Raw genomic sequence first — 288,358 nt, forward strand, 5'->3', positions numbered from 1 at the left:
TACCGGTAATACTGTGATCACCGGTGACATTATGCACAGGAGCTCTGTATATAGTGCCAGTTTACAGGTAATACAGTGATCACTGGTGACATTGCACAAAGGCACTCTGTATATAGTGTATAAGTAATACAGTGACCACTGGTGACATTATACACAGGAGCTCTATATATAGTGTCAGTGTACAGGTAACACAGTGATCACTGGTGACATACACAGGAGCTCTGTATATAGTGTCAGTGTACAGATAACACAGTGATCACTGGTGACATTGTACAAAGGCACTCTGTATATAGTGTCAGTGTACAGGTAACACACTGACTCACCATTAACGTCTCTAGGTGAAGTCCTTCATCTTTGTTTTTCATCTTTCATCCAGCACACACCGCCATCACGTCTCCAGCCAGGGCTCGTCTCTGCAGGAAATAACACATTTATCTAGAGCTCCGCTTGCAGAACACATTACTTATTTTTTTCCCAACTTCTACACTACACCAGATGGAGAAAAAAAGACGACATAGTGTCACTCTGCACAGTAACAGGACCCCCCCCCCATTTAAAACAGTATCCTCAAAAAAATAAAATAAATACATCACTGCAGTAATAATATCCCTTAATTAGCCCCTATGGTAATAATATCACCCATCCTGGCCCCCGTGTGTCTCATTCCTGACTTCAGCCATATTTTCTCTCATCCTGCCCTCATGAGTATCCATTCTGCCCCATATGATCTCCCGATCCTGCCCCATCTACATCGTATCCATCATGCCCCATGATCCTGTACCATGTGTCTCCCATCCTGCCCCCTGTGTCTCACATTCTCCCCCATGCTGTCTCACTTTCACATTCTGCCCCCTCCTGTGTCTTACTGTCACATTCTACCCCATGTTGATTCTGCCCCCGTGTCTCACATTCTGCCCCCTCCTGTGTCAGCACTGTCACATTCTGCCCCCTCCTGTGTCTCACTGTCGCATTCTGCCCCCTCCTGTGTCTCACTGTCACACTCTGCCCCCATGTCTCGCATTCTGCCCCCTTCTGTGTCTCACTGTCACATTCTAACCCCTGATGTGTCTTACTGTCACATTCTGCCCCCATATCTTGCATTCTGCCCCTATGTCTCACTTTCTGCCCCCTCCTGTGTCTGTCACATTCTGCCCCATCCTGTCTTACTGGCACATTCTGCCCCCATCATGTCTGCATTCTGCCCCCATCATGTCTGCATTCTGCCCCCATCATGTCTGCTTTCTGCCCCCATCATGTCTGCATTCTGCCTCCATCATATATTGCATTCTGCCCCCATCATCTCTGCATTCTGCCCCCATCATGTCTTACATTCTGCCCCCATCATGTCTGCATTCTGCCCCATCATGTCCAGTATTCTGCCCCCCATCATGTCTGCATTCTGCCTCATCATGTCTGCATTCTGCCCCCATCATGTCTGCATTCTGCCCCCATCATGTCTGCATTCTGCCCACATCATGTCTGCATTCTGCTCCCATGTCCAGCATTCTGCCCCATCATGTCTGCATTCTGCCCCCATCATGTCTTAAATTCTGCCCCCATCATGTCTTACATTCTGCCCCCATCATGTCTGCATTCTGCCCCATCATGTCTGCATTCTGCCCCCATATCCAGCATTCTGCCCCATCATGTCTGCATTCTACCCCATCATGTCTGCATTCTACCCCCATCATGTCCAGCATTCTGCCCCATCATGTCTGCATTCTGCCCCCATCATGTCCAGCAATCTGCCCCCATCATGTCTGCATTCTGCCCCATCATGTCTGCATTCTGCCCCCATCATGTCTGCATTCTGCCCCATCATGTCTGCATTCTGCCCCCATCATGTCTGCATTCTGCCCCCATCATGTCTGCATTCTGCCCCATCATCTCTGCATTCTGCCCCCATCATGTCTGCATTCTACCCCCATCATGTCTGCATTCTGCCCCCATCATGTCCAGCATTCTGCCCCATCATGTCTGCATTCCGCCCCCATCATGTCCAGCATTCTGCCCCCATCATGTCCAGCATTCTGCCCCCATCATGTCTGCATTCTGCCCCCATCATGTCTGCATTCTGCCCCCATCATGTCTGCATTCTGCCTCCATCATGTCTTGCATTCTGCCCCCATAATGTCTGCATTCTGCCCCCATCATGTCCAGCATTCTGCCCCTATCATGTCTGCATTCTGCCCCATCAAAAACCAGGGGAAGAGTCTTGAGGAGATCATTTGCATATTCCCAGTGCCTTCTGGGATAAGTGAAGAGTCTCCGCGAGCTCAACGATCACTGGGTTTTGGCCGTTGCAGCTGAAAAGAGGAAATCGGAAAACCAGGGGAAGAGTCTTGAGGAGATCATTTGCATATTCCCAGTGCCTTCTGGGATAAGTGAAGTCTCCGCGAGCTCAACGATCACTGGGTTTTGGCCGTTGCAGCTGAAAAGAGGAAATCGGAAAACCAGGGGAAGAGTCTTGAGGAGATCATTTGCATATTCCCAGTGCCTTCTGGGATAAGTGAAGAGTCTCCGCGAGCTCAACGATCACTGGGTTTTGGCCGTTGCAGCTGAAAAGAGGAAATCGGAAAACCAGGGGAAGAGTCTTGAGGAGATCATTTGCATATTCCCAGTGCCTTCTGGGATAAGTGAAGAGTCACCGCGAGCTCAACGATCACTGGGTTTTGGCCGTTGCAGCTGAAAAGAGGAAATCGGAAAACCAGGGGAAGAGTCTTGAGGAGATCATTTGCATATTCCCAGTGCCTTCTGGGATAAGTGAAGAGTCTCCGCGAGCTCAACGATCACTGGGTTTTGGCCGTTGCAGCTGAAAAGAGGAAATCGGAAAAACCGCACGCCGATAGGCGCGCAAATTTTGGCTCATCTTTCATCGTTTTTAAGAAATCTCAAGATGGAAGAGGCCAGGAGCCATTTGGTGAGCTGCATTTCTTGCTACATGTTCACAGATTTACCAGTGGAAAAGCCAAACTTCACATGCCACAAATGCAAGCTTGTGTCCCTGTTGGAGGAAAAGTTGCAAAATCTCGAAGAGAGGTTAGCTACATTGAAGATCATTAAGGAAGGTGAAGAGTTCTTGGACAGAGCAGAATTATCTCTTCATGTTACAGAAAGAGAAGAAATTCGAAGTGCACCTGAAGAAACAGAGGAATGGAGACATGTGACCCAGAGAAGCAGGAGGATCAGGAGGCAGTCAGCACCCATACTGCTCAGGAACCAGTACCAGGCTCTCACGCAGGAAAACGATGAAGAAATACATCAGGATAAGACTTTGCCCACAAACAGCAACCTTGTACGCCTTCAGAGTCCTCCTGGATGGAGAAAGAAAAATGTTGTGAAGAAGAAACGGAGAGTGGTGGTCATGGGGGATTCCCTGTTGAGAGGAACAGAAGCCGCTATCTGCAGACCGGATATAACTTCAAGAGAAATGTGCTGTCTTCCAGGTGCATAAATTAAAGATGTGTCTGACAGGATATCAGGACTCTTCAGACCTACAGATGACTACCCATTCATGCTACTACATGTGGGGACAAATGACACCGCAAGAAACGACCTGGAAACCATCTGCAGAGACTTTGAAGACTTAGGCAAGAAAGTGAAAGAACTGGGAGCGCAGGTGGTCTTCTCTTCCATCCTCCCAGTGGATGGCCATGGAACAAGGCGGTGGAATAAGATTCTGCAGGTGAACAACTGGCTACGTCGATGGTGCTGTCAGCAACGATTTGGATTTCTGGATCACGGAGTGAACTACTTATACGATGGACTACTTGCTAGAGATGGGGTGCACCTTACGAAGACTGGAAAGCAGGTATTTGGAAGTCGCCTTGCTACACTTGTAAGGAGAGCTTTAAACTAGAACAACGTGGGAAGGGAAGCAAAAGACCAGAAAAAGCCATACACCTGACAAATGCTATTGAGAACTTTGCTATTAGAAGTGGAAAGGAAGAACAAAGACGAAAGAATCTAATTAATAAAAATATTGGAGAAAGAGAAACCAATCACAAACTAAAATGTTTCTATACTAATGCACAAAGCATGGGCAACAAACAAGGAGAATTGGAACTACTAACACAGGAAAAGAAATATGATGTCATTGGAATCACTGAAACTTGGTGGACGATACACATGATTGGAATACAAGACTAGAAGGATACAACTTATTTGCAAGAAACAGACTTGATAAACGAGGAGGGGGTGTCGCATTGTATGTTAGAAACGCGTATATCTGCACAGAGATTGAAGCTTCAGAGACTAGGAGTTCTGTGGAAACTGTTTGGGTAAGAATACAAGGACAGAACAATGGAAAGGACACCATTGTAGACATTTACTACAGGCCACCTGTGCAAGCTGAAGATATGGATGAACTCTTTATGCATCAAATGGCCAAGTTCTCGAAAAAATATGACATAGTTGTCATGGGAGATTTCAACTATCCAGACATTTGTTGGGAATCTCTCTCAGGCAAAACTAACAGGTCAAGGAAATTCTTATCGTCTCTTGCTGACAACTTTATCTTCCAAAAGGTAAGGGAGAAAACAAGGGGAACTGCTACCTTGGATCTAATTCTTATAAACAGGGAGGAAATGGTTGAGGAGGTAAAAGTGGCTGCGACCATGCTATTTTAGAATTTTGGATAACTAGAGGCGGAAGACCTGTGAAGACTCAGACGTCAAGGTTAGATTTCAGAAAGGCAGATTTTAAGGGATTCAGAAAGAGAATTGGAGGGATCCAATGGCTGGATATCCTTAAAGACAAAAATGTCCAGGAAGGATGGGAAATCTTGAAAAATGAAATTCTCAAAGCACAGTTGTTAACAATTCCGAAAAGAGGGAAGAATAGGAAGCATTTAAGGAAACCAGGATGGATGAACACAGAACTTAAGCACATGCTAAAAAGGAAGAAAAAAATGTTTATAAAATGGAAAGAGGGAGGCATATCTAAAGAAGAATATAATGCTGTCTGCAGAACCTGCAGGGCACAAATCAGATTATCTAAAGCTGAAAATGAATTGAGGCTTGCAAGAGATGTCAAAAGCAATAATAAAGGATTTTGGGGATATGTCAAAAGTAAAAGAAAAGTCAAAGATGCTATAGGATTTTTACAGGATGAAAATGATGAAATGGTAAGACAGGATGTTGAGAAGGCCGAACTTTTAAATTCCTATTTTGCATCTGTTTTCTCTCAGAAAGGAAATGTAACATCAACTGTTATTCACTGTCCTATTAAGGGAATAGAAGAATCCAGGATATCTATAAACAGAAAGATAGTGAGGAAACACTTAGCTAACCTAAATGAATTCAAGTCTCCAGGTCCAGATGAATTACACCCCAGAGTACTGAAGGAGATAGCAGAAGAAATTTTTGAACCCCTCTCCATAATCTTTGAAAATTCTTGGAGAACAGGAAAAGTGCCAGAAGACTGGAGAAGAGCAAATGTTGTTCCTATCTTCAAAAAGGGGAAGAAGGTGGACCCAGGCAACTATAGGCCGGTGAGTCTGACTTCTATACCAGGAAAGATCTTTGAACAAATTATTAAACAACATGTATGTCAATACCTGGATAAGAATGAAGTGATTAAGCAGAGTCAGCATGGGTTTGTAACTAATAAGTCATGTCAGATTAATTTAATTTCCTTCTATGACGGTATTACTGATTGGGTGGATCAAGGAAATGCTGTAGATATAGTATATCTTGACTTCAGCAAAGCATTTGACAAAGTCTCTCATACAATCCTTATTGAAAAAATGACTAAGTATGGAATGGACAAGGCAACTGTTAGGTGGATTCATAACTGGCTTAGTGATCGGACCCAAAGAGTGGTCGTAAATGGCTGCACATCCAGTTGGAAGAATGTCTCAAGTGGGGTACCACAGGGCTCTGTCCTGGGCCCTGTATTGTTCAACATCTTTATCAACGATTTAGATGAAGGAATTGAGGGTAAACTGATTAAATTTGCTGATGACACAAAGCTAGGAGGGATAGCTAATACTAGAGAAGAGAGAGAGAGGATTCAAAAAGATTTAAATAAACTGGAGAAGTGGGCAGCAACTAACAGAATGGTTTTTAACAGGGAGAAATGCAAAGTACTACATCTGGGCAATAAAAATGAAAAAAGCATATATAGAATGGGAGGAATAGGGCTAAGTGACAGCACATGTGAAAAAGACTTGGGTATACTAATAGATCACAGACTGAATATGAGTCAACAGTGTGATGCAGCAGCAAAAAAGGCAAATGCAATTCTAGGATGTATTAACAGAAGCATACAGTCTAGATCACGTGAAGTCATTATTTCCCTCTACTCCTCTTTGGTCAGACCTCATCTGGAATATTGTGTCCAGTTTTGGGCACCACATTTTAAAAAAGACATCAACAAACTGGAGCAAGTTCAGAAAAGAGCGACCAGAATGGTGACCGGTCTGCAAACCCTGTCTTATGAGGAAAGGTTGCAGGATTTGGGAATGTTTAGTTTGCAAAAGAGAAGACTGAGAGGAGACTTAATAGCTGTCTACAAATATCTAAAGGGCTGTCACATTGTAGAAGGAGCAACTTTATTCTCATTTGCACAAGGAAAGACTAGAAGCAATGGGATGAAACTGAATGGGAGGAGACACAGATTAGATATTAGAAAAAACTTTTTGACAGTTAGAGTGATCAATGAGTGGAACAGGCTGCCACGAGAAGTGGTGAGTTCTCCTTCAATGGAAGTCTTCAAACAGAGGCTGGACAGACATCTGACTGGGATGATTTAGCGAATCCTGCTTTGAGCAGGGGGTTGGACCAGATGGCCCAGGAGGTCCCTTCCAACTCTACGATTCTATGATTCTATGATTCTACATGATGTGGGCAGAATGCAGACATGATGGGAGCAGAATGCAGACATGATGGGGGCAGAATGGAGACATGATGGGGCAGAATGCAGACATGATGGGGCAGAATGCAGACATGATAGGGGCAGAATGCTGGACATGATGGGGGCAGAATGCAGACATTATGGGGGCAGAATGCAAGACATGATGGAGGCAGAATGCAGACATGATGGGGCAGAAAGCAGACATGATGGGGCAGAATGCCCCCATCATGTCTGCATTCTGCCCCATCATGTCTGCAATCTGCCCCCATCATGTCCAGCATTCTGCCCGCATCATGTCCAGCATTCTGCCCCCATCATGTCTGCATTCTGCCCCATCATGTCTGCATTCTGCCCCTTCATGTCTGCATTCCGCCCGCATCATGTCTGCATTCTGCCCCCATCATGTCTGCATTCTGCCCACATCATGTCTGCTTTCTGCCCCCATCATGTCTGCATTCTGCCCCCATCATCTTTGCATTCTGCCCCCATCATGTCCAGAATTCTGCCCCCATCATGTCTGCATTCTGCCCCATCATGTCTGCATTCTGCCCCCATCATGTCCAGCATTCTGCCCCCATCATGTCCAGCATTCTGCCCCCATCATGTCTGCATTCTGCCCAATCATGTCTGCATTCTGCCCCCTTCATGTCTGCATTCTGCCCCCATCATGTCTGCATTCTGCCCCCTTCATGTCTGCATTCTGCCCCCATCATGTCTGCATTCTGCCCCCATCATGTCTGCTTTCTGCCCCATCATGTCTGCATTCTGCCCCCATCATCTTTGCATTCTGCCCCCATCATATCTTACATTCTGCCCCCATCATGTCTGCATTCTGCCCCCATAATGTCTGCATTCTGCCCCATCATGTCTGCATTCTACCCCCATCATGTCTGCATTCTGCCCCCATCATGTCCAGCATTCTGCCCCCATCATGTCCAGCATTCTGCCCCCATCATGTCCAGCATTCTGCCCCCATCATGTCCAGCATTCTGCCCCATCATGTCTGCATTCTGCCCCATCATGTCTGCATTCTGCCCCCATCATGTCTGCATTCTGCCCCGTCATGTCTGCATTCTGCCCCATCATGTCTGCATTCTGCCCCCATCATGTCTGAATTCTGCCCCCATCATGTCTGCATTCTGCCCCCATCATGTCTTGCATTCTGCCCCATCATATCTGGATTCTGCCCCATCATATCTGCATTCTGCCCCCATCATGTCTGAATTCTGCCCCCATCATGTCTGCATTCTGCCCCCATCATGTCTTGCATTCTGCCCCATCATATCTGCATTCTGCCCCATCATGTCTGCATTCTGCCCCATCATGTCTGCATTCTGCCCCCATCATGTCTGCATTCTTCCCCCATCATGTCTGCATTCTGCCCCCATCATGTCTGCATTCTGCCCCCATCATGTCTGCATTCTGCCCACATCATGCCTTGCATTCTGTCCCCATCATGTCTGCATTCTGCCCCATCATGTCTGCATTCTGCCCCCATCATGTCCAGCATTCTGCCCCCATCATGTCTGCATTCTGCCTCATGTCTGCATTCTGCCTCATGTCTGCATTCTGCCCACATCATGTCTTGCATTCTGTCCCCATCATGTCTGCATTCTGCCCCCATCATGTCTGCATTCTGCCCCCATCATGTCTGCATTCTGTCCCCATCATGTCTGCATTCTGCCCCTATCATGTCTTACATTCTGCCCCATCATGTCTTACATTCTGCCCCATCATGTCTGCATTCTACCCCATCATGTCTGCATTCTGCCCCCATGTCCAGCATTCTGCCCCATCATGTCTGCATTCTGCCCCATCATGTCTGCATTCTGCCCCCATCATGTCTGCTTTCTGCCCCCATCATGTCTGCTTTCTGCCCCCATCATGTCTGCATTCTGTCCCCATCATGTCTGCATTCTGCCCCCATCATGTCTGCATTCTGCCCCCATCATGTCTGCATTCTGCCCCCATCATGTCTGCATTCTGCCCCATCATGTCTGCATTCTGCCCCAACATGTCTGCATTCTGCCCCCATCATGTCTGCATTCTGTCCCATCATGTCTTGCATTCTGCCCCCATTTCTCCATATTTGCCCCTGTGTGTCTCCAGTCCTGCCCCCGAGTCTCCATTCTGCTAGGGAAACATTTTGCCCCTTTCAATAATAAAATAAAAACTTTTTTCTTACCTGGCCTCACTCCTGCGTTGAAGATGGAGCTGCAGCTGTGTGAGCTGAGCTGAAAGGACCTGTGGTGACGTCATCGTCATGTGATCAGTGGGCGGGCTGATCAATGGTGAAGGTCTGTGGTAATGATGACGTCACCACAGGTCCTTTAGCTCTTCTATAGCTCTGATGTCGGCTGCTGTGGCAGCTCTGCTGATGTGCGCGCTGCAGACCCGGTCGCAGCGCAAACTTGGGGCCCGACCGGTGACCGCAGCGCACACTTGGGGGCCCGCCTGGCGCCCCATGACATGCAGCACTTGGGGCCCGATGACTGGAAGCATAGGAGCGGGGCCCCTGATGTGCGGGGCCCCATACAGCAGTAAGGGCTGTCATGCCCTGATGGCGGCCCTGTTTCCGAGGATAGGTAGGACAATCCCTTTAAGCCGGGCGGTACCAGGGCCGGACTGGGACTAAAATTCAGCCCTGGCATTTGAAGTTACACAGGCCCACTAGTCACATGGTGACTATATAATATCTTTGTACACTTGTAGGTTACAAGAAGTGAGAGGAAATTAACACTACTATATAACATGTAGTCAGAGCTGTGCCCAGTATTTCAGCTCAGTGCTATTTATTGCTTTTAGGTACAGTACTCCTCCCAAAGCTCTGTCCCCTTTTGTACGCACGGTGACAGAATTCCTGGCAGAACTGCTATCCATTGGGCAACCAGACCCCCTGGTCATAGCTGCCCCTATCATACCTCCCGACTTTTGAAGAAGGGAAAGAGGGAGAAAGACAGTGGCGCGCGGCTGCAAGTTTTAGGCCACGCCCCGGCCACATCCATTTTGCAACTAGTCACACCCATGTCCACGCCCAACCGCACCCATTTAGCACTGCTGATCACACTGGTACTGAGGGCACAGTGGCTGGCATTATGAGCACACTGACTGGAACTAAGGAAAAGAGAAAACAGAGAAAGAGAGATAAAAGAAAACAGAGAGAAAGAAAGGAGAGCGAGAGAGAAAGAAAGAACAGAGAGAGAAAGAAAGAGGAGAAAGAAAGAACAGAGAGAGAAAGAAAGAAGTAAAGAAAAGAAAGAAAGAACAGAGAAAGAAAGAGAGGAAAGAAAAAGAAAGGGGAAAGAAAGAACAGAGAGAGAGAAAGAAAAAAGAAAGAACAGAGAGAGAGAAAGAAAATGAGGGAAAGACAGAACAGAGAATGAGAAAGAAAGAACAGAGAAAGAAAGAAAAAGAGAGAACGAAATAAAGAAAGATTCTATAAAGATACTATAGCAGCCCGGCTCCCATTGTAGTGCCCACCTGAGCCTCCCGATGCAGGACATATCATGATCCGCAATTCCAAGGTGATCCTGCTGTCTGCGCTGTCGGAGGAGTACATGGTGATAGAACTGAAGCATTCCTAGTTCCGTCACAATCTCCTCATGAAATTATCTCATTTCCGGTGAGCATCACTTCAGGGGGAACGTCGTGTGTGTTTTAAAATGCTCCTCGGTAGAGTTGAGCGAAATGGGTCGAACAATTTCAAAAGTCGCCGACTTTTGGCAAAGTCGGGTTTCATGAAACGAAACCCGACCCTAGGATGAGGTCGGCCACGAGGTCGGCGACTTACGCGCCAAAGTCGCGTTTCAAAAGTTTGTTTAGTGCTCTTTTTCAGCCAATCAGGATCCACGGACACTGTGGGCAACGTGATGACATAGGCAGGGGTCACCACCATCTTTCAGAAGGGCATGCAAGTGATTGGCTTGCTTTGGTGGGCGTCACAGGGGTTATAAAAGGGCGTGCACGCCGACCGCCATCTTCTGCCGATCTTAGTATAGGGAGAGGTTGCTGATTCTGTAGGGAGAGCGTTAGGCAGGGAAGAAGACAAAAAAACTGCTTCTGCTGCTAGCGATTTTGCCTGTGCAACACACCAGTCACTGTGTGTGCAGTGCAAGGGGAGGCTATATTGTGGTGGATCAGCGGTGTTGGTTGTTAGGCTGCCTTCTAAGGCTTCCTGACAGCTGCATTGCTGTTTCCCCACTGCTCTGCAAACTGCTTTTTTAAAAGCAATCCCAATTTTTTTTTTTGTCCTGCTAAGGTACTGAGCGTGCATTTATTCACACCATACAGCGGTGTACGCTCCTCACACAGTACCGTGTAACGGCTGTTATCACAGCCACAGTGAAGCTATCTGTGTGTCACTGTGGAAGGATACGTGGAGGACTTGTTCCGTTCTTACAGACCTACACTCTAGGGAGATTCCTATTCTGCCCAATTCTACAATTCACTTTTTTCACACCTGAGCCATCGAGCCTGTGACATAGCGCTCTGATATTCAGTGGGCCTCACACAATCCAAGTGTCCAGTGTCCACAAGTGTCTGCAGAAATTCAAAATCTCCCTTATCCTGTAGTCACTTTTTTCACACCTGTGCGATCGAGCCTGTGACATAGCGCTGTGATATTCAGTGGGCCTCACACAATCCAAGTGTCCAGTGTCCACAAGTGTCTGCAGAAATTCAAAATCTCCCTTATCCTGAAGTCACTTTTTTCACACCTGCTGCATCGAGCCTGTGACATAGCGCTGTGATATTCAGTGGACCTCACACAATCCAAGTGTCCAGTGTCCACAAGTGTCTGCAGAAATTCAAAATCTCCCTTATCCTGTAGTCACTTTTTTCACACCTGTGCCATCGAGCCTGTGACATAGCGTTGTGATATTCAGTGGGCCTCACACAATCCAAGTGTCCAGTGTCCACAAGTGTCTGCAGAAAATCTAAATCTCCCCTGTCCTATAGACACCTTGTACCTTGTTTTACATTACTATATAGTTTGTAGGATTTTGTCTACATTTCTACCAAAAATGAGGAAGGCTGGTGGAAGAGGCCGTGGAATTGGGCGGGGGTTGGCAGCTGGTAATGATGGTGTTGGTGGTGGATCTGATGGTAGTGGCAAAAGCAAAATAGGACCGAATGCAGGAGGTGTTGAGCCTGCGTCATCGTCTGGCTCCATAAGGCTTCGAAGGCTTAGTTTTCTAGGAGTTGGCAAACCGCTTTTAACGCCAGAGCATCAGGAAAAAGTTTTGTCTTACATTGCTGACTCAGCCTCCAGCTCTATCGCCTCCTCTTCTGAAGTTGTAAAAAGTAAAAGCACTGAGTCGTCATTGGAGGCTCATGTTCATGAACCACACCTTTCCTTGTGTGCTTCACCCCAACCAAGATTGAAGGATGACGCAAGCCATACTACTGATTACTCCATGGAGCTGTTTTCACATACCATGCCTGGATTATCAAGTGAAATGGTGAATTACCCAGGCCAAGATGAATCTGACATGGAGTGCACTGATGCACAGCCGCTGATAGATGATTCTGCTGGTACATTCACTCAGAGCACTACATTGTCCTCGCAGTGTACAGAGCCAGATTCTGACCCTGATGAGACTCAGGTGCCCCTTCCCGCACACTATACCACCATACACGGTGACACAGAGGAAGGTGCACATGACATTGAAGAGGAGGTGATGGATGACCCAGTTGTTGACCCAGATTGGCATCCATTGGGGGAAGAGGGTGCTGCTTCCAATAGCTCAGATGAGGAGCATCCACAGCAGACATCAACATCGCAACAGCTGTTATCTGGCAGGCTCGGAGCATTCCAAAGACAGGTTCCAAAAATCAAAAGAGTTGCTGGACAGCTTGTCCAGATTGTCAAAACATCACAGCGTGCTAGGCTGCAAAATGTCTGCCAAAGTAGGAAGAGTGCAGTGTGGCACTTTTTTGAACAAAATCCTCATGATCAGGCCAAGGTTATCTGTAAGAAGTGCGCAAAGACCTTTAGCCGAGGGAAAAATCTGAAAAATTTGAATACCAGTTGCATGCTTAGACATTTAACCAGCATGCACTTGCAAGCGTGGACACAACACCAAACCTCAAGTGCCACATGTGCAACTGATCACAAAGAAGGTAGTCAGCAACGCTACATTGTTTCCCCCACTGTAAGCCCACCGGTTAGCACAGCAGCATATGTTGAGGTGTCGTTGCAAGGCCACAGCAGTCAGGGAATCCCACTGTTATATCAACGAAATACTGAATCTAGGCCATCAGAAAGAACACCAACTCCATCACCATCATCAACCCTCTCTCAGTCCGCCCTGTCCACCGCTACTTCCACCATATGCAGCTCTCAAGTCCAGCTCACCCTCCCAGACACTATGAGTAGGTCAAGAAAGTACTCAGTCTCTCATCCGCGTACACTGGGTTTGAACGCCCACATTGCCAAACTAATCTCGTTTGAGATGATGCCCTATCGGTTGGTGGAAAGTGCAGCTTTCCGCGAACTCATGGCCTATGCAGTACCACGCTATGACCTACCCAGTCGCCACTTCTTCTCTCGCAAAGCCATCCCAGCCCTCCACCATCATGTGAAAGACCGCATTGTCCATGCACTCAAGCAGTCAGTGAGTGGAAAGGTGCACCTCACAACTGATGCATGGTCCAGTCGGCATGGCCAGGGCCGTTACGTGTCCATCACTGCACACTGGGTTAATGTGGTGGATGCAGGGTCCACAGGGGACAGCGGTGGTGGGACAGTGCTGCCTAGCCCACGGTATAGGAAACAGTTGGCTGTAGGCGTTGCACCCTCCTCCTCCTCCTCCAGAAGCGAAAGCTCATCCACAGAGCGCAGTCGTACGAGCACTCCATCTGCAGCTGCCACTGTTGCACACGAGGTGTCCCCCTATCGAGCAGCTAGTGGAAAGCGTCAGCAGGCTGTGTTGCAGATGATGTGTTTGGGCGACAGACACACCGCCGAGATGCTTGAAGCGACAAACTGAGTCATGGCTGGGCAGTGTACATCTTGAGGCAGGCAAGGTAGTTAGTGATAACGGCCGTAATTTTGTGGCAGCCATAGCCCTTTCAAAACTCAGCCACATACCTTGCTTGGCTCACACCTTGAACCTGGTGGTGCAGTGCTTCCTCAAAAATTATCCGTAGTTAACAGCCCTGGTCCATAAGGTGCGAAGACTGTGCGTGCACATCCGCCGGTCGCCTGTACACTCCGTTCGTATGCAGAAGCTGCAGCGATTGCTCCACCTTCCCAACCACAGCCTCATTATTGACATTGCAACAAGGTGGAACTCCATCCTGCACATGGTGGAGCGGCTGTGCGAGCAGAGGCAGGCCATAATGCATTTGTGGGAGGATACACGGCCAGGCACTTTGAGAGCAGACATGGAGTTGACAGGTGTGCAGTGGTCGAAGCTGAAAGACCTCTGTAAAGTCCTTCAGTGTTTTGAGGAATGCACACGGCTGGTAAGCGCAGACGACGCCATCCTAAGCATGAGCATCCCACTTATGCGTCTGCTCATGCAAACTTTGACGCACCTTAAGGAGCAGGCATCTGCAGCCAATGTTGACGAGGAGGAAGAGGTGGAGGGAATCCTTGATGACATTCAGCCATTGTCTGCTCAGGGACCTCTCCTGGACGAGTTGGAGGAAGAAGAGGAGGAGGAGGATGATGATGGGGATGATTACTTAGGGGAGGAGGATGCATCTCGTGGGGCAAGTGAAAATGTTGGCGTGGCAAGGTCTGGTACAGGGTTTGTGCGTGACTGAAGGGATGTGGATTTGCCAGAAAGTGCTCCTCCAACCAGCACTCGCAGTGCATCATTGACACCGGGAACATTGGCCCACATGTCAGATTATGCCTTGCGGATCCTAAAAAGGGACCCCCGCATTGCCAAAATGATGAACGATGATGACTACTGGTTGGCCAGCATCCTGGATCCACGCTATAAAGGCAAATTACAAAACATCATGCCACAGGAGAACCTTGACCTAATATTGGCTAATAAACAAGCAACTCTGGTAAATCGGTTGCTTGAGGCATTCCCAGCACACAGCAGCGGTGATGGTTCTCACACGAGCCGTACGGGCCGGGGGCAGCTTGGCAGAGGTGTTCATGGTGCACACAGCAGAAGTGGCGTTGGAGACAGGGGTTTCATGACAATGTTGTGGACTGATTTTTCAAGTACCGCTCACACAACTGGTAATACAGCATCGATGGAAAGTGACAGGAGACAGCAGTTGTCAACTATGGTTACAAACTACTTTTCCTCCCATATCGATGTTCTCCCACACAGGTCATTCCCCTTTGACTATTGGGCCGCTAAACTGGACACCTGGCCTGAATTGGCACAATATGCCTTACAGGAGCTCGCTTGCCCAGCTGCAAGTGTGCTATCGGAAAGAGTCTTCAGTGCAGCTGGATCAATCCTGACAGAAAAAAGGACCCGTCTGTCAACCCAAAATGTGGATGATCTAACCTTCATTAAAATGAACCATGCATGGGTTTCCAAGGATTTTGTCCCACCTTCCCCTGATGACACATAGGGTGACAGAAAAATGGCTTGCTTTGGTCCACCTCTTCCTGGGACTTGACCTATTTCGCCTTTTGCATCAGCTGAATGTCCAACATCAACATATGCCACTTTCTAAAACTCCCTAACTGTGCTGCCTCCCCCCCATGGCCGGGGTCACCACCTAGCGCACGACACCGTGCGAGTGCCGTTGCCCTGGACAGGTGGGTAGGCCGACTCTTGGGCGCGGGCACTGGCACAGGGTCCCTCATAGTGCAATCAAGTGTCTCTGACGGTGGTGGTGCACACCCGCCGTTAGACACACCTCCGTACTATGAGGGGCCCAGTGCCAGTAGCGACGCCCACGAGTGGGCCCCCCTTGCTTGGGCAGGGCCCCAGCATTTGCAATCTTTACCTCTCCCTGCTCCTCCGCTGTGTAGTCTGGGCCGTCAAATCCATACTGTGCCTGACACCGTCTGAGCCTGCCTCCTGATGTATAGACATATCTTTTGAATGTGTACGCTATCCATACATGTTATCCGGGGATACGGTACCCTTTCTCACCTTTGTGCAATCACTTGCAAGCCATACTGGGCCTAACACCATCTGAGCCTGCCTCCTGATGTATAGACATATCTTTTGAATGTGTACGCTATCCATACATGTTATCCGGGGATACGGTACCCTTTCTCACCTTTGTGCAATCACGTGTAATCCATACTGGGCGTGAGAACGGCTGGCGAGCTGTTACGCAAGCTACAGCACCTGTGGTTTGCACATGTAAGTTTTTCATTTTTTCAGGAATGACGGTTAGGCCTAATTCCGGAACTGCGGTTGACCTGCACTTACTGGGAAATCATTGTTCGCGAGTAATAATTGTAATCAGTGATCCCCATCACTAACGTTGTTCAGCGGGTTATCTGCACCTGTAAGCGACAAACGCTGGCCTTTTCAGTGTAGCGCACATGCAGCCACGGACATGTAAGGGCATGACACACCAGTTATTGGCCAATCTCATGTGCCAGAGCCTCACGTGTCCCTCTAGTAAGCCAGACTCGGACCGCGGGGCATGACGGAGTCTCGTTCGTTAACGGAATTAAGCTTGCAATGTGTGCATCTGTTCTGTAGCTGGCATGGTTGAGATTGCCCGTGTTGAGTCAAATTACGCCGTAGGCTCCACTCCTGGTGGTGCCCTTCTGGACATTCCTTTAAGGTTCAGCTTTGCAACCATACTGCCCACGTAAAACAAACACTTTGCCTTCATGAACGCTGTTTGGAGGGTCATGACTCGTGAGAATAACGCCGCCCAATCAGTTAACCTGCTAGAGAGATCCTTCGTTGCTCCCAAGCATGACATCACACTCCCTAGGAGGAAGGTAATGCCACTGTGGCGACTGTACTCCTGGGGGCGACACAAGTGCACTGATGCCCAGCCACTGCTCGATGAATCTGCTGGTACATTGACCCAGACAACGACATTCCCCTCGCACGCTACCCGGCCTGAATCTGACCCTGATGAAACTCAGGTTACCCTTCCCATATACAGTTCCATCTTACACGGTGACAAAGAGGAAGCTGCAGATGAAAGTGCAGGTTCGGCCCACCCCCCATCAGACACACCACCGTACTATCAGGGGCCCTGTGCCAGTGCCGTCGCCAACGAGTGGGCCCCCCCTTCTTGCTCAGGATCACAGCACTTGCAAGATTGAAATACTGTGCAGTGAGATGGAAGATGGGGACGACGAGGAGTCCTGACTAGTACAGGGATTCCCTAGCGAGGAGACTTATTTGATTGTTTTCAATGTTGGGAAAGCAATTTTTGGGGAGCACTATACTCTGGAGAATGATAGATGGGGCCCACCATACACTGGAACATTCCAAAGGTGGACATCAAACACTGGAGCAGCATTTACAGGGCCCATTATACACTAGAGCATTAGAAATGGGGCCCATTATGTTTGGAGCATTATTTGGGCCCATAAGACAGTGGAGCTTCATCCATGGGGACCAACATATACTGTAGCATTATGTGGAGCTCATCATATACTGTTTCAAACATTATATGGGACCAATTATTCTGTATGGAGAAATAGATGGGCCTCGTCATGAGATGTAAAAAGTGAAGTATTTTTCATTGTACTATACCGCTATTTCTCTGCCGTATCGGAGCATGATGAGTTGTGGTATGTGTTAAAGGGGCGCTCTTTCGCCCAGGGCACATGAAAACCTGGAGCCAGCCCTACCCCCCCACAACTTTAGCCAAATAACCCCCATTTTTCAGTGCGTAACTTGTATTATGAAGTTAATTAAGGTTGACCAGCTTAAGTAAGAAGAATTGATGCTTTTGGCATTCAAATGAGCACTGTAGGTGTGTTTCCTGTCCTCCTCTCACTGCCGACTTTTATTCCCCATTGACTTACATTGGGTTTCGTGTTTCGGGACGACCCCGACTTTTCCCTATAATCGGCCGATCTTGCTCGACCCGACTTTTGGAAAAGTCGGGTTTCACGAAACGAAACTCGACCATAAAAAAACAAAAGTTGCTCAACTCAACTCCTCGGGGCTCCGCCGTGTACTCCTGTGTCCGTGGGAAAAGCCCACTTTGTATGCTTCGAACACACACAGCTCAGCTCCGTACACCTCGTACACACACGGCTCCTCTCCGTACACCTCTCACACACACGGCTCCGCTCCGTACACCTTGTACACACATGGCTCCTCTCCGTACACCTCGTACACATCCAGCTCCGCTCCGTACACCTCTCACACACGCGGCTCCACTCCGTACACCTTGTACACACACGGCTCGGCTCCGTACACCTCGTACACATCCAGCTCCGCTCCGTACACCTCATACACACGCGGCTCTGCTCTGTACACCTCGTGCACTTGACTCCGTTCCGTACACCTCATACACACGTGGCTCTGCTCCGTACACACACGGCTCCGCTCCGTACACCTCGTACACACACGGCTCCGCTCCATACACCTCATACACACACAGCCCTGCTACATCTACCCTGTAAACCCCTCCTGACCCCACACATACTTACCTCATCCAGCACTATGACAACCAGCAGAGCAGAGTCCGGAAGACACCAATAGACAGGTGTTATGAGCTCATTTTCTCCTTCACCTTTGATGTCCGATGAACTCCCTCTGCTGGAGAAAGGAGGTAGTGAAATTGATTTGGATGGGAAAAACCTGTCATCTGAACAGGTGGAGTGTGATTGGACATCCGGAATCTCTGAGTGGATATAAGGCCGCCGACACCCTGCTGTGTTGCTGGTGATCCTCTCTGCTCTGAGCTCTGGCCTCCAGTTTAGTCCTGTCTACTAAAGCTAAGTTTTTGCTCTGCTATTGTTTCATGAGATTTTGTCTGGTTTACTTAGTGTTTGTGTTCAGCCAGCCCTGGTTGGGACTGGCTGAACTCCATTTTTGTATCTGATCAGTTGATCTCTTTGCTCTGTTTTCAGAATATGCCTGAGTGCTGATATAGTGATTTTGAAGTCTAGTGACTTCAGGGCCTTTTCTATCAGACGTGTTGGACATTATTTTTGGCAGGGTTTTTGCATGATTGCAGACAGTTGCTTTTCTTTCCTGTCCTATCTAGTTACCATCGTTTGCTCAGCCTGTCTTTCTGTCTGTGTTTGTGTTTTCATCTGTTTTCACCGTCAATACATGTTGGGGGCTGTCTATTGCTTTGGGGTCTGCTCTGGGGCAGTTTAGATTTCCCCTTTCTTTCTTTAGGTTTATTTAGTTCTCCAGCTGTGAACAAGGTGTCTAGGACCACCGTAAGAACACCCCACGGCTACTGTTAGTTGTTGTGAATAGGATCAGGGGTCTGCAATCCGCTAGCTACCAACCTCTCCGGTTCTCTGGACTTAGCTTGTATTTTTGTTTTTTCCTCCTCCGGTGACTCATTCATAGCAGGCAGGGCTGTGCGCACAGGACCTGTGATGAGGTCACAGGAGGGGCGGCTTATCTCCCTGCAGTGCGCGCAGAGGGCTGGCGGCAGGAGCAACAGCCAGGCTAGTGGCCACATCAGCTGGCAAGCGGCCAGATGAGCCGGCGCTGCTGCCCGCGGCCCACATGACAGCGGCCCAGCGGGAAAATGCCCGGTTGGGCATATTACCAATCCGGGCCTGGGCGGCACGGTGGCTCAGTGGATAGCACTGCAGCGCTGGGGTCCTGGATTTAAATCCCGCCAAGGACAACATCTGCAAGGAGTTTGTATGTTCTCCCTGTGTTTGCGTGGGTTTCCTCCCACACTCCAAAAAACATACTGATAGGGAATCTAGATTGTGAGCCCCATTGGGGACAGTGATGATAATGTGCGCAAAAACTGTAAAGCGCTGCAGAATATGTTAGCGCTATATTAAAATAAAAGATTATTAATATAAGCCCTACATGTTGAAGTCAGGTGTATGGCCCTCCATACCCAGCAGGTGACCTTCCTGACATCCCTAGATGGGTTCCTTCAACCTTTGTGATGATCACGTTCCTAATCCCTGTCTTGACCTAAGCACGGCCCTGGGTAAGTCCTTCACTATAAAAAGACACAAAGAAGACAGAAATCACTCTCAGTGCACCCAGCCTAAGTAATGGTATATAACAGGAGAGGAAGGATGAGGCAAACCAAAACTGGAGTCAAGGAGATGGTTAACACCAAAAAAACTTCCACACAGCAGTCTCTAGAGGCGACTCGGAAACAACTTCTCTTTCCAAACTGACTCCAAGGTATAGCAAGCTATCACTGATAACTACCAAAGCTAAGAGGTGAGTACTTATACCAGAGGGGAGTGGTAAACTCAGAACAGCTGAGATAACTAAGGACTTGCAACACCAGAACAAGGGAAATCTGCACAGCTGACTGGAAGGCAAAGCAAATCCAACCAGTGCAGGTGCACGTGTAGCCAGGTGCCGTGATCTTCTGCTCTCTCTCACTTGGTATTCCTGTGACAATTATTCACAACAATGGGAACTTTCAGACGTAACCAGAAAACCTCTGCACCGGCCACTATGTTTAGTCATTGTAATTTCTGTTTGTGTTTTGTATGTAACCCCTTCTCGTGTACAGCACCATGGAATCAACGGTGCTCTAAAAGGAAAAAAATAATAATAATAAAATGTAGCTGTAATTGCTGTTTTAGGCTGGGACCACATACGCGCGAAACTCAGACGAGTCTCGCATGTTAATACCCGGCACTCGGATCGGAGCGTGGGGCTGCATAGAAATACATGGAGCCGCACGATCCTCTCCTGAGGCCTTACTCAGACTTGCCATGGGGTGTGACCTTTGACATGAAACTGTCTTCCACAACCTCACCTTTGTAGGAGAGATTTGCTGTTCCTCACCGAGTTACAGGCCCCTACACAGCTGTTTCTGTGTTAATGATTGTATTTCAATCTACATATGGATATGATAATCATTATCACGTGTCTGGTATAATTATTACCCATAAACCCAACTAGAATCCTACAAAATCCCAGACTTTGCCAAAGTACACCTAGAATTGATGCAGCTTCGAAGGCATAGGGCGGCCACCGAATATTGAGGCGATTTAGATTTCTCTTTTGTTCGTTCACATTGCATTTTTTTTAATTGATAGAAATAATCTATTAACACTTCTATTTCCGACAGCTTCTTACTTCACAGCATTTTACAATTACGTATGCTTTTTTCTAGCTTCTCTGGACATTCGCCATGATGAGCCGGTCTGCCGTGTCTGACGATTGGCTGACTGTCGGCTGGTGCCTCCGTCACTCCGCTTACAAGTTCTTGTGTTTCTCTACCGCTTTTTGCCAAATTCAGTGTTCACTGCGCAACATTTTTGATAAATTTGGCACAGAGTTCATGGGATAGAGAAAAAACAGCAGAATCCCAAAAAATGTCCCTGATAAGGGTATTTCCACAGAAGTTCTTCTCTAAGTGTGTGGCCCTAGGCAGCTGGCTCGTTAGCCCAGCACATACATTATATGCCTACTTACTGAAGTATGTAAATGAGGACAGGAAAAAGAACATGTCTGCCCAGACTGATGGAAATCTCCCTTTTCTGAAAAGAACATTCTAAGAACAGGAAAGAAAAAAAGTCATTCTAAAAATACAGCCGACTGCGATGCTTGGCTCCTTCCCACAGCGCAGCGCCGCCAAACCCTGGTAGTTCAGATTTCTGGAAAGAAAATGCTGAATTCCTGTGGAGCAAATGAAACCGGTATATTTATTCACTCTGCAAAGAAATCATAATAGAGGAAGTTTTCTCCAACTTCTACAAAATGTGCAGCATCAAAACCAGTGAAGTCTTCCCTGAACTGGGCTTATAATTCGATATATAAATAGATAGATAGATAGATAGATAGATAGATAGATAGATAATGGATTGGCCTATAAAGCGATAAATGGATAGCTAGATAATAGATACAGTAGATACCGTATATACTCGAGTATAAGCCGAGATTTTCAGCCCATTTTTTTAGGCTGAAATTCCCTCTCTCGGCTTATACTCGAGTCATTGTCCCAGGGGGTCGGCGGGGGAGGGGGAGCGGCAGGAGTCAGCGGCTGTCACATCATACTCACCCCCTCCTGGCAGTGTCTCTGCACTTCCCTGCTTCTCCTATGGTCTCCGGCGCCAGCAGCTCTTCCTGTGTTCATTGGTCACATGGTACCGCTTATTAAAGTAACGAATAAGCACGCATCTCCACTCCCATAGGTGTGGAGTGCATATTCTTTACCTTAATGAGCGGTACCATGTGACCGCTGAACACAGGAAGAAGCTGCTGGCTCCGGAGACCATAAGAGAAGCAGGGAAGTGCAGAGAATGCGCCAGGAGGGGGTGAGTATGACGGGGGGGAGGACAGGGGGAGAACGGAGGAGCCATGCATACATGGGGGAGGACGGGGAGGACGCCGAGTCATGCATACAGCAGGGGGAGCCACACATACCAGGACAGGGATGTGGGAACAATGCATTACCCGGCTTCAACTCGAGTCAATAAGCTTACCCAGTTTTCCGTGGCAAAATTAGCTGCCTCAGTTTATACTCAAGTTGGATTATACTTCAGTATATACGGTAGATAATAGATAGATAGATGGATAGATGGATAGATAATACATAGATAATAGATACAATAGTGTGAAAAAGTGTTTGTCTCCTCCCTGATTTCCTATTCTTTTGCATGTTTGTCACACTTAAATGTTTCAGATCATCAAACAAATGGAAATATTAGACGAAGATACCACAAGTAACCGCAAAATGCAGTTTATAAATGAAAGGGCCCTGTAGGTTTGGATTTCTTTTTCCCTTAATAATAAAGACCTTCATTTATCAACTGCATTTTGCGGTTACTTGTGGTATCTTCGTCTAATATTTCCATTTGTTTGATGATCTGAAACATTTAAGTGTGACAAACATGCAAAAGAATAGGAAATCAGGAAGGAGACAAACACATAGATAGATAGATAGATAATAGACAGATAACAGATAGATGATAGATAATAAATAGATTATAGATAGATAATAGATAGATAGATAATAGATAGATTGATAGATATATATCTGGAAATATCTGAACTATCTGTATCAGGAGCTGCCTGCCATGTGCCCTGTATAACACTGGTGACTTCTTGTGTGGCTGGGGGTCCGGCTGCCCCTCTGTGTGCGGAGGCTGTGTGCAGGGGAGGAGGCAGCCCTAGTACATAAGCAGAGGGAAGAGCTCCGGCCCCGACACACAGACTCTCAGCATCCAGCCTGGAGCAGTATCAGACCCTCCGCACAGTAAGTGCCTGGTCATGTATGGGAATATTCGGGAGGGCACATCATCATCATCATCATCATCATCATCATATTCTTCTCATTGTGCTGAGCTTCACCTCTAGTCAGCAAAGTGGCGAGGAGCAGACGCATAAGAGCCCACCCCGGGGTCTGTGCTCTCCAGGGGCTGCAAAGGAACTTATTCTATATAGAAGGGTAATAGGAAAATGCTAGAAGGGCAATTCCTCTATATGACGAGGCTCTTGCTGCCAGTAATGAGCACAGATATCTGTTCTGAGCCTTTATCCTAAGGATGGCGAGTACGGTGTGTGATCTATGGGGCGTTCAGCAGGTATATATACTCTGCTATCTATAGCACTTATTACATTAGATTATCTCTCCTTTTCTACTCTTAGCATTTATGTTATCTGCATGTTATATTTATACATTATTTTCTCTTTTATATGAGCTCTTACATTCCATCATATGACATCATCCACCTATCTATTCTCTATCGCCTACTATATTACTTACACTGATACTTTATGGTTATTATCGCCTGTCCGTTCTCTATATAATTGCTCCACAGGTTATGATTTATAGCGCGCGGCGTTATATCATCGCCACATTATGACACGTTGTACATATTACACTGCAGTATCTTACGGAATCTATGTCACATTGTGCCGCATTCTGTTATCTACCGATTATTGCCGAAATCCTTCTCTGTTACCTATTAACCCCTTGATTGCCATGCATACATTTTTTCTTGCATTTTCTGGGAGATGAGCGCGGCAATCGGATGGCGGACGTACGGCCTAAATATATTAATACTCGGACAAACTGAACTTTCACAGACACAGTGATATCAAATGTATGTAGATAAGTAAATGTAAACCTATTTTTAATTTTTTTAAACAGGGAAAAGAAAGTGATTTAAACTTTTATTATTTTTTATTTTGTAAAAAATAAATAGTAATATATATATATATATACACACACACACACACACACTATATATATACATATATAAACACACAGCGGGGAAAATAAGTATTTCATACTCTGCTGATTTTGCAATTTTTGCCATCTATAAAGAACGGAGAGGTCTGTAATTTTTATCGCAGGTACACTTTACCGGTGAGAGACAGAATATAGAAATAAAAAACAGAAAATCGCATTGTAGGATTATTAAATAATTACTTTGCATTTTATTGCATGACATAAGTATTTGATACAATAAAAAAAAACACAACTTAATATTCGGTACAGAAACCTTTGTTTGTTATTACAGAGGTCAGACCTTTCCTGTAGTTCTTGACCAGGTTTGTACACACTGCAGCAGGGATTTTGGCCCACTCCTCCATACAGATCTTCTCCAGCTCTTTCAGGTTTTGGGGTTGCCACTGTGTAACATTGAGTTTCAGCTCCTTCCAATGATTTTCTATTGGGTTCAGGTCTGGAGACTGACTAGGACACTCCAGGACCTTGAAATACTTCTTACGGAGCCACTCCTTAGTTGCCCTGGCTGTGTGTTTCAGGTCATTGTCATGCTGGAAGACCCAACCACGACCCATCTTCAATGCTCTTACTGATGGAAACAGGTTTTTGGCTAAAACCTTGCGATACATGACCCCATCCATCCTCCCCTCAATACGGTGAAGTCATCCTATCACCTTTTCAGAAAAAGCACTCCCAAAGTATGATGTTTCTCTCACTATGCTTTATGGTTGGGATGGTGTTTTGGGGCTGAAATAATGCTTCTTTTTCCTCCAAACATGGAGTAGAGTTTATACCAAAAAGTTCTTTTTTCATCTCATTTGATCACATGACCTTCTCCCATGCCTCTTCTGGATCATTCAGATGGTCATTGGTGAACTTCAAATGGGCCTGGACATGTGTTGGGTGATCATGGGGACCTTGCATGCCTTGCAGGAATTTAATCCATGACGGCGTAGTGTGTTACTAATGGTAAAGTTTGACTGTGATCCCAGTTTTCTTCAGGTTATTGACCAGGTCCTCCTGTGTAGTTCTGAGCTGATTCCTGACTTTTCCCAGAATCATCCCTATCCCACGAGGCGAGATCTTGCATGGAGCCCCAGACCGAGGAAGATTGACAGTCATATTGTGTTTCTTCCATTTTCTAATAATTAGGCCATCAATTGTTGCATTCTCACCAAGCTGCTCAACTGTTCCAATCCCAGCCTTGGGCAGGTCTACAATTTCGTCCCTGGTGTCCTTTAAAGCAGGGTTCCCCAACTCCAGTCCTCAAGGCCCACCAACAGATCATGTTTTCAGGATTTCCTTTGTATTGCACATGTGATGAAATTATCACCCGAGCAATACTAAGGAAATCCTGAAAACATGATCTGTTGGTGGGCCTTGAGGCCTGGAGTTGGGGAACCCTGCTTTAAACAGCTCTTTTCTCTTGGCCATGGTGGAGAGGTTGGAGTGTGATTGAGTGTGTGGACAGGTGTTTTTCATAAAGGTGACAAGTTAAAACAGGTGCAATTATTACAGGTAATGAGTGCAGAGTAGGAGGCTTCTTCAAGAAAAACTAACAGGTCTGTGAGAGCCAGAATTCTTGCTGGTTGGTCAGTGATCAAATACTTATGTCATGCAGTAAAATGCAATTTAATTATGTAAAAATCATACAATGTGATTTTCTGTTTTGTTTTTTTTTAATTTTTAGATTCTGTCTCTTACAGGTGAAGTGTACCTACAATAACAATTACAGACCTCTCCATTCTTTGTTGGCCGTGTATCAAATACTTATTTTCCCCACTGTATGATCCTGTCGTGTTCCCAAAATATCCTGTTTCATGTCTTGAAGTTTTGTGAAAGGGTTTAAAAAAGTTTATTCCTTATTCACGTTCATTAAAGAAGAGATGGCGCCCCAGCGTTTCTTCACCCCGTCATATAAACACGAGTGACCTTCTGTAAACCTTCCGGGCAGGAGGCTGGATTCTCAGGCCTGCGTCCCATCACCTTATCTCCCTGCTGTCATTCCCAACTTCTGCTCATTAAGACTGGAAATAATGGAAATAATGGAAGAAGATGGAGCTGTAGAACTGTGAAGGCGGACATGATGGAGGTGATAGCCCTATGTGGTTCTCCGGGAGAGTGTCATACAGGGTAGGCTTAGATACATCAGCCCTTATAGACAGTATCACACATGGTAGGATTAGGTACACAGGTCAATAGACAGTATCACATATGATAGGCTTAGATAAATAGCTACATACAGGTGCTTCTCACAAAACTAGAATATCAGTTCTACAAAAAGTGACACTCATATATTATAGAGTCATTACACACAGAGTGATCTATGTCACGTGTTTATTTCTGTTAGTGTTGATGATTATGGCTTACAGCCAATGAAAACCCAAAAGTCATTATCTCATAGTATCTTATAGTAAATTAGAATACTTTATAACACCAGGTTGAAAAAAATAATCTTACAATCGTAAATGTTGTCCTACTGAAATGTATGTTCAGTAAATGCACTCAATACTTGGTCGGGGCTCCTTTTACATCAATTACTGCATCAATGCGGCGTGGCATGGAGGCGATCAGCCTGTGGCACTGCTGAGGGGTTATGGAAGCCCAGGTTGCTTTGATAGCAGCCTTCAGCTCGTCTGCATTGTTGGGTCTGGTGTCTCTCATTTTCCTCTTGACAATACCCCACAGATTCTCTATGGGATTAAGGTCAGGCGAGTTTGCTGCCAATCAAGCACAGTGATACTGTTGTTTTTACACCAGGTATTGGTACTGTTGGCAGTGTGGACAGGTGCCAAGTCCTGCTGGAGAATGACATTTCCATCTCCATAAAGCTTGTCGGCAGAGGGAAGCATGAAGTGCTCTAAAATGTCCTGGCTGCCCTGACTTTGGTCTTGATAAAACCCAGTGGACCTACACCAGCAGATGACATGGCTCCCCAAACCATCACTGATTGTGGAGACTTCACACTAGACCTCCAGCAGCTTGGATTGTGGCCTCTCCACTCTTCCTCCGGACTCTGGGACCTTGATTTCCAAATGAAATGAAAAATTTACTTGAATTTACTTTCATCTGAAAACAGCACCTTGGACCACTGAGCAACAGTCCAGTTCTTTTTCTCCTTGGCCCAGGTAAGACGCTTCTGGCATTGTCTATTGGTCGTGAGTAGCGTGACACAAGGAATGTGACACTTGTAGCCCATGTCCTGGATATGTCTGTGTGTGGTGAAGCAATGACTCCAGCAGCAGTCCACTCCTTGTGAGTCTCCCCAAAATTCTTGAATGGGCTTTTCTTAACAATCCTTTCAAGGCTGCGGTTATCCCGGTTGCTTGTGCACCTTTTTCTACCGCACTTTTTCCTTCCACTCAACTTTCCATTAATCTGCTTGGGTACAGCACTGTGTGATCAGCCAGCTTCTTTAGCAATGACCTTTTGTGGCTTCCCCTCCTTGTGGTGTGTGTCAGTGACTGCCTTCTGGACATCTGTCAGGTCAGCAGTCTTCCCCATGATTGTGGAGCCTACGGAAACAGACTAAGGAACCTTTATAAACGCTTAGGAAGTCTTTACAGGTGTTTTTTGTTAATTATTCTAATTTTCTGAGATAATAACTTTTGGGTTTTCATTGGCTGTAAGCCATAATCATCAACATTAACAGAAATAAACACGTGACATAGATCACTCTGTGTGTAATGACTCTATAGAATATACGAGATTCACTTTTTGTATTGAAGAACTGAAATAAATTCACTTTGTGATGATATTCTAATTTTGTGAGCAGCACCTGTATACAGTATCACACAGGATATGATTAGATACACAGATCAGTAGACAGGATCACATAGGATAATCATAGGCGCATAGCTCAGTAAACAGTATCAGGATAGAATTAGATACATCACATTAGTAGACTGTATCAAACATAATAGGATTAGATGTACGGCTCAGTAGACAGTATCACACGTGACAGGTTTGGATACATCAGCTCAGAAGATGGTATCTCACAACAGGCTCAGACACACAGCTCAACAGTCAGTATCACATATGACCAGTTTGGATACATCAGCTCCCAAGACATAGTAGCAGACAGGATTAGATACACAGGTCAATTGACAGTATCACATGTGACAGGCTTTGATAAAAGCTAAGTAGACAGTATCACACAGGACAGGATTAGATACAAGATCAGTAGACAGGATTGCACAGAATAAGCTTAGATACATAGCTCACTGGACAGGATCACAAGATAGAATTACATACATCACATTAGTACACAGTATCACACGGTAGGATTAGATTCTTGGCTCAGCACACAGTATCACACATGATAGACTTGGATACATCAACTCACCAGACAGTATCACACATGACAGGCTTGGATACATCAACTCAGACAGTATCACACATGACAGGCTTGGATACATCAGCTCAGACAGTATCACACATGACAGGCTTGGATACATCAGCTCAGACAGTATCACACATGACAGGCTTGGATACATCCGCCCAGAGAGTATCACAGGTTAGGATTAGATGCGTAAAGACCTTGAACGGTTCTGGGACAAGTATGTCAAACATTGGCACGTCAGGGTCAGTGAGGTCATGAAGGGTCTCTAACAGGGAGGTGGGTGGATAAAGAAGGTCAGACCTCATCCTGGTGCCCCTTCTCCATTTACGGTATTTAAGCTTTTTTAACTTATTTTTTATCCACATTTTATTTACATCACATTTTTTATTTTGCTTTAACTTTTTATTTCTCTATATCCTTTTACCATATATAAGCATTTAATTAGTTAATTATTTTATTTCTATACCAAAAGGAGCGAGGGCCTGGCTCTAGGCTTACAATCTATAAGATAGGTGTGGGGTAAAGGATATCTTGAAGCTTTCTGTCTGACTTCTGAGTGAGTTTTCCCCGGCTTAAATCCAGGTTTTGCTCTCCTATTGCTCCCCTAATTATTCAGTTTTTTAAAATCCGCCATATGGTTCCAATGATATTAAGTGCTAATGTTTGTGGTTTAGCCACTAAGAGGTCGTGGTTCTCAGGATTATTTGAGGGCATGACTTTAGGCTGCTCTACATATTTACCCTTGTGAGCACCTTCCCTTTGGAAAGACCATTATGGAGAAGACAGGAGCGGTTTATTATTACTTCTTTCTTCTCTTTTTGCACTCAGTCAGATCTATGTAGTCAATAAAAGCCTCATCAGTTCTGTTGCTTCTTTAGATCCTGGCGATCACTAGATCACCAGGGGTCTGTCCATCACGACTGAGCTGCTTTACTAACAGACTCAGATCGTCGTTTTTTAGTGAAATGTGTCACTGTAGGGGCCTGTTTCCCCTGTAACTGGGGCTCCTATGGGTGTCCAGATGGGGTATAATGTTCACACTGAGTTATTTTATGTGGATTTTGTAGTAGATTCTGCTCTGAAATCCACATCAAATACTCTTAGAATAAGCTTCCTATTCAACTTAATGTGTAAACGTTCCTACAATGCAAATGATGCTGTTTTCTTTCTACAAGTTTATTTGTAAACTCAATCTTGTGGTTTTTACTAAAAAAAAAATCTCAAAATAAAAACATTCCAACAATAAACAGCAAGTGCTAGTAAGAAGATAATAATAATAAAACAGGGTATTTAGTTGATACATTTTTGCAAAAAATGTATGCTAAGCCACTCTACCAAATGCCAAGGTCATGGGCCATGCACATATAAAGCCCTGGCCACATTATATGGTTCATAGCCACGCCCACTGGGTCACACGACTCTGACCTCATCACAGGTCCTTCAAGCATTTACACACTCTTTCCAACAGTGCTTTAAACACACCCCCTGGGTGGGTTTGTAGGTGGGTTTGAATTCTGCCATTCATCCTTTCTCCTGGGACATCCACACAGCGCCCCCTAGCGGACTCAGTGGTTACTGTACCACATACCTCCCCCCTCTGTTCAAACTTGTGGGGTTGAACACAAATTACACCAGGGTCTCGTGACCGGGCACTCACTACACCTTGCCCCACAGGTCGAGAGAACCGTCTCCATCTGTCATATGGCCTCGTTCCTACGTTAGACCTTCCCCCGCCTCCAGCAGTCAGAATATCGGTCATTGGCTTTGACCCTCCAGTCATGGTCTGTCTGCGTCGTCAGACACTGGTTAGTCACCATCCTTTCTCTATCTAAGCGTTTTGTAACAAATTGTACCCCACCACATCTAAGTTTACTTTTCAGTGCATTAACCTCACAGTTCTTTGCATCTGCTGTCTCGGTAGCAACCTCCAGTTCACACTGTAATCTACGGTGCAACGTATTGGCACGTTGAGCCTCTTTCTCTGCTTCTTCCACCTGGCGTTTCAACTGTTTCAGACGCACAACATTTCCCTCCGCCAGGTCTTTGTACTGCTCAGAATTACGCCTTTCATCATCCATTTGCCTTAGTACCACCTTCAGTTTTTTCTCCGTACGACGTACTTGTTTGCTAGCAGATTGCTGCACTTTAATTTCCGCATCAAGTTGTTCCTCCAGTAGTGCAACCTTTGCTTCTAAGTCCTTATTCTGGCGAACTAATTGCTGATGGGCATTCTCATTCTTCTGAGCCTTACTACGTTCTGTCTTCAGATCAGCATCCATCTGGTCAACCTGAAGTGTGGCCTTTCTCAGCTTGTCATTGGCTAATTCAACGTTGCCGTGTTCTTCCTCCACTTCTTCTTCAAGCTGAACAATGAGAGACTCTAACCGCCTCTTTTCTTCCAAAGCCAGAGCACCGTCACCTCTGTTGTTGGCAATCACATCAGCCAGTTCATCTTTTTCCTGCTGTGCTTGTCTTTTAGCACACTCTGCAGCAGCAAGCTCCATCTGCAAACGAATCACCTCTGCTTCCATACTTTTCAGTTTCTTTTTGTCTTCACACTGTTCCTCACTCAGGCCTGGCCGCTGTAAGTCTTCGTCCCACTTCTTCTCCCGCAGAAGACCTCTTACAGTTTCTGTTAGTACTCCTACCTCTTCTCTGAGGGACTTATTCAGACCTTGCCATGATGCCAGGTGACCTTTGAGCTCGAAGACTTCTTTCTCTAGCTCATCCAGTCTGTGCTCCCTTTTTTCTCTCAGAGCCACAGTCACCCCTAGAGTCTGAGTCATGCCGATCATCTGAGTCAACCCTCCTGTTACCCTCTGACCGTGTGTCCACTCCAGTCACCTCATCTCCCAGCTCACCATCTGTCTTGTCACGAGACGTCAGGTCCGTCAGTTGGGCAGATGTACTTCTTTTCCCGGTCAGTTCTACTTCTGACCTGTCCACTTTAGGAGGCGTCACGGTCTCAGCGTCCGCTAGCCCCACAGTCGAAACGTCTCCATCGTCCGACCATATGTCATCAAACAACACAAAGTCCCGGCCCCTCTCCAAGTCATAGTCTAAGTCTCGTGGTATCCCGCCCCCTTGGCACACACCACCTTTGGTCCCCCCAAACATTACTCGGTCTACTGCATAGTTCACCGTGACCCCATGTTTACAGCGAACCCTGGCGTTTTTCTCGGTCAGAGATAAAACGAGCGGAGTTCCTGTCAGAGTCACATGACTCTCTGAGTCCAGTCTACCAGAGACTCCTTCCCGGTGCAGCATTACGGTACACACCTGTGGCCCATCATTATCTGGAAAATACATGCCGCACTCCTCAAAACTCATACAGACACACTGCGGTTCCCCAGACATACCCACTGAAGCAACCAATGCTGCCATTTCCTGAACCATCCCAATTTGGGTCGCCGCACCCTCCCAGGACTCCACCCCTTTTTGGGTTACCACCCCAATTTGGGTTACCACCCCCATCTGGGACTCCACCCCCTTTTGGGCTACCACCCCGATTTGGGCCACTGCCCCCTTTCGGGATTTCCCCATGTCTGTTCTGCAGAACTTCTTATGCCACAGTTCACACAGTACAGTTTATGTCTCTTTTAACGATACCACACAAGTCCTTGCTGGCACCACCACAGCTCCTGCTGTCACCGATCACCGACACCACACCAGTTCCTTCTGGCGCTGTCTTCGTGGACCCGCCGATCCACCGGAAGCCGCTTGTTCCCTTCGTAACCCCGCCGAGTTACCAGAAGCCGCTTGTCCCCTTCGTAACCCCGCTGAGTTACAGGAAGCCGCTTGTCACCTTCTTGACTCCCACTGAGCCACCGCAGGCTGAGCTGAGAAAAGAAGAAAAAAAAACACCACAAAAAACTCACGTGTCCTGTCTGTGTGCTATTCAGGACGTACCATCTCCGCCTGAGACCGTCCAACACACAGGGCGCACCGAGTGCTATTCAGGGAGCCGACCCTTTTCCCAGGGTTTCCCAACACACCGGCCCCACCAGGTCCAGGGGCTCGGCGGGTGCTATTCAGGACATCCGTCTCCACCTGAGACTGCCCAACACTCACGCCTCACCAGGTCCAAGGTCATACCACGTGCTCCAGGGAGACGATTCTTCTCCTAGAACCTCCCAACACTGACCCTCCAGGACCTTGCTCACTGAACCCTCCAGGTACACAGTCTTTCGCATAGTCTTTCGCATAGTCTTTCGCTTATAACATGAACACCTGTCCGTTACCTGTGTCGGCCACACAGGTCCTCGGGTACCTCATATCCGCAGAGGCACCCTAGCAATGAACAGTCTCTTTCTCACTGACCCCAGTCAGTACAACACGGTTTTCACGACCGTCACCTGCTGGCCGCACAGGTTCTCGGACCCCTCTACCGCAGAGGAATCCTATAAGTCTCTTTCTCCTGGGGAAACGGCCGCACTGGGCTCACCGATCCGGACAGTGCCTTACTCACTAGGCCGCCCCACGGTTCCAGAACCACAGCCGGGCAGTGGCTTCGCCAACCGTCAGCCCTCCTGGCTCAGCCTTGCCAGCACTGTAACATATGCCTTCGGAAACCGTTGACCTTAGCAACCAAAACTTTGCAGTCCGTTTCCGTTGCCCCTAGCAACAAGGCTACAATATTGCCCTTTGCAATTCTCCACCACATGTGAGGTAGCGCTGTCATTTAAGTAGGGGATCACTCGCTTGGCAGCCACAAAATCAGATCCGGCACAGGTTTTCCATAAACCAGTATAGTCCATGCGGTTTATTAAACATCATAAACCATGACCAGCAATATATAAACGGCATAGCGTCCATGACAGAGCTTCACTCTGTTAGCAATGTCCAATACGCAGGCTTTTCGGCCTCACAGTTATATCTCACCCCGTCAGGGTTCTCTAATGGTTGCTTCTCCATACTGCAGACATTCATTCCCTCCAGGGAACTCTCAGGCACTTGCAGCCATTACTCACAGCATCCACATGTGCTGTCAGGCAGGAAGCCTCATCACAGCGGGACCTTCCACACTGGACCAACTGGGTCCAAGCATTCACCACCTGTGACCTACCCTGGCCACATTATATGGTTCATAGCCACGCCTACCTGGTCACATGACTCTGACCTCATCACAGGTCCTTCAAGCATTTACACACTTTTTCCAACAGTGCTTTAAACACACCCCCTGGGTGGGTTTGTAGGTAACCAGGCCCGCCCATCTCTCTAGTTACCTGGAGACTTCTCCCTTACACATTGAAACAACACCTCAGCAATATCATTGCTGAACAACACATAAGTCTCCATCCCAAAGCCACCCACTTTGGGATACATAACGGCCATTCCGTGTTCTGCCATTCATCCTTTCTCCTGGGACATCCACACAGCGCCCCTTAGCGGACTCAGTGGTTACTACACCACAACACATACTGTATACATACACACTCACACACACACATATATACACACTCTCACATACACAATCATATATACACACACTCACACATACACAGTCACTCATGCAGTATATATGCACACAGACACACACGCACACTGTTAACTCTCTGGAAATATCTCACCAGACATACAGCTGAATTGTGACTGCAATCTGATCCTAGTAACCACATACAATATCTGCCAAGGCCTGAACTTTGAGGTTTTGGATTGCTTTCCGCTCGTCAGCAGAATTCCCTCTTATTTTTTCGTCCCTTTGTTTCTTGGGTATATTAAGGTAAAGAAGTTGAGATCTGTGTACCTCTGACCAGACTGGGTGCACCTCTTGTGATGTTGGGTGCTGCCGTCATTGACATATGTGTATGAGAGGTTTACCCAAGTGATGGTATGAAAGGAGTTGTACTACCTTAGGGTGCCTTCACACTGCATTTCGTCACCCGGTTGTTGGTCCCGTTGGGGTTTACGTCTGAACCCCCCACAAAACAGAATTTGGGCATATGCACCGATGGAGCCATAGACTATAATGGTACCAACAGAGTGAACATGGGCTCTGTCATGCATAATTTTCCGGCGTGTATGCCTAAAGGAGACTACTACGTCAGAGTCTGAGTCTCATATGTCTGAGTGTCCACCTCCTGTAGGTGTTCACGCCTGAAAATTTTAGACCCCCATCTTCCAATATTCTCTGCTATGAAACCTTTTCATGCAAAACAGTGACAATACCGTTTTGTGTTCACAGCTCTGATGCAGACCTATGTGTGTATAGTATCAGACTACAAGCAGACCCTGCATCTAATCTGATCTCAGTTATATATTAACCTTTTTCTCCTTAACCTTCTCCTGGACACTGTAGAAGTGTTTGCGATGACAACAGGTTAAGGTACTGTCACACTTAGAGATGTACCAGCGATCCCGACCAGCGATATGACGCGGTCAGGATCGCTGGTACATCGCTAAGTGGTCGCTAGTGAGCTGCCACATAGGCAGATCTCACCAGCGACATCGCTGGGGACGGGGATCGCTACTTACCTGTCACACCAGGCGATCCTGCGTCCTCCCGCCCGGCTCCACGCGTCGCTCGTCCTCACAGCAGGAAGCGCCACAGGAAGCTGACGACGAGAAACAGTCCTGAACGTTCTCGCGCGATCAGCGATAACCAGCGGGGGAGCGGGTCGTAGGTAAGTATCAGACACAGAGATATCGCTAGCAATATCGCTATAACGTCACTAGTTATAGCGATATTGCTAGCGATATCTCTTAGTGTGACATACCCTTTAGAGTCACACAATATAGGGTTTTATCTCTAAGGAACCTCCGAACTTCATTTAAGTGCAGAAATCACAGCTTTTACTGCCCTGTCTGCATGATAGAGGAGAAGAAAAGTATTGCCGAGGTGATAATTGCATCACCTGTACAATACAAGGAAAATCCTGAAAACATGACCTGTTGGTGGGCCTTGAGGACTGGAGTTAGGGAACCCTGGACTACAGTATGAAAAGAAGGGAAACACTCACTGAGCTCTGAACTTGCAGCTCCACAAGCAGGCATGAAAAATTACCAGCAGTGTTCAAGCCCAAAAGCAGCTGTGCTGGTCTGGCGCTGAATTGATTACTACCTCTCATGGTGTAAATTGAGAATGACAGTATTATATACCCATGAACCATTTGAGTGTGCCATGTAGAGGGAAAGCGACTAGACAAACCCGTTGCAAATTTGATCAAAGATTAGCCCCATTATCTCCATTCGATATAAGAGACAAGCTAATAATTTCAGTGAAAGATTATTTTTCACACTTCTAAGAATTCTTGCCAAAATTTTCCAGTGGGTGTGAATAGTTAAACCCAATTAGTATTTATGGCATGCAGATGCCTGAATCGAGCGTTGTTCTAACCACCCTAACCATTGATTAGAACATAGCTTCAACAGAGTTCCTTCCCATCATTATTGCATTATTATATCTATTGGGCCGGTATGGTTTGGGTCTTGACTAACGTAGTGTGGTTCACAGAGCTTGAGTGGCGCAGGTCTGGATCTCAGATCTTGACTGGCATGATCTGGTTCACGGACCTTGACTGGTGTAATCTGGATCCCGCTCATGGACATACAAAAACAAACTGGTTCGGGCCTCCTAACACGTCCAGGGGTCTTGACCACGGCGCCCTCTCAGCACACGTCCTGCTTGCCTCATTAGTTGGCGCCAAATCACTTCCTGCCTTATCACTCCAGCCTCCTATATTAGGGAAATGTGTCATGAAGGTCACTTGACCCGATGCTGCATCTAAATTCGTCTTTCCCAAAACTCTTCCTCTTCCTGTTGGTTCCACAGGATTCTGCTTTGGGCGTGGGTGGCAGTCTCCAGACACAAATGGTGCACAGCGCTGGGGAATCTCATCTTCTATAGCACACCCTCTTACAAATTCATCATTCCCTTCGATCATCAGTTGTGATAGGTCCCTCGGGAGCCCAACTATAATGGAGTGGCTGTGGATCAGCACAGATTGTTGATATTTCTTTTGAGCAGTTGCAGTATAAAAGGCAGCCCTTGCGGTAGCTGTCTCTGACAACATGTGGGGTCTAGTTGTTATTCCATACGCTAAGCAATGTCTTTAATCTACCATTATCTCCTGATGATTCCAATAGGTGAAAAGCGTTAAGATAGGGAAATTTGAGGCTTCTTGTGTTCCTTCCTATGTTCTTGCTTGTTCTGCCTCGCTCTCTTCCTATGGTGCTCTGTAGTGCCTCCTGGCACACGCACCATTCCTCCTCTCTTACCTTGTGTGCTCTCTTGCACATTTCTATGACTAGTCCCAAGGCTCTGCATTGGCCTGGCTCTGGGCTTCGGCCTAAGCTCCGCTGCTAGTTCTATGTCTCGCTTCCATGTCTAGTCCCAAGGTACTCCCTTGGCCCGGCTCCGCTGCTAGACTCTGTCCTATTGTGCTCTCTTGCACATTTCCATGTCTAGTCCCAAGGTACTCCTTTGGCCCGGCTCTGGGCTCCGGCCTACGCTCCGCTGCTAGACTCTGTCCTCGCTCTGACCTGGCTCTGTTTCTGCCTATGTTCCGCCCCGTGTTCCGTACCCTGTCTTGCCTTGTTCCTTGCTTTGTCCTTGCCTTGCCTTGAACCCCGGCGTGAGTTCCCCTGGCCGCCTCCTGTGCCTGAGTCGTGCCTCGTGTTTGTGTACAGCCGTGTGCACTGGCCAGTGAGGCGTGTCTTGTGCGTGGCTCCTAGCACGCACCCCCCCTTGAACCCTGGCGTGGCTCCTAGCACGCACCCTTGCCTTGAATACTGGTGTGGCTCCTAGCACGCACCCTTGCCTTGAACCCTGGTGTGGCTCCTAGCACGCACCCTGCCTTGAACCTTGGCGTGTCTCTACACACGCACTCTGTCTTGTGCCTTGGCGTGTCTCTATACACGCACCCTGTCTTGTTTGTCAAATCTTGAACCCTGTCTTGTTTGTTGAACTCTGAACCCTGGCGTGTCTCTACACATGCACCCTGTCTTGTTTTGTGAACCCTGGCGTGTCCCCTACACACGCACCTTGCCTTGCACCTAGCCCTGGACCCTGGTGTGCCCCTAGCACACACCCTGCCTGGAATCCTCCCTTGTACCTCGGCGTGTTCCTTAACATGCACCATGCCTGGAGATCTGTTGTGCCTCCTTGCCTGAACCCTGGTTTGCCTGCCGGATGCCCGGAACCTGCCGATTGCTGCCAGAGATCGTAAGCCTGATGACTGCGGCCTGCTGTCCGGAGCTGATGTCCGCAGCCTGATGCCCTGATCATGTCGATCGTTGCCAGCTGTCTGGATTCCGATGCCATTGTGCTTTTGCCTGTACCCAGGCGTGCCTCCTGGCACATACCATGCTATGGACCTTGGCGTGCCCACGCACGCACCTCGCACGTGTTTGCTTGTTCTCACGTTTGCACTGAATGTTATCCTGAAGTTCTTAATGAAGATACAGTACCTTGAACTTACGTCTTGTCTTGCTTCGTGCTTGTCCTTGTTGTCAGACACTCGCACATAGTGTCCCCCTGAGCCGTCCGTCTGGTCCCAGCAGAGCATAGCGAAGGCAAGACATGGCAGAAACAGGCAAAGACGAGAACAGCAAAAGTGCTACAAGGCAAAGCAAAGCAGGACAAACATGGCACGAGAGACAACACAAGACATGGCACGAGACAAGAGGCAGAGTATAAGCACGGAGCGTGTGCATAGACGCACGACAGGGCAGAGTGCAGGGGCACAGAATACAGGGAGCGACCCAGCAGACCAAGCAGCCATGCAGGGAAGCAATACAATAATCAGGCGCTGACCATAGGGAGGGGCAGTCTGATATAGCCCCATAGCACCAGTACTACCGGGTCGACCAGGGAGGGACTTTGGGTTCAAATCCTCCAGGATCATAGAGAGCATCGCTAGAACAGCCTGGGTAGAACCATAGAGCAATAAAAAAGAAGCGGGCGGCACCGCTGTTACCGTGCTAGGATCCGTGGCTTGCAGCAGGCGGTGAGCTCACATAGAGGATTCCCGGGTGCTTGACCTCATAACAAATCACTTGTGGTTTCCAAAGAAAGAAGGTCGCACTCTGCGAGATAATAGTGAAGATTTATTGACACATAATTACATGTCACGTCGGGGATGTGATAACAAGAGTGTCAAGTGGCTGACACTTGACACTCTTGTTATCACATCCCCGACGTGACATGTAATTATGTGTCAATAAATCTTCACTATTATCTCGCAGAGTGCGACCTTCTTTCTTTGAGAACCATAGAGCAGGTCACATGATCAGGAGTTCCAGGAATACAGCGGATTGCAGAACCAGAGCAGGGCTGGAACATTGGAAAGGTCACATGATCAGGGGTTTCTAGGAATACAGCGGATTGCAGAACTAGAACAGGGCTGGAACATAGGAAAGGTCACATGATCAGGGGTTTCCAGGAATACAGTGGATTGCAGAACCAGAGCAGGGCTGGAACATAGGAAAGGTCACATGATCAGGGGTTTCCAGGAATACAGCGGATTGCAGAACTAGAGCAGGGCTGAAACATAGGAAAGGTCACATGATCAGGGGTTTCCAGGAATTCAGCGGATTGCAGAGTCAGACAGGTTTCCAGGAATACAGTGGATTGCAGAGTCAGACAGAGACGGATGGTTACCCAGCAACAGTGTGCAGCCATGAGGTAAGGCGCGCGTGCACACTGCTCCAGGCAACTTGCGGCATAACAGACATGGCGGACATGACAGACACTTCTTCGTATATCCCACCGATTGGGATGGTATTCAATTGATTTATGGTCCAAACCGGGACATGAGGTTAATAAACTCAAATTGGTCAAGATGACTGAACTTCCTATAGAGGACACTATTGCCAATTATGCTCCTAAGGACGCCACTCTATCCCACCAATAGGGGATGATTTCAAATAGTCTAGGGTTCTAATTCAGACATAAGGCTAATATACTCAAATAGGGCGAAGCTATCGAACATCCTTTTGACATCACTTCTTCCAAGCGTCCTTCTTAGTACGTTAACCACAGTTTTTACACCACGTAGTACACAGATTGGGGTGTTACCAAATGGATCAATAGACCCAATTTGAACATAGGGTGAAAAATATCCTCATAGTCCAAGGTAATCAAACATCCTTTTGAATGCTCTAAACCGTTCTCCTTAGGAGGATAATCACCAACCAGAATTTAACCCAATTGTCCTCTATGGGAAATTTACCACTGTCCATGTACCATGTGCTACACTGTGTCACGGGGTTACCGCGACAGTGTGGAGCCAAAAAACCTCAGCGTCTGATTACTTCTATTCCGGTGCTGAGAAGCACTTCTCCTTCATTTTAATGGTGTTTATTCCTTCTGGCAGAACAGGGGTTAATCGGCCATGTTGGAAATCCCTATGCTCACAGCTGTGCTCGGTTAGCCACTCCTTTCCCCTTTATAATCTGGGCTCTGTTACAAAACCTTGTCAGAGCTAGCTTTATTGCTGCATGGCTAACGGTGGGAGAAGAGTTCAGATAAGAAGGAGAGTTGGAGGAGTTATTAGTGACTGTGGCTTGGTTTGTATGCGAGGTAATTCCTTATCCTTCTATATTTTGTTTTTTTTCTCCTACCTCCATGCCCCACTGCATTCCCCTGTTATATATGAGTGAATATTTTGTATGCCTGGAGTTTTCTGTTAACCCTTCTTTGTGTTGCCTTGTTTGTCGGGTTGGTGTACTAAGGTGCACAGCAGAGCCCCTCTTCCCTGGGTGGGAATAGAGAACAGACGGAGGCCGGAGGGCTATCACAGGAGATAAAGCAAGAGTGGAGGCCCTGACATCTTCACCTTCAGAAGTATTCCGTAGGACAGCGTTTCTCAACTCCAGTCCTCAAGACCCACCAACAGGTCTAGTTTTCAGGATATCCTTAGTATTACACAGGGGATAATTTCAACACCTGCTCAAGCATTAATGCCATCACCTGTGCAATACTAAGGAAATCCTGAAAACATGACCTGTTGGTGGGTCTTGAGGATTGGAGTTGAGAAACACTGCCATAGGAGCTAGGGTGCCCCCTAGTGTCAGGGACAGAGAAGGAACCCCTGGTCCCGGGTCACCCGACAGCAGTGTCGTGACACATTGATTGGGGTGAAATTTAATTTATTACTAAACTAAATTTTAAGTCATGATCATGACCTGTAATAGCACAGTAATAAGATTACACAATGACTGGACTTCCATGAGAAGTAATTTGGTTTTGAAAGTGGTTATGATAATATATTCCTTCTAGAAAAAAAACCCAGAATGAAATATTAAAGAATGTTCTATACTGATTATTGCACCTTTTATATAAAACTTTTCATTCCTAGAAACCAAACCCCTAATTCAGCCATCTATCTCTGTGTCAGAACAGTGCATACAAAAATGTGCATTTAATACATGAAATACAGAAAATATGTAGAGAATGAATGAGCTTAAGAAGCTGCAATATCAACTGTGATACTGGGCATCAGTGCTTATTAGGGGAAAAAATCCTTCCCGATTCCACATATGGCAATGAGACTAGTTCCCTGGATCAACATCCCATCACAAAATCTGGTGCCCGTAACCTGTAATATACAGGGTGGGCCATTTATATGGGTACACCTAAATAAAATGGGAATGGTTGGTGATATCAACTTCCTGTTTGTGGCACATTAGTATATGGGAGGGGGAAAACTTTTCAAGATGGGAGGTGACCATGGCGGCCATTTTGAAGTCGGCCATTTTGGATCCAACTTTATTTTTTCCTATGGGAAGGTCACTGTCAAAGCAATCCTCTTCTCCCACTCTTGACACACTGATAGCAACACCGCAGAAGAAATGCTAGTCTAAGGGGGTCAGATTCCTTGTAGGAATGCTCGGACCTGACACCCATAATGTGGTGGTGCACCATCTTGCTGGAAAAACTCAGGGAACGTGCCAACTTCAGTGCATAAAGAGGGCAACACATCATCATGTAGCAATTTCAGATATCCCATGTCATTGAGGTTTCCATTGATGAATGGCCCCACTATCTTTGTACCCCATATACCACACCATACCATCCATTATGGGTGTCTGGTCCGAGCATTCCTACATGAGCAGTTTCCTGAAAAGTGGATTAATCGTCGTGGGCCACTTGAATGCCCACCAAGGTCTCCTGATCTGACCCCCTTAGACTTTTATCTTTGGGGTCATCTGAAGGCAATTGTCTAAGCTGTGAAGATACGAGATGTGCAGCATCTGAAACAACGGATACTGGAAGCCTGTGCTAGCATTTCTTCTGCGGTGTTGCTATCAGTGTGTCAAGAGTGGGAGAAGAGGGTTGCATTGACAACCAACACCATGGGCCACACTTTGAACACTTTTTATAAGTGTAAATATATAAATATTTGCGCTAAAAAATATGTCCTGTAATCCAAAACAAACACCCTAAAATTTATCATACACTGCCCCTAAAAAATAATAAGCAAGTGTTTAAAATGTAGAACAATGTTGTGCCTGGAAAAACTAAACTACGGATAATTCTAAAATTAACCAATTCAACCAAACAAATACCTTTTAGCAGCTAAAACCATGTTCAGACGGTACTCTGTAGTCCCAATTCAGCGCTGAGCACACAGGGTAACTGCTCCCGCAGTATTCACTAGATGTCGAATGAAGAAAGTGAATGGATATTTAAAATGAATGCTTTAATGCCAAATGGACTAAATAGCGAAATAGAATTATTTGCTTTAAACATTTAATATTCCTCTGCATGTGGGTCAGGTATTTAAGCGCCATCTCTGTAACAAGGACCATCCCTGATGAAGGAAGCAGTAGTCTTCCGAAACGCGTAGGAAATTGGGTCCTTCTAGCGCTCCTTAGCCGATCACGTGACCTATCACGTGATTGTGACGTCACACAAGGTGCTGTTCCTTGCCGGCTTTCAGCTTTCACACGGCGCGTCTGCCGCTATGCCATGGTGTGAGCACGCTGATAAGGAGGATGACTGTCACCGGCCGGGACATCGTCCTTCACCTGCCACCACATTAGAGGAACTCCATCTCCTAACCTTTGCTATTAATTTCGTTTACTTCCACTTTCATTTGGATGAAGGCTGGACATTTTTTCAGCACAAGGACCTTTGGCATCTAGTGAATACTGCGGGAGCAGTTACCCTGTGTGCTCAGCGCTGAATTGGGACTACAGAGTACCGTCTGAACATGGTTTTAGCTGCTAAAAGGTATTTGTTTGGTTGATTTGGTTAATTTTAGTATTATCCATAGTTTGTTTTTCCAGGCACAACATTGTTCTACATTTTAAACCACTTGCTTATTATTTTTTATGGGCAGTGTATGATAAATTTTAGGGTGTTTGTTTTGGATTACAGGACATATTTTTTAGCGCAAATATTTATATATTTACAATTACTATTTTACTGTTTGGACAAAGAGGTGGTATTGTCTTTTTATTTGCTGCTTTTGTGTCCCTCACACAGCGCCCCAAGTTATCGATTATTATTACATTTTATAAGTGGTCATAAACTTGTAAATAACTCATGAAAGAATAAAGTTACGTTAAAACTAAGCACCCCATTGTTTTTCTTCTGAAATTCTCAATAAGTTTGATGTCACATGACCCTCTTCCCACTGGAAAAAATAAAGTTGGATCCAAAATGGCCGACTTCAAAATGGCCACCATGGTCACCACCCATCTTGAAAAGTTTTCCCCCTCCCATATACTAATGTGCCACTGCTCTTACAGTAAAGAATCCATAGTCTCACTGCTCTTACAGTAAAGAATCTGAATCTGTGATTATTACCTTCTTTCTTCTAGACATAGAGGATGCACTCTTGTCCCCGTCACAGGCCTAGGTGTAAAAAGCTCATTATACAGATCTCTGTAATATCTCCTCATATATTTGTTCATTGTAATAAGATCGCCCCTAAGCCTTATTTTTTTTCCAAACTGAATAACCCAAAGTCTGATAACCTGTCTTGTTCCTGCAGTCACCCATTCCCTTAATAACCTAAGATGCCTATCTCTGCACCTCGCTCTAGATCAGCTACGTCTTCTTATACACTGGAGATCAAATTTGTACCCAGTATCTAAGTGTCGCCGCGCTAGTGACTTATGTAGAGGCAAAACTATGTTCTTGTGATAAGTATCTATTAATACATCCCATTATTTTATTAGCCTTGGCAGCAGCTGCCTGACACTGGTCTCTAAAGATGAGTTTGCCATTCACCAAAGTCTTTTTCAGAATTTTATTCAGTGTTTTACAATTAAGTACACAATTATATACTTTATTTCCTCTGCCCAAGTGCATGACCTTACATATATTATCTACATTGAATTGCGATTTCTCACCCAAGCCTCCAACTTACATAAATCCCATATTAAAAAATCTTCTGTGTTGATTTCCCTGCAGAGTTTAGTATCTTCTGCAAATATGGTAATTCTACTCTCTATGCCCCCTACAAGGTAATTAATAAATATGTTAAAAAGAAGAGGGCCCAATACTGACCCCTGTGATACCCCACTGTTCCATTACTAATCACCCTTATTCTCCTATAGCTAAGCCACTTGTTAACCCAGATACACATATTTTCCCCTAGTCCCATTCCATGTACCAATCTTTGATGTGGTGTCATAGCAAACAGTTTTGAAATGTCTATATAGAAAACACTGAGGCTGGTCCAGTCTGGAATTTACTCCTGTGTAAAAATAAATTATGAAAATAAACTGAATACACAGGTCTGCAACTAAAAAGCTGTTTGATTATTTTCATCTAATTTCCATGTATTTTGGTGTGCTGAAAACGAAAAAAAATATTGAAAAAAATCCTGTACGTCAGGATTTGCCACAAAAAGCAAAATTATCTTCAAACTTAGTACATTTTTCTCAATTTGTTTTTTTTTTATCTTAGGGTTTTGAAAGTCAAAATTACTATTAATTAATTCACATCAATACATTGAAGATATACAATGCCAAAAAAATATAACTTTCAAAGAAAAGAACTTGCAGAGTGAGCTAATGAAACCAGCATCAACATGTTGCAAGCTGAACGAGCGGGCTCTGACATGCCCGGGCTTGTTTCAATTGTTTTATATTGGTTCTCGCCTGTTCACACTTTTTAATCTCAGTTCGTGTTAGCTCGTCATATTCAACCGTGTTTCCCAAAATTAGCATTATGGCTCAGCGGAAGTGTATTAATTCGCCTGACAGTTTCTGTTACATTTGTGGTGAATATACAGTGTTGAAGCAACAGCTGAATATTACAGACTTTGTGAAAAAAGTATACTTCGCATATTTCGGACTAAAGCTTGGAGATCAAGATAAAGCTTGGGCGCCTCATAAAGTGTGCAAACGGTGTGTTGAGGACCTCCGAAATTAGTTCAAGGGTAAGAAAAAAGCTTTCCGAGCAAAAGAACCATAGTGATGATTGTTACTTTTGTTCATGCGATGTGAAAGGGAATAATTCAAAATGGAAGCATTCCATTTCATACCCCAATATTCATTCAGCAATTCGTCCCATCCCCCATGGCACAGATATACCAGTACCCAAGGCCCCTGCTACTTTGGAAGAGATAACTAGCTCCGATGAAGGTGGAGTCATACCTGAAGCAGATGATGAATCAAGTTCTGACTTTGAAGAGGATACAAGACCAAAATTGTTTTCCCAGGAGGAGATGAATGATTTGGTAAGAGACTTGAATCTTCCCAAAGATGCCGCTGAGTTACTCGGATCAAGGCTCAAAAGCAAGAATTTATTGTTGCCAGGAGTGTCTTTTTCATGGTTCAGACATCATGAAGACGAGTTCGTTCCTTACTTTGCCCAGGAAGATAAGTTGGTTTATTGCATCGATGTCGAAGGTTTGATGGGTCAATTCAAAATCCAATATGATTCAGCGCAATGGCGTCTTTTTATAGATTCTTCAAAAAGAAGTCTCAAAGCAGTTTTACACCACAACGGCAGTTTTTATGCTTCCATCCCTGTAGGTCATTCTGTACACCTCAAGGAAACCTACGAGAACTTGGAATTGGTTCTTCGAAAACTTAAATATGAAGACCACGGTTGGCAAGTGTGCGGGGACTTGAAAGTCTTGTGCATGCTGCTCGGGCAACAAGCTGGGTATATCAAATACCCTTGTTTTCTGTGTCTATGGGACAGTCGAGACCGACAAAATCACTGGACCAAGAATTGGCAGCCAAGGGTGCTCACAGTTGGTGAAAAAAATGTCCTCCGAGAAACTTTGGTTTCTCCCCATAAAGTTCTTCTACCACCTCTGCACATCAAATTGGGATTGATGAAGCAATTCGTAAAATCACTTCCAAAAGATGGAGAATGCTTCAAATACTTGTTCACCAAGTTTCCCAGGCCTCTCGGAGGCAAAATTGAAGGAAGGTGTGTTCATCGAACCAGACATTAGAAGGCTTATAGCTGATCAAGAGTTTATCAATACCATGACGCATCCTCAAAAAGAAGGGTGGATTGCATTTAAAGAGGTCGTAGAGAGATTTTTAGGCAATAACAAAGACTCTGACTACAAAAAAAATCGTCAGACGAATGCTGAAAGCATTTCAAGCTTTAGGTTGCCTGATGAGTTTGAAAGTGCATTTCCTCCATTCCCACCTTGACAACTTTCCTGAAAATTTGGGAGCTGTGAGTGAAGAGCAAGGTGAACAATTCCACCAGGACATTAAAGAGATGGAAAGAAGATACCAGGGAAGATGGAGCATTACAATGATGGCAGACTACTGTTGGACGCTTCAGAGAGACATTACAGATGCTACTCACAAGCGTAAATGTACCAAGAGAAGCCTCACAGGGAAGAAGAATCAATTTTACTGTGTGTTAGTGGGCTCATTGCAGTTAAAAAAATGATTTTCATGAAACATTTGTAATAAAAAATTAATTTTATGAGTCTATTTTCATTTATTTTGAGGTATTGTCTTATTTAACATAGTTACTTAAATTGTCAAAAAACGTGATGTCCTATGACAAAACGGAGGTCATTTTCAGATTCAGCGCACTCAAAAAACATAAAGATTATGTGGAATAACCAAAACAGCTCTTGAAAATTTTTTTTTTTGCACACCTGTGATATCAGTCTAAATCTAAGTATTATGCAAGGAGCACCAGACTCACAGTTGGACTTAGCCTCACCAATAATTAATCTTCCACTTATTCATGGTGTTATGCATACGGGGGTCTGCAGCTCGTCTTACACCTTTCAACTTGGCGATTAACGGACTTTGAGTTGTTGCATTTCACGTGACCAATTTTAATGTCATTTACTGCCGCTATCTGTGCGCCGTATGTCAGTACTGACCACAACTAATACTTTCTCGCTGCTACATGGCGCTGCTATTTATTTACACATTTATATATTTTCCTCGAACTTTATTTTTTCTTTCCAATTCATTTAGGCTATATTTTTTCAGTATTACAGTTGCCATATTTGAGCCACAATGTTTTACTATTATTCCTCATCTCAGACCATGTAGATATTTACACTCCATATTTCATATTCCAATTCTTCTGCTACTTCTCAGCACGCATTGTATGGGCAAATCTTTCTTATCCATTTTTGCAGTGATGCCCGGTATTACAGCTTACATTGCAGCTTCAGAAGCGTGGTAATTCTTTACGTATTTGCTTATTCCTGTGCTATTACAGGTCAGGGCATAATATTCTTCAGAGAATACTAATAGGGATGGTGCTTTGACAAACTTATTGTTTCCAAAATTAGAAGTTGCTGTCACAAAGTTGAAATTCCCTTTCGATTTTTGTTATTATTCAGGAGCTTTCTGAGACTTTTTGGTGGTATTAGGTTGAATAATTCCCAGCTCAACACCTTCTATTAATGGCAGCTCCTCCTAATCATGAACCATATTTAGTGGCCAAGCAATACAATTGTCCCATCTACAAATAAATAATCCATACAGTGCCCATATAGAATTGGTACTTTACTAAATAACGCTGCCCAACCAATAAACTAGGGAATGAAGCTGCCATTCCTTAGATTTGGCGACCAAGTGTGTGTGTTCAGGGCCAATGGTGACCCTTATAGTTGTGATTGCCCCTCTGTAGATTCCCATGCACATAAGCTTAATGTCGGCCAAACCAGAAGATTTTGGCGGGACCGTCCGACCTTCTCAAGTGTGAGAAGTTGAAATGTTTGATATTTTCATCCTCCTGGGTGGTAAGATGGTAGCAGTGGTGCCTGGCAGCAACTTACTGTACTCTCGCTATTAAAAACACATGAAGGCGGAGTATGGAACATTTTGGAGAGTTAGGTGTTGGTTGAACGAACGATCTAAGGTTTATTGGAACCCAAAGACCAACCCAGGTAGTCCACCTTCAGACTACTTGAATGTTCAGCATTGGTAAGAGTTTGACCTAGCAAATAAATTGGAAACATCCAAGGGAAGCTGTCAGCAGGATTTAACTCCCCAAACTATTTATACGAGTTATGCGTTTGTAGCTTTCACAGACAAGTCCAGTAATACCTTTAAATGTCTGGTCAGTTCATTCATTACTGAGAAATCAGTGTTTAAATTGATATGGAAATGAGACTGAGGGACTATGGTATATTTGAAGCCTCTGTCACTCCAGCTCTATTTCCACCCATGACACCCTTTTCCTGCTTGACTGACAACTCCTTAAAATTAACATTAATTTACCCATGCTTTCTGAAAATGGCAAAGTATGGTATGGCACACTGGAAATGACCATTAATTATGACTGTAACTACTCTGTTTTCCATTCCAGGACGTATATGGTGAGGTTTGGACCTGGGATTATCCAAGATAATTTTACAATGAGCTTCTATTCAGTCTTATGGGTAACCCTGCTGCTCAGCTTCTGCCAACCACAGCTATCCAGCGAATATGTCAACCTGAACAATGGAGGTCAAGGTAAATGCACCTACACATTTGTGGTGCCACAGCAGAAAATCACTGGAGCTGTTTGCATTAGCACAACTAAGTTCCCCGATGTTTTTGGAGTTAACAGAAGTGAAGTTGAGGAGTTAAAAGAGGAACTTAGTCGTCAACAAACGGAGATCGAGAAAATTAAAAGGCTGGTAGATGTAGACCATGAGGTAGCCAATGAAGTGGACCATCTGCGAAGAGAAGGCAGGAATATGGGATCCCGTCTCAGTCACCTGCATGTGCAGTTACTCCATGAAGTCCTTCAGAAAAAGAATAACTCAAAAGAATTATTTCAGGGAGAGGATAAAGCAACCAATGCCAACTCTGAAGTCCTCTCTTTGGCTATAAAGTACCAAGATCTACAGGAAAAGTACAACTTTCTAACGTCACTAGTCAACAACCAGAGTCTGATAATTGCGCGTTTAGAAGAGCAATGTCTACAAATCTTTGGTCGACGTCAAGCAGACCAGGTAAGGTCGCCATCTACGATCAGTAATATATAGAGTTATACTTAGGGAACATGGCCTTGGACTGACACATCTTTGTACCTATGGGTATTAAAAACATGATGTTGTACAGGTAGAGCTTTATAAAATACAGAAATCTGGTTAGATTATATGAACGGCATAGCTATAGGGGCAGATGTAGCAGTTGAATCCTAGTCAAGACACCAGTGTTATACACAGTTGGGGGTCCTAATAAAGCTTCTGGGCCCCAATACAGATGCTCTGAATTATGCCATTAGACCTCTCAGTTCTGGGTATGGCAGGGAGGAACCTTAAATCATCTCAGAGTCTAGACCCATTGTACAAATCCAACCCTGGAATTTTTTATTTTTTCAAAAGAAAGGAAGAGAGTGAAAGCGGAAAAGAAAGAGAAGGTAGACTGCATGAGGCAAGAGGGCCAAATTGAGAATAATTTGTTATAACAGAATCAGAAGATGCCACTAGATAAAAAAAAAAATTGGGTTGAGGGCAAACTGACTATATACAGCTCTGGCAAAAATTAAGAGACCACTGCACAGTTTTATAAAAATCAGCTTCTCTACATGTCTGACAGCCATTCCATTCCAGTGTCAGTTCAATTCCAACCAGAGTACACCTCATTCTACTTAATGTGCTTCTGATTAGGTGATCACATGAACCAAATCTCATTTAATGATGGAAAGTATAAAAACCCTGCTGTGGTGTTCACACTCCTCTTGCAATAGGACAAGCTTGATGGCAAAACAAGTGCTAGTAATATCCCAAAAGTAATAGGAATGAAAAAATAATTTTTAACCATGCCAAAGGAGTTGAAAAGTCTTGTGTGAGGAAAAGAAGGGCTTAATTCTGGCTTTAGTAGCAGAGGAATACAGTGAGCCTCATGTTGCCTCCATCCTTAAAAATTCTAAGATGACAGTCCATTACAACAAGGTCAAGCAGCAGACATTGGGAGCAACAAAGCTACAGACCGGTAGAGGGAGAAAACAACTCTCCACTGACCGGGATGACTGTCATCTTATTCGAATGTCACTCAGCAACTGCAGGATGACATCAAGTGACCTACAAAAGGAATGGCAGATGGCAGCTGGGGTGAAATGCATGGCAAGAACAGTTCGTAACAGGCTCCTAGAGGCAGGGCTCAAGTCATGTACAGCTAGAAAAAAGCCTTTCATCAATGAGAAGCAAAGGAGAGCCAGGCTGAAGTTTGCCAAAGACCAAAAGGATTGGACTATAGAGGACTGGAGTAAGGTAATCTTCTCTGATTAGTCTAATTTTCAGCTTTGCCCAACACTTGGTCGTCTAATGGTTAGAAAGAGACCTGGAGAGGCGTACAAGCCACAGTGTCTTGCAACCACTGTGAAATTTGGTGGAGGATCCGTGATGATCTGGGGAATTGGGCAGGTTAATCTGTGCAAAGGACTTATGAATCAAGCCGCATACAAGGTTATCCTGGAAAATCAGTTGATTCCTTCTGCTCAGGCAACGTTCCCCAACTCCGAGGACTTGTTTTTCCAGCAGGACAATGCACCATGCCACACGGCTAGGTCAATCAATGTGTGGATGAAGGACTACCATATCAAATCCCTGTCATGGCCAGGCCAATCTCCAGATCTAGACCCCACTGAAAATCTCTGGAATGTAATCAAGAGGAAGATGGATAGTCACAAGCCATCAAACGAAGAACTGCTTAAATTTTTGTACCAGGAGTGGCATAAGATCAATGGCATAGATCCATTTTTCAGGAGTGGCATAAGGTCACCCAGAGGCGTATCCAGGGGGGGCAGCCGGGGCAGTTGCCCCGGGCGCAGGGAGCAGGGGGGCGCAGTCGGGTCACATGCTGACTAGATGTGTGTGGCCTCACTCAATGAAAGTGAACGGAGCGAGGCCGGGCACGTCTAGTCGGAATGTAGCCAGAGGTATATAAATCACATACTTGTGCTGACATGACTGTATATCGGCAAGGGAGAATCCTAAAAGTGTGCAGTGCATTCATTGTGAGAATTCAGAAGCTGCAATGTCAGGATTCAGCTCTGCAGGTTCTAGTAATCATCACATGGACACTTCACTCATATGCGATTTTCATAGTTATGGTCCTGTGACGAGCTTCTCTTCCTGCTTTCAGTTTTTTACTGAACATTGAGAGCATTAGGGAGAGCAGCTCGTGGGTACATGGCTAAGTGTGCAAGTCGCATATGTACTTGGGGGGGTGCCGAACCAAATTCTTGCCCCGGGTGCCAGAAAGCCTAGATACGCCTCTGAGGTCACCCAAAAGCAGTGTGAAAGACTGGTGGAAAGCATGCCAAGATGCATGAAAGCTGTGATTAAAAATCATGGTTATTCCACAAAATATTGATTTCTGAATTCTTCCTGAGTTAAAACATTAGTACTGTTGTTTCTAAATAATTATGAACTTGTTTTCTTAGCATTATTTGAGGTCTGCAAGCACTGCATTTTTTTGCTATTTTGACCATTTCTCATTTTCTGAAAATAAGTACAAAATTTAGTGCTTGGAAATTCGAAGACATGTTGTCAGTAGTTTATAGAATGTAAGAGCAATTTACATTTTACTCAAAAATACACTGTGTTCCAAATTATTATGCAAATGATATTTTTCTCTGATTTTCCTAAATAGTCGGTACAAATGACAGCCAGTCTAATAAAAGTCATCACCGGTTAGAGTATACATCAAATTTTGTTGAAGAAACCTCCCAATAATAACAGTATAATCTCCAAAATGAATAAAAACTCAAATTGCACTGTTCCAAATTATTACGCACAGTAGAATTTCTAAACATTTGATATGTTTTAAAGAACTGAAAATGCTCATTTGTGGAATTTGCAGCATTAGGAGGTCACATTCACTGAACAGAAAGGATATTTTGGAGCTAAATAGCTTAACAGGCCAAGTTACATGTTAACATAGGAACCCTTCTTTGATATCACCTTCACAATTCTTGCATCCATTGAACTTGGGAGTTTTTGGAGAGTTTCTGCTTGGATTTCTTTGCATGAAGTCAGAATAGCCTCCCAGAGCTGCTGTTTGGATGTGAACTGCCTCCCACCCTCATAGATCTTTTGCTTGATGATACTCCAAAGGTTCTCTATAGGGTTGAGGTCAGGGGAAGATGGTGGCCACACCATGAGTTTATCTCCTTTTATGCCCATAGCAGTCAATGACTCAGAGGTATTCTTTGCAGCATGAGATGGTGCATTGTCATGCATGAAGATGATTTTGCTCCTGAAGGCACGTTTCTGCTTTTTATACCATGGAAGACAGCTGTCAGTCAGAAACTCTATATACTTTGCAGAGATCATTTTCACACCTTCAGGAACCTTAAAGGGACCTACCAGCTGTTTCCCCATGATTCCGGCCCAAAACATGACTCCTCCACCTCCTTGCTGACGTCGCAGCCTTGTTGGGACATAGTGGCCATCCACCCACCATCCACTACTCCATCCATCTGGACCATTCCAGGGTTGCTCGACACTCATCAGTAAACAACACTGTTTGAAAATTAGTCTTCATGTATGTCTGGGCCCACTGCAACCATTTCTGCTTGTGAACACTGTTTAGGGGTGGCCGAATAGTAGATTTATGCACCACAGCAAGCCTTTGAAGGATCCTACACCTTGAGGTTTGAGGGACTCCAGAGGCACCAGCAGCTTTAAATATCTGTTTGTTGGTTTGTAATGGCTTTTTAGCAGCCACTCTCTTAATCCAATGAACTTGCCTGGCAGAAACCTTCCTCATTCTGCCTTTATCAGCACAAACATGTCTGTGCTCAGAATCAACCACAAATCTCTTAACAGTGCAATGATCACGTTTAAGTGTTTGGGAAATATCTAATGTTTTCATCTCTTGACCAAGGCATTGCACTATTTGATGCTTTTCAGCAGCAGAGAGATCCTTTTTATTTCCTAAATTCTTTGAAACCTGTGCCCTGCTTAATAATGTGGAACATCATTCTTAAGTAGCTTTCCTTTAATTGGGCTCACCTGGCAAACTAATTATCACAGGCATTTGAGATTGATTTCAGTGATCCAAAGAGCCCTGATACACAATACCATCTATGAGTTTATTTGATAAACAAAAAATTACATCTTTATGACACTTAAATCTAATTTGCATAATAATTTGGAACACAGTGTATACCTATAAAGAGAAAAATCAGACAAACTGAAAATTTTGCAGCGGTCTCTTAATTTTTGCCAGAGCTGTATGTAGACAAGTCACAGAGTAGAATCAGCCCATAATATTGCGATAGGATTGTGAGGATGTGAAGGTACTGTATTCCACATGAACCATGTGATGTTATACCCTGGACTAAATTTTGACACTGCTTTAATACGATGGTGGCTAGTGAAGAACTAACTGAGGAATTTGTGTGACTCTATATGAGCAATCATAAAAGGAAACTTTTTTCTCCCCAGAATTTATTTTATGATTGAATTGGACACCATTATTTTCCAACTATTGTATTAAAATGGACAAGGGTGTAAACAATATTGTAAAGAAATTTATGGCAAGAACCTCCTCTCGGTAAAATGATGTCCGTCTGATACACATTCCACCAGGTGGAGAAGGAATGGGTAGGTAAAGGGCACCAGTTCTCCCATAGGCTGGTGTTGTAGATGTGTCCCATCAGCTGGATCTCTTTTCTCGAACATTGTTCTCGGCTGTAACTGGTGATTGCTACTATTACAATGTTTTCTTTTGTTTATTCAAAACCACCCGATTCCACAGCAGAGCCCAGAGATTGTCATTACTCAAATCAGTTTCGGCCCACCACTGAGACTCACAATCTCATTGCTATGTCTCAAACAAATTGCAGCAAAATTGATTGATCTTCAGTTGACTAATCAGTATATTTTGGTAAGTAGGAGGAATCGGCAAAACCCAGAGAAATTAAAGCAAACACGTGGAGAACATACAAATTCCATGCTGATGTCCATAGTCGGATCAAACATAAAGCTCCGGACCAGCTAAGGTACAATGCTCACTACTGAGCCACTGTGCTGCCCAATATGGTTCCCAGTAGCTTTTTGTATTTAGCCTTGTCTATATTCATTTTGACTCTTATTTAGACGACGCAGTTGGGTAGTAAGAACAAGAGGAAAGTATTCATTCTTCATAGACTCGTAAAGACAAGGGGATAACCATGTAGGCCTACTCTTTGCCTTTAGTTGTTGCCACCAAGCATCTCTGGTCAAGGTATTGTTGGAGTAACGTCACGAAAGATGACAAATGAATGACTTTTATCTTTGTTTTAAGGTAAAATGGACTTTAAATATCAGGTCATTTATTTTTCCAGGCATCAAATAGTGGGGCCTCCAGCAACTCCTCAGAAGGGAAGAAGAAACAAAATCGTGACACTGATGGGGAGGAGAAAGATGAAACTGTAAACAAGAAAGTACTCCCAACCCCAGCAACCAAGACAACCTCCAAAGCCCCGAATAGCAAAACCGAGTCCTCCAAATCAGAAGGTGCCTCATTTATATTGTCAAAAAGTCACTAATGGGATGAACATCAAATACATAAAATACAATGCAATGATATGAAATATAAGTAGCCAAAATGTAATAATTTCATTGCATAACATATTATAGTAAAGTTTGGGATTCCCGTGGGCCATTATTGATCCATTGTCTTCTTCTCTGTCAGGACCATGGGTGGATTGTTATGAAGTCTTCTTAGCTGGTCACCAATCCAGTGGTATTTATCTTCTGAAACCAAATAACAGCAACCAAATCATGCAGGCCTGGTGTGACCAAGAAATCAGCGGAGGAGGGTGGACAGTGATCCAAAGACGACAGGATGGATCCACCAACTTCTTTAAAACTTGGCATAACTACAAAGTGAGAACAGCTTCACTCTTGAAAATATTTCCTACCTTTTCACCTTTTTATAGTGTTCTTCTATCGAATCTTTTCTCTCGAACTTGCAAATCTAAAGTTTGAGCAATGACTCAGTCACAATAGTTATGTGGTGTTGTGACATGGCACACATATCGGTTCTTACTAGGTTTCCAACAGAACAAAATTGTGCCCTGCTCCATTGAATGGCTACTAGTAGAGAATATCTCCATACTTAAGGTGTGCAGACACTATTAGCTCCATATTAAGGGAAAAATTACTTCCAGACTCAACATACGGCAATCAGATTAGTTCCCTGGATCAATACCCATTACAGAATCTAGTGCCCAAAACCTATAATATTATATTTATCTAGAAAGACTTGATCCCGACTGGACTTTCTTTGTAATTTCCAATAAATTTTCTAAACAAAGAAGGCGTCGCTTGTTTCTAGTAAGTCTTTTAGCTCATTCTACAGCTGGATTCACAGCCACACAGCTCAGTACAGCTGTATAGTATCTTCCATGATGCTTATACTCATGTGCTGCATAGAGACAGGAGAACAGTAATCCCTCATATCGGTGTGTGCCGTCTATGGGAGATATCACAGCAGCTAGTCTCCATCCACTAACTGAGAGAGAACTGAAAATATGAGCTAAAGCCTGCAGAGTTAAAACTAGTGAAAGATGAAGGATACAACTCATGTATTGAGCAGAAGGGCTGGTATACTCTATGTTCACACACAGTTTATCAAGTACAGACAGTTATATATTTTTTATTGCTTTTCTTTTCTACAGCATGGATTCGGTAATTTGGACAACGAATATTGGTTGGGCCTTGAGAACATTTATTGGCTGACCAAACAAGGAAGCTACAAACTTCTAATCTTCATGGATGACTGGCAAGGTAGACAAGTCAGTGCTGAATATGACCAGTTTCGGGTGGAAACAGAGAGCGACTTCTACCGGTTGCGACTGGGGCAATACCGTGGTACAGCTGGAGACTCCCTTTCCTGGCACAATGATAAGCAGTTTAGCACATTGGATAAAGATCGGGACTCATACTCAGGTGAGGAATGTGGCAGAAGTATGGCTCTATTCAAAGACAGTGGTCATCCATGGTTTGGACTTTCAAATAGTTCTCACTCTCATTGGTCAACTCAATGTCGAAAAACGTATTCCATACATAATGGTAAACTTTTTAGACAATTCTAACCACATTTTTCCCTTATCCCCTTAAAAGGTAACTGTGCCCATTTCCAGAAAGGCGGTTGGTGGTATAACATGTGCGCCCATTCCAATCTGAACGGAGTATGGTACCGTGGTGGTCATTACCGCAGTCGCTACCAGGATGGAGTCTACTGGGCCGAGTTCCGTGGTGGAGCTTACTCTCTAAAGAAAGTTTCCATGCTTATAAAACCCAACAAACAATGAACTTATTGGAAGATGCATGAGAAATACCAACCTATCCAAATAACCCTTCATTTTTTTTACCTGGATTATGGCAAAAAAAAACTTCATTGACTTTTACGGATCACTAACAATGGGGATCTCTGTCTCTGTTTCAGAGAATTGTATCTACAGGTTGTGCCAATACTATTTTCTGCCCATAATGTTTATTTTTATTTTTTTTATATTCCTCTTACTGTAAAGAATCCCTTTAATAGTAGGAGAGAGATCTATGGTTAATAATGTAAAAAAAACACAGGTCCATCAAGTTAAACTGTTACTATTTTTTGTTGATCCAAAAGAAGAAAAACCCAATGACAAGGATTGTCCTGATGGATTAGGTGAAAATTCCTCCTGACACCAAATATGGAGATCCAATTTATTCTTAATAATAACAATCAACAACCAATCATTCATGATATTATTAAACGTCTTTTGATAAAGTCAACATCATCATGCGTGGTATAGCTTTAGTGCTCTTACAGTGGAGAATCCCTCCCTTTTTCTTGCTCTTGATGTTATGGATGCCCACAGATTTGTGACACCAACCTGGATACACAAATATATCTTCATAGATCTCTCTATTGATAAATTTATCCTTAATAATAAGGTCCCCTCTAGTGTCTCTGAAGGGAAATGATCTATTATGTGCGTTTTTCTATAAACGTGAATTTATACTAATCCTTGTTTTTTACATGTACACTACAGTTTTTGTAACAACTATATCAAAGCTCATTTCTTGTGTTATAGAACCATAGAATCGTAGAGTTGGAAGGGACCTCCAGGGTCATCTGGTCCAACCCCCTGCTCAATGCAGGATTTACTAAATCATCCCAGTCAGATGCCTGTCCAGCCTCTGCTTGAAGACTTCCATTGAAGGAGAACACACCACCTCTCGTGGCAGCCTGTTCCACTCATTGATCACCCTCGCTGTCAAAAAGTTTTTTCTAATATCTAATCTGTGTCTTCTCCCTTTCAGTTTCATTCCAATGCGTCTTGTGGTTCACAACAGGTGATGTCACAGCTCACCTCCTCCTCCTGTACAATGACTGATAACACCTTTATATACAGTAGATACACAGGATCCACCATTCACAATAGGTGATGTCACAGCTCACCTCCTCCTCCTGTACAATGACTGATAACACCTTTATATACAGTAGATACATAGGATCCACCATTCACAATAGGTGATGTCACAGCTCACCTCCTCCTCCTGTACAATGACTGATAACACCTTTATATACAGTAGATACACAGGATCCACCATTCACAATAGGTGATGTCACAGCTCACCTCCTCCTCCTGTACAATGACTGATAACACCTTTATATACAGTAGATAACACAGGATTCACCATTCACAATAGGTGATGTCACAGCTAATAAAACCCATAACTAATAGGGTAGGTCCCTTTCTGATGACACAATCCCATAAAATGAGAACCAGTTCCAACCCAATTTCCCTATGATAACACTGAGATGCTGAAACACAGGAAGAGTTGACTGTTCCCTTTCCAGCATTTTTCTCCAGGTAATGTCCTCTGGAGCAGGTTCCCGGCGCCGTAGTAAAACACACACTGGACACTTTTGCTGCAAAACTTATATTCTTATTTTGTATTAACAAAAATATTTGCAAAACAGCAAAACGATGAACATCCGAAAATTGAAATGACAACTGACACTATAAGTAACTGTGTAAAGGAGGAAGAAGAGACGTGGCGAAGGCGGAATGGAGGCTGTAAGTGTCCCAGGAGCTAGGCGTCACCCCTTCACACAGTCCTGAGCCGCAAGGAATAAGGCACTGGTTGAAGACCATGAACTGGGAGCCTTTACCAATGTGTTTAGGCAATCGCATAAACGGCAACTTCATATCCTGTATGTCTACTTTATGGTTGGATTGCCTCCCTTTCAAAGCACAAAAAAAAAAAAATTCTTGTACTTGCCCTTTAAATCCTTCAGAAGAATGCAGGCTGCTGTTTATGGCAGCCTGTACTCTACTTCTGTAGCTGTATGAGAAGGCCGTCGCGAGACTGCTATGCTGAGGACAGAAAAGTTACAGGGATATTCCATTCTGTCGTACCGAGTAACAATACGTCATCGTTTAGGGGGATCAGTGAAGGTTTCATTGTACAGGGCCCCACTGATCACACAAATGACATGGCCGCTCTGCACTCTGAGGGGCATGGAAGACTGTGTCTAATACTTTTTAATTACGCTCGTAAAAGATGCAATTCCGATAATTAGGTCATTGTAATTTATGCGATTCCCTAAGCACAGACATGGCCCAGAAGAATGATAAGTATGGAAATGCATGCTGAACCATGAGCCGCTTGTGTGGCGCTTCTAGCTCTCGTTGCTGTCGCTCTCGTCTTCGCCAGACTCCTGTATGTCGTCCAGGATGAGATCGTCGAGATCGCACTGGGTCAGGCTGCCTTGGCTCAGACACGTGGCCACGGTGGACCCGGTGCTGACGTGCAGCGTGCTGGGATATAGCACTTTGGGGTGGTTATGTTTGGCCCTGCTTCTGGGATGGACACATTGAAGGCCGGGAATGTACGGTTCTGCGTGTAGACATGAAAGAAAAAAGGGTCAACATCCATAAATGTAGGAACACTTAGAAGCGTTGTCGTTAAAGGGAACCTGTCACCAGATCTGCCCAATACGAGTTATGGCCGCCGCCTTTCAGGGCATTATAGAATGCTGTAGATAAGCCTTGAAAGGCGGTGGCCGTAACTCCTATCAGCCAAACCTGGTGACAGGTTTCCTTTAAAACTTCTTTTAATGGGATTTTAACTTGGCTTTAAAACGACACCAAGAACGGGGCTCTAACACTTGTATGAGGTCAGGACAACCACGGCTACAAAAGCTCAAGACGTAAAATGACCTCAGTAGAGAAATATGTCGATTTTTTTAATATTGTCCTTTGGTTTTCTTGCTTATTTTTTACTTTTACTTACTTTATAGTGATGTGATTCCATTATTCTAATATTAGAATAATTACCTCTTCGGTTATAACAATTTTCTCCATAGCAGCTGTGAGGGTTTCTGGTTCGCGGGCCGTTGTTCCATCGGGGAGGAAGGATTCGACTGGGTAAGACTGGAGTACCACATACGTAACATGGACATGAAAGTCCCATCTGTGAGAATCCCCTGCAAATGGGAAAAAATACTGGGTGATTCTGCCCACAAAAGGTCAATTCTGGCAAATGGCGCTCAGCGGAGCCTTGATCTCCCGATAATTTGCCCTACTACCTTTTAGGTGATATTTCTGGTGCAGTTTTCAATTCGGCACTTATTCAAACTTTTTAACCATTTGCGGCTTTTGATGCTAAAAGTTATAAAAATATGGCAAAAATTTGGCTCAAAATATGTCAACAAATATCAGATGACAAAAAAAGGTCATCAATCATTTTTGTCTCATACCAATTTCTGCAAACTTTTCACGCCAAAAATCACAAATCCTTAAAAAAAAAGCAAAAAGTCACAAAAATGCGCCGAATTGAAAAACTCATCCAGAAAACGTATTCAAGGGGGGCGGAGTGTAGAGAGGTGCACAAAAAGAAATGTGACATTTGGTCAAAGACGCATTTTTTTAATGTGTCTAAAACATCTAAATAAGCAAAACTGTAGAGGAAAATAAAAAAAGGCTTAAAAAAAGAAAGAAAACGTAAAAGGAGCACGTTAGCCCTATATCTCCAGCTTTTTTTTTTTTAACTGAGCTGTTGCCATATAATGTCAGCATCAGCCATCATACGTAGAGGAGGCCTCTGCTGGTGTACACTTATATTTTGGGTTTCAGAGACCTTTCTACCATACAGAGAGCCTGCTTTGGATATAAAATTAAAATGATTACATTGTCTGTGTGCCACTACACTGTGTGCAGAATTATTAGGCAAATGAGTATTTTGATCACATGATCCTTTTTATTCATGTTGTCCTACTCCAAGCTGTATAGGCTTAAAAGCCAACTGCCCATTATGTAAATCAGGTGATTTGCATCTCTGTAATGAGGGGTGTGGTCTAATGACATCAAAACCCTATATAAGGTGTGCTTAATTATTAGGCAACTTCCTTTCCTTTGGCAAAATGGGTCAGAAGAGAGATTTGACGGACTCTGAAAAGTCAAAAATTGTGAGATGTCTTGCAGAGGGATGCAGCAGTCTTGAAATTGCCAAACTTTTCAAGCGTGATCACCAAACAATCAAGCGTTTCATGGCAAATATCCAACAGGATCGCAAGAAGCGTGTTGATAAAAAAAGGCGCAAAATAACTGCCCATGAATTGAGGAAAATCAAGCGTCAAGCTGCCAAGATGCCATTTGCCACCAGTTTTGCCATATTTCAGAGCTGCAACGTTACTGGAGTAGCAAAAAGCTCAAGGTGTGCCATACTCAGGGACATGGCCAAGGTAAGGAAGGCTGAAAAACGACCACCTTTCAACAAGAAACTTAAGATAAAACGTCAAGACTGGGCCAAGAAATATCTTAAGACTGATTTTTGTAAGGTTTTATGGACTGATGAAATGAGAGCGACTCTTGATTGGCCAGATGGATGGGCCCGAGCTGGATCAGTAAAGGGCAGAGAGCTTCACTCTGACTCAGACGCCAGCAAGGTGAGGTGGGGTACTGGTATGGGCTGGTATCAAAGATGAACTTGTGGGACCTTTTCGGGTTGAGGATGGAGTGAAGCTCAACTCCCAGACATACTGCCAGTTTCTGGAAGACACCTTCTTCAAGCAGTGGTACAGGAAGAAGTCGGTATCGTTCAAGAAAAACATGATTTTCATGCAGGACAATGCTCCATCACATGCATCCAAATACTCCACAGCGTGGCTGCCCAGTAAAGGTCTAAAAGAAAAAATAATGACATGGCCCCCTTGTTCACCTGATCTGAACCCCATAGAGAACCTGTGGTCCCTCATAAAACGTGAGATCTACAAGGAGGGAAAACAGTACACCTCTCCGAACAGTGTCAGGGAGGCTGTGGTGGCTGCGGCACGCAATGTTGATCGTAAACAGATCAAGCAACTGACAATCTATGGATGGAAGGCTTTTGAGTGTCATCGTAAAGAAAGGTGGCTATGTTGGTCACGGATTTTTTTTGTTTTGTTTTTGAATGTCAGAAATGTTTATTTCTAAATTTTGTGTTTCTCTATTGGTTTACCTGGTGAAAATAAACAAGTGAGATGGGTATATATTTGTTTTTTATTAAGTTGCCTAATAATTCTGCACTGTAATAGTTACCTGCACAAACAGATATCCTCCTAAGATAGCCAAATCTAAAAAAAACCCACTCCAACTTCCAAAAATATTAAGCTTTGATATTTATGAGTCTTTTGGGTTGATTGAGAACATAGTTGTTATTCAATAATAAAAAGAATCATCTCAAATGCAACTTGCCTAATAATTCTGCACACGGTGTAGAGGGAGCTAAAGAGCAGACTGTATACAGCTCACACATTGAAGTCTATAGTAACATAGAATGCACTGAGCTCCCTCTAGTGGTGGCTTACAAGCTTTCAAAACTGAATCAAGGCTACAGAAGGCAAATTTTTTAACGAAACCAAATTGCAAAACTTATTTTTAAATAAGAAAAGAACAAATCAAAAAATCCTTTAGTATATGAAATATTAGGGGATTCCTTACTTGAATGTGCGATTGCAGTTACGGCAGTGGAACTCGGCAAACCCCCACATCTTGTCAAGAGGAACGGGATCGTACTTTTTACGGCAACTGTGACACTTGGACACCTAAATAAACGAAGGAACAGTATTTAATTTGGCATAACCCTGTTCTTTTAACTCCTTCCTGACGTACACGGGCAGCGCATTTTGGGTGCGGGATTATGGAGGATGCAGAGCAGCTGAGCTCCCTTCATGCACGGCGAGTGCCTGCTGTGACATACGGCCGGGAACTGCCTCTAACAGCATCGACCAGAGTGATCTCCGATTGCTCTGGGAGGCCTATTTTTTTGCATCCTGAGCTGATGTTTTTATTGATACCACTTTGGCATAGATACGATGTTTTGATCGCCTTTTTTAGCGATTTTTTTTTCTGATCACACCGTTTACCAACTGGGTTAATTAATTTTATTTTTTTTATAGATCGGACTTTTACGGAAGTAACAAAACCAAATATGTGTATTTTTTTAATTTCTTTATTTTATATGGTGTGAGGTAGCGCTGTCATTCAGTTAGGGGATTCTCGCTTAGCCGCCACAAAACCAGATCCAGCACAGGTTTTCATAAAGCAGTATAGTCCATGAGGTTTATTCATCATCATAAACCAAAGCAATATGCAACAACATATAAACAGCAGAGCGTCCATTATAGCTTCACTCTGTAAACCCTGTGTTCACACAGGTTGTACAATGTCCAATACGCAGGCTTTTCAGCCTCACAGTTATCTCTCACCCCGTTAGGGTTCTCTCATGGCTGCTTCTCCATACTGCAGACATTCATTCCCTCCAGGGAACTCTCAGGCACTTGCAGCCATTACTCACAGCGTCCACACGTGCTGTCAGGCAGGAAGCCCCATCTCAGCGGGACCTTCCACACTGGACCAACCGGGTACAAGCATTCACCCCATGTGACCTACCCTGGCCACATTATATGGTTCATAGCCACTCCCACCGGGTCACATGACTGACCTCATCATAGGTCCTTCAAGCACGTACACATTCTTTACAACAGTGTTCTTTAACCCCTTTCCTTCGTTGGACGTAATATTCCGTCCATGTGCCCTGGGCCCTAATTACCATGGACGGAATATTACGTCATAGCGATAAGCGGCGCCCATGTAGTGAGCGCCGCTTATCGCAGCTGGGTGTCAGCTAATTATCATAGCTGACACCCGGCACAATGTGTCAGGGGCGGTCATGGACCGCCCCCCGACACGTTAACCCCTTGTACACTGCGATCAAACACGATCGCGGTGTACCGGGGGTTAAAGGGAAGCATCGGCAGGGAGGGGGCTCCCTCCGTGCTTCCCTAAGCCCCCCACGGCAGCGCTGCTGCGGGGGGCTCCTTTCCTGCAGGTCCCCGGATCCAAGATGGCGACGGGGATCTCCGGGGGCCTGCAGGAAGTTGGCTTCCTCACTGCCCGCAGAGCGCAGGCATGAGGAAGCCTGCAGCAGTGCCTGTGACAGATCGTTGATCTGTCACAGCGATCTGTGACGTGACAGTTATGTCCCCCCTGGGACATTGTAAGAAAGTAAAAAAAAAAAAAAGTGTAAAAATAATTTTTTTTAAAAATCGCTAAATAAATAAAAAAAAAATTCCCCAATAAATTCATTTTTGAGAAATAAAAAAAAAAACAATAGAGGTACACATAATTGGTATCGCCGCGTCCGTAACGACCAGCCCTATAAAACTATCCCATTAGTTAACCCCTTAAGCGAACCCCTTAAAAAATAAAAAACGAAGCAAAAAATAATGCTCTTATCATACCGCCGAGCAAAAAGTGCAATAACGCGCAATCAAAAAGACGCATATAAATATCCATGGTACCGCTGAAAATGTCAGCTTGTCCCGCAAAAAACGAGCCACCATACAGCATCATCCGCAAAAAAATAAAAAAGTTATAGCTCGCAGAATAAAGCGATGCAAAAATAATTATTTTTTATATAAAATTGTTTTCATTCCATAAAAGCGCCAAAACATAAAAATCGACATAAATGAGGTATCGCTGTAACCGTACTGACCTGAGGAATAAAAGCGCTTTATCAATTTTATTGCACGCGGAACGGCGTAAACGCACCCCCCCAAAAGAAATTCATGAAACGCTGGTTTTTGTTCATTCTGCATCCCAAAAATCGAAATAAAAAGCGATCAAAAAATGTCACATGCCCGAACATGGTACCAATAAAAACGTCAACTCGTCCCGCAAAAAATAAGACCTCACATGACTCGGTGGGTCAAAATATGGAAAAATTATAGCTCTCAATATGTGGTGATGCATAAACTCTTTTTACAATAAAAAGCGTCTGTTAGCGTATGACAGCCGCCAAACATAAAAACCGCCATAAATAGTAAATCAAACCCCCCGATATCACCCCCTTAGTTAGGGAAAAATAATAAAATTAAAAAAAATGTATTTATTTCCATTTTCCCCATTAGGGTTAGGGGTGTGTTGGGGTTCGGGTTGGAGTTAGAATTCGGGGGTTTCCACTGTTTGGGCACATCAGGGGCTCTCCAAACGCAACATGGCGTCTGATCTCAATTCCAGCCAATTCTGCGTTGAAAAAGTCAAATGGTGCTCCTTCCCTTCCAAGTTCTGCCATGCACCCAAACAGTGTGCCTACTCAGGACAAATTGCAAAACATCTTTTGGGGTCCTATTTCTCCTGTTGCCCTTAGGAAAATAAAAAATTGGGGGCAAAAATATCATTTTTGTGGAAAAAAAATAGGATTTTTTTATTTTCACGCCTGGCCGTTATAAACTTCTGTGAAGCACTTGGGGGTTCAAAGTTCTCACCACACATCTAGATAAGTTCCTTGGGGGTCTAGTTTCCAAAATGGGGTCATTTGTGGAGGGATTCCACTGTTTTGGTACATCAGGGGCTTTGCAAACGCGACATGGTATCCGATCTCAATTCCAGCCAAAAAAGTCAAATGGCGCTGCTTCCCTTCCGAGCTCTGTGGGGTATCAGCGTACTCAGGACAAATTGCACAATAACTTTTAGGGTCCTGTTACCCTTGGGAAAATAAAAATTGGGGGTGAAAAGATCATTTTGTGTAAAAAATATGATTTTTTAATTGTACCGCTGTACGTTATAAACTTCTGTGAAGCCCTTGTGGGTTCAAAGTTCTCACCACATATCTAGATAAGGTCCTTGGGGGGGTCTAGTTTCCAAAATGGGGTCACTTGTAGGGGGTTTCCACTGTTTAGGCATATCAGGGGCTCTCCAAACGTGACATGGAGTCCGATCTGAATTCCAGCCAATTTTGCATTGTAAAAGTCAAACGGCACTCCTTCCATTCTGAGCTCTGCCATGCACCGAAACAGTGGTTCTCCCCCACATATCAGGTATCAGCGTACTCAGGACAAATTGCACAATAATTTTTGCAGTCCAATTTCTCCTGTTATCCTTGGTAAAATGAAAAAAATTGAACCTGAAGTATTTTTTTTGTGAAAAAAAGTTAAATGTTCATTTTTTTTAAAATATTCAAAAAATTCCTGTGAAGCACCTGAAGGGTTAATAAACTCCTTGAATGTGGTTTTGAGCACCTTAAGTGGTGCAGTTTTTAGAATGGTGTCACTTTTGGGTATTTTCTATCATATAGACCCCTCAAAGTGGCTTCAAATGTGATGTGGTCCGTAAAAATAAAATGGTGTTGCAAAAATGAGAAATCGCTGGTCAACTTTTAACCCTTATAACTTCCTAACAAAAAAAAATGTTGGTTCCAAAATTGTGCTGATGTAAAGTAAACATGTGGGAAATGTTAGTTATCAAGTTTTTTGTGTGCCGTATCTCTGTGATTTAAGGGCATAAAAATTCAAGGTTGGAAAATTGCGAAATGTTCAACATTTTCGCCAAATTTCCGTTTTTTTTCCACAAATAAACGCAAGTTATTTGAATGAAATTTTACCACTAACATGAAGTACAATATGTCACGAGAAAACAATGTCAGAATCACCGGGATCCATGGAAGTGTTCCAGAGTTATGACCTCATAAAAGGACAGTGGTCAGAATTTAAAAATTGGCCCGGAAGTTAACGTGCAAACCACCCTTGGTAGTGAAGGGGTTAAACACCCCCCCTGGGTGGGTTTGTAGGTAACTGGCCGGTCCATCTCCCTAGTTACCTGGAGACTTCTCCCTGTCACATTAAAGCAGCACCTCAGCAGTATCACTGCTGATCAACACATAAGTCTCCATCTCAAAGCCACCCACTTTGAGATACATAATGGCCGTTCAGTATTCTGCCATTCATCCTTTCTCCTGGGACATCCACACAGCGCCCCCTAGCGGACACAGTGGTTACTACACCACAATGGGGAAAAAGAGATTGATTTGAACTTTTATAATTTTTTTTTACGTTTTTTTATCACTGTTATTAATAGCAAAACCACAGAACTACTATGTATAGCACAAAAATCATAGTCTCTTAGGAAAGCAAGCCATGGGCTAGTTTTCACAGGAGAAAGCCATCATCAGTTGGAGCAGATGATGGCTGAATATCACAGCCATCATCTGCTGGGAAAAATGCGGGTTATGCTTACGAGCCTGCATCAAAGTCAGGGAGCCGGCATATGGCGTAAAGGTACATCATATGTCGGTAAGACGTTAAATACTTTTATACTTTGATAGATCGGACTTACCAAATATGTTTATTTTTTACAGCATTTAATTTCTTTATTTTTGAATGGAGAAAAGAGGAGATTATTTAAACTTTTACATTTTTTTTAATTTTTCTTTTTTAACAATTTTGATTTTAAATTTTTGCGTAATTTTTTTTTAGTCCCCCTAGGGGACTTGAACCTTTAATAGTTTGATCACTTGTGCTATGTACTGCAATACTACAGGATCACTGTATATAGTGTAACTGATATATTCCAATGAAGACGAACTCGAGCCTGGGCTTCACAGGAGGACAAAATCGGCAGCCATGGAGGAGCCCTGAATGCCATGTGTAACCCATCGGCTCCCCCAAAATCATTCAGGCCATTTCTATGTCAGTGATTGAAAATAGCAATGAAATGGTTCAACAGCTGTGACTGGCGTTAGCTCTGGTCGCTTTTGTTAGAAGCGGATGCCGGCTGCGAAATACAGCTGACATCTGCTTGGTATAGAGTGGAATGGGCTGTAGACACCTCTGCATGTGATCTGTGCCGAAAATGTACGTCACATGGTGGTAAGGGGGTTAATTTTACAAAATAATTCAGAATTTGTATCGAGGATGAGCAGCTCACTCTTCCTCTCTACCCGCAGAAACTCTCAGCACGACCATAACTCGACCATAATAACACTTGCCTCCTTCCGCTGAGGAACTCGTCTCCACCACATCTTGTCACAGTCTTTGCACGCAAACTGTCTGTCGTTGGAAGGAATCCGGTTTTCAGAGGCGTTGTTAAACATCTTCAGATTTTTTTCGGTCAGTGGCAAACACTTCAATCTTGCAGCCAGGTCCTGGGAATATATTGTTATATCAGCGCATGAGTCCAAGGATCTCCCGGTATACGAGTGAGAATCGAAAACGTTATTACATCAAAAGTCGTCATTTCCCATCATGCCATGCATGGTAGCATTATCCCTTATGTGAGGCGCTGCAACAGTCGACCTTCAGAGATAGTATAGTATCTGTCAGAACCGTACATCTCAGGAAAGGCAAAACAGAGTAAGGTGCGTCTGGCCATACACTTACGTGACCATGTTAGGTGCTCGGGTACAATGCGCCAAAGCGGGAGCCGCCCTTTATTAGTGACACTTCTGTCTGGTTAAAAAAAACTAAAGATGGACCTAACTCACTCTAATACAACATATGAAAACAAAATTCAGTTACTGACACTTTTTCCTTTAAAGGGTTACTCTCATCATCGTAAATGGTTAACACTGCAAAGTTCAATTTTGCAATTTACTCATTATTAACAATCCTCTCTAGATTTTTCATTCTGTTGTGTACTGTTGAATGCCTAGGTCACCAGCCACCACTGCAGACTATCAGAGGCAGCTGGTCTCCTAAGCAAGCACAAGCTCAATGCATACAAACTCTTTCCAATATAACTTATGAGATGAGCGCTGCTCTGAAGCATCAAGGATACCGCAGAAGAAAAGCTGCCTATGTTTGGAGCATTGAAGATTGCACAGTTCAGGCAGACTACGCCAGTCCGAACTGTAAATCAAACAGGAGTGATGTCTCCCAGCAAACAGATATCCAGAAGGCAAAGGAGCGGTGCACTCCTGCAGACGATGTTAAAAAAAACCTTTTAAGGCAGACCTAGCAAATGCAGCCGACGGGTCACATCCACCTACTTGACTGTTCCTGTCCAGGAGCAGGACAGCCAAATGGCTGGAAACGATGGAATGCCGAACCATGCAGTTGACTCCGCCCGGCATCTCGTCAGGATGCAGCTACAGCTGAATACAATGGTTGAGGAAGGAGCTGCTGACTCCCTGCTCTACTATTCAGCTTGTACACCTGAGCCTCAGTACAACACTAGATCCGGCCTGTAGCAAAGAGCTAAGTCAACACAAAGTGGAGCAGCGCATCAGGAAAAGATTTTTGTGTACTCACCGTAAAATCTCTTTCTCTTAGCCTCTAATTGGGGGACACAGGACCATGGGTGTTATGCTGCTGTCCACTAGGAGGCAACACTATGCATAATCTGAAAAAGATTAAAAATGTCTCCTCCTCTGCAGTATACACCCCTGGACGGCGTTAGCCTTCTCCAGTTTTGTGCAAAAGCATTAGGAGGAACGTAACAGAAATAACATAACCATGCCTGTAACGAGGCCAATATGTACGAGCTCAAAGAACAATATGAGAACTCAACAGTAACAACGGCCCGTAAGGGCAACAGGGTGGGAGCTGTGTCCCCCAATTAAAGTCTAAGAGAAAGATATTACGGTGAGTACACAAAAATCTCCTTTACTCTGTCACCTCATTGGGGGACACAGGACCATGGGACGTCCTAAAGCAGTCCCTGGGTGGGAAGCAATTGACGAATATTGTGCAGACAGGCCCCTAAACTTTGGGCACCGCCGCCTGCAGAACCCGTCTACCCAGGCTCGCGTCTGCTGAGGACTGGGTATGAACTCTGTAGTGTTTAGTAAACGTGTGTAGGCTAGTCCAAGCGGCCACCTTACACACTTGTTGTGCCGAAGCCTGGTGCCGAATGGCCCCTACCGCCCTTGTAGAGTGTGCCGTAATACCGGCCGGAAGAGGAGAATTTTTAAGGTGGTAAGCCTCTTGTATGGTGGATTTGATCCACCTGGCAAGGGTAGCTTTGGAAGCCGGCAGACCCTGGCGGACGCCTTCCGGAAGGAGAAAAAGGGAATCAGACTTCCGGAAGGGCGCAGTCCTAGATACGTATATACGCAATGCCCTGACGAGGTCAAGCGTATGCAGAGCCTTCTCCACTCTATGAACCGGAACCGGGCAAAGGGATGGCAGTGAAATTTCCTCATTGAGATGGAAGTTGGACACAACCTTCGGAAGGAAGGATGTGACCGTACGGAGAACTACTTTGTCCTGGTGAAAAGCCAGGAAGGGCCGTCTGTAGGATAGTGCTGACAGTTCAGACACCCTGCGTAGCGAGGCGATTGTCACCAGAAAGACCACCTTGTGGGATAATCGGAGTAGGACCTCCCTAAGGGGTTCAAAAGGTGGTCCCTGCAATGCTGTCAGGACCAGGTTAAGGTCCCACCTTTCTAGTGGACGTCTGTAGGGGGGAACCAATCGGGAAACCCCTGAAGAAAGGTCCTTACTTGCGGCTTGTTAGCAATGCGTCTTTGAAAAAGCCCTGAGAGAGCTGACACCTTGGCTCTTAAAAGGGCCCAGGAACAGCCTGGCCTCCAGACCCGATTGGAGAAAACCAAGTACTTTGGGGAGGGAATAAGGGAGTGGGATATGGCCGCGAGATTCGCACCAGGTAAAGAAAGCCTTCCAGGTACGGTAATAAATCTTGGCAGAGGCTGGCTTCCGTGCCCTGATCATGGTTCCAATGACGTCCGGCGAGAGCCCTGCCTGGGTTAGAACCCAGGTCTCAAGAGCCACGCCGTCAAATTGAGGGCCCCTGAGTTCTGGTGGTAGAACGGGCCTTGTGACAGAAGATTGGGGCGGTCGGGGAGACGCCAGGGGGCGTCTGCTGTAAGTTGTACGATGTCGGCGTACCATGTACGTCTGGGCCAGTCCGGCGCGATTAGGATGGTGGGAACTCCCTCTTGTTTGATCTTCCTCACCACTCTGGATATCATGGGGAGAGGTGGAAAAATGTACAGAAGCTGGAACTGGGTCCAGTTCTGAACCAGAGCATCTGCTCCAAGCGACCGCGGATCGTGTGTTCTGGCCATGAAGTTGGAGACCTTGGCATTGAAATGGGATGCCATTAGGTCCGTCCAACAATGGAAGATCTGTCGAAAAATTTCGGGATGGAGAGACCACTCTCCCGAGTCCATTCCTTGTCGACTGAGGAAGTCGGCTTCCCAGTTGTCCACACCCAGAATGTGGACCGCAGAGAGTACCGACCCAGTGTCTTCCGCCCAGTGGAGGATGTGAGTCACTTCTCGCATCGCCTGGGTACTGCGGGTCCCGCCTTGGTGGTTCACATATGCCACAGCCGTGGCATTGTCCGACTGTACTCTGATATGAGAGGCTGCTAGTAAGTGACGGAAAGCTCTCAACGCCAGGAGGATGGCACGAATTTCCAGGATGTTGATGGGCATGGTCGCTTCCACTGGTGACCACTTGCCCTGTGCCCTGTGGTGTAGGTGCACCCCACCCCAACCCGTCAGGCTCGCGTCGGTGGTCAGGACCTTCCATTGACCTGTGAGAAAGGATTTCCCCGTTGTGAGCGAGGTTGGCTTGAGCCACCAGTGCAGGGACCTCCTGGTTGATGACGTTAGCTGGAACTCCCTGTCAAGGGAAAAAGGATTCCTGTCCCAGGACTTGAGAATGGCTAGTTGAAGAGGCCTGAGGTGAAACTGAGCAAATGGGACCGCTTCTATTGCTGCCGCCATCCTGCAGAGGACTCTCATGGCAAACCGGAGAGATCGGGGGGGGGGGGTTTGCGGAGGAGGATGCGAACTCCTAGGCAGAGAGCCAGTGCCTTGTCCTTGGGAAGGAGCATAAGACCCCTGGAGGTGTCGAATAGCATTCCCAGGAAGGTCAGAGACTGACTCGGGGTTGGCGATGACTTTTGTAGGTTGACTAACCAGCCCAGGCGACTCAGAGTGTCGATTGTGATTGAGACGCTGAGCTCGCAGTCCTTGAAGGTGGAAGTTTTGATGAGGAGATAGTCCAGGTATGGAACGACTACTATGCCTCTGGAGTGTAGAACGTCAATGGTGGCTGCCATGATCTTGGTAAACACTCTGGGAGCCGTGGCGAGTCCGAACGGGAGAGCCACGAACTGGTAGTGGTCCTGGTCGATTGCGAACCTGAGAAATCTCTGATGGGCGGGTGCAATCGGTATATGCAGGTATGCGTCTTGTATGTCTATGGAGGCGAGATATTTTCCCTTTTCCATGGACGCAATGATGGACCGAAGGGACTCCATGCGGAAGTGACGAACCCGTACATATTTATTGAGTTCTTTTAGGTCCAGTATGGGCCGTATGCTGCCTCCTTTCTTGGGGACTACGAATAGATTGGAGTAGAACCCACGGAAGCGCTCGGCCACGGGAAGTGGTACTATGACTCCTGCATGAAGAAGCGAGGAAACCGCTTGGTGGAAGGCACGAGCCTTGGCTGACGGTTTTGGGGGAACAGAGAGGAAAAATCGGTTCGGCGGGTTGGAAGTGAACTCTATCTTGTATCCAGAAGACACTAGTTCCCTGACCCACCTGTCTTCTGTAATAGGCAGCCAGACTTGCTGAAAGAGCAAAAGTCGGCCGCCTACGGGTGGGATGTCTTCCGGAGTTCGAGAGTCATGATGAGGAGAAAGTCTGAGGTTTTCCTCCTTTGGGCTTCGACTGGCCTGCTTTTGTCTGCCAAGTCTTGTCCGACCTTTGCGTCGACTGTGAGTTGTCCCTGCGTGGGGAACGGTTACGATTTTGTGCTGGACGTGAGACAGACAAGCCCGAAGAATTCCGAAAGGATCGGAATCGGGTTTGGTTATGCTTCTTGTAAGTGCTTTTAGGTTTCAGTTGAGGGAGAGAAGTACTCTTACCCCAGGTGGCTTTGGATATCATTGTGTCCAACTTTTCACCGAAAAGTCGCCCACTGAGATACGGGAGGTGCGTGAGGGACTTCTTTGAGGCTGTGTCCGCTTTCCATTCCTGCAGCCATAGGATATGCCGAATCATGATGGCGTTTGATGCTATCCCCGCTACACCCCTTGCTGAATCTAGAGCTGCATGAAGCATGTAATCTGCTACAACTGCTATTTGAACCGCTTGGTCCGACAGCTCAGGAGCTGGTGCTTGGAGGCCAGCTTGTAATTTTTTGGCCCAAGCCAGAATGGCCTTGGCAGCCCAAACTGAAGCGAACGCGGGAGCCAGGGAGGCCCCTGCAGCCTCGAAAATTGAACGAGCCATGCGTTCTACCTGCCGGTCTGCTGCATCCCTGAGGGTTGAGCTATCTGGCAGTGAAAGGAGGGTCTGTGCTGCTAGTCTAGAGACTGGGGGGTCCAGTTAGGGTGGATCTGTCCATTCTTTGGTGTCCTTCTTTGGGAAGGGATACCTCGCCTCCAAATATTTGCGACTGGTGAACTTTTTCTCAGGCTGTGAGAACTGCTTTGTAAGAATCGCCTTAAATTGTGGGTGATTAGAGAAGACCTTAGGCGGTTTTAGAACTCCTTCAAAGGAAATCTTGTGTTCTGGGGCCTCCGGGGGCGGATCAAACATCCAGCATCCGATGGATGGAAGAGATTACGTCCTCAACTAGCGCTGTATTGCTAGGGGGAATTGGGATCAGGGACCAATCCATTCTGTTGTCTGAGTCGGAGATACAGATGTCTTCCGAATCCTGTGTATCGCTGAGGCATCCCCTGGTGGGTGAACTGGGGCGGAGGTCTTCTGTGGTCGGGGATCGCTGTGGAGATCTGCCTTGTCTGTCCCTGGTAGGGGACGGTCTAGGTGACCTGGAACTATGGTGTCTCTCCCTAGTGGGGGATGACCGTGTGCTATGGGATGACGCAGATGAATGTGACCTATGGGTCCGCTTACATCTGGATGTGCCCGGAACGTCATGTCCCTGAGTAGAGCTCTCCCTTTGCTGGTTAATGTTCATAGCCGAGGCATGACCCTGCAGAGCCTGAAGTAATGTAGAGGTTAGGTTATCTATAGACTGCGTCATAGATTGCGACATCTGAGTAGCCCATTCCGGCGTGTTATCAGACACCGGAGCATTGGTAGGGGCTTCTTGGGGTTCTGACCCAGTGATACAGTCCCGACAGTGCGGGTACGTGCTGCCACTGGGGAGAGTGGTTCTGCAGGCTGTGCAGAATGCATAAAAGCAGTCCTGCCTGGTTCTCTTGAACCTTGAGCCCGGTATAGTGCACGAGAAGGGTGACTATGCGGAGGGGCTGTACAGGGGTGGCTATGCAGAGGACCCTATAGGGGTCTTATAGGAATATGGAATCACAGCCGAGTAAGAACCCCAGCTGTGATCTTACCCCACCAGTTTGCCCCAAGGTCCAGCGCCGAAGACCCACCGTCCTGTGCCCCCCGGAGACTGGCTGGCCTGGACGATATGCAGGGATAATTTTTGTCCTGTAGCAGAAATGGCCGCCGAGGAGGAGAGGAGGAAGGAGAAAGGGGGCGGAGAGCAGAGAAAAAAGGCAGCAAGGCTGTGTAAAAAATGCGCCCTTTCAGTCTCGATCCGCCCCCTCTATGACACTGTAGAGTGTCATATTTGTCATCCGGGGGGCAGAAACAAGGCGGCGACCTCGGCTAGGCCGAAGCCGTGGCCTAAAGTAGAAGCCTGATGCCCAAGAGGGCTCCAGGTCGGTGCAGAAGTCCGGGAGGGGATCGGATCTAAACCGGGCCCTCCCGGATTTAAAAGCAGGATAGCGGTGGGGCTATAGGTGATGGGGGGGGCTGAAGGGTCCCCCCTCCCCCGCTGTCTGCCAGAGAAAACAGGGAGCCCTGTGTCTCAGAGGTGGCATGCCTGCTTGCACTCCCCCCCCCCCGGTCCCGACAGGAGCCCGCAGCTGGGCTGGGGTCTCTGGATGCAGGCGCAGTGTGCTGGCCCATGCTGCTGGGAGCTGCAAAGTGCTGCCTGTGCAGGCCCTACCTCAGGCGTCTCAACCTAATGCCCCCCGAGGGGGACTAGGGAGGGTGCTGCTGTCACCTTCAGGGGGCTTTATCCTCGCCTCGACCTCAACCCAGAAACCAAAAGGAATTGGGGAAGGAGGGGGTTCTCGACTTCGAACCAGCACCCGAGGGACTGGTGAAGGAGCGACATGGGGAATAGCCATCTCGACTTCAACCAGGCACCCTATAAAAAGGGCCGAGGAAGGAGCCATGTCAGGAGTCTCGCAAGAGACCCACTTTTCTTCATCTGTAATCCTTAGGTGTGCCTCCTATGCGACACTAAGGCCTGTTTCATACATCCGTTTGTGTCCATCAGTCAAAATCCGCCGTTTTGCAAAAAAAAAACGGATCCGCCATTTTTCTTGGCGGATCCGTTTTTTTTCCCCATTGAGTTGCATTACCGGCGGATCTTGACAGATGGCCATCCGTTGGATCTGTTTTTTTGCGGATCCGCCAAAATTTTTACGTCCGCCGACATGCCCGAACGGACCATGCAACTTTTTTTGGGCGGCAGGATCCGCACTTCTCACTGCGCATGCCCGAAAGACTTCACTCAGCCGGCAATTTAACCCTAAACTCTGTTCTGGCGACTGAAAAAATTCTCTCTCTCTCTCCTTCCCCAGGCAGCGGTTCCTTTAAAATTCTTCCTTTGAGGGATCCGTTAAAATAACGGTCCGGTGACAAACGTTGTGGTCAGTGCAGAAACGGATCTGCCATACGCCATTTTAGCGGATTTTGACTAAAGAAAAAAACTGATGTGTGAAACAGGCCTAAGCAAAAACTGGAGAAGGCTAACGCCGTCCAGGAGTGTATACTGCAGAAGAGGAGCCATGGTTAATCTTTTTCAGATTATGCATAGTGTCGCCTCCTAGTGGACAGCAGCATAACACCCATGGTCCTGTGTCCCCCAATGAGACGACAGAGTAAACAGGGTGATGTGAGCACATCAGGGGAACAGGGTGATGTGAGCGCATCAGGGGAACAGGGTGATGTGAGCGCATTAGGGAAACAGGGTGATGTGAGCATATCAGGGGCACAGGGTGATGTGAGCGCATCAGGGGCACAGGGTGATGTGAGCGCATCAGGGGCACAGGGTGATGTGAGCGCATCAGGGGCACAGGGTGATGTGAGCGCATCAGGGGCACAGGGTAATGTGAGCGCATCAGGGGCACAGGGCAATGTGAGCGCATCAGGGGAACAGGGCGATGTGAGCGCATCAGGGGAACAGGGCGATGTGAGCGCATCAGGGGAACAGGGCGATGTGAGCGCATCAGGGGAACAGGGCGATGTGAGCGCATCAGGGGAACAGGGCGATGTGAGCGCATCAGGGGAACAGGGCGATGTGAGCGCATCAGGGGAACAGGGCGATGTGAGCGCATCAGGGGAACAGGGCGATGTGAGCGCATCAGGGGAACAGGGCGATGTGAGCGCATCAGGGGAGCAGGGCGATGTGAGCGCATCAGGGGAACAGGGCGATGTGAGCGCATCAGGGGAACAGGGCGATGTGAGCGCATCAGGGGAACAGGGCGATGTGAGCGCATCAGGGGAACAGGGTGATGTGAGCGCATCAGGGGAACAGGGTGATGTGAGCGCATCAGGGGAACAGGGTGATGTGAGCGCATCAGGGGAACAGGGTGATGTGAGCGCATCAGGGGAACAGGGTGATGTGAGCGCATCAGGGGAACAGGGTGATGTGAGCGCATCAGGGGAACAGCGTGATGTGAGCGCATCAGGGGAACAGCGTGATGTGAGCGCATCAGGGGAACAGCGTGATGTGAGCGCATCAGGGGAACAGCGTGATGTGAGAGCATCAGGGGAACAGCGTGATGTGAGCGCATCAGGGGAACAGCGTGATGTGAGTCGTGTTATTTTTTATTGTCAGTACTTCACGGCTGAAACTGTGTGGGAAGCTATGGGGGCATCATACTGTTAGGGGGCATAATTCGTTGTGGGGAAACAGTGAGGGCTTCATACTGTGTGGGGTGCTGTGGGGGAATCATACTGTCTAGGGGACTAATAGTAAATCTATACTTATTATATATACTTAAAGGGGTGTTTTCAAGTTCTTAAATTTCTTTAATAGGTTACACAGGATGAAAATAAGCAAGTTTAAAATTGACTTGCTTGTTCTATCTGCTGTCATTCTCTTGCAATCATAATTTTTATTTCTATAGCGCCGACATAATTCACAGCACTTTACAATTTAGTACGGACATGTACATACAATAAAAACAATACAATGTAACGCATTTCAACAGTTATAGCAGGAGTGAAAGACCTGCTTGCAATGACAACTTTTATCTTTCATAGCGTACAGCTCATTTCCATGGAGCCCGATCTCGAGGGCCTGACCCAGAGGAGCGGTAGGGGTTAACTGAACATCCCAGTCCGCCCTCTCCAGTCCTTTGATTTCTATACAGCAGTAATCAGCTCACTTCCCTCTGATCTTCTACAGATGTAAATCACCAGTCTGGCAGCATTCAAAGCAGGTCTGATAATCACTGCTCTCACTGTCCAGCTGTGTGTCCTGTTATCGCTATGTGCTATAGCAGATCTTGTGCTGAGCTTTATACTTCTACTAATATTACATTTCTACTATTCACCAGAGCTGTCACTCGAGGAGGAGAGCCCCCACCCTAGAAACCAAGAAGGAAGGAGACTGCATAGGTCTGAGCTGCTCAAGAGATAACTTGAGCACACCACTTTAAGACTGAATAACAGGAGCAGTAAGATTTATTACATTTAGAAAAAGCAGTAAAATATATGACTTTGATTAGCGGCTACTGATAAGAATACAAGTTACAATAAGCCCTGTCACAACATGTATTCAAAGTAGCAGCGAGGCAACAAACTTAATTATTTTCAATATTAAATGTTAAAATTAATGTCGCCAATCGACTTATATACATTGGATTGGCACTCGCTTGTTAACAGTTCGAATTAAGACCTTTATCCTTAAAAGTATGCAATTTTGTGAAAAATATCGACTGTCCCTTTAAAGCTAAAAGTGAAATGAGGGAGTGATCGTCCATCATGAACTTTACCTTTATATCCTTGTCAGAGGTCAAATCTCCCTAAAAATGGAAAAACAGATCATTATACAAAATCAATAATGATACAACGAGAGATACCGTGTAAAGTGTCGCAATCCTCTGGGGCGTGCCTTTAGGCTTCTCAGCATTATTACCTTGTGAGCCACTATAAAAAGTAGCACTGAATAAAAAGGCTCATATCTCTAAAACAGTACGGCGAATTTCATAAAAGACAAAAACCAAAATACTCAGGGGGGAAGGGAGAATAAAATAGGAAAAAAAAACGGCACGTTTGACCTGGTGACAGGTCCTCTTTAATTAAAGATTCGCCTCTATTTGTAGTCAGAGCTCCCACAATGCACCGTTCTAAATGACCTCTCGAGGCATTACTACAAACCGGGAACAAGAGAAGAAAGCGTGATGGTGTGGGCAGTGAGTTTCACAGGATAGGTGCAGCATAAGAGAAGACTTAGGTCTGAATTTAGCTTTGGATCAGAGTTGAAAAAAAAGAATCTTTTTATGTAATTTAGTATTACAGTTAAGTTCCCTTTTAAAGCACAAGAGTTATGTGCCTGTGTAGATCTATATATTGGTATGAGCTTATGAAAGACATATGGGTACCACTGACGAATATGACATCTCACATCCACAAATATCACCAAAAAAAGGGCAGCTGCCACCGACAGGCAAAATGCACGCTGGCACAACGATTACCTTTGGCAGGTCACCGTCCTTCTTCATTTTATTGATCACATTCTGAAAGAGCAGAAAAGGTATCATCACTATAACGTTATCATAGCACAAAACCAAAAATCAGAATAGGGGCGAATGTCCACGCTGAGGGCACAGACCAGTGGTGGAGGGGCTGGAAATTGTTGGATCTCCTATGTCCTTCTGTATCATCTCTATCTCTTGTATGTTTTACTTTTCTACTTCAAACTTCATCTTTTCACAACACGGAACGTTTTGGTTTGTAGGCATGAAGAATAAATAAATCAGAGAAGACCTACTACCAATCACACATGGAAGGATCCATAGAGAACTCTGAAATTAGCAGGATATGCTTTTAAATGATTGCCATTCATTGGATTCTGGAGAACCTGAAATTTTGGGGATGCATATAGCAGAATGGGGCCATTTTTACAGTCTTCTTTCGCGGTAGGGAAAATACACTATACTTATCTGTCATAGGACCTGCCCTTATGCCACCCCTGCTGCAAGTTCCCAGTCCTCTGAGCTAGTCTTCAGTCCTTCTTGTGCTCCAGTGACGTCAATACCCGAACATGACCACATGACGCCAATTACAGGAACGGAACTCCAGAAGAACCGATGACCGACGTGGAGAACCGGGAAGCTATTGCAGAGGCAGCATAAGGACAGGTGAGGATAATCGTATATTTTTAACCCCTCCCTCACCTATGATTATTAAGCTTTGGGGTCTTGATAAAGTTTTTTAATCAAATTTGCTCAAAATAAATTTTGAGAGATCTTCTCATCCTTTTTTTTGATGGGTCCAAACTCTTGATGGTCAGCAAAATGGATAAAAAAGAACTCAGATTTTTATACTGACTAATCACTATCTGAATTTGGCTAACAGACCCCTCTGTAACGCATCCCGACTGCCGCCTTTTGCATCAAAGGATTTTGGCAAGCATTAACCTTGTTTCTTTGTGGCCCCCATACTGAGAATTTGCTTATGTTCATACCAGGATGAATTTTCTTGGGGTTGCCAAATGAAAACAGCCCCATAGAGAATATATGGTCCCTTATGATGGGAAAAAAAATTCCCCGATCTACCAATCAGTGCTCGTCCCTGCGGCTGGACCGCCCCTGCGGATCGCTGATAACCTATTTTCACTGAACAACTCCTTTAACCAAACCTGACAATTTTAGAGGGCCTGGCCAAACATCTGATGTATGTGCGCGAGATGTTTGTCTGTCCACTAACTGGTAGATGTTTCTTACTTTCTCTCCTCTTTTCATTGAAAACATTTGAACACTTGGCCAAACCGAATGTTTACATGTAACAACAACTCGGAATACGGAGATTCTCTCCTCCGACATCAACTACAGGGGAGAGGTTCCCAGACACATTAGATGTTCAGCTGATACCACCGAGTCTGCAGACTTTATATCTCTGTATGTAATTCTTTGATGGTATGTACAGAGTCTATAACATGTCTCACCATCGCCACCTTGTCTTTTTTTAAATTACTTCTCTCCTCTTGATCAAAGTCTATAAAGTAAATACAGAAGGAGAAAAACTAATGAACATGTGTATGGATTAAACGGTATTAACTATGTAACCAAGTAAAGATAACAGGAACACCAGCAAGAGGGCGGATGATAATGTGAGGAAGGGTCAAAACCACCAAGACGTCCTATATGGGGCAATGGACTGTGTCAGGGGATAGAGGTCAGCAACCTGTGTCGGAGGATAGAGAACAGCGGTCTGTGTTTGAGAATAGAGGGCAGCAGGCTGTGTTGGGGAATAGAGGGCAGCAGTCTGTGTCAGGGAATAGAGGGCAGCAGGCTGCATCGGGGAATAGAGGGCAGCGGGGTGAGTCGGGGAAAAGAGGGCAACAAGCTGTGATGGGGAATAGAGGGCAACAGTCTTTGTCAGGGAATAGAGAGTAGCGGACTGTACCGTGGAATAGAGGGCAACAGTCTGTGTTGGGGAAGAGAGGGCAGCAGGCCGTGTTGGGGAATAGAGGGCAACAGTCTGAGTAGGGGAATGGAGGGCAGCGGTCTGTGCCGTGGAATAGAGGGCAGCAGTCTGTGTCGGGGAAGATAGGGCAGCAGTCTATGTTGGGGAATAGAGGGCAACAGTCTGAGTAGGGGAATGGAGGGCAGCGGTCTGTGCCGTGGAATAGAGGGCAGCAGTCTGTGTCAGGGAATAGAGGGCAGCAGGCTGTATCGGGGAATAGAGGGCAGCAGGATGTGTTGGGGAATAGAGGACAGTGGTCTGTGCCATGGAATAGAGGGCAGCAGGCTGTGTGAGGGAATAGAGGGCAGCAGGCTGTATCGGGGAATAGAGGGCAGCAGGATGTGTTGGGGAATAGAGGACAGTGGTCTGTGCCATGGAATAGAGGGCAGCAGGCTATGTCGGAGAATAGAGGGCAGCAGGTTGAGTCGGGGAATAGAGAGCAACATGCAGTGTCGGGGAATAGAAGGCAGCAGGCTGAGTCGAGGAATAGTGACTTGTGGCCTGTGTAAGGGGATAGAGGGCAACAGGCTATGTGAGGGGATGGGGGCAGCAAGCTGTGTTGGGGAATAGAGGGCAGCAGTCTGTGTCGGGGAATAGAGGGCAGGGGTCTGTGTTGAGAAATAGAGGGCAACAGTTTATGTTGGCGAATAGAGGGCAGCAGTCGGTGCCGTGGAATAGAGGGCAGCAGTCTGTGTTGGGGAATAGAGGGCAGCAGTCTGTGTCAGGGAATAGAGGGCAGCAGGCTGTGTCCGGTAACAGAGGGCAGCAGGCTGTGTCCGGTAACAGAGGGCAGCAGTCTGGGTCGAGGAATAGAGGGCAACAGGCTGTGTCGGGGAAAAGAGGGCAGCAAGTCTGTGTCGGGGAATAGAGGGCAGCAGGCCGTGTCAGGGAATAGAGGGCAGCAGTCTGTGTCGGGTAATAGAGGGCAGCAGTCTGTGTCGAGGAATAGAGGGCAGCAGGCTGTGTTGGGAAATAGAGGGCAGCAGTCTGTGTCGGGGAATAGAGGGCAGCAGGCTGCTTCGGGTAATAGAGGGCAGCAGTCTGTGTCGAGGAATAGAGGGCAACAGGCTGTGTCGGGGGAATAGAGGGCAGCCGGCTGTGTTGGGGAATAGAGGGCAGCAGGCTGTGTTGGGGAATAGAGGACAGTGGTTTGTGCTGTGGAATAGAGGACAGTGGTTTGTGCTGTGGAATAGAGGGCAGCAGGCTGTGTCGGGGAATAGAGGGCAGCAGTCTATGTTGGGGAATAGAGGGCAGCAGGCTGTGTTGGGGAATAGAGGACAGTGGTTTGTGCTGTGGAATAGAGGACAGTGGTTTGTGCTGTGGAATAGAGGGCAGCAGGCTGTGTCGGGGAATAGAGGGCAGCAGTCTATGTTGGGGAATAGAAGGCAGCAGGCTGTGTTGGGGAATAGAAGGCAGCAGGCTGAGTCGAGGAATAGTGGCTAGCGGCCTGTATCGGGGGATAGAGGGCAGCGTGCTGTGTCAGGGAATAGTGGCCAGAGGCCTGTGTAAGGGGATAGAGGGCAACAGGCTATGTGAGGGGATAGGGGGCAACAAGCTTTGTTGAGGAATTGTGGGCAGTGACTGTATCATGGAAATAGGGGGTAGCGGGCTGTGTTGGGGGATAGAGGGCTGCGGCCGTGTGAGGGGGATGAGGGAAGCGGGCTGTGTTGGGGGATAGATGGAAGCAACTGTAAGGGGCAGTAGGCTGTGTTGAGTATAGATGGCCGCTTGCTGTCTTTCACAAGGGTCCCTAAGCGGTAGTCATGGTCATAAATCAACTAAGAAACATATGGAAGAATACTATGAATGAAGCAGCAGTGGCCTTGATGAACCCCTCTTACCATTGAGTTCATCCTTGCACAGAATGATCCATTGGCACACCTGGGCATGATTGTTTGCAAATTTTCTCATCAGCAACACCGCCGTCTCTATTGGGACATTGCCATGAAATTTTTCTCGAAGGCGGCGGACACTCTTCTCCAACTGGGGGTACAATATAGGACAAACAAGGTTACTACCACCATGGTGTAAGATCATCATTTACCTCTTTTTATGTGTTTGCGTGCCATTATAATGTTCTGAGCGAGTTTTTCCTGGAGTGGAGTCACCAAATGACTAGCGAAAGCGGCGGTCTAACTGAGGTCTGCTCTGTTGACTAACGCAGAACTGTTATGATGGCATAACGTTTTTATTGGGACCGGTTCCTTACATTGCGGTGCTCGCCAGCTGTTTGCATTGTGAGAGTACACACACCTGGTAACAGCACTTGGCGTTGGCAGACAAATTCGAGACACTTTCCTGCTTGGCACATGCCAGACTACTTCAAGGGATGCGTAATAGCCTATAACTAACGCAATCTGTAAGCCACAAGTGTTTTTTTTTAAACTGTTTGAATGAATAACTGTCTTTGTTGCCCTAGCAAACGAATCAGAACGCACCGTTCCATTTTTCAAACAGCTCTCATAGAATGTTAACTGCCCTGGAATTGGTTAAAATAGACAACGAAGATGGCAGCCGGTTTGGAGAAACATACCTCCACATTAGTTGCGTTTTTCCACATTAGAAATCATGTGGTTTGTAGATTCCTCTTAAAATCACGTGATTTGTAATCAGAAAAAAAACACAACAAAAAACACCAAAAAACACACCATGAGCAAAAAAGGTCTAAAGAAAAAAAAAAGTGCCACAAATTGCCTGAAAATCTTCTATACTACATTGTCCTGAAGCTGTAAAAAAAAAACCCAACTGACCCAAAAAACAACAAACAACAGTTTAAAAAAAAAATTCACTGGAGATTTATCAAAACTGCCTAAAATAAAAAAAACAGGGTAACCAATCACAGAGAAGCTCTAATTTTATAAGAACTGAGCTCGAATAGGTTGCTCTGGCTAACAAGTTTTTCTTTTAGATAGATGTGATGAATGTGATATATATATAGAGAAAGCCAAAAGAAGAATGCAGTAAAAAATGCTATATGTGAGGGCACCCTAAGGCATTGTCATTGTGTACAGCGTACGGGAAACCATAGAATCAATTGCCTTGGGTGCCAAATTCTATGGGGACACAAAATGTCAGGCTAGCGCTAGAATAAGGGCTATGGCTTGAGGAATACAGAAGGAACTTGAAAAAAAAACCCACAAAAATGAATAATAACTAAAAAATAAAAAATATTTTAAAAATGTATAACTTTAATTTTTAACACGTTATCCTGGATTTCAGAAAAAAAACCCCCGAAAACTAGAGGACCTACGGGCAAACTATAATTACATCAGCATTTTCTTAAAATACAGTACTTGTGCTAGGGGGGCAGGTGGATACATATTTCAATAATGGAAAGGTGAAAAAGACTCAGGTAACCAACCGTGGAGTAGAGGGCACAAAATACTTGACTTGTCCAATCGCAGGGTCTGGCAACCACGCTATGCCGCTTCCCTAAGGAAATTCTAAGTTTATGGTGGGAAGTCCCCATCCTATTAGGGTTGCTAAAAAAAAGCATACCATGCACAAAAATAACAGGCACATCCACATTACATAAACTACTGATTTCAATAGCAAAAATGTCATACTTCATCCCACCTGTGGGAGTGCTGCAGGAAAACGGAACACTCGCTATTGTGAGGGAAGCATAGATCATGATTGGTCTCAGGTGGGCCTGTTTTATCCGCAAGCATGTAAAAGGGATAATCCCATGATATCCATCCAGTATTTCACAGCAATGGTGGGGTGGAGATAAGCCCACAGTAATCATTTATTCTTGGCGGAGGTAAAGCTATTCTTTATAGTGAGCCTAAATCCCGGCTGTTTACATATAGACAAGGACACTGCCAAGGAGGAACCACAATAATCTACAAGAGACACAAAACATCTGAATGACTACTGTAGTAGAGCGTAATGCCGAGTATCTCCATGCACAGTATATACGCATGGCTAGGTTCTACTGTATATAACACCTTTAGACCTATATAACCCTACATAAAGATGTAAAAGAGTGCAAACTAATTCCCACAATCATATTCTGGTGAGTTCATGTCAGGGCTGTGGAGTCGGTCAGCCAAACCTCTGACTCCAACTCCTCAATTTCCATGACACCGGCTCCAACTCTCACTCCACCAAAATGGGCTCCGATTCCACAACTCCGACTCCACAGCCCTGCATGTGATGCAATAGCATATGGCAATTGCATTCTGACATATTTTTAATACTGATCTTGGATCCCATTTGCGTATAAACAAACAATAAGTGTAGCATCCCTGGGTGGTCTAGGGTAGTGGAGGATTTAAATGTTTTTATTGTCTCTATGATCGCCCACTTGATTCTTAGGCTTCCTGATACCCCTTTCATCTGCACCTCATACAAAAAAAACCTTGGAGTTATCAAAATGTTAAATAATGCTTTAGGCAAGATTTAAGATGGTGAGTGGATTATTGAAATATCCCTGGTCATCTAAGACGTGAAGGAGTAAGTTGTTTTTGATGTCTCTTTGGTCAGCAGTTGTTGACGAAGGATATCCCTAAAATCCCCCTTGACACCCAGGTTCTTTGATGCCCATCCCTTCTGCTTTTGGAGGCACCAATATGTTACATAAAGCTTTAGGCTAGATTTAGGATGATGAAGGGGTTAATGAGGTCTAGTATCTAAAGCAGTTGAAGGAAACATCCCTGGTGGTCTAAGTTAGTGAAGGAGTTAGTTTTTCCAAATGTCATTGAGGAAGGTTAATTCTACAGTACAATCCACCTTGACACCATGCTCCGCCTCCCCCCATATAAATTTACAGGTGGCACCAATATGTTATATAACAATGGGTTAATGGAAACCTCCCTGGCGGTCAAAGGTAGTGAAGGAGTTGTTTCCATTGTCTCTGATCAGCAGAAGGCTTAAAAGGGTTGTACACTACATTGATAACCTATCTTTAGAAAAAATCAACATCATCAGATTGGCGGGGATCCGACATCCAATAATGCAATAGGCACAGAGTTACGGTGGTGAGGGTGATTTTTCAAACATCCCTGGTGGTCTAGGGTAGTGAAGGAGTTATGGCGCATTTAGACTACATTTTCAATTTTCAGGTCATGCAAAAATGCAGGCGATTAACCGACGAACGAGTAAACACTTGCTCGTCAGGTAACCAGGTAGTTTATGCCAGCATAAAAATCATCCAGATTAGCGTCACGACGCCAGATGTAAACGGGAAATGTGCCGCCAACGTGATGCTGTTTGGAGACACAAAAATCGTTTCATCCCGTTGGTTTTTGGCAGCCGGTGTACACAAGCCAGTATATGGCCGCCTATTGACTTCAATATAGTCAGTGAGTGATCATTTCTGAGCCAACATCAGCCGCCTAAATCAGACATTAGTTTTTACGTGGTCTCTGTCATCAGAAAAAGGCTTAAGTGGTTAAGGAACAAAAGTCTTACAATCGCCCTTGACACCGGAACGGCCTAATGCCCCAAACCCTTTCCTACCCTTCCCCATATAAACATTGTGGAAGCACCAATATTGTACATACAGGTTTACACTAGAGTTACAGAGGTTTGGAGACACCACTACAATTGTTGTTTGACATGAAGACAACTCTAGTAAGTATGGGGCACCAGAGTTGGCACAAGCCATTGTCTTCCTCAAGTTCGTTGCTAACTGTTGCTAAACTCGAGAACCCAGTCTGGACAAAATAACCAAGGATTTACCATAAAACTTGAATGTCACTATGAAACCATATGGAGAATATGCAAATTCCATTAACAGGAACTCACAACGTTCTTTAAGCCAATGTCCTGAAGCTACAAGACAAATTAAAGGTAATTCTGGGCAATCATGTGGCATCCTGGCATGTTGTACACTTCGAATTGGCATGCACGTTACAAAACACAGACATGATGCCACACATTGCACACATTGCATCAGCCGGAATTATCCATTCACCAATATCGTAAGAATCCTGTGCAGAGCTGAATTCTGGAAAAACGGGTAACCCAGAAACGGTGCCAAAGACAGGGCACAGTAGGAACTCCTGAAACACCAACATATCATGATAATTCTTGAGGCATTGGGTTATGGACAATATTAGGACTTAGACTATACCCCACGATGCCATGTGGTGTTCTACCATCTATCACCCCGCTGCACCAACATAAGTATCTGATAACATTTGGGCTTTTGGGCAGTTAACTAGCCTCCAACTATTAAGCATCTAAATAACGTAAAGAGTATGGAGAAGCTCACGGGTTCTTTGTTCCTTCCTCCATGTTGGTAGGAATTATGATCTCATGAACTTCCTCAAAACCGAAGTTTATCTTTAACAATTTGAGCAGCAAAGTCCATGATTCATTCAAATCAGCTGACAGAAGACAAGTGTGGTGAACTCTCTTCTAAAGACCTTCGTTTCCAGACCACCATCAACAAGACAAACCACTTTTCATGGCAATTTTGAGTGGTCATCTGACAGGGTGCCCACACACAATGGAGGAAAATTTTGTGAGGACCATGAGTATTAAATATGTATGGAGTGTCAATCCTCAAAGCTTCCAGGCAATAATTCACAGTCAGAGGTTGGAAAGAACATATTTTGGCCAAAGTATTGAAAGTGTGTAGGCATCTAGGTATCATTGTACAAGAGCTCATGGATCAACATGGTTTTGAAGAAACAGTGGTCTGGTCCATGAAGTAGTGCATCGTAATTACTACCTAAAGTAGCTTGGGCACTGGTGATACTGGAGCTACATATGACGTCAAAATGGCAGCTGTCTGTAAGTAGAATTTGGCATCATAGCCATCACTTCTATACTGGACTTTGAGCTAAGCAGTACCACTACCCCATGACATTTGTCCCCATGATTCTTTCGAATATTTCCCCATTAATGCCACTTTCGAGCTAGAATGATCAAGATCTCTTGCCTAGAACATATGCCAACATTCATATATACTCAGTTGCCACCTTACAATTGTCTTATGCCAGCTTTGATCTAAGTCTATGATTCCTACCTAGTTGGATCTCAATGGGTCCTCACAGAACTGATCACGTGTGTAAGAGACATAACTGCAGAAGGCAATGCCATGACTGTGCTCACCTGCCCTACAGAGACCTTAGATTTGCACAGAAGTGACAATAGCTCTCATAATATCTTTGAGTTAGATAGGATTACACTTTCCTTGGCTTGTTCTCCTTATACTATGTAGCTTGCCTTTCCTAGAAAGCTTCAACACCAATTCAGGGTGGGCTGCCATAAGCCAATGAATAGAGCAAGTTCCTGAAGTCAGAGAATTCCTTAACCAACACCAATTTTGATGGAGTCTAAACACGTTTCCATTGACAAAAGGGAATGCTAGCTATTCATTTTCAAATGTTCTTAAGGTCCCAAAATCTGGACACCCACCACTAATGCATTTAATACAATCTAATTTGGTGGCTGTACCTATTCTGCATTTATCTGGGCTTTATCTGGGATCTGATCTAGGTCTGTATTTATTTGAGATCTCTTCTGGGGCTTGTATTTAATTGGAATTTGGTCTGGGGTCTGCATTCCTCTGGGATGTAGTCTAAGGTTTGTCTTATTCTTGGATTTGATCAGGGGTCTGTACTAATCTTTGATGATTTGGGGTCTGTATTTATCTGGGATTTAATCTTGGGTCGGTATTTACCGTATGTGGATCTGATGTTGGGTCTGTATTTATCTTGGATCTGCGTTTATCTGCAATCTTATCTAGCGTTTGCATTCATCTGGGGTCTGGTCTGGGGATTTGTCTTTATTTGCGATCTGGTTTTTGGTCTGTATTTATTTGGGATCCAGTAGGGTTTGCATTCATGTAGGATCTGGTCTAGACATCTGTATTTATTAAGGTTATGGTCTGGGATTTTCATTTGTGGGCTATAGTCTGGGGGGTTTGTATTCATCACTTTCCCAAATTAGTATGAAAACATTTACAATATATCCTGCATTGTACTACTGTACCCAATGTATTAAATATTATAGGAGTCGGTCCATTTTATAATGACTCCGAAACCACCAAAACGGACCGCGACTCCACAGCCCTGCAAGCATGGTGTGTGAGTCTGTGTATATGGCAAAAAGAGCATATATACACTACCGTGTAAAAGTTTAGGGTCACTTAGAAATTTCCTTATTTTTGAAAGAAAAGCACAGTTTTTTCCAATGAAGCTAACATTAAATCATTCAGAAATACACTCTATACATTGTTAATGTGATAAATGACTATTCTAGCTGCAAACATCTGGTTTGTAATGCAATATGTTCATAGGTGTATAGAGGCCCATTTCCAGCAACCATCACTCCAGTGTTCTTAGGGTACTTTATGATTGCTAACTGTGCAAGAAGGCTATTGGATGGTTAGAATACCCTTGAAAACCGTTGTGCAAGTATGTTAGCACAGCTGAAAACAGTTTGGCTTATTATAGAAGCTATACACCTGACCTTCCATTGAGCAAGTTGAGAATCTGGAGCATTACATTTGTTGGTTCCATTAAACTCTCAAAAGGGCCAGAAAAAATAACTTTCATGTGAAACTCGACAGTCTATTCTTATTCTTAGAAATGAAGCCTATTCCATGCGAAAAATTGCGAAGAAACTGAAGATTTCCTACAACGGTGTGTACTACTCCCTTGAGAGGAGAGCTTCAAACAGGCTCTAACCAGAGTAGAAAGAGAAGTGGGAGAACCCGCTACACAACTGAGCAACAATACAAGTATCGTTTTTTTCGGACCATAAGACACACTTTTTTCCCCAAAAATTTTTTTTGGGGAAAATGGGGGTGCGTCTTAGAGTCGCAACATACTTACACTCCTGTGGCTGGTGCGGGTGCGACGGGGCTCTGTGGTGTATGGTGGCGGGCTGTGCTCCAGTGCAGTGGCTCTCTGTGCTCCGTGGGGGGATCCGCCGGCATTTACTCAAAGCTCAGAGGCCCCCGCACATCCGTTGCTGCCATGTTGCGGTGGCCTCCGGGAACATGGACGCCGGGAAGATAGCTGCCGGACCGGAGGTGGCGCATGCTCAGATTCATATCTCATCTCGGGAGACGAGATTCAAATCTCGGCAACGAGACCTCGTCCTCAGATCTCGTCTCCCGAGATCTAAGGACGTGATCTGAATCTAAGCATGCGCCGCCCCCCGGACTGGTGGCCATCTTCCCAGCGGGCTTTGACAAAATGCCGGCGCAGCGCCCCCACGGAGCCACTTCCCCTGCACCGGAGCACAGCCCCTGCATCGGAGCACAGCCCCTCTGCTCAGGAGCACAGCCCCCCCTGCACCAGAGCACACCCCCCCTCTGCCCCAGCACAGCCCCCCTACCCCAGCACAGAGCCCTTGCCCCAGCACAGTGCCGCCACCCCTGCCCCAGCACAGAACCGCCGACACCGCACCAGCTTGGGATGGGATTTCCTGGAGGCCACCGTACCAGCCTGGACCACCGAACGACCCCTGTGACCACTCCCCCACCTTTGCCGATCCTTTCCTTGGTAAGCTGAATTTGGACTCGGACCCCCATTTAACACATTATTTTTTTTCCCTATTTTCCTTCTGTAAATTTGGGGTGCGTCTTATAGTCCGAAAAATACGGTGCATTAGAGTCTGTAGTTTGAGAAATCACAGGTCCTCAACTGGCAGCTTCATTAAATAGTACACGCAAAATGCCAGTGCCTACGTCTACAGTGAAGAGGCGACTCCGGGATGCTGGCCTTCAGGGCAGAGTAGCAAAGAAAAAGCCATATCTGAGACTGGCTAATAAAAGGAAAAGATGAGTATGGGCAAAAGAACACAGGTATTGGACAGAGGAAGATTGGAAAAAAGTGTTATGAACAGACAAATTCAAGTTTGAGGTGTTTGGATCACACAGAAGAACATTTGTGAGACGCAGAACAACTGAAAAGATGCTGGAAGAGTGCCTGACGCCATCTGTCAAGCATGGTGGAGGTAATGTGATGGTCTGGGGTTGCTTTGGTGGGAGATTTGTACAAGGTAAAAGGGATTTTGAATAAGGAAGGCTATCACTCCATTTTGCAACGCCATGCCATACCCTGTGGACAGAGCTTGATTGGAGCCAATTTCATCCTACAACAGGACAATGACCCAAAGCAAACCTCCAAATTATGCAAGAACTATTTCGGGAAGAAGCAGGCAGCTGGTATTCTATCTGTAATGGAGTGGTCAGCGCAGTCACCAGGTCAAGCCAAACCAACTTGTGGGAGGGGCTTCTGGAAGCATGGAGTGAAATTTCTCTAGATTACCTCAGCAAATTAACTGCTAGAATGCCAAAGGTCTGCAATGCTGGGATTGCTGCAAAGGGAACATTCTTTGACCAAAGCAAAGTTTAAAGGAATAAATTATTATTTATAATAAAAATCTTTTTTTCAAACCTTGTCAATGTCTGGACTAGATTTTAAATTCATTTGGCAACTCATTTGATTAATAAAAGTATGAGTTTTCATGGAAAACACAAAATTGTCTGAGTGACCCCAAAATTTGGAACGGTAGTGTAAGTGACCCAAAAGTAAGTGCATCTTTGACTCACCCTGTGAGTGTTAAAGATTATATGCCTTCATTCCCGACTACATACACGTCCCTAACTATGCACCTGCCCATGAATAAGTGCCAGTCCCTGACTACACACCTGTCCCTGACTACACACGAGTCCGTGGGGGCGAGGGGGACTATTTCATTTGGTGTTGGTGCTGTGTGGCGGCCATTGTTGCTGTGGTTTTGTGCTGGTGGAGCGGCGCGGTCTGGCGATACCGGGCCATCTGCTCTTCTGGTGCATTGCTACTGTGGTGGTGGTCGGCACACGGCTCCGCTCCGTTAGGGTGGTAGGATCCACTACGAGGTTTGCCGTGACGTGGTAGTGGGCTTCATACAGTCTGATCAGAATGCTAAACTAAGAACCTCATGTTCAGTTATATAATTTTGCCTAGCGGCATTAGATCATTGTATGATTTTTGCAGGTGCTGTCCTATCTCTTTTTTTCAGCATATTGCATTATCTGTCCTTTTTTTTCTTTAGATGTGCTCTCCTCCCATTTGGCACAGGTGATTTTAATTAGCAGGAGACTGAAAAGTAATGGGTCTAGCCCATTTCTGCTCTCACTTACGAGCTTCATGGAGGTGAGCTTCTTTGCTCCTTACATTTGGCGTGATGCTGAGTGGTGACCATTGTTGCTGTGGTTTTGTGCTGGTGGGGCGGCACGGTCTGGAGTCACGGGGAGTCTGTCTTGCAGCATGGGTGCTGTGAGACACCAGGCTGTCTGCCCTGCCGCTATGGCGGTGGTCAGTGTACGGCTCCGCTCCGTGGGGGCGATGGGGACTCCTTTTGTTTTGTGTTGGTGCTGTGTGGCAGCCATTGTTGCTGTGGTTTTGTGCTGGTGGAGCGGAGCGGTCTACTGATTCCGGGCCGGTAGGACCCACGACGAGGTTTGCCGTGACGTGGTAGTGGGCTTCATACTGTCTGATGACCAGAATGTTAAATTAAGAACCTCATGTTCAGTTATATAATTTTGCTGAGATTCATTAGACCATTATATGATTTTTGGAGATGTCCTCTCTTTTTTTCAGCAAACTACACACGAGTCCCTGATTACACTCCTGTCCCTGCCTACGCACCAGTCCCTGACTACACACCAGTCGCTGGCTACACACCAGTCGCTGGCTACGTATCGTGCCCTGTCTACACACCAGTCCCTGACTACGCACCAGTCCCTGACTACACACCAGTCGCTGGCTACGCATCGTGCCCTGTCTACACACCAGTCCCTGACTACGCACCAGTCCCTGACTACGCACCTCTCCCTGACTACACACCTCTCCCTGACTACGCACCTCTCCCTGACTACACACCTCTCCCTGACTACACACCAGTCCCTGACTACGCACCAGTCCCTGACTACGCACCAGTCCCTGACTACACACCTCTCCCTGACTACGCACCAGTCCCTGACTACGCACCAGTCCCTGACTACGCACCAGTCCCTGACTACACACCTCTCCCTGACTACACACCTGTCCCTGACTACACACCTGTCCCTGACTACGCACCAGTCGCTGACTACGCACCAGTCCCTGACTACGCACCTCTCCCTGACTACACACCTCTCCCTGACTACGCACCTCTCCCTGACTACACACCTCTCCCTGACTACACACCAGTCCCTGACTACGCACCAGTCCCTGACTACGCACCAGTCCCTGACTACACACCTCTCCCTGACTACGCACCAGTCCCTGACTACGCACCAGTCCCTGACTACGCACCAGTCCCTGACTACACACCTGTCCCTGACTACACACCTGTCCCTGACTACACACCTGTCCCTGACTACGCACCAGTCGCTGACTACGCACCAGTCGCTGACTACGCACCAGTCGCTGACTATACACCAAGCCTTGACTACACATCTCTCCCTAACTAGCACCATTCCCTGACTAGACACCTGTCCGTGACGACATACCAGCCCCTGAGGACACACGAGTCCCTAACAACGCAACAGTCCTGACTAGACATTAGTCCCTGACTACGCCCCAGTCCCTGACTACACACCTTTCTGACATAGAGAAGTACCCCAAGATGTACACAGTAGGGGCAAAGGGGGGAACTTCCCGCTTTTTTACCTCAGACAACAAAAAGGTAGGTGTCTCCTGTCAGAGCCACAAAAACTGACTGACCCAGGGTAACGCCCCGCCATGGAAGAGTCCCGTGCCGAATGTTAAACCTATTTCCTTCAGAATAAATTATTTTATGTCACACTGCATGGAAAATAACCAGTGGCACCCCAACCAACCCTCAAATAAATTAATGGGACACCTTTTTATCAAAACACATTACCATTTTCTATAAATGACCACAATATGGTCTGAAGTGCGCAGCACAGGAGGTGCAGGGGCTCAATAGTAAGTTTATGGGTGCGCACTAGTGATGAGCGAACGTACTCGTATAAGGAGTCATCCCTCATGCCTAGGTGCTGAGTGTCTTCGGGGTGCTTGAATAATATGTTCGAGTCCCCGCGGCTGCCTGTCTCGCTGTTTGTTAGGGGACTTGAACATATTATTCAAACACACACAAGTTGCTCGGTTAGTGAGGGGTCTAGTTTCAAAAATGGGGTCACTTGTGGGTGACGCGACATGGCGCCCGCTCTCGATACAAGCCAATTTTGCGTTCAAAAAGACAAATGGCGCTCCTTCTCCTCCAAGCGCTGCCATGCGCCCAAATATTGTTTTTTCCCCCCAAATATGGGGTATCTACGTGCTCAGGAAAAATATTACAACAATTTTAGGGGTCCATTTTCTCTTCCGACAGCTTCAACACATGCAGGGATTGCCTCTTTGTAAGGGGACTCATACATATTATTCGAGAAAGCAGAAATCACTCAGTTAGCACCCGAGCATGCATATATAACACACTATCCCAGCACATTCGCTTATCACCAACAATTATCCTTTAAAGGGAACCTGTCAGCAGGATTGTGCACCGTAACCTACAGTGTCACGTTGGCGCCCTTATTCTGATTACAATGATACCTTGGTTGGTGAAATCCGTCTTGTGCTTCTTTTTTAATCATTATTCTTAGTTTTTAGTTAATGGTATGCTCGTGTCCTAAGGCGGGGTTGGTGTATGTGGTGCTCTGAATATATATTCATAATGCAGCGTGCTGACAGGTCACTGCTCCCTCACTGACCCAACCCATAGTTTCCATAATGAATATACTAATGTGTGTAGTTAAAAAAAAACATGTCACTTCATCAAAATGGCGGCGCCTGCGCACTATCACTTGTCAGTTAGTGCCTATTATCTTGCGCTGTTGTAAAGAAACAAAAATCAACATTAAAATGGCGCCATGGGCTGCGCCTGCGCATTAGCGTCTATCGCATACCGATAGATGCTACTGCGCAAGTGCCTCCGCCTGCCCCTTCTTGCGGCAGCCAAAAAAATTTACCCTACAACAAAATGGTGCCGGAGGATTAAACAAGAAGCACAAGACGGATTTCATCAACAAAGGTATCATTTTATTCAGTATAACGGCGCCGACGTGACACTGTGTGTAGGTTACTATGCACAATCCTGCTGACAGGTTCCCTTTAAGCAGCAAGTAAAGAGGGCCTTTCTCAAAGTCTAAAGTGGGCACTTTTTGCTCTTACTTTATTCTTGCTGCTCCACTGAGTTTTCTGGGGCGTTTTTTTTTTTTTTAAATCCACAATCCGGTTCGAGAGATGTGGTCCTGTATAATTAGTGATAATTTTTATGGTCCTTACTAGTGAGGAGCGAGTATACTGGTTGCTCGGGTTTACCCGAGCATGCTCTGGTATCCTCCGAGTATTTTGGCGTGCTTGGAGATTTAGTTTTTGTCGACGCAGCTGCATGATTTGCGGCTGCTAGACAGCCTGAATACATGTGGATTGCCTGTTTGTTAGGGAATCCCCACATGTATTCAGGCTGTCTAGCAGCCGCAAATCATGCAGCTGCTGTGATGGAAACTAAATCTCCGAGCACACCAATACTCATCACCCAAGCATGCTTGGGAAAACCCAAGCAACGAGTACCGGTATACTTGCTCATCACTAGTCCTTACCAATTGAGCGGTGGTCACTGGCTCCTCTGGGGCGTGTCTTTAGGATGCTCTGCATAATTTAGCCTTTGAGCCACACCCCTTTAGTAAAAGACCATAAAAATTAGCACTAAATAAAAAAGCCCGAATCTCAGCAACAGTTTGGCGGATTTAAAAAAATTAAAAACCGGACAATTCAAGGGAGAAGCGGGAATAAAATAAAGAGAAAAAACTGGCAACTTTTCACTTGATGATAGGTCTTTAAAATGACAGCTGGTGTAGGGTGATAGCAGTGAGTAGTGGTTTGTACCTACCAAAAGTGGGTCAATCATAAGCGTATGTTCACATAGAGGTGTTTTTTATGTGGATTTTGAAGCAGTTCTGCATTAAAATCCAATTCACAAAACTCAGCTTGAACAACCAGACACAGACCTTGCTACAATGAGTCATTTATATTGCACACACGCTGAAAGACACTATATAGTGCAAAAGGACAAGAAAAAGACCACAATGCACAAAGCAATATAAATGTAAAACACAGAACATAAAACAAGATCCAGAGGACGGAGCATAAAATATACAGGGCGTAGAACTGCACATCTAGAGAGGAAAGCAGAGAATGTAGAGAATGGAGCACAGCACAGAGGACATGATAGAAACCGAGGAGCACAAAACACAACGTACAGAATACAGACAGAAAAAAGGGCAAAGGTGCGGGGTATATAGCAAAATATAGACCACAGAGTACAAAACACACAGAGCAAGAACGAAGAGCAAACAGCACAGAACATACAAAATAATGCTACACAGCACTGAATGTAAAATATAACGGAGAGCATGAAAGCACAAGATGTAAAGCACACAACACAACGCGCAGAATAACGCACACAGCGCAGAACACAGCATTAGACCTTAGGGTGCACTGCAGACCCCAGGGTACAGGACACAGAATACACCGCACAGACCTCGGGGTAAAGGACACAGAAAAACACCGCACAGACCTCAGGGTAACAGCACACAGCATACACCGCACAGACCTCGTGGTACAGGACACAGAATACACCGCACAGACCTCGTGGTACAGGACACAGAATACACCGCACAGACCTCGTGGTACAGGACACAGAATACACCGCACAGACCTCAGGGTACAGGGCACAGAATACACCGCACAGTCCTCAGGGTACAAGACACAGAATACACCGCACAGACCTCAGGGTACAGGACACAGAATACACTGCGCAGACCTCAGGGTACAGGGCACAGAATACACCGCACAGACCTCAGGGTACAGGGCACAGAATACACTGCACAGACCTCAGGGCACAGAATACACCGCAAAGACCTCAGGGTACAGGACACAGAATACACCGCACAGACCTCAGGGTACAGGACACAGAATACACTGCGCAGACCTCAGGGTACAGGGCACAGAATACACCGCACAGACCTCAGGGTACAGGGCACAGAATACACTGCACAGACCTCAGGGCACAGAATACACCGCACAGACCTCAGGGTACAGGACACAGAATACACCGCACAGACCTCAGGGTACAGGACACAGAATACACTGCGCAGACCTCAGGGTACAGGGCACAGAATACACCGCACAGACCTCAGGGTACAGGGCACAGAATACACCGCACAGACCTCAGGATACAGGACACAGAATACACCGCACAGACATCAGGGTACAGGACACAGAATACACCGTGCAGAGCTCAGGGTACAGGACACAGAATACACCGCACAGACCTCAGGGTACAGGACACAGAATACACCGCACAGACCTCAGGGTACAGGACACAGAATACACCGTGCAGAGCTCAGGGAACAGGACACAGAATACACTGCACAGACCTCAGGGCACAGAATACACCGCACAGACCTCAGGGTACAGGGCACAGAAAACACCGCACAGACCTCAGGGTACAGGGCACAGAATACACCGCACAGACCACAGGGCACAGAATACACCGCGCAGACCTCAGGGTACAGGACACAGAATACACCACACAGACCTCAGGGTGCAGGGCACAGAATACACCGCACAGACCTCCGGGTACAGGGCACAGAATACACCGCACACACCTCAGGGCACAGAATACACCGCACAGACCTCAGGGCACTGAATACACCACACAGACCTCAGGGTACAGGGCACAGAATACACCGCGCAGACCTCAGGGTACAGGGCACAGAATACACCGCGCAGACCTCAGGGTACAGGGCACAGAATACACCGCGCAGACCTCAGGGTACAGAATACACCGCGCAGACCTCAGGGTACAGGACACAGAATACACCGCACAGACCTCAGGGTACAGGGCACAGAATACACCGCACAGACCTCAGGGTACAGAATACACCGCACAGACCTCAAGGTACAGGACACAGAATACACCGCACAGACCTCAGGGCACAGAATACAACGCACAGACCTCAGGGCACAGAATACACCGCACAGACCTCAGGGTACAGGACACAGAATACACCGCACAGACCTCAGGGCACAGAATACACTGCACAGACCTCAGGGTACAGAATACACTGCACAGACCTCAGGGTACAGAATACACTGCACAGACCTCAGGGTACAGAATACACCACACAAACCTCAGGGTACAGGGCACAGAATACACCGCACAGACCTCAGGGTACAGGGCACAGAATACACCGCACAGACCTCAGGGTACAGAATACACCGCACAGACCTCAGGGTACAGGGTACAGAATACACCGCACAGACCTCAGGGTACAGAATACACCGCACAGTCCTCAGGGCACAGAATACACCGCACAGTCCTCAGGGTACAGGACACAGAATACACCGCACAGACCTCAGGGTACAGGACACAGAATACACCGCACAGACCTCAGGGTACAGGGTACAGAATACACCGCACAGACCTCAGGGTACAGGGTACAGAATACACCGCACAGACCTCAGGGTACAGGACACAGAATACACCGCACAGACCTCAGGGTACAGAATACACCGCACAGTCCTCAGGGCACAGAATACACCGCACAGTCCTCAGGGTACAGGACACAGAATACACCGCACAGACCTCAGGGTACAGGACACAGAATACACCGCACAGACCTCAGGGTACAGGGTACAGAATACACCGCACAGACCTCAGGGTACAGGGTACAGAATACACCGCACAGACCTCAGGGTACAGGACACAGAATACACCGCACAGACATCAGGGTACAGAATACACCGCACAGTCCTCAGGGCACAGAATACACCGCATAGACCTCAGGGTACAGGGCACAGAATACACCGCACAGACCTCAGGGTACAGGGTACAGAATACACCGCACAGACCTCAGGGCACAGAATACACTGCACAGACCTCAGGGTACAGAATACACTGCACAGACCTCAGGGTACAGAATACACTGCACAGACCTCAGGGTACAGAATACACCACACAGACCTCAGGGTACAGGGCACAGAATACACCGCACAGACCTCAGGGTACAGGGCGCAGAATACACTGCACAGACCTCAGGGTACAGAATACACTGCACAGACCTCAGGGTACAGAATACACCGCATAGACCTCAGGGTACAGGGTACAGAATACACCGCACAGACCTCAGGGTACAGAATACACCGCACAGTCCTCAGGGCACAGAATACACCGCACAGTCCTCAGGGCACAGAATACACCGCACAGTCCTCAGGGTACAGGACACAGAATACACCGCACAGACCTCAGGGTACAGGACACAGAATACACCGCACAGATCTCAGGGTACAGAATACACCGCACAGTCCTCAGGGCACAGAATACACCGCACAGTCCTCAGGGTACAGGACACAGAATACACCGCACAGACCTCAGGGTACAGGACACAGAATACACCGCACAGACCTCAGGGTACAGGGTACAGAATACACCGCACAGACCTCAGGGTACAGGGCACAGAATACACCGCACAGACCTCAGGGTACAGGACACAGAATACACCGCACAGTCCTCAGGGCACAGAATACACCGCACAGACCTCAGGGTACAGGGCACAGAATACACCGCACAGACCTCAGGGTACAGGGCACAGAATACACTGCACAGACCTCAGGGTACAGAATACACTGCACAGACCTCAGGGTACAGAATACACCACACAGACCTCAGGGTACAGGGCACAGAATACACCGCACAGACCTCAGGGTACAGAATACACCGCACAGACCTCAGGGTACAGAATACACCGCACAGTCCTCAGGGTACAGGGCACAGAATACACCGCACAGACCTCAGGGTACAGGGCACAGAATACACTGCACAGACCTCAGGGTACAGGGTACAGAATACACCGCACAGACCTCAGGGCACAGAATACACTGCACAGACCTCAGGGTACAGAATACACTGCACAGACCTCAGGGTACAGAATACACTGCACAGACCTCAGGGTACAGAATACACCGCACAGACCTCAGGGTACAGGGCACAGAATACACCGCACAGACCTCAGGGCACAGAATACACCACACAGACCTCAGGGTACAGGGCACAGAATACACTGCACAGTCCTCAGGGTACAGAATACACTGCACAGACCTCAGGGTACAGAATACACTGCACAGACCTCAGGGTACAGAATACACCACACAGACCTCAGGGTACAGAATACACTGCACAGACCTCAGGGTACAGAATACACTGCACAGACCTCAGGGTACAGAATACACCGCACAGACCTCAGGGTACAGGGTACAGAATACACCGCACAGACCTCAGGGTACAGGGCACAGAATACACCGCACAGACCTCAGGGTACAGGACACAGAATACACCGCACAGACCTCAGGGTACAGGGCACAGAATACACCGCACAGACCTCAGGACACAGAATACACCGCACAGACCTCAGGGTACAGGGCACAGAATACACCGCACAGACCTCAGGGTACAGGGCACAGAATACACCGCACAGGCCTCAGGGTACAGAATACACCGCACAGACCTCAGGGTACAGGGTACAGAATACACCGCACAGACCTCAGGGTACAGGGCACAGAATACACCGCACAGATCTCAGGGTACAGGACACAGAATACACCGCACAGACCTCAGGGCACAGAATACACCGCACAGACCTCAGGGTACAGGACACAGAATACACCGCACATACCTCAGGGTACAGGGCACAGAATACACCGCACAGACCTGAGGGTACAGGACACAGAATACACCGCACAGACCTCAGGGTACAGGACACAGAATACACCGCACAGACCTCAGGGTACAGGGTACAGAATACACCGCACAGACCTCAGGGTACAGGACACAGAATACACCGCACAGACCTCAGGGTACAGGACACAGAATACACCGCACAGACCTCAGGGTACAGGGCACAGAATACACCGCACAGACCTCAGGGTACAGGGTACAGAATACACCGCACAGACCTCAGGGCACAGAAAACACCGCACAGACCTCAGGGTACAGAATACACCACACAGACCTCAGGGTACAGAATACACCGCACAGACCTCAGGGTACAGAATACACCGCACAGACCTCAGGGTACAGGGCACAGAATACACCGCACAGACCTCAGGGTACAGGGCACAGAATACACTGCACAGTCCTCAGGGTACAGAATACACTGCACAGACCTCAGGGTACAGAATACACCGCACAGTCCTCAGGGTACAGGGCACAGAATACACTGCACAGACCTCAGGGTACAGAATACACTGCACAGACCTCAGGGTACAGAATACACCACACAGACCTCAGGGTACAGAATACACCGCACAGACCTCAGGGTACAGGGCACAGAATACACCGCACAGACCTCAGGGTACAGGGCACAGAATACACTGCACAGTCCTCAGGGTACAGGATACACTGCACAGACCTCAGGGTACAGAATACACTGCACAGACCTCAGGGTACAGAATACACTGCACAGACCTAAGGGTACAGAATACACTGCACAGACCTCAGGGTACAGAATACACCACACAGACCTCAGGGTACAGGGCACAGAATACACCGCACAGACCTCAGGGAACAGAATACACCGCACAGACCTCAGGGTACAGGACACAGAATACACTGCACAGACCTCAGGGCACAGAATACACCGCACAGACCTCAGGGTACAGGACACAGAATACACCGCACAGACCGCAGGGCACAGAATACACCGCACAGACCTCAGGGTACAGGACACAGAATACACCGCACAGACCTCAGGGTACAGGGCACAGAATACACCGCACAGACCTCAGGGTACAGGGCACAGAATACACCGCACAGACCTCAAGGTACAGGGCACAGAATACACCGCACAGACCTCAGGGTACAGAATACACCGCACAGACCTCAGGGTACAGAATACACCGCACAGTCCTCAGGGTACAGGACACATAATACACCGCACAGACCTCAGGGTACAGGGCACAGAATACACTGCACAGTCCTCAGGGTACAGAATACACTGCACAGACCTCAGGGTACAGAATACACTGCACAGACCTCAGGGTACAGAATACACCACACAGACCTCAGGGTACAGAATACACCACACAGACCTCAGGGCACAGAATACACCACACAGTCCTCAGGGTACAGGGCACAGAATACACCGCACAGACCTCAGGGTACAGGGCACAGAATACACCGCACAGACCTCAGGGTACAGGGCACAGAATACACTGCACAGACCTCAGGGTACAGAATACACTGCACAGACCTCAGGGTACAGAATACACCACACAGACCTCAGGGTACAGAATATACCGCACAGACCTCAGGGTACAGAATACACCGCACAGACCTCAGGGTACAGGGCACAGAATACACCGCACAGACCTCAGGGTACAGGGCACAGAATACACTGCACAGTCTTCAGGGTACAGAATACACTGCACAGACCTCAGGGTACAGAATACACCGCACAGTCCTCAGGGTACAGGACACATAATACACCGCACAGACCTCAGGGTACAGGGCACAGAATACACTGCACAGTCCTCAGGGTACAGAATACACTGCACAGACCTCAGGGTACAGAATACACCGCACAGTCCTCAGGGTACAGGGCACAGAATACACTGCACAGACCTCAGGGTACAGAATACACTGCACAGACCTCAGGGTACAGAATAAACCACACAGACCTCAGGGTACAGAATACACCGCACAGACCTCAGGGTACAGGGCACAGAATACACCGCACAGACCTCAGGGTACAGGGCACAGAATACACTGCACAGTCTTCAGGGTACAGAATACACTGCACAGACCTCAGGGTACAGAATACACCACACAGACCTCAGGGTACAGGGCACAGAATACACCACACAGACCTCAGGGCACAGAATACACCGCACAGACCTCAGGGTACAGGACACAGAATACACCGCACAGACCTCAGGGCACAGAATACACCGCACAGAACTCAGGGTACAGGGCACAGAATACACCGCACAGACCTCAGGGCACAGAATACACCGCACAGACCTCAGGGTACAGAATACACCACACAGACCTCAGGGTACAGGGCAAAGAATACACCGCACAGACCTCAGGGCACAGAATACACCGCACAGACCTCAGGGTACAGGACACAGAATACACTGCACAGACCTCAGGGTACAGAATACACCACACAGACCTCAGGGTACAGGGCACAGAATACACCGCACAGACCTCAGGGCACAGAATACACCGCACAGACCTCAGGGAACAGGACACAGAATACACTGCACAGACCTCAGGGCACAGAATACACCGCACAGACCTCAGGGTACAGGACACAGAATACACCGCACAGACCTCAGGGCACAGAATACACCGCACAGACCTCAGGGTACAGGACACAGAATACACCGCACAGTCCTCAGGGCACAGAATACACCGCACAGACCTCAGGGTACAGGGCACAGAATACACCGCACAGACCTCAGGGTACAGGGCACAGAATACACTGCACATACCTCAGGGTACAGAATACACTGCACAGACCTCAGGGTACAGAATACACCACACAGACCTCAGGGTACAGGGCACAGAATACACCGCACAGACCTCAGGGTACAGGGCACAGAATACACCGCACAGACCTCAGGGTACAGGGCACAGAATACACCGCACAGACCTCAGGGTACTGAAAACACCGCACAGACCTCAGGGTACAGAATACACTGCACAGTCCTCAGGGTACAGGACACAGAATACACCGCACAGACCTCAGGGTACAGAGCATAGAATACACTGCACAGTCCTCAGGGTACAGAATACACTGCACAGACCTCAGGGTACAGAATACACTGCACAGACCTCAGGGTACAGAACACACCACACAGACCTCAGGGTACAGAATACACCACACAGACCTCAGGGCACAGAATACACCACACAGACCTCAGGGTACAGGGCACAGAATACACCGCACAGACCTCAGGGTACAGGGCACAGAATACACCGCACAGACCTCAGGGTACAGGGCACAGAATACACTGCACAGACCTCAGGGTACAGAATACACTGCACAGACCTCAGGGTACAGAATACACCGCACAGACCTCAGGGTACAGAATACACCGCACAGACCTCAGGGTACAGGGCACAGAATACACCGCACAGACCTCAGGGTACAGAGCACAGAATACACTGCACAGTCCTCAGGGTACAGAATACACTGCACAGACCTCAGGGTACAGAATACACCGCACAGTCCTCAGGGTACAGGGCACAGAATACACTGCACAGACCTCAGTGTACAGAACACACTGCACAGACCTCAGGGTACAGAATACACCACACAGACCTCAGGGTACAGAATACACCGCACAGACCTCAGGGTACAGGGCACAGAATACACCGCACAGACCTCAGGGTACAGAATACACCGCACAGACCTCAGGGTACAGGGCACAGAATACACCGCACAGACCTCAGGGCACAGAATACACCGCACAGACCTCAGGGTACAGGACACAGAATACACCGCACAGACCTCAGGGCACAGAATACACCGCACAGACCTCAGGGCACAGGGCACAGAATACACCGCACAGACCTCAGGGTACAGAATACACCGCACAGACCTCAGGGCACAGAATACACTGCACAGACCTCAGGGTACAGGGCACAGAATACACCGCACAGACCTCAGGGCACAGAATACACCGCACAGACCTCTGGGTACAGGGTACAGAATACACCGCACAGACCTCAGGGTACAGGACACAGAATACACCGCACAGACCTCAGGGTACAGAATACACCGCACAGACCTCAGGGCACAGAATACACCTCACAGACCTCAGGGTACAGAATACACCGCACAGACCTCAGGGTACAGGGCACAGAATACACCGCACAGACCTCAGGGTACAGGGTACAGAATACACCGCACAGACATCAGGGTACAGGGCACAGAATACACCGCACAGACCTCAGGGTACAGGGCACAGAATACACCGCACAGACCTCAGGGTACAGGGCACAGAATACACCGCACAGACCTCAGGGTACAGGGTACAGAATACACCGCACAGACCTCAGGGTACAGGGCACAGAATACACCGCACAGACCTCAGGGTACAGGGTACAGAATACACCGCACAGACCTCAGGCTACAGGGCACAGAATACACCGCACAGACCTCAGGGTACAGAATACACCGCACAGACCTCAGGGCACAGAATACACCGCACAGACCTCAGGGTACAGGGCACAGAATACACCGCACAGACCTCAGGGAACAGAATACACCGCACAGACCTCAGGGTACAGGACACAGAATACACTGCACAGACCTCAGGGCACAGAATACACCGCACAGACCTCAGGGTACAGGACACAGAATACACCGCACAGACCGCAGGGCACAGAATACACCGCACAGACCTCAGGGTACAGGACACAGAATACACCGCACAGTCCTCAGGGCACAGAATACACCGCACAGACCTCAGGGTACAGGGCACAGAATACACCGCACAGACCTCAGGGTACAGGGCACAGAATACACTGCACAGACCTCAGGGTACAGAATACAATGCACAGACCTCAGGGTACAGAATACACCACACAGACCTCAGGGTACAGGGCACAGAATACACCGCACAGACCTCAGGTTACAGAATACACCGCACAGACCTCAGGGTACAGAATACACCGCACAGTCCTCAGGGTACAGGGCACAGAATACACCGCACAGACCTCAGGGTACAGGGCACAGAATACACCGCACAGACCTCAAGGTACAGGGCACAGAATACACCGCACAGACCTCAGGGTACAGAATACACCGCACAGACCTCAGGGTACAGAATACACCGCACAGTCCTCAGGGTACAGGACACATAATACACCGCACAGACCTCAGGGTACAGGGCACAGAATACACTGCACAGTCCTCAGGGTACAGAATACACTGCACAGACCTCAGGGTACAGAATACACTGCACAGACCTCAGGGTACAGAATACACCACACAGACCTCAGGGTACAGAATACACCACACAGACCTCAGGGCACAGAATACACCACACAGTCCTCAGGGTACAGGGCACAGAATACACCGCACAGACCTCAGGGTACAGGGCACAGAATACACCGCACAGACCTCAGGGTACAGGGCACAGAATACACTGCACAGACCTCAGGGTACAGAATACACTGCACAGACCTCAGGGTACAGAATACACCACACAGACCTCAGGGTACAGAATATACCGCACAGACCTCAGGGTACAGAATACACCGCACAGACCTCAGGGTACAGGGCACAGAATACACCGCACAGACCTCAGGGTACAGGGCACAGAATACACTGCACAGTCTTCAGGGTACAGAATACACTGCACAGACCTCAGGGTACAGAATACACCGCACAGTCCTCAGGGTACAGGACACATAATACACCGCACAGACCTCAGGGTACAGGGCACAGAATACACTGCACAGTCCTCAGGGTACAGAATACACTGCACAGACCTCAGGGTACAGAATACACCGCACAGTCCTCAGGGTACAGGGCACAGAATACACTGCACAGACCTCAGGGTACAGAATACACTGCACAGACCTCAGGGTACAGAATACACCACACAGACCTCAGGGTACAGAATACACCGCACAGACCTCAGGGTACAGGGCACAGAATACACCGCACAGACCTCAGGGTACAGGGCACAGAATACACTGCACAGTTTTCAGGGTACAGAATACACTGCACAGACCTCAGGGTACAGAATACACCACACAGACCTCAGGGTACAGGGCACAGAATACACCACACAGACCTCAGGGCACAGAATACACCGCACAGACCTCAGGGTACAGGACACAGAATACACCGCACAGACCTCAGGGCACAGAATACACCGCACAGACCTCAGGGTACAGGGCACAGAATACACTGCACAGACCTCAGGGTACAGAATACACTGCACAGACCTCAGGGTACAGAATACACCGCACAGACCTCAGGGTACAGAATACACCGCACAGACCTCAGGGTACAGGGCACAGAATACACCGCACAGACCTCAGGGTACAGAGCACAGAATACACTGCACAGTCCTCAGGGTACAGAATACACTGCACAGACCTCAGGGTACAGAATACACCGCACAGTCCTCAGGGTACAGGGCACAGAATACACTGCACAGACCTCAGTGTACAGAATACACTGCACAGACCTCAGGGTACAGAATACACCACACAGACCTCAGGGTACAGAATACACCGCACAGACCTCAGGGTACAGGGCACAGAATACACCGCACAGACCTCAGGGTACAGAATACACCGCACAGACCTCAGGGTACAGGGCACAGAATACACCGCACAGACCTCAGGGCACAGAATACACCACACAGACCTCAGTGTACAGGACACAGAATACACCGCACAGACCTCAGGGCACAGAATACACCGCACAGACCTCAGGGCACAGGGCACAGAATACACCGCACAGACCTCAGGGTACAGAATACACCGCACAGACCTCAGGGCACAGGGCACAGAATACACTGCACAGACCTCAGGGTACAGGGCACAGAATACACCGCACAGACCTCAGGGCACAGAATACACCGCACAGACCTCTGGGTACAGGGTACAGAATACACCGCACAGACCTCAGGGTACAGGACACAGAATACACCGCACAGACCTCAGGGTACAGAATACACCGCACAGACCTCAGGGCACAGAATACACCTCACAGACCTCAGGGTACAGAATACACCGCACAGACCTCAGGGTACAGGGCACAGAATACACCGCACAGACCTCAGGGTACAGGGTACAGAATACACCGCACAGACATCAGGGTACAGGGCACAGAATACACCGCACAGACCTCAGGGTACAGGGCACAGAATACACCGCACAGACCTCAGGGTACAGGGCACAGAATACACCGCACAGACCTCAGGGTACAGGGTACAGAATACACCGCACAGACCTCAGGGTACAGGGCACAGAATACACCGCACAGACCTCAGGGTACAGGGTACAGAATACACCGCACAGACCTCAGGCTACAGGGCACAGAATACACCGCACAGACCTCAGGGTACAGAATACACCGCACAGACCTCAGGGCACAGAATACACCGCACAGACCTCAGGGTACAGGGCACAGAATACACCGCACAGACCTCAGGGAACAGAATACACCGCACAGACCTCAGGGTACAGGACACAGAATACACTGCACAGACCTCAGGGCACAGAATACACCGCACAGACCTCAGGGTACAGGACACAGAATACACCGCACAGACCGCAGGGCACAGAATACACCGCACAGACCTCAGGGTACAGGACACAGAATACACCGCACAGTCCTCAGGGCACAGAATACACCGCACAGACCTCAGGGTACAGGGCACAGAATACACCGCACAGACCTCAGGGTACAGGGCACAGAATACACTGCACAGACCTCAGGGTACAGAATACACTGCACAGACCTCAGGGTACAGAATACACCACACAGACCTCAGGGTACAGGGCACAGAATACACCGCACAGACCTCAGGTTACAGAATACACCGCACAGACCTCAGGGTACAGAATACACCGCACAGTCCTCAGGGTACAGGGCACAGAATACACCGCACAGACCTCAGGGTACAGGGCACAGAATACACCGCACAGACCTCAAGGTACAGGGCACAGAATACACCGCACAGACCTCAGGGTACAGAATACACCGCACAGACCTCAGGGTACAGAATACACCGCACAGTCCTCAGGGTACAGGACACATAATACACCGCACAGACCTCAGGGTACAGGGCACAGAATACACTGCACAGTCCTCAGGGCACAGAATACACTGCACAGACCTCAGGGTACAGAATACACTGCACAGACCTCAGGGTACAGAATACACCACACAGACCTCAGGGTACAGAATACACCACACAGACCTCAGGGCACAGAATACACCACACAGTCCTCAGGGTACAGGGCACAGAATTCACCGCACAGACCTCAGGGTACAGGGCACAGAATACACCGCACAGACCTCAGGGTACAGGGCACAGAATACACTGCACAGACCTCAGGGTACAGAATACACTGCACAGACCTCAGGGTACAGAATACACCACACAGACCTCAGGGTACAGAATATACCGCACAGACCTCAGGGTACAGAATACACCGCACAGACCTCAGGGTACAGGGCACAGAATACACCGCACAGACCTCAGGGTACAGGGCACAGAATACACTGCACAGTCTTCAGGGTACAGAATACACTGCACAGACCTCAGGGTACAGAATACACCGCACAGTCCTCAGGGTACAGGACACATAATACACCGCACAGACCTCAGGGTACAGGGCACAGAATACACTGCACAGTCCTCAGGGTACAGAATACACTGCACAGACCTCAGGGTACAGAATACACCGCACAGTCCTCAGGGTACAGGGCACAGAATACACTGCACAGACCTCAGGGTACAGAATACACTGCACAGACCTCAGGGTACAGAATACACCACACAGACCTCAGGGTACAGAATACACCGCACAGACCTCAGGGTACAGGGCACAGAATACACCGCACAGACCTCAGGGTACAGGGCACAGAATACACTGCACAGTTTTCAGGGTACAGAATACACTGCACAGACCTCAGGGTACAGAATACACCACACAGACCTCAGGGTACAGGGCACAGAATACACCACACAGACCTCAGGGCACAGAATACACCGCACAGACCTCAGGGTACAGGACACAGAATACACCGCACAGACCTCAGGGCACAGAATACACCGCACAGAACTCAGGGTACAGGGCACAGAATACACAGCACAGACCTCAGGGCACAGAATACACCGCACAGACCTCAGGGTACAGAATACACCACACAGACCTCAGGGTACAGGGCACAGAATACACCGCACAGACCTCAGGGCACAGAATACACCGCACAGACCTCAGGGTACAGGACACAGAATACACTGCACAGACCTCAGGGTACAGAATACACCACACAGACCTCAGGGTACAGGGCACAGAATACACCGCACAGACCTCAGGGCACAGAATACACCGCACAGACCTCAGGGAACAGGACACAGAATACACTGCACAGACCTCAGGGCACAGAATACACAGCACAGACCTCAGGGTACAGGACACAGAATACACCGCACAGACCTCAGGGCACAGAATACACCGCACAGACCTCAGGGTACAGGACACAGAATACACCGCACAGTCCTCAGGGCACAGAATACACCGCACAGACCTCAGGGTACAGGGCACAGAATACACCGCACAGACCTCAGGGTACAGGGCACAGAATACACTGCACAGACCTCAGGGTACAGAATACACTGCACAGACCTCAGGGTACAGAATACACCACACAGACCTCAGGGTACAGGGCACAGAATACACCGCACAGACCTCAGGGTACAGGGCACAGAATACACCGCACAGACCTCAGGGTACAGGGCACAGAATACACCGCACAGACCTCAGGGTACAGAAAACACCGCACAGACCTCAGGGTACAGAATACACCGCACAGTCCTCAGGGTACAGGACACAGAATACACCGCACAGACCTCAGGGTACAGGGCATAGAATACACTGCACAGTCCTCAGGGTACAGAATACACTGCATAGACCTCAGGGTACAGAATACACTGCACAGACCTCAGGGTACAGAATACACCACACAGACCTCAGGGTACAGAATACACCACACAGACCTCAGGGCACAGAATACACCACACAGACCTCAGGGTACAGGGCACAGAATACACCGCACAGACCTGAGGGTACAGGGCACAGAATACACCGCACAGACCTCAGGGTACAGGGCACAGAATACACTGCACAGACCTCAGGGTACAGAATACACTGCACAGACCTCAGGGTACAGAATACACCGCACAGACCTCAGGGTACAGAATACACCGCACAGACCTCAGGGTACAGGACACAGAATACACCGCACAGACCTCAGGGTACAGAGCACAGAATACACTGCACAGTCCTCAGGGTACAGAATACACTGCACAGACCTCAGGGTACAGAAAACACAGCACAGTCCTCAGGGTACAGGGCACAGAATACACTGCACAGACCTCAGTGTACAGAATACACTGCACAGACCTCAGGGTACAGAATACACCACACAGACCTCAGGGTACAGAATACACCGCACAGACCTCAGGGTACAGGGCACAGAATACACCGCACAGACCTCAGGGTACAGAATACACCGCACAGACCTCAGGGTACAGGGCACAGAATACACCGCACAGACCTCAGGGCACAGAATACACCGCACAGACCTCAGGGTACAGGACACAGAATACACCGCACAGACCTCAGGGCACAGAATACACCGCACAGACCTCAGGGCACAGGGCACAGAATACACCGCACAGACCTCAGGGTACAGAATACACCGCACAGACCTCAGGGCACAGGGCACAGAATACACTGCACAGACCTCAGGGTACAGGGCACAGAATACACCGCACAGACCTCAGGGCACAGAATACACCGCACAGACCTCTGGGTACAGGGTACAGAATACACCGCACAGACCTCAGGGTACAGGACACAGAATACACCGCACAGACCTCAGGGTACAGAATACACCGCACAGACCTCAGGGCACAGAATACACCTCACAGACCTCAGGGTACAGAATACACCGCACAGACCTCAGGGTACAGGGCACAGAATACACCGCACAGACCTCAGGGTACAGGGTACAGAATACACCGCACAGACATCAGGGTACAGGGCACAGAATACACCGCACAGACCTCAGGGTACAGGGCACAGAATACACCGCACAGACCTCAGGGTACAGGGCACAGAATACACCGCACAGACCTCAGGGTACAGGGTACAGAATACACCGCACAGACCTCAGGGTACAGGGCACAGAATACACCGCACAGACCTCAGGGTACAGGGTACAGAATACACCGCACAGACCTCAGGGTACAGGGCACAGAATACACCGCACAGACCTCAGGGTACAGAATACACCGCACAGACCTCAGGGCACAGAATACACCGCACAGACCTCAGGGTACAGGGTACAGAATACACCGCACAGACCTCAGGGTACAGAATACACAGCACAGACCTCAGGGCACAGAATACACCGCACAGACCTCAGGGTACAGAATACACCGCACAGACCTCAGGGTACAGGGTACAGAATACACCGCACAGACCTCAGGGTACAGGTTACAGAATACACCGCACAGACCTCAGGGCACAGAATACACCGCACAGACCTCAGGGTACAGAATACACCGCACAGACCTCAGGGTACAGAATACACCGCACAGACCTCAGGGTAGAGAATACACTGCACAGACCTCAGGGTACAGAATACACCGCACAGACCTCAGGGTACAGGGTACAGAATACACCGCACAGACCTCAGGGTACAGGACACAGAATACACTGCACAGACCTCAGGGCACAGAATACACCGCACAGACCTCAGGGTACAGAATATACCGCACAGACCTCAGGGTACAGAATACACCGCACAGACCTCAGGGTACAGAATACACTGCACAGACCTCAGGGCACAGAATACACCGCAGAGACCTCAGGGTACAGAATACACCGCACAGACCTCAGGGTACAGAATACACCCCCCTTGACCTCAGGGTACAGAATACACTGCACAGACCTCAGGGTACAGTGTACAGAATACACCGCACAGACCTCAGGGCACAGAATACACCGCACAGACCTCAGGGTACAGAATACACCGCACAGACCTCAGGGTACAGAAAACACTGCACAGACCTCAGGGTACAGGGTACAGAATACACCGCACAGACCTCAGGGTACAGAATACACTGCACACACCTCAGGGCACAGAATACACCGCACAGACCTCAGGGTACAGAATACACTGCACAGACCTCAGGGTACAGAATACACTGCACAGACCTCAGGGTACAGGGTACAGAATACACCGCACAGACCTCAGGGCACAGAATACACTGCACAGACCTCAGGGTACAGAATACACTGCACAGACCTCAGGGTACAGGACACAGAATACACCGCACAGACCTCAGGGTACAGAATACACTGCACAGACCTCAGGGTACAGAATACACTGCACAGACCTCAGGGTACAGGACACAGAATACACCGCACAGACCTCAGGGTACAGAATACACCGCACAGACCTCAGGGTACAGAATACACTGCACAGACCTCAGGGTACAGGGTACAGAATACACCGCACAGACCTCAGGGCACAGAATACACCGCAAAGACCTCAGGGTACAGAATACACCGCACAGACCTCAGGGTACAGGGTACAGAATACACTGCACAGACCTCAGGGTACAGGGTACAGAATACACCGCACAGACCTCAGGGTACAGAATACACTGCACAGACCTCAGGGTACAGAATACACTGCACAGACCTCAGGGTACAGGACACAGAATACACCGCACAGACCTCAGGGTACAGAATACACCGCACAGACCTCAGGGTACAGGGTACAGAATACACTGCACAGACCTCAGGGTACAGAATACACTGCACAGATCTCAGGGTACAGAATACACTGCACAGACCTCAGGGTACAGGGTACAGAATACACCGCACAGACCTCAGGGTACAGAATACACCGCACAGACCTCAGGGTACAGAATACACCGCACAGACCTCAGGGCACAGAATACACCGCACAGACCTCAGGGTACAGAATACACTGCACAGACCTCAGGGTACAGAATACACTGCACAGACCTCAGGGTACAGGGTACAGAATACACCGCACAGACCTCAGGGTACAGAATACACCGCACAGACCTCAGGGCACAGAATACACTGCACAGACCTCAGGGTACAGGACACAGAATACACCGCACAGACCTCAGGGTACAGAATACACCGCACAGACCTCAGGGTACAGGGTACAGAATACACTGCACAGACCTCAGGGTACAGAATACACCGCACAGACCTCAGGGCACAGAATACACTGCACAGACCTCAGGGTACAGAATACACCGCACAGACCTCAGGGCACAGAATACACTGCACAGACCTCAGGGCACAGAATACACCGCACAGACCTCAGGGTACAGGGTACAGAATACACCGCACAGACCTCAGGGTACAGAATACACCGCACAGACCTCAGGGCACAGAATACACTGCACAGACCTCAGGGTACAGAATACACCGCACAGACCTCAGGGCACAGAATACACTGCACAGACCTCAGGGCACAGAATACACCGCACAGACCTCAGGGTACAGGGTACAGAATACACCGCACAGACCTCAGGGCACAGAATACACCGCACAGACCTCAGGGTACAGAATACACCGCACAGACCTCAGGGTACAGAATACACCGCACAGACCTCAGGGCACAGAATACACCGCACAGACCTCAGGGTACAGAATACACCGCACAGACCTCAGGGCACAGAATACACTGCACAGACCTCAGGGTACAGAATACACTGCACAGACGTCAGGGTACAGGGTACAGAATACACCGCACAGACCTCAGGGCACAGAATACACTGCACAGACCTCAGGGTACAGAATACACTGCACAGACCTCAGGGTACAGGACACAGAATACACCGCACAGACCTCAGGGTACAGAATACACTGCACAGACCTCAGGGTACAGAATACACTGCACAGACCTCAGGGTACAGGACACAGAATACACCGCACAGACCTCAGGGTACAGAATACACCGCACAGACCTCAGGGTACAGAATACACTGCACAGACCTCAGGGTACAGGGTACAGAATACACCGCACAGACCTCAGGGCACAGAATACACCGCACAGACCTCAGGGTACAGAATACACCGCACACACCTCAGGGTACAGGGTACAGAATACACTGCACAGACCTCAGGGTACAGGGTACAGAATACACCGCACAGACCTCAGGGTACAGAATACACTGCACAGACCTCAGGGTACAGAATACACTGCACAGACCTCAGGGTACAGGACACAGAATACACCGCACAGACCTCAGGGTACAGAATACACCGCACAGACCTCAGGGTACAGGGTACAGAATACACTGCACAGACCTCAGGGTACAGAATACACTGCACAGACCTCAGGGTACAGAATACACTGCACAGACCTCAGGGTACAGGGTACAGAATACACCGCACAGACCTCAGGGTACAGAATACACCGCACAGACCTCAGGGTACAGAATACACCGCACAGACCTCAGGGCACAGAATACACCGCACAGACCTCAGGGTACAGAATACACTGCACAGACCTCAGGGTACAGAATACACTGCACAGACCTCAGGGTACAGGGTACAGAATACACCGCACAGACCTCAGGGTACAGAATACACCGCACAGACCTCAGGGCACAGAATACACTGCACAGACCTCAGGGTACAGGACACAGAATACACCGCACAGACCTCAGGGTACAGAATACACCGCACAGACCTCAGGGTACAGGGTACAGAATACACTGCACAGACCTCAGGGTACAGAATACACCGCACAGACCTCAGGGCACAGAATACACTGCACAGACCTCAGGGTACAGAATACACCGCACAGACCTCAGGGCACAGAATACACTGCACAGACCTCAGGGCACAGAATACACCGCACAGACCTCAGGGTACAGGGTACAGAATACACCGCACAGACCTCAGGGTACAGAATACACCGCACAGACCTCAGGGCACAGAATACACTGCACAGACCTCAGGGTACAGAATACACCGCACAGACCTCAGGGCACAGAATACACTGCACAGACCTCAGGGCACAGAATACACCGCACAGACCTCAGGGTACAGGGTACAGAATACACCGCACAGACCTCAGGGCACAGAATACACCGCACAGACCTCAGGGTACAGAATACACCGCACAGACCTCAGGGTACAGAATACACCGCACAGACCTCAGGGTAGAGAATACACTGCACAGACCTCAGGGTACAGAATACACCGCACAGACCTCAGGGTACAGGGTACAGAATACACTGCACAGACCTCAGGGCACAGAATACACCGCACAGACCTCAGGGTACAGAATATACCGCACAGACCTCAGGGTACAGAATACACCGCACAGACCTCAGGGTACAGAATACACTGCACAGACCTCAGGGCACAGAATACACCGCAGAGACCTCAGGGTACAGAATACACCGCACAGACCTCAGGGTACAGAATACACCGCACAGACCTCAGGGTACAGAATACACTGCACAGACCTCAGGGTACAGTGTACAGAATACACCGCACAGACCTCAGGGCACAGAATACACCGCACAGACCTCAGGGTACAGAATACACCGCACAGACCTCAGGGTACAGAATACACTGCACAGACCTCAGGGTACAGGGTACAGAATACACCGCACAGACCTCAGGGTACAGAATACACTGCACAGACCTCAGGGCACAGAATACACCGCACAGACCTCAGGGTACAGAATACACTGCACAGACCTCAGGGTACAGGGTACAGAATACACCGCACAGACCTCAGGGCACAGAATACACTGCACAGACCTCAGGGTACAGAATACACTGCACAGACCTCAGGGTACAGGACACAGAATACACCGCACAGACCTCAGGGTACAGAATACACTGCACAGACCTCAGGGTACAGAATACACTGCACAGACCTCAGGGTACAGGACACAGAATACACCGCACAGACCTCAGGGTACAGAATACACCGCACAGACCTCAGGGTACAGAATACACTGCACAGACCTCAGGGTACAGGGTACAGAATACACCGCACAGACCTCAGGGCACAGAATACACCGCACAGACCTCAGGGTACAGAATACACCGCACAGACCTCAGGGTACAGGGTACAGAATACACTGCACAGACCTCAGGGTACAGGGTACAGAATACACCACACAGACCTCAGGGTACAGAATACACTGCACAGACCTCAGGGTACAGAATACACTGCACAGACCTCAGGGTACAGGACACAGAATACACCGCACAGACCTCAGGGTACAGAATACACCGCACAGACCTCAGGGTACAGGGTACAGAATACACTGCACAGACCTCAGGGTACAGAATACACTGCACAGACCTCAGGGTACAGAATACACTGCACAGACCTCAGGGTACAGGGTACAGAATACACCGCACAGACCTCAGGGTACAGAATACACCGCACAGACCTCAGGGTACAGAATACACCGCACAGACCTCAGGGCACAGAATACACCGCACAGACCTCAGGGTACAGAATACACTGCACAGACCTCAGGGTACAGAATACACTGCACAGACCTCAGGGTACAGGGTACAGAATACACCGCACAGACCTCAGGGTACAGAATACACCGCACAGACCTCAGGGCACAGAATACACTGCACAGACCTCAGGGTACAGGACACAGAATACACCGCACAGACCTCAGGGTACAGAATACACCGCACAGACCTCAGGGTACAGGGTACAGAATACACTGCACAGACCTCAGGGTACAGAATACACCGCACAGACCTCAGGGCACAGAATACACTGCACAGACCTCAGGGTACAGAATACACTGCACAGACCTCAGGGTACAGAATACACCGCACAGACCTCAGGGTACAGGGTACAGAATACACTGCACAGACCTCAGGGTACAGAATACACCGCACAGACCTCAGGGCACAGAATACACTGCACAGACCTCAGGGCACAGAATACACTGCACAGACCTCAGGGTACAGAATACACCGCACAGACCTCAGGGCACAGAATACACCGCACAGACCTCAGGGCACAGAATACACCGCACAGACCTCAGGGTACAGAATACACCGCACAGACCTCAGGGTACAGAATACACCGCACAGACCTCAGGGTACAGAATACACCGCACAGACCTCAGGGTACAGAATACACCGCACAGACCTCAGGGTACAGAATACACTGCACAGACCTCAGGGCACAGAATACACCGCACAGACCTCAGGGTACAGAATACACCGCACAGACCTCAGGGCACAGAATACACCGCACAGACCTCAGGGTACAGAATACACCGCACAGACCTCAGGGTACAGAATACACCGCACAGACCTCAGGGTACAGGGCACAGAATACACCGCACAGACCTCAGGGTACAGAATACACCGCACAGACCTCAGGGTACAGGGCACAGAATACACCGCACAGACCTCAGGGCACAGAATACACCGCACAGACCTCAGGGTACAGGACACAGAATACACCGCACAGACCTCAGGGCACAGAATACACCGCACAGACCTCAGGGCACAGGGCACAGAATACACCGCACAGACCTCAGGGTACAGAATACACCGCACAGACCTCAGGGCACAGGGCACAGAATACACTGCACAGACCTCAGGGTACAGGGCACAGAATACACCGCACAGACCTCAGGGCACAGAATACACCGCACAGACCTCTGGGTACAGGGTACAGAATACACCGCACAGACCTCAGGGTACAGGACACAGAATACACCGCACAGACCTCAGGGTACAGAATACACCGCACAGACCTCAGGGCACAGAATACACCTCACAGACCTCAGGGTACAGAATACACCGCACAGACCTCAGGGTACAGGGCACAGAATACACCGCACAGACCTCAGGGTACAGGGTACAGAATACACCGCACAGACATCAGGGTACAGGGCACAGAATACACCGCACAGACCTCAGGGTACAGGGCACAGAATACACCGCACAGACCTCAGGGTACAGGGCACAGAATACACCGCACAGACCTCAGGGTACAGGGTACAGAATACACCGCACAGACCTCAGGGTACAGGGCACAGAATACACCGCACAGACCTCAGGGTACAGGGTACAGAATACACCGCACAGACCTCAGGGTACAGGGCACAGAATACACCGCACAGACCTCAGGGTACAGAATACACCGCACAGACCTCAGGGCACAGAATACACCGCACAGACCTCAGGGTACAGGGTACAGAATACACCGCACAGACCTCAGGGTACAGAATACACAGCACAGACCTCAGGGCACAGAATACACCGCACAGACCTCAGGGTACAGAATACACCGCACAGACCTCAGGGTACAGGGTACAGAATACACCGCACAGACCTCAGGGTACAGGTTACAGAATACACCGCACAGACCTCAGGGCACAGAATACACCGCACAGACCTCAGGGTACAGAATACACCGCACAGACCTCAGGGTACAGAATACACCGCACAGACCTCAGGGTAGAGAATACACTGCACAGACCTCAGGGTACAGAATACACCGCACAGACCTCAGGGTACAGGGTACAGAATACACCGCACAGACCTCAGGGTACAGGACACAGAATACACTGCACAGACCTCAGGGCACAGAATACACCGCACAGACCTCAGGGTACAGAATATACCGCACAGACCTCAGGGTACAGAATACACCGCACAGACCTCAGGGTACAGAATACACTGCACAGACCTCAGGGCACAGAATACACCGCAGAGACCTCAGGGTACAGAATACACCGCACAGACCTCAGGGTACAGAATACACCCCCCTTGACCTCAGGGTACAGAATACACTGCACAGACCTCAGGGTACAGTGTACAGAATACACCGCACAGACCTCAGGGCACAGAATACACCGCACAGACCTCAGGGTACAGAATACACCGCACAGACCTCAGGGTACAGAAAACACTGCACAGACCTCAGGGTACAGGGTACAGAATACACCGCACAGACCTCAGGGTACAGAATACACTGCACACACCTCAGGGCACAGAATACACCGCACAGACCTCAGGGTACAGAATACACTGCACAGACCTCAGGGTACAGAATACACTGCACAGACCTCAGGGTACAGGGTACAGAATACACCGCACAGACCTCAGGGCACAGAATACACTGCACAGACCTCAGGGTACAGAATACACTGCACAGACCTCAGGGTACAGGACACAGAATACACCGCACAGACCTCAGGGTACAGAATACACTGCACAGACCTCAGGGTACAGAATACACTGCACAGACCTCAGGGTACAGGACACAGAATACACCGCACAGACCTCAGGGTACAGAATACACCGCACAGACCTCAGGGTACAGAATACACTGCACAGACCTCAGGGTACAGGGTACAGAATACACCGCACAGACCTCAGGGCACAGAATACACCGCAAAGACCTCAGGGTACAGAATACACCGCACAGACCTCAGGGTACAGGGTACAGAATACACTGCACAGACCTCAGGGTACAGGGTACAGAATACACCGCACAGACCTCAGGGTACAGAATACACTGCACAGACCTCAGGGTACAGAATACACTGCACAGACCTCAGGGTACAGGACACAGAATACACCGCACAGACCTCAGGGTACAGAATACACCGCACAGACCTCAGGGTACAGGGTACAGAATACACTGCACAGACCTCAGGGTACAGAATACACTGCACAGATCTCAGGGTACAGAATACACTGCACAGACCTCAGGGTACAGGGTACAGAATACACCGCACAGACCTCAGGGTACAGAATACACCGCACAGACCTCAGGGTACAGAATACACCGCACAGACCTCAGGGCACAGAATACACCGCACAGACCTCAGGGTACAGAATACACTGCACAGACCTCAGGGTACAGAATACACTGCACAGACCTCAGGGTACAGGGTACAGAATACACCGCACAGACCTCAGGGTACAGAATACACCGCACAGACCTCAGGGCACAGAATACACTGCACAGACCTCAGGGTACAGGACACAGAATACACCGCACAGACCTCAGGGTACAGAATACACCGCACAGACCTCAGGGTACAGGGTACAGAATACACTGCACAGACCTCAGGGTACAGAATACACCGCACAGACCTCAGGGCACAGAATACACTGCACAGACCTCAGGGTACAGAATACACCGCACAGACCTCAGGGCACAGAATACACTGCACAGACCTCAGGGCACAGAATACACCGCACAGACCTCAGGGTACAGGGTACAGAATACACCGCACAGACCTCAGGGTACAGAATACACCGCACAGACCTCAGGGCACAGAATACACTGCACAGACCTCAGGGTACAGAATACACCGCACAGACCTCAGGGCACAGAATACACTGCACAGACCTCAGGGCACAGAATACACCGCACAGACCTCAGGGTACAGGGTACAGAATACACCGCACAGACCTCAGGGCACAGAATACACCGCACAGACCTCAGGGTACAGAATACACCGCACAGACCTCAGGGTACAGAATACACCGCACAGACCTCAGGGCACAGAATACACCGCACAGACCTCAGGGTACAGAATACACCGCACAGACCTCAGGGCACAGAATACACTGCACAGACCTCAGGGTACAGAATACACTGCACAGACGTCAGGGTACAGGGTACAGAATACACCGCACAGACCTCAGGGCACAGAATACACTGCACAGACCTCAGGGTACAGAATACACTGCACAGACCTCAGGGTACAGGACACAGAATACACCGCACAGACCTCAGGGTACAGAATACACTGCACAGACCTCAGGGTACAGAATACACTGCACAGACCTCAGGGTACAGGACACAGAATACACCGCACAGACCTCAGGGTACAGAATACACCGCACAGACCTCAGGGTACAGAATACACTGCACAGACCTCAGGGTACAGGGTACAGAATACACCGCACAGACCTCAGGGCACAGAATACACCGCACAGACCTCAGGGTACAGAATACACCGCACACACCTCAGGGTACAGGGTACAGAATACACTGCACAGACCTCAGGGTACAGGGTACAGAATACACCGCACAGACCTCAGGGTACAGAATACACTGCACAGACCTCAGGGTACAGAATACACTGCACAGACCTCAGGGTACAGGACACAGAATACACCGCACAGACCTCAGGGTACAGAATACACCGCACAGACCTCAGGGTACAGGGTACAGAATACACTGCACAGACCTCAGGGTACAGAATACACTGCACAGACCTCAGGGTACAGAATACACTGCACAGACCTCAGGGTACAGGGTACAGAATACACCGCACAGACCTCAGGGTACAGAATACACCGCACAGACCTCAGGGTACAGAATACACCGCACAGACCTCAGGGCACAGAATACACCGCACAGACCTCAGGGTACAGAATACACTGCACAGACCTCAGGGTACAGAATACACTGCACAGACCTCAGGGTACAGGGTACAGAATACACCGCACAGACCTCAGGGTACAGAATACACCGCACAGACCTCAGGGCACAGAATACACTGCACAGACCTCAGGGTACAGGACACAGAATACACCGCACAGACCTCAGGGTACAGAATACACCGCACAGACCTCAGGGTACAGGGTACAGAATACACTGCACAGACCTCAGGGTACAGAATACACCGCACAGACCTCAGGGCACAGAATACACTGCACAGACCTCAGGGTACAGAATACACCGCACAGACCTCAGGGCACAGAATACACTGCACAGACCTCAGGGCACAGAATACACCGCACAGACCTCAGGGTACAGGGTACAGAATACACCGCACAGACCTCAGGGTACAGAATACACCGCACAGACCTCAGGGCACAGAATACACTGCACAGACCTCAGGGTACAGAATACACCGCACAGACCTCAGGGCACAGAATACACTGCACAGACCTCAGGGCACAGAATACACCGCACAGACCTCAGGGTACAGGGTACAGAATACACCGCACAGACCTCAGGGCACAGAATACACCGCACAGACCTCAGGGTACAGAATACACCGCACAGACCTCAGGGTACAGAATACACCGCACAGACCTCAGGGTAGAGAATACACTGCACAGACCTCAGGGTACAGAATACACCGCACAGACCTCAGGGTACAGGGTACAGAATACACTGCACAGACCTCAGGGCACAGAATACACCGCACAGACCTCAGGGTACAGAATATACCGCACAGACCTCAGGGTACAGAATACACCGCACAGACCTCAGGGTACAGAATACACTGCACAGACCTCAGGGCACAGAATACACCGCAGAGACCTCAGGGTACAGAATACACCGCACAGACCTCAGGGTACAGAATACACCGCACAGACCTCAGGGTACAGAATACACTGCACAGACCTCAGGGTACAGTGTACAGAATACACCGCACAGACCTCAGGGCACAGAATACACCGCACAGACCTCAGGGTACAGAATACACCGCACAGACCTCAGGGTACAGAATACACTGCACAGACCTCAGGGTACAGGGTACAGAATACACCGCACAGACCTCAGGGTACAGAATACACTGCACAGACCTCAGGGCACAGAATACACCGCACAGACCTCAGGGTACAGAATACACTGCACAGACCTCAGGGTACAGGGTACAGAATACACCGCACAGACCTCAGGGCACAGAATACACTGCACAGACCTCAGGGTACAGAATACACTGCACAGACCTCAGGGTACAGGACACAGAATACACCGCACAGACCTCAGGGTACAGAATACACTGCACAGACCTCAGGGTACAGAATACACTGCACAGACCTCAGGGTACAGGACACAGAATACACCGCACAGACCTCAGGGTACAGAATACACCGCACAGACCTCAGGGTACAGAATACACTGCACAGACCTCAGGGTACAGGGTACAGAATACACCGCACAGACCTCAGGGCACAGAATACACCGCACAGACCTCAGGGTACAGAATACACCGCACAGACCTCAGGGTACAGGGTACAGAATACACTGCACAGACCTCAGGGTACAGGGTACAGAATACACCACACAGACCTCAGGGTACAGAATACACTGCACAGACCTCAGGGTACAGAATACACTGCACAGACCTCAGGGTACAGGACACAGAATACACCGCACAGACCTCAGGGTACAGAATACACCGCACAGACCTCAGGGTACAGGGTACAGAATACACTGCACAGACCTCAGGGTACAGAATACACTGCACAGACCTCAGGGTACAGAATACACTGCACAGACCTCAGGGTACAGGGTACAGAATACACCGCACAGACCTCAGGGTACAGAATACACCGCACAGACCTCAGGGTACAGAATACACCGCACAGACCTCAGGGCACAGAATACACCGCACAGACCTCAGGGTACAGAATACACTGCACAGACCTCAGGGTACAGAATACACTGCACAGACCTCAGGGTACAGGGTACAGAATACACCGCACAGACCTCAGGGTACAGAATACACCGCACAGACCTCAGGGCACAGAATACACTGCACAGACCTCAGGGTACAGGACACAGAATACACCGCACAGACCTCAGGGTACAGAATACACCGCACAGACCTCAGGGTACAGGGTACAGAATACACTGCACAGACCTCAGGGTACAGAATACACCGCACAGACCTCAGGGCACAGAATACACTGCACAGACCTCAGGGTACAGAATACACTGCACAGACCTCAGGGTACAGAATACACCGCACAGACCTCAGGGTACAGGGTACAGAATACACTGCACAGACCTCAGGGTACAGAATACACCGCACAGACCTCAGGGCACAGAATACACTGCACAGACCTCAGGGCACAGAATACACTGCACAGACCTCAGGGTACAGAATACACCGCACAGACCTCAGGGCACAGAATACACCGCACAGACCTCAGGGCACAGAATACACCGCACAGACCTCAGGGTACAGAATACACCGCACAGACCTCAGGGTACAGAATACACCGCACAGACCTCAGGGTACAGAATACACCGCACAGACCTCAGGGTACAGAATACACCGCACAGACCTCAGGGTACAGAATACACTGCACAGACCTCAGGGCACAGAATACACCGCACAGACCTCAGGGTACAGAATACACCGCACAGACCTCAGGGCACAGAATACACCGCACAGACCTCAGGGTACAGAATACACCGCACAGACCTCAGGGTACAGAATACACCGCACAGACCTCAGGGTACAGGGTACAGAATACACCGCACAGACCTCAGGGCACAGAATACACCGCACAGACCTCAGGGTACAGGGTACAGAATACACCGCACAGACCTCAGGGTACAGAATACACCGCACAGACCTCAGGGTACAGGGCACAGAATACACCGCACAGACCTCAGGGTACAGAATACACCGCACAGACCTCAGGGTAAAGGGCACAGAATACACTGCACAGACCTCAGGGTACAGAATACACCGCACAGACCTCAGGGTACAGGGTACAGAATACACCGCACAGACCTCAGGGTACAGGACACAGAATACACCGCACAGACCTCAGGGTACAGAATACACCGCACAGACCTCAGGGTACAGAATACACCGCACAGACCTCAGGGCACAGAATACACCGCACAGACCTCAGGGCACAGAATACACCGCACAGACCTCAGGGTACAGAATACACCGCACAGACCTCAGGGTACAGAATACACCGCACAGACCTCAGGGTACAGAATACACCGCACAGACCTCAGGGCACAGAATACACCGCACAGACCTCAGGGTACAGAATACACCGCACAGACCTCAGGGTACAGGGTACAGAATACACTGCACAGACCTCAGGGTACAGAATACACCGCACAGACCTCAGGGCACAGAATACACTGCACAGACCTCAGGGTACAGAATACACCGCACAGACCTCAGGGCACAGAATACACTGCACAGACCTCAGGGCACAGAATACACCGCACAGACCTCAGGGTACAGGGTACAGAATACACCGCACAGACCTCAGGGTACAGAATACACCGCACAGACCTCAGGGCACAGAATACACTGCACAGACCTCAGGGTACAGAATACACCGCACAGACCTCAGGGCACAGAATACACTGCACAGACCTCAGGGCACAGAATACACCGCACAGACCTCAGGGTACAGGGTACAGAATACACCGCACAGACCTCAGGGCACAGAATACACCGCACAGACCTCAGGGTACAGAATACACCGCACAGACCTCAGGGTACAGAATACACCGCACAGACCTCAGGGCACAGAATACACCGCACAGACCTCAGGGTACAGAATACACCGCACAGACCTCAGGGCACAGAATACACTGCACAGACCTCAGGGTACAGAATACACTGCACAGACCTCAGGGTACAGGGTACAGAATACACCGCACAGACCTCAGGGCACAGAATACACTGCACAGACCTCAGGGTACAGAATACACTGCACAGACCTCAGGGTACAGGACACAGAATACACCGCACAGACCTCAGGGTACAGAATACACTGCACAGACCTCAGGGTACAGAATACACTGCACAGACCTCAGGGTACAGGACACAGAATACACCGCACAGACCTCAGGGTACAGAATACACCGCACAGACCTCAGGGTACAGAATACACTGCACAGACCTCAGGGTACAGGGTACAGAATACACCGCACAGACCTCAGGGCACAGAATACACCGCACAGACCTCAGGGTACAGAATACACCGCACAGACCTCAGGGTACAGGGTACAGAATACACTGCACAGACCTCAGGGTACAGGGTACAGAATACACCGCACAGACCTCAGGGTACAGAATACACTGCACAGACCTCAGGGTACAGAATACACTGCACAGACCTCAGGGTACAGGACACAGAATACACCGCACAGACCTCAGGGTACAGAATACACCGCACAGACCTCAGGGTACAGGGTACAGAATACACTGCACAGACCTCAGGGTACAGAATACACTGCACAGACCTCAGGGTACAGAATACACTGCACAGACCTCAGGGTACAGGGTACAGAATACACCGCACAGACCTCAGGGTACAGAATACACCGCACAGACCTCAGGGTACAGAATACACCGCACAGACCTCAGGGCACAGAATACACCGCACAGACCTCAGGGTACAGAATACACTGCACAGACCTCAGGGTACAGAATACACTGCACAGACCTCAGGGTACAGGGTACAGAATACACCGCACAGACCTCAGGGTACAGAATACACCGCACAGACCTCAGGGCACAGAATACACTGCACAGACCTCAGGGTACAGGACACAGAATACACCGCACAGACCTCAGGGTACAGAATACACCGCACAGACCTCAGGGTACAGGGTACAGAATACACTGCACAGACCTCAGGGTACAGAATACACCGCACAGACCTCAGGGCACAGAATACACTGCACAGACCTCAGGGTACAGAATACACCGCACAGACCTCAGGGCACAGAATACACTGCACAGACCTCAGGGCACAGAATACACCGCACAGACCTCAGGGTACAGGGTACAGAATACACCGCACAGACCTCAGGGTACAGAATACACCGCACAGACCTCAGGGCACAGAATACACTGCACAGACCTCAGGGTACAGAATACACCGCACAGACCTCAGGGCACAGAATACACTGCACAGACCTCAGGGCACAGAATACACCGCACAGACCTCAGGGTACAGGGTACAGAATACACCGCACAGACCTCAGGGCACAGAATACACCGCACAGACCTCAGGGTACAGAATACACCGCACAGACCTCAGGGTACAGAATACACCGCACAGACCTCAGGGCACAGAATACACCGCACAGACCTCAGGGTACAGAATACACCGCACAGACCTCAGGGCACAGAATACACTGCACAGACCTCAGGGTACAGAATACACTGCACAGACCTCAGGGTACAGGGTACAGAATACACCGCACAGACCTCAGGGCACAGAATACACTGCACAGACCTCAGGGTACAGAATACACTGCACAGACCTCAGGGTACAGGACACAGAATACACCGCACAGACCTCAGGGTACAGAATACACTGCACAGACCTCAGGGTACAGAATACACTGCACAGACCTCAGGGTACAGGACACAGAATACACCGCACAGACCTCAGGGTACAGAATACACCGCACAGACCTCAGGGTACAGAATACACTGCACAGACCTCAGGGTACAGGGTACAGAATACACCGCACAGACCTCAGGGCACAGAATACACCGCACAGACCTCAGGGTACAGAATACACCGCACAGACCTCAGGGTACAGGGTACAGAATACACTGCACAGACCTCAGGGTACAGGGTACAGAATACACCGCACAGACCTCAGGGTACAGAATACACTGCACAGACCTCAGGGTACAGAATACACTGCACAGACCTCAGGGTACAGGACACAGAATACACCGCACAGACCTCAGGGTACAGAATACACCGCACAGACCTCAGGGTACAGGGTACAGAATACACTGCACAGACCTCAGGGTACAGAATACACTGCACAGACCTCAGGGTACAGAATACACCGCACAGACCTCAGGGTACAGAATACACCGCACAGACCTCAGGGTACAGAATACACCGCACAGACCTCAGGGCACAGAATACACCGCACAGACCTCAGGGTACAGAATACACTGCACAGACCTCAGGGTACAGAATACACTGCACAGACCTCAGGGTACAGGGTACAGAATACACCGCACAGACCTCAGGGTACAGAATACACCGCACAGACCTCAGGGCACAGAATACACTGCACAGACCTCAGGGTACAGGACACAGAATACACCGCACAGACCTCAGGGTACAGAATACACCGCACAGACCTCAGGGTACAGGGTACAGAATACACTGCACAGACCTCAGGGTACAGAATACACCGCACAGACCTCAGGGCACAGAATACACTGCACAGACCTCAGGGTACAGAATACACCGCACAGACCTCAGGGCACAGAATACACTGCACAGACCTCAGGGCACAGAATACACCGCACAGACCTCAGGGTACAGGGTACAGAATACACCGCACAGACCTCAGGGTACAGAATACACCGCACAGACCTCAGGGCACAGAATACACTGCACAGACCTCAGGGTACAGAATACACCGCACAGACCTCAGGGCACAGAATACACTGCACAGACCTCAGGGCACAGAATACACCGCACAGACCTCAGGGTACAGGGTACAGAATACACCGCACAGACCTCAGGGCACAGAATACACCGCACAGACCTCAGGGTACAGAATACACCGCACAGACCTCAGGGTACAGAATACACCGCACAGACCTCAGGGCACAGAATACACCGCACAGACCTCAGGGTACAGAATACACCGCACAGACCTCAGGGTACAGGGTACAGAATACACCGCACAGACCTCAGGGTACAGGGTACAGAATACACCGCACAGACCTCAGGGCACAGAATACACCGCACAGACCTCAGGGTACAGAATACACCGCACAGACCTCAGGGTACAGAATACACCGCACAGACCTCAGGGTAGAGAATACACTGCACAGACCTCAGGGTACAGAATACACCGCACAGACCTCAGGGTACAGGGTACAGAATACACCGCACAGACCTCAGGGTACAGGACACAGAATACACTGCACAGACCTCAGGGCACAGAATACACCGCACAGACCTCAGGGTACAGAATATACCGCACAGACCTCAGGGTACAGAATACACCGCACAGACCTCAGGGTACAGAATACACTGCACAGACCTCAGGGCACAGAATACACCGCAGAGACCTCAGGGTACAGAATACACCGCACAGACCTCAGGGTACAGAATACACCGCACAGACCTCAGGGTACAGAATACACTGCACAGACCTCAGGGTACAGTGTACAGAATACACCGCACAGACCTCAGGGCACAGAATACACCGCACAGACCTCAGGGTACAGAATACACCGCACAGACCTCAGGGTACAGAATACACTGCACAGACCTCAGGGTACAGGGTACAGAATACACCGCACAGACCTCAGGGTACAGAATACACTGCACAGACCTCAGGGCACAGAATACACCGCACAGACCTCAGGGTACAGAATACACTGCACAGACCTCAGGGTACAGGGTACAGAATACACCGCACAGACCTCAGGGCACAGAATACACTGCACAGACCTCAGGGTACAGAATACACTGCACAGACCTCAGGGTACAGGACACAGAATACACCGCACAGACCTCAGGGTACAGAATACACTGCACAGACCTCAGGGTACAGAATACACTGCACAGACCTCAGGGTACAGGACACAGAATACACCGCACAGACCTCAGGGTACAGAATACACCGCACAGACCTCAGGGTACAGAATACACTGCACAGACCTCAGGGTACAGGGTACAGAATACACCGCACAGACCTCAGGGCACAGAATACACCGCACAGACCTCAGGGTACAGAATACACCGCACAGACCTCAGGGTACAGGGTACAGAATACACTGCACAGACCTCAGGGTACAGGGTACAGAATACACCGCACAGACCTCAGGGTACAGAATACACTGCACAGACCTCAGGGTACAGAATACACTGCACAGACCTCAGGGTACAGGACACAGAATACACCGCACAGACCTCAGGGTACAGAATACACCGCACAGACCTCAGGGTACAGGGTACAGAATACACTGCACAGACCTCAGGGTACAGAATACACTGCACAGACCTCAGGGTACAGAATACACTGCACAGACCTCAGGGTACAGGGTACAGAATACACCGCACAGACCTCAGGGTACAGAATACACCGCACAGACCTCAGGGTACAGAATACACCGCACAGACCTCAGGGCACAGAATACACCGCACAGACCTCAGGGTACAGAATACACTGCACAGACCTCAGGGTACAGAATACACTGCACAGACCTCAGGGTACAGGGTACAGAATACACCGCACAGACCTCAGGGTACAGAATACACCGCACAGACCTCAGGGCACAGAATACACTGCACAGACCTCAGGGTACAGGACACAGAATACACCGCACAGACCTCAGGGTACAGAATACACCGCACAGACCTCAGGGTACAGGGTACAGAATACACTGCACAGACCTCAGGGTACAGAATACACCGCACAGACCTCAGGGCACAGAATACACTGCACAGACCTCAGGGTACAGAATACACTGCACAGACCTCAGGGTACAGAATACACCGCACAGACCTCAGGGTACAGGGTACAGAATACACTGCACAGACCTCAGGGTACAGAATACACCGCACAGACCTCAGGGCACAGAATACACTGCACAGACCTCAGGGCACAGAATACACTGCACAGACCTCAGGGTACAGAATACACCGCACAGACCTCAGGGCACAGAATACACTGCACAGACCTCAGGGCACAGAATACACCGCACAGACCTCAGGGTACAGGGTACAGAATACACCGCACAGACCTCAGGGTACAGAATACACCGCACAGACCTCAGGGTACAGAATACACCGCACAGACCTCAGGGTACAGAATACACCGCACAGACCTCAGGGTACAGAATACACTGCACAGACCTCAGGGCACAGAATACACCGCACAGACCTCAGGGTACAGAATACACCGCACAGACCTCAGGGCACAGAATACACCGCACAGACCTCAGGGTACAGAATACACCGCACAGACCTCAGGGTACAGAATACACCGCACAGACCTCAGGGTACAGGGTACAGAATACACCGCACAGACCTCAGGGCACAGAATACACCGCACAGACCTCAGGGTACAGGGTGCAGAATACACCGCACAGACCTCAGGGTACAGAATACACCGCACAGACCTCAGGGTACAGGGCACAGAATACACCGCACAGACCTCAGGGTACAGAATACACCGCACAGACCTCAGGGTACAGGGTACAGAATACACCGCACAGACCTCAGGGTACAGGACACAGAATACACCGCACAGACCTCAGGGTACAGAATACACCGCACAGACCTCAGGGTACAGAATACACCGCACAGACCTCAGGGCACAGAATACACCGCACAGACCTCAGGGTACAGGGTACAGAATACACCGCACAGACCTCAGGGTACAGAATACACCGCACAGACCTCAGGGTACAGAATACACCGCACAGACCTCAGGGTACAGAATACACCGCACAGACCTCAGGGTACAGAATACACTGCACAGACCTCAGGGCACAGAATACACCGCACAGACCTCAGGGTACAGAATACACCGCACAGACCTCAGGACACAGAATACACCGCACAGACCTCAGGGTACAGAATACACCGCACAGACCTCAGGGTACAGAATACACCGCACAGACCTCAGGGTACAGGGTACAGAATACACCGCACAGACCTCAGGGCACAGAATACACCGCACAGACCTCAGGGTACAGGGTACAGAATACACCGCACAGACCTCAGGGTACAGAATACACCGCACAGACCTCAGGGTACAGGGTACAGAATACACCGCACAGACCTCAGGGTACAGAATACACCGCACAGACCTCAGGGTACAGGGTACAGAATACACCGCACAGACCTCAGGGTACAGGACACAGAATACACCGCACAGACCTCAGGGTACAGAATACACCGCACAGACCTCAGGGTACAGAATACACCGCACAGACCTCAGGGCACAGAATACACCGCACAGACCTCAGGGCACAGAATACACCGCACAGACCTCAGGGTACAGGACACAGAATACACCGCACAGACCTCAGGGTACAGAATACACCGCACAGACCTCAGGGTACAGAATACACCGCACAGACCTCAGGGCACAGAATACACCGCACAGACCTCAGGGTACAGAATACACCGCACAGACCTCAGGGTACAGAATACACCGCACAGACCTCAGGGTACAGGGTACAGAATACACCGCACAGACCTCAGGGTACAGAATACACCGCACAGACCTCAGGGTACAGAATACACCGCACAGACCTCAGGGTACAGAATACACCGCACAGACCTCAGGGTACAGGGCACAGAATACACCGCACAGACCTCAGGGTACAGAATACACCGCACAGACCTCAGGGTACAGAATACACCGCACAGACCTCAGGGTACAGAATACACCGCACAGACCTCAGGGTACAGAATACACCGCACAGACCTCAGGGTACAGAATACACCGCACAGACCTCAGGGTAGAGAATACACCGCACAGACCTCAGGGTACAGGGTACAGAATACACCGCACAGACCTCAGGGTACAGAATACACCGCACAGACCTCAGGGTACAGAATACACCGCACAGACCTCAGGGTACAGAATACACCGCACAGACCTCAGGGTACAGAATACACCGCACAGACCTCAGGGTACAGAATACACCGCACAGACCTCAGGGTACAGAATACACCGCACAGACCTCAGGGTAGAGAATACACCGCACAGACCTCAGGGTACAGGGTACAGAATACACCGCACAGACCTCAGGGTACAGAATACACCGCACAGACCTCAGGGTACAGAATACACCGCACAGACCTCAGGGTACAGAATACACCGCACAGACCTCAGGGTACAGAATACACCGCACAGACCTCAGGGTACAGAATACACCGCACAGACCTCAGGGTACAGGGTACAGAATACACCGCACAGACCTCAGGGTACAGAATACACTGCACAGACCTCAGGGCACAGAATACACTGCACAGACCTCAGGGTACAGAATACACCGCACAGACCTCAGGGCACAGAATACACTGCACAGACCTCAGGGCACAGAATACACCGCACAGACCTCAGGGCACAGAATACACCGCACAGACCTCAGGGTACAGGGTACAGAATACACCGCACAGACCTCAGGGTACAGAATACACTGCACAGACCTCAGGGCACAGAATACACTGCACAGACCTCAGGGTACAGAATACACCGCACAGACCTCAGGGCACAGAATACACTGCACAGACCTCAGGGTACAGAATACACCGCACAGACCTCAGGGCACAGAATACACTGCACAGACCTCAGGGTACAGAATACACCGCACAGACCTCAGGGCACAGAATACACTGCACAGACCTCAGGGCACAGAATACACCGCACAGACCTCAGGGTACAGAATACACCGCACAGACCTCAGGGTACAGAATACACCGCACAGACCTCAGGGTACAGGGTACAGAATACACCGCACAGACCTCAGGGTACAGAATACACTGCACAGACCTCAGGGCACAGAATACACTGCACAGACCTCAGGGTACAGAATACACCGCACAGACCTCAGGGCACAGAATACACTGCACAGACCTCAGGGCACAGAATACACTGCACAGACCTCAGGGTACAGAATACACCGCACAGACCTCAGGGCACAGAATACACCGCACAGACCTCAGGGCACAGAATACACCGCACAGACCTCAGGGTACAGGGTACAGAATACACCGCACAGACCTCAGGGTACAGAATACACTGCACAGACCTCAGGGCACAGAATACACTGCACAGACCTCAGGGTACAGAATACACCGCACAGACCTCAGGGCACAGAATACACTGCACAGACCTCAGGGCACAGAATACACCGCACAGACCTCAGGGTACAGGGTACAGAATACACCGCACAGACCTCAGGGTACAGAATACACTGCACAGATCTCAGGGCACAGAATACACTGCACAGACCTCAGGGTACAGAATACACCGCACAGACCTCAGGGCACAGAATACACCGCACAGACCTCAGGGCACAGAATACACCGCACAGACCTCAGGGTACAGGGTACAGAATACACCGCACAGACCTCAGGGTACAGAATACACCGCACAGACCTCAGGGCACAGAATACACTGCACAGACCTCAGGGCACAGAATACACCGCACAGACCTCAGGGTACAGAATACACCGCACAGACCTCAGGGTACAGGGTACAGAATACACCGCACAGACCTCAGGGTACAGAATACACCGCACAGACCTCAGGGTACAGAATACACCGCACAGACCTCAGGGTACAGGGTACAGAATACACCGCACAGACCTCAGGGTACAGAATACACTGCACAGACCTCAGGGCACAGAATACACTGCACAGACCTCAGGGTACAGAATACACCGCACAGACCTCAGGGCACAGAATACACTGCACAGACCTCAGGGCACAGAATACACCGCACAGACCTCAGGGCACAGAATACACCGCACAGACCTCAGGGTACAGGGTACAGAATACACCGCACAGACCTCAGGGTACAGAATACACTGCACAGACCTCAGGGCACAGAATACACTGCACAGACCTCAGGGTACAGAATACACCGCACAGACCTCAGGGCACAGAATACACTGCACAGACCTCAGGGTACAGAATACACCGCACAGACCTCAGGGCACAGAATACACTGCACAGACCTCAGGGTACAGAATACACCGCACAGACCTCAGGGCACAGAATACACTGCACAGACCTCAGGGCACAGAATACACCGCACAGACCTCAGGGTACAGAATACACCGCACAGACCTCAGGGTACAGAATACACCGCACAGACCTCAGGGTACAGGGTACAGAATACACCGCACAGACCTCAGGGTACAGAATACACTGCACAGACCTCAGGGCACAGAATACACTGCACAGACCTCAGGGTACAGAATACACCGCACAGACCTCAGGGCACAGAATACACTGCACAGACCTCAGGGCACAGAATACACTGCACAGACCTCAGGGTACAGAATACACCGCACAGACCTCAGGGCACAGAATACACCGCACAGACCTCAGGGCACAGAATACACCGCACAGACCTCAGGGTACAGGGTACAGAATACACCGCACAGACCTCAGGGTACAGAATACACTGCACAGACCTCAGGGCACAGAATACACTGCACAGACCTCAGGGTACAGAATACACCGCACAGACCTCAGGGCACAGAATACACTGCACAGACCTCAGGGCACAGAATACACCGCACAGACCTCAGGGTACAGGGTACAGAATACACCGCACAGACCTCAGGGTACAGAATACACTGCACAGATCTCAGGGCACAGAATACACTGCACAGACCTCAGGGTACAGAATACACCGCACAGACCTCAGGGCACAGAATACACCGCACAGACCTCAGGGCACAGAATACACCGCACAGACCTCAGGGTACAGGGTACAGAATACACCGCACAGACCTCAGGGTACAGAATACACCGCACAGACCTCAGGGCACAGAATACACTGCACAGACCTCAGGGCACAGAATACACCGCACAGACCTCAGGGTACAGAATACACCGCACAGACCTCAGGGTACAGGGTACAGAATACACCGCACAGACCTCAGGGTACAGAATACACCGCACAGACCTCAGGGCACAGAATACACTGCACAGACCTCAGGGTACAGAATACACCGCACAGACCTCAGGGCACAGAATACACTGCACAGACCTCAGGGCACAGAATACACTGCACAGACCTCAGGGTACAGAATACACCGCACAGACCTCAGGGCACAGAATACACCGCACAGACCTCAGGGCACAGAATACACCGCACAGACCTCAGGGTACAGGGTACAGAATACACCGCACAGACCTCAGGGTACAGAATACACTGCACAGACCTCAGGGCACAGAATACACTGCACAGACCTCAGGGTACAGAATACACCGCACAGACCTCAGGGCACAGAATACACTGCACAGACCTCAGGGCACAGAATACACCGCACAGACCTCAGGGTACAGGGTACAGAATACACCGCACAGACCTCAGGGTACAGAATACACTGCACAGATCTCAGGGCACAGAATACACTGCACAGACCTCAGGGTACAGAATACACCGCACAGACCTCAGGGCACAGAATACACCGCACAGACCTCAGGGCACAGAATACACCGCACAGACCTCAGGGTACAGGGTACAGAATACACCGCACAGACCTCAGGGTACAGAATACACCGCACAGACCTCAGGGCACAGAATACACTGCACAGACCTCAGGGCACAGAATACACCGCACAGACCTCAGGGTACAGAATACACCGCACAGACCTCAGGGTACAGGGTACAGAATACACCGCACAGACCTCAGGGTACAGAATACACCGCACAGACCTCAGGGTACAGAATACACCGCACAGACCTCAGGGTACAGGGTACAGAATACACCGCACAGACCTCAGGGTACAGAATACACTGCACAGACCTCAGGGCACAGAATACACTGCACAGACCTCAGGGTACAGAATACACCGCACAGACCTCAGGGCACAGAATACACTGCACAGACCTCAGGGCACAGAATACACCGCACAGACCTCAGGGCACAGAATACACCGCACAGACCTCAGGGTACAGGGTACAGAATACACCGCACAGACCTCAGGGTACAGAATACACTGCACAGACCTCAGGGCACAGAATACACTGCACAGACCTCAGGGTACAGAATACACCGCACAGACCTCAGGGCACAGAATACACTGCACAGACCTCAGGGTACAGAATACACCGCACAGACCTCAGGGCACAGAATACACTGCACAGACCTCAGGGCACAGAATACACCGCACAGACCTCAGGGTACAGAATACACCGCACAGACCTCAGGGTACAGAATACACCGCACAGACCTCAGGGTACAGGGTACAGAATACACCGCACAGACCTCAGGGTACAGAATACACTGCACAGACCTCAGGGCACAGAATACACTGCACAGACCTCAGGGTACAGAATACACCGCACAGACCTCAGGGCACAGAATACACTGCACAGACCTCAGGGCACAGAATACACTGCACAGACCTCAGGGTACAGAATACACCGCACAGACCTCAGGGCACAGAATACACCGCACAGACCTCAGGGCACAGAATACACCGCACAGACCTCAGGGTACAGGGTACAGAATACACCGCACAGACCTCAGGGTACAGAATACACTGCACAGACCTCAGGGCACAGAATACACTGCACAGACCTCAGGGTACAGAATACACCGCACAGACCTCAGGGCACAGAATACACTGCACAGACCTCAGGGCACAGAATACACCGCACAGACCTCAGGGTACAGAATACACTGCACAGACCTCAGGGCACAGAATACACTGCACAGACCTCAGGGTACAGAATACACCGCACAGACCTCAGGGTACAGAATACACCGCACAGACCTCAGGGCACAGAATACACCGCACAGACCTCAGGGTACAGGGTACAGAATACACCGCACAGACCTCAGGGTACAGAATACACCGCACAGACCTCAGGGTACAGGGTACAGAATACACAGCACAGACCTCAGGGTACAGAATACACCGCACAGACCTCAGGGCACAGAATACACCGCACAGACCTCAGGGTACAGAATACACCGCACAGACCTCAGGGTACAGGGTACAGCACATGATGCACAGGACACAACATGCAGGGCACAGTCCACACCACCCGTCACACACGCCGGTGTCCGCACTCGCCTCCAGCTCCTCCGCGCTGTTGCCCTGCATCGTCCCGGGGCCGCCGCTGTCTCTCTGCCGCTCGGTGTTCCGGGTCCGCCCGTGGAGGAGGAGACTGCGGGGACTGTATCATTACTGTACACAGCCTGGTCATGTGACGGGGGACCACCTGCACTACAACTCCCAGCCATCCACAAGGGGGGTGCACTGGGACCTGTACAGTTCTACAGCGGCAGAGAGCTGCGATTCTTTGTGCAGGGGACTACATCTCCCAGCATGCAGGAGGACGTAGGGATTGCTGGTGCCTGTAGTTCTTCTTCAAAACAGCTATATACAGCATGGAACTACAAATCCCAGCATGTAGTAGCTGGGAGGACATGCTGGGATTTGTAGTGTGTAGTTCTTCATGAAGTGGAGGGAAGCAGGGGTTGCTGAGACCTGCAGTGGTTCTAATCCCAGCATGGCTGCGGGAGAAGTAGAGACTGCTGGGTTTTGTAGTTCTACAGCTGGGTCCCAGCCAGCCATGGTAAGGAATGCGGGATCTTGTAGAGACTGCATATTGAACTTTTATAGCAGCCCAATGCCAAGTGATTCACAACATTGTGGTACTACAACTCCCAGCAGTGCAGAAGGCAGTAAGGGGTTAATTAGAAGAGGCCACCATTGGGCGGTTGTTGGGTTCCGGTGACCCTGTCTGCATAAATGGGCTGAGCTGTAGTACCTAACACTGCCACATATATGAGGGTGGCGCTGTGCCAGGACCCTGTTCTGCAAATGAAGAACAACTGTGACAAGTGGATGTCCCAGCAGAGCAGGAGAGCGCCCCCTGTCTGTGTCTAGTGTGGGCAACAAAGAGGACTGCTCCCGGACCCCTAACACCTGCCGCAAGGGCCACTATACAGAAAATGCCGTCCAGGGTGACAAACGGAGTAAGCCCGAAATCCTATATGTTCCCTGATCATACTGCCATGTACAATGTGTATTGATCTGCCATATAGTGCCATAATACTGCCACATACAGTTTGTATAGAACTGCCATATAGTGCCATGATACTGCCATATACAGTCTGTATAGAACTGTCATATAGTGCCATAATACTGCCATATACAGTCTGTATAGAACTGCCATATAGTGCCATAATACTGCCATATACAGTCTGTATAGAACTGTCATATAGTGCCATAATACTGCCATATACAGTTTGTATAGAACTGCCATATAGTGCCATAATACTGCCATATACAGTCTGTATAGAGCTGCCATATAGTGCCATAATACTGCCATATACAGTCTGTATAGAGCTGCCATATAGTGCCATAATACTGCCATATACAGTCTGTATAGAACTGTCATATAGTGCCATAATACTGCCATATACAGTCTGTATAGAACTGTCATATAGTGCCATGATACTGCCATATACAGTCTGTATAGAACTGTCATATAGTGCCATGATACTGCCATATACAGTCTGTATAGAACTGCCATATAGTGCCATAATACTGCCATATACAGTCTGTATAGAGCTGCCATATAGTGCCATGATACTGCCATATACAGTCTGTATAGAACTGTCATATAGTGCCATAATACTGCCATATACAGTCTGTATAGAGCTGCCATATAGTGCCATAATACTGCCATATACAGTCTGTATAGAACTGTCATATAGTGCCATAATACTGCCATATACAGTCTGTATAGAACTGTCATATAGTGCCATGATACTGCCATATACAGTCTGTATAGAACTGTCATATAGTGCCATGATACTGCCATATACAGTCTGTATAGAACTGCCATATAGTGCCATAATACTGCCATATACAGTCTGTATAGAGCTGCCATATAGTGCCATGATACTGCCATATACAGTCTGTATAGAACTGTCATATAGTGCCATAATACTGCCATATACAGTCTGTATAGAGCTGCCATATAGTGCCATGATACTGCCATATACAGTCTGTATAGAACTGTCATATAGTGCCTTAATACTGCCATATACAGTCTGTATAGAACTGTCATATAGTGCCATAATACTGCCATATACAGTCTGTATAGAGCTGCCATATAGTGCCATGATACTGCCATATACAGTCTGTATAGAACTGTCATATAGTGCCATGATACTGCCATATACAGTCTGTATAGAACTGTCATATAGTGCCATGATACTGCCATATACAGTCTGTATAGAACTGTCATATAGTGCCATAATACTGCCATATACAGTCTGTATAGAACTGTCATATAGTGCCATAATACTGCCATATACAGTCTGTATAGAGCTGCCATATAGTGCCATAATACTGCCATATACAGTCTGTATAGAGCTGCCATATAGTGCCATAATACTGCCATATACAGTCTGTATAGAACTGTCATATAGTGCCATAATACTGCCATATACAGTCTGTATAGAACTGTCATATAGTGCCATAATACTGCCATATACAGTCTGTATAGAGCTGCCATATAGTGCCATAATACTGCCATATACAGTCTGTATAGAGCTGCCATATAGTGCCATAATACTGCCATATACAGTCTGTATAGAACTGTCATATAGTGCCATAATACTGCCATATACAGTCTGTATAGAGCTGCCATATAGTGCCATGATACTGCCATATACAGTCTGTATAGAACTGTCATATAGTGCCATGATACTGCCATATACAGTCTGTATAGAACTGCCATATAGTGCCATAATACTGCCATATACAGTCTGTATAGAGCTGCCATATAGTGCCATGATACTGCCATATACAGTCTGTATAGAACTGTCATATAGTTCCATAATACTGCCATATACAGTCTGTATAGAGCTGCCATATAGTGCCATGATACTGCCATATACAGTCTGTATAGAACTGTCATATAGTGCCATAATACTGCCATATACAGTCTGTATAGAGCTGCCATATAGTGCCATGATACTGCCATATACAGTCTGTATAGAACTGTCATATAGTGCCATAATACTGCCATATACAGTCTGTATAGAGCTGCCATATAGTGCCATGATACTGCCATATACAGTCTGTATAGAACTGTCATATAGTGCCTTAATACTGCCATATACAGTCTGTATAGAACTGTCATATAGTGCCATAATACTGCCATATACAGTCTGTATAGAGCTGCCATATAGTGCCATGATACTGCCATATACAGTCTGTATAGAACTGTCATATAGTGCCATGATACTGCCATATACAGTCTGTATAGAACTGTCATATAGTGCCATGATACTGCCATATACAGTCTGTATAGAACTGTCATATAGTGCCATAATACTGCCATATACAGTCTGTATAGAACTGTCATATAGTGCCATAATACTGCCATATACAGTCTGTATAGAGCTGCCATATAGTGCCATAATACTGCCATATACAGTCTGTATAGAGCTGCCATATAGTGCCATAATACTGCCATATACAGTCTGTATAGAACTGTCATATAGTGCCATAATACTGCCATATACAGTCTGTATAGAACTGTCATATAGTGCCATAATACTGCCATATACAGTCTGTATAGAGCTGCCATATAGTGCCATAATACTGCCATATACAGTCTGTATAGAGCTGCCATATAGTGCCATAATACTGCCATATACAGTCTGTATAGAACTGTCATATAGTGCCATAATACTGCCATATACAGTCTGTATAGAGCTGCCATATAGTGCCATGATACTGCCATATACAGTCTGTATAGAACTGTCATATAGTGCCATGATACTGCCATATACAGTCTGTATAGAACTGCCATATAGTGCCATAATACTGCCATATACAGTCTGTATAGAGCTGCCATATAGTGCCATGATACTGCCATATACAGTCTGTATAGAACTGTCATATAGTGCCATAATACTGCCATATACAGTCTGTATAGAGCTGCCATATAGTGCCATGATACTGCCATATACAGTCTGTATAGAACTGTCATATAGTGCCTTAATACTGCCATATACAGTCTGTATAGAACTGTCATATAGTGCCATAATACTGCCATATACAGTCTGTATAGAGCTGCCATATAGTGCCATGATACTGCCATATACAGTCTGTATAGAACTGTCATATAGTGCCATGATACTGCCATATACAGTCTGTATAGAACTGTCATATAGTGCCATAATACTGCCATATACAGTCTGTATAGAGCTGCCATATAGTGCCATGATACTGCCATATACAGTCTGTATAGAACTGTCATATAGTGCCTTAATACTGCCATATACAGTCTGTATAGAACTGTCATATAGTGCCATAATACTGCCATATACAGTCTGTATAGAGCTGCCATATAGTGCCATGATACTGCCATATACAGTCTGTGTAGAACTGCCATATAGTGCCATGATACTGCCATATACAGTCTGTATAGAACTGCCATATAGTGCCATGATACTGCCATATACAGTCTGTATAGAACTGCCATATAGTGCCATAATACTGCCATATACCGTCTGTGTAGAGCTGCCATATAGTGCCATGATACTGCCATATACCGTCTGTGTAGAACTGCCATATAGTGCCATAATACTGCCATATACCGTCTGTGTAGAACTGCCATATAGTGCCATAATACTGCCATATACCGTCTGTGTAGAACTGCCATATATGGGCACTATATAGCGGTATTATGTTATCACTGTGTGCTCACTGTATCATGGGCACTTTACGTTGGTGTGACAGTATTATTTTGGGGGTTATGGTAGGATTATTTTTCATCTCCCTCTTTACTGGGAGGAGACGCTTGTTTTGCGGAGGGTCTTCTGTGCCCCCTGTTTGGTGACGTGGCCTCACCTCTGACTCTGCAAACATGAGACTGCCCTTTATCATCGTCCCCAATCTGAGGAGGGTATGTGCACACGGTCAGGAACGGCTCAGTGTTTACTCAGGATTTGAGGCAGGTGAAATCTGCACCACATCTGCGTCGGAGGTCACCGGCAGGTCACCTGCTTTTTTTATGTGTTTTTTCATTGCATGCGTTTTTTTTTTGTCACTTGAAATAAAGCTAATTGAATGTTGGCTTCTGGGAAGGAAAAAAAGTGATTTCTGTGCGAGTATGTGCACTCAGTCAGTAAACTGCAGGTTGGACGATGCAGCGTCCATCAAACCCACAGCATCAAACCCGCAGCGTCCAGATGTTACAGCATAGTGGATGGGATTACAAGAAATCCCATGTCCACTATGTCCGCACCGACGCCCGCCGCTCACCTGCAGAGATGGACATGCGGTGCGTCTTTCCAGACCGCAGCATGTCAATTTGTGTAGCGGAGACGCTCAGTCACCACTTAGTAAATTACCCATACACTTTCATTAGATGCGGTATAACCACGTTATCTGCCTAGTCACTTGTGTGTTAAGTACAGGAATGCCGCTTACTAGGCATGTGTACTAATTTACATAATGGTGAATCTTATGACACAGCCGGATGTTCATGACACAGGAAGTGGAGAAAAGCACAGAGAGGGGTCCCCTCCTTTTGTAATAAATAACTAACTGAAGAGCCCGGCGCTGCCCGGGCATAGTAACTAACTGTGGTTACTTATAGCAAATTATAATTATCCTCCATCCCATAGGCCCGTGCCCATATACCCATCATACATATCCTCCATCCCATAGTCCTGTGCCCATATACCCATCATACATATCCTCCATCCCATAGTCCCATGCCCATATACCCATCATACATATCCTCCATCCCATAGTCGAGTGCCCATATACCCATCACACATCCTCCATCCCATAGTCCCATACCCATCATGCATATTCGCCATCCCATAGTCGAGTGCCCATATACCCATCACACATCCTTCATCTCATAGTCCCATGCCCATATACCCATCATACATATTCTCCATCCCATAGTCGAGTACCCATATACCCATCACACATCCTCCATCCCATAGTCCCATGCCCATATACCCATCACACATCCTCCATCCCATAGTCCCGTGCCCATATACCCATCATACATATTCGCCATCCCATAGTCGAGTACCCATATACCCATCACACATCCTCCATCCCATAGTCCCATGCCCATATACCCATCATACATATTCGCCATCCCATAGTCGAGTACCCATATACCCATCACACATCCTCCATCCCATAGTCCCATGCCCATATACCCATCATACATATCCTCCATCCCATAGTCGAGTGCCCATATACCCATCACACATCCTCCATCCCATAGTCCCATGCCCATATACCCATCATACATATCCTCCATCCCATAGTCGAGTGCCCATATACCCATCACACATCCTCCATCCCATAGTCCCATGCCCATATACCCATCACACATCCTCCATCCCATAGTCCCATGCCTATATACCCATCATACATATTCGCTATCCCATAGTCGAGTGCCCATATACCCATCACACATCCTTCATCTCATAGTCCCATGCCCATATACCCATCATACATATCCTCCATCCCATAGTCGAGTGCCCATGTACCCATCACACATCCTCCATCCCATAGTCCCATGCCCATATACCCATCACACATCCTCCATCCCATAGTCCCATGCCCATATACCCATCATACATATTCGCCATCCCATAGTCGAGTGCCCATATACCCATCACACATCCTCCGTCCCATGCCCATATACCCATCATACATATCCTCCATCCCATAGTCGAGTGCCCATATACCCATCACACATCCTCCATCCCATAGTCCCATGCCCATATACCCATCATACATATCCTCCATCCCATAGTCGAGTGCCCATATACCCATCACACATCCTCCATCCCATAGTCCAGTGCCCATATACCCATCACACATCCTCCATCCCATAGTCCCATGCCCATATACCCATCATGCATATTCGCCATCCCATAGTCGAGTGCCCATATACCCATCACACATCCTTCATCTCATAGTCCCATGCCCATATACCCATCATACATATCCTCCATCCCATAGTCCCATGCCCATATACCCATCATACATATCCTCCATCCCATAGTCGAGTGCCCATATACCCATCACACATCCTCCATCCCATAGTCCCATACCCATCATGCATATTCGCCATCCCATAGTCGAGTGCCCATATACCCATCACACATCCTTCATCTCATAGTCCCATGCCCATATACCCATCATACATATTCGCCATCCCATAGTCGAGTGCCCATATACCCATCACACATCCTTCATCCCATAGTCCAGTGCCCATATACCCATCATACATATTCGCCATCCCATAGGCCCGTGCCCATATACCCATCACACATCCTCCATCCCATAGTCCCGTGCCCATATACCCATCACACATCCTCCATCCCATAGTCCCATGCCCATATACCCATCACACATCCTCCATCCCATAGTCCCATGCCCATATACCCATCATACATATTCGCCATCCCATAGTCGAGTGCCCATATACCCATCACACATCCTCCATCCCATAGTCCCGTGCCCATATACCCATCATACATATCCTCCATCCCATAGTCCCATGCCCATATACCCATCATACATATCCTCCATCCCATAGTCGAGTGCCCATATACCCATCACACATCCTCCATCCCATAGTCCCATACCCATCATGCATATTCGCCATCCCATAGTCGAGTGCCCATATACCCATCACACATCCTTCATCTCATAGTCCCATGCCCATATACCCATCATACATATTCGCCATCCCATAGTCGAGTGCCCATATACCCATCACACATCCTTCATCCCATAGTCCAGTGCCCATATACCCATCATACATATTCGCCATCCCATAGGCCCGTGCCCATATACCCATCACACATCCTCCATCCCATAGTCCCGTGCCCATATACCCATCACACATCCTCCATCCCATAGTCCCATGCCCATATACCCATCACACATCCTCCATCCCATAGTCCCATGCCCATATACCCATCATACATATTCGCCATCCCATAGTCGAGTGCCCATATACCCATCACACATCCTCCATCCCATAGTCCCGTGCCCATATACCCATCATACATATCCTCCATCCCATAGTCCCATGCCCATATACCCATCATACATATCCTCCATCCCATAGTCGAGTGCCCATATACCCATCACACATCCTCCATCCCATAGTCCCATACCCATCATGCATATTCGCCATCCCATAGTCGAGTGCCCATATACCCATCACACATCCTCCATCCCATAGTCCCATGCCCATATACCCATCATACATATTCGCCATCCCATAGGCCCGTGCCCATATACCCATCACACATCCTCCATCCCATAGTCCCGTGCCCATATACCCATCACACATCCTCCATCCCATAGTCCCATGCCCATATACCCATCACACATCCTCCATCCCATAGTCCCATGCCCATATACCCATCATACATATTCGCCATCCCATAGTCGAGTGCCCATATACCCATCACACACATCCTTCATCCCATAGTCGAGTGCCCATATACCCATCACACATCCTTCATCTCATAGTCCCATGCCCATATACCCATCATACATATCCTCCATCCCATAGTCCCATGCCCATATACCCATCATACATATCCTCCATCCCATAGTCGAGTGCCCATATACCCATCACACATCCTCCATCCCATAGTCCCATACCCATCATGCATATTCGCCATCCCATAGTCGAGTGCCCATATACCCATCACACATCCTTCATCTCATAGTCCCATGCCCATATACCCATCATACATATTCGCCATCCCATAGTCGAGTGCCCATATACCCATCACACATCCTTCATCCCATAGTCCAGTGCCCATATACCCATCATACATATTCGCCATCCCATAGGCCCGTGCCCATATACCCATCACACATCCTCCATCCCATAGTCCCGTGCCCATATACCCATCACACATCCTCCATCCCATAGTCCCATGCCCATATACCCATCACACATCCTCCATCCCATAGTCCCATGCCCATGTACCCATCATACATATCCTCCATCCCATAGTCGAGTGCCCATATACCCATCACACATCCTCCATCCCATAGTCCCATGCCCATATACCCATCACACATCCTCCATCCCATAGTCCCATGCCCATATACCCATCATACATATCCTCCATCCCATAGTCCCATGCCCATATACCCATCACACATCCTCCATCCCATAGTCCCGTGCCCATATACCCATCACACATCCTCCATCCCATAGTCCCATGCCCATATACCCATCACACATCCTCCATCCCATAGTCCCATGCCCATATACCCATCACACATCCTCCATCCCATAGTCCCGTGCCCATATACCCATCATACATATCCTCCATCCCATAGTCCCATGCCCATATACCCATCACACATCCTCCATCCCATAGTCCCATGCCCATATACCCATCACACATCCTCCATCCCATAGTCCCATGCCCATATACCCATCATACATATCCTCCATCCCATAGTCCCATGCCCATATACCCATCACACATCCTCCATCCCATAGTCCCGTGCCCATATACCCATCACACATCCTCCATCCCATAGTCCCATGCCCATATACCCATCACACATCCTCCATCCCATAGTCCCATGCCCATATACCCATCACACATCCTCCATCCCATAGTCCCATGCCCATATACCCATCATACATATTCTCCATCCCATAGTCGAGTGCCCATATACCCATCACACATCCTCCATCCCATAGTTAACCATTGATATCATAATGAGCAGTGGGGCTTGCAAGCTATGATGACATCAGCGTCGCCATGGCAACCATTATGACATCATAATGAGGGGCGGGGCTTGACGCTCACACACTTTTTCCCCATTATGTAGATAGGGGCAAAATTGTTTGGTGAATTGGAACGCGCGGGGTTAAAATTTTGCCTCACAACATAGCCTAGGACGCTCTCGAGGTCCAGACGTGTGACTGTGCCAAATTTTTGGGCTGTAGCTGCGACGGTGCGGATGCCTATCCCGGACATACACACACACATTGAGCTTTATATATTAGATAATTAAAGGGCACCTGTTACCCCCCCAGACGTTTTTAAGTAAAAGAGCCACCTTGTGCAGCACTAATGCTGCATTCTGTTAAGGTGGCTCTTTTACTTAACGTCCCTTCCACCCAGGGCCGGATTATAGGAGGGGCAGGCGGGGCTTCAGCCCCAGGGCCCCCACCACAAGAGCTTCTAAGGGGGCCCGGGCCCCCACCACTGGGCAGCGACCGCCATTTTATTAACGCAGTGCGAGGATAAATATTAGACGCCGTCACGCTGAGATGAACTAGGCATACCGGTACCGCCTCATCCTCTCCTGTCACGCCTCCTGTCCTGTGGATCTGCTCTGCCTGCTCGCCGCGTTCACGAGCATCGTGCGCCCGCCGCCTGCTGTGTACGGTCCCGCCAATCAACTCTGCAGCGCCATGGTGATTAACCCCCTTGCCTCCAGGCTCCAGCTAGCTATATATTTATATATAGCTCCTGTCTGTGCCGGCCGCGGCTGTGTGTGGAGACTAGTGGTGCGCACAGAGATGACGTCACGTGCCCAGACACAGCCGCGGCCGGCACAGACAGGAGGACGAGCGATGCTGCAGGGATCGTGGCCGGCTCCACACAGGTCAGAGGCGCTGCTGCCGGCATAGACGGGAGGAGGAGCGATGCTGCTGGAGTGAGGAAAGGTGAGTATAAACGTTTATTTTTGTGTGCCACAGGATACAGGCCATATAGCAGGATGGGGGTATATAGCAATATAGGTGTATATAGCAGGATGCATGGGGTATATAGCAATATAGGTGTATATAGCAGGATGCATGGGGTATATAAGACTGGGGAGGGGGTATATAGCAGGATGGGGGTATATAGCATTATATGATGGGTAAGTGAAATTTTTAAGGCACATATAAAAATTTTTGCATTTAATGCTGGTACTAATGTTGACATTTTACTTATTCTTTGTGTTAATTTTCCCCTGGAGCTCTGCAATCTGATGACAGACATGTGTTGGATACAGAGATTTGACAGGGGGAGTGGTAAAACTTAGTTGTCAATTTATTCACGACTTTCTAAGAGGTATTACAGAAAAAGTACAATTCAGAGTTATGGGAAAAGATGCTTTGAAATTGTTATATTATGTGGAAAGCAAGAGAGCCAGACAAAATCATACATCATTGTGGGAAAAAATACAGTAAAGCTTGTAATGTATACATTTATTTATGCTTTTATCTGTACACACTTTTATATAAAGCATGTTTTCGATCGCTAACACCTCCCCCTTGTACTTGGAGATGCTCACAGGCACATTAAGACAGGTGATATATCCTCCTTCAGCCAACAGACCTGTATTCAAAGAATGCTTCTTTTTCTTCTCTTACTATAGGAGAGCAAGCCACTACTCCGGAGATAATACAATAGAGAGCATATTGTTATACAGTAGTTAGCAACAATTGCTGCCGGTGAAAACTTTCCCTTTCTGCATTTTTATTATTCCTTGGCTGTCTTAACATTGGGTTCAATAAAAAAAAATGTAACTCTTTCTGTCTATAATTGGACTGCTTTGAGTTATCCTGGACTGTATCTCTATTGTAGTACTGTAAATCTGAATGTGGCAGAACAAGAGGATAAGATTAGATTGTACATCTAAGTGCTACAGTTCGCGCTCTACTGTTATGGCTAAAATGTTAATGATATGGGGGCCCCCACCAACCTTAATCCGGCCCTGCTTCCACCGCAGAAAAAATCGTTTTAAAAATTGTTAAAAAATACCTGATATTTCACAGGGGGGCAGGTCTTTCCCTCTCTGACAGACGCCTCGCATCCGTGATCTCGTAATTGGCGCCGCCTCCTCAGCGTTCTTTTGAAATGCTGGCGCCTGCGCTGTACTGTAGTTTAGTGAGCATGCGCAGTTAGCGCTGCTCGACGTGCCCGAGCTCTGAGATCACACCCCGGCCTTTCATATCGCCTGAGCCTGAGATCCCGCCCCGCAGTCGCTTATGATTTTTTCACAATGCGGGTCTGGGATCTCGGGCATGCGCAGTAGTTCTCTGCAGCTCTCCGACTCGTGGCAATCCTTCCGCAGATAACTACTGCGCATGCCCGAGATCCCAGCCCCGCAGTGTGAATAAATCATAAGAGACTGCGGGGTGGGATCTCAGGCTCACGCGATATGAAAGGCCGGGATGTTATCTAACAGCATCGGCATGTCGGGCAGAGATAACTGCACATGCCCACTAAACTACAGTACAGCGCAGGCGCCAGTATTTGAAAAGAAAGCTGAGGAGGCGGCGCCATTTACAAAATGAGTGATGGATGTGAGGCATCTGTCAGAGGGGGAAAGACGTGCCCCCCTGTCAAATATCAGGTATTTTTGAGCAATTTTATAAGCGATTATTTCAGCGGTGGAACAGAGGCTAAGTAACAGAGCCACCTTAACAGAATGCAGCATTAGTGCTGCACAAGGTGGCTCTTTTACTTAAAAACGCCTGGAGGGGGTGACAAGTGCCCTTTAAAAAAAATAGCATGGGGTCCCCCTATATTTGTTAACCAGCCAGAGTAAAGCAGAATACTGGGATTGGTATTTCAGGCTGGTAAGGATCTACTATCCATGAACCTTACGAGCCTCATAATACCAGGCCGTAGCGGTCTGTTTACCTTGGGTGGCTAGCAAAAATGGTGGGATCTCCTCAAAAAAAAATAGCGTGGAGTCCCCCTATTTATGTTAACCAGCCAAGGAAAAAGCAGACAGCTGCGGCTTGGTATTCTCAGGCTGGCGAGGCCCATGGATTTTGGCCCTTACCACCCTTAAAATAGCAGCCCGCAGCCGCCCCACAATTGACACATCCAAAGATGCGCCAATTCTGGCACTTTACCCAGCTCTTCCCACTTGCCCTGTAGCAGTGGCAAGTGGGGTTGATATCACCTTTGTATTATCAGGTGACATCAAGCTCACAGGTTAGTAATGGAGAAACGTCTGAGACACCTATCCATTACTAATCCTATAGTTACATGGTAAATAAAGACACAGCCAGAATAAAGTCTTTTGTTTGAAATAATGACAGACTTCTTTAATAGATCTTAATTCAACCATATTTACTGCATCACCTATTCCACCGAACCCAACGTCTCCTGGAAGAGAATTAAAATAAAAAAGCAACAATATCCTTACCTGTCCGCTGATAAGATGTACATACTGTCCCACGACAAGTCCAGCTCTGCTACATCTGGATGCCTTTTGCTGAACGGTGGCTTTATGCCACCGCTGAGCCTGACATCCAGAACACAACGGAGCTGTAAGCTGATGACTGCTGATCACCGGATATAACTTGGTCCCCGGCTGTCACGTGCACGGCAGTTCTCGAGATCAGCTCAGCTCATCTCAAGAACTGCAGTGGACGCGGTTTCCAGCTGTGGCACAAGGTACGACATTATGTAAATTAGTACACATGCGTAGTAAGCTGCGTTCCCACACTTAGTACACATGTGACTAAGAGGATAATATGGTTTTACCGCATCTAATGATAGTGTATGGGAAAGTTATGCTGCGGAGACAGAGAGTCTGCGCTACATAAATAGACATGCTGCGGTCTGGAAAGATGCACTGCTTGTCCGCAGGGAAGCTGGAGGCGTCTCTGCACGCATAGTGGAGGCGGGATTTAATTGAATCCCATCCACTATGCTGTAGCATCTAGCCGCTGCAGGTTTGACGCTGTGGATGTACGGAGCGTCCAACCTGCAGCGTTTACTGACCATGGGAACATACGAGTCCAGAAAGGGGGGGGGGCGAGAGCAAACACAAGAGGTGCGGCTGTAAAATAACACAAAGAAGTGAGATCTTGGAGACATCACTCTGCCGAAATATGGGCACTGACTTTCTGGGAAACCCCTGTTTATACCAATTGTAAAAAGCGAAGGTGCAGTGTGAAGCATGGTGGTCAGGAACAGACAGGGAGCAACTGCTTGAGTATCAGACATCTCCAAAAGAAATAATAAGTGGTTCTTATTCATTTTGCCTAGCTAGGCATTAACTCTAGAGTCTCTGAAAATGCTGTGGCAAGAAAAGCAGACCAGCAGTATAAAGCACAGTGGACAAGACAGACATCTGTAACTGATTTGCATTTATGTGTAGTGATATCTGGATAATTATCGGCTGAATAGTCCTGTGGGATAAGGCACAGGTCACAGCAGCTGCGTTTTATAGTGCTGCGGAGGAGATGCCGGTATGTAGTGCAGTGTCTGGGCTCGTTTCCTCCTTTTGGAGGCAGATGATGAACTTTTGCATACTGTATACAGCCTCATCCTGTGTACGACTCATCAGAAAAGGGAGCATGGGCGATTCCTGCCTGGTCATATATTACTGAGGTATCCCTGCACCCCCGCAATCACTAGGATACGTCAACAGTTCATATTTGGGGTGGGTCATAACTTCTGGATCCCCACTGATCCTGAGAATAAAGGGGCCGCTCCATATTCTATGCCCACAAACTTCCCCTTCTAAAGTCCTCCCATATACTTTAGACTTATGCCACTGTAATGTATATATGGAAGCGTTGGACTGCCAATTTTTCTCCTGTTCCAGCGGTGTTGGCACTGGCTCTCTCAGGAATTGCGATATGTTACGCAATCCAAATCAGTGCAGGCGTCACTCTCGACCACTGATTGGCCACAGGTATCGCGTGACATGACAATGTCATGTGAGCCCCGGGAGAGCTAGTGCTGACACCACTGGAATAGCGCCGGCACCGGAGGTGAGTACATGTGTTATAATTTTACTGGGGGGGAAACAGTGATTCAGAAGACATTGTCTAAGTAGTGGACAGCCCTTTTAAGTCTTGCCTGGCACAGAGGTTGGCCGAGGAAAACAACCAGTGTTACAGCCACTCATTTTCAAGATTATCTTGGGTCACAGAGGTCACATTGAATAAATTGAGTAAATTAAGGGCTTTCTTTAAACTCTGGCATTCAGCCCGAGAAAATGAAGGTAAACCACCTGTACGTCTCCCATGCAGGGCACCCAAGGTCTGCGTATATAAAGCCGCATGTTGGGAAGCCAATAAATGAATAAAGGTGTGATAAGGAAGATAAGACTACAATAAAAAACAAAGCTATGTAAATATCTGCCAAAGAAGGAGGAAGAATCAGAAGGCATGGGAATTCAGAGGAAACTCCTGACAAATCTTGGCAGCAAGTGGAGAAAAGAAAAACATCTTCAGACTGAAAGTGGTAGGACTTGTTCAGGCTACTTAAGAAAAAAAGAGAAGTAAATAGACTTGATGATTATCAAAAATGACGATGGTAGGGTGAAGATTGGAGAACTTAGACATGATGGAAATTTAAATTGAATTGAAGGAAACCATTGAGAAGAGGTGGAGTATGCAACAGCTACAGGCTTATGCCATGGAGAGAGTATCTTTTGCAGACAGAAGATGATGCTATGTTCATTGGCGCAACTAGAGCCCGGTGGACTCCAGTGTGAAATTTGGAAATGGGCCTCCACCTGCATGTTGCTAAATTCTATAAAGACATACGTGTTCACCCCCATGTAATAATGACCCATTCCTGGCCCCTTCCTGTAATAATATTCCTGTCATAGGCCTCTTTCTGTAATATTATCACCCACCCTGGCCCCCTCGAATAATGTCACTCATCCTGGGCCCCTTCCTTTATTAATGACCTCCATCTTGGGTCTCTTCCTGTATTAATGTCGCCCATACTAGCCCATTCCTGAAATAATGTCCCACATACTGACCTCTTTATTTAATAATGTCCCCGTCCTGGACCCTTCCCGTAATAACGTCCCTGTCCTAGGCCCCTTTATGTAATAATATCTCTCATCCTGTCCCCATCCAAGAATAGCCCCCATCTTTGCCCAATCCAATATCCCCCATCCTGGCCCCCTCCAATAATGTCACCCATCCTGGGCCCCTTCCTTCATCAATGGCCCCATCTTAGGTCCCTTCCTGTGTTAATGGTCCCCATCCTGGCCCTTTCCTGAAGTAATGTCCCCTATCCTGGCTATTTTACATAGTAATGTCCCCATCCTGGCCCCTTTACGTAATAATGTCCCTGTCCTTTCTATAATATCTCCCATCCTGGCCCCTTCCAATAATATCCCCCATCCTAGCCCCCAATAATGTCCTTCATCCTGGGCCCCTTCCTTCATTAATTGCCCCCATCTTAGACCCTTTCCTGTGTTAATGTCCCCCATCCTGGCCCCTTTATCTAATAATGTCCCCATCCTGTAGGAATGTCCCTGTCCTTACCGTAATAATATCTCCCATCTTGGTCCCCTCCAACAATATCCCCCATCTTGGCCCAATCCAATATTATCCCCCATCCTGCCCCCCCCAAATAATGTCTGCCATCCTGAGCTTCTTCATTAATGGCCCCCATCTTGGGTCCCTTCCTGTATTAATGTCCTCCATAGTGGCCCTTTCATGAAATAATGTCCCTTATCCTGGCCCGCTTCTGTAATAATTTCTCCCATACTGGCCCCCTCCAATAATGTCCACCATCCTGGCCCCTTCCTGTAATAATGTCCTCTGTTCTTCTCTAAAACATGTTGAAAAGAAACAAACAATTCTTCTTTACCTTTCTCTGCTCCCACGACGTGCGGCGTCATCGTCCATCGCTGGCGCACAAGTCTGCGGCTGACTTTGACGCGTCCGTCACGGGCAGCACATGACGTCACCGTGACCGCGATCATTACACCCCAGCTATGCTCCAGACTATATCTTATGACCTCTATGTTTTTATTTTATTTTTTACAATATTTGTATGAATATTTTCTTTCCCAGTATTTTACACTGTACATAGAATCCCGGGAAACACAAAAGAACAGGAAATGCTTTGTGCACTGACATAATCATAATAGAAAGAAGATTATGACCTTCAATCCCCTAATAAACTGTGCAACGGGGCATCGATGGGTGTGGAGGGCGCCCCCATGTTCTACAACCTAGCAAAACAAAGAAAAAAAAAGATGTCCAGTTTCGGACCAAAGAAGGAAACAGAAATAGTGAGGTTTCCCAAAGATTCTTGTGTCTTACTAGTGTAGACTTTGCACCACCCCGATATGGCGACATTTTAGCTTGGTGATAGAGGGGTATCTCGATCTTTCTGATAATGCAGATAAAGCACCCCCATAGCGTTACCCTCCTCAACCACCTGTACAGTGGGCCCAATACAGTCGGGGGGGGGGGTAACGTTCTCACCAAGCCCAGACTCATCCATCAGACACCAGAAAGAGAAGTGTAACCCATCACTGCACAGAACACCAGAACACATCTCCTCCAGATTCCTGTGGTGGCGTCTTTACACCATCGAATCCGACGCTCGGCATTGCGCTTGGTGATGTAAGGCTGCATGAAGATATACTTGCGAGTCCTACCACTAATTTCAAAAACAGCTAACATAAAAATTCAAAAAAACACATACCATAAGGATACGGCCTTCCCAAAACCTGTCCGATAACAAATGCACTAGCAGGATGCAGCAGGCCCCCACTGGTAAAGGCAAGGGCAGCACAGGTGCAAACTACTGATAATAACAGTCACCCACATACCTTGGTTTTTTTTTAAATTTTTCTATGTTAGCTGTTTTTGAAATTAGTGGTAGGGCTCGCAAGTATGAGGACCCTTGATGTTGGGTTGCGAGCTTATCTATTTTGGCCAAAATATTAACCAATAGCTCATTTAATGTATTTATCATATGCATTAATTTTTTCATCTTTTATTGCACTTTTTATCATTTTTTGCAGGATGCAGCTAGGCCTCTTTTTGTTGCCTTGGTGTACTGGGGCGTCCGTCTTTGTGGGGTGCATATATATATATATATATAGTGTTGGGCAGCCCGCCTGCTAATACTATGTGCGTCATCAATAGGCTGTTAGCCAGACACGTTGCATCACAAGTATTACCTGTGTGACTGGCGTTCTACTCAAGTCCTATTTGTATGCAGTTTTTCTACTATGCAGCCAACCCCTCCATAATCTGGTATGTGTGTGGGTGGCTGTTCTTATCAGTAGTTTGCACCTGTGCTGTCCTTGCCTTTATTAGTGAAGGCCTGCATCATTTTTAAAATTTTTCTATTACATTTTATTTAGTATCTCATAGCGTGGCATCACACAGTAAACGCTTAATTCAATACGTAATAGTATAGTAAATACTAATAATAAGTCATCGTTTGAATATATAATAATTTTAATTACATATTACAATTTTATTACAATGTAAGATGTCTCAAGAGACGTGTTTTCTATGATTATCTACCATGTATTCTAATATTAGACATAATACTTTAGGATTTGTCTTAATAATACTTCAATTATTCGGCAATCATATGAATAGTGCACATTAATTTGGTATCCCTGCTAGCTTATTAAATTGGCAAGAGCATGGAAATCTGGTATGTGGACAGTGTCACTGTCTGAAGTTTCTTTTGAGGTTAAAAATGATATAATAGGCAACCTGATTGTCCCTTTAATGGAACAGGGAGGAAGGCCTGATTTGAAATGTGCCTACTCCTCAGGGGCGGGGCTTTGAAAACTGGTACACTAGCTTCCATCCAATACGTGCTTATCATTTTTTAACATTAAATCTAGTAAGAATAATTTCTGGCTATCATAGAACGTGCCATCAATAAGAACATGCAAAACATTACATCTTGCTGTGTAGCTGCCACCTTGTCTGGCATCAAAAGCTCCTACAGTGGACAGTAAGCATCAGAAGTGGACCAATAGAAGAAAACAACCTGGTCTTACATCATGTAGATGGCCGACTGTGTGTGTCAGTTACCTAGGGAAGAGATGGCACTAGGATTCAGTATGAGACGAACCGGCAGAGGCAGTGTGCTGGGGGAAGTGTTCTGCTGGAAACTCGGCACTCAACATAAGTGATCAAAACAATAGTTTAATGTTGTCCACGCTTGTAGTAAACAAAACGTTTCGGTCTTACATCAGACCTTCATCAGTTACATTTTAGAGAGTGCTTATTAGGTCAGGTGGACCAATATATTCAGTCAAGGATCACGGGTTAAGTGTGCTGTGTCTCAGTGGCGTGTGCTGGATGTGGTGTCCACCGCTGGTCATATATGACCAGCGGTGGACACCGTGTCCAGCACACGCCACTGAGGCTCGGCGCACTTAACCCATTATGCACAGGTTTAGCAATATCTGCCTTACCCTATGATGCAGAGTAAATTGATCTAGTGATCCTTGACTGAATATATTGGTCCACCTGACCTAATAAGCACTCTCTAAAATGTAACTGATGAAGGTCTGATGTGTGACCGAAACGTCTTGTTTACTACGACCGTGGACAACATTAAACTATCGTTTTGATCTCTTAAGTTCAGTGCCGAGTTTCTTGATACTCTGCAGACATTGTCAGGAATGGAATATGATAAGGAGATTAAGGTGATGACTTGCCTCGGAAAACAAGTCCGATCCATGAAAGCAGCACCAAGAAACTTACAGGACCTCAAAGAACTGTTGCTCATGTCTTGGTATTAATACAATATTAGAAGTGGTCCAATTATTGGGGATGTCCATTTTGCTGCCTCGTTCTCAATCCTCTGTGAAACTTTTCCTAAGTTTTTAAAAGAGTGAAAATTTTCCAGTGTACAGTTACCAATAATGATAGCATCACCATACTGTTAACACTAACCATGGGGTCTACGGGTCGGCTGTAATGTGCAGTACCCTCCTATGCCTGTAGGTGTCACTATCATCGTTTGGGATCTGAGACCAATCCTATCAAAATGTAAATCCCTCCCCTGCTTACTGATAGCGACGATGACAACTCTTCACCCCATGATCAAAAGATTTATCGTCCTACATATCAAATAAATATTTCATAGCAATCTCCCATGTACAATTTTTTTTTTTTTTTTTTACACTTTTTCCCCATGAGATTAATATTTTATAATACTAGTTTATTAGAACGTTTTAAGAGTATACTACTAGATTTTCTTTATTGGAATGTCTCACCCAAAGACTTATCAACTTTCTGCAGAGACAAGACAGATATGAAGTGATGTACGTATCACTACGGCATCAGACTACACTGGGTTTGTTTGTAGTCTGTTTCTATGGAAACATATAGGAATGCAAGAGCGCCAAACTGTCGGTCAACCTTTCACTTTCTTCAGACTGGCATGACTCTCCGCCGAAAACAGTTGCAGGTGATGCATTTCAACAGGTTGAGGCTACAGTGAAAAAGGGAGCCATAGTTGAAGATGAGATTGTAGAATGTCCTAACGGAGAGGTTTCCAGTATTGTCAGCGTATTTCATAGCGGTGAGAGGGGTGTAAAGAAGGTTGGTCTGGTGACGGAAGACCGGCTGCTGCATTCCTATCACATTCACCGTGGCCTGCAGGAAATGAGAAGCTGAAATTAGCCCTTCAATGATTTCTAAAGTTGAAAAAGGAATCATATCTATCAATTTTAAAGGGGTTCTCTGAAAATTATATTAAATGGAGTCCCTGATATAATTCAAACTTCAGTCCATCCTAGTCACACTTCAGAACAGGCTGCGGACTGAAAGTGTACAGCTCCCAAGACCTACATCTCAACTGACCAGAGCTGTATAACACATACCTCAGTTGGCCAGGGGCAGGGCTGTGATATGTGAGAAAATATCTCTTCCTCACTGAGCACAAAATGGGTAATCTCCAGCTTCATCCTCCTCCACGTTTATTTGTTTAGCAGTTGGGGAGCAGTCAGTCTCTGTGCACTGCTACAAAGCTGTCAGACTGCCTGGAGGAGAAGGAGGAAGATGAAGCTGGAGAACTTGCTGAGCACAACGTGGGTTAAAACTTATTTCTTCACATATCACAGCCATGCTCCCCAGCCGCCGACTAGGCTATGTATGATGCAGCTCTTCTCAGTTGAGACACAGGTCTCGGGAGCTGTATGTCTTCATTCTACAACCCATACTGACAAGTGACTAGGATAGACTGCAGTTTGAATTTCATCAGGTATTCCAGTTTATCTCATTCCTGTAAAACTCTTTCAAGTTTATTGTTGTCTTTATGTTAATCTAGAAAATGCAAAAATTCTATAATACAAAAATCCCATCATGACTCAAAATTAAAGATTAACCGTTTTTTTTTTTTTTATTTAATAAATCAATAGTACACATGAAAATAAGCAATTTTGTAAGATATCTTATCTGAAAAATCTGCTTCTTTATCTTCCTGGAATGATTTTTAACTCAATTCATGGGTGAAATCTGTAAAAACTGATAGGTTGCTTCTACATGTGGCACATCAATGTTGTATTGGTGAAAGGCCAATAGTTCTGAACCTCAAGAAAGTGATTGATTACAGATTAGGAACAGCGGGAGAATGACTTTAAGGACTTTTTTGCAGAAGCAATAGAACCAAGCTAGATTACCAACCTTCGCCACGGCATCTGGTGCCTGCCCCAGGGTGACGAAGATCTCATGTGCACTCGGGAGGTAAACCTCCTTAAAGTATCTTATGGTCTCAGCATCGGCTCCAGGAAAGTCGGAGCGAGCCACTTCTTCCATCAACTTCATCTCGAACTCTGTGTTCACAGGGCCCGGCTCTATTAGAGAAATACTGGACATAACAACAAGAGCTGAGTTACATCACCCTGCTAAAAAAACAACACGCAAGTTCACCATACACATAGATTATATCTACAAAAGAGGGTAAAGGACTTTGGAAACACATTGCATCAATTTTGCATTGAGTTACAACCTGCACTATAGAACCTGTACCATAGTCCACACTGCAGGTAAAATTCTGTTTTTTTTTGTATATATCAACAGCAACATCTATAACAGTCCTTGCAGGTTATAAGAGCAGCTATTACAATGACACCTTTCAAATGGAATAACGCATTGCAGGATCTGTGGACTGCTAGATTTGAGTAGGGATAAGGCCATGTGCACATGGTGCGGATTCTGCTCCGAATCTGGAGCGTTTCAGGCTCTGCGGGTCCGCAGCAGATTTAGCTGCGTTGTACAGTACCATTGTTTTCAATGGTAAACTGGAAAACACTGTGCACATGCTGCGGGATCAAATCCGCAGCATGTCAATTCTTTGTGCGGATTCCTCTGCGGTTTCACACCTCCATTGTAGAGGTGTGAAACCGCAGGGCTAAACCGCAGGTCTTTTGACATGAGAATTTACCTGTGGATTTTTCCAAATCCGCGCGGAAAAATCCGCCAGACCAAAATCTACGTGTGCACATAGCGTAAAGAATATAATAACTATAAGGCTATGTGCACACGCTGCGGATTCTGCTGCGGTTACGCAGCGTTTTTGGCCCTGCGGAACCGCAGCCGTTCCGCAGACATGGTACAGTACCTTGTTATCCAATGAGATTTCCAAACCGCAGTGCCCAAGCTGCGTTTTTTTCCGCGGTTTACAATCCGCAGCATGTCAACTCTTTCTGCGGATTCCGCAGCGGTCTGGCACCTGTTCAATTGTCCAGGTGTCAAACCGCAGTGGAAAACCGCTGGCAAATCCACAGATAAACCGCAGGTCACTTTACCTGTGGCTTTACCTGCGGATCCACACGGAAAAAAACGCAGGTTAATCCGCAGCGTGTGCACTTAGCCTAATACTGCCCCTATGTACAAGAGTATAACTAATATAATACTGCTCTTATGTACAAGAATATAACTACTATAATACTTCTCCTATGTACAAGAATATAAGTACTATAATACTGCCCCTATGTACAAGAATATAACTACTATAATACTGCCCCTATGTACAATAATATAACTACTATAATACTGCCCCTATGTAGAAGAATATAATTACTATAATACTGCCCCTATGTAGAAGAATATAACTACTATAATACTGCCCACTATGTACAAGAATATAACTACTATAATACTGCCCTCTAGGTACAAGAATATAACTACTATAATACTGCTCCCTATGTTCAAGAATATAACTAGTATAATACTGCCCTCTAGGTACAAGAATATAACTACTATAATACTGCCCCTATGTACAAGAATATAACTACTATAATACTGTTCCCTATGTACAAGAATATAACTACTATAATACTGCCCCCTATGTACAAGAATATAACTACTATAATACTTCTCCTATGTACAAGAATATAAGTACTATAATACTGCCCCTATGTACAAGAATATAACTACTATAATACTGCCCCTATGTACAATAATATAACTACTATAATACTGCCCCTATGTAGAAGAATATAATTACTATAATACTGCCCCTATGTAGAAGAATATAACTACTATAATACTGCTCTTATGTACAAGAATATAACTACTATAATACTTCTCCTATGTACAAGAATATAAGTACTATAATACTGCCCCTATGTACAAGAATATAACTACTATAATACTGCCCCTATGTACAATAATATAACTACTATAATACTGCTCTTATGTACAAGAATATAACTACTATAATACTTCTCCTATGTACAAGAATATAAGTACTATAATACTGCCCCTATGTACAAGAATATAACTACTATAATACTGCCCCTATGTACAATAATATAACTACTATAATACTGCCCCTATGTAGAAGAATATAATTACTATAATACTGCCCCTATGTAGAAGAATATAACTACTATAATACTGCCCACTATGTACAAGAATATAACTACTATAATACTGCCCCTATGTACAAGAATATACTATAATACTGCTCCCTATGTACAAGAATATAACTACTATAATACTGCTCCTATGTACAAGAATATAACTACTATAATACTGCCCCCTATGTACAAGAATATAACTACTATAATACTGCCCCCTGTGTACAAGAATATAACTACTATAATACTGCCCCCTATGTACAAGAATATAACTACTATAATACTGCCCCCTATGTACAGGAATATAACTACTATAATATTGCTCCCTATGTACAAGAATATAACTACTATAATACTGCTCCTATGTACAAGAATATAACTACTATAATACTTCGACTATGTACAAGAATATAACTACTATAATACTGTTCCCTATGTACAAGAATATAACTACTATAATACTGCCCCCTATGTACAAGAATATAATTACTATAATACTGCCCCTATGTACAAGAATATAACTACTATAATACTGCTCCTATGTACATGAATATAACTACTATAATACTTCGACTATGTACAAGAATATAACTACTATAATACTGTCCCCTGTGTACAAGAATATAACTACTATAATACTGCCCCCTATGTACAAGAATATAATTACTATAATACTGCCCCTATGTGCAAGAATATAACTACTATAATACTGCTCCCTATGTACAAGAATATAACTACTATAATACTGCTCCCTATGTACAAGAATATAACTACTATAATACTGCCCCTATGTACAAGAATATAACTACTATAATACTGCCCCTATGTACAAGAATATAACTACTATAATACTGCTCCTATGTGCAAGAATATAACTACTATAATACTGCTCCTATGTACAAGAATATAACTACTATAATACTGCCCCCTATGTACAAGAATATAACTACTATAATACTGTCCCTATGTACAGGAATATAACTACTATAATACTGCCCCCTATGTACAAGAATATAGCTACTATAATACTGCTCCCTATGTACAAGAATATAACTACTATAATACTGCCCCTATGTACAAGAATATAACTACTATAATACTGCCCCTATGTACAAGAATATAACTACTATAATAGTGCCCCCTATGTACAAGAATATAACTACTATAATACTTTCCCTATGTACAGGAATATAACTACTATAATACTGCCCCCTATATACAAGAATATAACTACTATAATACTGCTCCTATGTACAAGAATATAGCTACTATAATACTGCTCCCTATGTACAAGAATATAACTACTATAATACTGCCCCCTATATACAAGAATATAACTACTATAATACTGCCCCTATGTACAAGAATATAACTACTATAATAGTGCCCCCTATGTACAAGAATATAACTACTATAATACTTTCCCTATGTACAGGAATATAACTACTATAATACTGCCCCCTATATACAAGAATATAACTACTATAATACTGCTCCTATGTACAAGAATATAGCTACTATAATACTGCCCCCTATGTACAAGAATATAACTACTATAATACTACCCCCTATGTACAAGAATATAACTACTATAATACTGCCCCCTATGTACAAGAATATAACTACTATAATACTGCCCCCTATGTACAAGAATATACAGTGCCTTACAAAAGTATTCGGCCCCCTGGAACTTTACAACCTTTTCCCACATATCATGCTTCAAACATAAAGATACCAAATGTAAATTTTTGGTGAAGAATCAACAAGTGGGACACAATTGTGAAGTTGAACAAAATTTATTGGTTATTTTAATTTTTTGTGGAAATTCAAAAACTGAAAAGTGGGGCGTGCAATATTATTCGGCCCCTTTCACTTAATACTTTGTTGCTCCACCTTTTGCTGCGATTACAGCTGCAAGCCGCTTGGGGTATGTCTCTATTAGTTTTGTACATCGAGAGACTGAAATTCTTGCCCATTCTTCCTTGGCAAACAGCTCGAGCTCAGTGAGGTTTGATGGAGATCGTTTGTGAACAGCAGTTTTCAGCTCTTTCCACAGATTCTCGATGGGATTCAGGTCTGGACTTTGACTTGGCCATTCTAACACCTGGATACGTTTATTTGTGAACCATTCCACTGTAGATTTTGCTTTATGTTTGGGATCATTGTCTTGTTGGAAGACAATTCTCCGTCCCAGTATCAGGTCTTTTGCAGACTCCAACAGGTTTTCTTCAAGAATGGTCCTGTATTTGGCTCCATCCATCTTCCCATCAATTTTAACCATCTTCCCTGTCCCTGCAGAAGAAAAGCAGGCCCAAACCATGATGCTGCCACTACCATGCTTGACAGTGGGGATGTTGTATTCAGGGTGATGAGCTGTGTTGCCTTTACGCCAAATATATCGTTTGACATTGTTGCCAAAAAGTTTGATTTTGGTTTCATCTGACCAGAGCACCTTCTTCCATGTTTGGTGTGTCTCCCAGGTGGCTTGTTGCAAACTGTAAACAACACTTTTTATGGATATCTTTGAGAAATGGCTTTCTTCTTGCCACTCTTCCATAAAGGCCAGATTTTTGCAGTGTACGACTGATTGTTGTCCTATGGACAGACTGTCCCACCTCAGCTGTAGATCTCTGCAGTTCATCCAGAGTGATCATGGGCCTCTTGGCTGCATCTCTGATCCGTCTTCTCCTTGTTTGAGATGAAAGTTTAGAGGGACGGCCGGGTCTTGGTAGATTTGCAGTGGTATGATACTCCTTCCATTTCAATATGATCGCTTGCACAGTGCTACTTGGGCGGTTTAAAGTTTTGGAAATCATTTTGTATCCAATTCTGGCTTTAAACTTCTCCATAACAGTATCACGGACCTGCCTGTTGTGTTCCTTGGTCTTCATGATGCTCTCTGTGCTTAAAACAGAACCCTGAGACTATCACAGAGCAGGTGAATTTATACGGAGACTTGATTACACACAGGTGGATTATATTTATCATCATTAGTCATTTAGGACAACATTGGATCATTTAGAGATCCACAATGAACTTCTGGAGTGAGTTTGCTGCACAGAAAGTAAAGAGGCCGAATAATATTGCACGCCCCACTTTTCAGTATTTGAATTTCCACAAAAATGTAAAATAACCAATAAATTTTGCTCAACTTCACAATTGTGTCCCACTTGTTGTTGATTCTTCACCAAAAATTTACATTTGGTATCTTTAAGTTTGAAGCATGACATATGGGAAAAGGTTGAAAAGTTCCAGGGGGCCGAATACTTTCGCAAGGCACTGTAACTACTAGAATGCTGCTCCTATGTACAAGAATATAACTACTATAATACTGCTCCTATGTACAAGAATATAACTACTATAATACTGCTCCTATGTACAAGAATATAACTACTATAATACTGCTCCTATGTACAAGAATATAACTACTATAATACTGCCCCTATGTACAATAATATAACTACTATAATACTGTCCCCTATGTACAAGAATATAACTACTATAATACTGCCCCCTATGTACAAGAATATAACTACTATAATACTGCTCCCTATGTGCAAGAATATAACTACTATAATACTGCTCCAATGTACAAGAATATAACTACTATAATACTGCTCCTATGTACAAGAATATAACTACTATAATACTGCCCCCTATGTACAGAAATATAGCTACTATAATACTGCCCCCTATGTACAAGAATATAACTACTATAATACTGCTCCCTATGTGCAAGAATATAACTACTATAATACTGCTCCTATGTACAAGAATATAACTACTATAATACTGCTCCTATGTACAAGAATATAACTACTATAATACTGCTCCCTATGTACAAGAATATAACTACTATAATACTGCCCCCTATGTACAGGAATATAACTACTATAATATTGCTCCCTATGTACAAGAATATAACTACTATAATACTGCTCCTATGTACAAGAATATAACTACTATAATACTTCGACTATGTACAAGAATATAACTACTATAATACTGTTCCCTATGTACAAGAATATAACTACTATAATACTGCCCCCTATGTACAAGAATATAATTACTATAATACTGCCCCTATGTACAAGAATATAACTACTATAATACTGCTCCTATGTACATGAATATAACTACTATAATACTTCGACTATGTACAAGAATATAACTACTATAATACTTCGACTATGTACAAGAATATAACTACTATTATACTGTTCCCTATGTACAAGAATATAACTATAATACTGCCCCCTATGTACAAGAATATAACTACTATAATACTGCCCCCTATGTACAAGAATATAATTACTATAATACTGCCCCTATGTGCAAGAATATAACTACTATAATACTGCTCCCTATGTACAAGAATATAACTACTATAATACTGCTCCCTATGTACAAGAATATAACTACTATAATACTGCCCCTATGTACAAGAATATAACTACTATAATACTGCCCCCTATGTACAAGAATATAACTACTATAATACTGCTCCTATGTGCAAGAATATAACTACTATAATACTGCTCCTATGTACAAGAATATAACTACTATAATACTGCCCCTATGTACAAGAATATAACTACTATAATACTGCCCCCTATGTACAAGAATATAACTACTATAATACTGCTCCCTATGTACAAGAATATAACTACTATAATACTGCCCCTATGTACATGAATATAACTACTATAATACTGCTCCTATGTACAAGAATATAACTACTATAATACTGCCCCCTATGTGCAGAAATATAGCTACTATAATACTGCCCCCTATGTACAAGAATATAACTACTATAATACTGCTCCCTATGTGCAAGAATATAACTACTATAATACTGCTCCTATGTACAAGAATATAACTACTATAATACTGCTCCTATGTACAAGAATATAACTACTATAATACTGCTCCTATGTGCAAGAATATAACTACTATAATACTGCCCCCTATGTACAAGAATATAACTACTATAATACTGCCCCCTATGTACAAGAATATAACTACTATAATACTGCTCCTATGTACAAGAATATAACTACTATAATACTGCCCCCTATGTACATGAATATAACTACTATAATACTGCTCCTATGTACAAGAATATAACTACTATAATACTGCCCCCTATGTACAGAAATATAGCTACTATAATACTGCCCCCTATGTACAAGAATATAACTACTATAATACTGCTCCCTATGTGCAAGAATATAACTACTATAATACTGCTCCTATGTACAAGAATATAACTACTATAATACTGCCCCTCTATGTACAAGAATATAACTACTATAATACTGCTCCTATGTACAAGAATATAACTACTATAATACTGCCCCCTATGTACAAGAATATAACTACTATAATACTGCCCCCTATGTACAAGAATATAACTACTATAATACTGCCCCCTATGTACAAGAATATAACTACTATAATACTGCTCCTATGTACAAGAATAAAGCTACTATAAGGCTACTTTCACACATCAGGTTTTCGGCGTCAGGCGCGATCCGGCGTCGTGCCGGAACGCCGGATCCGGCAAATGTTTAGTAAAACCGGATGTGAAGGATCCGGTTTTCTGCCGGATCCGTCTTGTTCTTGACAGACAAAACCGGATCCGTCTCATCCGGTTCATCCGTTTTTCTATCCATTTTTCGACGGATTACGCCGGATCCGGTTTTTAAAATTGACCCTTGTGGCCTTCCGAACGGGATTGGCTACTGGAAAACTATATATAGCATGTTCCTACAGCCCATCTTTGACAGGTTGTCGAGGAGAAAGTGCAGGTTGGAGAGAAGAGCAAGTTACTGGCGAAGATGGATGTTGTGATTGGAAATATTTTGAAGAATTTGGCGGATTTTATAGCGGAGGCGAATCGTTTGAGGGTGATTGTTCTGGAGAAGGAGAGAGCGAGACAGCAGCGCATCAGGCATCGTAGACGACGTTTGTGGATCCACCCCATCACAGCCAAGAGAATGACGCGTGGGGTCTATTCTACACTCTGCATGGACCTTCGACGAAACCCGGATACTTTTTTTGGATATGTTCGGATGAAAATGGAGAATTTTGATTACTTGGTGGAGCGCATTGCACACCTCATAAGAAAAGCGGACACCTATTGCCGCTTCTCTGTTTCACCCGCAGAGCGTCTGATGGTGACTTTAAGGTAAGCCACATTTATTGGATATGATCGCATCAGAGCACACTTTCACTGCAATCTTGTTGGTGGTAGTTTGTATCTCCAAATCTCCAAGTGTTATAGCTCAGTTTTGGTATGTAATGCTGTGATTTTAAACTAATTGATTGTTTTTTAATTCCCCACAGATTTCTTGCAACTGGAGAATCCCTTTCGTCACTGCATTTCCAGTACAGACTCGGGATTTCCACCATATCTGGAATAGTGAAGTACACATGCCGTGCACTGTGGGACTCCTTAGCTGAAGAGTTTTTACCAGAGCCCACAACAGAGAGGTGGATTGAAATTGCTGACAAGTTTCAACAGATATGTCAGTTTCCCAACTGCTTGGGCGCTGTGGACGGGAAACATATCCGCATTGTAAAGCCAGCTGGATCGGGATCGGAATATTTCAATTACAAGAAATATTTTTCAATTGTCCTCATGGCCATCGCTGACGCGGAATACAAATTTATTGCGGTTGATATTGGGGCCTATGGCCGCTCCAATGACTCTCAAGTTTTCAAACTGTCTGCCATGGGGCGTAAACTGTATGGAAACACCTTCCAGTTCCCACCACCTAGACCGCTGCCGCAAACATCTGGTCCACCTATGCCATTTGTCTGTGTAGGGGATGAAGCCTTCCAGCTGTCAGAACACCTTTTGAAACCGTACTCTAGCAGAGGATTGACAAGACCAAAACGCATTTTTAATTACCGCCTCACAAGAGCAAGAAGAATGGTTGAATGTACCTTTGGTATTCTGACAGCCAAATGGCGGGTCCTATTGACTGCGATCAACCTCAAGACAGAAACTGTGGACGAGGTGATCAAAGCGTGCGTGGTACTCCACAATTTTGTTATCTGCAAGGAACCCATTTCCATTGAGGACACCTCTGAAGAAACCACCTTGCAAGATTACCATGACATTACCACTAGAAGTTCTGTGACGGTTTCAGTAATGAGGGACAATTTTGCACTATACTTTATGTCACCTCAAGGCAGAGTACACTGGCAGGATGACAGAGTGTGAAAGATTTGTGCCCAACCAAACTTGTGTACCTTCTGTACCAACAGTATATACCTTTGCCAACCAAAGTTGGCTATCTTGTCATGGTCTCTATTTTTAGCTTTAGGCCACAGGTGTGTACCTGGTTGTGTTTTATGCAAAGTATTTCACCTTTTAACAAAAGTTGTGTACATTGTTATGAAATCACCAACAATAAACACAACTTTTTAGGTGAAATACTTTGCTTCAAACACAACCAGGAACACAACTGTGGCAAAAAGCTAAAATTTACCCACAGTTATATACCTGGTTTTGAATACCTTTTTACCTTTTAAATACCCTTTATTTAACCATTTTTTTAAACATATTTCGCCGCAGAAAGAAATGACAGACAACCAGTGTAAACAAAAATTTTACTTTTATTTAAAATATTTTTTTGTTTGTAAACTGTTTTTAAAGTTAAAAAAACTTTTTTAATAAAGGTTTGAAAAAAAACTGGGCATTTTTATTACAAAACACATCATAAATCTGTGTAGTGTGGGGTGGAAATACTGCTGTAGGGGCTGCGGGACACTTCGACACTGGGAGTGTGGAGAGAGGATTGGGATCGTGGTGGGGAAGGAACAGTTAGAGGTGATAGTGTGGAAAAAGCTACAGAATGGGTGGACATGTGGGAGGCAGAAGAGGTGGTGGGCGGTGGAGTGGAGGGTTGGGCAGGGACTGTAGGAGCAGATGATGTTGATGGAAAGTTGTATGGGGAAGGAGTTTGGTACTGGGCAGGTTGCTGGAAGTGGGGAGATGTCTGGTACTGGGGAGGTTGCTGGTACTGGGGAGGTTGCTGGTACTGGGGAGGTTGCTGGTATGTAATAGGAGGGGGAGGATGGAAAGTGGCTGGAGGGGGTGCAGATGTAATAGGAGGGGGAGGATGGAAAGTGGCTGGAGGGGGTGCAGATGTAATAGGAGGGGGAGGATGGAAAGTGGCTGGAGGGGGTGCAGATGTAATAGGAGGGGGAGGTTGGAAAGTGGCTGGAGGGGGTGCAGGTGGAGGAACTACAGTGGTGGGAGGTGGAGGTTGGGAGGTAACCTGCTGTAGAGCACCGTGGCACAAATGCATTACATGCATCTGCTGGGTAGGAGATAGTGTTGCCATGCGCTCCACAACAGACCTGAAAAAGGTGTGGTTTGGCGAAGATCTTGCTTCTGAATGCATGGTTTGCAGAAGTGTCTTCACCTCCAGAATGCTGGAGTTGATCTGCTGAAAGCCTGCGGAGATTTGCTCTGACAAGACTTTTAGACAGTTCTGGAAAGATGCATTCAGATGCAAGAACTCTGGCGCATAACTCTTTTCCTGACCCCTCTGCCGCTGCCGCCCAGTACCCGCAGGTGTACTAGAGGTGGCAGGGGTAGAAGGGTGGGGTAAAGGGAAAGCGATCTCCTCACCAGCAGCTTCATGTAATGTAGGCGGCCACGATGCTCCTGTGCTGGTGGATGGGACAGATGGGTCGAATGTGTGGGAAGTCTGGGAAGGTGCAGATGTACCGAGGCGGTCGAAGTGTCCCTCGGTGCCGGTCTCCTCAGGGATCGCCTCAGAAGGGTCCAATCGTGCAGGCTCCCGAGTGCTGCTCACCGTGCTGTGGAATAAAGAGAAAAAAAAACAATTAAAATAGTGACATGGTATGGCCCTGGCTGAAAAAAAAAATTTACATCTAAACATTTTTTTGTCACATGTGGTGTGTAATATTTACCTTCTGGTGAGCATTGTCTCCCGGAGGAACGACAGGGCTCGTGCGTACTTGTACTTGCTCCTGCGTCCTCCAGATCCACTCGGGGCCCGCATCTCTTTATTGAACTCCTTCTTGAAACGATCCCTCACAGACCGCCACCGCTTCACAATTCTCTCCCCTGAAACGAGAAAGGACAAAGTGGTTAGTATACAACATCAGTGTTTCCCAAACTCCAGTCCTCATGGTCCCCAGGGGTCATGTTTTCAGGATTTCCAAAGTAAATAGAAATCCTGAACACATGATCCGTGGGGACCACGAGGACTGGAGTTCGGGAAACACTGGTTTAAATCAAGCAACCGGTACTGTATATACTTACGCTCTTTAATCTGGGCCCGAGCTTCGAGGTCCTCCCAGCGGCCCACAAGGAGCGAACAGATTTCCTCCCAGAGTCGTCGGGTAACGATCAGGTCAGCGTGGCGGCGGTCAGCCATATTCCAGAGCGGCTCCCTTTCTCTGACGAGATCGATGAGGCGGTCCACATCAATCCCTCCATCGTCAGAGTCGGGAGCACGCTGTGAAGGCTGTTAAAGAAAAAGACAAAAATAACATAATTAGCCTCCACAAAAGAAATGAAATAAAAAGTGCAAAAAAACCAAAGCAAAAATATTTATACTTACACGCTGGTGACCGCCGCGTTGCTGTCGCCGACGAACCTGGGAGGCACTGCGAGGACCTCTTGGCCGAGCACCAGATTGGGAAGACTAGAGAAGAAAACAAAAAATGTTATGTCTTTGGATGTAGGCATTTTTTTGCTGTGTGTGGTCTGCAGAACATTGTTTTCTATGTGTTGTGTGTAGTGTGATGTTGTGTTTCTGCGTTTGATGCAAAAAACTTACCAATTGTGAGCCCACTCCAAGTGTCTGTCCACCCCTTCCTTCTTCTTCTGGGAGCTCCTCTTCATCTTGTGATTCCTGTTTTGAAATAAAAGGCAATGAATAGACATATATTACAGAGAAGATGGATTTTGGAAATAAAAACTTACCGTCAAAAGCTGACGATGCGAGGGAGGGCTCCCAGAAGAAGATGTGCTGTCTTCCTCATGGCCAGACTCCATGGCTGTGGGTGGTGTTTCTGCTGCTGCCATTGCTGCTGCTGCTGCTGCATCTATTGGGCGGCTGTTGAATAAAGAGAAACAAAGGGCCAATGAATATCTTGATATTCCATAGCCCTAGTTTGGAGGAATGGGGGATTTGATAATTACCGTCTCTCATCTGCTGCTGGACTCCCCTCCCGTTGTTCAGCATGCTGCTCCATTTGGGGTGGTGCTGATGGTGCTGCTGCAGATGTCTCCTGCCTTCTCCTGTGCCTGGTTGCTGTCTTGGGTGGCATGTTGGGTGTGGCTGTGGGTCCCACTGTCTTGCTTTTATATATGTCTTGTGGGCAGAGCTACTGAGCATGCTCAGACCAAAGAAACCGGATCCGGCCGCCGGATCCGGCTGTCGCCGGATCAGGCGCATTGCGGCGCTCATAGGCTTTCATTGTATGAAAAAGCCGGACACGCCGGATCCGGCGTGTCCGGCTTTTTCGCCGGAGACAAAAAACGTTACAGTAGCCATTTTTTCCAGACGCCGGATCGCGTCACATTGCCGGATCCGGCGAAAATCGGATGAAACGCATGGCCATCCGGCTCGATCCGGCTCTAATGCAAGTCAATGGGGGGGAAACCGGATCCGGCATTGCTTTTCGCCGGATCCGGTTTTAGTCAAAAGCGCCGGATCGCGCCTGACACCGAAAACCTGATGTGTGAAAGAGGCCTTATACTGCTCCTATGTACATGAATATAACTACTATAATACTGCCCTCTAAAGTTTCTCAAGCAGATGGAAACTCACATCTCATTGATAAATATGTGATCAATGAAAAATGCAATTTCGGATATACTCACAATATATTGAATTTTAAGAGCTGAACAGCCAGACATTCACAGAATCCTTCAATTGCAAACTTCGATGCTGCGTAGATGTCATTAAATACAATCCCTGCGTAATAAAAAAAACAACGTGAAGCGCACCACATGTACACAAAACGTCAAACTGATACTATGTAGCATGATAATCCCTCAGACTAGAAGCGGATCGTACGTTTCCTGTTGCTCCAACCTCCAGTGATCAGCTCAAAGCAAGAAACAAGTGTTCTGTTATCTAGCAGCGGCACCGCAGGCAGAATGAAACATTACACAGTGGGCATTAAAATTAAAGAGGGCAGGTCCTCCAGATCAAGATGTACTTCGTGTGAGCTGTGACTCCAATAGTTGTGGGTAGTTAATATCGTAGTTTCATAAGTGCTGCACCCTCCAAGGCTCTATAAGCTCCTTGAGAAAGCCACCAGGCGAAATGTACGTTGGAGTCACTGGGTACGTTCAGCTGGTAACTAAACCTTCCCAAACTTTATTATATGATGCTTATGGCCTACTTACTGGTTTGATCATAAGGCCACAGCGTGGAAGCGCAAATATTGTATAGTCATTATACCCACTTCCTATATGTTTTGCAGTGATTTCCCATTGTCACAGGTGACACCGAAGAGGTCACACAGATTCCACCGCTTCCACCTGTATGTCAAGGGAACGCAACCATGCTGCCACCAATCATCTCACACAACTACACAATTGTCTGACGAGTGATGGTATGTACACTTCCGATTCCAACACATGGAATATATATATATATATTGTGAGGTAGCGCCTATTGTTCGTGTTGGGGGACACTCACTTGGCAGCGGATTAATATGGTCAGGCACGGGTTTTTCACATAAATAGTCCATATGGTTTATTTTTATACGGCATAAACCATGGAAGCATGAAGAAAAGTAACAGTCTTATATCAGACAGAAGAATGTTCATAATAGAGCTCCGCTCTCTTAGCCCTGTGGTCACACAGGCTGTGCCATGTCCAGTAACTCGGCTCTATAGCCTCAGCACAGTTATTTCCCACTGTCCGGGGTTACCTCTTAGTTGCTTCTTATTCAGGACGTCCGTCCCCTCCTGGGGATTGTCCAACACACACAGGCCTCACCGGGTCCAAAATCTCGCCATGTGCTCCAGGGATTCGATCCTCCTTCCAGGATCTCCCAGCACAGACCTTAGGGGACCTTGCAATCTAAACCATTCAGGTACACACATTCTCTCCATGTGACCCACCCTTGCCACATTATATGGTCCATAACCACACCCACAAGTGAGGTATGGATCACATGGTCTTGACCTTACTAAAGGTCCTATTCCACACAGCCATACACACATAGGCTTTACTTTGGGCATTCAGACACATCCCTGGGTGGATTTGTAGGTGACTGGTCCCACCCATCTCACCAAGTCACCTGGAAGCTTCCCTAAACAGAAACCATCATCAGTACCTCTGCTGATCAATACACGTTCCAGCTTCCATCACAGGGCCACCCACCCTGTGATACATATCAGTCATTTACCATCCTACCACTCATCATTTCTCCATCACAATAATGGAAATGCCTGTATGCATGTCCTGGGATGCCCACACAGCACCCCCTAGCTGTCACAGGGGTCACTGCACCACACACATCCCCCCTCTCTTCAAACTTGTGAGGTTGAACACTTGTCATAAACCAGGGGCCTCGAGACTTGGCACCCATGTCACCTTGGCCTACCAGTCCAGAGGGGCCTTTCAGTCGTCTTTGAGCGTCAGCTCCCGAGACATAGTCCATCACTGTCACTGTATCCCTCTCTGACCAACACATTATCGGACTTTGTCCTTTCCCGTTTCAGGGTTAAACTGTTAGGCCTCCCCCGCCCCCAGCGGTCCTTATGTTGGCTTTGTGCTTTGGCCCTTAAGTCACAGTCCAACTGTATCACTAGACCACTTTTAGTCTCCACATTTCTGCAGTACGCCCCGTCACCCGACCTGTCTCTCACTGGCCGGCTCTCCCGGTTGGTAAGGTCAGAAGTTCCACTTACAGTTGAGTCAACTGTCTGGCCTGAGTCTGACCCATTTAGTACCTCACAGGAGCTAACGTCCGTCAGTTTCATACTGCCAGTAGAGCTGACACTTGCAGATTCTCGACGTTCTTTGCTGACAGTCTTCGGCTACCTGCCATTTAATTATTTAGAGGATCCCCTCGGGCCCTTATACCTTGGGTTGAAGGCGGCCACCACCTGATGTTCTGCATCTGTTTATTAATCTGCAGTCTGTCCATTCTCAACTGCTCTATCTCCTGCAGGTAGGCTACCCAATATTCTAGTAGCATTCGGATGTTCCTCAGGCTTTCCACGGAGCCAACAACAATGACTGGAATCATGTCATCCTCAACAGCTACTTGGATTTCACCAGCAGGTGGGATCCTCACTCTCTTCACACCGGATCTATTAACCATCTCCTGCATCACCTTTCCAAGTCGTCCAATGACTCTCCCTGCCAGAAGTGTGGGTACCGGAATTACATCTTCCACCAAGCCCAGCTGTATTTTAGCTTCCCTCACAAGCTCCAGACGTCGAGCGGCTTTCCCATTACTCGGGGTAATCATCTGTTTTGCGCGGAGACATTGCAGATGCTTATCCGTCAGGACAGCCACCCTCTTCTCTGTGACTTCCGTTTATGCCAGTATCACCAACTGGTTGGTCTCTGGGGCCCATTTCACACTCTAGGCTTTTGCTGCCTTTTTAAAGGCCTCATGCACACCCGTACTGGCACACGCTTCTCGCATATCTTCGGGCACCTCCACCACGTACTCGAAGAGCGAAGCCTCACTCTCTTCATGGACAGATGGCTCCCGGTTTACCTCGGACACTTCCCTCAAGACATCTGTCATGACTGGGTGACTGTCTTGTTCAGCTCTTAGCTCACAATCTTCCTGAGCTTTACTCTGTTCAAGACCCCTTGCCAAGAAGGGCATTGACAGCTCTGCCTGGTTATCACTCTGGCACGGCCGCTGTAAGTCTTCGACCACCAACTTCTCCTCTTGCTGAAGACCTCTTACTGCTTCTCTGAGCACTTCCACGTTTTTTCTTAAGGCCTTATTTACATTATGCCACGTTGACAGGTGACCTCTGAGCTCAGAGACTTCTTTCTCCAGCTCCTCCAGCCTGAGCTCAGCCATTTATTTCAGGGCCTTTTCTTGTACGATATGCTCTTTCCACATGCACACTTCCTTGGTCAGTTTGTCAACTTGACCCTCTAGTTGTCGGATGATAGAGGTCAAATCGGAGAGCTTCTCCTCTTTCTCTAGCTTCTCCGAGGGTGCAGTTTGTTCAGCCCCTTTCCGGCCTTTACCCCTCCGGCGACGGGAGGAAGACTTGCCACTTAGACCTGAGCAAGTCTTACTGCACTCCTTTCCACTGTCGTCACTGTCTGAATGGGAGTCACCACCACCCGATCAGTCATCCTGTAAACAGCAGTCCCCACTTCTAACGGTGTCGGACCCTTCTGCTAAGTCCCCGAGTTGGTCAGATACACCATTTCTTCTGGTCATTCCTACAGTAGAAAGGCCTCCATCCTCCTGCTGTAGAGGAACTCCCCTCTCCCACAAGTCGGAGAACAGTTTAGAGTTGCAGCCTATAACCACTGGACAAGACAAATTCGGGACTATAGCGACATCCTGTCCCGCAATTTCCCAGCCCGTCTCAAAGATTACCCTGACCACTGGATAATCCTTAGTGCCCCCGTGTTTGCAGGTGACCCCAGACCTTTCTACCAGGTGTTTCAAATCCCTCAGGTGCAGCCCTCACTAGAGTCACCGGGCTCCCAGAGTCGATCAGACCAACCACATCTTCATTATTTATCTGTAGGGCACACCCCCGTAGCACCGTGGCGTATTGGTAGTTTATATAGCAGACTGTACACATATAGTATACTTGCCGCTGGCAAATGTCTGTCTGCGCTACCCCTTTAACTTTGGGATTTTCCGCCCCGATTCCCTGGGACTCCACCCCCTTTTGGGCAACTACTCCCTTTTGGGATACCGCCCCCTTTTGGGACTCCACCCCTTTTAGGGCAACTACTCGCTTTTGGGACTCCACCTCCTTTTGGGCACCCATTGCTGTTTTGGGTTACCACCCCCTTTTTTGGGACACCACCCCTTTTAGGGACACCACCCCTCTCTGGGGTACACTCCGTGGACTCCCCCACGGAACTCTCAGAACTACAATACTCAGAGAGATTAGCAAAATTAGGATTATTTAGTCTAGAAAAAAGACGACTGAGGGGCGATCTAATAACCATGTATAAGTATATAAGGGGCCAATACAAATATCTCTCCGAGGATCTGTTTATACCAAGGAAGGTGACGGTCGCAAGGGGGCATTCTCTGCATCTGGAGGAGAAAAGGTTTTTCTACCAACATAGAAGAGGATTCTTTACTGTTAGGGCAGTGAGAATCTGGAATTCCCTGCCTGAGGAGGTGGTGATGGCGAACTCAGTCGAAGGGTTCAAGAGAGGCCCGGATGTCTTCCTGGAGCCCACCAATATTGTATCTTACAGTTATTAGGTTCTTTAGAAGGACGTAGATCTGAACTGGACGGGCAAATGTCTTTTTTCGGCCTTACTAACTATGTTACTATGTTACTATGAGTTCACACCATACAGTTTGTCTTTTGGGCTTGTACTGGCCCTTTAAGAGGTTTAACACTCCGATAACCTCTTACGACACCCCACCAGCTCCTGCTGGCACTGACACAGCTCCTGCTGTAGCCACAAATCGGCAGCTCTAGCTGCCGCTCACAAGCAGCTGCTGGTGTCACTGCAGCTCCTGCTGCCACAAGTCCATGCAAACTCCTGCTGCGCTATCTTCATGGACCTGCCAATCCACAGCAATCTTCGTAACCCCGCCGAGTTACAGCTAGACGCTTGTCACCTTCGTGACCCCACTGAGCCACCGCAAGCTGACTTGGAAAAAAAAAAACTTTGTGACCCCGCCGAGTCACAGCAAACACCTGACCTCCTGTACTCCCCTGAACCAGTGTCCCTGCACTCCTAACGTTCCCTATGCCGGTTCCGCACCGTGCGACGCACGTGTACCTTAAAACCCTGACTCGCCCAGCACCTAAAACCTCACTAGGAAATTGGTCGGTGTGGAAACTAATCCCACCACTGCACTAAACACACATAAGGGAAAATGACAATACAGGGGGAACACCACTTAGCTTTGCTCTGTTGCGTACGCTCCTAGCAACAGAGCCACCACCTGCGTGCATCTTCTCCACCCGGATCCATCACCATAGTGCAGCCTTGGAGCAGAGTCCACCACCATCTGCAGCTGCCCAGTAAACAGAGTCCCAAAGATGAGTCCAGCTTCTGCCAAAAAGTCCAGCATGCTCGAGTCCAACTTTTCTGCCAAGAAGTCCAGCATGCTTGAGTCCAGTTTTCAGCAACCAAGTCCAGCATACTAAATGCAACTCTCACCATAGTCGCCACTCCACCAAGCCATGCAAGCACTTCCTGCTGACACCATAAACTGCGACTCCACCACGCCATGCCAGCCCTTCTTGCAAACCACATCGTTGGACTCCACCAATCCATGCCAGCACTCCTTGCAGACTCCATAGCTGACTCACCCCCTCTGGTTGGGCTGCCCAGGACTCTCATTCAGCTCCTTCATCACCCAGGCTTGCTTCCCAAATGACGAATTATCAATATCACCAACGATCATGAAACACACCTGAAACTCTTTTATAGAGCCTCACACCTGATTTGTAATACATGCACATTAAAACTAAAGTGTAATACCACTCACCACCACCAGGGCAACTTAGAACAAACAACACCATGTGTAATAATTCTAATGGCCACCGGGGGGCAATTAACCCACTTTGTCACCAAGCCAAAGGGAAAAAAGTTCACTGTGTCCATTTACTTGTCAGATCCACCTTGGATCATGACACGACTCCTGTCTGTTACCTGTTGGTGACAGCCACACAGGTTCCTGGATGCCTCTTCTCAGAGGTATCCCACAAATTATCAATTCACAGTCTCTTTCTGACCCCGGTCAGTATCACACGGTTTTCAAGACCGTTACCTGTTGGCCACGCAGGTTCCTGGATCCCTCTTACCGCAGAGGTATCCTGTACACATTTTTCTCTGACCCCGGTCAGTATCACACGGTTTTCAAGACCGTCTGCTCCTTTTGGCTCAGAGTCGCCAGCAATGCAACATGTGCTTCTTGGAGCGTTGCCCCTAGCAACCCAGTTTTTAGACCTCGTCCGTTGCCCCTAGCAACAAGGCTACAAAAGTGCCCTTAGCATTCTCCACCAATTATAAGGTAGCGCCTATTGTTCGTGTTGGGGGACACTCACTTAGCAGCGGATTAATATGGTCAGGCACGGGTTTTTCACATAAATAGTCCATACGGTTTATCTTTGTACGGCATAAACCATGGAAGCATGAAGAAAAGTAACAGTCTTATATCAGACAGAAGAATGTTCATAATAGGGCTCCGCTCTCTCAGACCTGTGGTCACACAGGCTGTGCCATGTCCAGCAACCCGGCTGTATAGCCTCAGCACAGTTATTTCTCCCTTTCCGGGGGTACCTCTTAGTTGCTCCTTAATCAGGAAGTCAGTCCCCTCCTGGGGATCATCCAACACACACAGGCCTCACCGGGTCCAAAGACTTGCCACGTGCTCCAGGGATCCGATCCTCCTTCCTGGATCTCCCAGCACAGACCTTAGAGGACCTTGCAATCTAAACCATTCAGGTACACACACTCTCTCCATGTGGCCCACCCTGGTCACATTATATGGTCCATAACCACACCCACAGGTGAGGTATGGATCACATGATCATGACCTCACTAAAGGTCCAATTCCACACAGCCATACACACATAGGCTTTACTTTGGGCGTTCAGACACACACCCCTGGGTGGGTTTGTAGGTGACTGGTCCCACCCATCTCACCAAGTCACCTGGAAACTTCCCTATTGTAAACAGAAACCATCAGCAATACCTCTGCTGATCAATACACATTCCAGCTTCCATCACAGGGCCACCCACCCTGTGTTACATATCGGTCATTTACTATCCTGCCGCTCATCATTTCTCCATCACAATAATGGAATTGCCTGTATGCATGTCTTGGGACGCCCACACATCGCCCCCTAGCTGTCACAGGGGTCACTGCACCACATAATATATATTGTATATATATCACGGTACCTTCACTGCCATCTTCACAATAATAAAAGAACTACTAGCTGCCACCACCAATCGTTTATACAGGCCAGTTGGTCATCCATTACAGGTAGTGTATGGCTTCAGGGTGCGGTTTACAGAGCATGAGGAACAGCTATTAAATTGTACAGATTTAATCCAGAAAGGTTGGTCAGTGTTTATAAAAAATATACACGATGATACAAAATGGGGAAAAACAATACAATATATACAATTGCATAAAATAAAAAGGAATAATTAAAGAAAATTACTAAACCTGATGTCACAAAAATGGCTCAGAGCTTAGTGGACAATGGCACTCCGATTGAGAAAATGGACAGAACCCACAGCACACTATGTCTTCCAACAACTGACAAATGGCCCAGATCCAAATACTACCTTTTATTTGCTCAAGGTTACACACACACTTCTCCAATTGATGAGCTCACGTGGGGGCAGATTGTGGGATGTGCTGGGTCTGTTAGAATTTTATGAGATCTCCAACTTACAAGACACCTTCGCCCCTCAGGTTCCTGGTGGTAGGCATTGACATCATACTTCTTAGCAAGATTTTACAGTTACATAGAGGTCAAACATGGCATAGTTCGCATAATCTATTGGAATGTTATTAAGCCGGAGGGGTTTTAGTGGCCTCCCGGCGATGTGAGGGGATGCGTCATGTCCGTCTTCCATGAATAACGGATCAATGCAAACCCCAATATTCATAACTGAATATAATATTGGAGATGGAGCATTTACGAAAGATGCTTTGATGAGAACAAGCTCTATGCCTGGTAATGCAGTTCTCCTCTGCGTAAACAAACCTCATTTTGGTATATGGTTACCAGAGAAGATCTTTTCTGTTTTAATTACTTGGACGCAGCAGGGGGTCTCTGCTTCAAAGGTTGTTTTAATTAGTTTTTCTCTCCGTAGCGGTAATTAATTCCACTTCAAAAAGAGGTTGGATGGTCAGTTCTTCTTCAGTTATAGGTAGTTTTCCCTCTTTCCCATATGTTTAATGTGAGAGGGGGTATGTCACCTCCATGGAGATGTCTTATGGATTTTAATTTTCCTCTGTGACAGTTATAAAGTACGGAGATGTAAAATGTGCATAAAAATGATGATATAGTCAAAATACTCACTGACCTAATAATTCTGCACACAGTCTAGGTTCTAGGTTTTACAGGTTCTTTGTTTCTCTGCATATTCAACTTGATGTGGTCACAATGAACTCACTGAAGGATTCTTGGTTAACTTTGCAGTCAGCAATAGTCACTTCTAAATAGAGGCTATAGAAAGTAAGTGGTTCAAAATTTTGCATGTATCCCAATTGCAAAAATGATTTTTAGCCTAAGCCAAATACATTTTAGTAATAAAAAGTATTAGAGCTTGACATCCAAATAAGAAAAACCCCAAAGTACCCCATAAAGTAAAGGGTATTCGACAATGATGGTGTTGTTCACATGGTCTCCAGACTATCCGGGACATCATTGGTCTGTAATTACAAAAGCAGCTGCCAGGAGAGGATCTTGATGATTTTCTAAATTTTATTCAGCACGGCAGAACAATCCTCAGACAACCATTAAGCCCTTCCTTCTGCGGCCAATTTCCGTTTTTAAATTTTTATTTTTTCCTCCCCTTCCTAGAACCATAACGTGTTTATTTATTTTGTCCACATAGATGAGGGGTTTTTTTTTATGTCGGACGAGTTGTATTTTTGAATGACACCATTCACTTTTCCCATATAATGTACTGGAAAAAGAGCAGTGAAATTGCAAAGTAAATGCAGTTCTGACATTTTTGGGGAATTGTTTTTATGGTAAACATGACTTTACAATATGATTGCTTTTATCAGTGTAATTTTGGCTATACGATAGATCGGACTTTTCTGAACTCGGAAATACCAAATATGTGTATTTATTATTATCTTTATTTATAATGGGAAAAAAGGGGGGGGTGATTTGAGATTTTATATTTTTTTACTTTTTTACTGTATTTGTCGCCTTAGGAGACATGAACCTGTCTTGAAGATGTCTAAAAATCACCAACAGTCTGAGACATCATTGAGCTCTAATGTCATTGTCCTACATAACAATATCTCACCTTGTAGTCCCATGACGCTGCTGATAACCACAATATGGCCGCTTCTTCTCTTCTTCATGGACGGGAGCAATTCTTTAACCAAGCGTACCACCCCGAAAAAGTTTGTCTCAAAGATTTTCCTCATGTCTTCCATTGCGAAACTTTCAATGGGTCCAACTTGGCCTACACCCGCGTTGTTCACTGCAAACCATAAAAACAAATTACAGTGAATTCAAATTGGAAACAATTCCAAACCAATAATCATAAACCGAATCAACCCTATTGACCACTTACGCAGGACGTCCACTGTCTGGCCAGGCAGCTCTGCCACGCATTTCTTTACCGACTCGTCATTGGTTACATCCAGCTGTCTGATTACCAGGGTCTTATTGAAGGACGCCCCAGCTTCTGCTTCCAGCTTCCCACTCTTCTTGAGGTCCCTCATAGTGGCAATTACTGCAAATAGAGCAGGAGCTTGAGGTTAGTGCATCTCCACCAAATCAACAGACCATCAGATTCTTTGGCCAGTCATCACATTGATACAGAGGTCTCCAAATTTGGACCTGAAAACATTGTATGGTTTTAGTTGCGTGTCCCGTTGATGTGTAAGTAGCCCTTTTAGGTTGGAAAGCTAAAAGTGACTTTTTTTGACCTGATTGAACCCAACAACTGGTCTTCCAGTCTTATTTCTTTTCGACCGCGGCCAACAATCATTATTACTGGTATAGTGTTATGTATTACGCTCTACAAGAATTGCTAATGCAGATTTATCAGTTTGAGTTACAAAACACTTCACCTTATCCCCTGGGCTATCAGTGGGTATTAGTTGGCAGTCATATGGTACATTAAGAGGCTTTGTGGTCGAAGAGAATAAGTCTCAAGAATAAACAGATTTGCTTGGAGCAAAAGGTCAGCGTCTATGACTGTGGGACAATCGAACACATCAAAACTAAAGGACCATTCCAGTAATTTTTTTACACTTTTCCCCTTTGTTAGGAATCATGTGTTTCACTGTCATGAAGGAAGTAACATACTTACCGGTCGCCATTTTCTCCAGGTTTTAGTGGCGCTCCGGTCTATTGCAGCACTATGTGACTGCATTTGCGATCTGATGATTCTCTTATGCTTAGTTTACATTGCGTTAGGGGCATCCATTTAACGCATCCGTTACATAGCGCTAGTGCCGCTATTTAACAGATGTGCTCAACGCATGGCCCCTAACGCAATGTGAACCACCCCTTAGTGATTCCTGTATGGAGCAGAGGTCACTATTCTGAATTTTCTCAATGCAACTCTACGAGAATCAGAACGAGACCAGAGAGACAAATCGCCACTCCACACAATGATCTGGCAGGTTACAGGCGTGGGGATGTAGTGTACCGGAGCTCTGCTGATAACGGGAGAAGACGTCGATCGATGAGTATATTACTACCTTCATGACCCTGACACACATGTTCCCTAAAAGGTGAAAAAAAACTTGAAGTGATATGAGATATGTGTTATACGGAACAGAAATTGAAAAGAGGGGAACTTTGGTCTCCTAATTTTTAGAAAGTGGATAAAAATATGTTCATTTTTAATAGGGAAATAGCATTGCGTCAAATTTTTGAAGGTGTGGGGTAAAAATTGTATAAACATAGCTAGAATAAAGCGTTATATTTAAGGACGTGCCAAATGTTTTTCAAATATAATGCAACGTTTTGATAAATTTGGCGCCAATAAAAGCAACACATCCGTAAGACAAAACTGACATCAAAATCCCCCCCCCCATTAAAATCAGCCAAAAATGTATAGTAGGCATACTGTAGATATGCAGTGTAATTTACGTTAATTTATAGCATATCTGTGGGTCCTCGGGAAACAGACAACCCCCCAGCTTTTATTTTCACCTTTGAAAAGTATCGAATGGAGCAAAAAAAAAAAAAAAGATTAAATGTTACAAAAATTCCTCTGTTGATCTAATAGGTCTGTTTTTTTCCGATGTAGCTGCCAGATTTCTGCTGTTGGTGTTTAGTCAATCATTGTAAAGTCGGTTTGTTGCAGGCTTTTATGTGTCATAGCGCAGTCGCCTTTATCTTTATATAATGGGTGAGTGTGTGTAATAAAGTGTATATATCAGGTGTTTTCACTTCTCCACATGACAGTAAAATGTTATCTATAGAGAATGGATCATCAGAACATAATCTGCTGTTTAACCCCTTAGTGACTGTGCCAATTTTGACCTTAATGACCAAGCCAAATTTTACAATTCTGAGCAGTGTCCATTTTTGAGGTTCTAGCTCTAGAACACTTCCCGGTGATTCTGAGGAAAATGGTCGAAATTGTTGCAGTTTTCAAACTTTTAATTCTTATGCCTTTAAATCAAGAGAGTCGTGTCAGGCAAAATAGTTAATAAATAACATATCCCACATGCAACAGCGATTTCACATTTTTCCAACCAAAATTTACAAAACCATTTTAAGGGAACACATTGCATTTGAAGTGACTTTGGGGGGGCCTATATAACAGAAAGTAGCCAAAAGTGATACCATTCTATAAACTGGACCTCTCAAGGTACTCAAAACCACATTCAAGAAGTTTATTAATCCTACAGGTGCTTCACAGGAACTGAAACAATGTGGAAGGAAAAAAAATGAACGTTTAATTTTTTTCACAAAAATGTTACAATAGCTCCAAAATTTTTATTTTCACAAGGGTAACAGGAGAAAATGGACCATAAAATATGCTGTATAATTTTGTCCTGAGTATGCTGATATTCCATATGTGGGGGAAAATCACTGTTTGGGCGCATGGCAGAACTCAGAAGGGAAGGAGCACCGTTTGACTTTTTGAAAACAAAAATGACTGGAATTGAGAGAGAACATCATGTCACATTTTGAGAGCCCCTGATGTGCCTAAACAGTGGGAACCATCCACAAGTGACACTATTCTGGAAACTAGACCCCTTACAGAATGTATCTATACGTGTGATGAGCACCTTGAACCCTCAGGTACTTCACAGACATTCATAACATAGAGCTGTGAAAATAAAAACACATTTTACCCACAAAAATGTTCTTTTAGCCCCATTTTTTTATTTTCATAAGGGTTAGGGGAAAAAATGGACCCCAAAATTTGTTGAACATTTTCTACTGAGTATGCCGATACAACATTTATAGGAGAATACTACTATTTGGTTGCATGTTAGGGCTCGGAAGGGAAGGAGCACCATTTGACGTTTTGAACACAAAAACGTCTTGAATGTCAGGTTTGGAGAGCCCCTGATGTGCCTAAACAGTGGAAGTCCCCCATAAGTGACCCCATTTTGGAAACTAGACCCCTTAGGGAACTTATCTAGATGAGTCGTGAGCACGAGGAAAACCACTGTTTGTGCACACAGCAGGGCTAGGAAAGGAAGGAGTGACGTTTTGGAACGCAGACTTTGATGGAATGTCTGCGGGCATCATGTCGTGTTTGGAGAGCCTCTGATGTGCCTAAACTGTGAAAAAAAAAAAATTACCCCATTTTGGAAACTAAATCCCTTAAGGATTTTATTCAGGGGTATAGTGAGTGTTTTGAACCCTCATTTACTTCACAGAATTAGATAACAATAGATTGTCATATTGAAAATTTCCATTTTTTCACGAAAATGTTTTAGCCCCAAATTTGTAATTTTCACAAAAAAGGAGAAAACGGATCTCATAATTTGGCTCGTAATTTGTCCCGAATGCGACTATACCCCATATGTGGTCAAAAACTTCTGCTTGGGCACATGGCAGACCTAGGAAAGGAAAGAGCACTATTTGCTTGGGATAAATTGTGAATACCATGTTGCATTTGAAGAGCCCCTGACATGTGGAAACAGCAGAAACCCCACACAAGTGACCCCACTTTGGAAACTAGACGCCTCAAGAAATTCATCTAGGAGTGTAGTGAGTTTTTTGAACCCATTGTTGCCTCACAGATTTTTATAGCATTGAGACGTGGAAATATGACATTTTAGTGGTAAGAATGCAATTTTGTATTTGCTGCAAAGGTATACAAGGGTTAATAGGTGAAACTAGACCCCACAATTTCTGGCGCAATTTCTTCCAAACGCGATGCCATGCAATATGTTGTTAGAAATTACTGTTAAGCCACATGTCAGGACTGAGAAGGTGCAAGTACTGTTTGGCTTTTGGAGCACAGATTTTGCTAGAATAGTTGCAGCTGACATTCGTGGAGCCCCAAAGGTTCCAAAACAGCAGAAAACCTCCTAAAGTGACCCCATTTAATACTTACAAGAGAAAAAAAATGATCAAAAACCCTGCTCTAACTAAGTAAATAAAAAGCTTTGGTAGTGGGCCCATCACAAGGGGGTGGGAGTTGTCAAGGATCACCTGGGGAAAATGTATTTCCTGACACATCAACCCCTAATTCATCCAGCAACGAATTGGTAGCGTTGCTAGCAAGCTTAAAAAAGAGGGCATTGGGGTTTCAAGAAGGTAAAGAAAAGGCCACAGCATTGCCGAATGGTGGGGTCTCGAGCACTTGAGGTGGTCAAGGTTCTCGCGGTGTGGCGTTGGTGGGTCCTTGAAGTTGGTTAAAAATTAGGATTGGGGATTCATTAAACACATGGATCCCCTTGATTGGATGTTGATGTGGTGGTGGTCTAGTGAGTTCTGGGTGATACCTGGCGATGAAACGTTGGGTTCATGTTAACTGGACACTTGGGTGATACCTGGCGATGGAACGTCGGGATCACATTAGTATGAGATTGGGTGATTCCCGGCTATGTAACGTCAGGATCACATGGTCAGGAGTTCAACCCCTTCCCTCGGTTCATGGTGCTTCTGAGTTGGAGAAAAATCGCAGCTAGGAGTAATGCTGGGAGGGAAGGGGCAGGGCCATTTAAAAGGACCACCAGACCTTTATAACTTCGAGGACCGCACCAATTGTCTTTGATTACCAATGAATATCAATAAATGGGCTGCTGTGACCATTATTACCCAAAGAAAATGGTTGTCGCATGTTATTTACTTTCTGGGAAAAAATGGGGGGGGGACTTTGGGGGGGAGGGGGGTTGGGTCATGAGAAATCGACCTCTCCAGAGTCAAGTCCTTTTGTCTGCCATTATTCACACACTAACGTCAACATTGACACATGGTATGGTTATTAATATTAGACAGTGTAGGCCTGTCTCGATCAGAATTACCTTGTCATGGTGGGATGGCTTTTATGCTATTTTTGATTAAAAAAAGTATTACTAAAAACTCTGTGTTATTTAAATGCACTTTTTGCTTTTTATTTACTTAGCTACAGCAGGGTTTTTGCTCATTTTTTCTCTTGTAGGTTTTATATGTTTTATGGCCAATGTCAACATGCGTTTATGTGCTGCATGTATACCAACTCAAGCTCAATTTTTGTGTTTTTTTTTAACCCCTTCACCCCCAAGGGTGGTTTGCACGTTCATGACCGGGCCAATTTTTACAATTCTGACCACTGTCCCTTTATGAGGTAATAACTCTGGAACGCTTCCATGGATCCCGGTGATTCTGACACTGTTTTCTCGTGACATATTGTACTTCATGTTAGTGGTAAAACTTCATTCAAGTAACTTGCGTTTATTTGTGAAAAAAATGGAAATTTGGCGAAAATTTTGAAAATTTCACAATTTTCCAACTTTGAATTTTTATGCCCTTAAATCACAGAGATACGGCACACAAAAAACTTGATAAGTAACATTTCCCACATGTTTACTTTACATCAGCACAATTTTGGAACCAAAATTTTTTTTTTGTTAGGAAGTTATAAGGGTTAAAAATTGACCAGCGATTTCTCATTTTTGCAACACCATTTTATTTTTACGGACCACATCACATTTGAAGCCACTTTGAGGGGTCTATATGATAGAAAATACCCAAAAGTGACACCATTCTAAAAACTGCACCCCTTAAGGTGCTCAAAACCACATTCAAGAAGTTTATTAACCCTTTAGGTGCGTCACAGGAATTTTTTGAATATTTAGAAAAAAATGAACATCTAACTTTTTTTCACAAAAAAAAAAATTCAGGTTCAATTTTTTTTATTTTACCAAGGGTAACAGGAGAAATTGGACTGCAAAAGTTATTGTGCAATTTGTCCTGAGTATGCTGATACCTGATATGTGGGGGGGAACCACTGTTTCGGCGCATGGCAGAGCTCAGAAGGGAAGGAGCGCCGTTTTACTTTTTCAATGCAAAATTGGCTGGAATTCAGATCGGACGCCATGTCACGTTTGAAGAGCCCCTGATGTACCTAAACAGTGGAAACCCCCCACAAGTGACCCCATTTTGGAAACTAGACCCCCCAAGGAACTTATCTAGATATGTGGTGAGAACTTTGAACCCACAAGGGCTTCACAGAAGTTTATAACGTACAGCGGTACAATTAAAAAATCATATTTTTTCACAAAAATGATCTTTTCACCCCCAATTTTTATTTTCCCAAGGGTAACAGGATGCTAAACGTTATTGTGCAATTTGTCCTGAGTACGCCGATACCCCACATGTGGGGGTAAACCACTATTTGGGCGCATGGCAGAGCTCGGAAGGGAAGCAGCGACGTTTGACGTTTTTGGCTGGAATTGAGATCTGACACCATGTCGCGTTTGGAAAGCTCCTGATGTACCAAAACAGTGTAATCCCCCCACAAATGACCCCATTTTGGAAACTAGACCCCCTAAGGAACTTATCTAGATGTGTGGTGAGCACTTTGAACCCCCAAGGGCTTCACAGAAGTTTATAATGCCCGGGCATCAAAATAAAAAAAATCGTATTTTTTCCACAAACATGATCAATTAGTCCCCAATTTTTTTATATTCCTAAGGGTAACAGGAGAAATTGAACCCCAAAAGTTGTTGTCCAATTTGTCCTGAGTACGCTGACACCCCATATGCGGGAGAAAACTACTGTATGGGCACACGTCGGGGCTCGGAAGGGAAGTAGTGACGTTTTGGAATGCAGACTTTGATGGAATGGTCTGCGGGTGTCATGTTGCCTTTGGAGAACCCCTAATTGTAAGGTACTCCTGGGGTGGACCCACTAGACCGTGGCAACGAACCTCCCGAGGGCGAGCTGACCAGGTGGACCACCCCCTATACAGGGAGTGTATGGGGCAAGCCCGCGGGTAACTATCACCACGGCAGCTGGTACCCAGGGAAAGTATCAGCGGACAGACAGGTAGATCCGGATTGGAGACACTGGACAGACGGGCACGGCTTGGCGGCACAGAAGAGACGGGCACGGCTAGGAGACACAGGAGTGACGGCACGGCTTGGAGACACAGGAGTGACGGGCACGGCTTGGAGACACAGAAGTGGCGGGCACGGCTTGGAGACACTGAAGTGACGGGCACGGCTTGGAGACACTGAGCCTAGGAGAGAGAACAAGGAGGAATGAGTAACGGACGGACAGGACGCCGGGAAGCACAAGGAGAGCGGGCCAGAGTCACTAGCAAGGCATAGTGATAGTCAGGCATCGCCAGCAGGAGGAGGCGGCCTGATATAGGGAAGTGGGAGGCCTTCCGAGTCGTGACCTCCAGTTGGAGGAGGAGGCGCGCGTCCTCAGGAGGAGGAGAGCGCGCGCCCGGCCATAGAGTGGACGCGCGCCCGCCGAGGAGGAGGAGCGGGGGCGCGCACCTGGCGCGATCCAGAGGGCCGGAACTGAGGCGGTCGCCGGCCGAGGAAGAATGGCCGGGAGAGACCGCGCCGTGACCCGCAGCAGCCGGCGCCGAAGCGAGGAGGCCACCGGCGAGTGGGTGAGCTGGGGCCGGGGGGAGGTAAGGGAAGGAGTGCGCGGCAGCCGCCGCGTGACAGTACCCCCCTCCTTAAGCGCACCCCTCCGCAGACCGGAAAAAAATTTAGCCAAGATTCGAGGAGCTTGGATATTCTCCTGGGGCTCCCAGGACCTCTCCTCAGGGCCAAAGCCCTTCCAATCAACCAAAAAAAAGGTTTTCCCTTTTTGCTTTCTCATGGCCAAAATATCTCTAACCTCAAATACATCGTCTGCGGAGGCAGGCGGAGGTGAGTGAGGGGCCTTAGAAAGGAAACGATTGAAGATGACTGGCTTAAGCAAAGACACATGAAAAGCATTAGGGATGCGGAGAGAGGCGGGAAGCCGTAGTTTGTAGGAGACATCATTAATACGGGACAAGACCTCAAAAGGTCCAATATAGCGGGGACCCAGCTTATGGGACGGGATTTTGAGGCGAATAAACTTGGAGGCTAGCCAAACTTTATCACCTGGGTGATATGGCGGGACATCCAGGCGCCTCTTGTCTGCGTGTCTCTTAACCCTGTTACGTACCAACTCGAGAGCGGTCTTGGTCTCCTGCCAGATCCTGGAGAATTCACCGGACAGAAGATCAGCCGCCGGTACACCCGAGGCAGGAGGAACCGGTAGAGGTACACCAGGATGTTGACCGTAGACGACAAAGAAAGGGGACTTGCCAGAAGACTCACTGACGTGGTTATTATAGGCGAACTCAGCCCACGGGAGTAGTTCAGACCAGTCATCTTGGTGGATGTTAGAAAAATGCCGGAGGTAATTCACCAAACTTTGATTCGTTCGTTCTGCCTGACCGTTGGACTGTGGATGGTAAGAAGAGAAGTCGAGGGTGACATGCATCGATCTGTATAGGGCTCTCCAGAAGCGAGAGGTGAACTGGACTCCTCTGAAACAATATGTTGGGGCAGTCCATGAAGACGGAAGATGTGCTGAACGAAAATCTTCGCCAAGGCTGGGGCCGATGGCAAGCCGGGAACAGGGATGAAGTGTGCCATCTTAGAAAACCTATCTACCACCACTAAGACGACAGTACAGTTGGCAGACGAGGGTAGGTCCGTAATAAAGTCCATGGCAATGTGTTGCCAAGGAGACGAGGGTACTGGAAGCGGAAGTAGAAGACCAGAAGGCAGCTGCCTAGGCACCTTGATCTTGGCACACGAGAGGCAGGAGGCGACGAAATCCCGGACATCCTGGGAAAGAGTCGGCCACCAGTAATAGCGGGACACCAGGAGAAGTGTCTTTTTATGGCCGAGATGACCAGCCAGCTTGGAAGCATGTCCCCAGTGGAGGATTCGTCTTCGGTCCTTCTCTGGAACAAAAGTCTTGCCTGGTGGGGTTGAGAGGAGAGAAAGCGGTGCCACGGTGATGAACCTAGATGGGTCCAAGATATGCGCGGGTTCTTCCTCGACATCTGCGGAAAGAGAGGACCTGGACAAGGCGTCGGCTTTGAGGTTCTTGTTACCTGGACGAAAATGCAGGTCAAAATCGAATCGACCGAAGAACAGAGACCACCTGGCTTGCCGAGGGTTGAGTCTTTGTGCAGACCGAAGGTAAGCTAGATTTTTATGGTCTGTGAAGATTGTGAAGGGATGTGCGGCGCCCTCCAATAAGTATCTCCACTCCTCTAGGGCTAACTTGATGGCAAGCAGTTCTCGGTCTCCGATGGAATAATTCCGCTCTGGGGTGGAGAATGATTTGGAAAAGAAACCGCACGTAACGAGCCTACCAGAGGAAGACTTTTGAGACAAAACCGCTCCAGCTCCAGTCGCGGATGCATCTACTTCGAGGTCGAACGGTTTGTTGACCTCAGGGCGATGGAGTACGGGAGCCGTGGCAAATGCTCGTTTCAGAGATAGAAAGGCTCTCTCTGCTTCAGGGGTCCAGACGTGCGGGTTGGCTCCTTTACGGATCAAAGACGAGATAGAGCCAGTCAATGAGGAAAAATGGGGGATGAACTGCCGATAGTAGTTTGCGAAGCCGAGAAAGCGCTGAATGGCTTTCACCCCTTGAGGACGTGACCAGTTAAGCACGGCAGAGACCTTCTCAGGATCCATATGCAGGCCAGAGTCGGAGATGATATAGCCTAGAAATGGAAGGGAAGACTGTTCAAAGGCGCACTTCTCCAATTTGGCGTACAGGCGATTCTCCCTCAAACGGAACAGTACTCGGCGGACATCTCTTCTGTGGGTGGACAGATCAGGAGAGAAGACAAGGATATCGTCGAGGTACACAACCACACAGGAGTACAGAAGGTCTCGGAAAATGTCGTTCACAAATTCCTGAAAGACCGCGGGAGCGTTGCATAACTCAAAGGGCATGACGAGATACTCGTAGTGTCCATCCCTGGTGTTGAAGGCGGTCTTCCACTCATCTCCGGAGCGAATACGGATGAGATTGTAGGCTCCACGGAGATCCAATTTAGAAAAGATTCGCGCCCCACGTAGCCAGTCGAACAACTCGGGGATGAGAGGTAGAGGATATCTATTCTTAACGGTAATCTCGTTGAGACCTCGATAGTCAATACAGGGGCGCAGAGACCCATCTTTCTTCTTGACAAAAAAGAACCCAGCTCCAGCGGAAGAAGATGACTTCCGGATGAAGCCTCTGGCCAAATTCTCCTGTACATATTCGGTCATGGCCTGGGACTCGAGTGGACTCAACGGATAGATCCGCCCCCGGGGCGGGGTTGAACCAGGAACAAGCTCGATAGGACAATCATATTGCCGGTGCGGTGGAAGGACCTCTGCCTCCTTCTTATCGAAGACGTCCGCAAAGGCCCAGTAAGCCGAGGGCAAATCCGCAGGGCCCGAGACAGGAGACGAGCATTTGAGGGGTTGTACTGGACGAAGACATCTAGTCTGGCAGAAGCGGCCCCAGCGAAGAATGTCTCTGGACCGCCAATCCAGGACAGGTTCATGCATCCGCAACCACGGAAGGCCCAGGAGCACGGTGTGGGACAAAGACGGCAGCACGAAGAAGGCTATTCTTTCACGGTGCAGAACCCCGATCTGTAACTCCAGCTCTTCAGTGACCAGTGTAACGGCCTCGCGCAAGGGAACGCCGTCGACTGAGGCTAACTGCCGGGGAACCTCCAAGGACCTGACAGGTATCCCTAATCTCTTCACCGCCTCGAGTTGGATAAAATTTCCAGCAGCCCCTGAGTCAATATAGGCTATCTCCGAAAAACGTTTGGAGCCCAGGAGAAACAAAACAGAAAGGGTCAAGGGTAGAGAGGTATCAACGACACCTAGGGAGGCCTCTCTTACCTGTCCTAGGCGGAGGAGTTTCCCGGCCTCACAGGACAGGAACGCAGGAGATGGGAGGCGCTGCCACAATAAAGACAAAGACCATGAGCGAGTCTCTCCTGGCGGCGTAGCTCCGCGGGCCTGAGTCGGTCCACTTGCATGGGTTCAGGAGCTGCGGCCGAGGCGGAGGACCGCGAGTGTGGAGGGCTGTGTGTCGGAGGGGAAAAAAGAGTGGGCCTTCTCTCCCTGGCGACCTCGCGGGAACGCTCCCGGAAACGCAGATCAATTCGTGTTGCCAGCGAGATGAGATCCTCCAAAGACGTGGGTGTATCCCTGCCTGCCAACTCGTCCTTGATTCGGACCGACAAGCCACGCCAAAAAGCCCCTACCAGGGCCTCATTGTTCCACCCAAGCTCAGAGGATAACGTACGGAACTGGATGGCGTACTGTCCCACCGAGAGGGTACCCTGGCGAAGGCAAAATAAAGACTCGGTGGCAGAGACCAGGCGACCAGGCTCATCGAAGACCTTACGAAAGGTCTCCAAGAAGGTCGCGAGCTGGGAGACTATCGGGTCATCACGCTCCCACAAGGGATTTTCCCAGGCCAGTGCCTCACCCTCAAAGTGGGAAATCATAAAGGCCACCTTGGCCCGGTCGGAAGGATACTGTAGGGGTGCCAACTCGAAATGCAACTGGCACTGGTTAATGAACCCCCGACAGAGTTTGGGATCTCCGCTATAGCGTGGGGGTTTGGCCAACCGGGGGGAGGAGTGTGGAACTGCCACAGGCGCCGGGACAGCGGCTGCCGTCTGTAGAGCTAGTAAGCGGTTATCTACAGAGGCTATATTATTCAAAATATGGGCCTGGGTGTCGCGCTGCTGAGCCAGTTCCTGCTGTAAGCCGGAGATTTGGGAGTCAATTCCCGGATCGGAGGTCTGCAAAGATGAAAGTCGGGACTCCATCGATTTGAGGAACGACATGATCCTCGCCTGGTTCTCACGAAGGAACAAAAGTTCCTTTTGGGTCGGGGTCGAGGTACCAGCGGGATCCATGGCCTGACTATGCTGTAAGGTACTCCTGGGGTGGACCCACTAGACCGTGGCAACGAACCTCCCGAGGGCGAGCTGACCAGGTGGACCACCCCCTATACAGGGAGTGTATGGGGCAAGCCCGCGGGTAACTATCACCACGGCAGCTGGTACCCAGGGAACGTATCAGCGGACAGACAGGTAGATCCGGATTGGAGACACTGGACAGACGGGCACGGCTTGGCGGCACAGAAGAGACGGGCACGGCTAGGAGACACAGGAGTGACGGCACGGCTTGGAGACACAGGAGTGACGGGCACGGCTTGGAGACACAGAAGTGGCGGGCACGGCTTGGAGACACAGAAGTGGCGGGCACGGCTTGGAGACACTGAAGTGACGGGCACGGCTTGGAGACACTGAGCCTAGGAGAGAGAACAAGGAGGAATGAGTAACGGACGGACAGGACGCCGGGAAGCACAAGGAGAGCGGGCCAGAGTCACTAGCAAGGCATAGTGATAGTCAGGCATCGCCAGCAGGAGGAGGCGGCCTGATATAGGGAAGTGGGAGGCCTTCCGAGTCGTGACCTCCAGTTGGAGGAGGAGGCGCGCGTCCTCAGGAGGAGGAGAGCGCGCGCCCGGCCATAGAGTGGACGCGCGCCTGCCGAGGAGGAGGAGCGGGGGCGCGCACCTGGCGCGATCCAGAGGGCCGGAACTGAGGCGGTCGCCGGCCGAGGAAGAATGGCCGGGAGAGACCGCGCCGTGACCCGCAGCAGCCGGCGCCGAAGCGAGGAGGCCACCGGCGAGTGGGTGAGCTGGGGCCGGGGGGAGGTAAGGGAAGGAGTGCGCGGCAGCCGCTGCGTGACAGTACCCCCCTCCTTACGCGCCCCCCTCCGCAGACCGGAAAAAAATTTAGCCAAGATTCGAGGAGCTTGGATATTCTCCTGGGGCTCCCAGGACCTCTCCTCAGGGCCAAAGCCCTTCCAATCAACCAAAAAAAAGGTTTTCCCTTTTTGCTTTCTCATGGCCAAAATATCTCTAACCTCAAATACATCGTCTGCGGAGGCAGGCGGAGGTGAGTGAGGGGCCTTAGAAAGGAAACGATTGAAGATGACTGGCTTAAGCAAAGACACATGAAAAGCATTAGGGATGCGGAGAGAGGCGGGAAGCCGTAGTTTGTAGGAGACATCATTAATACGGGACAAGACCTCAAAAGGTCCAATATAGCGGGGACCCAGCTTATGGGACGGGATTTTGAGGCGAATAAACTTGGAGGCTAGCCAAACTTTATCACCTGGGTGATATGGCGGGACATCCAGGCGCCTCTTGTCTGCGTGTCTCTTAACCCTGTTATGTACCAACTCGAGAGCGGTCTTGGTCTCCTGCCAGATCCTGGAGAATTCACCGGACAGAAGATCAGCCGCCGGTACACCCGAGGCAGGAGGAACCGGTAGAGGTACACCAGGATGTTGACCGTAGACGACAAAGAAAGGGGACTTGCCAGAAGACTCACTGACGTGGTTATTATAGGCAAACTCAGCCCACGGGAGTAGTTCAGACCAGTCATCTTGGTGGATGTTAGAAAAATGCCGGAGGTAATTCACCAAACTTTGATTCGTTCGTTCTGCCTGACCGTTGGACTGTGGGTGGTAAGAAGAGGAGAAGTCGAGGGTGACATGCATCGATCTGTATAGGGCTCTCCAGAAGCGAGAGGTGAACTGGACTCCTCTGTCTGAAACAATATGTTGGGGCAGTCCATGAAGATGGAAGATGTGCTGAACGAAAATCTTCGCCAAGGCTGGGGCCGATGGCAAGCCGGGAACAGGGATGAAGTGTGCCATCTTAGAAAACCTATCTACCACCACTAAGACGACAGTACAGTTGGCAGACGAGGGTAGGTCCGTAATAAAGTCCATGGCAATGTGTTGCCAAGGAGACGAGGGTACTGGAAGCGGAAGTAGAAGACCAGAAGGCAGCTGCCTAGGCACCTTGATCTTGGCACACGAGAGGCAGGAGGCGACGAAATCCCGGACATCCTGGGAAAGAGTCGGCCACCAGTAATAGCGGGACACCAGGAGAAGTGTCTTTTTATGGCCGAGATGACCAGCCAGCTTGGAAGCATGTCCCCAGTGGAGGATTCGTCTTCGGTCCTTCTCTGGAACAAAAGTCTTGCCTGGTGGGGTTGAGAAGAGAGAAAGCGGTGCCACGGTGATGAACCTAGATGGGTCCAAGATATGCGCGGGTTCTTCCTCGACATCTGCGGAAAGAGAGGACCTGGACAAGGCGTCTGCTTTGAGGTTCTTGTTACCTGGATGAAAATGCAGGTCAAAATCGAATCGACCGAAGAACAGAGACCACCTGGCTTGCCGAGGGTTGAGTCTTTGTGCAGACCGAAGGTAAGCTAGATTTTTATGGTCTGTGAAGATTGTGAAGGGATGTGCGGCGCCCTCCAATAAGTATCTCCACTCCTCTAGGGCTAACTTGATGGCAAGCAGTTCTCGGTCTCCGATGGAATAATTCCGCTCTGGGGTGGAGAATGATTTGGAAAAGAGACCGCACGTAACGAGCCTACCAGAGGAAGACTTTTGAGACAAAACCGCTCCAGCTCCAGTCGCGGATGCATCTACTTCGAGGACGAACGGTTTGTTGACCTCAGGGCGATGGAGTACGGGAGCCGTGGCAAATGCTCGTTTCAGAGATAGAAAGGCTCTCTCTGCTTCAGGGGTCCAGACGTGCGGGTTGGCTCCTTTACGGATCAAAGACGAGATAGAGCCAGTCAATGAGGAAAAATGGGGGATGAACTGCCGATAGTAGTTTGCGAAGCCGAGAAAGCGCTGAATGGCTTTCACCCCTTGAGGACGTGGCCAGTTAAGCACAGCAGAGACCTTCTCAGGATCCATATGCAGGCCAGAGTCGGAGATGATATAGCCTAGAAATGGAAGGGAAGACTGTTCAAAGGCGCACTTCTCCAATTTGGCGTACAGGCGATTCTCCCTCAAACGGAACAGTACTCGGCGGACATCTCTTCTGTGGGTGGACAGATCAGGAGAGAAGACAAGGATATCGTCGAGGTACACAACCACACAGGAGTACAGAAGGTCTCGGAAAATGTCGTTCACAAATTCCTGAAAGACCGCGGGAGCGTTGCATAACTCAAAGGGCATGACGAGATACTCGTAGTGTCCATCCCTGGTGTTGAAGGCGGTCTTCCACTCATCTCCGGAGCGAATACGGATGAGATTGTAGGCTCCACGGAGATCCAATTTAGAAAAGATTCGCGCCCCACGTAGCCAGTCGAACAACTCGGGGATGAGAGGTAGAGGATATCTATTCTTAACGGTAATCTCGTTGAGACCTCGATAGTCAATACAGGGGCGCAGAGACCCATCTTTCTTCTTGACAAAAAAGAACCCAGCTCCAGTGGGAGAAGATGACTTCCGGATGAAGCCTCTGGCCAAATTCTCCTGTACATATTCGGTCATGGCCTGGGACTCGAGTGGACTCAACGGATAGATCCGCCCCCGGGGCGGGGTTGAACCAGGAACAAGCTCGATAGGACAATCATATTGCCGGTGCGGTGGAAGGACCTCTGCCTCCTTCTTATCGAAGACGTCCGCAAAGGCCCAGTAAGCCGAGGGCAAATCCGCAGGGCCCGAGACAGGAGACGAGCATTTGAGGGGGTGTACTGGACGAAGACATCTAGTCTGGCAGAAGCGGCCCCAGCGAAGAATGTCTCTGGACCGCCAATCCAGGACAGGTTCATGCATCCGCAACCACGGAAGACCCAGGAGCACGGTGTGGGACAAAGACGGCAGCACGAAGAAGGCTATTCTTTCACGGTGCAGAACCCCGATCTGTAACTCCAGCTCTTCAGTGACCAGTGTAACGGCCTCGCGCAAGGGAACGCCGTCGACTGAGGCTAACTGCCGGGGAACCTCCAAGGACCTGACAGGTATCCCTAATCTCTTCACCGCCTCGAGTTGGATAAAATTTCCAGCAGCCCCTGAGTCAATATAGGCTATCTCCGAAAAACGTTTGGAGCCCAGGAGAAACAAAACAGAAAGGGTCAAGGGTAGAGAGGTATCAACGACACCTAGGGAGGCCTCTCTTACCTGTCCTAGGCGGAGGAGTTTCCCGGCCTCACAGGACAGGAACGCAGGAGATGGGAGGCGCTGCCACAATAAAGACAAAGACCATGAGCGAGTCTCTCCTGGCGGCGTAGCTCCGCGGGCCTGAGTCGGTCCACTTGCATGGGTTCAGGAGCTGCGGCCGAGGCGGAGGACCGCGAGCGTGGAGGGCTGTGTGTCGGAGGGGAAAAACGAGTGGGCCTTCTCTCCCTGGCGACCTCGCGGGAACGCTCCCGGAAACGCAGATCAATTCGTGTTGCCAGCGAGATGAGATCCTCCAAAGACGTGGGTGTATCCCTGCCTGCCAACTCGTCCTTGATTCGGACCGACAAGCCACGCCAAAAAGCCCCTACCAGGGCCTCATTGTTCCACCCAAGCTCAGAGGATAACGTACGGAACTGGATGGCGTACTGTCCCACCGAGAGGGTACCCTGGCGAAGGCAAAATAAAGACTCGGTGGCGGAGACCAGGCGACCAGGCTCATCGAAGACCTTACAAAAGGTCTCCAAGAAGGTCGCGAGCTGGGAGACTATCGGGTCATCACGCTCCCACAAGGGATTTACCCAGGCCAGTGCCTCACCCTCAAAGTGGGAAATCATAAAGGCCACCTTGGCCCGGTCGGAAGGATACTGTAGGGGTGCCAACTCGAAATGCAACTGGCACTGGTTAATGAACCCCCGACAGAGTTTGGGATCTCCGCTATAGCGTGGGGGTTTGGCCAACCGGGGGGAGGAGTGTGGAACTGCCACAGGCGCCGGGACAGCGGCTGCCGTCTGTAGAGCTAGTAAGCGGTTATCTACAGAGGCTATATTATTCAAAATATGGGCCTGGGTGTCGCGCTGCTGAGCCAGTTCCTGCTGTAAGCCGGAGATTTGGGAGGCAATTCCCGGATCGGAGGTCTGCAAAGATGAAAGTCGGGACTCCATCGATTTGAGGAACGACATGATCCTCGCCTGGTTCTCACGAAGGAACAAAAGTTCCTTTTGGGTCGGGGTCGAGGTACCAGCGGGATCCATGGCCTGATTATGCTGTAAGGTACTCCTGGGGTGGACCCACTAGACCGTGGCAACGAACCTCCCGAGGGCGAGCTGACCAGGTGGACCACCCCCTATACAGGGAGTGTATGGGGCAAGCCCGCGGGTAACTATCACCACGGCAGCTGGTACCCAGGGAACGGATCAGCGGACAGACAGGTAGATCCGGATTGGAGACACTGGACAGACGGGCACGGCTTGGCGGCACAGAAGAGACGGGCACGGCTAGGAGACACAGGAGTGACGGCACGGCTTGGAGACACAGGAGTGACGGGCACGGCTTGGAGACACAGAAGTGGCGGGCACGGCTTGGAGACACAGAAGTGGCGGGCACGGCTTGGAGACACAGAAGTGGCGGGCACGGCTTGGAGACACTGAGCCTAGGAGAGAGAACAAGGAGGAATGAGTAACGGACGGACAGGACGCCGGGAAGCACAAGGAGAGCGGGCCAGAGTCACTAGCAAGGCATAGTGATAGTCAGGCATCGCCAGCAAGAGGAGGCGGCCTGATATAGGGAAGTGGGAGGCCTTCCGGGTCGTGACCTCCAGTTGGAGGAGGAGGCGCGCGTCCTCAGGAGGAGGAGAGCGCGCGCCCGGCCATAGAGTGGATGCACGCCCGCCGAGGAGGAGCGGGGGCGCGCACCTGGCGCGATCCAGAGGGCCGGACGGAGGCGGTCGCCGGCCGAGGAAGAATGGCCGGGAGAGACCGCGCCGTGACCCGCAGCAGCCGGCGCCGAAGCGAGGAGGCCACCGGCGAGCGGGTGAGCTGGGGCCGGGGGGAGGTAAGGGAAGGACTGCGCGGCAGCCGCCGCGTGACACTAATGTACCTAAACAGTGGAAACCCCCCACAAATGATCCCATTCTGGAAACTAGACCCCCTAAGGAACTTATCTAGATGTGTGGTGAGCACTTTGAACCCCCAAGGGCTTCACAGAAGTTTATAATGCCCGGGCATGAAAATAAAAAAATCGTATTTTTTCCACAAACATGATCATTTAGTCCCCATTTTTTTTATTTTCCCAAGGGTAACAGGAGAAATTGAACCCCAAATGTTGTTGTCCAATTTGTCCTGAGTACGCTGACACCCCATATGTGGGAGAAAACTACTGTATGGGCACACGTCGGGGCTCGGAAGGGAAGTAGTGACGTTTTGAAATGCAGACTTTGATGGAATGGTCTGCGGGTGTCATGTGCATTTGGAGAGCCCCTGATGTACCCAAACTATTGAAACTCTCTACAAGTGACCCCATTTAGGACACTAGACCCACCACGGAACTTATCTAGATGTGTGGTGAGCACTTTGAACCCCCAAGTGCTTCACAGAAGTTTATAACGCTCAGACGTGAAAATAAAAAAATCATTTTTTCCACAAAAATGATATTTTGCCCCCAATTTTTTATTTTCCTAAAGGTAACAGGAGAAATTGGACCCCAAAAGTTGTTTTTGCAATTTGTCCTGAGTATGCTGATACCCCATATGTGGGGGTAAACCACTGTTTGGGCGCATGGCAGAGCTTGGAAGGGAAGGACCACCATTCGACTTTTTCAACTCAGAATTGGCTGGAATTGAGATCAGACGCCATGTTGCATTTGGAGAGCACCTGATGTGCCCAAACAGTGGAAACCCCCAATTCTAGCTCCAACCCTAACCCCAACACACCCCTAACCCTAATCTCAGCCCTAACCCTAGCCCTAACCCTAGCCCTAGCCCTAACCCTAATGGGAAAATGGAAATAAATACATTTTCTTTTAATTTTATTATTTTTCCCTAACTAAGGGGGTGATAACGGGGGGTTTGATTTACTATTTATGGCGGTTTTTATGTTTGGCAGCTGTCACACGCTAAAAGACGCTTTTTATTGTAAAAATAGTTTTTGTATCACCACATATTGAGAGCTATAATTTTTCCGTATTTTGACCCACCGAGTCATGTGAGGTCTTATTTTTTGCAGGACGAGTTGACGTTTTTATTGGTACCATTTTTGGGCACGTGACATTTTTTGATCGCTTTTTATTCCGATTTTTGGGACGCAGAATGAACAATAACCAGCGTTTCATGAATTTCTTTTGGGGGGGTGCGTTTACACCGTTCCGCGTGTGGTAAAATTGATAAAGCGGTTTCATTCTAAGGGTCGGTACGGTTACAGCGACACCTCATTTAGGTCGTTTTTTTATGTTTTGTCGGTTTTATGCAATGAAAACTATTTTATATAAAAATAATTATGTTTGCATCGCTTTATTCTGCGAGCTATAACTTTTTTATTTTTTCGCTGATGCTGCTTTGTGGCGGCTCGTTTTTTGCAGGACAAGATGACGTTTTCAGCGGTACCATGGATATGGATATTGAGATTCAAATGAAACCTCCAATGGAACCACCCATCATAAGGCAGATGGAGACACTTTGTACTCCATTTGGCATCTGATCCAGCGGTCTCCTTTTTAGACGTGCACAGATCTGTGGTTGTCAACATTTGTGCGTTAAAAAGACGCCTAACATGATGTCACATCACTGGAACAGAGACCAAAAAAAAAGTGACTCTATCTGTCTCATAAGTAAGTTGTTCCATCCGTGGTTTTGTCAGAATCGTGGTTTTGAGGAATTTACACAGAAACCCCGACGTAAGCGCTCAGCGGAGAGTGCAGGATAAATATGAGCCAAGCCATATTCCGATTTTTTTTAGGAGGTAGACTGAACAAATTGACAGCAGTACAAGAATAGTTCTTATTTTTACTTTTGCGTGGTTCACTGTGCGGTATAAGTGATAAGGTGGATTTATTCTTCAGGGCGGTGCATACCAGATATGTATTTTTTTTTTAGATTTTGCTACTATCACACTGTGAAAATGCTTTTTTATAAAAAGTGTTTTTTGTCGCCACATTCTGAGAGCTGTAACTTTTTTATTTTTTGAAGAACAGAGCTGTATGAGAGCTTATTTTTTTGCAGGACAAGTTGCAGATTTTTTGGTACCATTTTGATTGCTTTTTATTCAGATTTTTCTGAATAAACAGAATGATCAAAACCCAGCAATTCAGTTATTGTTTTATTTTATTATTTTGATTTATTCATTGGGTCAGTGCAATTGCAAGGATATACAGTAAATAACACAGGACCTACTATTCACAATAGGTGATGTCACAACTCCCCTCCTTCCCCTCCTGTACAATGACTGATAACACATCTATATACAGTAGTTAACACAGAATCCACCATCCACAATAGGTTATGTCACAGCTTACCTCCTCCTCTTGTACAATGACTGATCTCACCTATACAGTATATATACAGTAGATAATATAACATAATGTCAGATCTCACCTCCTCCTCCTGTACAATGACTGATAACACCTCTATATACAGTACACTGATAACACAAAACACAAAATCCACCATTCACAATAGGTGATGTCACAGCTTACCCCCTCCCCCTCCTATACAATGACTGATAACTCCTCTGTATACAGTAGATAACACAGGATCACAATAGGTGATGTCACAGCTCACCTCCTCCTGCTGTATAATGAGTGATAACACTTCTATATACAGTAGACAACACAGGATCCACCATTCTCAATAGGTGATGTCACAGCTCACCTCCTCCTGAAAAAAAACTTCATGGGAGAGCTTTCAGGAGAGAGAAACAGCTCTCTCTGCTGCCCCTCTCACAGCAGGAAATCACAACACTGGTGGAATGCTTCTTGTCCATTACATCTTTTATCATATTGTTATTCACAACAATTACATATTAATAGAATAATAATGGAAGTTGTTGGCTGTTGGACAACTTTAAGGGAGTGGTAAGGGATTAGAATAAACATGTTTTCTACATATGAAATAGGGGTCACTAGTCTGAGTTACTAAAGTAATTGAATCTAAAAAATATCCACAGGTCCTGGGTGTTGTTTGTATGACTACCGACCAATTTCAGGACAAGGTGGCTAAAATGTAAATATTCTGTTAACTTATTTTCAGATTCCTCACCCCCAATTGCTGACTACTTTTCATTCCCAACCCTGGCTTTTACAGTTTGTGCGACCAAGAGGATTTTTAGTGCACTGGATTTTGGGTTTGGGCTTTAGGAGTGACCAAAAGAGCTTGGGTGGGAGTGGTCGCTCCCATACGTTTGCAGACCTTATAAAAGGCAGCTTGGTTGGCTCAGGTGAGTGTGAGGTATTGGAGCAGTAAGTAGTAATGATCAGACTGAACTGATACCAGGACCGGCAGTGCTGTCTGGGTGAGACCTTGTTGTTGCTTTGCCTTCCCTTAGAAAGGACTATGATTTTTGTTATTTCTTATGTGTCAGAAAAATGCTGTTTTTCCTTTGAGAACTTATTATAGAAAAAACCTCGGCACACAGTATTGCATGAATCCAATATTTATTCTTCCAGAAAAACACGTATCGTTGGACCAAGATAATACAGACAAAAAAATATCGACGTTTCGGCTATTCAGCCTTTCTCAAGATTTTATCTGCATAAACAGAGGTCCACATATATCACGACTAAGAATCCCTTCACATTCAATTCATATGGGTGATCAGTGAAAAAATCCTTCACCAAAGTGTCCATCTTTGAGGCATAACGGCAGACGCCAGTGTGAGAACTTTGAGAACTGTGAAAGTTTATGGAATTTAATAAACCTCACACTGTTTGGACACAAGAACCTGGTGCCTGTGTGAACTCTAGTGCCTACCTGAGAGCGTGAACCCCTACAACGGATTTTTACTTATCGTCTAGTACTCTCTGTTGTCAGTCCTCCGATGCTCCACTGTGACCTCTCAATCCCAACTATTACCTCCGATAACCTTCTTCCTCTATCTTACTCCTCATAACATTTCCTTGGGACGCTAAGTTTCGGTCTACGCAATTTTCCCTGTGATTTCTCACCATGATAACGCTCCCGGGGGTCCTTCGCCAGCTGCACCGCAATTTTCAGGCCGATGCCCGATGAACACCCTGTTATAAGGACAGTCTTCTTGCCGTCATTAGCCATTGTGTCTTGTTCTCAGTGAGCTGCCAACCCTCCTCTGCAAGAGATCCCGGATTATCACTCCACCACGTGACAGACTATTCTCCTGGCGACTGTCCTTTTTAACCTCTTCTGTACCTCAAGGGTCAAAGGTCCCAATCACCGTCCTATGTAATAGTATAATCTGTGACAATGTCTCATGGTGGACGTTATCTGTTATTTTATGTGTTGATGGATCTCTAATCATATAAAGACCTACTGAGCTTTATTTGCTGCTGAATCCTTACAACAACCCGAATATGTAGAATGATCGCATACGCCGAGTCCACCAAGGCAAGAAAACCTTTCTTCTGGTTAATGGATAATGGCTTCTGATTAACAGACCTCTAACTTCTATTAACTCAAAATTACGACCTGATAGGGTGTTTGAAAGTGTGTTTTCTAACCGAGACAACCCCTTTAAGTTTCATAGTTTTAAGGTTGAAAAAATACACAAGACCATTAAGTCCAACCTATGAGTTCACAATTTGATCCAAAGGAAAGCAAGAACCCCCAGGGCAGGTGCTAGTTTTAGGGGAAAATTAATTTTTGGGCTTCACATATCAACAACCAGATCAGTTCCCTGTAACAATGTCAGTTTCTAGAGGACATCATGCGGCCTGCGGAGAATCGGGAGACTACAATTGTCACCTCCTTATATTTAACTTTATTCACGTCTTTTAGACACAAATCCAGTTAAATACTTTGGCGCTGGGGCTTGGGCAGAGCAGGACAGCGCTCACTAGCCCCCGCACCAACGTGCAACAGCGTGATGAGGTCATAGCGCCACACAGTCATCTCATTACAGTGCTGCTGTCACCGACACGGCAGCCTAGAGGAGGAAAGGATGTGTCGGCAAAAATAAGCGCTCCAGAAAGAGCCGAAGATTAAACATGCTATTGTAGGAGGAGGGGGGGGTTGCTGTTTAGGGCACATTATGGGGCAACAGGAGAGAGGATTGTGAAGGAGGCACAGTATGCAGAGGGGCAGGGTGTGTGGGAAATATTATGGAGAGGAGCGGAGTGGGGACATTATGAAGAGGAGCTGTGTGGGAGGTAATACTATGGAGAGGAGCTGTGTGTGGGGGGATATGGTGAGATTAGCAGTGTGGGTGGGAATATTACGGAGAAGAGCTGAGTGGGGACATTATGAAGAGGAGCTGTGTGGGGGGACATAATGGAGAGAAGCTGTGTGGGGGTAATATCGAGATGAGTTGTGTGGAATGACAATACGGAGAGGAGCTGTGTGGAGGGACATTATGGGGAGGAGCTTTGTGGGGGTAATATGGAGAAGAGTTGTGGGGGGTGACATCATGGAAGGGGGCAGTGTGGGGGGAGATTATGGTGAGGATCTGTGTGGGGTTAATGAAGAACTGTGGGGGGATATTACAGACAGAAGGTATATGGAGGGGAATATTACAAAGAGGAGCTGTTGGGGGACATTTTTGAGAAGAGCTGTGTGGGGGGACATTACAGAGAGGAGCTGTGTGGGGGGACATTACAGAGAGGAGCTGTGTGGGGGGACATTACGGAAAAGAGCTGTGGGTGGGAATTACAGAGAGGAGCTGTGTGGGGGGACATTACGGAGAAGAGCTGTGGGGGGAATTACAGAGAGGAGCTGTGTGGGGAATTACAGAGAGGAGCTGTGTGGGGGACATTACGGAGAAGTGCTGTGGGGGGACATTACAGAGAGGAGCTGTGTGGGGGGACATTACGGAGAAGAGCTGTGGGGGGGACATTACGGAGAGAGGAGCTGTGTGGTGTGACATTGTAAGGGGGTGAAGAGAAAGAAGAGCCCAAAGGAGGTTACCTTCCCTGCTCCTTATCCGGAACCACTTAGCCAGACAGCAGGGTTGCCAGGGAGAAAACTTTCTGCCCTGGACGGACTGGACCATGTGACTGCAAGGCGCAGAGAGGAAGAGGAAAGGGCGGTGGACCGGAAGTTGTGCAGGCAGAGGGCATGAAAGCAGAGCACGCCAGACCCTGAGCAGAGCACGCCAGCGAGAAAGCAGGCTGCAGCATCGCGCTCCCAGAGAGAGAGGACTCCCCATCAGAGCATTGACTGAGATACGAGCCATAGTGAGAGCTGTATGTGAGTACGTGGACTCGGGAGCCTCCATGACCAGAGGAAACTTTCCCCCTGACAGTGCAGAGACAGTGACCCGAGCGCGCAGCCCCGGTTACCACAGTGGCAAGCCGAGACCCCTGAGTGTGGCAAGTAAACTGCCCAGTGTGTGTAGCATCGTTACTGCAGAGAGACTGTCAGATTAATATACAGAGACTTAGAACAGGAGAGACTCCATTCAGCAGCTTCCAGCATCACCCTGAGAGGGGACTGCAGAGACTTAACCCCGGAGTTCCCAGATTCCAAGAGAGGAGAGACTACAAAGTCTTCAAGTGCCACTGTTGACGGTGCCAACGTTGGAGAAAAGGACTCTTCAATCAAGACTTCACTGGACTGACAAGTTACAAGAATTCCCGTTAACCATTTCTACTCTGCTTAACCGTTTCATAGCCTTACTTAGCTTTTGGTGTAACGTTTTGCCGTTGATCCTATCACTTTTAACCCCCACTGCTTCTACCTGCGTGAAGATACTACCCCCTGTAAATAAACCCTTTAACTCTTGGTCTGTCTCTGATCCGTGGTGACATCATCAGCACCTGGACATTATTACAACATTATGGAGAGGGCCTGTGTGATGGGACATTATGGAGAAGGATAGTGTGGAGCATTATGGAGAGGGGCAAGGTGGGGAGAATATTATGGAGAGGAGCAGTGTAGAATCACATTCCAGACATAGGCAGTGGAGGAGAGACATTGTGGAGAGGGGCAGCATTGGGGATTAATATGGAGAGGGGCAGTGTTGGTAGGATATTTTGTGCAGGAAGCACGGTGAGAGGCACTTATTTGCTCATGGGCACATTGTGCAAGATATTTTTATTTATAGAGCAGTACAATGATACTTCTTTTGTTAAGTTTTTAATGACATCACGTCAGAAAGGGCTGCTGAAGACAGAGAAGAGGGAGGTCGGCAGAGATGTGTTTTTGGCATGAAATCTCATAGCGGCATCTATGTTGTTTGGAGACAAAAGGGATGAGAATGACAGAGAAGGTGTCTCCTATAAGGTGGCTGGTAGCAACAAATCCCAATATCTCTTTACCAGCGTTAAGGATGTACTGGGAGTTGCAGGTTACATGATATAAGTGTATATGGGGCTGACCTGAAACTGCAATTGATGACTGTACTAACCTTGATGATGTATTCATGTACTGATGGTGGTTCTGGTACTGTTTTTATGTGGTTGTGATGCAGCAATCCATAACGTGCTTTATGTTAAAACTGAAAACCTTTCCAAATTTAGTTTTGAGATTATGAGGATTTAACTGAGCTTCTACACCAAAAAAGGGGAATTGTAGTGAAACCTCCACCAGGGGGAGCTGGTGAGGGAAGAGAGGTTATACACTAAGAGCAGCAACCCTGAGCAACAGCACAGGTGCCACAGGTAACGAGAGAGAATAGTCAGACGAACCGAGTCAGAAACTAACAGGAGCAGACGTACCAGAAGGAGCAGCAATACACGTAGTCAAAATACCAAAGCCGAGAGTCAGAAAGCCAGAACATGAGCACAGGGTCCAAAACGTGAGACGAAATACGTGGTCGGGGTACAAGCCAGGGAGTCAGATGCCAGAGAGGGAACGTAACAGCAGAAACAAATACCAAGAGACGGGGTCAGAAATCAGTCCGGGTCATACACGTGAATATCAGTCCAAGGCAGGAGGATCACCAGGGTACAAGGGTCAGCGGCTCTAAACTGCAAGCTTGAGCTATCACTAACACTGGTTAGCAGGCTGTGAGGGATTGAAATAGCCCAGCTAGCTCCAGAACGAGGCTGAGGAGATTAACCCCCGCATGACCAGTCCGGAGTGAAGACAGCAGAAGATAAACTCCGGACTGGACCATGATAGTACCCCCCTCTCAATGGGGGGCCACTGGACTCCCAGGCTTCCCTGGATGACGAGCGTGAAAGGCCCGGACCAACCGATCCGCATGGACCGAACGCGCCGGCACCCATGACCGATCCTCAGGACCGTATCCTTTCCAATGGACCAAGTACTGAAGTGAACGACGGAGCATACGAGAATCCACCACCTGTTCCACCTCGTACTCGGTCTGCCCATCTACCATAACAGGCGGCGGGTGCGAGGGAGACTCATCAGAGGAAGGCACCGATGGCTTCAGAAGCGCTTTATGGAACACATTAGGAATCCGTAATGACGGAGGCAACCGCAGGCGAAAGACCACAGGATTAATCACCTCTAAAATCTCATACGGACCAATAAACTTGGGACCCAACTTAGCAGAGGGAATTCTCAGCCTTATGTTTTTGGTGGATAACCATACCTTATCCCCCACCTGATAAGTCGGCCCCACCGAGCGTCGTTTATCTGCAAAAAACTTATATTTGCCCTGAGCCTCCCCAATGTTTCTCTGAACTTCCCTCCAAACCTCCTCCAACCGCAAAAAGGCTGAATCAGCCCCTGGACACTCCGAATCTAGTCTGGAGAATTCACCAAAATGAGGGTGAAACCCATAGTTGCAGAAGAAAGGAGAAGTACCAGTAGACTGATTGACACGATTATTGAAGGCGAATTCCGCCATAGGTATCATAGAGCACCAATTATCCTGTCTGGATGTGACAAGACACCGCAGGATCTGCTCTAAAGACTGATTGGTCCTTTCAGTCTGACCATTGGTCTCGGGATGGTAGGCCGATGAAAAGGTCAGACTGATGCCCAGCCTTTTACAAAAAGCTCTCCAGAATTTTGACACGAATTGCACCCCTCTATCAGACACCACACTGACAGGCACACCATGCAACCGAATCACATGCTGAATGAATAGCTTAGATAGAGTCTCAGCATTAGGAAGGCCCGTTAAGGGTACAAAATGTGCTTGTTTACTGAACCTATCCACAACTACCCAGATCACGGTTTTGCCATTAGAGGGTGGGAGATCGGTGATAAAATCCATGGACAGGTGAGTCCACGGTCTATCCGGAATTGGCAGTGGCACCAATTCCCCGGCCGGCCGGTTGTGGGAGGCTTTAGCGCAGGCACAAGTTTCACAGGAGGACACAAAACCAGTGACATCAGAAGTCAACGAGGGCCACCAGAACAGCCTAGTGATGGCTTTACGAGTGGCCGAGATTCCTGGATGCCCACTCAGAGCCGAGTCGTGGAACTCCCGAAGCACCCTTAACCGATACTGGACAGGCACAAAGAGCTTATTTTCAGGTATGGATGGGGGAGCTAGAGATTGGGCCTCACGAATCTCCTGCTCCAATCTCTGGGACACCAAGGCCACCACCACCCCGCGCTGAAGAATGGAGGAAGGAGGCTCCGGAGGCGATACCGGATCTAGGCTGCGAGACAAGGCATCCGCCTTCACATTCTTGGAACCTGGTCTGAAAGTGATGGAAAACTGAAATCGGGAAAAAAAAAGTGACCACCTTGCCTGTCTCGGAGTCAGACGTTTGGCGGATTCGATGTAAGACAGATTCTTGTGATCTGTAATGACAGTGATACGATGGACAGCCCCCTCCAAAAAATGCCTCCATTCTTCAAAAGCCAATTTAATGGCCAACAACTCTCGGTTACCCACATCATAATTCCTTTCAGCAGAGGAAAATTTTTTAGAAAAGAAGGCACAGGGTCTTAAGTTAGTTAATGTGGTGGGCCCCTGGGACAACACAGCCCCCACTCCCACCTCAGAGGCATCCACTTCTACGATGAATGGTTTAGACAAGTCAGGTTGCACCAGTACCGGAGCAGTCATGAAACGTTCTTTTAACAAAGAAAACGCCGCCACAGCTGGAGCTGACCAGTTTTTAAGATCCGCTCCCTTTTGGGTGAGATCAGTGAGGGGTTTGACCACTTGAGAGAACCCCTTGATGAATTTTCTGTAATAATTTGCGAAACCCAGAAATCGCTGAAGACCCTTGAGATCTCTGGGTTGCACCCAATCCACAATGGCCTGTACCTTCCTAGGGTCCATACGAAACCCCTCAGCGGACAGGATGACCCCTAGAAAGGACACTTCTTGAGTAAAAAATGAACACTTCTCCAATTTGGCAAAGAGTGAGTTCTCCCTGAGCCTCTGGAGAACCGCATGAAGATGACCCATATGACTTTGTCTATCAGAAGAATATATAAGTATATCGTCAAGATAAACAACTACAAAACGTCCAATAAAATCAGAAAAAACATGGTTAATGAAATTCTGGAATACCACTGGTGCGGTAGTCAAACCGAAGGGCATAACCAAATTTTCAAACAGACCCTCAGAGGTGAGAAACGCAGTTTTCCATTCATCCCCCTCCTGCATACGGATGAGATTGTATGCTCCCCTGAGGTCCAACTTAGAGAACCACCTGGCCCCCGACAATTGATTGTACAAATCCAGTATCAGTGGGAGAGGGTAGGCGTTTCTTATGGTTATTTTATTCAGTTCTCGAAAATCGAGGCATGGGCGTAAACCACCATCCTTCTTTTTTTACAAAAAAGAACCCCGCTGCCACGGGAGAGACAGATGGCCGTATATGCCCTTTACGGAGGCTTTCAGAGATATACTCCTTCATAGCAGCCCGCTCAGGGCCGGAGAGATTGTACAGCCGGGCTTTGGGCAATTTGGCACCGGGAACAAGATCCACGGCACAATCGAATGGGCGGTGTGGTGGTATAACCTCAGCCTCCTTTTCGGAGAACACATCCTTAAAACCCTTTAGGTACTCCGGAATACCCTCCAGGTTGACGGATGACATAGACACAGTAGCAAGACAATTTTCAGAACACCCAGGTCCCCATTTAACAATATCCCGGGACCCCCAGTCAATAACTGGGTTATGCCGTTGCAACCAGGGAAACCCTAACACCAGGCCAGCAGGGAGGTTATCCAAAACAAAGCATGACATGCGCTCCTGGTGTAGGGCCCCCACCCTGAGGGTAAATTCTTTAGAACTGAAATGGAGACCATCCTTAGTGAGAGGTGTAGAATCAATAGCCACAATTTTTAAGGGAGTCTCCAACCTAACTGTCCCTAATCTACAGCGAGCAACCAGCTTAGAGTCAATCAGGTTCAGAGATGACCCACAGTCTACAAAAGCCGAAGTATGGAAAAAGCCGTTCTCAACACCAAGTTCCACCTTTAGCAGTACTCTTGAAAAGGAAGAAAAAGGTACCTGAGAGTCTGGGTGACCTCCACGATTATCACCCAGACTCAGCCGCTTGTTAGTCGGAGGACAGGAGGGGCAGTCTTTTTTCCAATGTCCGGGATCTCCGCAGTAAAAACACAATTTTCCATCACGTCGCCGTTTCCTCTCTTTCTCCTGGGGGTTGGTGGCTCCCACCTCCATAGGTTCAGATGGAAGCAAAACATCAGGGTTAGCAGGGAAAAATGGAACCCCTCGCTGAGTAACACCTCTCTCCGATCCATACGGATAGCCTGAGTCATAGCCTCCTCCAATGAACTGGGAGGTGGATGGAGAGCCAGAGCGTCCTTCAAGCAATCCGACAGTCCCTTCCTGAACACACATCTCAGTACAGAGTCATCCCAGGACACCTCAGTGGACCATCGACGGAATTCGGAGCTGTACCATTCGGCTGAGTGCTTCCCTTGCCCCAGACCCAAAATAGTGTCCTCTGCCACCCTAACACGGTCCGGTTCATCATAGATAAGTCCTAGGGCCTCAAAGAACCTATCTACCGACATCCGTTCAGGGGCAGTAGGGGGCAATGAAAAAGCCCAGGATTGGGGACCCTCCCTAAGTAAGGAGATAACAATCCCCACCCGCTGAGTCTCATCCCCAGACGATCGGGGTCTAAGAGAAAACCATAATTTACAACTCTCCTTGAATATATGAAATTTATCTTTTTCACCAGAAAATGTGTCAGGAAGTTTAACTGAGGGTTCAGGAGAGTGCAAAATAACATCTACAGAGTCACCTGGTGGACAAACAATATGAGAGGAATTTCCCACGCAGCAATGGCATAAAGTGAGACTAGGGACTTTTTTTTTTTAAGTGGCGGAGGAATACAGTGCGGAAGGATACCTACCTTCCGTCATTGGATTCCTGCAGCCCGTAGAGAACGGCAGCATCATCTGATGCTGCAGTTCTCTACCCAAGATCGTCGTGGGACACACTCGTGGACTGCTTCGGATCGTGGGTGAGTATTTTTGTGGTTTGTTATGTTAATATTTATTCCGGAAAAGACAATGGCTTCGGGGAACAATGTGACAAGTATTGGTAAGTATGTTACTCTATGTTATATGTACTGTATGTCTATGTATGTATTGTATGAATGTATTGTATGTATGTAGTATATATGTGGTATGTATGTAGCATGTAGCATGTATGTAGCATGCATGTAGCATGCATGTAGCATGCATGTAGTATGTATGTAGTATGTATGTAGCATGCAGTATGTATGTAGCATGCATGTAGCATGCATGTAGTATGTATGTAGTATGTATGTAGTATGTATGTAGCATGCAGTATGTATGTAGCATGTATGTAGTATGTATGTAGTATATATGTAGTATGTATGTAGCATGTAGTATGTATGTAGCATGTAGTATGTATGTAGCATGCATGTAGTATATATGTAGTATGTATGTAGTATGTAGTATGTATGTAGCATGTAGTATGTATGTAGCATGCATGTAGTATGTATGTAGTATTTTTTTTTTTTTTTTTAACATTTAACACATTAGCCGGATGATGGGACTACTACTGTCCCATCATTGGCTAATGTGTCAATCACTGTCATGGTAGCAGGCATCGCCCAATGGGACTTGTAGTCCCATCGGACGATGCCTGCACAGACCCCCGAAGCCTGCACAGACCACCGGCAGGCCGGCACAGCCCCCCGGAGCCTGCACAGACCACCGGCAGGCCGGCACAGCCCCCCGGCAGGCCGGCACAGCCCCCCGGAGCCTGCACAGACCACCGGCAGGCCGGCACAGCCCCCCGGCAGGCCGGCACAGCCCACCGGAGCCTGCACAGACCACCGGCAGGCCGGCACAGCCCCCCGGCAGGCCGGCACAGACCACCGGAGCCTGCACAGACCCCCTGGCAGGCCGGCACAGCCCCCCGAAAGGCCCGTACAGACCCCAGAGAGGCTGTACAAGGCAAAAACAGGGTTTTTCTTATTCCGATACCGGAAGTCCCATAGACTTGAATGGGACTTCCGGTATCGGAATCGGCGATACCGATACTTTTTTTAAAGATCGGCCGATCCATTCCGATCCGATACTTTGAAGTATCGGACGGTATCGCTCAACTCTAGCCGTGAATTATAGTTGTGACAGATACTTATAAACACCGCCACCACAGAATAGGTTTAAAAACCTTATTGCCCAGCAAAGTATGGTGATAGCCACAGCCACAACACCATGAGGACTGTACAGACCAGTAATCCGCTGCATGTGGTTACCAACAAAAGACTGTTCCTTCATCGGTCCTCCTGGGCTCAGGTTAAACCCTGGTTAGATATCAGCTTACCATAGTACAAGGAAACCTGCAAGACAGAGACCCTGGACTGCGGGAAGATCAAACCAATAACAGTAAGTACATGGATAATGGGTAGAGCATTGGGATGCACATACATTACTCAGGAGATCACGTCTATTCCGAATCCTTTGATGTCTAAACCCCAAGTAAGGGTTTTATATATTATAGAAACTAAGGAAATACGCTATCTGGCAGGTAATATCACCTGCCATTACCAACATAGGGCTTCTCATTAGAAGCACTGAAAGGGAAATGTGGATCACTCCTGTTTTACCTACAGTATGTTAGACACAGGGAGTCTGGACTCTGGAATCGATGAAAGTGGTGTTGGTGGGGGGTTGTTGGTAAAAATCCTCTGATATGAGAGATTATTTCGAACTGCCTCTAAACGAGTCATTAGTCCAGACATTATATATAAGTCATCTTATCTATCTATCTATATATACACACATATATACCCGCATGGCCTAAAAGGCAAACTTCTCAGTGATATTTATACACCCAGACTGCCATGGTGCGAGTAACCATACCCTATAGCTAGAGAGTGTAGTTTTCTCCCCATCACAGAGGGGGATTATCTACTGTGAGGCAATGGGACTATGCACTGTAAGAGTCCTGGTTACCGATTCTTTATCTCCGGAGCCCTGACTGCTGTAAGAACAGTGGGTGTGGGATCATCTGCCACCTGACGCAGTGCTGCTGTTTCGCCACAGGGTACAAAGGCAGTGATGCAGTCCCTGGTAAACATAATACAACAGACTTATGTGACAAGAATCTGTCTACTGGATGTTGATCAAGGCAACTAGTCTGATTGCTGTATGTGGAGCTGGGAAGGATTCTGTCCTTCTCCCTCCTGGGATTTACTGCTCCCAGGACAGTAGCATGTTCCTTGTAGGATGAACCCAAAGATGTATGTCTCCCTTTAAAGCTAATTATGAAATAGACTTGCCTTTAGCACTCAAGGCAGTAGCTCCCTGAGAGTTCTGTTCCAGACGGAAGAAATGCTATTATACTAGGTCAATTCAAGCATAGGTGTTTTTTTTTTTTTTGGGCTATCCCGGATGCCAAGAATGAAGCTCGAGACAAAATGTAAAGTGGTAGGCCAACAATACAGGGTGCGGCCACACAACAAGGCACAAGTCAGATGGTCCAAGCCAGAGGCCCCAGCCAGAGGCACAAAGCCACAACGCCCAAAGTACTATGAAGCCCCTCGCTTCTTTCCTCTCCTATGTATAGCACTCATGCTCGTTTCACATTGTTAAATTGCACAGCTCCAGTCAGTCCCACCATTCAACATAAGAGACGCTCTCACAAATCACTTAACCATCTGCTCACTCTTTCTATCCTCCTTCTCCTAGTTGCAGGAGACATTGCTCCCAACCCTGGTCCCCCATGTTATAGAAAGTCAAACCCCCCAACTGCTACACTGAGAAACCCCTCTAATCTTATTAATATTCCCTGCATGCCATCTGTCTCTCTTAATTGTGCACTTTGGAATTCTCGCTCAGTGTGTAACAAACTCTCCTTCATTCATGACTTTATCCTTTCTAATTCTCTTAACCTCCTGGCTCTTACTGAAACCTGGATCCAGCAGTCAGACACTACCGCTGCTGCTGCTCTTTCATATGGTGGACTATACTTCTCTCATACCCCAAAATCAGACAATAGAGCAGGTGGAGGCGTTGGTCTGCTTTTATCACCAAAATGTACCTTTCAGGTTATCCCTGAACTACCCTCACTAGTCTTCCCTTCTTTTGAGGTCCATGCCGTCAGACTCTACACCCCCTTCTCCATGCGAGTGGCGGTGGTGTATCGTCCTCCCGGCCCCTCCCATCAGTTCCTGGATCATTTTGCCACTTGGCTTCCACATTTTCTCTCCTGTGACATCCCTACCCTCATCATGGGAGATTTCAACATCCCCATTGCTCTTCCCCTCTCACCATCTGCTACTCACCTTTTATCTCTAACCTCCTCATTTGGCCTTTTGCAGCTTACTAATTCTCCAACGCATGAAGACGGAAACTCCCTCGACTTGGTCTTCTCTCGGCTTTGTGCAGTGGATGATTTCGCAAACTCCCCACAACCTTCTTTCATTCTCTATCAAAAACTGCCAGGCTGCTCAGGTCACCCCCACTGCCCATATTTATAGAAACATACAGGCCATTAACACCCAGAAACTTACGAAGAACTTGCAGTCTTCATTGGCCCCTATCTCCTCCCTCTCATGTCCTGATTCTGCACTGAAGCATTACAATGAAACACTTCAAAGTGCCCTGGATGAATTTGCACCCCCTATAAATAGAACACCACAACACAGACGGCGACAACCCTGGCACACCCTGCAAACACGTTTCCTGCAGCGGTGCTCCAGGTGCCCCGAACGTCTGTGGAGAAAATCCAATCTACACGAAGATTTCATCCATTATAAGTTTATGCTTCGAACATAAAACACTGCCCTTCACCTCTCCAAACAAACCTATTTCAACACCCTTATCACCTCACTGTCCAATAACCCGAAACGTCTCTTTGACACTTTTTATTCTCTACTCAACCCAAGAGTACAGGCCCCAACCACGGAGCTCCGAGCTGACAATCTGGCCAATTACTTCAAAGAAAAAATTGACCAGATCCGACAGGAAATTATCTCCCAATCACCTCATACCATGCACTATCCTCCCTCCCCCACTGCATCTAGCTCATTCTCTGATTTTGAACCAGTCACAGAAGAAGAAGAAAGCAGGCTCCTTGCATCTTCTCACCCAACCACTTGCATCAGTGAGCCATTTCCGTCACATCTCCTCCAGTCCCTTCCCCTGCTGTCACCACTCACCTAACTAAAATATTTAACCTCTCTATCTTCTAGTATCTTTCCCTCCTCATTTAAGCATGCCATCATACATCCACTACTTAAAAAACCATCCCTCGACCAAAACTGTGCCGCTAACTATAGACCTGTCTCTAATCTTCCCTTCATCTCTAAACTCCTGGAACGCCTGGTCCACTCCCGTCTTATCCACTATCTCGCTGATAACTCTCTTCTCGACCCTCTCCAATCCGGCTTCCGCTTCTTACACTCTACTGAAACTGCCCTCACTAAAGTCTCTAATGATCTAATAAGAGCTAAATCAAATGGTCATTACTCCATGCTAATTCTCTTGCATCTCTCTACAGCATTCGACACTGTGGATCATCAGCTACTCCTCACTATGCTCCGTTCCATAGGCCTCAAGGACACCGTTCTCTCCTAGTTCTCCTATCTCTCTGACCGCTCCTTTACTGTATCTTTTGCCGGTTCCTCCTCCTCTCACCTTCCCCTTACTGTTGGGGTTCCTCAAGGATGAGTCCTAGGCCCCCTCCTCTTCTTCTTGTACACTGCCCCTATTGGTCAAACAATCAGTAGATTTGGTTTCCAGTACCATCTCTATGCTGATGACACCCAATTATACGCTTCTTCTCCTGACATCACGCCAGCCTTTCTAGAAAACACTGGCGATTGTCTAAACGCTGTGTCTAACATCATGTCCTCACTATATCTGAAACTGAACCTGTCAAAGACTGAACTCCATGTGTTTCCTCCCTCTACTAATGTACCTATACCCGACATTGCCATATCCGTATGTGGTTCCACTATTACTCCCCAGCAACATGCCCGCTGTCTTGGGGTCATACTTGATTCCGAGCTTTTCTTTGCCCCCCACATGCAATCACTGGCTCACTCTTGTCATCTGCACCTCAAAAGCATTTCTAGAATTCGACCTTTTCTTACTTTTGAGTCTGCAAAAACTCTTACTGTTTCTCTTATTCATTCTCGTCTCGAGTATTGTAACTCTCTTCTAATCGGTCTCCCTCTTACCAAACTCTCCCCCCTCCAATCTGTCCTGAATGCTGCAGCCAGGATCATATTCCTCACCAATCGTTACACCGATGCCTCTACCTTGTGCCAGTCATTACACTGGCTACCCATCCACTCCAGAATTCAGTATAAACTTATTACCCTCACCCACAAAGCCCTCCATGGCTCAGCACCACCTTACATCTCCTCCCTTGTTTCAGTATACCACCCTACCCGCGTCCTCTGTTCTGCTGATGACCTGAGGTTAGCATCCTCAATAATCAGAACCTCCCACTCCCGTCTCCAAGGCTTTACACGTGCTGCGCCAATTCTTTGGAATGCACTTCCCTGGTCAATACGATTAGTCCCCAATCCCCAGAATTTTAAGCGTGCCCTGAAAACGCATTTATTCAGACTGGCCTATTGCCTCAACATATTAACCTAATCTATCCCTGTGTGGCACAGCCAAAAGTTTTACCATAACCAGGTTCCCCGCATCATGTTCTCATATGCATTATGCATCCATAAGCCCTCTGTGTCTGTACTGATACACACTTAACATTATGGCTGGTCCATACAATCAGGGCAATTGTTACCACCCACCTTTCGTGTCTCCCCTTTTTTTTTCCTCATAGATTGTAAGCTTGCGAGCAGGACCCTCATTCCTCTTGGTATTTGTTATACTGTATGTGATTATTGTTATGCTGTAATGTCTATTGTTGTACAAATCCCCTCCGAAATGTAAAGTGCTGCGGAATATGTCGGCGCTATAGAAATAAAATTTATTATTATTATTATTATTATGCACTATGAAGCACTATGAAACACTAATGATACACCATGAGGCACGGGGGCACCAAAGCACTTTGATGCCATCTGATGCACCGAAGCATTATGACGCAATCTGATGCATAGAGACGCTATGAAGCACTATGATGCCATATGAAGCAAAAAGGCACTTATGAAGTGCTATGATGCATAAAGCCACTAGGAAGCATTCCGATGCAATATGATGCACAAAGGCTTGATGAAGCACTCTGATGGAATATGATGCACAAAAGTACTATGATGCAATATGATGCAGAGGCACTGTGAAGCACTATGATGCGGAGGCACTGTGAAGCACTATGATTCAAATATGCACAGAGGCACTATGAAACACTATGGTGCAATATGATGCACAAAGGCACTATGATGCACCATGATGCAATATGATGCGCAGAGGCACTATGATGCCATATGATGTATAGATGCACTATGACGCCTTATGGTGCAACCTAATGCACACAATATAATGCCTAGAGGCACTATGATACAATCTGATGTACTATGATGCGATATGATGCAGAGGCACTGTGAAGCACTATGATGCAATCTGATGCAGAGAGGCACTATGATGCATAGAGGCACAACGATGCAATATGATGCATAGAGGCACTATGAAGCCATATGGTGCAACCTGATGCATTCAATATAATGCCTAGAGGCACTCTGATGCAATATGATGTACTATGAGGCAATATGATGCAGAGGCACTGTGAAGCAGTATGATGCAATATGATGCACAAAGGCACTATGAAGCCCTATGATGCAATATGATGCATAGAGGAACCATGCTACAATATGATACAACGTGATGCACTCAATATAATGCATAGAGGCAATTTGATGCAATATGATGTACAGAGGCACTATGCTGACCTATGATGCCCCGAAGCACTATGGATGCAATATGATGCACTATGAAGCAATATAATGCAGAGGCACCATGAAGCAATCTGATCCATAGAGGCACTCAATATAAAGCATAGAAGCACTATGATGCAGAGGCACCATGAAGCAATATGATGCATGAAGGCACTCAACAAAAGCATAGAAGCACGATAATGCCATATGAAGCAGCAATATGATGCATAAAGGCACTCAACATAAAGCATAGAAGCACTATAATGCCATATGAAGCATAGAGGCACTCAGTATAATGCATAGAGGCCCTATGATGCACAGAGGCACTAAATATAAAACATAGCAGTGCTATAATGCAATATGAAGCATATAGGCACTCAATATAATACATCAAAGCTATCTGATGCACTGTGACACTCAACGTAATGCATAGAGGCACTATGATGCAATATGATGCACAGAGGCACTCAATATAAAGCATAGCAGCACTATAATGCAATATGAAGCATAGAGGCACTCAATATAATGCATAGAAGCAATAAGATGCAATATGAAGTGCAGAGGCACAGACAGACTATGTCTCTGCTTGAAGGTGCCAAACAAGAGACCAGGCCCCCAGTTACATCCAAGAGACTCTGAATGGAACATCTCACTTGTCAGACTGACCCCACCCGAAGGAGGTAAATTACTGAGCTGCAGCTGGAGGGCCGTCTTCATGGAGACATTAACTCCATGTGTCCTTTGGATGGAGTAGTTAAGTCGAATCATGGGATACAACCTGGACATATGGCCTTATTATAGCCCAGAGGTACAAGGCTTAGCTGCATATATGTGAAAATATACCTCAGCACATGAGCAGCTTCGGCACAAAGGCATGAGACTAGCATCAGCCCAGAGGCCTAGGCCATCAACATAGCATTCCACCGTGCACTTACCTGTGCTGGCTCCATACCTGCTAGAAAACCAGGGGGAGCTGGTAATGCCGGGAGCCCACCAGAGCCCACCATAGAGAGGGAAGCGGCGTCCTGTCAGAAATGCTGCATTACTGCCAATGATTTCCTCTCCTGTGCCCCACGAGATCCAGGAAACTAGCCTGTTGCCTGTCTCGTTCTGCACTTCTGCGTTCTACCATGGAACGCATGCCAACCTGCTCTGGCTTCACCGGAGGAGTGACAACCTTCTCCACCACACGATTTTCAGAAGTAGCGATGGCTTGTAGGCCAGCGTCGGAGCCGAGAGCCTCTACTGCGAGAGGAAGCGGCTCTACCCAGGGGCCTCGTCCGCACCCTGGTCTCTGTGGCTGAGGGACCCCCACCAGGAGGGTTTCAGCCCCGGGCTACTTGACAGGGGGAAGGTTTGGACCAGGCGCCCGATCCCCCTGGCCCTGGTCTCGGTTCCTGAGGGACCCCCACCCAGGAGGGTTTCAGCCCCGGGCTACTTGACAGGGGGAAGGTTTGGACCAGCCGCCCGATCCCCCTGGGCCCCGTCAAACATTCACCTTCTATCTTCACTCCTCATGGAGCAACCTCTCATACAACTGTCCCCTATGGGACAGGAAAAACACTGGAGGGTGGAGGTGGGAGGGGCCTTTTAGCCTCTCTGTGATCCTGTCCCGCTATAGGTCAAGGGAGGACTACCTCCATGGTGCTGTCCGGAGGGACGAAATGGAAACTCAATTTAAGTTTGAGTGTGTTCACATTGATTTTTTGGAGCAAAAACTCTCCAAATGCTTCTCAAATACTCAAAACTTGGTTCTGCAGATGTATTCATGTATTCGTGAATCCATTGTGTCAGTAAAGAATCGCAGTCTGTGATGATTAAACCTTGTTTCCTCTAGGATGTAGAGGATTCACCCATGTCCCCATTTCAGGCCTATGTGTAATAAGCTCATTATACAGATCTCTGTACTGTTCCCTCATATATTTGTATATTATATTCAGATCGCCCCTAAGCCTTCATATTTCCAAAGTGAAAAAATGCTGAAGTGGTGCTTTAAGAGTGATTCCTTGAAACTCCACTTCAACCAAGAGCCCAAGACAATTTTTTTTCATCTTGGCTCCTGCATACATTTCTCATGTAACTATTCAGTTTTCTATGATGGGCCAAGTTCATGCGTTGTATATTATAACATTTTTAAATTTCATGTACATCAAATATATATATATATCTATATATATATAGATATATACACTCACTGGCCACTTTATTAGGTACACCTGTCCAACTGTGTGTTAAGACTTAATTTCAACTCAGTGCATTTAGGCATGTAGACATGGTCAAGACAATCTCCTGCAGTTCAAACCGAGCATCAGTATGGGGAAGAAAGGTGATTTGAGTGCCTTTGAACGTGGCATGATTGTTGGTGCCAGAAGGGCTGGTCTGAGTATTTCAGAAACTGCTGATCTACTGGGATTTTCACGCACAACCATCTCTAGGGTTTACAGAGAATGGTCCGAAAAAGAAAAAAAAACCAGTGAGCGGCAGTTCTGTGGCCGGAAATGCCATGTTGATGCCAGAGGTCAGAGGAGAATGGGCAGACTGGTTCGAGCTGATAGAAAGGCAACAGTGACTCAAATTGCCACCCGTTACAACCAAGGTAGGCAGAAGAGCATCTCTGAACGCACAGTGCGTCGAACTTTGAGGCAGATGGGCTACAGCAGCAGAAGACCACACCGGGTACCACTCCTCTCAGCTAAGAACAGGAAACTGAGGCTACAATTTGCACAAGCTCATCGAAATTGGACAGTAGAAGATTGGAAAAACGTTGCCTGGTCTGATGAGTCTCGATTTCTGCTGCGACATTCGGATGGTAGGGTCAGAATTTGGCGTAAACAACATGAAAGCATGGATCCATCCTGCCTTGTATCAACGGTTCAGGCTGGTGGTGGTGGTGTCATGGTGTGGGGAATTTTTTCTGGGCACTCTTTGGGCCCCTTGGTACCAATTGAGCATCGTTGCAACGCCACAGCCTACCTGAGTATTGTTGCTGACCATGTCCATCCCTTTATGACCACAATGTACCCAACATCTGATGGCTACTTTCAGCAGGATAATGCGCCATGTCATAAAGCTCGAATCATCTCAGATTGGTTTCTTGAACATGACAATGAGTTTACTGTACTCAAATGGCCTCCTCAGTCACCAGATCTCAATCCAATAGAGCATCTTTGGGATGTGGTGGAACGGGAGATTCGCATCAGGGATGTGCAGCTGACAAATCTGCGCCAACTGTGTGATGCCATCATGTCAATATGGTCCAAAATCTCTGAGGAATGCTTCCAGCACCTTGTTGAATCTCTGCCACGAAGAATTGAGGCAGTTCTGAAGGCAAAAGGGGGTCCAACCCCTTACTAGCATGGTGTACCTAATAAAGTGGCCAGTGAGTGTATATATATAGATATATAGATATATAAATTCCCCCAATAATTAAAAATTAAAACTTAAAGGGTTATTTTCATCTTCATAGACTATAATATTGATGGATAGTGCTTGTAAAAACATGAACTTTTTCAATTCAATTTACTCCTTATTAAAATTTACAATTTTTCTTGAGATATTAACACTTTTCTTTTAGGGCCCGTCACACATAGCGACTCACCAGCGATCCCGACAGCGATATCAACGTGTAAGTCGCTATGTGATCGCTGGTGAGCTGTCAAACAGACAGCTTCACCAGCGATCAGCACAGTGACGCCGAGCTCACGGCGTCGCTGTGTTCGTTAGTTACCAGCTGATCGCTGGTCTCCCGCCTGTCACACGCAGTGATGCGCGCTGGCCAGCGGGAGACCAGCGACCAAAGAAAAGTCCTGGGCTTTCTTACAACGATCAGCGATACCGGCAGGGAGGCTGGTCGCTGATCGGTGTCACACAGATCGCTGTTGTGTCACAAAACATGTGACTCAGCAGCGATCTCGCTAGCGAGATCACTATGTGTGACAGGGCCCTTATCAATGACGCATTGCCTTGGAGACCGACCACCTACTGTGTAGCTTGCAAACACTGCACATAATCTGGCTTGGATTAGGCAATAACTGCCCTCCAGCAATCCTGGCCAGCTTCAATCAGTGCTTACATGCTCGATCGATAAGGGATTGTAAGCACTGTGCCTGTTCTGCTGTCTAGCAGCAGTGGTCAGTCTCCCAGGCAATGAACTGTAAAGGAAAGAAAAGTGTTAATATCTCAAGAACGGGTGAAAATTTTAAAAAGCAGTAAGTTGCAAAATTGCTTGTTTTTACAATGGCTTGCAAAAGTATTCTGCTGTTTGGCTTTTTACCTATTTTGTTACATTAAAACATGTGTTTAAATATTTTTGTAATCCAATCTTTGTGTACTGCATCAGCACTAAATATTCGTAGTGAAGTGAGAAAAATATAGACATAAATTAAATTTATGGGATCAAATAACTAAAAATTGGCATGCGTATATGTATTCACTCCCCTAAAGTCAGTTCATTGTAGAGACTCCTTTTGCGGAAAGTACAGTATCTATGAGCTTTTTGCCCATTCCTCAAGGCAAAACTGCTCCAGCTCCTTCACGTTAGATGGTTTCCTTTGGTGAACAGCAATCAGTCTGACCACAGATTCTCAATTGGATTAAGGTCTGAGCTTTAACTAGATCACTCGAAAACATTTACACGTTTACCCTTAAACCACTCGAGTGTTGCTTTAGCAGTGTGCTTTGGGTCATAGAATCATAGAATCATAGAGTTGGAAGGGACCTCCTGGGCCATCTGGTCCAAGCCCCTGCTCAAAGCAGGATTCGCTAAATCATCCCAGACCGATATCTGTCCAGCCTCTGTTTGAAGATTTTTATTGAAGGAGAACTCACCACCTCTCGTGGCAGCCTGTTCCACTGTCTTGTTAGAAGGTCAACCTCCTTCCCAGTCTCAAATCACTGACAGACTGAAACAGGTTTTGCTCAAGAATATCTCTGTAATTTGCACCAATCATTTTCCCCTCAATGTAGACCATTTTCCCTGTCCATGCTGCCAAAAAAATATCACCACAGGATGATACTGTCACCACCATGTTTCACTGAGTGGATTGGGTTCTTGGGATGATGAGCTGTGTTGGTTTGGCACCAGACATAACGTTTACCTTTGTTGGCCAAAAAATTCAATTTTGGTCTTAACTGACCATAGCATCCTTCCTCCATACATTTGGGGAGTCTCCCCCCACATGTCTTTTGGCAAACTCATAACAAGCCTTACAATTTTTGTGTGTAAGGCCTCTTTCACACTTCAGTTTTTTACAATCAGTCACAATCCGCCAGGTTTTGAAAAAAACGGATCCTCAATTTTCTTTTGAGGATCCGTTTTTCCCCATTGACTTGCACTAATGGCGGATTGTGACGGATTGCTGTCCGTTGCATCCGTTTTTTTTGAGGATCCGCCAAAAGTTGCTGTCCGTCACCATCCTCAAAGATTTCAAAACGGAGCTTGCAACGTTTTTTTCTCTGGCGGATCCTCTCTCTCTCTCTCTCCCTCTCTCTCTCTCTCTCTCTCTCTCTCCCCTTCCCGGCCAGCGTTTCCTTTAAATTTCCTCATTTTCAGGATCCGTCTGAAAATGGATCCTGTGCCATCCGTTCACATCAGTTCAGAACGGATCCGCTTGTCTGCCTTTTTGGCGGATTTGAACTGATGCAAAAAACTGAAGTGTGAAAGAGGCCTAAGTAAAGGCTTTTTTTCTGCCCATTCTTTAATATAGTGTATGGAGTGTACAGCTTATTTTGGTCGTATGGACAGATACTCCAATCTACTTGGGAACTCTGATGCTCCTCCAGGGTTACCTTTGGTTTCTGTGCTGCCTCTCTGATTAATGCCCTCCTTGCCCAGGCTGAGAGTTTTGGTGGGTGCTGTCTCTTGGCAGGTTTGTTGGGGTACTATGTTCTTTCAATTTGATGATAATAGTTTCGATGGTACTTCTGGTGAAATGAGAGATTTGGATTTTTTTTTATATCCCAACCCTGACTTGTACTTCTCAACAACTTTGTCCCTGAATTGTTTGGTGACCTCCTTGGTATTCATGCTGTTTGGTTGTTGGTTCCTCTTGTTAATGGAGGTGTTTGGTTAGTGGTGCCTCTTGTTAATGGTGTTTGGTTATTGGTGCCTTTTATTTATAGTGGTGTTTGGTTAGTGGTGCCTCTTGTCAATGGTGTTTGGTTAGTGGTGCCTCTTGTTAATGGTGGTGTTTGGTTAGTGGTGCCTCTTGATAATGGTGGTGTTTGGTAAATGGTGCCGCTTGTTAATGGTGTTGTTTGGATAGTGGTGCCTCTTGTTAATGGTGGTGTTTGGTTAGTGGGGCCTCTTGTTAATGGTGGTGTTTGGTTAGTGGTGCCTCTAGTTAATGGTGGGGTTAGGTTAGTGGTGCCTCTTGTTAATGATGGTGTTTGATTAGTGGTGCCTCTTGTTAGTGGTGTTGTTTGATTAGTGGTGCCTCTTGTTAATGGTGGTATTTGGTTAGTGGTGCCTTTTGTTAATGGTGGTGTTTGGTTAGTGGTGCCTTTTGTTAATGGTGTTTTTTGGTTAGTGGTGCCTCTTGTTAGTGGTGTTTGGTTAGTGGTGCCACTTGTTAGTGGTGGTGTTTGATTAGTGGTGCCTCTTGATAATGGTGGTGTTTGATTAGTGGTGCCTCTTGTTAGTGGTGTTGTTTGATTAGTGGTGCCTCTTGTTAATGGTGGTGTTTGGTTAGTGGTGCCTCTTGTTAATGGTGTTGTTTGGTTAGTGGTGCCTCTTGTTAGTGGTGTTTGGTTAGTGGTGCCTCTTGTTAGTGGTGGTGTTTGGATAGTGGTGCCTCTTGCTAATGGTGGTGTTTGGTTAGTGGTGCCTCTTGTTAATGGTGGTGTTTGGTTAGTGGGGCCTCTTGTTAATCGTGGTGTTTGGTTAGTGGTGCCTCTAGTTAATGGTGGGGTTAGGTTAGTGGTGCCTCTTGTTAATGATGGTGTTTGATTAGTGGTGCCTCTTGTTAGTGGTGTTGTTTGATTAGTGGTGCCTCTTGTTAATGGTGGTATTTGGTTAGTGGTGCCTTTTGTTAATGGTGGTGTTTGGTTAGTGGTGCCTTTTGTTAATGGTGTTGTTTGGTTAGTGGTGCCTCTTGTTAGTGGTGTTTGGTTAGTGGTGCCTCTTGCTAGTGGTGGTGTTTGATTAGTGGTGCCTCTTGATAATGGTGGTGTTTGATTAGTGGTGCCTCTTGTTAGTGGTGTTGTTTGATTAGTGGTGCCTCTTGTTAATGGTGGTGTTTGGTTAGTGGGGCCTCTTGTTAATGGTGGTGTTTGGTTAGTGGTGCCTCTTGTTAATGGTGTTGTTTGGTTAGTGGTGCCTCTTGTTAGTGGTGTTTGGTTAGTGGTGTCTCTTGCTAGTGGTGGTGTTTGGATAGTGGTGCCTCTTGCTAATGGTGGTGTTTGGTTAGTGGTGCCTCTTGTTTGTGGTGCCTTTTGTTTATGGTGGTGTTTGGTTAGTGGTGCCTCTTGTTAATGGTGGTGTTTGGTTAGTGGTGCCTCTTGTTAATGGTGGTGTTTGGATAGTGGTGCTTCTTGCTAATGGTGGTGTTTGGTTAGTGGTGCCTCTTGTTAGTGGTGCCTCTTTTTAATGGTGTATGTTTAGTTAGTGGTGCCTCTTGTTAGTGGTGGTGTTTGGTTAGTGGTGCCACTTGTTAATGGTGGTGTTTGGTTAGTGGTGCCTCTTGTTAGTGGTGTATGTTTGGTTAGTGGTGCCTCTTGTTAGTTGTGTTTGGTTAGCGGTGCCTCTTGTTAGTGGTGCTGATTGGTTAGTGGGGCCTCTTGTTAATGGTGTTGTTTGGTTAGTGGTGCCTCTTGTTAGTGGTGTTTGGTTAGTGGTGCCTCTTGTTAGTGGTGGTGTTTGGATAGTGATATCTCTTGCTAATGGTAGTGTTTGGTTAGTGGTGCCTCTTGTTAGTGGTGCCTCTTGTTAATAGTGTAAGTTTGGTTAGTGGTGCCTCTTGTTAATGGTGGTGTTTGGATTGTGGGGCCTCTTGATAATAGTGGTGTTTTTGGTTAGTGGTGCCTCTTGTTAATGGTGGTGTTTGGTGACGTCGGTGGTAGTCAGTGGTCACTGACATCACTGAGGCTGCTCAGAGTCCCCGGCTGGCCTGAGGTGAACTCAGGAGCGTGGCAAAATGTTCAGAAACTTTCCCACACTAATCAGTTCATCTGCGGTCAGCTGGGACACCTGCACAGACATGATTTCCTTTATTCTGCAATGGTTTACAGCCGGGCCAGTAGCATTAGCACCGCTCCCGGTTGTAAACTAGTTAACCCCTTGGGATGGATTGCAGGGGGGGACCTGACTGAACTGCGGAGAGTTATATATATTGTTAGTGTTTTATTTATTTATTTTTTTTTATAGGAGAACAAGGGATTCAGTTGGATTGGCAGCATAATAAATTTTGTCAAAAACTTGGTGTAATAATTTCATTAAAAGGAGTTTTAATTAATGTGTGTGTTTCTTTTTTAACCCTTTACTACTATAGGATTAATAATGTATAGTGGTCTTATTAACACCTCTCCATTATTAACCCGGCTTTCAATCGCATTAACCCATTATTATTAACCCATGAACCACCGCTAAAGGCAATGGGAATAGAGAGGCTAAGTGCCAGAAAAGGTGCATCTTATAGATGCGCCTTTTCTGGGGTGGCTGGGGGCAGATTTTTTAGCCGGTGGGGAGCAAAAACCATGGTCCCTCTCTAGGCTATTAACATCTGCCCTTAGTCACTGACTTTCCCTCTTTGGCGGAGAAAATTGCGTGGGAGCCCACGCAATTTTTTTCCACGATTATAGCCTTAAATTTAACCCCCAGAGTTCCAAATTTTTCCTAACACAAACTAATAACACTGACATATATAGATCATTTTGTAAACCATGTGTCATATGTGTTGTATGTGTTCAAAACTATGTTATTACTATGTTATTACTATGTTATATCATGTCCGATTTTACAGAAGCCGGCAATTGATTTAGCGGCTATTCTGTTATGTAGAACTCTATGAGCTGTAAATATATATATATATATATATATATATATAATAACTGAAGAGCCCGGCGCAGCCCGGGCATAGTAACTAACTACGGTTAGGCCTGTTTCACACATCAGTTTTTTCTGTCAGAGGCAATCCGTCAAAATGGCGGAAAACGGATCCACCTGCGTACCGACATGAACGTGTGCCACCGGACCGTTTTTTTTATGGATCCGGTGAAGGAAGAAATTTAAAGGAACCGCCGTCCGGGGAGGAGAGAGAATTTTTTTTCTCAGCCGCCAGATCGGGATTTAGGGTTAAATTTACTACAAAGGCGATTCTGCTGGGCATGCGCAGTGTAAAGTGCGGATCCGGCCAGCCAGAAAAACATTGCATCGTCCGTCCAGTCTTGTCAGCGGATGCCAAAATCTTGGCGCATCCGCAAAAAAACGGATCCAACGGATGGCCATCCGTCAAGATCCGCCGGTAATGCAAGTCTATGGGGAAAAAACAGATCCGCCAAGAAAAATGGCGGATCCGTTTTTTTTGCAAAACGGCGGATCTTGACTGATGGAGACAAACGGAAGTGTGAAACAGGCCTTAGTTCTAACAAATTATAATGATTATATCTATATATATAAAGCCAGTGTCGGACTGGGGTGCCAAGGGCTCACCAGTAACATTGACTTTGGGGGCCCGCTTTTTACCTTCATACAAATATTACATGACCCTGGTTCACAAATTTACCTATATCTCTATATAAAAATAAACTGGGTAGTTTGGTTCATGAATGATGAGATGCTGCTTTTTTTCTGTACAGAGTGAATCAAGTGAATTATGACAAGTACTGCCCATATAGTAAGGTTGGGGCCCAGATCTGCACAGGGGCCCTCCGGGGGATTCCACTGGTCCCCTGTGGGCCAGTCTGAGCCTGTATAAAACTGAGTGTAGAGCCCCGCCCACTCTGCATAGCCACATTCACTATAATATCCCACATCATACCATCAGCCAGAGCCACTGGACTACTACCCCTAATATCCCACATCATCCCATCAGCCAGAGCCACCGGACTACTACCCCTAATATCCCACATCAACCCGTCAGCCAGAGCCACTGGACTACTACCCCTAATATCCCACATCATCCCGTCAGCCATAGCCACTGGACTACTACCCCTAATATCCCACATCATCCCATCAGCCAGAGCCACTGGACAACTACCACTAATATCCCACATCATCCCGTCACAGCGTCGGACTACTACCCTTAATATCTCACATCATCCTGTCAGAGCCACCGGACTACTACCCCTAATATCCCACATCATCCCATCAGCCAGAGCCACCGGACTACTACCCCTAATATCCCACATCATCCCATCAGCCATAGCCACCGGACTACTACCATTAATATCCCACATCATCCCGTCAACCAGAGCCACTGGACTACTACCCCTAATATCCCACATCATCCCATCAGCCAGAGCCACCGGACTACTACCCCTAATATCCCACATCATCCCATCACAGCCACCGGACTACTACCCCTAATATCCCACATCATCCCATCAGCCAGAGCCACCGGACTACTACCCCTAATATCCCACATCATCCCATCAGCCAGAGCCACTGGACTACTACTCCTAATATCCCACATCATCCCATCAGCCAGAGCCACTGGACTACTACTCCTAATATCCCACATCATCCCATCAGCCAGAGCCACCGGATAACTACCACTAATATCCCACATCATCCCGTCAGCCAGAGCCACCGGACTACTACCCCTAATATCCCACATCATCCCGTCAGCCAGAGCCACCGGACTACTACCCCTAATAACCCACATCATCCCGTCAGCCAGAGCCACTGGACTACTACCCCTAATATCCCACATCATCCCATCAGCCAGAGCCACTGGACTACTACCCCTAATATCCCACATCATCCCATCAGCCAGAGCCACTGGACTACTACCCCTAATATCCCACATCATCCCATCAGCCAGAGCCACTGGACTACTACTCCTAATATCCCACATCATCCCATCAGCCAGAGCCACCGGACTACTACCCCTAATATCCCACATCATCCCGTCAACCAGAGCCACCGGACTACTACCCCTAATATCCCACATCATCCCATCAGCCAGAGCCACTGGACTACTACTCCTAATATCCCACATCATCCCATCAGCCAGAGCCACCGGACTACTACCCCTAATATCCCACATCATCCCGTCAACCAGAGCCACCGGACTACTACCCCTAATATCCCACATCATCCCATCAGCCAGAGCCACTGGACTACTACTCCTAATATCCCACATCATCCCATCAGCCAGAGCCACCGGACTACTACCCCTAATATCCCACATCATCCCGTCAACCAGAGCCACCGGACTACTACCCCTAATATCCCACATCATCCCGTCAGCCAGAGCCACTGGACTACTACCCCTAATATCCCACATCATCCCATCAGCCATAGCCACCGGACTACTACCCCTAATATCCCACATCATCCCATCAGCCAGAGCCACTGGACTACTACCCCTAATATCCCACATCATCCCATCAGCCAGAGCCACTGGACTACTACCCCTAATATCCCACATCATCCCATCAGCCATAGCCACCGGACTACTACCATTAATATCCCACATCATCCCGTCAACCAGAGCCACCGGACTACTACCCCTAATATCCCACATCATCCCGTCAGCCAGAGCCACTGGACTACTACCCCTAATATCCCACATCATCCCATCAGCCATAGCCACCGGACTACTACCCCTAATATCCCACATCATCCCATCAGCCAGAGCCACTGGACTACTACCCCTAATATCCCACATCATCCCATCAGCCAGAGCCACCGGCCTACTACCCCTAATATCCCACATCATCCCGTCAGCCAGAGCCACTGGACTACTACCCCTAATATCCCACATCATCCCATCAGCCAGAGCCACCGGACTACTACCCCTAATATCCCACATCATCCCATCAGCCAGAGCCACCGGCCTACTACCCCTAATATCCCACATCATCCCATCAGCCAGAGCCACTGGACTACTACCCCTAATATCCCACATCATCCCGTCAACCAGAGACACCGGCCTACTACCCCTAATATCCCACATCATCCCGTCAGCCAGAGCCACTGGACTACTACCCCTAATATCCCACATCATCCCATCAGCCAGAGCCACCGGACTACTACCCCTAATATCCCACATCATCCCATCAGCCAGAGCCACCGGCCTACTACCCCTAATATCCCACATCATCCCATCAGCCAGAGCCACCGGACTACTACCCCTAATATCCCACATCATCCCATCAGCCAGAGCCACCGGCCTACTACCCCTAATATCCCACATCATCCCATCAGCCAGAGCCACTGGACTACTACCCCTAATATCCCACATCATCCCGTCAACCAGAGACACCGGCCTACTACCCCTAATATCCCACATCATCCCGTCAGCCAGAGCCACCGTACTACCCCTAATATCCCACATCATCCCGTCAACCAGAGACACCGGCCTACTACCCCTAATATCCCACATCATCCCGTCAGCCAGAGCCACTGGACTACTACCCCTAATATCCCACATCATCCCATCAGCCAGAGCCACCGGACTACTACCCCTAATATCCCACATCATCCCATCAGCCAGAGCCACCGGCCTACTACCCCTAATATCCCACATCATCCCATCAGCCAGAGCCACCGGACTACTACCCCTAATATCCCACATCATCCCGTCAACCAGAGACACCGGACTACTACCCCTAATATCCCACATCATCCCATCAGCCAGAGCCACTGGACTACTACTCCTAATATCCCACATCATCCCATTAGCCAGAGCCACCGGACTACTACCCCTAATATCCCACATCATCCCATCAGCCAGAGCCACTGGACTACTACCCCTAATATCCCACATCATCCCATCAGCCATAGCCACCGGACTACTACCATTAATATCCCACATCATCCCGTCAACCAGAGCCACCGGACTACTACGCCTAATATCCCACATCATCCCATCAGCCAGAGCCACTGGACTACTACTCCTAATATCCCACATCATCCCATCAGCCAGAGCCACCGGACTACTACCCCTAATTTCCCACATCATCCCGTCAGCCAGAGCCACCGGACTACTACCCCTAATATCCCACATCATCCCGTCAGCCAGAGCCACTGGACTACTACCCCTAATATCCCACATCATCCCATCAGCCAGAGCCACTGGACTACTACTCCTAATATCCCACATCATCCCATTAGCCAGAGCCACCGGACTACTACCCCTAATATCCCACATCATCCCGTCAGCCAGAGCCACCGGACTACTACCACTAATATCCCACATCATCCCATCAGCCAGAGCCACCGGACTACTACCACTAATATCCCACATCATCCCGTCAGCCAGAGCCACCGGACTACTACCACTAATATCCCACATCATCCCATCAGCCAGAGCCACCGGACTACTACCACTAATATCCCACATCATCCCGTCAGCCAGAGCCACTGGACTACTACCCCTAATATCCAACATCATCCCGTCAGCCTGGGGTCAGAACCAGAGCGCTGAGGGATTTGCCCTGACTTCCATACCAACGATCTCTTTAAGAGGGAAGATGTACCTATGGGATGGAAGATGTGTGATTGGTATATGGGAAGGAAGGGGGATTCATTTCTGTCATGTGCTCTGTGATCCTGTCTGGGGGACAGACAATGGCTGGAAGCTTATGTTCCCAGGGATGCTAGATTTCTCCCACCCAGTCAGTGTCTGCTGAGGTGTCGTCGAGTTGGGAAAACTGTTGTTCATAGCGACCAATCACAGCTCAGCTTCTTTTAAACATCTCTGGTGAAATGAAAGATGCATAGTGATTGGTTGCAGAGAAAACTGTTGCTCATTGCAACCAATCACAGCTCAGCGTCTTTTAAACAGTGCTGGTGAAATGAAAGATGCTTTGTGATTGGTTGGTGACACCCACACACACACACATTCAATTTTATATATAGATATATATACACTCACTGGCCACTTTATTAGGTACACCATGCTAGTAAGGGGTTGGACCCCCTTTTGCCTTCAGAACTGCCTCAATTCTTCTTGGCAGAGATTCAACAAGGTGCTGGAAGCATTCCTCAGAGATTTTGGACCATATTGACATGATGGCATCACACAGTTGGCGCAGATTTGTCGGCTGCACATCCCTGATGCGAATCTCCCGTTCCACCACATCCCAAAGATGCTCTATTGGATTGAGATCTGGTGACTGAGGAGGCCATTTGAGTACAGTGAACTCATTGTCATGTTCAAGAAACCAATCTGAGATGATTCGAGCTTTATGACATGGCGCATTATCCTGCTGAAAGTAGCCATCAGATGTTGGGTACATTGTGGTCATAAAGGGATGGACATGGTCAGCAACAATACTCAGGTAGGCTGTGGCGTTGCAACGATGCTCAATTGGTACCAAGGGGCCCAAAGAGTGCCCAGAAAAAATTCCCCACACCATGACACCACCACCACCAGCCTGAACCGTTGATACAAGGCAGGATGGATCCATGCTTTCATGTTGTTTACGCCAAATTCTGACCCTACCATCCGAATGTCGCAGCAGAAATCGAGACTCATCAGACCAGGCAACGTTTTTCCAATCTTCTACTGTCCAATTTCGATGAGCTTGTGCAAATTGTAGCCTCAGTTTCCTGTTCTTAGCTGAGAGGAGTGGTACCCAGTGTGGTCTTCTGCTGCTGTAGCCCATCTGCCTCAAAGTTCGACGCACTGTGCGTTCAGAGATGCTCTTCTGCCTACCTTGGTTGTAACGGGTGGCAATTTGAGTCACTGTTGCCTTTCTATCAGCTCGAACCAGTATGCCCATTCTCCTCTGACCTCAACAAGGCATTTCCGGCCACAGAACTGCCGCTCACTGGATTTTTTTTCTTTTTCGGACCATTCTCTGTAAACCCTAGAGATGGTTGTGCGTGAAAATCCCAGTAGATCAGCAGTTTCTGAAATACTCAGACCAGCCCTTCTGGCACCAACAATCATGCCACGTTCAAAGGCACTCAAATCACCTTTCTTCCCCATACTGATGCTCGGTTTGAACTGCAGGAGATTGTCTTGACCATGTCTACATGCCTAAATGCACTGAGTTGCCGCCATGTGATTGGCTGATTAGAAATTAAGTCTTAACACACAGTTGGACAGGTGTACCTAATAAAGTGGCCAGTGAGTGTATATGTGTGTCTCAATGACATGTATATATACAGTATGTATGTATTCTATTTGTCTATATCTATTCTTTATTAAACATGTCGGTGTGATTTTACTGTATCGCTCACTGAATTGCCGGCTTTTGTAAAGGACACTGGTGCGTATTTCTCGCAAGTCACACGCATGGTCCGTGTGTAATCCGTATTTTTCTCGTCCCCATAGACTTGCATTGGCGAGTCTTGGTCGATATACGGTCAAAATCGCAGCATGCTGCTATTTCCTCCGCACGTATAATACGGGCGAGAAAAAATGGATGATGGGAGCTGCCCCATAGGTTAACATTGGGACGAGTGCTGCTATGCAGTTATTTTGCGCATAGCACTCGTCCATATTTCTCACTAGTGTTACTCCGGCCTAACCCTCATTTTCATTTATACAGTACACATGAAAATGCTTCTTTCTCCTCCTGGACTGATTTTTCACACTCAAATCAGTATCAATGAAGTCACAAATTTCCATTACTGATTTATGAGATGACAGTTGGTGCTTTTAAACTTCTATGGAGATGGGAAGAGGGAGGAGATAGAGGCCGATACAGATATTCTTCTCAAATAACAGTTACAATTATCCATAGAATTCTATAAGCACCAACTGCAACTGCAGTTACTAGAGTAGAACATCTGTGTCGGCTTCTATCTCCTCCCTCCTCTCTTCTTAGAACTTTATGAGCACCAACTGCCAGCTCCGATCTCAGTAATGGGAACGTCTGTACTCACTGCAGATTTTACCTGTGAAGTGAGAATGCTGATAATGAAAGATCAGTCCAGGAGAAGAAAAAAGCAGATTTCTCTGATAAGATTATTACAAAGTTTCTTATTTTCACATGTACTTTTGGTGTATGAAATAAATAAATGAACGACGGTCACTCTTTAACCCCTTAACGACGGGAGGTATTCTTTTTTCACTCCCCTTCTTCCCAGAGCCATAATTTTTTTATATTTTGGTCAATCTGGCCACGTGAGGGCTTGTTTTTGGAGGACAAGCGGCATTTAACGGTTTAACAGCTGTAGGTGGATCGCGATTCCACCCGCAGCTGTTAGGGGTACATGTCAGCTGTTCAAAACAGCTGACATGTGCCGGGAGAGATGTGCCTACACCAAAGGGAGGGAGGCCGACATTGGCGTACATTTACACCCAACATCTCTTGAAGACATGATCCCTTTAATAATGTCCAACATTTCCTATAGGCCATTATGGTTGGAATAATGGACAAGAACAGGAACTGTTTTATTTAAAAGCTACTTTTTGTTTTTACATCCCTTTTTTTTTTAGATGTTGTGTGACACATACCAGCTGGTATCAGACAGTCGAGGCTTCCGCTTAATCCTGGTCTGCGTGCCAAACTAAACCAGTGAAGGGAGGTTTTTTTTTTTCCGAGCCTATTAAATTGAAAAAGAAAAAAACTAATGTTTTTACAAAACACAGCTGCTTTCTTATGGAAACAGCACCACACCTGTCCACTGGTGGTGTGTGGTATTGCAGCTCAGCTCTGTTCATGATGCCCCTGTGCGTCGCTGCATCCTCCTGTTTTGAATGCCGGCGCCTGCGCTGTGACGAGTTCTCGGACATGCGCAGTGCGCGCTACCCGAGAACCGACATCAGGCTATTGCGCCTGCGTGTTGTGGAGGCCCCAGATCCCGCCCCGCAGTGTGTTATGACGTACTCACACTGTGGGGCTGGGATAGCCTGATGTCGTTTCTCAGGCAGCGCGCACTGCGCATGTCCGAGAACTCGTCACAGCGCAGGCGCCGGCATTCAAAACAGGAGGATGCAGCGACGCACAGGGGCATCATGATGGATGGATCGTGGGCGGCACCAAGACCTCGGACAGGCATGATGGACGGATGGTAGGCGGCTGATACTGGGGGACACAACATACCTGTGGGACACATTACAGGTAGGAGGAGCTAATTATAAAAGTCGATATTTTGGCATTACTGGGGGTCAGAAACATAAGAGCCACCTTCACAGAGTGCAGCCTTAGTGCTGCTGAAGGGGTCTCTTTAACTGAAAAAACGCCCTGGGGGGGGTGACAGGTTCCCTTTAAAGACATAAAATAATACAATATAATAAACTTGCCAAATTAATATTATTATTATTAATAATAAAAATATTAATATTATGTAAGAAAAAATATATTGCAGTACTGGAAGTTTCCACGAGGGGGAGGCAATGTTACTCACATTTGCTAATGTTGTTGCACTGCTAAATATGATTTATCTTTAGATTTAAAGCAATTTTGCACCCCCAAACGTAAATGGGACCATACGTGGGTATAGTCACCAAACCTGGCGTCCACTGTTCTGTTGCTGTTGCCTCTGATCCGACATAGCAAAAATGGAGATTTATTTTAGAACTGATTTTCCACCTTCCTATCTAAAAGAGAAAAAATAATTTTTTGCAACTTTCAAAAAAAATATTCTGGTTTGCATCTTGCTTGCGGAGATATCCACAGCCACTTTCAAACCTGCTTTTCAAAATTGGCAAAAGCACATAAAATAGCAAAAAGTTGTACATTTTCTGTCAAAACAACACACAATATAATTTGTAACTTTTTGAAAGCACAAAACTGGCGAAAAAAAAGTCTTGCTATAATCGTGCTTTTGAAAGAAAAAAGCAAAGTTTCAAGACATTTTTTTAAAATCTTGAATTAAAAATCTTTAACTAGAAATAAAGGGTGACAGTGTGAGACACAAACAAAATTAGCGAAGTTCAGCAAAGTCCTAAGTGGCCTACGTTTACTGTTGGGGTGCAGCGATTAATAGTCTAAAATAAGCCAACATACAGGTGGCATAAGAGAAAGGTGTCTCGCTGTATTCCTGGACTAAAGCCCCCGTTACACACTAGCAATATCGCTGTAAAGTCACCGATTTTGTGATGTTGCAGCGATATTCCTAGCGATATCGCTGCATGTGATACTTACCTCCTACCCACTCCCCCGCTGGTTATCGCTGATCGCGCGAGAAGCTCCTGGATCATTTCTCATCGGCCACTTCCTGCGGCGCTTCCTGCTGTGATGACGAGCGACGCGTGGAGCCGGGCGGGAGGACGCAGGATCGCCCCGTCTGACAGGTAAGTAGCGACCCCCGTCCCCAGCGATGTCGCTGGTGAGATCTGCCTGTGTGGCAGCTCACTACCGACCACCTAGCGATGCACCAGCGATCCTGACCGCGTCATATTGCTGGTCGGGATCGCTGGTACATCGCTAAGTGTAACGGTACCCTGACACATACGTGGTACTGTAGCTGTGTTTCTTGTCCATCACATGGTTGGTACTCTAGCTGCATTCCTGGTCTGATTAGATTGTGCGAAATTCTAACTGTGTTTCTGGTCCAACGCATGTTCAGTATTTTGGATGTGTTTCTGGTTTAACGCGTGCACAGTACTCTAGCTGTATTCCTGGTATAACATATGCTCTGTATTCTAGCCGTATTTCTGGTCTAATGCACCTATGGTGCTCTAGCTGTGTCCATGGTCTAACGAATGCTCGGTACTCTACCTGTATTCCTGGTCTAACTCATGTGCGGTACTCTACCTGTATTCCTAGTCTACCTCATGCGCGGTACTCTACCTGTATTCCTAGTCTAACTGATGTGCAGTACTCTACCTGTATTCCTGGTCTAACTCATGTGCGGTACTCTACCTGTATTCCTGGTCTAGCTCATGTGCGGTACTCTACCTGTATTCCTAGTCTAACTGATGTGCAGTACTCTACCTGTATTCCTGGTCTAACTCATGCGCGGTACTCTACCTGTATTCCTGGTCTAGCTCATGTGCGGTACTCTACCTGTATTCCTGGTCTAACTCATGTGCGGTACTCTACCTGTATTCCTAGTCTACCTCATGTGCGGTACTCTACCTGTATTCCTGGTCTAACTCATGTGCGGTACTCTACCTGTATTCCTGGTCTAACTCATGTGCGGTACTCTACCTGTATTCCTAGTCTACCTCATGCGCGGTACTCTACCTGTATTCCTAGTCTAACTGATGTGCAGTACTCTACCTGTATTCCTGGTCTAACTCATGCGCGGTACTCTACCTGTATTCCTGGTCTAACTCATGTGCGGTACTCTACCTGTATTCCTGGTCTAACTCATGTGCGGTACTCTACCTGTATTCCTAGTCTAACTCATGTGCGGTACTCTACCTGTATTCCTGGTCTAACTCATGTGCGGTACTCTACCTGTATTCCTGGTCTAACTCATGCGCGGTACTCTACCTGTATTCCTAGTCTAACTCATGTGCGGTACTCTACCTGTATTCCTGGTCTAACTCATGTGCGGTACTCTACCTGTATTCCTGGTCTAACTCATGCGCGGTACTCTACCTGTATTCCTGGTCTAACTCATGCGCAGTACTCTACCTGTATTCCTGGTATAACTCATGCGCAGTACTCTACCTGTATTCCTGGTCTAACTCATGCGAGGTACTCTACCTGTATTCCTAGTCTAACTCATGTGCGGTACTCTACCTGTATTCCTGGTCTAACTCATGTGCGGTACTCTACCTGTATTCCTGGTCTAACTCATGTGCGGTACTGTAGCTGTGTTCCTGGTCTAACTCATGTGCGGTACTCTACCTGTATTCCTGGCCTAACTCATGCGCGGTACTCTACCTGTATTCCTGGTCTAACTCATGCGCAGTACTCTACCTGTATTCCTAGTCTAACTCATGCGAGGTACTCTACCTGTATTCCTGGTCTAACTCATGTGCGGTACTGTAGCTGTGTTCCTGTTCTAACTCATGTGCGGTACTCTACCTGTATTCCTAGTCTAACTCATGCGAGGTACTCTACCTGTATTCCTGGTCTAACTCATGTGTGGTACTCTACCTGTATTCCTGGTCTAGCTCATGTGCGGTACTCTACCTGTATTCCTGGTCTAACTCATGTGCGGTACTCTACCTGTATTCCTGGTCTAACTCATGTGCGGTACTCTACCTGTATTCCTGGTCTAACTCATGTGCGGTACTCTACCTGTATTCCTGGTCTAACTCATGTGCGGTACTCTACCTGTATTCCTGGTCTAACTCATGTGCGGTACTCTACCTGTATTCCTAGTCTAACTCATGTGCGGTACTCTACCTGTATTCCTAGTCTAACTCATGTGCGGTACTCTACCTGTATTCCTGGTCTAACTCATGTGCGGTACTCTACCTGTATTCCTGGTCTAACTCATGCGCGGTACTCTACCTGTATTCCTGGTCTAACTCATGCGCAGTACTCTACCTGTATTCCTAGTCTAACTCATGTGCGGTACTCTACCTGTATTCCTAGTCTAACTCATGCGCGGTACTCTACCTGTATTCCTGGTCTAACTCATGCGCGGTACTCTACCTGTATTCCTAGTCTAACTCATGTGCGGTACTCTACCTGTATTCCTGGTCTAACTCATGCGCGGTACTCTACCTGTATTCCTGGTCTAACTCATGCGCGGTACTCTACCTGTATTCCTAGTCTAACTCATGTGCGGTACTCTACCTGTATTCCTGGTCTAACTCATGTGCGGTACTCTACCTGTATTCCTGGTCTAACTCATGCGCGGTACTCTACCTGTATTCCTGGTCTAACTCATGCGCAGTACTCTACCTGTATTCCTGGTCTAACTCATGTGCGGTACTCTACCTGTATTCCTGGTCTAACTCATGCGCGGTACTCTACCTGTATTCCTGGTCTAACTCATGCGCGGTACTCTACCTGTATTCCTAGTCTAACTCATGTGCGGTACTCTACCTGTATTCCTGGTCTAACTCATGCGCAGTACTCTACCTGTATTCCTAGTCTAACTCATGTGCGGTACTCTACCTGTATTCCTAGTCTAACTCATGTGCGGTACTCTACCTGTATTCCTGGTCTAACTCATGTGCGGTACTGTAGCTGTGTTCCTGGTCTAACTCATGCGCGGTACTCTACCTGTATTCCTGGTCTAACTCATGCGCGGTACTCTACCTGTATTCCTAGTCTAACTCATGTGCGGTACTCTACCTGTATTCCTGGTCTAACTCATGCGCAGTACTCTACCTGTATTCCTAGTCTAACTCATGTGCGGTACTCTACCTGTATTCCTAGTCTAACTCATGTGCGGTACTCTACCTGTATTCCTGGTCTAACTCATGCGCAGTACTCTACCTGTATTCCTAGTCTAACTCATGTGCGGTACTCTACCTGTATTCCTAGTCTAACTCATGCGCAGTACTCTACCTGTGTTCCTGGTCTAACTCATGTGCGGTACTGTGGCTGTGTTCCTGGTCTAACTCATGTGCGGTACTCTACCTGTATTCCTAGTCTAACTCATGCGAGGTACTCTACCTGTATTCCTGGTCTAACTCATGCGAGGTACTCTACCTGTATTCCTGGTCTAACTCATGTGCGGTACTGTGGCTGTGTTCCTGGTCTAACTCATGTGCGGTACTCTACCTGTATTCCTAGTCTAACTCATGCGAGGTACTCTACCTGTATTCCTGGTCTAACTCATGTGTGGTACTCTACCTGTATTCCTGGTCTAGCTCATGTGCGGTACTCTACCTGTATTCCTGGTCTAACTCATGTGCGGTACTGTACCTGTATTCCTGGTCTAACTCATGTGCGGTACTGTAGCTGTGTTCCTGGTCTAACTCATGTGCGGTACTCTACCTGTATTCCTGGTCTAACTCATGTGCGGTACTCTACCTGTATTCCTGGTCTAACTCATGTGCGGTACTGTAGCTGTGTTCCTGGTCTAACTCATGTGCGGTACTCTACCTGTATTCCTGGTCTAACTCATGTGCGGTACTCTACCTGTATTCCTGGTCTAACTCATGTGCGGTACTGTAGCTGTGTTCCTGGTCTAACTCATGTGCGGTACTGTAGCTGTGTTTCTGGTCTAACTCATGTGCGGTACTCTACCTGTATTCCTGGTCTAACTCATGTGCGGTACTGTAGCTGTGTTCCTGGTCTAACTCATGTGCGGTACTCTACCTGTATTCCTGGTCTAACTCATGTGCGGTACTCTACCTGTATTCCTGGTCTAGCTCATGTGCGGTACTGTAGCTGTGTTTCTGGTCTAACACTTGTGCGGTACTCTACCTGTATTCCTGGTCTAACTCATGTGCGGTACTCTACCTGTATTCCTGGTCTAACTCATGCGCGGTACTCTACCTGTATTCCTAGTCTAACTCATGTGCGGTACTCTACCTGTATTCCTGGTCTAACTCATGTGCGGTACTCTACCTGTATTCCTGGTCTAACTCATGCGCGGTACTCTACCTGTATTCCTGGTCTAACTCATGTGCGGTACTGTAGCTGTGTTCCTGGTCTAACTCATGTGCGGTACTGTAGCTGTGTTTCTGGTCTAACTCATGTGCGGTACTCTACCTGTATTCCTGGTCTAACTCATGTGCGGTACTGTAGCTGTGTTCCTGGTCTAACTCATGTGCGGTACTCTACCTGTATTCCTGGTCTAACTCATGTGCGGTACTCTACCTGTATTCCTGGTCTAACTCATGTGCGGTACTCTACCTGTATTCCTGGTCTAACTCATGTGCGGTACTCTACCTGTATTCCTGGTCTAACACTTGTGCGGTACTCTACCTGTATTCCTGGTCTAACTCATGTGCGGTACTGTAGCTGTGTTCCTGGTCTAACTCATGTGCGGTACTCTACCTGTATTCCTGGTCTAACTCATGTGCGGTACTCTACCTGTATTCCTGGTCTAACTCATGTGCGGTACTCTACCTGTATTCCTGGTCTAACTCATGCGCGGTACTCTACCTGTATTCCTGGTCTAACTCATGCGCAGTACTCTACCTGTATTCCTGGTATAACTCATGCGCAGTACTCTACCTGTATTCCTGGTCTAACTCATGCGAGGTACTCTACCTGTATTCCTAGTCTAACTCATGTGCGGTACTCTACCTGTATTCCTGGTCTAACTCATGTGCGGTACTCTACCTGTATTCCTGGTCTAACTCATGTGCGGTACTGTAGCTGTGTTCCTGGTCTAACTCATGTGCGGTACTCTACCTGTATTCCTGGCCTAACTCATGCGCGGTACTCTACCTGTATTCCTGGTCTAACTCATGCGCAGTACTCTACCTGTATTCCTAGTCTAACTCATGCGAGGTACTCTACCTGTATTCCTGGTCTAACTCATGTGCGGTACTGTAGCTGTGTTCCTGTTCTAACTCATGTGCGGTACTCTACCTGTATTCCTAGTCTAACTCATGCGAGGTACTCTACCTGTATTCCTGGTCTAACTCATGTGTGGTACTCTACCTGTATTCCTGGTCTAGCTCATGTGCGGTACTCTACCTGTATTCCTGGTCTAACTCATGTGCGGTACTCTACCTGTATTCCTGGTCTAACTCATGTGCGGTACTCTACCTGTATTCCTGGTCTAACTCATGTGCGGTACTCTACCTGTATTCCTGGTCTAACTCATGTGCGGTACTCTACCTGTATTCCTGGTCTAACTCATGTGCGGTACTCTACCTGTATTCCTAGTCTAACTCATGTGCGGTACTCTACCTGTATTCCTAGTCTAACTCATGTGCGGTACTCTACCTGTATTCCTGGTCTAACTCATGTGCGGTACTCTACCTGTATTCCTGGTCTAACTCATGCGCGGTACTCTACCTGTATTCCTGGTCTAACTCATGCGCAGTACTCTACCTGTATTCCTAGTCTAACTCATGTGCGGTACTCTACCTGTATTCCTGGTCTAACTCATGCGCGGTACTCTACCTGTATTCCTGGTCTAACTCATGCGCGGTACTCTACCTGTATTCCTAGTCTAACTCATGTGCGGTACTCTACCTGTATTCCTGGTCTAACTCATGCGCGGTACTCTACCTGTATTCCTGGTCTAACTCATGCGCGGTACTCTACCTGTATTCCTAGTCTAACTCATGTGCGGTACTCTACCTGTATTCCTGGTCTAACTCATGTGCGGTACTCTACCTGTATTCCTGGTCTAACTCATGCGCGGTACTCTACCTGTATTCCTGGTCTAACTCATGCGCAGTACTCTACCTGTATTCCTGGTCTAACTCATGTGCGGTACTCTACCTGTATTCCTGGTCTAACTCATGCGCGGTACTCTACCTGTATTCCTGGTCTAACTCATGCGCGGTACTCTACCTGTATTCCTAGTCTAACTCATGTGCGGTACTCTACCTGTATTCCTGGTCTAACTCATGCGCAGTACTCTACCTGTATTCCTAGTCTAACTCATGTGCGGTACTCTACCTGTATTCCTAGTCTAACTCATGTGCGGTACTCTACCTGTATTCCTGGTCTAACTCATGTGCGGTACTGTAGCTGTGTTCCTGGTCTAACTCATGCGCGGTACTCTACCTGTATTCCTGGTCTAACTCATGCGCGGTACTCTACCTGTATTCCTAGTCTAACTCATGTGCGGTACTCTACCTGTATTCCTGGTCTAACTCATGCGCAGTACTCTACCTGTATTCCTAGTCTAACTCATGTGCGGTACTCTACCTGTATTCCTAGTCTAACTCATGTGCGGTACTCTACCTGTATTCCTGGTCTAACTCATGCGCAGTACTCTACCTGTATTCCTAGTCTAACTCATGTGCGGTACTCTACCTGTATTCCTAGTCTAACTCATGCGCAGTACTCTACCTGTGTTCCTGGTCTAACTCATGTGCGGTACTGTGGCTGTGTTCCTGGTCTAACTCATGTGCGGTACTCTACCTGTATTCCTAGTCTAACTCATGCGAGGTACTCTACCTGTATTCCTGGTCTAACTCATGCGAGGTACTCTACCTGTATTCCTGGTCTAACTCATGTGCGGTACTGTGGCTGTGTTCCTGGTCTAACTCATGTGCGGTACTCTACCTGTATTCCTAGTCTAACTCATGCGAGGTACTCTACCTGTATTCCTGGTCTAACTCATGTGTGGTACTCTACCTGTATTCCTGGTCTAGCTCATGTGCGGTACTCTACCTGTATTCCTGGTCTAACTCATGTGCGGTACTGTACCTGTATTCCTGGTCTAACTCATGTGCGGTACTGTAGCTGTGTTCCTGGTCTAACTCATGTGCGGTACTCTACCTGTATTCCTGGTCTAACTCATGTGCGGTACTCTACCTGTATTCCTGGTCTAACTCATGTGCGGTACTGTAGCTGTGTTCCTGGTCTAACTCATGTGCGGTACTCTACCTGTATTCCTGGTCTAACTCATGTGCGGTACTCTACCTGTATTCCTGGTCTAACTCATGTGCGGTACTGTAGCTGTGTTCCTGGTCTAACTCATGTGCGGTACTGTAGCTGTGTTTCTGGTCTAACTCATGTGCGGTACTCTACCTGTATTCCTGGTCTAACTCATGTGCGGTACTGTAGCTGTGTTCCTGGTCTAACTCATGTGCGGTACTCTACCTGTATTCCTGGTCTAACTCATGTGCGGTACTCTACCTGTATTCCTGGTCTAGCTCATGTGCGGTACTGTAGCTGTGTTTCTGGTCTAACACTTGTGCGGTACTCTACCTGTATTCCTGGTCTAACTCATGTGCGGTACTCTACCTGTATTCCTGGTCTAACTCATGCGCGGTACTCTACCTGTATTCCTAGTCTAACTCATGTGCGGTACTCTACCTGTATTCCTGGTCTAACTCATGTGCGGTACTCTACCTGTATTCCTGGTCTAACTCATGCGCGGTACTCTACCTGTATTCCTGGTCTAACTCATGTGCGGTACTGTAGCTGTGTTCCTGGTCTAACTCATGTGCGGTACTGTAGCTGTGTTTCTGGTCTAACTCATGTGCGGTACTCTACCTGTATTCCTGGTCTAACTCATGTGCGGTACTGTAGCTGTGTTCCTGGTCTAACTCATGTGCGGTACTCTACCTGTATTCCTGGTCTAACTCATGTGCGGTACTCTACCTGTATTCCTGGTCTAACTCATGTGCGGTACTCTACCTGTATTCCTGGTCTAACTCATGTGCGGTACTCTACCTGTATTCCTGGTCTAACACTTGTGCGGTACTCTACCTGTATTCCTGGTCTAACTCATGTGCGGTACTGTAGCTGTGTTCCTGGTCTAACTCATGTGCGGTACTCTACCTGTATTCCTGGTCTAACTCATGTGCGGTACTCTACCTGTATTCCTGGTCTAACTCATGTGCGGTACTCTACCTGTATTCCTGGTCTAACTCATGCGCGGTACTCTACCTGTATTCCTGGTCTAACTCATGCGCAGTACTCTACCTGTATTCCTGGTATAACTCATGCGCAGTACTCTACCTGTATTCCTGGTCTAACTCATGCGAGGTACTCTACCTGTATTCCTAGTCTAACTCATGTGCGGTACTCTACCTGTATTCCTGGTCTAACTCATGTGCGGTACTCTACCTGTATTCCTGGTCTAACTCATGTGCGGTACTGTAGCTGTGTTCCTGGTCTAACTCATGTGCGGTACTCTACCTGTATTCCTGGCCTAACTCATGCGCGGTACTCTACCTGTATTCCTGGTCTAACTCATGCGCAGTACTCTACCTGTATTCCTAGTCTAACTCATGCGAGGTACTCTACCTGTATTCCTGGTCTAACTCATGTGCGGTACTGTAGCTGTGTTCCTGTTCTAACTCATGTGCGGTACTCTACCTGTATTCCTAGTCTAACTCATGCGAGGTACTCTACCTGTATTCCTGGTCTAACTCATGTGTGGTACTCTACCTGTATTCCTGGTCTAGCTCATGTGCGGTACTCTACCTGTATTCCTGGTCTAACTCATGTGCGGTACTCTACCTGTATTCCTGGTCTAACTCATGTGCGGTACTCTACCTGTATTCCTGGTCTAACTCATGTGCGGTACTCTACCTGTATTCCTGGTCTAACTCATGTGCGGTACTCTACCTGTATTCCTGGTCTAACTCATGTGCGGTACTCTACCTGTATTCCTAGTCTAACTCATGTGCGGTACTCTACCTGTATTCCTAGTCTAACTCATGTGCGGTACTCTACCTGTATTCCTGGTCTAACTCATGTGCGGTACTCTACCTGTATTCCTGGTCTAACTCATGCGCGGTACTCTACCTGTATTCCTAGTCTAACTCATGTGCGGTACTCTACCTGTATTCCTGGTCTAACTCATGTGCGGTACTCTACCTGTATTCCTGGTCTAACTCATGCGCGGTACTCTACCTGTATTCCTGGTCTAACTCATGCGCAGTACTCTACCTGTATTCCTAGTCTAACTCATGTGCGGTACTCTACCTGTATTCCTGGTCTAACTCATGCGCGGTACTCTACCTGTATTCCTGGTCTAACTCATGCGCGGTACTCTACCTGTATTCCTAGTCTAACTCATGTGCGGTACTCTACCTGTATTCCTGGTCTAACTCATGTGTGGTACTCTACCTGTATTCCTGGTCTAACTCATGCGCGGTACTCTACCTGTATTCCTGGTCTAACTCATGCGCGGTACTCTACCTGTATTCCTAGTCTAACTCATGTGCGGTACTCTACCTGTATTCCTGGTCTAACTCATGTGCGGTACTCTACCTGTATTCCTGGTCTAACTCATGCGCGGTACTCTACCTGTATTCCTGGTCTAACTCATGCGCAGTACTCTACCTGTATTCCTGGTCTAACTCATGTGCGGTACTCTACCTGTATTCCTGGTCTAACTCATGCGCGGTACTCTACCTGTATTCCTGGTCTAACTCATGCGCGGTACTCTACCTGTATTCCTAGTCTAACTCATGTGCGGTACTCTACCTGTATTCCTGGTCTAACTCATGCGCAGTACTCTACCTGTATTCCTAGTCTAACTCATGTGCGGTACTCTACCTGTATTCCTAGTCTAACTCATGTGCGGTACTCTACCTGTATTCCTGGTCTAACTCATGTGCGGTACTGTAGCTGTGTTCCTGGTCTAACTCATGCGCGGTACTCTACCTGTATTCCTGGTCTAACTCATGCGCGGTACTCTACCTGTATTCCTAGTCTAACTCATGTGCGGTACTCTACCTGTATTCCTGGTCTAACTCATGCGCAGTACTCTACCTGTATTCCTAGTCTAACTCATGTGCGGTACTCTACCTGTATTCCTAGTCTAACTCATGTGCGGTACTCTACCTGTATTCCTGGTCTAACTCATGCGCAGTACTCTACCTGTATTCCTAGTCTAACTCATGTGCGGTACTCTACCTGTATTCCTAGTCTAACTCATGCGCAGTACTCTACCTGTGTTCCTGGTCTAACTCATGTGCGGTACTGTGGCTGTGTTCCTGGTCTAACTCATGTGCGGTACTCTACCTGTATTCCTAGTCTAACTCATGCGAGGTACTCTACCTGTATTCCTGGTCTAACTCATGCGAGGTACTCTACCTGTATTCCTGGTCTAACTCATGTGCGGTACTGTGGCTGTGTTCCTGGTCTAACTCATGTGCGGTACTCTACCTGTATTCCTAGTCTAACTCATGCGAGGTACTCTACCTGTATTCCTGGTCTAACTCATGTGTGGTACTCTACCTGTATTCCTGGTCTAGCTCATGTGCGGTACTCTACCTGTATTCCTGGTCTAACTCATGTGCGGTACTGTACCTGTATTCCTGGTCTAACTCATGTGCGGTACTGTAGCTGTGTTCCTGGTCTAACTCATGTGCGGTACTCTACCTGTATTCCTGGTCTAACTCATGTGCTGTACTCTACCTGTATTCCTGGTCTAACTCATGTGCGGTACTGTAGCTGTGTTCCTGGTCTAACTCATGTGCGGTACTCTACCTGTATTCCTGGTCTAACTCATGTGCGGTACTCTACCTGTATTCCTGGTCTAACTCATGTGCGGTACTGTAGCTGTGTTCCTGGTCTAACTCATGTGCGGTACTGTAGCTGTGTTTCTGGTCTAACTCATGTGCGGTACTCTACCTGTATTCCTGGTCTAACTCATGTGCGGTACTGTAGCTGTGTTCCTGGTCTAACTCATGTGCGGTACTCTACCTGTATTCCTGGTCTAACTCATGTGCGGTACTCTACCTGTATTCCTGGTCTAGCTCATGTGCGGTACTGTAGCTGTGTTTCTGGTCTAACACTTGTGCGGTACTCTACCTGTATTCCTGGTCTAACTCATGTGCGGTACTCTACCTGTATTCCTGGTCTAACTCATGCGCGGTACTCTACCTGTATTCCTAGTCTAACTCATGTGCGGTACTCTACCTGTATTCCTGGTCTAACTCATGTGCGGTACTCTACCTGTATTCCTGGTCTAACTCATGCGCGGTACTCTACCTGTATTCCTGGTCTAACTCATGTGCGGTACTGTAGCTGTGTTCCTGGTCTAACTCATGTGCGGTACTGTAGCTGTGTTTCTGGTCTAACTCATGTGCGGTACTCTACCTGTATTCCTGGTCTAACTCATGTGCGGTACTGTAGCTGTGTTCCTGGTCTAACTCATGTGCGGTACTCTACCTGTATTCCTGGTCTAACTCATGTGCGGTACTCTACCTGTATTCCTGGTCTAACTCATGTGCGGTACTCTACCTGTATTCCTGGTCTAACTCATGTGCGGTACTCTACCTGTATTCCTGGTCTAACACTTGTGCGGTACTCTACCTGTATTCCTGGTCTAACTCATGTGCGGTACTGTAGCTGTGTTCCTGGTCTAACTCATGTGCGGTACTCTACCTGTATTCCTGGTCTAACTCATGTGCGGTACTCTACCTGTATTCCTGGTCTAACTCATGTGCGGTACTCTACCTGTATTCCTGGTCTAACTCATGCGCGGTACTCTACCTGTATTCCTGGTCTAACTCATGCGCAGTACTCTACCTGTATTCCTGGTATAACTCATGCGCAGTACTCTACCTGTATTCCTGGTCTAACTCATGCGAGGTACTCTACCTGTATTCCTAGTCTAACTCATGTGCGGTACTCTACCTGTATTCCTGGTCTAACTCATGTGCGGTACTCTACCTGTATTCCTGGTCTAACTCATGTGCGGTACTGTAGCTGTGTTCCTGGTCTAACTCATGTGCGGTACTCTACCTGTATTCCTGGCCTAACTCATGCGCGGTACTCTACCTGTATTCCTGGTCTAACTCATGCGCAGTACTCTACCTGTATTCCTAGTCTAACTCATGCGAGGTACTCTACCTGTATTCCTGGTCTAACTCATGTGCGGTACTGTAGCTGTGTTCCTGTTCTAACTCATGTGCGGTACTCTACCTGTATTCCTAGTCTAACTCATGCGAGGTACTCTACCTGTATTCCTGGTCTAACTCATGTGTGGTACTCTACCTGTATTCCTGGTCTAGCTCATGTGCGGTACTCTACCTGTATTCCTGGTCTAACTCATGTGCGGTACTCTACCTGTATTCCTGGTCTAACTCATGTGCGGTACTCTACCTGTATTCCTGGTCTAACTCATGTGCGGTACTCTACCTGTATTCCTGGTCTAACTCATGTGCGGTACTCTACCTGTATTCCTGGTCTAACTCATGTGCGGTACTCTACCTGTATTCCTAGTCTAACTCATGTGCGGTACTCTACCTGTATTCCTAGTCTAACTCATGTGCGGTACTCTACCTGTATTCCTGGTCTAACTCATGTGCGGTACTCTACCTGTATTCCTGGTCTAACTCATGCGCGGTACTCTACCTGTATTCCTAGTCTAACTCATGTGCGGTACTCTACCTGTATTCCTGGTCTAACTCATGTGCGGTACTCTACCTGTATTCCTGGTCTAACTCATGCGCGGTACTCTACCTGTATTCCTGGTCTAACTCATGCGCAGTACTCTACCTGTATTCCTAGTCTAACTCATGTGCGGTACTCTACCTGTATTCCTGGTCTAACTCATGCGCGGTACTCTACCTGTATTCCTGGTCTAACTCATGCGCGGTACTCTACCTGTATTCCTAGTCTAACTCATGTGCGGTACTCTACCTGTATTCCTGGTCTAACTCATGTGTGGTACTCTACCTGTATTCCTGGTCTAACTCATGCGCGGTACTCTACCTGTATTCCTGGTCTAACTCATGCGCGGTACTCTACCTGTATTCCTAGTCTAACTCATGTGCGGTACTCTACCTGTATTCCTGGTCTAACTCATGTGCGGTACTCTACCTGTATTCCTGGTCTAACTCATGCGCGGTACTCTACCTGTATTCCTGGTCTAACTCATGCGCAGTACTCTACCTGTATTCCTGGTCTAACTCATGTGCGGTACTCTACCTGTATTCCTGGTCTAACTCATGCGCGGTACTCTACCTGTATTCCTGGTCTAACTCATGCGCGGTACTCTACCTGTATTCCTAGTCTAACTCATGTGCGGTACTCTACCTGTATTCCTGGTCTAACTCATGCGCAGTACTCTACCTGTATTCCTAGTCTAACTCATGTGCGGTACTCTACCTGTATTCCTAGTCTAACTCATGTGCGGTACTCTACCTGTATTCCTGGTCTAACTCATGTGCGGTACTGTAGCTGTGTTCCTGGTCTAACTCATGCGCGGTACTCTACCTGTATTCCTGGTCTAACTCATGCGCGGTACTCTACCTGTATTCCTAGTCTAACTCATGTGCGGTACTCTACCTGTATTCCTGGTCTAACTCATGCGCAGTACTCTACCTGTATTCCTAGTCTAACTCATGTGCGGTACTCTACCTGTATTCCTAGTCTAACTCATGTGCGGTACTCTACCTGTATTCCTGGTCTAACTCATGCGCAGTACTCTACCTGTATTCCTAGTCTAACTCATGTGCGGTACTCTACCTGTATTCCTAGTCTAACTCATGCGCAGTACTCTACCTGTGTTCCTGGTCTAACTCATGTGCGGTACTGTGGCTGTGTTCCTGGTCTAACTCATGTGCGGTACTCTACCTGTATTCCTAGTCTAACTCATGCGAGGTACTCTACCTGTATTCCTGGTCTAACTCATGCGAGGTACTCTACCTGTATTCCTGGTCTAACTCATGTGCGGTACTGTGGCTGTGTTCCTGGTCTAACTCATGTGCGGTACTCTACCTGTATTCCTAGTCTAACTCATGCGAGGTACTCTACCTGTATTCCTGGTCTAACTCATGTGTGGTACTCTACCTGTATTCCTGGTCTAGCTCATGTGCGGTACTCTACCTGTATTCCTGGTCTAACTCATGTGCGGTACTGTACCTGTATTCCTGGTCTAACTCATGTGCGGTACTGTAGCTGTGTTCCTGGTCTAACTCATGTGCGGTACTCTACCTGTATTCCTGGTCTAACTCATGTGCTGTACTCTACCTGTATTCCTGGTCTAACTCATGTGCGGTACTGTAGCTGTGTTCCTGGTCTAACTCATGTGCGGTACTCTACCTGTGTTCCTGGTCTAACTCATGTGCGGTACTCTACCTGTATTCCTGGTCTAACTCATGTGCGGTACTGTAGCTGTGTTCCTGGTCTAACTCATGTGCGGTACTGTAGCTGTGTTTCTGGTCTAACTCATGTGCGGTACTCTACCTGTATTCCTGGTCTAACTCATGTGCGGTACTGTAGCTGTGTTCCTGGTCTAACTCATGTGCGGTACTCTACCTGTATTCCTGGTCTAACTCATGTGCGGTACTCTACCTGTATTCCTGGTCTAGCTCATGTGCGGTACTGTAGCTGTGTTTCTGGTCTAACACTTGTGCGGTACTCTACCTGTATTCCTGGTCTAACTCATGTGCGGTACTCTACCTGTATTCCTGGTCTAACTCATGCGCGGTACTCTACCTGTATTCCTGGTCTAACTCATGCGCAGTACTCTACCTGTATTCCTGGTATAACTCATGCGCAGTACTCTACCTGTATTCCTGGTCTAACTCATGCGAGGTACTCTACCTGTATTCCTAGTCTAACTCATGTGCGGTACTCTACCTGTATTCCTGGTCTAACTCATGTGCGGTACTCTACCTGTATTCCTGGTCTAACTCATGTGCGGTACTGTAGCTGTGTTCCTGGTCTAACTCATGTGCGGTACTCTACCTGTATTCCTGGCCTAACTCATGCGCGGTACTCTACCTGTATTCCTGGTCTAACTCATGCGCAGTACTCTACCTGTATTCCTAGTCTAACTCATGCGAGGTACTCTACCTGTATTCCTGGTCTAACTCATGTGCGGTACTGTAGCTGTGTTCCTGTTCTAACTCATGTGCGGTACTCTACCTGTATTCCTAGTCTAACTCATGCGAGGTACTCTACCTGTATTCCTGGTCTAACTCATGTGTGGTACTCTACCTGTATTCCTGGTCTAGCTCATGTGCGGTACTCTACCTGTATTCCTGGTCTAACTCATGTGCGGTACTCTACCTGTATTCCTGGTCTAACTCATGTGCGGTACTCTACCTGTATTCCTGGTCTAACTCATGTGCGGTACTCTACCTGTATTCCTGGTCTAACTCATGTGCGGTACTCTACCTGTATTCCTGGTCTAACTCATGTGCGGTACTCTACCTGTATTCCTAGTCTAACTCATGTGCGGTACTCTACCTGTATTCCTAGTCTAACTCATGTGCGGTACTCTACCTGTATTCCTGGTCTAACTCATGTGCGGTACTCTACCTGTATTCCTGGTCTAACTCATGCGCGGTACTCTACCTGTATTCCTGGTCTAACTCATGCGCAGTACTCTACCTGTATTCCTAGTCTAACTCATGTGCGGTACTCTACCTGTATTCCTGGTCTAACTCATGCGCGGTACTCTACCTGTATTCCTGGTCTAACTCATGCGCGGTACTCTACCTGTATTCCTAGTCTAACTCATGTGCGGTACTCTACCTGTATTCCTGGTCTAACTCATGCGCGGTACTCTACCTGTATTCCTGGTCTAACTCATGCGCGGTACTCTACCTGTATTCCTAGTCTAACTCATGTGCGGTACTCTACCTGTATTCCTGGTCTAACTCATGTGCGGTACTCTACCTGTATTCCTGGTCTAACTCATGCGCGGTACTCTACCTGTATTCCTGGTCTAACTCATGCGCAGTACTCTACCTGTATTCCTGGTCTAACTCATGTGCGGTACTCTACCTGTATTCCTGGTCTAACTCATGCGCGGTACTCTACCTGTATTCCTGGTCTAACTCATGCGCGGTACTCTACCTGTATTCCTAGTCTAACTCATGTGCGGTACTCTACCTGTATTCCTGGTCTAACTCATGCGCAGTACTCTACCTGTATTCCTAGTCTAACTCATGTGCGGTACTCTACCTGTATTCCTAGTCTAACTCATGTGCGGTACTCTACCTGTATTCCTGGTCTAACTCATGTGCGGTACTGTAGCTGTGTTCCTGGTCTAACTCATGCGCGGTACTCTACCTGTATTCCTGGTCTAACTCATGCGCGGTACTCTACCTGTATTCCTAGTCTAACTCATGTGCGGTACTCTACCTGTATTCCTGGTCTAACTCATGCGCAGTACTCTACCTGTATTCCTAGTCTAACTCATGTGCGGTACTCTACCTGTATTCCTAGTCTAACTCATGTGCGGTACTCTACCTGTATTCCTGGTCTAACTCATGCGCAGTACTCTACCTGTATTCCTAGTCTAACTCATGTGCGGTACTCTACCTGTATTCCTAGTCTAACTCATGCGCAGTACTCTACCTGTGTTCCTGGTCTAACTCATGTGCGGTACTGTGGCTGTGTTCCTGGTCTAACTCATGTGCGGTACTCTACCTGTATTCCTAGTCTAACTCATGCGAGGTACTCTACCTGTATTCCTGGTCTAACTCATGCGAGGTACTCTACCTGTATTCCTGGTCTAACTCATGTGCGGTACTGTGGCTGTGTTCCTGGTCTAACTCATGTGCGGTACTCTACCTGTATTCCTAGTCTAACTCATGCGAGGTACTCTACCTGTATTCCTGGTCTAACTCATGTGTGGTACTCTACCTGTATTCCTGGTCTAGCTCATGTGCGGTACTCTACCTGTATTCCTGGTCTAACTCATGTGCGGTACTGTACCTGTATTCCTGGTCTAACTCATGTGCGGTACTGTAGCTGTGTTCCTGGTCTAACTCATGTGCGGTACTCTACCTGTATTCCTGGTCTAACTCATGTGCGGTACTCTACCTGTATTCCTGGTCTAACTCATGTGCGGTACTGTAGCTGTGTTCCTGGTCTAACTCATGTGCGGTACTCTACCTGTATTCCTGGTCTAACTCATGTGCGGTACTCTACCTGTATTCCTGGTCTAACTCATGTGCGGTACTGTAGCTGTGTTCCTGGTCTAACTCATGTGCGGTACTGTAGCTGTGTTTCTGGTCTAACTCATGTGCGGTACTCTACCTGTATTCCTGGTCTAACTCATGTGCGGTACTGTAGCTGTGTTCCTGGTCTAACTCATGTGCGGTACTCTACCTGTATTCCTGGTCTAACTCATGTGCGGTACTCTACCTGTATTCCTGGTCTAGCTCATGTGCGGTACTGTAGCTGTGTTTCTGGTCTAACACTTGTGCGGTACTCTACCTGTATTCCTGGTCTAACTCATGTGCGGTACTCTACCTGTATTCCTGGTCTAACTCATGCGCGGTACTCTACCTGTATTCCTAGTCTAACTCATGTGCGGTACTCTACCTGTATTCCTGGTCTAACTCATGTGCGGTACTCTACCTGTATTCCTGGTCTAACTCATGCGCGGTACTCTACCTGTATTCCTGGTCTAACTCATGTGCGGTACTGTAGCTGTGTTCCTGGTCTAACTCATGTGCGGTACTGTAGCTGTGTTTCTGGTCTAACTCATGTGCGGTACTCTACCTGTATTCCTGGTCTAACTCATGTGCGGTACTGTAGCTGTGTTCCTGGTCTAACTCATGTGCGGTACTCTACCTGTATTCCTGGTCTAACTCATGTGCGGTACTCTACCTGTATTCCTGGTCTAACTCATGTGCGGTACTCTACCTGTATTCCTGGTCTAACTCATGTGCGGTACTCTACCTGTATTCCTGGTCTAACACTTGTGCGGTACTCTACCTGTATTCCTGGTCTAACTCATGTGCGGTACTGTAGCTGTGTTCCTGGTCTAACTCATGTGCGGTACTCTACCTGTATTCCTGGTCTAACTCATGTGCGGTACTCTACCTGTATTCCTGGTCTAACTCATGTGCGGTACTCTACCTGTATTCCTGGTCTAACTCATGCGCGGTACTCTACCTGTATTCCTGGTCTAACTCATGCGCAGTACTCTACCTGTATTCCTGGTATAACTCATGCGCAGTACTCTACCTGTATTCCTGGTCTAACTCATGCGAGGTACTCTACCTGTATTCCTAGTCTAACTCATGTGCGGTACTCTACCTGTATTCCTGGTCTAACTCATGTGCGGTACTCTACCTGTATTCCTGGTCTAACTCATGTGCGGTACTGTAGCTGTGTTCCTGGTCTAACTCATGTGCGGTACTCTACCTGTATTCCTGGCCTAACTCATGCGCGGTACTCTACCTGTATTCCTGGTCTAACTCATGCGCAGTACTCTACCTGTATTCCTAGTCTAACTCATGCGAGGTACTCTACCTGTATTCCTGGTCTAACTCATGTGCGGTACTGTAGCTGTGTTCCTGTTCTAACTCATGTGCGGTACTCTACCTGTATTCCTAGTCTAACTCATGCGAGGTACTCTACCTGTATTCCTGGTCTAACTCATGTGTGGTACTCTACCTGTATTCCTGGTCTAGCTCATGTGCGGTACTCTACCTGTATTCCTGGTCTAACTCATGTGCGGTACTCTACCTGTATTCCTGGTCTAACTCATGTGCGGTACTCTACCTGTATTCCTGGTCTAACTCATGTGCGGTACTCTACCTGTATTCCTGGTCTAACTCATGTGCGGTACTCTACCTGTATTCCTGGTCTAACTCATGTGCGGTACTCTACCTGTATTCCTAGTCTAACTCATGTGCGGTACTCTACCTGTATTCCTAGTCTAACTCATGTGCGGTACTCTACCTGTATTCCTGGTCTAACTCATGTGCGGTACTCTACCTGTATTCCTGGTCTAACTCATGCGCGGTACTCTACCTGTATTCCTAGTCTAACTCATGTGCGGTACTCTACCTGTATTCCTGGTCTAACTCATGTGCGGTACTCTACCTGTATTCCTGGTCTAACTCATGCGCGGTACTCTACCTGTATTCCTGGTCTAACTCATGCGCAGTACTCTACCTGTATTCCTAGTCTAACTCATGTGCGGTACTCTACCTGTATTCCTGGTCTAACTCATGCGCGGTACTCTACCTGTATTCCTGGTCTAACTCATGCGCGGTACTCTACCTGTATTCCTAGTCTAACTCATGTGCGGTACTCTACCTGTATTCCTGGTCTAACTCATGTGTGGTACTCTACCTGTATTCCTGGTCTAACTCATGCGCGGTACTCTACCTGTATTCCTGGTCTAACTCATGCGCGGTACTCTACCTGTATTCCTAGTCTAACTCATGTGCGGTACTCTACCTGTATTCCTGGTCTAACTCATGTGCGGTACTCTACCTGTATTCCTGGTCTAACTCATGCGCGGTACTCTACCTGTATTCCTGGTCTAACTCATGCGCAGTACTCTACCTGTATTCCTGGTCTAACTCATGTGCGGTACTCTACCTGTATTCCTGGTCTAACTCATGCGCGGTACTCTACCTGTATTCCTGGTCTAACTCATGCGCGGTACTCTACCTGTATTCCTAGTCTAACTCATGTGCGGTACTCTACCTGTATTCCTGGTCTAACTCATGCGCAGTACTCTACCTGTATTCCTAGTCTAACTCATGTGCGGTACTCTACCTGTATTCCTAGTCTAACTCATGTGCGGTACTCTACCTGTATTCCTGGTCTAACTCATGTGCGGTACTGTAGCTGTGTTCCTGGTCTAACTCATGCGCGGTACTCTACCTGTATTCCTGGTCTAACTCATGCGCGGTACTCTACCTGTATTCCTAGTCTAACTCATGTGCGGTACTCTACCTGTATTCCTGGTCTAACTCATGCGCAGTACTCTACCTGTATTCCTAGTCTAACTCATGTGCGGTACTCTACCTGTATTCCTAGTCTAACTCATGTGCGGTACTCTACCTGTATTCCTGGTCTAACTCATGCGCAGTACTCTACCTGTATTCCTAGTCTAACTCATGTGCGGTACTCTACCTGTATTCCTAGTCTAACTCATGCGCAGTACTCTACCTGTGTTCCTGGTCTAACTCATGTGCGGTACTGTGGCTGTGTTCCTGGTCTAACTCATGTGCGGTACTCTACCTGTATTCCTAGTCTAACTCATGCGAGGTACTCTACCTGTATTCCTGGTCTAACTCATGCGAGGTACTCTACCTGTATTCCTGGTCTAACTCATGTGCGGTACTGTGGCTGTGTTCCTGGTCTAACTCATGTGCGGTACTCTACCTGTATTCCTAGTCTAACTCATGCGAGGTACTCTACCTGTATTCCTGGTCTAACTCATGTGTGGTACTCTACCTGTATTCCTGGTCTAGCTCATGTGCGGTACTCTACCTGTATTCCTGGTCTAACTCATGTGCGGTACTGTACCTGTATTCCTGGTCTAACTCATGTGCGGTACTGTAGCTGTGTTCCTGGTCTAACTCATGTGCGGTACTCTACCTGTATTCCTGGTCTAACTCATGTGCTGTACTCTACCTGTATTCCTGGTCTAACTCATGTGCGGTACTGTAGCTGTGTTCCTGGTCTAACTCATGTGCGGTACTCTACCTGTATTCCTGGTCTAACTCATGTGCGGTACTCTACCTGTATTCCTGGTCTAACTCATGTGCGGTACTGTAGCTGTGTTCCTGGTCTAACTCATGTGCGGTACTGTAGCTGTGTTTCTGGTCTAACTCATGTGCGGTACTCTACCTGTATTCCTGGTCTAACTCATGTGCGGTACTGTAGCTGTGTTCCTGGTCTAACTCATGTGCGGTACTCTACCTGTATTCCTGGTCTAACTCATGTGCGGTACTCTACCTGTATTCCTGGTCTAGCTCATGTGCGGTACTGTAGCTGTGTTTCTGGTCTAACACTTGTGCGGTACTCTACCTGTATTCCTGGTCTAACTCATGTGCGGTACTCTACCTGTATTCCTGGTCTAACTCATGCGCGGTACTCTACCTGTATTCCTAGTCTAACTCATGTGCGGTACTCTACCTGTATTCCTGGTCTAACTCATGTGCGGTACTCTACCTGTATTCCTGGTCTAACTCATGCGCGGTACTCTACCTGTATTCCTGGTCTAACTCATGTGCGGTACTGTAGCTGTGTTCCTGGTCTAACTCATGTGCGGTACTGTAGCTGTGTTTCTGGTCTAACTCATGTGCGGTACTCTACCTGTATTCCTGGTCTAACTCATGTGCGGTACTGTAGCTGTGTTCCTGGTCTAACTCATGTGCGGTACTCTACCTGTATTCCTGGTCTAACTCATGTGCGGTACTCTACCTGTATTCCTGGTCTAACTCATGTGCGGTACTCTACCTGTATTCCTGGTCTAACTCATGTGCGGTACTCTACCTGTATTCCTGGTCTAACACTTGTGCGGTACTCTACCTGTATTCCTGGTCTAACTCATGTGCGGTACTGTAGCTGTGTTCCTGGTCTAACTCATGTGCGGTACTCTACCTGTATTCCTGGTCTAACTCATGTGCGGTACTCTACCTGTATTCCTGGTCTAACTCATGTGCGGTACTCTACCTGTATTCCTGGTCTAACTCATGCGCGGTACTCTACCTGTATTCCTGGTCTAACTCATGCGCAGTACTCTACCTGTATTCCTGGTATAACTCATGCGCAGTACTCTACCTGTATTCCTGGTCTAACTCATGCGAGGTACTCTACCTGTATTCCTAGTCTAACTCATGTGCGGTACTCTACCTGTATTCCTGGTCTAACTCATGTGCGGTACTCTACCTGTATTCCTGGTCTAACTCATGTGCGGTACTGTAGCTGTGTTCCTGGTCTAACTCATGTGCGGTACTCTACCTGTATTCCTGGCCTAACTCATGCGCGGTACTCTACCTGTATTCCTGGTCTAACTCATGCGCAGTACTCTACCTGTATTCCTAGTCTAACTCATGCGAGGTACTCTACCTGTATTCCTGGTCTAACTCATGTGCGGTACTGTAGCTGTGTTCCTGTTCTAACTCATGTGCGGTACTCTACCTGTATTCCTAGTCTAACTCATGCGAGGTACTCTACCTGTATTCCTGGTCTAACTCATGTGTGGTACTCTACCTGTATTCCTGGTCTAGCTCATGTGCGGTACTCTACCTGTATTCCTGGTCTAACTCATGTGCGGTACTCTACCTGTATTCCTGGTCTAACTCATGTGCGGTACTCTACCTGTATTCCTGGTCTAACTCATGTGCGGTACTCTACCTGTATTCCTGGTCTAACTCATGTGCGGTACTCTACCTGTATTCCTGGTCTAACTCATGTGCGGTACTCTACCTGTATTCCTAGTCTAACTCATGTGCGGTACTCTACCTGTATTCCTAGTCTAACTCATGTGCGGTACTCTACCTGTATTCCTGGTCTAACTCATGTGCGGTACTCTACCTGTATTCCTGGTCTAACTCATGCGCGGTACTCTACCTGTATTCCTAGTCTAACTCATGTGCGGTACTCTACCTGTATTCCTGGTCTAACTCATGTGCGGTACTCTACCTGTATTCCTGGTCTAACTCATGCGCGGTACTCTACCTGTATTCCTGGTCTAACTCATGCGCAGTACTCTACCTGTATTCCTAGTCTAACTCATGTGCGGTACTCTACCTGTATTCCTGGTCTAACTCATGCGCGGTACTCTACCTGTATTCCTGGTCTAACTCATGCGCGGTACTCTACCTGTATTCCTAGTCTAACTCATGTGCGGTACTCTACCTGTATTCCTGGTCTAACTCATGTGTGGTACTCTACCTGTATTCCTGGTCTAACTCATGCGCGGTACTCTACCTGTATTCCTGGTCTAACTCATGCGCGGTACTCTACCTGTATTCCTAGTCTAACTCATGTGCGGTACTCTACCTGTATTCCTGGTCTAACTCATGTGCGGTACTCTACCTGTATTCCTGGTCTAACTCATGCGCGGTACTCTACCTGTATTCCTGGTCTAACTCATGCGCAGTACTCTACCTGTATTCCTGGTCTAACTCATGTGCGGTACTCTACCTGTATTCCTGGTCTAACTCATGCGCGGTACTCTACCTGTATTCCTGGTCTAACTCATGCGCGGTACTCTACCTGTATTCCTAGTCTAACTCATGTGCGGTACTCTACCTGTATTCCTGGTCTAACTCATGCGCAGTACTCTACCTGTATTCCTAGTCTAACTCATGTGCGGTACTCTACCTGTATTCCTAGTCTAACTCATGTGCGGTACTCTACCTGTATTCCTGGTCTAACTCATGTGCGGTACTGTAGCTGTGTTCCTGGTCTAACTCATGCGCGGTACTCTACCTGTATTCCTGGTCTAACTCATGCGCGGTACTCTACCTGTATTCCTAGTCTAACTCATGTGCGGTACTCTACCTGTATTCCTGGTCTAACTCATGCGCAGTACTCTACCTGTATTCCTAGTCTAACTCATGTGCGGTACTCTACCTGTATTCCTAGTCTAACTCATGTGCGGTACTCTACCTGTATTCCTGGTCTAACTCATGCGCAGTACTCTACCTGTATTCCTAGTCTAACTCATGTGCGGTACTCTACCTGTATTCCTAGTCTAACTCATGCGCAGTACTCTACCTGTGTTCCTGGTCTAACTCATGTGCGGTACTGTGGCTGTGTTCCTGGTCTAACTCATGTGCGGTACTCTACCTGTATTCCTAGTCTAACTCATGCGAGGTACTCTACCTGTATTCCTGGTCTAACTCATGCGAGGTACTCTACCTGTATTCCTGGTCTAACTCATGTGCGGTACTGTGGCTGTGTTCCTGGTCTAACTCATGTGCGGTACTCTACCTGTATTCCTAGTCTAACTCATGCGAGGTACTCTACCTGTATTCCTGGTCTAACTCATGTGTGGTACTCTACCTGTATTCCTGGTCTAGCTCATGTGCGGTACTCTACCTGTATTCCTGGTCTAACTCATGTGCGGTACTGTACCTGTATTCCTGGTCTAACTCATGTGCGGTACTGTAGCTGTGTTCCTGGTCTAACTCATGTGCGGTACTCTACCTGTATTCCTGGTCTAACTCATGTGCTGTACTCTACCTGTATTCCTGGTCTAACTCATGTGCGGTACTGTAGCTGTGTTCCTGGTCTAACTCATGTGCGGTACTCTACCTGTGTTCCTGGTCTAACTCATGTGCGGTACTCTACCTGTATTCCTGGTCTAACTCATGTGCGGTACTGTAGCTGTGTTCCTGGTCTAACTCATGTGCGGTACTGTAGCTGTGTTTCTGGTCTAACTCATGTGCGGTACTCTACCTGTATTCCTGGTCTAACTCATGTGCGGTACTGTAGCTGTGTTCCTGGTCTAACTCATGTGCGGTACTCTACCTGTATTCCTGGTCTAACTCATGTGCGGTACTCTACCTGTATTCCTGGTCTAGCTCATGTGCGGTACTGTAGCTGTGTTTCTGGTCTAACACTTGTGCGGTACTCTACCTGTATTCCTGGTCTAACTCATGTGCGGTACTCTACCTGTATTCCTGGTCTAACTCATGCGCGGTACTCTACCTGTATTCCTAGTCTAACTCATGTGCGGTACTCTACCTGTATTCCTGGTCTAACTCATGTGCGGTACTCTACCTGTATTCCTGGTCTAACTCATGCGCGGTACTCTACCTGTATTCCTGGTCTAACTCATGTGCGGTACTGTAGCTGTGTTCCTGGTCTAACTCATGTGCGGTACTGTAGCTGTGTTTCTGGTCTAACTCATGTGCGGTACTCTACCTGTATTCCTGGTCTAACTCATGTGCGGTACTCTACCTGTATTCCTGGTCTAACTCATGTGCGGTACTCTACCTGTATTCCTGGTCTAACTCATGTGCGGTACTCTACCTGTATTCCTGGTCTAACTCATGTGCGGTACTCTACCTGTATTCCTGGTCTAACTCATGTGCGGTACTCTATTTTCTGTAGACTACGGACTCACTAACATGCATGTTACATATAATGGGCTGGGCAGGTAAACATGGCAAATGCGCAAGATTTTTGTGTCAAAGTCAGTGATATAGCAAAAGGGTGGAGCTGTCAATCAAGGCCAAGGGGGAGGCATTAGAGGCAGTGCCCAGTCTACCTATGTGATCTTGTAACTGAGGACATAAGTGACAGGTAGTGAGGAGGTGGGGGACAACTGAGAGCGCACAGATGACTGACTAGAAAGTGTGTCCTCAAGTACAACGTCAGAAACCACATCGAGAACACAAGAACAATGCACAGAGATGTTTCCACCGGGGTGATTCCAGGACTCCTGGAAAATGAATGTGTGCATTCTTCTATCACGGTATTATGTCTTCTCCCCTCCCCCATGGTTTTTGCGCGGTGCACGGGATCAGAGCTGAGGTCTCAGGTTATATCTTTAACATTATGGCTCCGTAAATATGTTCCTTACAAGACGTTCAGGCAGAATTAGCAGACAGTATTGCGCTGTGTGCCTGAAGCTTCATATGAGGATGCCGCATTTAATTAAAAAAATCTACACCTGATTCAATAAATCTAGTCCCTTCGGGGGCTGTGATGTTAACGATATCCACATAAATCATTTTTGTGACTGCATACAATGCAGGTGTGACCCCCTGCCTGCACTACATACATTTATATAAGGGGGTGAGATACAGAACCCGAGACTTAAATTTTAATTGATTTTTTTATATATTTTTGGCGCATATCAGGTTTATTCTGTGATTGTAAATCTTCTGATGTCCAGCAGAGGGAGCAGTTCTCCATATGGTTCTTATCACTGACCCGTTATATTAAAGAACTAGAATTCAAAGCAAAGTCTGGAATCGTCCGCTATGGGGTTAGCGACGGTATTAATCGCAGTATTAGATAAATATATCCAAATGTGTAGGAGGCCTTGGGTGAGTTAAAGGATGACGCTTAAAGCAAATTTGTCTCCAATTTTCACAAAACACATTGAATACATTACAAATTAGACCTGATGAGGCTGGAGTATTTGATAATCCATGTCAAAATGGCTGTATAATCCCGAAAGTGTATACTCAATCTCTTGACACCTAGCCTGAGTGACAGCTGCTCAGTGACCTTCTTCCCTGTTTTCGCATTTCCAAACGCCTAAAGCCTGATTGATAGCTCTGTACTACTCAAAAATATTTCCAGGATCCGTACATTCCTCAACCAAGAATCTGCAAAAACCCTAGTCCATGCTCTCATCATCTCCCGCCTTGACTACTGCAACCTCCTGCTCTGTGGCCTCCCCTCTAACACTCTCGCACCCCCCCAATCTTTTCTAAACTCTGTTGCCCGACTAATCCACCTGTCCCCCCGCTATTCCCCGGCCTCTCCCCTCTGTGAATCCCTTCACTGACTCCCCATTGCCCAAAGACTGCAGTTCAAAACCCTAACCATGACATACAAAGCCATCCACAACCTGAGTCCTCCGTACATCTGTGACAGGGTCTCCCGGTACTTTCCTGCACTCAACCTCCGATCCTCACAAGATCTCCTTCTCTACTCCCCTCTTATCTCCTCTTCCCACAATCACATACAAGATTTCTCCCGCGCATCCCCCCCTACTCTGGAACTCTCTACCACAACATATCAGACTCTCACCTACCATCGAAACCTTCAAAAAGAGCCTGAAGACCCACCTCTTCCGACAAGCCTACAACCTGCAGTAACCACCGATCCACCAAACCGCTGCATGACCAGCTCTACCCTCACCTACTGTATCCTCACCCATCCCTTGTAGATTGTGAGCCTTCGTGGGCAGGGACCTCTCTCATCCTGTACCAGTCGTGACTTGTATTGTTTAAGATTACTGTACTTGTATGTATTATGTATACCCCTCCTCACATGTAAAGTGCCGTGGAATAAATGGCACTATAATAATATATAATAATACTGTCCCTCCTTCCTACAGCTGAATCTCCACCTACCTAGCTGGATTGACAGCTCCTTAGTGTCCGTCTTCCCTGTGATTGAGTCTTCCCCCATCTAACCTGACTGACAGCTCCTTAGTTTCATTCCTTCCTGCTGTTAAATGTCCGCCCATCTAGTCTGACTAACAGCTCCTCAGTGTCCCTCTTACCTGCTGAAATCTCACTCTGCTCAGTACAAGTGCTGGGGCCTACTGTGCCTGGGGACCCCGTTGGGCCAGATTTCCCTTTTAGGTTACCAACATGCACTGCACAGGTACAGTGAATGTGCGCATTGCGTGTACATTATATATGGAGTCATCTCGGGACCTGAGCCCGCTCCATACAGCACAGGTGTGTAATACAGCCAGCACCCGAGATTAACTGCTTTGATCAGGGGCTAGCTGTGATTACAACGGCTTAGATGCCACTGTCAATTGGGACAGCAGCAATTAAATAATTGAAATCGAGTTAGGTATCTCTTCCATGGTCTCCATCCACTGGAAACGGATAACGGGGTGTCGACAGTGTTTACATGGCAGTCAGGGGCCTACTAAAGGTGTCTGCCATGTTTGTACTCGAAAATCACTGTATATTGGTCACTTCATTTATCCCCCAAAATGTAGTAAAAAATGGTACCAATAACATCCACAGCTCATCCGGCAAAATGCAAGTCCTCAATAGTGATGAGCGAATGCGCTGGGATAAGGTGTAAGCTGACCATGCTCGAGTGACTTTGGCGTGATCGAAAAATATGTTCAAGTCCCCGTGCCTGTATGTCTGTAAGGCTACTTTCTCATTAGCGTTTTTTAGCGCAGCGCTTCGTGTGCAATAGAAACGCATGCAAAAAACGCATCATGCGTTTTGCATTCGTTTGCGTTTTTTGGCGCAATCATTTTAACCCGTTTCAAGCCATGTTAACTCTTAAAACGCATGCGTTTTTTAACACAGGCGTGCGCATGTCCATGCGCACGCTTGCGTTCCCATAGACTGAAATGCATTATTTTGTCGCATTCTGTGCGCAAGTGTTCCATTAGACGGACCCAAAAATTCAACAGTTTGTGTCTGGCGCGACTGGACGCACAAGCTTAAAAAAACGCATATGCACGAAAACGCATATGAACGCGTGCAAACGCTAGACCATGAGCCCCCCATGTTAAACATGATGCATGCGCATGGATGCGCACGATGCGCAGCGCAAAAAAACGCTAATGTGAAACCAGTCTAAAGGTCCCGTTACACTTAGCGATGCACCAGCGATCCCGACAACGGTACGACCCGGTCAGGATCGCTGGTGCATCGCTAAATGATCGCTAGTGAGCTTCCACACAGAAAGATCTCACCAGCGATGCAACAGCGGTCGGCGGTCGATACTTACCTGTCACATGCACCGAGGGCGACATCTTCCACCCGCGTCCATGGAGTTGCTCATCGGCGCCAGCAGGAAGCCGACGACGAGAAATGGACCAGGCCGATCTCGCATGATCAGCGATATACAGCGGGGGGGCTGTCGGAGGTAAGTGTCACATGTAGCGAGATTGCTACCGATATCACTGTTGCGTCACAAAATCGGTGACGCTTTAGCGATCTCGCTATGTGTGAAGGGGGCTTTAGACAGTCGCAACTGACTCAGGGATTGCTTATCAAACGGTAAATCCCTGCTTGTGTTGCAGCTGTCTAACAGACATCCAGCCGCGGAGATTTGGACATATTATTCGAGCATGCTGAAGTCACTCGGTCAGCTCCCGAGCATGGTCGGATAACACCTTATCCCAGCACATTCGCTCATCACTAGTCCTCAAACAAAATGTTTTGGCTGTCAGAATATGGCGACACTAAGTAGCCAAACATGAAAAGAATATATAAAATGTATAAAATTTATACTAACCACAGAACAAAATTACCAGGTCAATCGTACCGCAACCTCAGCTGGTGGCTGCAGAAGTGGCGCAATGCTGTGGGCCTGGGTGAGAGACGTGGGTGCCCCAATGCTGTGGGCCTCGTGTCTGTGGTGAGGCAGAGCAAATGATGTGGGCCCGGTGTTGGCTGTGAGGCAGAGCAGAGTCCATTGCTTTTCCAGTAGCCATTTTTCCAAAGCCATGGCCGTCGGAGGCGGCGTCTGCGCAGATGTAAAGAGGTGGCGGGGAACCTCACGCGCTGTTCCCACGATCGCACGCACCTCCTGGTTTATTAATGTTTATATACTGTGATGTCATGTTCTGTAATGCAAGTGTACTATGTGTTGCTGTACTGTGTACGTAATGTGTACTGCATAGAATTAGGGTTAAGATAGGATCTTAGATAGCATAGAGCCATAGGGGTTAGAGTAGAGGGGGCATTATAGAGTTAAAGGATAGAATAGCATAGAGTGATAATAGAGTACAGGCAGCATAGGGTTAACTAAATGGGAGGAACAGCACAGAGCAGGGAAGGATAGTCAGGATACTTCCTGATTAGAGCCAGAAGCCGGGCAACCTGCCCAAGGGCAGGACGCATGCAGTATAGCAAACAGTTGCAAGCCGTGGGGATAACTGCGCACGGCAGTAAGGGGCCCCAGGCTGGAGAATAGTGCAGATGGGCACCAGCTCAGCAGGACCATCCCCGGGAAGGAACCAGGGTCTAAGACCGGGGTGGGAGTTGTTACTTGGCGCTCCCGGCACGTTTCCCAATTGGAACTAGAAGAGGGGCTGACAGGGAGCTGGTGATGCAGGAAGTACAGATGGGACATGAATTGTCCATGGAGATGGCCGGAATTGCCGGGAGAACAGAAGGAGAGGATATAGAAGGAATGGAGTCTGCTTGGAAGGCAGGGAAAGTGCAGAATATTCAGCTCTGTGTAAATTGTGCTGCCAAAGTGATGACTACCCATGTTATCAGTAAAGTTAATTTATGGTAACTGGGACAATGAAGCTGGAGTGAAAGAGACTGAGAGTAAAGGTACTGTCACACTTAGTGATGCACCAGCGATCCTGACCAGCGATATGACGCGGTCAGGATCGCTGGTGCATCGCTAAGTGGTCGCTAGTGAGCTGCCACACAGGCAGATCTCACCAGCGACATCGCTGGGGACGGGGGTCGCTACTTACGTGTCAGACGAGGCGATCCTGACGTCCTCCGGCCCGCAAGAAGTCGACGACGAGAAACGGCCCAGGACGTTCTCGCGCGATCAGCGATAATCAGCGGGGGAGCCGGTCGGAGATAAGTATCAGACATAGTGATATCGCTATAACGTCACAAAAACCAGTGACGTTATAGCGATATTGCTAGCGATATCGCTTAGTGTGACAGGCCCTTAACTGAAGAGAGTACTCAGCTGCACGCATCGCACACACTACAGAAAAGACTTTGGTGGGCGCCAGGGTGTGGGACCATTACAGCTTGTTGCCATGACTACCACCCTGGCCGCTTTACACAGTCAGGTATCCCGGCCCCAAACAGTATGTCGATGAAAAAATAGAAAAGTTATGGCTCTTGGAAGAAGGAAAAAAAAAAGTTCAAAAACTATAAATTGTACTCCCCTTGACCACCAGGGATAATATAATTGTTCTTCTGAATAAGTATTAATGCTAAATAGGGTGACATTTTGGCGTTGTCTGTGTGAGCAGGAGACATAGGCCTGGGCCTTGGATGCTTTGAGTTATAGCCCCGGAAACAGAAAAGGCCATGGAGCTGCTAATCACAATGGAGGGATCAGATCGGGAGTAGAGATTCCATTCTTCTCATTTGATGTCACTCATGTGCCCTGCTGTAGATTTTTCCACCAGGATGCCACCGTAACCCTGTGACATTTCATCTCTGGTCACACATAAGCCGCTGTTTGTGTGACTGCAGATTTCCTCTCCGTGCCAGATTAACGTAGGCCGAGACCTGACTAGAGTTATTCCGCAAGTGTAAGAATTTCTCAGTGGGCCTTCTCGTAGAGAGAGAAAAACAAGGTTTCATTGTGTTGTAGACATTTACCAATCCAGATCACGCCCTCTCCCCCTTCTCGGTACTCCGTTTTGGACGGAGAATGCAGACAGACCCATCTTTTGTCTACGCGACCATTACAGATCTCCCCCGCTGTCACTGACAAAAGGTCTGGAGGGCTCGATGTGTTAGGAACATAAAAACGGCCAAATTCATCACCCTTGCAGTCTCTCCCTGCCAAGAGCCCTCTACAGAAAGAGTTTAACCATATGAGGGCCACTGCCACCTCTCTTTTTGTAGTTAGAACTGGAAAGACGGGTGACAAACAATATGGCCGCCCAGTTACAGCTCCAATATTTTCTGTAAAGGTAAAAGGGGTTAATGCACAAGTAGGCAGAATACCCTCATGGGGGCGCTGTCACAGCTGTAATGGTTGTCACCAGACTTATTCCAGAAATGGACATACCGTAATTAGAAAGGGTTAAACAGAACAACATTGAAAGAAGATATATATCCTCACGGAAAGTTCTTTCATTTTGGAGGACTGGGCTCTTTATTAAATACTTATCTGAGTATATTGGGTCATATGTAAAAAAAAAAAAAAATTAATAAAAAAAAATCATTTGTTAAAAAGCAAAATCAGACGCAGGAAAAAAATGCCAAAAATGAAAAGGTATAAAGGTCATTTAGCTTTAGGGGCCAAAATCTCAGCAAAGCTTCTCACTTCAAGCCTTGTGTCTACCCCGGGCATCTGTCAAGCCAAAGTAATTTCTTGCCAAATGACCAGAGGGAAAAAATTCAAGCTGCTTTTCTATCTTCTCGTCAGAAAATGTAATATCCAGATATTATGTGAGATCCAGGTTTTTCCAAGAAATAAAATCTCCGTGTAATGTAGTGTGATTGCAAAAAAAGAAAAATTATAATGGTTTTTTTCTCTTTTTTTTAAAATATAATTATTTATGAAAAACACAGAATTTCTAAAAAAACAAATGTTTTGCCTTAGCAGGTTGTCCCCCCCTCCCCCCGCCCCACCCTGCAACTCCTGTAAATATTCCTATTCATGTGGTTAAAAAAAAGTGACGATCCCCTTGGGTGAAAAAATTGTTTGAAGTAGGTGGTATAATTTGGGTTGAGGATCTTGACTCCTCACAGGAGTTACTACCGGGTCAGACTGAGTGAAAGGTACTGTAGGCGACATTGCTTGCCCAGCTATGGCACTTATAGGTCTCTGACGGGCCATCGTCTGCCACAAACTGTCCAACATATACCCCGATTGTCTCTTCAGACAGGATGAGGACTAGAACCCTAGTGCCCCCTATCGGAAGAAGCAATCCTGAAGAGACCATTTACATATTTTTCATAGGAGTATTGCAAGGCTTAAAAGTCTCCTCACCTTGACATGTCAGTCTTCGAAAAGAGAAATGTTACCCCTTGTATCCCACATATACCCCACTCATGGTTACATTACAGGGAACCCTTCTGCCCCTTTGGTGGTCCTTCTGTTGTCACATCACTACCTTTCTCATGGCCTTTTCATGGCCATAAATTAGGCTACATTCACACTGGCTTTCTTTTGCAGCGCGTTTTTCCCGCAAAAAAACGCATGGAAAAAACGCATACAAATGCTGCATTTTTTTCAAGCATTTTTATGCGCATGCATGAAAAAACACAGCGTTTTTATGCGGTTGTATGCGTTTTTAGTGCGTTTTTTTACAACATTAGTTGGCCTCACCAAAAAAAATCAAGATAGGGTTAAGATTAACAATAACCCAAACCATGACTTTACTAACCCTAGCCCTTAACCAAACCATACTAACCCTAACCCTTAACCAAACCATAGTAACCCTAACCCTTAACCAAATCCTACTAACCCTAACCCAAACCCTAACCCTAAACCCTAACTAACCCTAACCCTTAACCAAACCATACTAACCCTAACCCTAAACCCCCTTAGCTAACCCTAACTCTAACCAAAACCCCTAATTTCCATTGTCTAACCAATGGTCAACAAAAAAACGCATGGGCAAAAAAACGCATACATGAGCATGCCAATGCGCACATATGCGCACCCATAGACTTACAATGGGTGTCTTGCTGTAAAAAAACGCATTGCACGCATGCATTTTTTTGAGGCAAGTCGGATGCCCAAAAAATGCAACAGGATGCATTTTGTGCGCCCGAGCGCACACCACAGAAAAACGCATGCGCGTAAAAACGCATACAAACGCATGTGTATGCGCACATAAGCGCATCCCATGCAAAATATAGGAAAAAAAGCGCATGCGTTTTTTAGCGCTAAAATACAGCACAAAAAAACGCAAGTGTGAAACCAGCCTTATAACTTGCCCAAACTGTGGTTCCAGACCCACTGGGCCAAATATAGTTAGCGGTCAATTCCAGATAGAAAGTTACTCCCCCTTACATTTAGGTATAATCAGGGTGTAGTAGTCGTAGCTATTCCCTGGCTCCTTGGGGGTGGGCCCAAGGACTCCTTTGCCACATAATTAGACACCAGTATTACACAGAAAACATGGTAGGTGGGAAGTCCTATTATGGGTCCTGGACACCTCTTAACTTCTGGTCACGGGAATACTGGGGTTGGCCTCAATAATCAAACATAGAATGTCTAAATGTCCCTGAATTTCAGATACCCAATAGAGTTTTCCAGAAGTCATCTTACATATTACAGTTAGTGGATTTAACAAAATCTGATGGAATAATCAGTCTGAAGTATAATGAACTCGTATACCTCTAATTTTGATATTTTTAACTAAATAGACCATGTGTTAAGAGAACCCGTCATGGAAGCAGGGGTATCGCTGTATAGGAGCGCGACCCCTAATATATAATAATAAATTTTTTTTTAGAAATTTGATATTCCAGTAATGTGAAATCTAGCATAGAAGTCATATGCAAATCAGGCTGGAAGTGTCGGCCGTGGGGGCGTGTCAGTGCAGTTGAAAGAAGGAATTCAAGTACATGGACATGCCCCAAGACAATTTCAACCTGATTTGCATAAGCTGGACTATTTATCAAAAAGGTATTAGATGATTTTTTTTGTGGGGGACAAGTGCCTATACCACTGACAGATTTTCTTTAAAGGGGTTGACCACTTGTTCCCTGTCCACTGACCAGTTGCTCTTGCAAACCTGACAAGTCTTTCAATGACGCTCCTGAGGAAGTGATCTTCATGAAACGTGCGTCGGGGCGGCAGGAGCACCCACTCCACATCTTATCCTCCTATGTAAGTCATAAATGTGAATTGTATTGCACTGTACATGCACATTAAGCAGCAGCATTTTATATTGTAAAAGACTTTTTTAATTCTGACTAAATGTACATAGCATAGGATAAGAGGGCAAAATATGCATTGAGGACTCCTTAGACTATCACATGGAATTGCAGCCTCTGACATGGTATTTGTATTGTCTACAGAATTTATTTTTATTTTAATAATATTTATTAAATTAAGATTATTATTGATTTTACATGGTACTTAAACTCCTTGTTTCGATTTTTGAGTTGTCAATTTCAAGTTTTTCAATCAGAAGACGCTTCTGGAATCTCTGGCAGCTTTTTCCCTATAGAGTCTTTTGTGTTGTTTTTTTCAGTCATTTCCTGAGCGTTTTTCCTCTGGTTTTGGCCTCCAGTGGGGTTTTTTGGAGAGTCTTCCCATGGTTTTTGTGAAGTCTTTTTTTCCCTGTCCTTTTCCAGTGTTTTTTTTTCTTTTTCACTCCACTGAACAATGAAGAAATAGCTAGTGTTGTTTTTAAGCAAAAATGATGGCAAAATTCTCCCAAAAAAAATCCGGTCATCTTCCGTGCATCTTTTGAGCTTTCCCTGAATGAAACAGACGTTGCGTGCTCAAAACCAGTGAGCAGAAACTCTCAAAATCCTCAAACTTCTCAAAGACCTGGAGTTTCTACTCATTTTCCACTCCAAAAATTCAGCAAAAGGACTCGGTGTGCACATTCCCTAATTTAATAGAGGGTTTTCGGTTTAGGATCATCAGGATCTTTTAGATGAGAGTGAAGAGCGGTTACAAAGAGCGTCTCTCTCTCTGGAGGACCTGTCCCGTCCTGTGATGACAACTCATTGATTTGAATAGGTGATGTGTAATGCTTTGTCTTCCCTGTGGTGGCGCTGCAGAGACATTGAAAACTTACCTCCAGGATCCCCTACAGATTACATCTGATTACTGGAGGTCACAGCACTCGTGACATCTCACCATTCTCGAATGGTCGAGAATCCTTTTTCACGAAACGTTTTGGCCAAAGTGAGCCATCCCGTGAAGGATCAGGATTGCTTATGAAAAATGGATTTTCTGCGGGATTGGGACTTTTGCTTATACGATGCTTTTGACATATGACCTCCTGGATGTTTATGTTCCCCTGAAATAACTAATTACATTCATGTGAATATTTGGGTTTATTTATCTCATACATTGACTATTACAGCCGGGCAAAAGGGCTAAAGGTTGTGGGAGTTATGCGGCCAATTACGTATAAAGTTTTACATCAGGCCGCCATATGTTAAATAAACTCGAGAATCCCGCGATGGCTGACAGCAGTAATTACTTCACAAATTGGCAGTGAAAACAGATTTGTAAAACATGCGAGAAATTCATTGTCAGTTTCTAACTAAGCCATGGGCTATTTTGCTGTGGGACCCTCTGGTTTCTTTGTACATGTCGACCTTAAAGGGATTTTCCAGAGATGTATTACTGATTAGCAGGAGGCCTCCTCCCACAGCACCATACAATTGGTTGTGGCCATGCCTGGTACTGCAGCTCAGGAACATTACCCTATCCTTCAGCTGATCGACGACGTTACAAAGTCTTCACGGATCAGCTGCCGTTATAAGTCCCTTGGAAAGCTCTGGAGGCGGAAGTGTACACAGAAATCATAGGGCCCCTCAGCTAAATGTCTCAATGCACCCCCATTCTCCGCATATTGAATCGAATGGCAACCCTCCGTTTTTAGGATTATGTTTTGGGATTTATTCCAAATCACCCCAAAAATCAAAGTAAAAATTTGCAAACACAGGCCGACCCAATTTACCTGAATTTCAATTAGGACATCGACTATGGGGGCCCGTGATTTCTATGTATGGTGGACAGGCTTGACCACTGAGGGCTGTAGTGGATGGAAAGCAACAGGAGGAGTAAAGTAGTAGACCACCGGAAAGCTGGAGACTCAGAGAAGGGAAACCGCGAGATCGATGAAGCAGAGTCGTGATATTGGCCCCAGGAACGAGCAGATCAATTCTCGCGGCTCCGGTCCAGGTCAGTGGTAACTAGCGGCTAGACGGGAGGCCAGGGGGTCTCTTACCTTCCGTCCTCGGCATCTGATTTGTCAGGGTTGGCGTGACATGTATAAAATGACCGTGCTGTGCACATGTTCAGTCTTGTCGCCGCTTCTAACCTCTTGAGGATTCAGGATAAAAGAAATGATATACTCATATAAGTCGCCAAAAAAAGACTGAAAAGACGGCGGAGAAGACGCTACAGGAAAGGTTTTAAATACAAGAGTTAGGACTGTCCCACAAGGGTTGCCGTGACGTGGCGGGATGGCTTCTACATTATTTTGATCAAAATTATGTTAACTAAATACCCTTATTATTACTATTATTACTACCTTCATGCAATTTTTGCAATATATTTTTTTACTTTTTTATTCCAGGATATTTGTTTTGTGTCTTGCTTTTGGTTTTCTCAGTGTGAGCAGTGAGACTACTGATTTTTTACTGTAGTAGCAGTGATACTACTGATTCTTTACTGTGCAGGCAGTGACACTATTGGTTCTTTACTATGCGAGCAGTGAGACTATTGATTCTTCACTGTGCGAGCAGTGATGCTACTGAGTCTTTATTGTACGGGCAGTGACATTACTGATTCTTTACTGTGTGCAGTGAGACTATTGACTCTTTACAGTGCAAGCTGTGAGACTACTGATTCTTTATTGTGCGAGCAGTGAGACTACTGAGTGAGACTACTGTTCCTTTACTGTGTGTGCAGTGAGACTACTGATTCTTTACTGTGTGTGCAGTGAGACTACTGATTCTTTACTGTGCGAGCAGTGAGACTACTGATTCTTTACTGTGCGGGCAGTGACGCTATTGAGTCTTCACTGTGCGAGCAGTGAGACTACTGATTCTTTACTGTGCGAGCAGTGAGACTACTGATTCTTGCAATAAGACTGTTCTGTCTCCGACATTCAATTTATTTCTGATTATTTGCTTGTTAATATTTGCTGTAATTTACATAGATTCTATTGATTTCTGTGTTTTGGCTCCCTCTAGTGGCCAGAGTCATAATCACAGTCTCCTCTTATCTTGTTACTTTCACGTTCATGTCTGAATCTTTTCCCTCCTTTTGCAGTGCATTCTGGTAAGCTTTGCAGTGCAATATGGTAATATTTGCAGTGCATTCAGGTAGCCTTTGCAAAGGATTATGGTACTTTCCCTCCAGTTTCTCCATTTTCCTTCAGCCTGCATTCAGGAAGCATCTCATATCTCTTCTCCCCTTGTGATTGCATTGCTGGTATGTATTCATGCTTTCTGTAGCTAATTCCTGTCCTATATTAGCCTGGTTAATTAGTCCTGCCCCTGGTCAGCTATTAATGTATAATATGTATTCCTGATGTACTCTGTACTGACTGATTGTATATATATTACGTTTTGCTTGTAGTTTCACCGCATCAATATATCAAGTTCAATAAAAGCACAGACTCAACCTACAGTCTCCTTATTGGACCCCGGTACAGCAGTTTAGCTGATCTGTATAACTGAAAATAAAGTCTGCCTTATTCAGTGAAGACAGGACAAAGACTACTTATTCTTTAGTGTATGAGCAGTGAGACTACAGTATGTTTTTTTTATTGTACAAATTCAAACTATGGATTCTTTTCTGTTTGAGTAGCGAGACTGTGGAACTCTCTTCTGCTGTTATGCCGGCCACTTACACGCTTTCTAAGCGCCGCTCCACTCACCGTAGGTTTCGTTCGGCTGCCCTGTCCTGTAGAGATTTGCTTCCCCGGCCTATCACCTGACAGCTGGTTATATATCAGGTGACTTCACTCTCCATTTCTCATCTCAGCTTAGGCTCAGTCTCTAGTTCCTGTATTGACCTATTCCTGTTTTGTCTCACCTGTAATTGACCCTGCTTGTCTTCTTCAACCCCTGATCTCTCCGCTCCTGACCTCGACTACGAATTCTGAACCTGTGCTGCTTGTCCCGACCTCGGACAGCCTGACCTTGCTTTTGTCTCTCCCACCTGTACCCCGTACCCGAGTCTCTGAGCCTCTGGTCAGCTACTGCAGTCCAGGGAACTGCCTGGAGTGGTACCTGGCATCTACCAGGTTGCCCCGTCCATCCTCACCATCAGAGGCTCAAATGAAGACCTGGTAGAGGCTTAGTCACACCCCTCCAGGGTAAGTCCGGCCCATGGCGCAATGGGTCCACACCCACCAGCGTTATATCTGCCACATGATGTTGTAATGGTTAAATAACTAAAAAAGTTCAAGGAGATCCTTGAATAAAATATAGGTTATGGGTAATAGATTTTTGAGATGGGATGTTGATCCAGGAAACTTGTCTGATATATGGAGTCAGGAAGGAGTTTTTCCCCCAATATGGGGCAATTAGCACCTGTGTCACAGGGTTTTTACCCTCCTTTGGATGAACATTTTAGGCTAGAGGTGGAACTTGATGGAATTGTGACTTTTTTTTCTATTTTAAAACTATGACTATCAGAGTTGACCCAAGCCACATCCCAAACTATAGTTTTAGATGCAGAGGCTCTGACTTTACTAGGGAATCCCCAGAAATGCCAGGATGCTTCTCACCCATTACTACTGTGCTAGCGTGTCTACCTGTGTGTCTACCTGTCACATGAAAAGTCATTCAACAAACGTCAGTTCACGATCAGATATCCTTAGCAAAATATAGCTAAAGGTTTCTAAATATTCCTTTCGTCAGTTTTCATCACTCCAACTTTTGAATAGGATTAAACCCGGGTGAAGATGGACATAGCGTCATACAGGAACTAACAGTGACGTACAGCCAGACACAGACTGACAACGACAAATAAACACTGACTGACGGCAGCAGACAGACATTGAAGTCCACTGACAGTCAGACAAGATGAGAGGCCAAACGTCAAGTCAAACACGTCCAGAAAGAAAGGTACAGACAAGATCCTCTCCTGCACATGCCATTAATAACAGGAGACACATTCCTGTGTACATGGCATTGTCCGAGCACGTACCAGCCGGGGAAAGTCAATTTACTACAGTTATATACGCTCTGCAGCTTGAAGGCAACGGTCACCTTTGAACACCAATTTACACACTATTAAAATCTACACAAAACGCTAAAAACGCTAAGTACAATATAAAATGTTAAGTAACTTGGTAAACACATGACATTCCTTATCCCTGGATATAGAACATATTATACTTCAGAGCTGCCTTCACAATTCCCCTGAAAAAAAGTAAAACAAAAGCATGTATAGTTACCTGACCACCTTCATTGCTTTGCTGAGCATAGTAAGTTACTTTCCTATATTAACCCCTTAGTGACAAAGCCAAATTTTTTAAATCTGACCAGTGTCACTTTATGTGGTAATAACTCTGGAACGCTTCAACAAATCCCAGTGATTTTGAGATTGTTTTTTCGTGACACATTATACTCTATGATAATGGTGAATTTAGGTTGATATGTTTTGTGTTGATTTATAAAAAATATCAGAAATTTGAGAAAAATGTAAAAAAATTAGCAATTTTGAAACTTTGAATGATTATCTCTTTAATCCAGATAGTCATACCACAGCAAAACATTAATAAATAAGATTTCCCACATGTCTGCTTTACATCAGCACCATTTGTAAAATGTTCTTTTATTTTATTAGCCTTTTAGGTTTAAAAATGTAGCAGTAATTTTTCATTTTTTCAAGGAAATTTGCAAAATTTAGTTTTTTAAGGGACCTATCCAGGTTTGAAGTGACTTTCAAGGTCATATATATTGGAAAACCCCAAAAGTGATACCATTTTAAAAGCAGCACCCCCTGACATATTGAAAACTGCAGTCAGGTAGATAATTAATACTGGTGATTTTCAGGAATTAATGCAAAGTGGCATGTCAGGAATGAAAATGTATATTTTTACCACCTAAATGGCGCTAACATCTGAACAGGTTACAACAGCCATCAGACTCTAAGGCCGCTATTTGGTCGTGAATTGCCATCCCAAACATCAGGACCACACAATCATGATCTCAGGGTGCAGATGGGGATAAAGAGGGAGAAGCCACACTCTGATAACAATTTATATGATGTAGTCACTATTGACAGCAGCATCTAAGGGGTTAAACAGATTTGGACGGTGAAAACACTGACTGTGGCTGATGCAGCAAGTTGTCAGCTAGAGTGTACAGCTGACAGTTGCTGGATAGTCCCCTGTATGGGGATGCTATTCTCTTATATCTAAGGTCAGTTAAAAGATGTATTGGTGGTCATTAAGGGGTTAAATTACTGTTCAGTGCCAACAGGAATCGTCAGCCAGTGATGCTGTGGTAGCTCATCTCTGAAGCTTGCAGAATAGTGAGTGCAGCTCTGGAGTATAATGCAGGATGTAATTCAGGATCAGTAATGTAATGTATGTACACAGTGACTGCACCAGCAGAATAGTGAGTGCAGCTCTGGGGTATAATACAGGATGTAACTCAGGATCAGTAATGTAATGTATGTACACAGTGACTGCACCAGCAGAATAGTGAGTGCAGCTCTGGAGTATAATGCAGGATGTAATTCAGGATCAGTAATGTAATGTATGTACACAGTGACTGCACCAGCAGAATAGTGAGTGCAGCTCTGGGGTATAATACAGGATGTAACTCAGGATCAGTAATGTAATGTATGTACACAGTGACTGCACCAGCAGAATAGTGAGTGCAGCTCTGGAGTATAATACAGGATGTAACTCAGGATCAGTATTGTAATGTATGTACACAGTAACTGCACCAGCAGAACAGTAAGTGCAGCTCTGGAGTATAATGCAGGATGTAACTCAGGATCAGTATTGTAATGTATGTACACAGTGACTGCACCAGCAGAACAGTGAGTGCAGCTCTGGAGTATAATACAGGATGTAACTCAGGATCAGTAATGTATGTACACAGTGACTGCACCAGCAGAATAGTGAGTGCAGCTCTGGAGTATAATACAGGATGTAACTCAGGATCAGTATTGTAATGTATGTACACAGTGACTGCATCAGCAGAATAGTGAGTGCAGCTCTGGAGTATAATACAGGATGTAACTCAGGATCAGTAATGTATGTACACAGTGACTGCACCAGCAGAATAGTGAGTGCAGCTCTGGGGTATAATACAGGATGTAACTCAGGATCAGTAATGTAATGTATGTACACAGTGACTGCACCAGCAGAATAGTGAGTGCAGCTCTGGGGTATAATACAGGATGTAACTCAGGATCAGTAATGTAATGTATGTACACAGTGACTGTACCAGCAGAATAGTGAGTGCAGCTCTGGGGTATAATACAGGATGTAACTCAGGATCAGTAATGTAATGTATGTACACAGTGACTGCACCAGCAGAATAGTGAGTGCAGCTCTGGGGTATAATACAGGATGTAACTCAGGATCAGTAATGTAATGTATGCACACAGTGACTGCACCAGCAGAATAGTGAGTGCAGCTCTGGGGTATAACACAGGATGTAACTCAGGATCAGTAATGTAATGTATGCACACAGTGACTGCACCAGCAGAATAGTGAGTGCAGCTCTGGAGTATAATACAGGATGTAATTCAGGATCAGTAATGTAATGTATGCACACAGTGACTGCACCAGCAGAATAGTGAGTGCAGCTCTGGGGTATAACACAGGATGTAACTCAGGATCAGTAATGTAATGTATGCACACAGTGACTGCACCAGCAGAATAGTGAGTGCAGCTCTGGGGTATAATACAGGATGTAATTCAGGATCAGTAATGTAATGTATGTACACAGTGACTGCATCAGCAGAATAGTGAGTGCAGCTCTGGGGTATAATACAGGATGTAACTCAGGATCAGTAATGTATATACACAGTGACTGCACCAGCAGAATAGTGAGTGCAGCTCTGGAGTATAATGCAGGATGTAATTCAGGATCAGTAATGTAATGTATGTACACAGTGACTGCATCAGCAGAATAGTGAGTGCAGCTCTGGAGTATAATACAGGATGTAACTCAGGATCAGTAATGTATGTACACAGTGACTGCACCAGCAGAATAGTGAGTGCAGCTCTGGGGTATAATACAGGATGTAACTCAGGATCAGTAATGTAATGTATGTACACAATGACTGTACCAGCAGAATAGTGAGTGCAGCTCTGGGGTATAATACAGGATGTAACTCAGGATCAGTAATGTAATGTATGTACACAGTGACTGCACCAGCAGTATAGTGAGTGCAGCTCTGGGGTATAATACAGGATGTAACTAAGGATCAGTAATGTAATGTATGCACACAGTGACTGCACCAGCAGAATAGTGAGTGCAGCTCTGGGGTATAACACAGGATGTAACTCAGGATCAGTAATGTAATGTATGCACATAGTGACTGCACCAGCAGAATAGTGAGTGCAGCTCTGGGGTATAACACAGGATGTAACTCAGGATCAGTAATGTAATGTATGCACACAGTGACTGCACCAGCAGAATAGTGAGTGCAGCTCTGGGGTATAACACAGATGTAACTCAGGATCAGTAATCTAATGTATGCACACAGTGACTACACCAGCAGAATAGTCTTCACAGGGTCTTGGGTATGAAAATGTAGTGATGATTTTTTGGGCTTGATGCATAATTGAAATTTGGGGTCTGGCCTGTGGTCTGAATTATTGATTCTAGTCGGAGGTCTAAAACTTTGGCTCTAGTTTGGTGTCTGAATTTTGGGGTTTAAAGTCATTTTTAGAGATTGGCGAACCCGAACAGTAAAGTTTGGCGTTCGTACCAAACATCTACTGTTCGGGCACGGACACCAAACACGGACTTCACCAGGAAGTCCATGTTACTGTTTGGGTTCGGCTGCCCAAACACCAGATGTTTGTCGTGCTGTCATGTGTATGACAGCGCAGCAAACACCGCTTCTGATCGTTGGTAAATTCATCACCGCCGGCCAGAGAGCCACAATTCCCACGCTGTCAAATGACAGCGTGAGCCTGCAGATGTGATCGGAGGTATATAGTTTACCTCCAGTCACTGGTGTCAGCTGATTGGACTACTGCTCTCATCAGCCGACGCCTGCTGCCACTAGTAACAGTGAGAGCAGGAGCGGCTGATGGGAGTACTGTATTCATCAGCCGGAGCATGCACTGTAAGTAAATAATTAAAAAAAAAAAACGGTGTGGGTTCCCCTGTATTTTTGATTAACAGCCAGGCAAAACTCACAGCTGGGGGCTGCAACCCTCTGCTGTCAGCTTCAGCTAGGCTGGTTATCTAGAATAGAGGGGTCCCCACACTGGATTTTTCAATTATTTAAAAAAATAATTTAAAAAAACTGCGTTGGGTCCCCCCATTTTTGACAACCAGAATTGCTAAAGCAGACAAGGGGCCATGGATATTGCTCCCCCAGCCTAAAAATAGCACCCCGCAGCTGCCCAGAAAAGGCACATCTATTAGATGCGACAATTCTGGCGCTTTGCCCAGCTTTTCCCACTTGCCCTGTAACGGTCGCAAGTGGTGTTCATATTTGTGGGGTTGATGTCACCTTTGCATTGTCAAATGATATCAAGCCCATGGATTACTAATGGAGAAGCGTCTGTAAGACACCTATCCATTACTAATCCTTTAGTCCAGGAATCTAACAGATGTGCCTTTTCTGGGAAGCTGCAGGCTGCTATTTTTAGGCTGGGGGGGCAATATCCATGGCCCTTTACCAGCCAGAGAACACCAGCCCCTAGCTGTCTGCTTTAGCAAGGCTGGTTGTCAAAAATGAATGGGACCCAACGCCGCTTTTTAAAATGATAAATTAAATTAAAAATATGGCGATGGGTCCCCTCTATTCTTGATAACCAGCCTTTCTGAAACTGACAGCTGAGGGTTGCAGCCCCCAGCTATGAGGTTTTTCTGGCTGGTTATCAAAAATACAGGGGAACCCATGCCAGGTAAATTGTATACCTCCGATCACAGCTGCTAGCTCACGCTGTCTTTTCTGTCTTTTGACAGCATGGGATGTGCTGGCTGTCTGACCGGCGGTAATGAGTTTACCGCCGATCAGTAGTGGTGTTTGCCGCGCTACCATGCACATGACAGCATGACAAACACTGGATGTTCGGGCCCCCCATTCAAATGAATGGGGTCCAGGTACTATTCTGGTACCCAAATCCGAACATTTTGTAACTGTTCAGCCACACTCGCTGGACCTGAACATACAGGTGTCCCCGCCCATCTCTAGTCATTTTAAACTCTAGTTTGGATTAAAGGATTAAGTAAAAAAGCTATAAAAGCTCATAAAGTCATACCATCTAAATCTCTGCTACTCAGGTCCCCTGGAGGATCCAATCACAGGGTGCAGCAGAGATGTGCCATGCTCACTGTTCATGTCAATCCCTTAGTCCACACTACGAGATCTATGTCCTGACAAATGATGATTTGTCAAAGCTATAATAATTTACAGATGTTGGCAACCAAATGATAAATATGATATCCATAGATATCCATTATCCTAAATGTGTCCTCATCCATCAGTATCATGCCCTGTCTCCACCTGTACGCCGCCTCCTCGCCTGTGATACATTATCCTGCAGACATTACCTGAAATCGTATAATAGGTCTGGTCTTAGGTCTAGTAAGATTTTTCCCGCACAGGTGTAAGGACAGATACATGTTGGACTCTGTGTCTCATCATTACTGGTAGGGTTCTTCTCCTCTCCCATCACTACATTCCAGGAATAACTAAGGACAGACCTGCCCGACACTAATTACCCTTCTAGGCCAGGTTGGAGCATGGTGGAAACCGAGAGCCCGTCCCTGGACCATCGAGCTGTCAATCATATCTGTTATTTTCCTACCCTGTACGCGTCATTCGCAGGTCAAGATGGGCCATCTCTCCGAGCAGCTCCAGGTTGCCAGCAGCGGGAAATATGAAGATTTGAAAATTTTTTTTTTTTTTAGTCAATAAGAGGCAGCCAAGTCTCAGCGTGTTGAGGCTTAAAAAAATTTGATGTCAGATTTGCTATGTATATTTTCTGTTGCCTATAAAAAGTTTATGACCCCTTGTGTATCGTTCCCATACAAAGTCCAGGCGTTCTGCATGGCTGTAAATTTCTCAGATGTTTATTGTAAGTTCCCTAGTGAGGATTTTATAATGACATCTATATAAATAGAATAGCTAAGAATTACTAGATTTTTCAGACTATAAAGGCATTTTGTCGGTTAGCACTGCTGCCCTGCAGCACTTGTGCCTTAAAAAGATCTTATCATATTTCATAAATATGTTGGTTTTTTTTTAGCTGGTGTAAAAGCCGCTGTTCTCCTGAATCCGGCGTTGTTTTTCTTTTGTTCCTGATCCTCTCCGTTACTGAGATATGACTCCTTATTTCCTGTAGATAAATCTAATATTTTAAGCCAAATAGGTGTGGTCCTCAAGAAAAATGACTTGGAGAAGGATTGATGACCACACCCATTTGGCTAACAACACTAGATTTATATACAGGGAAGAGCAGTTCATATCTCGGGAATGGAAAGAAAAACAATGCTGGATTCAGGAGAACAGGTAAAATATGTATTTATGGCAAGTGACTGGTCCTTGTTTTTTAGCATCTGACCAAAGAGAACATCTGCATGGAGTTTGTATGTTCTTCCTGGTATACTTTAGTTTTTTCTCACACATGAACAACATATCTAATAGAAGACCTGCCACTGGCTCAAAAAATTAGTAACATTCCTTGTAAAAAATCTTTGACCTCTCCTGATTCTGTCGCTCTTTTCCATGTTGTGCTGAGTCGCTCAATTGCAGAGATATTCACATTTGTTGGTTTTTGGAGAGCAAAATGTGAAATCTCTGCTGGCAGACCAACTGGATGTTTCCTCAGAGTCTTCTCTGGGGGGGGCGTGTGCTTTTATTACTCCCTCCCAGATGCTGCCAATCACAGCAGCTGATCTGGCAGTCTCAAACGCTGACGAACAGTGTCTGGGAGGGAAGGGTGAAAGAACACATTGCCGGAGAAGATTCTGAATAAAGGCCCAGATGAATTTCAAACAGAGATTTCACAAGCTGCGCTCCAAAAACAACAAATGTGAATATCTCTGCAATTGAGCGACGCAGCTCAAAACGGAAAAGAGCATCAGAATCAGTGGAACTCAGGGATTTTTACAAAGTACTGTATTTATCACAACTTCAAGTCATTTTAGTGAGTGACAGGTCTTCTTTAAGTTAGTTGATTTTCCACAATGCTGGCCTTTGAGAGTGTTGGGACTGACACTAATGACAATTTCTATAGAGCCCAACCTTACACAGTATATTATATTGTACTTTACAAATGGAATTTTTGTACAGTTATTGATTGCAAGGTACCATAGTCATTGCAGTGTCTGTTAAACTCCAGAGCTGCAATGACAGTTCTGCTGGATGTTATTGGAAGAATTAGGCAAGTCTGCAGTCAGATACACCACTTTGCGGGAGTTAATGTACTAGAACCCTCACTGATCACAAGAACAGTGGTCCCAAGGTTCCCTTTGTGAATGATATGGTGCTGTCCACTCTGTAAATAGAGTGATAGCGGCCATCATTCCGTTAACTCTGTTGAAGTTTGGCCACTAGGATCCTGCAAATCATGAAAACAGTGGTCCGAATATCCCCAACATTCTAGTAGTTGTACATTTACCATGGATCCTTCTTTACACATCATCTGCCATCAGAAGAGTACCGGGATGCCCACACACTGCTTCATTTGTAAACTGATACCGCCCTTTGAATGGGCAGTATATGAAGAATAGCTCGATACCCCAGAGGGAGATGTATTGACTGCCGTTTCCTAGTGTAACGTTTGGAAAATGTGGTGCAAACAGCGACGAAAAAAATCTTAAAATAGAAAACAAATAAAATATCTCTAGGGCTTTTATGCAAATTGCCTCTTCAGAAAGAAAGAAGACTTTTACTCTACAGTGCCACCTATTGGTAGTAGCGATCCTACAAGTCACAATAAACCCTTTAACGAGTCTTGTAGTATGACTTAGGATACAAGCCAAATCAGAATCTCAATTTGCAGACACGGTGTTTCGAGCTGTTGGCTCTCGTCAGTGCAAAGTATGAGATCTGATTTGGCTAGGTGAGAGGCTCTGGACTAGGGTCTAAGAAGTAAGGTTTCTCCTTGCGGAGAGTGACATGCCAGCTGTGGCTTGTCAAGGTAAGGAGACTTATTCGCCGTGCAATGCTCCTCTGGGAAAATAATATGCAAATTGCCTCTTCAGAAAGAAAGAGGACTTTTACTCTACAGCGCCACCTATTGGTAGTAGCGATCCTACAAGTCACAATCAACAATCACAATCTAGGGCTTTTAGTAATTTTTGGAAATTCTCTTTAAATAGCCCATACCTTCTTATAATAAAATAGTAATGGTATGGGTAGAATTAGGAAGCAGACGTGGCTCTTATACCATGGCGCTCCAGGGCAGTCAGCGTCACACATATCCACACTGTTAGTACAGTAAGTCCTTCAAGAAATACTGTGGACAGATCTTCCCTGAGGCAGTCGCTTATAATGTGGCATAAAACACACTAAAACCCGGGCGGTCGTGAGATCGGAGTACCAGCTCATCCAATAATCCCTCAGTGATTCATGGAGAATGTTATATATGCACTCATGCAGAAGGAGATATACCATCTCAATGACATAAGGATCTAAGGCGCTTTCCATACATTTTTACTACATCTCCATCAGTGGACACACAGGTGCACCATTAACCCATCAGCCTCCGTATGCAAGCTATAGTTATGGTGCCTGAAACCCGAAATGACTCCTAGACCCCCACCTGGTTTACACACCCCTTTCTCATATGATATATTTCCTATACATCATACCTTATCCAGGAACAAGGTAAGGCAAGCCTTGAAAGCCCTCTGAAAATAGTACAGATTCCTCTCGCCTGGGGACCCTAAGGTATCCAAGGCCAACAGGTGAGAGATCTGCAGAGAGCACAAATGTACAGTTTTTAAGTAGAGTCTTCTTAGTTGAAACTTTCACTTTAAAATTGTGCATCATATATAGAATCCTAGTACAAATCGATGGACAAACCTGTATTGGAGCAGTTGACTATGTGTATTACATATGAAAATATAAGTCCCTGAGTTCTTCTCCTCCTCTTTTAAGAAGGTGCTGGTTTTGAAAAGGTGACAACCACTGATGGCAGCCATATACAGTCTCTGTAGACATGGTGTCCACAGTAGGGGTTTGCCCCAAGTTGTGCCTCCGATCCTTTGTGTTCTAATTTATGATGCATATACCCCATTTCCATCTATCCCTATTCCCTCTACAGTAATTCCTGGTCTTCACCAGGTTCCTGGTGAAGACCAGGAGGGTTTTCATGGTGATTGCCTTGTAGAAGTAGTCTTCTGAAAGCTCTAAGTGAGGGACTTCCTGAAGACTGTTTTCAAGGCTAATGAACACTTTGAGTTCATTGTATGTACATCCCTGGTTGATATTTACCTTATCCCCCTACTGTGGTTTACGAAAGTATTCACCCCCTTGCCATTTTTTGTATTTCGCTACCTCACAACCTGGAATTTCACTGTTTTTTTTTGAGGGTTTGCATCAGTTCATGCAAAGAACATGCCAACAACTGTGAACATTTGGTTTTATTTTTATTGTGAAGCAAACTAAAAATAGTACAAAATAACTGAAAACTTCAGTGTGCATAACTATTCCCCCCCCCCCCCGAAGTCAGTACATTGTAGAGCCTCCTTTTGCAGCAATAACAGCTGCAAGTAGCTTTGGATAAGTCTCTATAAACTTTTCACATCTTCCCAATGGGATTTTTGCTCATTCCTCGAGGAAAAACTGCTCCAGCTCCTTCAAGTTAGATTGTTTCCTCTGGTGAACAGGAATCTTCAAGTCTGACCACAGATTCTCCAAAACACGTTTCCATTTACATGTTTCCCCTTAAACCATTTGAGTGTTGCTTTAGCAATATGCTTTGGGTCATTGTCTTGTTGGAAGGTGAACCAGTGCCAGATAGAAACAGGTTTTGCTCAAGAACATCCCTGTATTTCACACCATCCATCTTCCCCTCAACTGGGACCATTTTTCTCTGTCCCTGCTGCCAAAGAACATGTCCACAGCATTATGCTGCACCACCATGTTTTTTTCACAGTGGGGATGATGTTCTTGGGGTGATGAGCTGTGGTTGGTTTGGCACCAGATGTAGTTTTTACCTTGGTGGCCAAAAAAATTCAAATTTGGTCTCACCTGACCACAGCACCCTCCTCCATACATTTGGGGAGACTCACACATGTCTTTTGGCAAAATTAAAATGATACTTACAATTTATGTGTGTAAGTAAAGGCTTTTTCTGCCCTCTCTTCAATAAAGCCACCTCTATGTCATGTATGGCTTATTGTGGTCATATTATGGACAGATACACCAGTCTCTGCTTGGGATCTTTGCAGTTCCTTCAGGGTTAACTTTGGTCTCTGTGTAGCCTCTCTGATTAATGCCCTCCTTGCCTGGGCTGAGAGTTTTGGTGGGCGGCCCACACTCGGCAGGTTTGTTGTGGTACCAGGTTCTCTCCATTTGATGATAACACAGGTCAACGAAAAAAAATTTTTTTTCTGGTGTCCAAAATATTTTAATGAATTTGGGGTATTTTTGGGGTGCTGATTCTGAATATGTCATCAGTTTTGCCAGATTGGCTCAAGTTTTTGAGATTTTTGGTATCTTATTTATAGCACTTGTTGGTAAATGCGACGCATCATCTCATTAATTTCTTTGGATTAGTACTTGAACTGAGCAGTTCTCAATATAGTTTTGTGTTAATTAGTGTTCTAAAAGTTTGTTCATAGCTTGATTTTTGCACTAACTTTATGTTGTTGTCTGTTTTCCAGTGAAAAGCATGAACTCATCATGAAGAAGTTGTCTTAACGATCCAGACTCATTCTGTTACATTTGTGGTGAATATACACTGCCAAAACATAGAAGAAACATAACACACTTCGTAAAAAAAGTGTATTTTGCCTATTTTGGGGTTATGCTTGGGGACCAAGACAAGTTTTGGGCACCACACATAGTGTGCAAAGCATGTATCGAATTATTACGAAAATGGAGCAAAGGACAAAGAAAAAGCTTCAAATTTGGTGTTCCAATGGTGTGGAGAGAGCCAAAAAATCATCATGATGACTGTTATTTCTGTGCAGTGCAAGTGCAAGGATTCAATAAGCATAAGAAACGAAAATGGGAGTAACATGGAATCTGCAAGAAGGCCTGTCCCTCATTGTGAAGATGTGCCTGTACCTGTGTTTACCATAAATAACAGTCATCATGATGATATTTTGGCTCTCTCCACACCATTGGAACACCAAATTTGAAGCTTTTTCTTTGTCCTTTGCTCCATTTTCGTAATAATTCGATACATGCTTTGCACACTATGTGTGGTGCCCAAAACTTGTCTTGGTCCCCAAGCATAACCCCAAAATAGGCAAAATACACTTTTTTTACGAAGTGTGTTATGTTTCTTCTATGTTTTGGCAGTGTATATTCACCACAAATGTAACAGAATGAGTCTGGATCGTTAAGACAACTTCTTCATGATGAGTTCATGCTTTTCACTGGAAAACAGACAACAACATAAAGTTAGTGCAAAAATCAAGCTATGAACAAACTTTTAGAACACTAATTAACACAAAACTATATTGAGAACTGCTCAGTTCAAGTACTAATCCAAAGAAATTAATGAGATGATGCGTCGCATTTACCAACAAGTGCTATAAATAAGATACCAAAAATCTCAAAAACTTGAGCCAATCTGGCAAAACTGATGACATATTCAGAATCAGCACCCCAAAAATACCCTAAATTCGATGAAATATCTTTGGCACCAAAAATGCTGTTGACCAGTGTAATGGATTTGATGGTTGTCTGGGATCTCATCACGGATTGGAATATTTTTTTAAACCCAACCCTGACTTGTACTTCTCAATAACTTTGTCCCTGACTTGTTTGGAGATCTCCTTGGTCTTCATGGTGTTGTTTGGTTATTGGTGCATCTTATTAATGGTGTTGTAGCCTCTGAAAAGATGGCTATATATACTGTGTATATACTGACAGGCATGTGACACTTAGACAGCACACAAGACGACGTCCTCTCACTAGGAATGTAACTTATAAAGGTAATTCCTTGAACCAGAAATTTTTAGGGTCTTCATAGCAAACAAAGGGATGAATACATATGCTCATGCCAATTTTTAGTTATTTGATTCCATAAATTTAATTTATGCCTATAGTTTTCTCACTTTTCTTTACCAACTTACACTATAAATTGCCAATGCATCAGACACTAAGTGGATTACAAACTTATTTAAATGCAGGTTGTAATGTATAAAAATAGGTAAAAAGTCAATGGGTTGTTTGGGGTGAATCCTTTACAAACCACTGTATGTTCTTCTGAGACAGAAGGACCTCTCTTTTTGGTAGCTAGAGTGCACTGGCCCTTCATCCCTTGGTTGTTTACCTTAGAGAACATTAAGCTGGTTTACTCTGTTTTACGATTACCCTAACCCCGTCTATCCTTCTAAGTCAGAAGAGTGGAAATGACCTATTTTTTGGTCACTACAGCACCCAGTCCTTCCTTTCGTTGGTTTCTAACCTTTGAGAGCTATGTGTTGGTGTACACTAGTTCGATATTACATTAACCCCTTCCATCTTTTTAAGGTAGAACAATGGCAGGGCCACCTTTTTTTGACTGCTAGGGTAGGTTGGTCCTT

General features: G+C 46.7%; 3 protein-coding genes across 8 annotated transcripts; 1 reads left to right on the forward strand and 2 right to left on the reverse strand.

Annotated features, from left to right (window-relative positions):
* Nucleotides 1–23,088: 23,088 nt before the first annotated feature.
* ANGPTL6 (angiopoietin like 6) lies at nucleotides 23,089–56,568 on the forward strand. Of its 3 annotated transcripts, none has more exons than XM_073555696.1 (6): nucleotides 23,089–23,142; nucleotides 48,174–48,804; nucleotides 54,132–54,303; nucleotides 54,482–54,675; nucleotides 55,470–55,740; nucleotides 55,915–56,568. In XM_073555696.1, the coding sequence occupies exons 2-6, from the start codon at nucleotides 48,181–48,183 to the stop codon at nucleotides 56,103–56,105; spliced, it is 1,452 nt and encodes a 483-aa protein (XP_073411797.1). In that variant the 5' UTR covers nucleotides 23,089–23,142; nucleotides 48,174–48,180; the 3' UTR covers nucleotides 56,106–56,568. The 3 variants fall into 3 exon arrangements, with proteins under 3 accessions (XP_073411797.1, XP_073411796.1, XP_073411798.1); XM_073555695.1 differs by lacking the exon at nucleotides 23,089–23,142 and adding an exon at nucleotides 38,996–39,086; XM_073555697.1 differs by lacking the exon at nucleotides 23,089–23,142 and adding an exon at nucleotides 39,890–39,983.
* A 1,139-nt stretch (nucleotides 56,569–57,707) lies between these two features.
* SHFL (shiftless antiviral inhibitor of ribosomal frameshifting) lies at nucleotides 57,708–155,125 on the reverse strand. Of its 4 annotated transcripts, none has more exons than XM_073555701.1 (9): nucleotides 155,051–155,125; nucleotides 81,615–81,756; nucleotides 79,253–79,302; nucleotides 77,781–77,822; nucleotides 77,079–77,108; nucleotides 67,093–67,248; nucleotides 61,767–61,870; nucleotides 59,124–59,272; nucleotides 57,708–58,683 (listed from the first exon to the last, which is right to left on the reverse strand). In XM_073555701.1, exons 2-9 carry the CDS (start codon nucleotides 81,682–81,684, stop codon nucleotides 58,466–58,468), a joined length of 819 nt encoding a protein of 272 aa, XP_073411802.1. In that variant the 5' UTR covers nucleotides 81,685–81,756; nucleotides 155,051–155,125; the 3' UTR covers nucleotides 57,708–58,465. The 4 variants fall into 4 exon arrangements, with proteins under 4 accessions (XP_073411802.1, XP_073411801.1, XP_073411800.1 ...); XM_073555700.1 differs by lacking the exon at nucleotides 155,051–155,125 and adding an exon at nucleotides 154,570–154,632; XM_073555699.1 differs by lacking the exon at nucleotides 155,051–155,125 and adding an exon at nucleotides 94,624–94,656.
* Nucleotides 155,126–156,442: 1,317 nt separating this feature from the next.
* RDH8 (retinol dehydrogenase 8) lies at nucleotides 156,443–203,172 on the reverse strand. Its single transcript, XM_073555702.1, has 6 exons — nucleotides 202,994–203,172; nucleotides 181,192–181,353; nucleotides 180,919–181,098; nucleotides 171,588–171,681; nucleotides 158,532–158,715; nucleotides 156,443–157,502 (listed from the first exon to the last, which is right to left on the reverse strand). Exons 1-6 carry the CDS (start codon nucleotides 203,097–203,099, stop codon nucleotides 157,278–157,280), a joined length of 951 nt encoding a protein of 316 aa, XP_073411803.1. The 5' UTR covers nucleotides 203,100–203,172; the 3' UTR covers nucleotides 156,443–157,277.
* Between the last annotated feature and the right edge of the window lie 85,186 nt (nucleotides 203,173–288,358).

This window comes from Dendrobates tinctorius, unplaced genomic scaffold (assembly GCF_039654945.1).
Source record: "Dendrobates tinctorius isolate UK_male_01 unplaced genomic scaffold, ASM3965494v1 ptg000228l, whole genome shotgun sequence".
Taxonomy (NCBI): Eukaryota; Metazoa; Chordata; class Amphibia; order Anura; family Dendrobatidae; genus Dendrobates; species Dendrobates tinctorius.

What these genes read in the sequence shown, in the direction of transcription:
- ANGPTL6 (XM_073555695.1), top strand. Translation starts at nt 39,055, where the DNA reads ATGGTTACCCAGCAACAGTGTGCAGCCATGAG. An exon ending in GTCGACGTCAAGCAGACCAG is followed by an intron (nt 48,805 to 54,131) that starts GTAAGGTCGCCA and finishes TTATTTTTCCAG; the next exon opens with GCATCAAATAGTGGGGCCTC. An exon ending in CGAGTCCTCCAAATCAGAAG is followed by an intron (nt 54,304 to 54,481) that starts GTGCCTCATTTA and finishes CTTCTCTGTCAG; the next exon opens with GACCATGGGTGGATTGTTAT.
- SHFL (XM_073555698.1), bottom strand. Translation starts at nt 81,813, where the DNA reads ATGATGATCTTACACCATGGTGGTAGTAACCTTGTTTGTCCTATATTG. An exon ending in AGGACGGTGACCTGCCAAAG is followed by an intron (nt 77,109 to 77,780) that starts GTAATCGTTGTG and finishes TTCCATTTTTAG; the next exon opens with GGAGATTTGACCTCTGACAA. An exon ending in CCTCTGACAAGGATATAAAG is followed by an intron (nt 67,249 to 77,078) that starts GTAAAGTTCATG and finishes ATATATTCCCAG; the next exon opens with GACCTGGCTGCAAGATTGAA.
- RDH8 (XM_073555702.1), bottom strand. Translation starts at nt 203,099, where the DNA reads ATGGCTAATGACGGCAAGAAGACTGTCCTTATAACAGGGTGTTCATCG. An exon ending in CCCCCGGGAGCGTTATCATG is followed by an intron (nt 181,354 to 202,993) that starts GTGAGAAATCAC and finishes CTCTATTTGCAG; the next exon opens with TAATTGCCACTATGAGGGAC. An exon ending in CACCAGATGCCGTGGCGAAG is followed by an intron (nt 157,503 to 158,531) that starts GTTGGTAATCTA and finishes CATTTCCTGCAG; the next exon opens with GCCACGGTGAATGTGATAGG.